General features: G+C 38.7%; 1 protein-coding gene across 4 annotated transcripts; it reads right to left on the bottom strand.

Moving 5' to 3' along the window:
- Positions 1-80,582: 80,582 nt before the first annotated feature.
- Positions 80,583-210,829, bottom strand: Acvr1 (activin A receptor type 1). Of its 4 annotated transcripts, none has more exons than XM_076865982.2 (11): positions 210,720-210,829; positions 157,432-157,719; positions 139,039-139,112; positions 112,224-112,487; positions 109,899-110,110; positions 106,361-106,460; positions 102,512-102,658; positions 97,342-97,617; positions 93,204-93,401; positions 82,556-82,686; positions 80,583-81,801 (listed from the first exon to the last, which is right to left on the bottom strand). In XM_076865982.2, the coding sequence occupies exons 3-11, from the start codon at positions 139,103-139,105 to the stop codon at positions 81,667-81,669; spliced, it is 1,530 nt and encodes a 509-aa protein (XP_076722097.1). In that variant the 5' UTR covers positions 139,106-139,112; positions 157,432-157,719; positions 210,720-210,829; the 3' UTR covers positions 80,583-81,666. The 4 variants fall into 4 exon arrangements, with proteins under 4 accessions (XP_076722097.1, XP_076722096.1, XP_076722095.1 ...); XM_076865981.2 differs by having other exon boundaries at positions 157,446-157,719; XM_076865980.2 differs by having other exon boundaries at positions 157,554-157,719.
- Positions 210,830-280,366: the final 69,537 nt, after the last annotated feature.

Below are 280,366 nucleotides of genomic sequence, written 5' to 3'. Positions count from 1 at the left end.
AAGATTTTTAGGACCCGATCTAGAAAGGTATCTCGGCAGCTACAATTTTAGCAATTGAAGATCTGGGGAAAATATTACACACACCAACAAGGAGAAGAAGTGTTTAAAGTAATATACTACAAGCATTACTTAAAATATTACTTAAACCCCTAGAGGCTTATTGTTGAATAGAAGTGTTTCCCGTCTAAATTGTGACTCAAAACACAAGGGCAACATTATCAATTGAGAGAAATCAGCCTAAACACAATGCAGCTTGAATATAAAAGTGAATGAGATTATTTTCATGTGCACGGCACGAAAAACCAAGAATACAATACTGATGTTATTACTACTATTAGAGGGTTCCTTGAAGAGTGATTGAGTCATATAAATTAATTGCTTTAGAGGAAGAGATGATGTGCTTCTTCACTTAGCTCAGCATTAAATAGTGAGTGTTCTTTATGTCTATGAAATACCTATTATTTAAAAAAAAAAAAAAGTCAGGGTGGCTGGGGCTGGGGATGTAACTCAGTGGTAAAGCATCGGTGGGTTCAATCCCCAGTAACAAAAAAATATAAATGGCCCTATTGTCAAAGGATCACAATATTGTAGACAGGATGGTTGTTGAACTTTGAGGCATGAGGGTGACAGTCCCAAGAATATCTACCATCACCAACTTGTGTGAATCAAAACATTCCTAGGTATAAGAAAGACTTATTCTCATTTAATTCTGGATACAAACAAACAAACAAAAAATGGAGACGTGGGACAAGTCAGGGCCCTTCCAAACACCCACAAAGCAGATGCTTTAAAATATACGTATACAAAAGAAGCAAGAAATACTGGGACATATATTTTGACTGGCTTGGTTGCTCATTATTTGGTAACTGTACCCTAGATTGTGATAGCCAGTTGGATCATGAGAGTTGGAGCTTGAGGAAAATTTAGTACAATCTCTGGGTCTGCTTCCTTAAATAAAAATAAATGGTACTTAATTCCTCCCTATTTCTCAGAACTACAACTGGATTAAAAAAGGTAGTATATGTGAAAGCACTGTTAAACTATAGGCATTAAGTAATGTCAAGTGTTTACTCCCCACATATTTATTTTGTCTTGAATGCAGTAAGCAATGTCCTCTGCGAGTCGGAAAGCTCTTCTTTTCTAAGAAAGCAAGGTTATTATACCAAGAAATCTGATGGAGAATAACTCAATATTCTAAACAAATGCATTGCTTTCCTCTTTAGTCAAATGGTGCATTGTCAATACAGTATCTACTAACCACTGTGAATATTGAGCACTTGAAATGTAGCAGACCAAATTGACATGTACTGTAAGAGTAAAATACATGCTAGATCTCAAAGAATTAGCAAAAAAAGACCCACAAGACTGTAAAATACATTATTAATGACTTTTACATTGCTTACAAGTTGACATAATATTTTGGACAGATTGAATTAAATAAAATACAGTTGTGAACTGCATAACAACATTTCAATCAATGACAAACCTCATATACAAGAGTGTTTCCCTAAGATTGTAATAGAGCTGAAAATTTCTATTGCCTTGTGACACGATAGCTCTCCTAAAACTGTAATACAATGCATTATTTGCATGTTTGTGGTGATGCTGGTATAAACAAACCTATTGTGCTGCCAGTCACATAAAAGTATAATAGAATTATGTACAATACATAATATTTTATAATGATAAATGATTATTACTGGTTTATATATTAACTGTATTATATTTTTATGTTAGAGTGAATTTCAATATATGTTTATTATGTTTATCTTTAGAGTCTGTGTGTATTCATATATAGTACAACAAAATTTTAGATAAAAAGACTTAGGGAGTAGAGATATAAAGAAAGAAAATATTTTTGTACAGCTATAAAATGTGTTTGTGTTTTAAGCTAAGTGATATTATGGGCAAGTCAAAAGTTTTTTTTTAATTAGAAAGCTTATAAAGAAAAAGGTTATAGTAAGCCCAGGTTAATTTATTACTGAAGAAAGAATTTTTTTTTTTTTTTTTTTTTTTTTTTTTTTTTTTTTTTTTACAAATTGAATGTAATCTACATATACAGCAGTCACAGTGATATCCCAGGCTTTGCATTCACTCACCACTCACTCACAACTCACCAGAGCAACTTCTAGTCCTAAAGTTCCATTTGTGGTAAGTGCCCTATATAGTTGTACCACTTTAGTTTATTTCAATGTGTTTATTATAACTTTTCTTGTTTAGATATATATAGCTACACAAATACTTACCATTGTATTACATTTGCCTACAGAATTCAGTGCAGTAACATGCTATAGAGGTTTGTAGCCTAGGAACAGTAGGCTATACCTTGCAGCCTAGGTGTATAGTTGGCTAGATTTGTGTAAGTACACTCTATGATGTTTGCCCAAAGATAAAATTGCCTAATAAATACATTACTCAAAACTTATCCCATCATTCAGTGGTGCACAACTATATATTATTAAAATTAATTTTACCCATTCATTTATCCTTTTTAATGTGTGCTGTAATTTGGATAAGTGTCCCCTAATTGTACAGATATTAAATACCTGATTCCCCACTACTGGTGGCAGTATTGGAAGGGGCTGGAAGCTTTAAGAGGCAGGGACCTAGCAGGAGGTCTTTAGGTCATTGGGGATGTGACCTTGAAGGACATAGGGAGACCCCACCCTATTTTTCCCCCCTTTTCAATTCCCAGTCATGAGGCAAGCTGTTTTGCTCTGCCACTAATTCCCATCCTAAATTATCACCATAAGCCCAAAGCAACAGGGCTAACCAACTATGGGCTGAAATCTGTAAATATGTGAGCCAAAATAAATCTTTTCTTTTTTTAAGTTGATCATCTCAGGTATTTGTCATAGTGACAAAAAACTGAATAACACAATATGACAACTAGACAATTTTAAATTACATATGAGGCTCACATTATATCTCTTTTGGACAGTACTGATCTAATTAAGTCTCATTAGATGTGAAAAATCCTTACCTTGTCTGAAAAACAATATGAAAAAAAAAAAAAACCAAAAGAGTGGTAAGTGTCTGGCCAGTCAATATGTAGTCAGTCAATAAAGGAATCAGGATCTTTTGAATTCTTGGTGCAAAGTTTTGGGACACTACAAAAAGGTTAATATGTCAAAAATTTAAGCTCTTTATTTGTAAGAGTATTTTGACTTATGTCTTTAAATACCATATTCCCTATCTTATTACGCATGTTCCAGTGTCAGTAATCTGAAACTTTTCAAGCAAGGTATTAACCACTCTCAATGTATTGGATCCCAAAAGCTGGAAATTTATATACTTGGCAGTTGTAAATATTTCTAACAAGTTTGAGTCCTTAATGTCACCTTCATGGCTAACAAGAACTGCATCCTTAAAATGTGTTCTGACTTCTACTTTATTTACACACATACATGCACATATACCTACATATCCCTTTATGGCAGTTAACCCAGACTTATAAAATGAACTACCATTGGGGCTGGGGTTGTGGCTCAGCGGTAGAGCACTTGCCTCGCCCCTGCAAGGCACTGAGTTCAATCCTCAGCACCACATTAAAAAATAAATAAATAAACAAACAAAATAAGAAGGTATTGTGTTCATCTACAACTAAAAATATATATATTTAAAAAAATGAACTACTGTTAAGAAAATACTATGGTGTGGTGGGTCATGCCAGTAATCCCAGCAACTCAGGAAGCTGAGGCAGGGGGATCGAAAGTTCAAAGCCAGCCTCAACTCAGCAAGATTGTAAGCAATCTAGTGTAGACCCTTTCTCAAAATAAAAAATAAAAAGGACTGGGTGGTTAAGCACCCTTGAGTTCACTCCTTGGCCCCAAACAAACAAAAAACTCAGCTATAGTGTATTAAGATGTTCCTGTGTTCCTGCTACTTAATATACACAATAGAAATTCATCATTCAAGATGTGTTATAACACACTTCCTTCATATAGTTGTACATAACAGAAAAAAATTTACTTGCAAGATTTTAAAATTTCACTAGAAGGAATTTACATGCAAATATATTTTTCATCATTTAACTTCCCCTCCAAACACCTAGTTGTACATATTCATTTCCATAGCAACATTACATCCTGACTCCTAGATTTTCAACAAAAGAAAACAATAATAAATAACTGAGAGTATGTAATTTCTCAGCAAAACAGATTTTATGAGTAAATCCTATATAAGCAAAAAGAAAGTATGTATAAGGACTTTAAACTATAGAGATACGACACATTTGCAGATTATCATTCCAAACTCATAAGGCACATAACGTGTGTAATAACTGAACTTTGAAAAAGACTGTTTCTTAGCAGCTGGGGTGTAGCTCAGTGGTAGAGCACTTGCCTCCCACCTGTGAGGCACTGGGTTCGATCCTCAGCACCACATAAAAATAAATGAACAAAATAAAGATACTGCGCCCATATATAACTAAAAAATTAAAAAAAAAAGAAAAAGACTATTTCTTGGGTATGGTTAAAAATTTTTATCATATAGGTGTATTTTGTTATTATCCTTTTTAAGGATTCCAGTGTTACACATTTAATTTTTATTTCATCTTGGAACATAAACTTATCATGGAGTGAGCATATGGTGAGGAGGCAAACTACAATGATTTGCTATGCACTATCAATGTCTAATCTTTTCTCATTTTCCTGCATTTTTTCTTCTCCAAACTCACATTTCCCCTATACAAATACATGGCAAACTCATCTCCACTTATCTCAACTCTTTTTTTTTAAAAGTATATTTTCTTTTCGTTGTAGACAGACACAACCTTTATTTTATTTATTTTTATGTGGTGCCGAGGATTGAACCCAGTGCCTCACGCATGCTAGGCAAGCACTTTACCACTGAGCCATAACCCCAGCCCCTCATCTCAACTCTTAATCCCAGAAATCTTTGCATTGGAAAAACTTGTTTCCACTTCTCTTCTTTTTAAATTATTAATTCACATCTCAAATAAAAATACTCACATCACTTAAGACTTTTATTGAGCGTCTACAACATGTACCCTCAATGAGTCTACTCCATGGGATAGCTCAGGTTTTAAAAAATAATAATAATGATCAACCCCTCTGTGGACATGAATAATGAGGATATAGAAGAGTTTCTTAGTTCAACTGCCACTGCTAAAGCTCTGATCTATTTTCAGTACTTACATTTTCTATCTTCTATCTTCTGAAATTTCTACCCTCTTTCATTGATTTTCATATCTTTTTAATACTATAGATATGATCTTTCACATAACTCAAATTTTGCCTGTTTTCTCTTTCACTGACCAGTGTCAGTGTGTTTTGAGCTGATTAGGTACATTCAGTACAGGCCCTTTAAAAAGCAGGTCAGAGATTCAGTTCCAGGTAAGCAAGCTGCCACAACTTAGATCATTTCCTTAGAACAGACCCATAATCACACCCTACACATGTAAGACGTCGAGGAAGTAAAAGGGTTAGATGACTCAGTACAAATCCATCACTTTCTTAGAAAAGAGCTCAGAAAGAACCAAAAATCCCAGACAGAAACAGCATTAAGATTCTGATATACTTGACTCAGAAAAAGAGTAATTTAAAGCTGCTGTGAAAAAAGTGGCAGCCACTAGCCACTTGGGCTATTGAGTACTTAAAATAGGACTGATATGATTTTTCTGTGTACTACACATGCAAAATACACACCAGATTTCAAAGACCTAACACATATGCCAAAAGAGAGAAGATTGTAAACTATCTCAATAATTTCATATTAGTTAAATGATCACAGAAATGATAATATTTTTTAGACTGGGTTAAGTAAAATATTAACATTAATTTCATCTTTTTTACTTCTTAAAACAGCTAACTGAAAATGCATTAGATTATATTTGTGGCTCTCATTCCATTTCTACTGGACAATATTCATTTAATGAATCCTTCCCAAATATCAGAGATCAAGCAGCACCACCTTTCTTCCAATCACATTGTTTCAAACCCATTTATCTTTTTCTCCTTTCATTCTTTGATGGTAACACATGTTCAGTCAATAATCAGGTCACATTTTTGTTCTTTTGTGTTGTCCATCCTCATCAGTGGTTGTTTCCGTAGTCTGAACCCTTAGTAATTTCAAACCTGAGTTGCTGTAATTACCAACTAAATCATCTCTGTAACTTCCTGTTTTCCCCATCTTAATGCATACTGGGCTGCCATCAGAATAACTTTCTGATATGTTCTTGCCTGCCCTCAGGTCTTCAGTGACCATCCTTGGCTATGGAATCAAGGCTAAGTTCTCTAGTTTACCAGATCTCAAACTTTTCATTCATTTTGAGGACCCTAAAGCCTTATGTTTAAGTGGGCTATACTTGTCAATATATACTGTGCTAGAAATTAAAACTGAGAATTTTTTAAAACACAGGAATATGTGAAGACACATTCCATTAGCCTTTGAAGCAATGACATTATGACACATCTTGCAACCTCTAAAAAACTTCAGTGTACACTCATAGGAGACCAAGAATGGAAAAAGTAAATTACATCTTTTTATTAATTATGTAAGTTTTCACCTTGTGGTCCCTGAAAAGCTCTTAGGCACCCCCAGGTATCCCTGGGTCTAGCCCTCCCTAGGTGATCTCATCATTTCCATAAGTTCAACTTTTTACTTCTTCTATGTGCCCAAAACTCCCAAATCTCTGTCTCTCACTTTATCTTGCTTCAGAATTCCAATGTATACATCTCACTAGGATCACTACCTATATAGATCAAAGATGCTCCAAACCAATAAGTGTAAACCTGCTCCTCTGGTCCCTATTATCTCAGTAATTGTCACCATACAAGTCACATTTCTTGGGTTTTTTTCCCCCCTTATCTCTCCCTGTCTCATTTCCTCTAGTCGCATCCAATTAACCAACATTTCATATAGAGACTAACTTTTATAAAAATCTCTCAAACTTCTTCACTTCTTTCCACTGCAATGCTACCAGACCTGTTCAGATCATTACCTTCTTCTGGTTTAAGTGTCATGAAAGCCTCCTATCTAGACTTGCTTTCTTGAGACTCTCCTTCCTCCAATCAATTCTAAATTCTTTCAGCCAGAGGAATCTTTTTATAGCACAAGTGTGGTTAGAGCAATAAAAATTATCTAAGACATAATGCCAGATCAAACACTGGTGTTATTTATTATTTAACCTCTCTAAACTCCAATTGTCTTATCTGTAAAATGAAGGCAATAATTGCAGCTACCGCCATTTATGGTTAGGATGAAATAACAAAAGCATGTTAGTGCCAGGGGGTATCTAGCACATAGTAAGCCTCAATAATCTGTGTGTTGGATTATTAGGATGATGTTTATGATCTTGATACCACCATATACCAAATTAAAAACTTTCCAAGACTCAATATTGACTTCATGCTAAATTCAAAACCTCTTTCTTTGGCTTAATAGCCCTTGAAAATCCAACCACTTCCTGTTAGTCCAACTTCATTTTCTTTCTGCAGCCTTCCCCTGCACGCTGTTTTATAACTTTTTTGTCTTTGAATACATGCCTCGGTTTTTATAAATGGGATAGTCTTCCTGCCACCACCTGCTTTCTCAGAGTCTATTCCATTCCTTAGGTTTTAGTATAGGAGTCACTATCTCAGGAAAATTTTCTCCTATTTCATCCTTCATCAAAAAATTGTATGTCAGGTGTTTCTTTCAGTTTGCTACTACAATGCTAATTTAATATCTATCATGTCAACATATTGCTACCTCCTCTCTCCATTTGTCTGCAACCTTAGGCTATAAACTTCCACATCAGGCATCATGTCTTCTACAATGGCCTGCTCTTGGCATCTGAAATCAGCATGACACATGCTTTGGGTTGATGTGATTTGTTCCCCTTGGGTTCAGGTATTGAAGCTTGCTCCTCAGTGTGGTGATTTTGTGAGTAGGTGGAACCTAAGAGGTAGGCCACTATGCACGGTAAATAGGCCACTGGGGATACTTCCCTCTGAATGAATAATTTATTCCTCATGGGATCCTAAATTAGTTCTATGGGGATAAGTTTCATCAAAGAGCTAGCCTCATATCCAGCTTGCTGTATGAGTTCTCCCTCACATACACTCCAGCCGTTGTACCGTCCACCACTAAGCCCTCACCAGAGACTGACATGATGGAACTGTCTAAAGTTGAACTTCCAACCTCCTAAACTATGAAATAAATCTCTTTTCATTATCAAACTCAGGTATTTTGTTATAACAACATAAAATGGTCAAATACAGCACATATTAGGCACTTGATAAATATTCGTTTAAAGAATGAATAAGTGACATTTAGAACCTCACTCATATTGCCTCAAACCAACTTTTCCATGTCAGTCTTTCCTTTTGCTCCCATAGCACTAATGCTGTGTTGAATAAATGAATTGGCTCAACAATAGCAGCAGTTGTAACTAAAGATATTCCCCTTTGTATTCACATTGCCAAACCAAACACAGTACAGAAAAAAGTACAGAAAATGAGAGGGAATGCTGAAGCTAAGAGTAAGCATGTAAGTCAGCATTTTATCACTGTGGAAAGTAATTGAGAAAAACATCTTAGAGAAGGAGAAATTGAGTTTGGCTCTTGTTTCATAGGTTTCAGTTCATGGATCCATGGGATCCATCACCTTGGGGGCCTGAGGTGAGGAAAAATATCATGGTGGAAGGATGTAGCAGAGGGAAGATTCTTGGTTCACATCAGCCAGGAAGCAGAGACAGAAAGAGGCAGAGAGACAGACAGACAGACAGACAGACACACACACACACACACACACACACACACACACAGAGAGAGAGAAAGAGAGAGAGAGAGAGAGAGAGAGAGAGAGAGAGAGACTGAACACAAGAGATATCCTCTAGGGCATTCCCCCAATGGCCTTCCTTCTTCTGACTTGAGGGTAAAATTATCCTAGTTGAAAAACAAATAAACAAACAAAAAACTTAAACTATGTCATTCAAGGTTTGTAGTTACTAACAAATGAAGTCTACTTTTATAAGTTAAAGCAGAATTTTCATGTATTACAGAATAATCTATATATCCCACTCTTTGATATTTGTTCAAAAGAATTAAAGTCAGCATACTTTAGAGATACAGGTGTACCTATGTTTATCATAGCATAATTCACTGCAGCCAGGTTATGGAACCAGCCTAGATGTCTGTCAAAAAGTGAATGAATAAAGAAAATTTGGTATTATATTCATTCATAAAGAAGAATGAAATTATGCTATCTGTAGGGAAATAGACGGAAATGGAGAGCATTATTTTTTATCTCAAGATAGTGTGAGGGAGTACATCATGAAAATAGAAGGGAGACAAATAAGGTAGAAGAATGGGAAGGGGCAGGAGGGAGGAGAGGGTAGGGGAGATATTTGGTAGTAAACTTGATTGAATTATGTCATTCCCATGTACCATTATGCTATGGTGAAACCCACTCCTCTATATAATGTACCAACTTTAAAAAAGAATATTAAGTAGGTCATAGTGTCTGCAAAATGGCCCAAGAACCAGATCTGGAACTTACAGAACCAGGAACAACATTCCACATTCATCTGTAGACTTGTCCTTGGAGAGTGTCTGCCCTGCCCCTCCACTGAGTACCAAGAGCATTTAGCATAACTAAACACCTGAGGTTGGATGCATGGTTCTACTAGAACATCTCCAACTGCTGCATACACTGAAGGTGACTTTCTCAGTCTCACTATAAGACAAAGAAGGCTTGGGGACTGGATATCAGGATTTTATAGGGATCCCCAGAGAGAGGTAGAGACTCATATAGTAGGAAATTCTCCCCAAACAGAATGAATGTTTAAAGGTGCTGGAGGTTAAAAAGAAATGATAACTCAGATCCAGAAGTACAGGATTCTAGTCTCACTTTTCCAGAATTTAAGCAAATTATTTAATCTTTCCAAAGTTATAGTCAGAAATTGAGGTTTTTTTAGACCTATTATAATACCTATTGTAATACTGATTTAGCAAAAACTTTACCACATTTTATATTCTTCATCTATAATATGAGAAAAGGTACCTCCAAGGCTTGTTCTATAAACTAAATGCTTTCATAAATTACACAAAATATGATTTGCTACTAATATCATTATCACTAAATCGGGATAATAATATTTTCCCATGTACAAAACATTTCATAATGAGATAAGATTGAGTCGTTTTGAATTAAAAAAACAGTTTGGATGAATGTTAGAAACAGATTCTTAATAACTTGTATGAAAAAGTATAATACTAAATATAATTAACATGCATAAATATTTGCTTATGTTGTAATAAGAAGTCCTTTTTTATTATTAGTTGTTCAAAACATTACATAGCTCTTGACATATCATATTTCATACATTTGATTCAAGTGGGTTATGAACTCCCATTTTTACCCCGTATACAGATTGCAGAATCACATCGGTTATACATCCACGTTTTTACATACTGCCATACTAGTGTCTGTTGTATTCTGTCTTTGAAAAATCGTGTCTTTGAAAAAGTCCAGATTTTTAGTTTTCTTTTCTGTTATGAAATCTTAGTTCATTTTCTGTTGTTACAACTGAATACCACGAATGAGGTAATTTTTTTTTTTTTTTTTTAAGTAGAGGTTCTAAAGTCTGGGCAATTCAGGACATGGTGCCAACAACTGGTGAGGACTTTCTTCCTGAATCATGGCAGGCAAAACCTTTGACAAAATAGAGCAAATTTGCCAGAGAGAGTTCACTTTTACAACAAAGCCACTCCATGATGACTACTAGTACATCCATCAATGAATGAATTAAGCCATTCATGAGAAGTTCACGTTCATTCCTTAAAGGTTCCATCTTTCAAATACCATTAACAGGACTCGGGGCACAGCCTAACATCTGTGAAGATATGAGTTCAATCCATAGTCTGAAAAAAAAAACACACATTAACATAAGACTTTCAGAATTAAGTTTCCATCCCTTGAAATTTGGGTGACTTCTTTGATAGTAAATCAAGTGACCAGATTCTATACCACATGGCAGTGTTTGTTATTTTCTATCCACTCTATCCCTCCCCTACATCGTTTTTTTGGGTGGGAGAGTATGGCAAGAGTTTGGTTCTCCATGTTTTTCAAAACAAAATGTAAAAACTGAAATATCAAAAATAAAAAAAATTATAAATGACAAATGCTTTAAAATATTTATTAAAATAATAACTTTCTGTCCTCTTCAAGGAAGTCAATTTTTCCCTAAGTTCAAAAGTAAGTGGTTCTTCTGGAATAGCAGGAAAGGAAACTGAAATGAAAACTAGGACAAAAAAGTTTCCAGAGATGGAAATTTGAGAGTGATGAGAAAGATGCTCAGAGATCTCAATAAAATTCCAACTCAATTATTTTTGACTGATTATCCTTATTATCCAATAGCTGTTACCTATTCTGTTGCCAAGTAGCATATTTGTCATCTAATAAAGGCCCTGAAATGTGTTCCTACTACTAGTAATTCATAATATATGATTTATCAATCTACACATTTCCTTTTAGATTACTCTTAACATTAAAATTATTACTATACAGCAAATTATGAAGTTTTGGAAGATTGAGTATATTATTTTCTTGCTGCTCTCTTTCTCTTTTCCTGTTGTATAGAGATGTAAAACACACTGATATCTCTGGTCTTTAATTCTCTGGGAATCAAGTCCTTAAGAAACAATGACTTGAGGAAAACCTCACAAATGCTTGGTGTACCATGAAAACTCAAGTTGGCTCACAGTTCATGCTGCCCTGTCCCTATGCTGTATGGGGCCAAAGGACTTCAAACAGGGCCTATTCACCCATTTCCAGTTGAAAGAAAATATATTTCACCTCCAAAAAAAAAAAAAAAAAGTAATTCCAATTCTAAATGATCTCTGATCATTCCGGTCTGTCTTATTTCCCACCTTTTGACTCCTTCTGATAAATGAGTTTCCTACTCATTCCTCCCATTCAAACAAGGAAAGTTCTGAAATCATATGTTTATTAGTTGACCAATTATATTTCAGAATGGAGATTCTATCACACTATTACTAAATTCAAGTATAAACATTTTTTGAAAAAAGAAAATTTATTCTTAAAGGAATTTCAGAAAATAGCAATCTCATTAGGGATAAGTTTGAAGGCTCTAGAGAAAATTGAAATCTCACTGTCAAAAAGACTAAAGTTATTCCTGTAAGGAGAACAAAATCTGCCTTAAGTCCAATATGTTCTGAAGTTTCAATGCAGGGAATATTGTTCTATGAGGTAAGAAGTGAAAGAATAGACTTCTCAACTAATTATTTCTACCAGCACATGGACCTAGAAAGTAGGGACAAGAGGGACCATAAGTAGAAGAAAAGTATACCTCTAATAATCTGACTAAAGGAAAAAAAAAGTGTGGGGGGGGAACACACATGACATTTGCCAGCAAATGGATGGATCTAGAGATTATCATAAGTAAAATAAGCCAGTTCCAAACAACCAGAGTTTGAATGTTTTCTCTGATATATGGAAACTAACCCAAAAGAAGGCAGGAAGCGTAAGGACAAGAATAGAATTTCAGTAGATAAAGACAATGGGGAATGAAGAGAAAGATGGAGGGATAAGAAAAGGAAAGACAGTGGAATGAATCTGACATAATTTTCCCATGGACATATATGAAAACAACGCAATGTATCCCACCATCATTTACATCCATAAAAATGGGACCCCAACTAGAATAAGATATATCCTGTGCTTGTGTAAATATACCAAAATGGATTCTGCTATCATGTAGAACTAAAAAGAACCAATAAATTTTTTTTAAATGTTGTTTTTAAAGTGGAACACGACTGTTCTCTAAATTCCCAGTACTAGAGTTGACACAGTGCTGAGCACTTAAACAAACACCACTTAAAGCTCAGAGGTAATAGAAAGGGAAACAAAACAAGAAAGGAACATACAATCAGGCAATATGGTTCATAAAATATAATTTACTCATGTTTTATCCTGTGTTCTCCTAGAGAACCATTTCCTCCCCTAGCTCCAGACTCAATGTTCTGAGGCCTTTGCAGGCAAGGCCATCTTTAACACAGAGGGGAGGATGATTCACAGAGAAGCAGGTGTTTGCTCTTGCCTTTCTAAAGCCCACCTTGTAAATGTCCATTCTTTTCGAAGGATCCTCCGCTTCACCACATGACTGACTCCAGGAATAGCTAACTCTATCAGGTGAGACCTCTTAACTTCCTCCCACCCACACAAGTGTGGCCTTACCATTTCACAAGAGAAACCTATCAGAATACCAGGGAAAAAGCATGAAACAAGGCGCGCGCGCACACACACACACACACACACACACACACACACACAAAGAGCCATACCCACCTCAGAGTAAAGGGTCCCATTCATTGCAGCATCAGGTTTATCCCCCACAGTAAAGTTTACAAGCAAAAGCACCCAAAATGAGCTTCTCCTCCAGAGGATGCCTTGTCCCATTTTCCTGCTGTGGCTTTCTCTTAAGAGACCAGGTCCAGAAGATAGAAGCAGAAAGGGGGCAAAGAGTTGTCTGACTCAAGGTCCTGAACATGTCACGCTGTAGCACAGACACATCTGGCAAGCTGCTGTGTTCTTAAGAGAAAGGAAATGTAGAATCAAGATTCCTTATTATTATACTCTTCCTTAAACCTCAGAGATCCAGGTGTCTGATAGTTCATAACATAAAAGCAGATAGAAAATGTACTATTTCCTCTCTTGATTTGATTACGATTATTCCAGAAAGCCCCAAAGTCTTACATATGGTGTAAATTTTTAGGGCCAATGATACTTCTTTAAAGTCCCTAAAAAGCACTATTGCTATTTTTTTTCTTTCTTTGTTCCATAAATATAGAAACATGACTGAGTGGTGAGAATGGTTTCTTGACACACGGTCAAACAGATCTACTTCCCATCATATCCTCCTGTTAACAAAATTAGAATAAATTGACATGATTCTTCAGAAATATTTGTTAAATGCATATCATGTGATTGATGTTATCATAGCTTTATGATACACAAGGAGATAAATTTGGTCCTTTTGTTTCAAGAGACAGGAACTATTTAGCTGTAACCATTGAATTAAAACCATCTCTACCATGTGATAACTTTATAATGATAGTAAAGTTGCTTCTTGGTTCTCTTCTCTTTTCCATGAATTCTCACAGGGTAATTTTGAAAATTACATTAGAATTCATTAGAATTAGTGTTATTTGAATGACTTAAAGACCTCAGACACTGCAAGCATTCAATAAATTTAACTTCCCATTTTTTCCTTTTCTAGTGTTTACTAATTGGCTTAGAATTGATTTTCCCCAAATTCAAGGCAGAATAGTTAGTAAAATTAATTTTAATAATTTCCACAAAGTGCAATTATATAACTATTTAGAATGAGATTCCCTAACCCATACTAATGGCTTCTCACTTATTACTTGATTCATTTATCAATTCATCTAACACCAACTGGGTGCAAAGCAGCATGCCAGGCACAGAGTATAGAGAAGTGCCAATCACTGCTCATGGACGTCATTTCAAATCAAAAAGAAGCATCTTACACAAATAATTACATAGTTAATTACATTACAATAAGCATTACAAAGGTTAAGTACAGGGAAATATAAAAACTATAATGGAGCTTATCTATCAGAGTTGGCCAGGAAGGTTTTTCTTAGGAAGGAAGTGTTAAGCAGAGTTTAAGAGTAGAATAGAAATTATGTGGCGTGTGGGGGGTGGTGGGGGAGAGGGATTCAGGGAAAGAAGGGAGTTGATTTTACACAAACCTGAATAAAACCCATGTGGCAAGAAACTGAAAGAGCTGGGGGTGAATCTAAAGTATTCAGACCAGTCAGGTGCCCTTTTGGACACATTAAGGACTTTGGTTCTAAGTGTTAAAGTGATGGGAAATCATTGAAAAATCTCAAGGAAGAGAATATATTACCTTTGGATAAAAACTTAAGATGTCATTCTACACTAGCTTCTGGTGTCGAGAGTGGGCTATGTCCAGGCAAGAGTAAAATCTGGGCCACTAGCTGGGAGGATTATGCAGTCATGTGGGTAAAAGAGGATGTTGGCAGGCACCAGTTTTGGCAAGGGAGATGGGGGAAAGTGAATTGCATTGAGAGAAGAGGAGACAGGAAAGAAATAGAATAATTTAAGGTATCCTGGAGGCTTCTGATGTCTGCACTCGCTAGACAAAGGTGCCATTCATTCAGAGAACTGCAAAGAGTCAGGGTGAATGATTATGGGATCCACTGAAGACTTCGGGATGTCTGTGGGACTAAGTGGTGCTGAGGAGTTAGAGATATAGACGTGGGGCTCAGAGGACCAGCCTTGCCTGGAAGTGAACATTTGAGAATTGTCTAATACAGGGGCGGGGAAGTCAAGATGGTGGGTAAGATCTTCTGGCTACACCTTTTTAGATCACATATTCAGTGATGCTGTCATAGAGGTCTCCCTGACGTTTTTAACAGTCTCTCAGCTAAACTTACAACTGGTTCAAACCTGATTTAAAATAATTTTAAGACTTATGCTTTTTAACTGATCAATTTGTGTAACTGCTTAAGAAAGTCCAATGTTATTTCTTGACAAAAATGTTGACTCTCTGTGTAGATAATACTATGTTAACCAGAGCTTGCGCTGGTCTGTTGATCTTTTAACTGGGATAGACTTCAAATTCATGTACTCAAGTGTACACAACTGAAAGAGATCTTTGTCTCTTCAAACCTGGGGCTTAAACCACCTGACTTTCATTCTATTTACTCTATTTACGACATAAACTACTATAATACAGCTGCTTCCTAGAAAAATCCAATCACGATTGAAAGAAATCCATTTCACCTGAAATAAGTAATTATAAGGGGAGAAGGAAGCAAAGGTATTGCCCTCTATTAAGTTGAATAATCAGTAAAGAAAGTGTTTGCACAAAAGGCTTTTTAAAAATTATTATTATCCTCTTATACTGCTCTAACTGGGGGGTCATTTGCTTGTATCTTTGAAGATTAAGGTATTAAAGAACACATTTCTACAAGCTTTCAAAGCTCTGCCTCTTTTGAAGCATAGGGTGGGAGAAAAGGAAAAGGGAGAGAAGTTAAATTTTAAATTTATATTCATCTTTGTTCCATAAAGAATTTGAGATGCCTTACAAGAATACATGGAACGAAATATATGAATATATATTCAGAACAAAGGAAAATACAAACTGGAGTAGATGTCTATGACTGAGGGAAAAGTTAAAATGTGAGTATGTAGGCCAGAGACTCCTACATAGGTACTAAAGTTGGAATGCAGATTTGAGGCTGAAATGTTGCCTTTTGAATAAAGGGAACCACCATTTTATATATATATATATATATATATATATATATATATATGTATTTTACTGTACATAAAGAAAATATTGCTTTTCATGTAAAAGAAATTCATTACTTAGAATCTTCTTGAGAAGACACTGAAAGACAAATTGGAAAATATGCTCAAAATTATTCCTAGAATCAATGCAGATTTAAAAACTTAATTCCAAAGCAACAACTTCTTAACAACAATTCTGTAAGGTAGAAGAAGTGGAAGAAAGATGGTCAGTGTGACCTGAGGATGTGGCTCTGTGATATCCTAACTTAATCCATAGTTAAATGTGCAATATCTGGATGGCTGATTGTTTACTGGTTTAGATGGGAATTTCCAAGGTGATCTGATTGCACAATTGTACACGCACGTGTGTGCACGCGCACACACACTCACACACACACACCATAGCATATAAATACAAATGGTTCACAAGTCCTTTTGTGTCCAGGTCATAGCATGAGATCTTAAGTATTTAAAAAGTATTTTAAAAAATCAAAGGTAATATAAGTGTGTGCCGAAGAGTATACACTCTGGCATTAAACAAACCACAGTTTGATAACTCTGTCACTTGCTAGCTGTAGAACTTTAAACAAGCTACTTAATTTTACTATCTTAATTTTCTCATCTCTAAAATGGGGTTAATAACATTGTTCACCTCATAGGGTAGAGGTAAAGGTTAAGTAAGATAATGCAGATCAAAGGCTCAACACAATGTCATTAACATAGTAAAAACTTAAGAGTAGCTATTACTTTTGGCTTAATTAGTAAGAAATTAATTGAAAATACCTTGCATGACTATTAACTATGCCATTTTCATATCCCTGCATGACTAAGCACATTACACAAGGGCCCATCAAACCACTAAGCCCTGTTTACCTGTAAGTGTAAAGGATTCCTCTAGGGAGGTTCTTTGGTGATGGAAGCATGTGAATCCCACTGGAAAGAGGCAAACATAAGTCGTCTCTGTACATTATGAAGGTGCCAACTCACAGCCCCTACTCCTCATTCGACAACGTTGGCAGGACACCCATGAGCTCAGGACACATATTTACGAAGTGTCACTAAGCTTTTATTGATCTGAATCCATTTCTGGATTCTCCTTTGATGGCTTTCATGCTTGTGACTCCCCTGTTCAGGGCTACTCTCTCTTTTATTCCCTGAGTTACTTTACCCCATGTCTTTGCTGTCTTTGGCCTAACTTGGAAGTCCCATTTTTTGTCCTTTGAAAACTGTCATTCACAATAAGGGATTTTTGTTGTTGTTGTTGTTGACCAAATAACCAATCAGAATGACCCTTCAAATCATTACTCTTCCTTCCGTGTTTATTGCACTCTGTTCAAAGATTCCTCTGTATTTGTTGCTGGATGTACAACATGGTTTCTTTCATTTTTTTTCCCCATCTGAGAACTATTTTGGACACTTCAAAGAGGCTTTTTCCCCACAACCAAGAATTTACTGTATTGACATGAAAATTTAAAACTTTAGGGATTGAAAATCTCCCCAAAGCCTTGCAAAATTAGGGTTAGAGTGAAGCCGAGACTTGCAGATCTAAGTGTCAGTGAGCTGTTAGCAACTTTGTCTTGCTCCTGTGTTTTTAAATCAAGTAGTTCAAACAAAACCCATGTACAGCTCACCCCACTGCCATCTTCTCTTTGTTGTCATAATTTCTGTTTTTAACATTTAATGGAAATGTTATGACCACAAATTTCTTCATTCAGTTAATTATTTCATATTTGGACAACATTCTAACTGCAAAACAATGTACCTTTTATGAATACCTACAATAAAAAATAAATGATTAAAGTGCATCCTATATGCTAGGGCACATGCTGGTGCAGTCACACATTACCTCCTTTTGACTTTCCCAAGCTCTTGTGAGAACCGTTAGCCTTCCCGGTTTATGGGTGATGTCAAGTAAGCTCACAGGATTGAAGTGACTTGATATTGCCAATGAGTGTAAAGTTTTGTGTGACTCAAGTTTGTGTGACTCTAACACCCTTGCTTCTCTTACTGGCAAGGAAGGATTCATTTAATTTCACCAGAAATAATGAAAGAACTTTATAAAATTATGTATTTTTGAAGCCCTGGAGCTTCTAGCTCAGTAGATCTCAGTGGAACCTAGAAAACTTGTAAGGACTCAATTAATAATGTCAATTGTTAGTTATTAGTTATGCTGCTTTAGTTTTTCTAATAGGACCAAGAGCATTTAGAGTAGAGGTTATTAATATTCAAAACATTGTGCGACTATGCAAATGTGCCTCTCTGGGAAGTATTCCATAACCTTGCTCAGATTCTCAATGAAGCCTGTAAACCCAGAAGGTTAAAAACCACTGAAGGAGGCAAACACAAGTTAGCTTACTCCCTTTTCTTTTTTTCAATCAGGATTTCTACGCATATCTGACTGCATCTTACCATTTAAGAACATTGGCGTACTCAGGGCAGGCATGTTGATTTTATATATTGCTACTCTAAGATCGACAGGTCATTAAAATGTCTCTAAGCTTTCTAAAGTGTTCAAATCACAAATACCTTGAACTGTTCCATTTTTTTGTATTAATGTTCTTCATCTATCCCAAAGTGCTTGGAATTTCTAAAACCATGGGATTCAGATTCACATTGAGGTTTGGGAACAACTAGACCTTACTAAATATCTTGGTATAATGTTCATCCCATTTACTAATCAAAACCACTTTATTAATTAGCATCAGTTAATGCAAGTTTTCTGAAGTGCATTTTCTTTGTGTACAGATATTAGAGTAGTCTTCAAATAGAATACATCTTACTGCTATGACTGCATTAATAGTCATCGCTTTTGTATGAGTGTCAAGTTGTTCATGAATGTGAATCTCTGATCCTTAGCATTGTTATCCTGGTGTGGGATGGCATTCATCATCCTGGTGCTGGATCTTGTTCTTGGCACTGATTTCTAGATATGATGTATCACACCCTGTTGCTTCCTCATTGTCCACTTCTGATTTTTTTGGCTGCAATGCCCAGCTGCATGGAAGGAATTGCCATTAGTTCAGCTCATTCTACTTTGCTAACGATTGGTCTAGTGATGGGCTTATGACACAGTTCTGCCCAATGACATATAAGGGGAGGGTATGCTCCCTTCATCCGTACTCTCTGCCCTCCAAGTAGGGGACAATGTGGATTTACCAAGCCAAGGACAGAGATTGTTGGCTTCTAGTTTCTTGTTAATGAGAACATATGATTGTACAGTTCAAGTTGCTTACTACTTTCAATCAAAAGCATGGTAAATGATGCAGGTAGTGGTGAACTATTTTCAACTATGCACACAGCTATTCACAGACATCTTACTCCTCCTCAAAATTGTGACCAACAGGAAAGCCTGAATAAGGATACCCAGTGGACAGAGCAGAATAAACAGGACTTCATAGGAATAGAATTGACAGTACAAAGGAATGGTGTTGTGCTTCCTATCCAAAGACTTGAATTAGACGAATATCTGCTAACTGAAAATTGAAGTCAATTTATTCTCCAAAACTAGGTTTATGAACTTAGGAGTATTTTTTCTGAGTCCTGATTCTAAAATATCCCCCCCTCCCTTTCTCTCTCTTTCAGCAAACACACACAAACTTCTTAGGGAAGAAGGAAGGATCCCATCTTGGAGGGATTTTAATATTATTTTTTTAAACATAGGTTTTAACCTATGGGTCATGGTCAGAGAAGACCCTGCACATGTACCATTTCTTTCCATGTGCTTGTGCCCAAGGTGTAAATCAGTAAGAGATACCCAATCTTTCCCACAGAACCTAGTCACAGTCTGACAGACCTCCTCAAGTCAGTGTTTCAGGCAGCCACCATTAATGGATTAGAATTTGCATTTAAGAAAGATCCCATCTGCCATTCCAATTATAGCAGACTGGCAGTAAGCCAAAAGCTGTTGTCGAACTCACTGTATACAGTTAATAGGGGAGCTTATAAAAAAATGCAGTCTCAAATTTATTGCATTTGAGTGGGGCCTGATAGCCTCTATTGTAAATAACTCCTAGAAGTAGTCATGCACTGCTAAGTTTCAGAACCTATGATACAGAGCATTTGGGGCCAAAAAAAAGTCATAAAAATCTGAAGTTGCAAAGTGGTAGCCCATATAAATTTGACTTTCAAATAAGTGATGTTTATATTTTATATATTTATTTCCTAATATTTAAAAACTGAAAAGGAGAAAAACATATAAAATTGGTTGTTTTGAGTTTTATTTGTCTTTTGCTTCTCTTTAAAGCACAGAAAATATACAATGTTGGGCCTCCATTCCAACACTAACCACTAACTGGAGCTGAACAGAAGGGACATCTTTGGATAGGCATGAACTTTTGTCATGTCTTTTTCACCCCCTGAAGCCTCTTTGCCACCGCAGGTGAATTTCACTGATGTTTACCATTGTGCATTCATTGTTGTTTTGCTTATACAGATAGTTGTCAAAAGCAGGGAAACAAATGACAAACCAGAAAGGCCAATCTTCAAGGAAGAAAATCCAGTGATATTAAGGCATCAATCTCCTTCTCATGAAATATCAAGGAAGAAGATTAACGACGTCCTTGTGCAATAGCTTTGACGAACAAGTCTAAGTCAGTTTCACAATTAATGATATCAGGGAAGCTTCATTCTGCCACTGTTTTTCTAGTATGTTAAAGAGCCAAAGTCTAGAAGGATTGCCACAGAGAAAGAAAGGCCATCCCAGAATGTGATAGTCTTTGTGGTACAGAATCCAATATGATGAGGCTAGGTGCAGTTTGTCAGCAAAATCAGCTCATTATATAACCCCATTTCCCAATCTTATGACGATCTGGGAATTGTTTTCTTAAAACCTGTGCTGTAGTGTGGTGGTTTGTGAACAATCATATTCTATCCCCTGAATATTTGTGATCTCATAAATGGTCCTCCAATTGTATTCTGAAAAAAAAATCAAGTATGTTAGGCAAGATTTTAGATGTAATCATTCTATTCCACTTCACAGCAAGTAATATTCTGTAAGGATATCCATGTTATTGAGGCTCCTTTTATAAAGTTTCATTACAGACGTAGACACAAGTGCATTCCAGTTATAAGTGTTTTAAACAGGGAGATACAGAGAGTAAAAAAATGAAAATACCCCATGCTCACTCTTTTACACCCATAGACACTACTCTTCTTATTAGAAGCAAATAAGCAAACCAGTGTGCATTTTCCTAGACATTTTTTTGCATAATTGTATTACATAATATATGCTTTGTCTGGAGAATTTCTCCTCATTTATAGAATTGCACTATGAATTTTTTTCTACAACTTCCTTTTTCATGTAGTAATATATTTGGGAAATCTTTCCACTTATAACATTCCATATCAACCATTTCTCTACTGATGTGTATTTTTGTGTACTTTATGATGATACACACACACAAACACACATATCACATCATATTACATGTAAGTACCACATTATTATACATATAACACATTTTCTTTATTCCTTCATTACTTGATGGACAACTAAGCTGTTTTCTTTGTTTATTGTGAATTGTGCTGCTATAAACTGGGTATGCATGTATTGCTATAGTATGATGACTCCAATTATTTAGGATAAATATTGAGGACTGGTACAGCTGGGCCATATGGTGGCTCCCTGCCTAATCTTTTGAGAAACCTCAATACTGATACCCATAGTGGTGGTGCTGATTTACAATCCTACCAACAGTGCGAAGGTTTTCCTTTTTCTGCACATCCTCTACAGCATTTGTTATTGTTTATATTCTTGATGGCCGCCATTCTGACTGGAGGGAGATGAAATCTCAGTGTAGTTTTGACTTGCATTTCCCTAATTGCTAATGATGTTGAACATTTTTTTTTCATATATTTGGTGGTCATTTGTATTTCTTCTTTTGAAAGTGTCTGTTTGGTTATTAGTCCATTTATTAATTAGAGGAGTTTTGGGGAGTTTTTTGAGTTCTTTATATATTTGAATATTAATCCTCTGTCAGAAGAGTAACAAGAAGGCATTTTCTTCCATTCTGTAGGTTTTCTCTTCGAATTTCTAATTGTTTCTTTTGCTATGCAAAATCTCTTTAATTTGATGCCATTCCATTTATTAACTCTTGGCATTATTTCCTGAGCTTTAGGGGTCCTGTTGAGAAAGTCATTGCCTGATCCTATATGCTAGGATGTTTACTCTATGTTTTCTTCTAGTAGTTGCAAGTTTCTGGTCTAATTCCTAGGTCTTTGATCTATTTTGAGTTGGCTTTGTGTAGGGCGAGAGATAAGATACACAACAGTGTCTTATTAATCTATAAAGAAAAATAAGATTGTATTATTTGCAGGAAAATGGATGGAAATTCAGAACATTATGTTAAATGAAATAAACCAAATTCAGAAGGTCAAGGGTAGTATGTTTCATCTTATGTGTGGAAATCGAGAGGAAAAATGACCAAAAAAATGTTGTGGGGGGCAGATTTTATGAAAATTGAAGGGAATTCAGTAGAGGGAAAGGACCATGGAGGGGGAGAAGAGAAGAGGAAAGGAAATACTATGGAATGATACTGGCCAGATAGTATTGTTATATGACATTGTAATCATTTCTTTTTATCATATATCTTTGTTAAAACATGTCAATATATAGAAGAGATATCTAGAAATGGTCTTTTCCAGTCCAAAGTGTGCGTATCATATAATTTTGAGGTACTGCTGAATTGCAGTCTACTTCTAATGTATGAATACCTAGCATCCTACATTCTTGGCTCTGAAAAATATTTTAAGTGTTCGTCTATCTAAAGGTCAAAGATTTATCTTTTAATTTCTATTTGAATATTTTTCACATTTTTCTGGCTATTCTCAATTATTTGAATTTGTATTATATTATCTTTTCCTCACGAAATCTTTAGATATTAAGGTTGCTATCTTTTCATGTGTGTGTTAAGAAAGTTCTTGGGCTGGGGGTGTGACTCAAAGATGTTGTGTCCGCCGAAAACTGAAAAATAAATATTAAAAATTCTCTCTCTCTCTCTCTCTCTCTCTCTCTCTTTAAAAAAAAAGAAAGAAAGTTCTTGATGAGGTTGACAATTGTCTTTTAACTTGGCTTTTTGACATTTATCGCACAGAAATTCTGAACTTTTAAGTATTCTAATCTGCTGAAACTTTCCTTTATGACTTCTGAATGTTTTGAATCCCTAGGAAGGTCTTACCCACCTCAGGATTATAAATATATTCTTCTTCATTTTCTATACTTGTTACCCACCAGTCTTACCGGCCTGGATTTGAATCCCCAATTGGCTGAATGTGAATCTACAAGTTTCTTGAAAAGCTGTGGACACCACCTAAGTAGGACTCTTCAGAGTCAAATGACAATGTGTGGTGCACAACATCCCTACTTTATCATAATTCATCACTAAAATCTTGTGGCTTTTTAAGTGTGGTATGCCTAGAAACAGCAACTGAGACAATGACATTCCCATTAAATGCATGGTTGGTATCAATGGGTTCCTCTCCAGATCAGCAAAGGGAGCTCTCTCCATGTGACTCTCTCCTGGTTTGAGTTATTACAATAATCCCAAAATTAATAATGATGATGATGATGAAGTTGATGACAACTAACCTTACCTAGTTCTTACTGTGTAGCAGCCATATGATGTCCCATCTCATTGAATCCTTATAGCAAACTTATTATAGAGACATTACTACTACTATGGCCATCAGCATCTACCGACATTTTCTGAAGATGCCACAACTAGTAAACAGCATAACCAGAAATCTGACCCCAGAAGGATTGTGTCGTATAACTTGAGCATTAATCCAGATAAGTAGATTTGAAAGTTGATATGGAAAGCAAAATATTTTGGGGGTGGGCTAGGAAAAAAATCAGCAACAAAAGTACTAAAAGAATCAAGTCGTTAACAAAAACAACTTAGAAAAGAAAACCAACTTTGTAAATATGAAACAAAATCAGCAACCTCTAAAAATAGATGATAAATTTTACTCCATAAACAATGAAAATCTTTTTCATTGCAAAAGTGACCAAGAATCCAAGTGACAAATGACAAATTCTGGCAGGTGGGTGGACATGTAACTAATATTACTGATAAATGACCAGTAGCCCTAAATGTGAGAACTTCACTGATCTTACACAACTATAGTCCAAGTCCTAGAATCAATTTGGGAAGAAATAGAGATAAATCTTAATAGGAAAAAAAATACAAATAATTCTTAAACATATAAACTATTATTTAGCTTCACTAAGAATTTAAAAATGTAGAAAACATAATCATAACTAGGAACCATTTTCATTTACCACTTGGCCATAAGACAAAAAGAGAGAGAGAGAGAGAGAGAGAGAGAGAGAGAGAGAGAGAGAGAGACACTACGTTGCAAGCTTGGAAGAAGTGCTCTCTTACCCAGTGCTGAATAAAGAATACATTGTTACAAGCTTTATATTCAAGAGGTCTAACACTTGACATTTTCCAAAATAAAGTTGCACAGCTTCTTTGGTCCAACATTTTGCACTCAACAACGATGTTACACATATATGATCACCTGTGGAAATGACATACGTATAAGGACATTCACTTTATTTTGATAGTAAAGGTAGGAAACAACTTAATAAAGAAGTACTTAATATTTAATAGGCTATACAAATTATACCATGAGCTGGGAGGAAGTTTAACTTAGTGATAGAACACTTGCCTAATATGCAGGAGGCCCCAGGTTCAATCCCCAGCATTTCAAAAAAAAAAAAAATTTACTCTATATCCATACAAGGAAATAGCTCATAGTTTAAAAAAGAATATAACAGCTTAAACAGATTGATCTATTAAATTAAAGAGCCAGATAGAAAGATATGTAGGTATTATGGTTGCATACGAGGGCAGGAATTTTGTATGCATACACACAGAAAATCTCTGGAAGGTTTTTTGAAACCTAAAGAAATTGAGTGTTTAGGAAATACAAGTAAAAGGGAAATTTGGTTTTTACTATAGAGCCATAAGTACCTTCTAAATTTTAAATCAAGTATAGGTGTTATCTATTAAAATTATAATTATTTATTAAATTGAGAAGTCTACAAGGATAGTTTCACCAGGGATCAATTTTTCATAGGGGAAAAAAATGTCAAGAACTTCAATATCTGTCAATAAAGTAGTTATTTTTTAAAAGATGATTCATGAAATAATGAATAGTTGAAAAAAATAATCCTTATACATTACTGTTTACTTTTAAGGTTAATAAAATAGTTTACCATCCAATAAGCATAATTTAATCCCAATGTTTATAAAACAAAAAGAATATGGGTATGCAGATGCCCACTAGTAGATATATGTTTATGGAAGAGATCCTGAAAGTTCACATACTACCGACACCTGAGAAGTAGAGGGGGGAGTGTGTATTCACTGACTTTATTCACTTCTCTGTTTGAATTTTACAAGATCATATACTACACTCATGACTAAAAATATGTACTGCTCATAATTTAAGTCATCTGGACCTTCACTGAGAAGTTAGGGACTTATTAGTTATATAATATTATTTTGTTATTTTTGCCTGAGTTTCCCAGAGATACACATTTTCTACTTTAGGTACCCAATATATTCAAACATTAGGAAATGCATATAAAATAACATAAATATTTACTTTATACCACATATTAAATTTTATATACTGAAATTAATCTACAGTCAATATTTAGACCTTAATGAAAAGAACTGTTTGATCATGAGTTTAAAATAAAAGGCACTTAAGGATTGAGTCTAAAAACAACAATTGGGATTTCGATGTAAGAAAACAGCCTCAATTCTTACTCAGAACTTTTTTCTATGTATTTATTCTTTTGAAGCCCTCTGTCAGGCCAATTTACAGATGGTCTGGTGAGCCACAGGAAAATAACCCTGCTTAACTCATGAATCATAAACAGTTACTCTAAATAGTTATTAATGCAACTTCTCAAGGCATCTGCCTTAACCCAAGGGAATATTTTACCCATAAGTTTGAATCTTGCTCAAAAGCAAAATAGGTAGATTGATGCCCTGCTTATAAGTGAAACTGCCTCATAATGAAGTCCTCTGGGTACTTCATAATCTAAATTCCTCACTACAGAGAAAGATTAAAATTAATTCATTCAAACTGAATTCCGTTCTGTAATTAACAGAGCTTATAGGAGGGATTTTGTTCTGTGGTTTTTGCAAGTGAACATTACTGAGCACTCTCAAATACTAGAAGACCTTCACCTCCGTATTTTTTTAAGCATGTCAGCTACTTAATGGGCACATGTTTTCCATGTGTGCTTTAGTGTACTTGAATGCTTAGTTGTATTCAACAGATATTAATCAAAAATGAATGTTTGGTTTCTTACAGAAATTGCTTACTTGCATATGTCATGGGTGGGAATGGAGCCTTCTAAGGGCAGATGAAGGCAAATCAAGTTCAGAGTTAACCAAGCACTGTCCAGCTTTGGTCCAGGAATGTGGACATTTAAATTTGTTGGTATTAGAGACTAAGAATATATGCTGCAGTATATCTTAACGTCACTCATTTATGAATGACATTAAGTCAATAAGTGTAAGAATACTGGATGATAGACCTTCCAACTTAAGGACAATGGAGATAAACAGGCTTCCCTGAAAGGTGAAAGCTGGATGACTGTCCAATGCCACCTATGAAATATCCAGGTTGATAGGGCCTCACAGGTTTCAATGTACGTAAAACTCCTCCGATTTTCACATTCTGACTTTATTCGATAGACAAAGATCTCCAATAAGCATTTCATTTATAGAAGAGTGTACATCTTCCATTTCTACCTTTTTTCCCTTATGAAGTGGACATTCTGGTGAAGAGTGTGTTACTTAGAAAACAAGGCACAAAGTATAGTATTGGATCACTAAATGGGAGTCAGAACATGAATTCTGGGGGCTGGGGTTGTGGCTCAGTGGTAGAGTGCTTACCTACCAAATGTGAGGCACTGGGTTTGATCCTTAGAACCCCATAAAAATAGATAAATAAAATAAAGGTATTGTGTCCATATACAACTAAAGCTATTTTTAAAAAAAGAAAATAAAAGAAACATGAATTCAGATTAAAACTCTTTTAAGAATTAGTGAGTACCACAGGAAAGTCAGTTCTTCTATATAAAGCCTCCGTTCTCTCATTTATAAATTTAAATACTAAAATTAAAATTGCCCTCAGATCTCAATAGGTCTAAGATGATACAGAATAATGCTTAAGAGACTATCCTCAGTGATAGGTATGAAAACTTGGGTGTATTATTAACTTCTTGCCTTACTTTCATTGGGAAAATAATAATATTACCTACCTTATTGGGTTACTGGGAGTTATCAATGAATTAATATGTATGAAGAGTTTAGCACATCTCAATAGTAATTATGGCAATGAAGTTGATGATTTTATGGACTGAGTTCTATGAGAGGAGATGAGGTAAGAAAATATTTAGATAGTCTACAAACTCTGTAAAATCCTAGAAAGATATAAACTGTGATTAAACATAGTGATCAAAGGAGAAATTCACTTGAAAACCTTTGTAATGTATGTTTCATGTGTCTTTATAATTTTTATTAATTTATTTATTTTATAGGTATATATGAGAGCAGGATGCATTTTGATTCATTGTACACAATTGCAGCACAACTTTTTATTACTCTGGTTGTACACGATGTAGCATCACACCATATGTGCAGTCATACATGTACCTAAGGTAACGATTTCCATCTCATTTCACCGTCTTTCCTCCTCCCATTCACCCTTCTCTCCCTCCCTTCACTTTACCCAATCTGAAGTTCCTCCATTCTTCTCATGTCTTTATTATTTTTAAGGCAACTTGTGCCTTAGACAACTCATCATTGGGTAAATAAATCTCAAATTTTATTAACTGTTTTGAATACCAAATTACACTAAATTTAAATATTTTATTTCAAGTGTAGGCATTGAACAACAACCAAATATAAGTTTTATTAGAAACGGACTCATTGAAAGTGATGACAAATACATTATACCTTGCCTTGTCCTTATCCAATTTTGTCTCTCACCATTGACCCGGAGATGGATTTTTCTCAGTCATTTGTTCAGAAAATAGTAGTTTTTGAAAAGTGGCTCATTCAAGTAGGTTGCAAAACCATGAGGCCAGCAGGCAGAACATGTAAATGCAAGTGAAGAGATCTGCATTGGGTTAAGTGTGGGTGTAGCTCAGTGGTAGGACATTTACAGAGCATTTTCAAGGGTCTGGGTTCAATTTCCTGTGCTAGAGAGAGAGACTGAAAGAGATATCTGTGTTATGGCTTGGATATTAGGTGTCTCCAAAAAGCTCCTGTTAATGAAGAAACATTCAGAGGTAAAGTGATTTGATTATGAGAACTGTAAGCTAATCAGTCCATCCTGATTTGAATGGACTGGGTAATAACTGTAGGCAGGAAGGGTGTGGCTGGAGGAGGTGGGTCCTTGAGGGTGAGTCCTGGGAGGGTGCATCTTCCCTGTGGCTCCTTCCCCTTTCTCTTTCTCTCTGATTCCTGACCCCATTATGAGCTGAGAATCTTTTCCCCACTGGGTCCTTCCACTTAGATGTTCTGCCTCACCTCACGGGCCCAAGGAATAGAATCAGCTGCATGTGGACTGAGACCTCTGAAACCTTGAGCCCCAAATAAACTTCTCCTCCTCTAAGTTGTTCTTGCCAGGTGTTTTGGTCACAGCATCACAAAAGCTGATTAAAACATCTGCATTGTGTTTCTTGCTCTCTTCATTTTGCCTTACTCAGCTATCTTTGATCAAGATTCTTAATTTTTCTCTTTCTAAATAAGGTATTCTTAAAAGCTACACAAATACTATATACCCCTATCCTACATCATTCAAAGAAAACCAAAAGTTAGAGTCGAGATCTCATCTTTGGGTTCGATACACTTTTCTTGAGATACTGAACATATTGCTGTTGTTCAAAATGTCCAAATGTCAAAATGAAGTCTTCTCAATACACTTTTACTTCCTCTTCTTTTCTCCCCCCTCAAGACAGAGCCACCTTGAACATTATTTTGCAAATCCACACTCAGAAATACTTAGCTGCATAGTCCTGTCATAGACAATACTTCACATATCAGTGAAACAACCATATACCACCCAGAAGTGAAAGTTCTACATTTTCTACACTCTCTCAGTTCAGATGAACAGAACCAGGCCTTACCAAAATTATTAATAAGGTATTTTTAGAAATCTAATCTCTTCTTTTGAGCAATAGCTAATGATAAACAGATTTTTTTTATTTTTAATTTTCTGTAACCAACAAGCAGATACCCTACCATGTTAAATTTTTGCAAGATCTAAGAATACATTGGTTTAAAGAGAGGGCCTAAATTGTTTTCCTGCAAATAAAGTACATGTCCTTCATTGGTATATTCAGTAAATTCTATTTTGGGTGCTCAGAGTGAGCCTCACTTTTACTTATTGGATTGATGTTATTTTTCAAAAATTGAGATTCTTGAATTAGTGGGCTGTTGTAGCTAATGAGCACATTTGTCATCACCATATGGTTATTTAGTCATCTCCGTAGGTCTATTATGTCTGTCATGAAGTATAAACATGTAAAGAGCAAAGGCTGTGCCTAAACTAATTCACACAGGCCGTATAGCAAGTACACTCTTAATGCCAAGCAAAAGCAATACAAGGGATTGAGAAAAAAGAAAAGAAGAAAGAACTCAAGTTTGTAATGAAAAACAAAATCCATATCTTCCCATTTGGCACAAAATCCCATGAGAGCAAAAAACGGTGTCTCATTTGCCTTTGTTACCTCAACATCAAATATAGAGCTTGGCATATTCCATATTCATCACATTACTTGTTGACAATAGGTAGATAAATGAGGGTTTTTCAGCCTACTCATAAAACAGTGCAGCACAGTGTGCTGCCTAGAAGACCTCCCTCTGTAAATCCAGCCTCCTCATCTGTAAATTGTATGGAATACTCCCTGTCCCACAAGGTGATGGAAAGCAGTGACTGAAGGAAGCAATGACACAGGACTGGACCACAGAAGGTACACCGGGGCTGTCTGCAGAAATGGAAATGACATACTTTAAATGAGTCAATAGGCAAGGAAGGAGCACCAATTTCCCCATTCACAAAGTGTCTTCAGATCAGAACAGCCTGCTTAAAGAGGAAGGGGTGAACTTTTCTTCTATATGGAAAAAAATTTATAGCTAATCACCATCCCTGAGATTCATTCAAACACTAAAAACAGCAAAGGATCTTCACAAGAGCATCTTGCAACGGTCTAGAATCTTACATCTATGATTGCCCCCTACATCACGTGTTCCTGAGTCATGAGGCATGGAGTCATTCAGGGGCACTAGGGAGCCCAAATGAAGTTGAGCACTGGAAACCCCCTTGGGTCTACATCTCCAGTCCCACCAAGCCGAGAGACTCCTTCAATGAAGCCACACAACCAGTTCCCATATTTCAAGAGCCTGAAGTTTCACTATTGGATATTCCAAATCTCTTTTTCTCTTTTTTATTTACTTTTAATTTTTATTTTAACCGATCCATTTGAACCTGCATCAAGGAAATAGCAAAAGGAAATAAAATTATGTCAATCAAAGTTATTGTTTTTAGTTGTAGAAATTAGTTTAGTAAGGGCAGAAAAAGGTGACATCAAAACCATGGTTTTTAAATTTTTGCTATCCCCTGTCAGCATTTGTGAATTGAGAATGAGTGGGACTATTATTCTTAGGTTCTAAAACATACAAAGTGTACTTTTACCCAAATTAATAATGTAATAAATTTAGAGTGTTCTTTCCTCTTTGATAAAGGAATCTGAGACCAAGGTTAGCGAAATAAATGTCTTGACCAAACCATCAGCCACAAAAACAGACAAACAAAACCAACTTCCTACGTCTTCCTCCCATGACAAAAGGTTATGGTGATGCAGCTGGTGATGAGATTTATTCAATTTTCCAAGTTGACACACTGGGTCTGCTCATTTACCATCACAACAAAGCACTCTGCGTCCTTGACTTTAGGTTTTATTTTGGATTGTTTTGGTAGAATAAACATCTATTGCTCTAAGGAGGGAAATCATGTGCTCTTGGAGACATTCATTGCCTTACCACCTAAGTAAAGTTACAGAGCATTCCACAGCCCCGTACTGGTATTTACATGGAAGCTGTGCTTGATGGCAATCAACTTTCTTGTGTTCTACACAATCATACTGTTCTACCACTCAATATGATTCTTGTAGGATTCCAGGAATTGTCCCCCATGTGATGTCTTGAGAATAATAAAAAAATAAAAAATAAAAATTTTCAAAGCCTCGTTTTGCACAACTTAAAAAAATATTTTAGAGGCATCAAAACAAAATTATGGATGTGAAATAACTGTTTTTAAAAATTCATCTCATCTTTCCTCCACCCCCAAGCTGTTAGTACCAACTGCAGCTTTTTGAGAGAAGCAATCAGAAACCACAGGGTGGACACAGAGAGAGGGAGTATTTTTGTCGTTGCGATAAAATGGAGCACTGTGGCGTGTAATGAAACAGCATCTGCTCTGACTGGCACTGCTAATCTCCCATAGACACTCTCAGGGTTGACCTCCTTCGTAGGCAAAGCACATGACTGCCTACTAGTGTGGTTTGGGGGATAAAGAGTCTCTTTGTCCCACAAATATTTACCCTGTCAGTTTTCATAGCCCTAAGATTCCCTTATCAAGGTTCTCTTATTGGGGGTTAAGATGTATGGCTTGTTAGCATAGTGATTCTCTGGGAACCCATACGTGGTAGGTCATCATGCAATATTTCTACATGTCCTAGAGACAATACATTTTCAAACTGGGTTCTATTGGGGGTTTCTCCTCATTCTTCAGAGACTCCTAGATTAGCAATTCTCCAAATTTTATGCATACACGTATCTCCTGGGATCTTATGAATATAAAGATTATGATTCAGTAGGTCCAGGGTAGGGTTCAAGATTTCTGTATTCATAAAGAATTCCTTCATGTTGATACTGCTGGTCCACAGACCACACATGAGTTGCAGGCTCCTAGACTCTTTCCAAAGTCTCCTAGATTGGGAACTTAAGACTGATAACCAGCTAGTTTTACTATAAAGGACCAGCTTATAAATATTTTAGATTTGTGGGCCATTACCTGTGTTGCAACCACTCAACTCTGCCATCATACCAAGAAAGTATCCATAAACATTATGCAATTAAGTAGACATGGCTGTATTACAATAAAGTTTTATTTACAAACCAGGAAGCAGACCACATTTGGTCCACAGATCATAGCGTGTTGACCCCTGTGCTAACTAAGACTAATAAAGGAAAGAAAAATGTATTCAGAACCCAACCAAGGAAGTAACCAGGAAGCAAACTCTGGGTTTAAATACACTCAAGGAAATTTTGGTATCCCCATTAGAAGCTGAACCCGGTGCCTTAGACAGACAACACATAAAAGGTGGAGGTATGAGAGCACCAGTCATTTATTCCACATTACAATTTTACATATAACTTGCTTTGTACTCATCTTGGGTTTTCCCTAGAAGAATAAGGATCCCAGGAATAAGACAGGAACAAGGAAAGTTTATATTCTTCAAGTTCTTGCTCATATACTAGCCTTTTGTCATGCAGAGAAAGCACACTAACATTTTTTTCAGCTATCAGAGAAGAAAAGATATCCCTAAAGCCCAGTGCAAGGTCTATTGTAAAAGTAAGGCAGGTACCTCTGCTTTGTCTTGCTAACTGTCAAATCCACTGTATCTATCTACCCTACTCGCAAGTTGACATTCTACTCAGCGTTCCTGTATGTCCAAATTCATTTCGTTACTAATCAAATTTTACTGGGAATCCATATTGTAACTGGAATAAGTGGAATTCCTGGGGAAAAAATGAATGAGACGTTCTTGATCCATGCTCCAAGAGTTTATGGTATAGTCTTCAGATAAATAATTAGTTCTGCATCAATGTGACAAGAACTATGAGTGCAGAAATACTGGTGCTCTGAGTGATGATAGAACAGAGATATAAAGGTACCTAACTGTGACCTGAAGAGAGGGTAGCCACTGAGCCAGGGTTGAGAGAAGATGAAAGTGACCCAGGAGGGGAAGAGTATGGGCAATAATCTGCAAGCAAAAGAAGGAGTGTCAGAAGAACTTAAAGGTGTTTAGTGAGACGGAAGCAGAGGGCAAGAGGGCAAGGTGAGAGATGAGGCCAAGAGAGTATGAAAAATCCAGACCATTGAAAGTCCTTATAAATAGGATAACCACAAAGTCCTTCAACAAATCCAGAACATATTTGAGAGTGAAAGGAGGGACTATTAATAATTATGTTGAAATAATATGCATAAACTGAGACTATTCCAGGAAAATGGGACATATGGTCAGCCTACTTACAATCTATATGAAGGAGGTAGGTCTTTATACAGAGGGCCATGGGAATCTATTAAATATTTAGGGTGAGTGGTGACGTGTCTAGATTTATGCATAAAAATGATCATTCTGGCTGCATTATAGCAACAGCGGGAGCAGGAAAATCACTAGAAGTACTATAATATCTAAGTGAGAGATGATGGTACTGTAATATCCAAGTGAGAGATGATGGTGACCTCCAATAGGTACTGACAACTGATATGGGAAAATTGGATGGAGTTAAGAACTACTTGGGACTTGGGACAGGAGGACTTGGTTATTGATTAGGTTGGTTGATTGTGGGTGGTAAAGAGAAAGAGGACAGGGAGTCAAGAATGAATCCCAGACCTCTACCCTGAGCAAGTTGTTCACAGTAGTACCATTCAAGAAGGTTGGGAAGCAAAGGAGTTGTTTTAGATATGACAGATTTTAATAACCAGTACAGTTTTGTTTATATTAAGTTTGAGAGGTTATGAAACATCCAGGTGGAAATAACAATAGGCAATGGTTAGAGAGAGATTTGAGAACATTTGAGAGCAAATGAGAAAAGATTAGACTGGAGATTTGATTGGATAATCATTGCCTATTTGGTACTTGAGACCCCTATTGCCCATGGAAAGTGTGCAGTATGAGAAGAGAGAACTGCCCAAGAGAGCAGGTGTGAATTTCACAGGCCCTAGTCTACAGCATGCAAAAAAAAAAAAAAATGTTAACTTCCTTTATTTTGGAAGAACTTGCATCCTAATTTTATAGTATCTCAAATAAGGTCCTTGGTTGAGTAAATTCTTTTCCTAAAACTTACTATTTTATTTATTATTTTTTATAGTATTTATTTATTTATTTGTTTTACTTCATATAAAAATTGAACACTGTTAATAAGTTGGTAAGTAAGAATAACAATTTATTTTATTTATTTATTTTAGTTTTCGGCGGACACAACATCTTTGTTTGTACGTGGTGCTGAGGATAGAACCCGGGCCGCACGCATGCCAGGTGAGGAGCGTGCTACCGCTTAAGCCACATCCCCAGCCCAGTAAGAATAGCAATTTAAATTGTGGAAATTTATTTATTTCCTACACTAGATATTTTCTTTTTTTTTCTGGCTTTCCATATTTTTTTTAATTTATATATGACCAGATATTTAAATAGTCTGGCATCTAGCTGGCTTTTGATTGTGCCTCTAATTCTAACAGATATCCAGACTGTATAGGATTCCCAGCAGTGAACACAGCCATGATTAAATGAAAACACATCTTGGAGTTAGAAATTCCTAAATGAGACAGTGATTTAAAATGGATTTTCTTAGTGAATTCTTAGCAAAATGAGGCAAAGGGTTGATTCTGAGACTGTAGGGAGAAGGTCAGGAACTTTTCTTGGATTAGATTGGCTAATCTCTCTTAAATGTTCCCCAAACAATATCAATTTCATTCCATCACATCATTTGCAGCTGGTACTATTTGCTTACCATCTTCCCACTGGAATGTATGCCCTTTGATAGCAGAGACCGTATGGTGTTCCAGGTTGCAGCCCAGTGCCATCTGTAGTGCCTGATAGGTAATAGATTCCTTGAATATTTTTGAATTAATAAAGAATGAATGGAAGAGAAGGAGATAATTATGGTATTTTCCTCTCCATTGTTCTTCCTGATATGCCTTCATTAAACTTGTCCTTGTTGCTTTTGGATAAGAGTACCTTCACTAATTCAAGGGGTCTTTGGACATAGAGCATTGTGCTGGTCTCCTATTTTGGTCATAACACCTTGTATCAGGATCTCTGAAAACTTTCATTTGGACAGAAAAAAAAATCAACCACTTAAAAGAGAAGTGCTTATTAACATTTATTAAGTGTTACTCTGAAAGAAACACCATAAACAACAAAAGTACTTCTCTGTTTTATCAGCAATGCTAAATCTTGGCAAAGAAACAAGAGAAGAATGGAAATAAGGGAAAGGAAAAGGGAGTAAGGAGGCTCAAAGTAGATTACTAACATCAAAAAATTAATTATCAGTAGTTTCTCATTGCAGAAATGTAGATTCTAAGAGGTTAACAGATTTGCTAAAGAAATAATCAGGGCAATTTAACTTAGGGATGAGGAGTCAGAGAATAGAATTTATAATTTTCATTCTTCATGCATGAAGAACTTCTCTTCAAAAATGAATAGAATAAGCCAGGTGTGGGGGTGCAGGCCTGTAATCCCAACAGCTGAGAAGGATTGTAAGTTCAGAACCAGCCTCATCAATTTAGCGAGGCCCTAAGAAACTTATGAGACCCTGTCTCTAAATAAAATATTTTAAAAAGTGGGGGATATGGCTAAGTGGGCACTTTACCACTGGACAGAAAAATGGACAGAATAAGGGCTGGTGGTGTAGCTCAGTGGCAGAGTTCTTGGCTACCATGTGCAAGGCCCTGGGTTCAATCCCCAGTCATCCATCCATCCATCCATCAATCAATAAAAGAATGAATAGAAATAAGACCTATGTTTGACATGGAAACATCTGAGTGTCTGCCTTGACAAATTCCTTATATTAAATCACATGCAAGAATTGACAGACTTCCCATTGACTGGGTAACAGATGACAGATTCTGGAGGCAATTAAAATAGCAATTTACTAGGTAATGAACACTAGAACATGAAATGGAAACAGCAGCTGTGATATTGCTGCTAAAGAATTTGTCCTACCTTTTTATTTACTGATTACTCACATTTCAAAAGAGAAAGATGAATCCAAAGTAGAGTCATCTTTCCATATCTATGGGTTCCACATCTCCTGATTCAACCAAACAAGGGTAGAAAACATTTGAAAAGAAATTGTGTCTGCACTGAATACATACATATATTTTTTCTTGCCATTATTCCCTAAAAAAGTGCAGCATAACAGCTATTTACATAGCATTTACATTAGATTAGGTATTATAAGTACTCTGGAGATGATTTAAAGCATATAGAAGGATATGCATAGATTATATGCAAATACTACTCCATTTTACATAAGGGACTTGAGCATCGTGGATGTTGGTATTCACATGAGGTTGCAAAAGCAATCCCTCATGGATATGAAGGGATAACTGTACTTCAGTCCACCCCATCAGCTAGCTTCATTCCAAACAGTCTTTCCAAACCAACAGAGTAGGGTCCTTTGATGTGCTGACAGGGTCAGTCTTCCCACAGAGATAACCTCACTGGTAGAGGTTAAGTACTTTCCCTTCCAAAAATAATTCCCCCAAATTCTTTAGAGGTCTTAAGACACCCATCACGTGTTCAGTTTTATAAGGAACTGTTTAAGAAAACAGTTCAAATAAGACAAAGTAGTTGTTGAAACATATACTGATCAAATAAACAAATATAGTAACAAATAAATAGATGACTGAAGAACTGAATGCATGAATGATAAATTAAAATATGTAGTGGCCAGAGTAAAGATAGTTAAGTCAGAATTTTAATTGTCCCAAGATCCATTTTACCCTTCTTCCTGTGCACATGGTCAAGAAGCTAGACAATATGCTCTCCAGTCTCCACAGTGAGACTTATACCACTTCCAGGCCATTTTTAACTTAATTTTTTACTTTCCTCTTACCTTGAGCTGAAACTTTGACACAACAGCAACTCTGCTTCAACTAGGAAGGTAAATACCTTACCTTAGGGACTGGTAGAACTGCAGTGAGAAGAAACACAGATCCCTGAATGTCCTCATGAGGCAGAGTTTCCTAACCAAATTAGACATTATATGAAGGGGAAGAAATTAATATCTTATTTAATCTACTGTATTGCAGGGATCTCTTTATTATACTTGCTGAGACTTTATAATTAATACATTAAACAAAAGCATCAATGAACACAAGGAAGGAGCTGAGGAGGATTAAAAACAGCCTTAATCTTCTTCCCAAGCAGTCACCTTTCTAAGGAAGGTCTAAAAATAAATTATTGCAGTCATTTCTTCCCTATGATATAAAACATTTTGAGGGATTTTGAAAAATCAATAGTATTTTTTTGTGAGAGACTTTATATAGGGATTGTGTTAGTCAGCTTTTAATCACTATAACAAAATACCAGAGATAATCAACTTATAAAGAGGGGAAGTTTATTTTGGCCCACAGTTTTGGAGATTCTAGCCCATGTTGCTTAGCTTTCTTGGTTTGAGTCTGTGGCCAGGCAGCATATCATGACAGGAGCACATGGTGAAGTAAAACCACTTGCCTTGTGGATATGTAGATAGAAAGTGAAAGAGGGAGAGAGGGACATGGAAGAAAAGACCAGATTCCTACAATTCCCTTCAAGATCATAGCCCACTGACCTAAAGACCTCCACTTAGGCCCGCCTTTTAAGGGTTCCACCATCTCCCAATTCCGCCACCCTAGTTTCAAGATTTTGACGTTAGAAAATTGGGAAAGTAATTTTACCAAATTCAGAAATTGGGAAAGGAAGGCAGCCAGTTTTGGAACAAAGTAATAAATAGAGTTTTTCAAATGTTAAGTTTATGAGTTTTTTAAAAATTTTTTAATGAGGAAAGCATTCTGGGTGTTAGGGTCTGTAAACAAGTCAAGATGGTGCCTGGCATTTTGCCAGAGGGAGTGGTTTGTGAAGTAACGCCAGCGAGCCATTAAGTGTGGAGATTCCTTATTGGTTGACTGCTGTATCTAGTTTATGTTAATTAAGATAAGCTGTGTGGAATGTATGTATACCCCTCCTGTCCTACAATAAACGGCTCCCACTCCTGCTGTATCAACCTTCACAAGTTGTTCGTCACCCCCGGTTATTTTGCTGCAGCCAGACTGCGGCATCTGGGGTTGATTTCCTTGGAGGAACATTTAGTTAAAAAGTATCTTTTCCACAGGACTTTATACACCAAAATGCAAGAGGAATTTCAAATGGAGAGTCACAGCCTACTATCTAAACAGTTGCTCCCAGAGATCTCCTCAGAAAACTGAGCTTGATGTCCTCTTCCTATATGCTACAACCTCTATTAAGGTTCAAAGAAGAAAAGTAGGGCCTGACTGTGAAAGTTGTTGGAATGATTTCAGTACAGACATAATTCAGAAGACGACTGTAAAAATTCAAGAGTCTGGCTAAAAGAGAGCTATCACTTTACAAAGATTGGGCTCCAGGAAACAGGGAATCCTGAGCTAAAAACTAAGGAAAATAATGCTCCTTGGTGGCCCAGCAATCAGTGTTTTAAAACACTGGTTAAAGATGACCTCAAAACTTTGTGAGATGGTGGGAAGGGCTGAAGGAAGAGGAGGAGAGGGAGGAGCTGACAGTTGTTGAGTGCGTTCTACATGCCAAGAATATCAAGTTAAATATAGGTTAACTCATTTTATCCTGACAGTCACCCTAGGAAAGAGAGCCTACTGGTATTCCATATTGCAGAAGAAGAAATGAAGACACAACAAATCATCTAGACTTACATTAAAATCTAGGTTGATTGGCTCCAGAACTCTACTTTCTACCACTCTACCCTACAGTCTCCTTTTGAGTTCAAATGTATGCACCATGTATCATGTTGTCATTGCACTGAGAAACATGGGTTTGCAGGTCAGGTCTTCATGCTTCTGCCTCTGGATTGCTACAGAAGGTTTCTAATTGATTGCTCTATTTCCAGTCTTGCCCTCCACTGAATTCTAGCACATGTTTCCAAACTACTATTTTGTTTCACTCATCCATATCCACCCATTAGCAGTTTTAATCTTCTGGAGGACAAGAAAGAATTTGTCTTGTTTTTCCCTCCACAAACCAGCAGAATACTTGGCTCTTTGTAAATATGTGATCAACATTTGGCAAATAAATTAATTCCCATAGGTGAATCAGGGGGAAATTATAAAACCAACAGCATTTAGTCAACCCTGCAAGTCCTGTCTCAACTATCACCTTTTCTGGGTAGTAATCCCTAAATCCTCATGCAGGATACATCTCTTCTTCCCCTCTGGTTGTGGGTCACGGGAGCATTATTATACTGAAGTTTTGGAGGAATGGTTGCTATATTTCTGACAGCCTTACAGTCTAACACACCTGGCTTATACTAAGTGCTCAATACATATTTAATTACTGAAAGTAGGAAACCACTCTGGGAGGTGCTTGGAAACTTTGTGTTACTTCATATATAAAGTAGCATCCTTAAACTGATTGAGTGGCAACTAGAACTAACAAATGCATATCAAGATTAGGCAATGGCTGATTGCTAATTAGCAGTCTCCTGTAATAAACCTGGCACTTATCTAGTTTCTAAGCACAAATTCTTTCCCCTGCCCAAATCTCACAGGTGACTTTTTAAACCATTGACATAATCTTTTCAGTGTATTTCTCCATTTGTCCCCCAAACCCTACTCTCACCCATAAACAATAACCTTAAGGAGTTTTTTTTTTTTTAAACATATGTCTCATTTCAATTCCTGCAAAATTTGATAGAGTCAAACATTTTATAATTCTGATTTCCTGGTTCCATGCAGCAGTCTAAACATTTGTGTTTAGATTTGAGTTCTGGGTATTTCCTTAGACTGTTCAACTAAATGCCCTTGGAAGAGGTACTGGGTGGTATATCTGGTACTATGTTCAAACCTCTGGCTGACCTTTTGAACTGATTACAGGTCCCCTCCCTGCAGGGTCTGAATCCTTCTCAACACATTGCTCAAGACAGTCACTATTAAACAATCAGATAAGGCCTAAGCAATGTTCCTAAAGCTCAAGATTTATCTGCTCGCACCACCAGCCTATTTCCAATGTTTTCCAATCACTGCCCTGTCTCTCTCTTTCATTCATATGTCCCAGAATCACCTAAAAACCCTGAAGAGGTAAAGTTGCTATACTTATCAGTGTTCTTCCTTATCCCAGGACCTTGAAGATTTCCCTGTCCATTCAGTTCTTATCGGTTTCAAGGACTTTATTATGAACTACTTGCTTTCTTCCTCTTTCCGATTTCTTAAAATATTTCTGACATGGGATTCAGAAGTAAAGATTCTTAACTCAGGTTACAAGGTCTTACAAATTAGTGAAATTACCTATGCTTCTACATTTCCAGGGTGGAAAAACTGTGAAGGCTCAGAAACAGATTGGAGAATATAAAGAAAAGAAACCAATCCTGAAGAATCCAGAAAGAATCCTGAAGTCATATTAAACATATATAACTCTCTCAATTAGCACATTATCATGGTGAGTGCCAGATTTGTTCAGAGTAACTATTGGAACTGGATGGCCAAGTAGTAACATCAAGAGCTAGGCAATGGGATAATTCCTATATAAGATGTATAATACTTCCAAAATCCAGCCCTCATTCCTATAGTGACCCTTACTATAAACACCTGAAACTCAAGAAACAGACATTTTTTTATTTGCTGATATAACTTAAGATAAATGCATCCACACTTGTTGCCCTCACCAGTGTACTTTTTCACTGAGAAACTGCTCTTCCCTTATCCCATGTTATTAAGACCAATCATCTTCCGGTCCCTCATGACTGACCCTCAAAGTAGGCAGCCAATCTCTCCCAGACATTTTTTATATCTGGATGCTAAGAAAAACTGTATGGGCTACATAAGACTGAAATTAACCACAATTCCCCTACATAGAGAAAGTCTCACTTAAATACCAAGCTAACATAGTAGAAAACAGACCTAAGAGAAAAATGCCTCCTGACATCTGAGGCTCTAGGTATACTAATACCTTACCTGTTGTACCATTAGTAGTTTAAGACGGATTTTTGTCACCAGAAGAAATCTGATAAATGTATATTTGTGTATATAACATTATGGGTTTGTTTCTTTTTAACTTTGCAGGATTGGAGATTGATTCTAGGGTCTTGACATGCTAGGCAAACATTCTAACACTGAGAAACATCCCCAGTATAAATACATATGGAATATTATCTTGAAATCTAGGAGCCTAAACTGTGCAATAAAATATGGACATCAGAGTTGCTACTGTTTTCCAACTTGTTATATCTAAACCATTCACCCGAGTTGCCACTATCTAAGGTCAAAGGATGAGCTAAAAAGCCAAAGCAAGAACCCCTTTAGTTAATGCCTTTCCTCTTTGATGGCACTGTTTCCTGAATACATCTTCTATGTTATTTTCAAAACCATTAACATCCCTCCCAGTAACACACATGTATCCTTCTGCATTATACTTGTAGTTGTAATTAATGTCTTTCTCCCTGGCTATAGTGTAAGACCCTTAAAGAAAGAAACTCTGTTTCACACTTGTTTGGGTCCCTTGGAGCTCAAAGGAGAAGATCTGTCTCAACAGTATTCTCTTGGGATTTTTTGAGTTGTTATGTGAAGTATTGATTTTCCAAAGCAGATTGCTGAAGTGATTCATTGTGATTCTGGAGTTTCATTAGAGGCAGCAACTGCAAAGCAATCACTAAAACAGATTCTGGGTGAAAAATAGTTTGTTGTCGTTGAATGTGGGCTCAAGCCTACAATTCTGTAGACTCAGCTTCTTCCAACTTAGCACAGTCCCTGGTTAAATGTGCTAGGCAATTGTTCACTTATTTACTTCTATGTTGCACAGCTAGAATAACTTTGGGGATTGAAGCATTCTGGTGAATGGCAATGGCTAACTTGAAATCCTTTCATGTTTCACTCATTGCTAAAAAATTTTTTCAGAAATGTGTGAGTTTCCACTTTATCAAGTAAAAATAGAGCATGATTTCATGTTTATTTGGTACAATCTATTTTATTGTCTTGAGGTTATCATTGGGAATATTAATTCTGTTTGTCATTTAGACATAGAAAGTATGTTTTTTCAGCCCCCCAATACATATGGGAATATAATTTTAATTAAATTCCTGAGAAGACTGTTACCATTGAATTTGTTTACTTTACCCAGAAACTGAATGCACTGGGAAATGTCAAATCAGCTGGAGGATTTGCAGTTCTATTATACCGTATTGGGATGGAGTGAAAATTCATGAATGAAGTTTTCTTTTATGTGCTATACTAACTGTTCAATGTTTTGTAACCCCTCCGTAAGCCAGAGTTGACACACGAAGAGACACAAATGCTTTTATAGTATACACACACGGAGGGACCTGAATTTTTTAAGGCACAAGGAGCAGTGGAAATGCCAGTAGACTTAATTTGGTCAATATCTATATTTGTTAGACTGCAAGGAAGAGCAGATCTTCAAGTGTATGTTTACATTCCATGAAAAAAGAGATTTGGAAAAAGATACCACAAAAAAGAACAGAAGAGATCCCAGCCACAAATTTTTGGAAGCTGGAAAACAGATGGGTAGCTTAGCAGACCCAAGAAACTGAATCCTAAACTGGCAGGAATGAGAACTGAGAAACAACTCATTTTACACTGTAGAACCCCCAAAGACTCGGGAATTGCTGGCACCAGGTACCTCTAGAGGCATGACAGTAGGTTAAAAGAGGGTGATTGGTTGTAAGGCTATTTAAGACGTACTTAGCACCCAAGATTCCCTCACCCTCTTGGCAGAAGACTTGAGTTCTTTCCCTGGAGAAGGTAAACTAGGTAGTCTCTGGCACAACTGTCAGACACAACTAACAGAAGGTGTCTTAACCCTAAAAGATAAGAGAATGTATAAAAAAATGTGTGTGTTAAATGTGACCCTCCCTAGCTTTTGCTCCAGTTGGATTCCTTAGCATTGGCAGACTGGCATATGCCCTCTAGGTCAAAATTGTATGAATTTTCTCTAAGGAATATGATGAGCCAAAAAGAAAAGTCTTCAAGATAATGATGTTGGAAGCTCCTTAATTAAATGGCTCACCCATGCACAGAGAGCTTTCAATTAGCTTTTCAGGGCCCATTCTAACATATAATCAGCAAACATCTGGCAGACAATTCTAAGATGAAGGCAAAAGTCAAAGCTAACAAGACAAGGATAAAATGTAGGAGAAACAAAGAATTTATTTTCATGAAAAAGGAAATCTAGAAAACAACACTGAGCTATAATTAATATCCTGAGAATTCAAAGACAAATATCGCAACCATTGAACATGAACAGGAATGTGTGTGTGTGCACGTGAGTGTGTGTGTGTGTGTGTGTATATATATATATATATATATATATATATATATATATATATATATATATATACATACATACATACATGTATTCAGAAACAACACACAAAAATCCTTTGGAAATTTAAATGGTAGGAAAAATGAAAATTCAAAAGCATCCGAAGATAAAGTTAAGAAAATCTTAGCAAAAAGTAGGGCAATACAACATAATATGGAAATAAGGGAGAAAACATAAGAAGATTTCAGGAAAAGCCCAGATGGTCTAAAATCTGATTAACAGGTGTTCCTGAAAGGGAAAACAGAGAAAATGAGGGGAGAGAATCTTCAAAGAAATAATTCAAGAAATTTTTCCAAAACTGAACAACATAATTTTCTGAACTGAAAAGGCTTCTCAAAAGCTGAGCATGAGAGAAGGAAAAAAACCACACAGTATCAGACACCTCTTAGGTCTCATCAGATTCTTCTGGTCTCCCTTGTCTCCTGCTTTGGTGTCTACAATAGCCAGGCTTTGCCAAGCTTCACGTATGTCATACCTCTGGCCAGCACTGTATGCCTTAACTTGCCCTAAGACTCTTCAATTGGAACTGAGGAATGAGATGTCCCCATTCCCTCTATGATACAAACACGTGTGCCCACCTTGAAGTTCAGGGCAGACCTTTGACCAGTAGGACGTGGGAGCTGATACCCTTTCTTTCCATTTTTTCCCCTCAGATGGATAATCCTTGGATGGATTCCATCCTGGAGGATAGTTCCATGATTTCAGAATGCTCAGAAATCATCTTTATATTGACTCTACTTCTTTTCTGCTTCATGTACCTTGTCCTTTACTCCTGATTTCTGGATTTACACACCCAATTAATAACAAATAGGCATTTGCCTCAAGTTTACTTTCTAGGATATAAACTTTGTGGGATGTAATTTGCATACCAAAATACATCATTGTGAAATTGTATAATACCAGGGATAAAGAAAAAAATCTTAAAAGCTTATAGAAAGAACAAATATGGGAGACAGCCAGAAAGTTAAGTATCATAATAGCAATCCTACAAAGCTAGAAGAAAATGAAGCAGTTTTTCAAGTTCCAAAGAGTAGAAAAATTCAAACTTTACATCTATAACCAGAAGAAAAAGAAAGGCATTTGTTAAGATTTAATACCCATTTATGAAAAAAAACTTAGCAAACAAAGAAAGAGAGAAAACACTCTTAATCAGATGAAAAGTACTTACAAAAATAGAACCAAACTATTTATGAAATATGCAGGTGAAGTAGAGGCTACAACATCAAAAAAAGGAAATAACAAAAACAAATCAAAATGACTTCTTATGTATTCAGGTAGTTGGTAGAGAAGTCACTCCACTGAAAATGAGTTGGCAAACCAAGAAGAAAAACTCTGAAACATAAGAAGTAGTTCATCGAATCTAAGAGACAGGCAAAGGTAATTCCAGGACTGTAGCGAAGGGAGACCTTGTGATAAAGGCTGTTCACAGGGCTTCGATGAGAAGACCAGATTAGAGCAGGTCTGAAGTCTCTAGGATCTAGAATTCTTCAATAAGGTAATAGAGATAGAATATCTTGAGTATAATAACACAGAAGAGGAGAAACAAACAATGAGGCAATTTTGGAGATGAATTATCCTGAACTAAAATTTAGTAAATAAATTTTAGAAGTAACTCCAGGAAAACTAAAACAATATAAAGAAATAAAATTTGAAAAGCATCCAATACATTGAAATAAGCATAGTATGTTATTATAAAACATCCATATATTATAATAACATAAACATAATAGTAATCAAGCTAAAATTATTTTATAATAGTATTGTGAGGATAAGGTATGTAGGAATGGTGTATGTACTAGATAAGTTTGGAGTATTCCCTCACCAGGAAATGTAGAGTGTTGCCTCTTTCTCATATACTCCAAAGCTTAAAGGCTAAAGGTTTAAAGGCTAATGACTCAGAAAATGGCAACATAAGCAAAATATAAGTAAATATGAAAACAATCAGCTGAAAAATTTGAAAGTGGTTGCTTTTGGGTGTGAGCAATATGACCAAGGACAGGAAATTGCCATTGTGTTGTGTTATTTCATTTTTTATAACAACTTGGTAATATTATTTGACTCTTTAAATTATGAGCACGTTTAACCTCAGATAAAAATTAGTTTAGGACCTTGCTTCTGATCATTAGGAAGAAACAAAGTTTGGACTTATTGCAGGCCATAATCAACTAGAAAATTGAGCCAAATACATTGAACAGTAGTTTTCAAACACATAATAATAAGCAGCAAAAGTCTATGATGCTTGAGAAATAGAAAATCAATGGGGTGAGCTCTGTGAGTCTGTAAGAAGTAATTTCTAGAACTCGGTGCAGAATGAGTGCACCCAAAGAAATTCTAATGTTCTAAGTTGAAATGACAGAGTTCAGAATCCAAGACTGAGTGTGTGTGCAAAGAAGATTAGTGGAGAAGAGAAAACAAAAGAGCTTCTGGGGTATAGAAGTCCCCACTAGTCTTTGGTCAAATATCAATCTTCACATGCATTGGGTAAAATTCTGCAAAATCATTCAAAAAACAACTTTTGAAGTGAGATCAATTGCCAGGGAACTATAAGAGCACACACACAACTCAATAAACTTTTGTTCACAGTAGCCAAAGGGAAAAGTTCTTTTTAAATAGAGAAGGCATTTAATAGAGATCAATACAGGTCAACCTTTAATGGTGCCACTTTTCCAGCCATAAAATAAAGCACATTCTAGTCATGCCCTAATAAAGTCTTTAAAACACAAGTCTTGAAAAATAGGTAAACTTGTTTTACAAATAACCTAAATGACTATGAGAACAAGGACCAATAAACACTATTTAAATGGACATAACAAAATTCATCATTCAAATAATATAAATTTTATAATGTTCTAAATCAAGCTGAGCATGCTGATGCACACCTATAATCCCAGTGGCTCAGGAGGCTGAGGTAGGAGGATCATGAGTTCAAAGCCAGCCTCAGAATCTTAGTGAGGCCTTAACAACTTAGTAAGATCCTGTCTCTAAATAAAATGTAAAAAAAAAAAAAAAAATGGCTGGGGATGTGATTCAGTGGTTAAGCATCCCTGGGTTCACTCCCCTGTACCAAACACCCCACACACACATGCACACACACACACACACACACACACACACAAAAGAATTAAATAAAATTTTTCCACACATACATAAAAAGGAAAATTATAACAAATAAATCAGAGGAATGTCAGTCTGTTATAAGAAACCTAAAAATTATAGAAATGTAGGAAAAAAGTTCCTGTAGGCAGTAACCTGAAAACCACTATGATCATTATACTTAAGAATTAAGGGTAAAATTAATACAAAAAAAAAAGAAAAGAAAAACAGAAAATACCAAAAAGGAACCAAAGAACCTCTACAGATGAAAGATAAATAATTTATTTAAAATAAAAGTCACCTGGATAGGATTAAAAAGCTGTAAATAAGTAAACAATAGTGGATTTGAAGACAGTGCAATATAAACTCTTCAAAATGCATCATAGAGGGAAGGAGAATCAAAGAAGAAGCACAGGAAGGAGAAAGAGGAAGAAATAAAGGAGCAAGAGGAGGAGATTATCACCAGTGGCATATAAAACGGTAAGAAGAATCTAACATAACACACACGTAATTAGAGTCCCAGAATAAAAGAAGGGACATTTTCTCTAAACTAATCACTTAACAATTGTCATTTTGCCTAAGACAGTGTGGACCAATTGACTTTCCTATGATGGTGGACTGTTCAGTAAGGTGGTCACTAGCTTCACATGGCTATTGAGCACTTGAAATAAGTCTAGTATGATAAGAGGAAAAAATGTATGAAAATACAATCAAAATATTTGCAAATTTAAAGAAAAGCATACACTAAGACTCCAAAGGTACAATGAGTCCCAAACATCTTCACACAAGGAAAGCCACAGCCCACCATAATCAAATTGCTAAAAAACAGTGATGAAGAGGAAAATATTAAGCAAGACAGAAGGGTGAAAGGTTGAAATATAAATCAGAATAAAGAATTACAGCACGTTTATTACCAAAAACCATGCAAGTCAGAAGACAACTGTCCAATGACTAGCCATCAGTTACACATGACTACTAACATTTTCATTTAAAGGGTAGAAAACTTGTAATATAACGAATATATTTCTTCAGTCCTACTAAACATATTTCAAATGTCCAATAGCCAAATGAAGCTAGCAACCACCTTCTAAACATACACCATCACAGAAAAGTCTGCTGGTCATCACTGTTTCAGATAACATGACGACAGTTAAATGATTATTTGAGGGGAAAATGTCCAAAATTAAACATTTAAATTTACCTCTCTTAAAAAACTAAAAACTAAAGTGCAAATTAAATCCCACATACATGGAAGGAAGAAAATAATGGACTTAAGAGTGACAATCAGTGAAAAGGAAACATACAAATAACAAAGGAAATTCAATGTAATCAGAAATTTGTACTTTGAAATTTTCAATATAACTAATAAAACTCCAGGGAAACAATACATAAAAGCAGAGAAGATTCAACCTAAACATATAAAAATTGAAGGAGAGAATTTTAACTATAGAGAATATTAGGAACAAATTTATACCTCTATATTTGACAACCTAGAGGAAACAGAAAAATTCCTTGAAAAGCACAAAGTATCAAAATTGAAGAAGAAATTTAAAACTTTATATCAATTATATAATCTTATATCAATTAAGTAGATTAAATTCTTAATTTAAAAATCTTCATAAGTAGAAAGAGCCAGAATCAGAGAGTTTCATTGGCAAATTCTTTCAAAATATTTGAGGAAGAAAAAATTGCCAATCTTATAAAAACTTTTTCAGAAAATAGAGGAATTTGGAAAATTTCCCAGCTCATTTTATAAAGCTGGTATCACCTTAATGCCAAAACCAAACCTGCCAATATAGTGTTAATAGAGTAAATGAAAATATTCTTGCAAAAATATTATTAGGTTGAAACCAGAAATATACAAATAAGATATTGTACCATGACCTAGTGGTATTATTGCAGAAATGCAAAGTTTATTTCACATTTTAAATATTGGTTAATATAAATCATCATATTAACAGATTAAAGATAAAAATTATATGATCATATCAATAGATATGTAGTAATCATTTGACAAATCTTAATACCCATTTATGATAAAACCTCAGCAAACTAGAAATAGGAACTTTTTCAATCTAATAAAAAGCACTTACAATAACCGACAGCTATTTTAATGGTGAACGACTATATGCTTTCATCTAATATCAGGAAAAATAAGGATACCCTTCACTACTACTTCTCTTCAATTGTTGTACTAGAAGTCCTAGCCTTTGCAATGAGAAAAAATAAAATAAAAGAGGGACTGGGGTTGTGGCTCAGTGCTAGAGTGCTTGCCTAGCATGTGAGAGGCACTGGGTTCAATCCTCAGCACCACACTCAAATAAATAAAGGCTTAAAAAAGTAATTTAAATAAATAAATGAAAGTATACATATTAGAAAAGAAAAAAAATGACTGTATTTGTAGATGATGTAATTGTCTATGCACATATACTAAAAATTTCACATAAAAATCTCCTGCAGGTAATAAATGAATTTGGCAATATTTCAGCAAGCACTGCTAACATAAAATCAACTGCTTTTCTACAAACTGTCAATAAACAATCAAGATATGTAATTTAGAAAATAAAATATGTAAGAGTAAATCTATCAATAGGTACAAGATACTTATGCTAAAAATTAAACTATACTAAGAAAAATTAGGACTTAAATGAAGAGAAATACCATGCTCATGGATAGGAAGACACAATATTTTTAAGATGTCAAGTCTCTCCAAATAAATTCAATGCAATCCTAATCAAAATCATGGTATGCACTTTTGCAGGAATCTGCAAGCAGATTCTATAATTCATATAGAAATGTAATAGATCTGTAGTAGCCAAAACACTGTAAACACCTAGTTAAAGATTTATTATTATAAGTCACAACAATCAGGACATAAGGAAACATATTATTTCCTTATGCCTTTATTAAGGGCATAAGGAAACATATATAGATAAAAGAACCAAAGCTACACAACTAATGTTAGATTTGACTGTCAAAGATAGCAAAGTAATTTCATGGGGGAAAAGAAAGACTTTATAGCAATGGTATGGGCAGTGGGGATCTTTGTGGGGATCTTTATGGGGAAAAATAAATAAATACACACACGTGCGCGCGCGCGCACGCACACACACACACACACACACACACACACACCTTTATGGAAAAATAGCTTAATTTTTTCAAAAAAAAGTTGACTTGGAATGGGTTTTATGCCTAAATGTGGAAGATAAAACTAAAATCACTTCTAGAAAAAAAATATTATGAGGCAGTCTTTGCAAATTTACAGTAGGTAAGTATTTCTCAGATAAGACACAAAGAGCATGAAAGATATCCAGGCATGGCAGTGCATCCATATAATCCCAGTGACTCTATTAGTGACTCTGGAAGCTGAAGCAGGATTGCAAGTTCAGGTCTAGCCTAGGCAACTTAGCAAGATCCTGATTCAAAATAAAATTTTAAAAGGCTGGGATATGGCTCAGTCGTAGAGTATCCTTGAATTCAACCGGCAGTTCCACAAAAAAAAAAAAAAAAAAAAAAAAAGAGAGAGAGAGAGAGAGAGAGAGAAAAGAAAAAAAGAGTAATAAATTTATCTTTTTCAAAATTTAAAACTTCACTTTGAAAAATAACCACAGAAAATTATAAGTCAAGATACAAATCAGGAGAAAATATTTATAATATATACCTAAGAATTTGTATCCAAAATATATGCCAAATTTTTACAACTTGATAATAAGAAAACAAAAAACCCAGTTAAAAATGGGCAAAATATTTTAAAAATTTCACAAAAGTTATATAAACAGCCATTAAAGAATGAAATGATATTTACCATCATTACTCATCAGTGAAATGCAAGTTAAAATCATGAGATACTTTCACTTCACACCTACTGGAATGGCTGAACTAAAAAAAATTAACAATGCCAAGTGTTGGAAATGATGTGGAGTAACGCAAACGTGCATGCTTTTTGGTGGAATACAACATGTTACTGGCATTTTCTTATAAAGTTGAACATATGCTTAACATATGACTCAGTAATTCTACACCTACATATTTACCCCCCAAAAAAGACATATATCCACACAAAGAATTGTACATAAACGTTCATAGCAGATTTATTCATAATAACCCCAAATTAGAAACAACCAAATGTCCAACACCTGGTAAATGAAGAAACAAATTGTAATACATTCACACAATAGAATACTGCACAGCAATAAAAAGTACACAACAACCTGGATAATCTCAGAAACATTATGTTGAGAGAAAAAAGCCAGACAGAAAAAAAAGGACATATTGTAGGATAATATTCACATGAAACTCTAAAAAGATAAATTCAATCTATGGTGATACAAAGCAGATCAGTTGTTACCTATGCTCAGGTTGCAGGATGGGGATTGAATGGGGAGAGGTACAAGCCTACTTTTTGTAGTGCTGAAAGTTTGTTGTTGGTTTTGATTACAGTAGATCCATGAGTGTACACATTATTTCAAAATCCATTACCTGCACAATTACGTGTGCAATTAAAAGGAGGGTGCAAATGGAAAGACAAGAAAGGATGAGGGAAAGGAACATAAGAGATAAAAGAAAACAAAACTCTGAACAATTTATGCAAAGGAAGAGAAGAAAGAAAATTGAAGACAACAAGAATGTAAAATGGAGAGAATCTGTACTAGATATCTCACTTCTATGAACTTGGCACATTAGCATTTCCCTTAATCCTCACAACTTTGCAAGTTAAAAACAATTACCTGCATTTTTTTGATATGGAAACTGAGACCCTGGAAGATCAAATCATTTTCCCAATTTTCAGTTTATCAGTGGATACCAAACTCTTTTTACATGTTAGTAACATCCTTCGAGAGTCAATTGTCAGAGAGTGGGTTCTGCAGAAGTCAAATAGAGTTTGCATTCAAAGTATGGGTCAGGTATAGGTACATCAATGTTTATAACAGCACAATTCACAATAGTCAGGTAATTGAACCTGCCCAGTTGCCTGTCAACAGAGGAATGAAATAAGAAAATGTGGTAATACTTACACAGTGAAGTTTTACTCCACCTTAAAAAAAAAAAAAATGAAAGTAGGACATTTACCAGTAAATAGATGGAATTGGAAAACATCGTACTAGAGCAAAATAAGCCAGACTCAGAAAATTAAGGGTTGAATGCTTCTTCTCATATGTGGAAGATAGAGCAAAGTAAGGGAATAAAAGGGGTGGGGTCCATTTTATAAGGATAGAGAGAAGAGCCACAGAATAGAAGAAGATTGAGGGGGAAGAGGAGCAAACACTGGATGAATTTGACTGAATTATACTATGTACCTGTGTAAATATATCCCAGTGAACTCCACCTTTATTTGTATCAATAAAGCACCAATTAAAATACAAATAAATAGAAGGAAAAACCAGTAGAGCAGAGGAAGAGAATTATAGGAAGGGAAGGGGGGAGGAAAAGAGGAGGCATTTGAGACTCAAATGGAGCAAATTAAATTCCATATATGTATGATTATGTGAAAATTAACCCAACTCTCCTGTATAATTATAATACACTAATAAAGGCATTAAAACGAATAAAAGTATGTATCAGGGATCAAGCTCTGTGGGAGGAAGGCTACAGAGGGGGTTTGAGCAGAAGTCAAACTGTGACACAGGCCAAGAAAATCTCTATAATGCCAGAAGGATTGCAGCAAAGTATGTGGGCCCTCAGAGTGTCCCAGGTTGGGGCAAAATGGTCAGGTCCTACCATCAGTACTTCAATCAGTCATTAAATATGGGATGCCCCAGGAAGAGCATGGCCTTTGGTGAGCTGGCTCCTTGTGGCAAACAGCTGGCATCTGGAGGACATCTTCTTTAGTTATTAGAGTGACAAATCCTTTGAAGAAAGATATAGATGACCCACTTCTGTATCTACCACAATACTGAAGATAGAAAAGAATACATGAGAGGGGAAATATTCATTTTCTCCTGGCAGAAAAAGAATTTGAGGAGATATATTCCCAACACCTCTCCACCATGACATCTCTGTACACTGTGGCATCTGTCATGCAGATCCTGGGGATGGGGCAACTCTCCAAGAGACCTCCTACCACTGACATGATTCCATGCCGAAACAGGAAGGAGAAGGAAGCATATCAGCAACTATAATGACAAAAATAGTTGCTAATATGTTTTATGTGCAGGTATGATCCAAAGTACCATGTATGTTTTAAATCACTTTTAAGTGATTTTAGGTGTGAGTTTTAACTCACAGCTGTCTGTGATGAATGTTATTTTTAAATTTCCACTTGTCATCATAGAAACCGAGGCAAAAGAGATTTAGCTTCCAATCTAAGAACATATAGCTAGTAAGTGGAGATGTCATCTTACAGTGGAACCCACTTTCTTAACACCCACACACAATGGATCTCTCAGCATCAAAGATGTTGAGGATTTTTTAGTGTCATACTATAAATACACTTGATCAAGTGCCACCTGGAGTCCTACTGCTCCTTCTCAAAGAAAAGCCGCCCACTAAGTCCTCAGGTTACTCTTCCATTCGAGACAAGAACCTTCTGATTGAACACATATTTTTCCTAAGGCAATCTGTTCTGACCCACTTGGCCTTGAACCAACAGCTTTCCACACAAGAGCATTCATTGTATAGTGTCTCTGAAACATGAGGGAAAAATCTCAAACTAAAGAACCATCAGAAGGGAAGACAGTGAATTTACCTTGAATTTGAAATGGGTTTTTGGGTGCTGATCCCCTGCCTCCACTATCCCAGATTGGTCTGTAACACAATCTGACTCTCAAAAACTTAAAAATAGAGATAATTGAACACCCCACGCTGTGATGTGGGGCCTTGAAATTCAGTACTGAATTCGGTGGTGGGAGGGCTGATTTGCATTGACTTAGTCATGCCCACCTCATCAACTTAGACAACTGATGCTAGGTCCCTAGAGTTTCCTAGGAACCTAACTGTGCCTACGAACACACTAGACAAGGAATCAGGCCAGGATTTTATTCCCAGTTCTGCACTTAACTAGTTCTGTAATCCTAGATAATTCACTCAGTTTCTTTAAGTTTTCAGCTCCTTTATCATAGACTTTGGGGTTTGGAAGGGATAAGTTCTTTTCCAACTAATCCTCAATTCTCAGAAATCAATCATAAAACTTAAAGTTCCAAGACTTGAGTGTAGGAGCTAAGACTTTAATTGGAAAACTATTCTTCCCTAAAATGCCTTTTTTGGAGCCTATTTCATTAAGGCAGGAATATAGTCTCTTTGATCCCATAATGAACCTCTTAAAACAAACAGGGTCCTCAGCATTTTATGTTGAAATAAATGAGGTAACAGACAAGCCACAAAGGGATCAACCCATAGTCAAGAGGCAGCATGACTTGTGGAACAGCCTGGGTCGGGAGCAAATTCTAGCATGGTTCTGCTACAACTCATCTGACCTTACTCCTTGTTAAACAGGCTTTATGATGTCTGTGTCCTCCCAGGAGAAAACATCAGAGAAAGAGAAGAAAGAAGATCTTGATAAAGAATTCAGAAGGTAGATTTTGCTTATAAAATGATCTAGGCCCAAGAACAAGGAAAACATCTTATTTCACTAAGCTTGCAGGATGCATTTTGAATTCACTAGATTCCACTCACCTAACCCAGAAGGCAAACATTGAGTATGGCTACATTCATATTTTTTAAAAATGAGAGAGACAAAAAGGAAAGCTGAAATGAACCTTGGAAGACCAGCTTCCCCCATTTGACTGTTAGATAAATTGACAGCCAGAGAACAACCCTGATTTGTCCAGAGCTACAAAGAAAATTAGCTATAGGTCTATTACTAGGACTTGGGTCTATATTCAATTATTCATAGAAAAAAATATTTACTGAGCACCTAGAAGGAATGGATACTATTCTACCCTTCTACCCTTGAGGTTGGGCTATCAAATAATCCCACAAATAAATGCAGAGTTAGAACTGTGACAAATGAGAAGTCACACAACACTATGAGGACACGGAGTGGTGGCAAATGGCAAGAGAGGAGACTGGAAAGTGATGTTGAAAGTAAGTGGACCATAAAAGATGCTGTGGATCATGTTCAGTCATTCATTTGTTTACTCATTTACTCTTCCAGCATATATGTTGAGTACCCACCATGAAAAAAGTATCGCACTGAGCGAGCGAGATTGAGCGATAAAGAAAACGGCCTCTGTCTTCTTGGGGATTACATTCTAGTAGAAGAGAAACAAAGAAAATAAAGAAATATATAGAAATATAATGTCTCAGATACTGACAGGTACCATGATGATAACTGAGGCAGGAACAGGGAGTGGAGGCTGAAGGGAACAGGGAGTGGAGGCTGAAGTATTATTTTAGAAAGAATGACTAGGCAAGCTGCTTTGTTAAGATGCATTTTGAGCACAGAGAAGTGAAGAAGAGAGGCATTCAGATACAAGAAGGTCAGGGCTCCAAGCAGAGGGAGCAGCACAGGCAAAGGTGTGAGCTCAGAACACACTTAGAATGTTTAAGGAATAGCAAAGAAGCCAATGATGTGTGTAGAGCCCAGCCAGCAAAAGGGAAAGAATCTGGAAATCTTAGAAGAAGGTGTTTATAAGGCTATGGGGCATTATGCAAAGACTGAATGGGATGGGAAGTTATTGCAATGGTTAGAGCATAAGAAGGTCTGACTTTTGCTTTAGGATGTTCTCCCCCACTGCTCTGTGGATATAGACTATATGAGTATAGTATCCTGGAATGTGGACTTGTGGCCATGGCAGCAAGCTAGCTCCTGCGGATGGTAGAGGATTGGAGGATGGGCAGAATGACAGTGTTTGTCATCTGGAGCTAGGGCTAGTCATTCTCAATGTCCTGGAGAAACATGAGGTTGGCTGCAAAGAAAAAGAAGGAGACAGAAGCATAGAAAAGTGTGGAGATAAGAGTGGCATGTATTCAATGCCTAGTTCTGGTCCTTTCCCGAGTGAGGTCCAGTAGTCTTTCTAAATTAGGTAACCAAAACATTCTTCTGTAGCAATAATAAATACAACTTTTTAATTTAGTTGTTTCAGTTGTCTTTTTTTTAAAAAAAAACTTATGCCAACGGAATTATACTTAATGGTGATGAACACTTTTAAGAAAGAGTGGGTAAAGAGATTTTTCTTTTTCTTTTTTTGGTACTGGAGATTAAACTTAGGGGCATTCAACCACTGAGCCACATCCCCAGCTCTATTTTGTACTTCACTTAGAGACAGGGTCTCACTGAGTTGCTTAGCACCTCACCATTGCTGAGGCTGGCTTTGAACTCATAATCCTCCTGTCTCAGCCTCCAGAGCCGCTGGGATTACAAGCACACACATGCCACTGCACCCAGCTCCAAGAGCTTTATTTTTCTTAGCTAGGTGTGGTGGCACATACCTATAATCACAGCTACTCAGGAAGCTTTGGCAGGAGGATCACATGTTCAAGGCCAACCTTGGCAATTTTAAAAATACCGGGAATGTACTCAAGCGACAGAGAGCACTTGTCTAGCATGCACAAGCCCCTGGATTTAATCCCTAGTATTCACAAAATAAAATAAATAGAAGATTTGTTTTTCTTTATGTTATGGTTTGAATATGTGGTGGTGTCCCCCAAAAAACTCATGTGTGAGACAATGCAAAGAAAGTTTAGAGATGAAATGACTGGGTTATAAGAGGTTTAACATAATCAATGCATTAATGCCCCAATAGGGATTTACTTGATTGTAACTGTAGGCAGGTGCATGTGGCTGGAGGATGTGTCTTTGGGGTATATATTATGTGAGCTGAGTTTAGCACTCTGCTTCCTGATCATGTCCTGAGCTCCTTTCTTCTGTCACACCCTTCTGCCATGGTGTCCTGCCTCACCTTGAACCCCAGGAAATGGAGTAGGCTATCTATAGACTGAGACCTCTGAAACTGTGAGCCCACAAATAAACTTTTCCACCTCTAATTGTTCTTGTCAGCTCTTTTAGTCACAGGAGCAAAAAAAGTTGACTAAAATACTTTATGACCACCTAGGTAATTCTTGGAGTTCCATATCCAAACTCATTGCTGCAACAAAAGAAAGTTCTAAGTTGTCAAATTAAGAGACAGAGAATTTATATGGCTTCATATTAACTTTCACCAGTAGTGAAGAGAATGAGGCTAATGAATGAATAATAGTCAAGAGAAAAATTTAGAGAAGAGACAATCACTAAACCCATCTAGGAAGAACAAAAAATAATTGATCTTTCTAAAAGATCAGTGATGAGGTTTCAGGGAAATTACTTTAAATGAGCAATTTTATTAAGTATGTTTCAAAAATTAATTACTAACATTTCAAAAAATCAGAATATTTCACTATTTGAAGTGATAATCACTATTTGAGTTCCTACATTGTGCAAAAGTAACATAAGACATTTCAGACTGAGAAATTCATTCCCCAGTGAAGCAGTGTTTTAATGGGATCTGAGAGTCAAAACTTGAGGCAGAAGGATCACAAGTTCAAAGCTAGCCTCAGCAACTTAGCAAGACTCTGTTTCTAAATAAAATATTTAAAATGGCTGAGGATGTGGCTCAGTGGTAAAGTGCTTCTGGGTTCAATCCCTGGTACAAACAAACAAACAAAAAAACCTTTTTTCTTTAAAAAATATCACTATAAAGCATTGTGTAATTAGGTTCCATTACTCCACCTTTATTCCCCCACCCCACCCCTGGCCATTTTCTCTCTTTCTCCCAAAAAATGTCAGAGGGGAAGTAAAATTGTGGCTGGCAGAATCATGACACAGCCCACCAGAGTAGATGAAACTGTCCACAGGTTAGTCTGGTTTATTTGTACACCATAGATAAAACTCCCATATTATATTTTATTTTGTTTGTTCATTAAAATGGAAAACAGAAATGAAAGAAAAATAATGAGCCATGTTTTTTGATTGACAAAATGGGTCTTAACATTGTTATGCACAGATTTGGAAATTTTCCATTTTATTAAATAGCTCATTTGATCAATACCAACCAAAAAGTTTTTAATAAAATGTTCTTATTTACATAAATTGAACTTGTTTACATAAATACATTACAATTGCACCCCGTGTTCATGCATTGCCTGTGAGTGAGCCTCAGAAGCTGGAGTGGAAGGAAAGGAGGGAATGGGCTATCCATGATGGTGTGGGTCTGAGATAATGTAAGATTCAGGGATGTGACAGAACATTTGGTACAAAGTATCACTTGATAATTTTTTGAAAGCTGAATATTTCATATTTTGTTTTGGGATTATGAAATGGGTCAATTTGAATACCAAAGTGGCCACATTTTCAAAATGACTGCATTAAAATGTCCCTTGCCCATTGCACACTAGGTGCTAATTATCAGAAGGTTCATGCACAGTTTGCAGCCTTGAGTAGGCAGAAAGATAGAACTGGCTTTTGCATATGTTTTATTTTGCTCATACAGCATTTTTCAAAAAAAAATGTAATCACCATATTTTAAAAATGTGAAGATTTAAATATAAAATTTGGATTTTAAACTTCTCTTGGAAAACAGGATACTAAAACTCTAGGTCCTTATTCTCAGCTGGCATTAATTGACTGGATCTGAATACAGGCTGACCGACCAGTTTTAAGTAGAGTACTGCAGTCCATCAGTCACCAGGGCTCCTTTTGACTCACTGTACCTGCCTGTCTCCTCTAGGCACCTGCGTTTGTAGCCCCTTGAACATGAGCCTGGAGCCCTGCGATGAAGAATATAAATATAACTTAAAGCAGGGCAACTGCTACCTTTTGCCAACATGTGTAAGCACATGATAGTTCAGTGATGCCAGATTTTCCAATTTTTCGAAGTTGAAAATTCGTGTTTTTATTTAAAGCCTTTCCATTTTTAAAAGTTAGCTACTAATTCATTTTTCTAGTGCTTTGACAAACAAACGTAAGACCTGAAACTACCAGCCTGAGCCTGCCTGGTGCCATTCTTCCCTGAACTGCAGGAAAGGCAACGTTGTAAGGAAGCCTTTGATACACGAACGGCACTGCTGTGGCCCCATTTCTAGAAACACAGGTATAGAAATCAGATCATGATTCTCCAAGGGCAAATCTCATTTGATTGAATCTATGGGTACATTCACTAAGCATTTTCTGTACACATGGGCACTGTGAAGAGGGTGGAGACCCAAATGGGACCAAACACTACTCTGGCCTTTAAGAAGTAGGTTGCCAACCCCAACTAAATGAGTAGAGAGTTCAGCTATCTTGTTCTCAAATTGGAGTGTAGCCTTTTATCTTACAGAGGACTCAGAAAGTTCCAGAGTTCTCTGTTACTAGGTACTCCTTTACTAATGCTTCAGGGCAACAAGTGTTGCTCCTGCTACTGTTACTACTAGTAACAGCCACTACTGCAAATACTACTGGTCCTATGATAATTGTTACCACCATATATTGTGTCTTCATTTTGTGTTAAACACATTAGGTGAACAATTTCTAATGTTCACAATACTCCTAGATGATAGGTACTGTTATTACACCTGTTTTACATATGGTTGATTTAGTCCAATCAACTTTGTTGAGACCACATGTTGGTAATGATCAAAAATTGAGTTGAAACACAGGATTAGTGGAGTCTTTCATTCATATCATGCTGTTTCAGTTCACACCTAGCCTCCCACCAAGATTTTTCATCTTATGGCTCATACATTTAGGACCTGCAGCCCTCTGATTAATGAGTAAATCAATTATTTGGTAGAATACTGCAAGCTGATAAAGACATTATCATCTTCCCTCTTTTCCCTGGATAATATCTTAAATGAGACCCTTCATGCCTTAACCTCCAGAAGTAACTAATAATAGGAATGTTAGCCATTACTGAGGCTCTATTTTGGTATTGTTTTTGCACCAGCAGCATTAATGCTCTGATAAAGTCATGCTGGTTGGCATCATATACTCTTCTGGCATCAGACTGACTGAGCTGGCACAGTGGTATCTGAAATCTAAAGGTGTCATCAGCAGATTTTTTTTCTATGAAGGGCTAGATAACAGAGATTTGAGGGGGCTTGTGTACAATCTCTGTTGAAACTTCTGTCTTCACTGAACAACTCTGCTGTCATTGGTGAAAAGCAGACACAGACACTAGTATACAATGAAACCAATAAAACCAACCAATAAAATGACTAATAAAACTTTACTCACAAAAACAGATAGTGGGCCATATTTGGTCTGATAACTACTTTGTCAACCCTTGGTCTACTTGGTCTTAGGCCAGCTCTGTGATCCCGGAAGACAACACATAAACCTGCTGAACCCCACTTTCTTCATCAGTAAGCATGCATATCCCACTACTACCTAAACTAACTTATAAAGATGATAAGGCTATACTGAGGATGAAATTAGAGAATTTACAGAAAATCACTGTCAACTATCTAGTGCTCACATAATTATTTAATAATTAGCTCACAAAGTATGGAGACTTTACTGACTAATATTGGCTTCCTGGCCAATTACCACCTTTGTTTTCCTTTCTTCTATCCCTCCACTAAATTCTCTACTTATTAATCCCTATTCTCAATCCCTCCTTTATACGTTGACACACAATATCACAACACATACACATCCCTAGAACTATATTTTTACAGAACTCAGCTACACCCCAGGGCCCTCTTTTTTCATCCATCCTCTAGTAGCCTTGATTTTTGTGTGCCACCACTCAGTTGTCCTTCCTCAGATTAGACCACTAATGCAGAATAAATATTATTACTGGCTCAATTATCTTTTTGAAAGGGGTGATTTGTGGATAAATGGCTTATTCCAACATGCCCTTGGAACATCTCACAAGAAAAGTTTAACAATTCTAGTGAAGTGAAGTGAGTGATTCTTTTTAGAGTTCATTAGATTACTTCTGAGAAACTCACTTATAGTCCGAAACAGCAACCCAGCTCTAGCAAACCAGGAGAAATTTGGATTTCAAGGATGCCATGTAAAGTCAATTCCATATACAGAATTGCAATTGCAGAGTAGGAACATGGACAGAGTGCAAAAACAGGTGTGGCTAGGAAGAAAGACTAAACCTGAACCTACTTGCTGGTTGCTGAAATAAGTAAATGAAAAGATGCCCCTCCAACATTACTTTCTCAGGAAAGGTAATTCTTCTTTCCTTTATGAATTATATTCCTGCCTTTTATAACACTTACTTTTGATCCCAAATATTAAAAGTTCTCTTTTGGGGGCTGTGGCTGTGGCTCAGTGGTAGAGCGATTGCCTCACACATGTGAGGCACTGGGTTTGCTCCTCAGCACCACGTAAAAAATAAATGAATAAATAAAAATATTGTGTCCATCTGCAGCTAAAAAAATAAAAACAAAAAGTTCTCTTTTCTATATTCTAAGGTATATGAAAGCAGACACCATTTCTATTGTGTACATTTCAGCCTTTACTTCAGGGCCTAACATGGAGCAGAGATGAAGTAATTATTTGTTCAGTGAAAACTATTTCTTAAATAAAAAGTTGTCTTTGCAAGTATAAAAGAAAAGAGTCTGAGTATGTAGCTCAATAGGTAGCATGCACAAGATCCTGGGTTCCATCTGCAGCACTGGAAAAAAGAGAGGAAGAGAAAAAGTTTTTAGTGATTTCTAAGCTCCAACTCTTAAAGAATTACAAGGAAAAAAAAAAAAAAACAAACTGGACTTTCTGGAGTCCTCATAATATACAGTGTTGTCCTTAGACTTCATTCTCTGATCCCAGTTTAGAATCCTAAGCATTGAACTACTATTCATATTTAGCATTAGTTGGCACCTTTCTATTAGGGAGGTGCTAGATGATTCCTCAAATTGGTTAAGGTTCCTCAATCAACATTTCCTTTTAGGGTTGTTACATGGAGCCAGTGCTGGGCTAGAGTCAACTGGATACATGTCTTTCCAATTTTGCCTTTAGTCCTTTTCACTTCAATATTTTAAAATCTGCTTTGGTAGGATTATTAACACCATAAATATAAGCAAATGCTACTAATCAGGCTCTTTTCAAAAAACAGTTGTTAAACATATACTCACACAGCACTAGTTTTTCTTTTAGAGGCTTATTCAGGGGTAAAGAGCCTGATAATTAAAGCTCAAGACATTGCCAGGAAAGTCTAATATGGAACATCCAATTCCAAATTAATTATATTGGGTCAGGCACTGAGAAAGTCACCTTTCCTCAAGCCTCATTCTATGAGAGGGCTCCAACTTTTTCTCCCAGTCAAAATCAGCTAAGTTTTTGTGACTATTGTTTCCTCTTACTATTAAAGGGTCCTTCAAATTTCATATATAGCCTCTTCCTTGATGAAGCTGGAAATCAGGGCCTCCTGTGCTACGAAGTTGTCAGAGAAAGAAGGAAAGGAATGATAAGCCCCAAGGATTTATTACTTTACATTCACACCTTGTGCACTTTCATTATTTAATATTATAATCTAAAAGACTTGTACTCTATGGTTCAAAGGGTTTAGCCCATATAATAATAATAAAAAAAAACATGCTTAAGAATCCCAGCCTTTCTGATTTGGGTTCAACAAAATGCAAATATTTGTTTACTTGTATGCTATAGGAAGATAGTACCGTTGCAGTCATCACCAGCTGAGCCATAATTTCAAGTAATTACATTCTCTCAAGGAAGAAAGCTCATGTAAGTGGTTTTGGGGGGCTTCAGTTTACTAAAGCTCTTGATCTCATTTAGCAAATGCTTAATGAGTTATCAAAGTCTCTTGAAAGGATGCTTGTTGGTGTTCTACATACAAGTAGAGTTTTACTAAATGATGGAGAGTAGTTTTAACCAATGTTTTATCATTGCAAGTAAAAGCTAATTATGCTTTGTTTTTATCAATCCCACCTGCTTGAAAGTCTTATTCTTCCAAACAGGCTGTTTTGGATACTACTTAAATCATAGTTAATTAGATATAGGAAAGTGAATCCAATTCTCAATTATAGGCATAAAGGTAAAAATACACTAATATGAAGTCAATTGGTAGATAAAAAGAGAATGCATCTCAAAAGAAATAATAACAAATGAAATAAATAAATAAAATTTATTACTGAACCCACTTATATGCAAAATAATTTTACCACTTAATAAAATAGCCCTTGTGATTTTTCTGAGTATTTGGGGAACTGCTCAATGAATAATACCTACAAGTGATATTTACTGATCTAAGATTCAGATGTATAACTTGAAGCTACAAGAAACCTGATGCTATGGCCCCCTTGCATTCTTTGACTAACCCAGATACAAATAAAGAGTAAAGCTGTCTAAAAGTTAAACAGTTAAGGGGGAAGGATGAACTCATTTTCTTATATATGATCAAATTTTAAAGCAATATTTAACAATACTATTGATACATGTATACATTGGCTATACCAGCATTCTTCTAATTAGTATTCAAATGATTCATTTTTCTCCATGCTTTTACTTTGACCTGATGTGTATCTTTATATTCAAAAGGAGTTTCTTGTAGACAGCACAAGGTTGGGTCTTGCTTTTAATTAGAATGTTTAGACCATTTACATTTATTGTAATTATTGATTCAAATCTACCATTTTACTGTTATTTTTTCTCTTTGTTTTTGTTGTTTTTTTTCTCATTTCCTTCCTTCTTTTAGGTTATTTTTGTGATTTTATTTTAGCCTGGCATATAATCTTTTTTGGTGAATGTTCTGTATGCATTGAAAAATAATGTGTATTCTACAATTAATGAATAAAGAATTATATAATGTTGATTGTGTCAAGTTTTTTGATATATTTGTTTTAATCATGTAAATATCTACTTGTCCTTGAAATTAATGACAGATTATTGAAATATACAGCTTTATAGATTTATCATTTTGCCTTTTAATTTTTTCAATCTCTATTAAGTCCATATGCATTTATTATATTTTTATGTCTTCTTGATGAATTCTTTGTGAAAATTTCCTCTTCATCTCTGAATATATTCATTATCCTGAAATTCACTTTGTCTGATATCAATAAAACTGTAACTTAACATGAGAAAAGTCATGTATATTTACCAACATATTTGCCATTTCCAGTGCTCTTCATTCATTTGTATATCCAAGTTTGCATTAGACATAATTTCCTTTGATCTGAAGAAATTCCCTGAATATTTTTTGTAGTGTGAGTTGCTCATGAATTGTTTCAGCTTCAATTAATCTGAAAAAGTCATATTTCAACTTAATTTTTCAGGGACATTTTCTTAGGATGTAGAATTTTAATTTAACAAAGTTTTCCATTTAATACTTTAAAATACTGTTCAAATGATTTCTGGCTTGGATGGTTTCTATTGAGAAGTCTGCATTAATTCTTTGTTCCTCAGTAGATAGTACATCCTTTCACTCTGGCCACTTTTATTTCTCTTTATTACTGAAATTCAAATATTTGCTCATGATACTCCATGTGTAGTTTTCTTAGTGGGTTTTATGCTTATTTGATATCTATCTTGGGTTTTTCCTTGAATTTCTTGGATCTGTGTGCATGTGTGTGTGTGTGTGTGTGTGCGTGCGTGCATGCGTGCATGTGTGTGTATGCTTAATATGCATGGATTTAAAAGAGTAGATAAGTACAGTAGATATAATTTTCATATATATATGAAGTTCATTATATTGGAAAAATTTTTAAACATTATTTCTTCAAATATTTTTATTTCTCCTCCTTGTTTATTGGAACTCCAATTATACATATATTCAACCACTTAATCTTGTCCCTAAACTGCTGATGCTATCTTAATTGTTTTTAGGGATGTTTTGCCCTCTGTTTCTACTTTCAGGTAAATTTTATTGCTATTTTTTGAGGTCACTGACCTTTTGTGCTTTAGTGTTAAATCTACTGATATTCTAGCCAGTGAAATTTCCATTTTATATATTACAGTTTTCAATTCTAGAAGTTGTATTTGATTTCTTTCACATCTCTCTCACTCTCTCTCTTTGTACTTATCTACTCTTTTAAATCCATGCATATTAAACATATTTAGAATAGCTGTTTTAGCATCCCTAGTTCATTGTTTAATCATCTAAGTGTAATAATTTGTATTGCATTCTAGACACTCTGAATGTTACATGTCAAGCATGGGATTTTGTTATATTCCTATAAAGAGTTTGGTCTTCAATAAAAATAAATAAATTATTTGTGAATAAGTTTGTTTTTTAGTATACTTGTCTTTATTCTTTTTTATAATAGGCCTAGGAGAGCCATTATTTTAGTATTAATTTAATCTTGCTACTAAGATGTATACCTTCTTGAGTCTCTATAATGCATTATGTGTGTTTAATAAGGATCTGTTACTTGCACTGTTGTGAACAATTTTTATTACTGTGTGAACTGGGAGAATGGTTCAGCTTATAGCTCCCTTACTATTAGTCAACTTTCTGTTACTATAAAAAATCTGAGGCTGAGCAACTTTACAAAGATAAGAGGTATATTTACCTCACATTTCTGAAGGTTCAAGGGCATGGCACCAGGATCAACTCAGCTCTAGTAAGGCCATCATGGAGGATGGCACCACAATGGCAGGAACATATGCAAGCAGGAGTGAGAGATTCTGCTGCCAAACAGGAAGTCAAAGAGTAACTGAAGGCTAACTAGGGTCCCAAGAGAACTATGCTAAACCCATCTGAAGGCATATCCCAAGTGACCGAAAGACCTCCATTAGACCTTGCCTCTTTTAAGAACCTTTAAGTTCCAATATCTCAACTTGGCCACACTGAAGACTAAGCCTCCAACACCTGAATCCCTGGAAGACAAACTACTTTGAAATCATAGCACTCCTATATGATTGCTTATTTCTTAGAAGTTTTTATTGTCCAGCCTTATGAGGTTTTACTCTATATATGTGCAAATTATTATTCAGCCCAAAATGCAAGCACATTTCTACAAACATTTTTAGTGTTCTTTCTTTGTATAGTTCCCTCCTCTCTGTTGTCTTGCTCCACAAATTTCAGCCATCTTGGTTTCTCCAGTCTCCTCAAATCAGAAATATTGTGATGATATGTGTTTGGTATGGCAGTGCAGAGTGGGGGGGGGGGTCCTCCATCTCTGCATTATATAAACTTGGCATATGTGGGCTTACATCAATAGGAAGGGTTATTGAATTTGGCATTCTGATCTCTACAGCAGAAAACTGGTATGAATACAGGGCTTACTTTGTTTTCCTCCTCTTGGATGCCATTGTCCTATGCTTCCTATGTCTCACATTTAAAAACTGGAGTTTTCCCCCATATATTTCATCTAATTTTCTAATTATTTATGGAAATAAGGCAATTCTGAACTCTGTTACTTACATGGTCAGAAGTAGAAGCTAATACTTGAATTTTATTAACACAAGTTTGAGTGGACAAAACTTATCAATTTCAAGATATAATCTTTTCCAACTTATTGTAATAACAAATTACCACAAACTCAATGGCTTTAAACTACAAAATGTATTATTTTATGGCACTATAGGTCAGAAGCCCAATACAAATGTCACTGGGCAGACAACAAGACATTGACATTGGAGCTTCTATGAGGAGATCTGTTTCACTGCCTTTTACAACCTCTGAGACCCTTTCCACTTTCTTTAAAGCCAGTACCATTGCATTTCTTATATCATTTGTCCATAGTCACATCTCCTTCTTACATTCCATTCTGCCTCCCTCTTCCATTTTTAAAGGTCTTTGTGATTCCATAGGACCACCCAAGTAATCCAGATGGGTTAATTTAAGATGGGTTATTTCCCCATCTTAAATTTATCTGATTAAGAAATTGAATTCCATTTGCACCCATAATTCCTCTTTGCCATGTAACAACATATTCACAGTTCTGGGGATAAGATAGATCATCTTTAGAGGGGAAAATGCCTTCCACAAAAGACAAATAAACAATCCATCACCATTTCAGTCAATTTTGACATTGGATTTGGCTTAAAATCTGAATTAAGGAAAAAAAAAACAACTTCCTAAGCAACTTTAAAACCCTGCTGCTTAAAGACTTAAATAATAATATTGGCAAAAGACTGTCAAAGCATAAAATCAATTATCATTTATATTTTTGTGAAATTGGAATGTAGAAGACAAATTAAAAATTCTCATAGTGGTCCTATTTTTTATTTTTCGTAGTATATATGACAACCTATATTAAATACATAGATATGTAAGCATATAGAAAGAGTCATCTGTAGTAGCTGCAGATTTTAAAATAAAGCCAGGTACTTATATGAAGCATATCTTCCTTTCCAGGGTATGGAATCTTTCTAATTTTCATTTGGTTATAATTCTCATTTTTCATATATGTCAACATCTAATTTTCTGACCTTAGGCATCATATTCACAGATGGAAATATGTTCTGAGAATGATGCTACAATACCATATTAAGAATTTGTAACAGTTAAATCAAATAAGGCAGAGATCCTGTTGAGTATTAAAATAAGAGGAAGAAAACCTCACTTTATGTTTTGCAATATTACAGATTGCAAGACTGTGCAAAGTAAATATGTCTTCATATGTAAAGCGAAATTGGCAGATATTCTCAGCCAAAAGTCAGAGTGCTTGCTCCCATCTCTGATTTTATTCATCTCCTCCTTCTCATTTTGCAACTTCCTTCCCCTGTGGCTAGCTCTGTTTTCTTCCCAAGAAAACTGTACATTTCTGACAAGGTAAGCATCACAGCTTTTAGTTCTTTTTACCCACTGTTCCTTCAGAGAATTTGCTAATGACCACCTCTGGCACATAGTAGGTGTTGAGGAATCATTCAACAAGTCAACAGATAACCTCTCATTCTCCTGAAGATGGTGTCATACCCTAGAAAACTTTTTTCAGTTTTTATATGAATATAGTATTTTCAAAATCATCCTTTCTTGAAAAAGATTATCATTTCAGACCTTGTGTATTGTATTGTTATGGGCACATGGAAAAAAACATTAATAATGATTTAGGTGGGAATGTAGGCAAAAGGAGTTTCTAGAAAATACTTCCACAAAACAGCAGATTCTCCAACAAGCAATCAAATAAAGACATGTCCCCAACTCCAAAACTAAGGATGTTGCAACTCTGCCACTTTGATAATGTAATGATAAAAGATTCCACTTCTTAGTTTTATCTTGTGAACTGACACTTGAGTGGGAGAACAAACTTAATAAGAGCCCTGTTTGGCTGGTGTTGAGATTTTCTACCCTTTCCCCTTTATCCCAGAGCTGTTCTCATTGGTCTTCATTCTTCCTCACCTGAGTTCTCCCTTCTTATGATAACCTTGCCTACAAGTGTCACATCAGAATGTACTCCATCTACTAGCTTCAGGATTGCTTATCTGCCTGGTCTGCTACTGGATATCATTATAAACTACTGTTTTTAGAGGACTCATATGAATGTGTATCTCTGTAGGCTAAACAAACCATCTGAAAAACAAAATAACTATTTAGCTCTCTTGCAAAAGTCAAACATGTAGAATTCACAGAAAAATTTTAGACTGAAGATTTTCTCAAGTCAGCATAGTATTTTTAAAAACTGGCCAATTTAACATCTCATCCAGATTCTTGACTTAGCTTGAAATACTGGAAAATTTGGCAACACAGGGTCATCTCTCTTGCATGGCAACAGTCAGCTGAAATTGAATAGCATATGTACTCTTCAATGTGACCCAGTCTCTATCATTCCCTCCTAGCTTACCTTCCACCTATCTGATTCACTTAAATGTAAGAGCTCTGGACCCACCAAAGATGCCACAGAGGCCAGGTGCTATAGGTCCAGCAGCATTTGTGACAGTTTTATAGCACCTACTAGGAATGGAGAAAAAAAAGAAATATTTATTAGGTATCAGGTATATACCAATGATCCCTGCTATCCAGGAACCTTATTCTAGAAGGAAAGACAACTAAGGAAACAAAGAGCCCAAGACAATAAGATAAACTAGAATCCAGGTGGCAAACAACTTCTTGTATACAACCAGCATTCATCTTAGGCAGACTTTGAGAGTGATTCCAGCAGAGAGAAGTACAGACACAGACACAGGAATCTGCACCTAGGACACCAGAGAAGACTGATAATTTAGGACAGTAATAAAGACAACGTCAATTCTCCATACCTCCATATCCTCATCTGCCAAATGGGGATAATAAAAGCCTGTCATTAGGCTGCTGTGAAAATTAAGTAACTTGATGTCTTAGGTGAGTGAATGTTAAGCCCTTAGAGAGTGTTGGCATATATCAAATGCCTTAAAAATGCTAAGTTATATTGTGATTGACTAATGATTGTAATAAATCTTAAGAAAAAGCTCTAAGGTAGGAACTTGACTATGGTGGTGGTGGAGGTGAAGTGAGAGAGTTTGGGACCAGAAAATGAAGGCAGACTTGGTAATGGGAACAATTAACAGAGCTTAGTGACTATACTCACCCAAGAAACTGTATCACTACATATCACTAAAGAACTCCTGGCCCAGACTCCTAATGTGCTAAGATCACTCTTTGCATTTCTGCCTGGCTGTCTTCCTGGAAGGCACTTCTTTTTTGACTTCTCTTAGTACCTGCTCCAAGCTTGACTCTTAGTAGATCATCAATAAATGTTATGAAAAAAAGGAAATAAATATACAAATGAAAAAGGGCCCCAAATAGGGGACTGAACAATGAACATAGAGTACCTATTTGAACAACTTCTGAGTATTCACAATTTGGGAGCAGTTGTATCAAGTGTATCTTTTGTTTAGTCATCTAGAAAATCAGCTTGTTTCTGTTTTTGAAAAAATATACATTAGGTATATACAATAATGTATACATATCCTTTCTATGTATGTATCAGACCACTTTTTTGTACCACCCAAGGTATTTCTCAGGCTTCCAGTTTTTCCTTCTCAAATTAGGGTCTGTATAGGAAAAGTCTGATTATTTAAATATACAATTGTATCCTGTGGCAAAAAAAAAAAAAAAGAAAGAAACAAATCACTTACAGAAACAAATAGAATAACAACTTTTGTCTCCTCTGTCCTTCCTGTCCCATTCCTGAATGGCAGAGAGAAGGGTGAAGCCATCATGTTGCCAAGGGAGACAGAGCAAAGGGCCAAAGTGAGTTCTGTTAGACAAATCGCCTGTTTGGGAGTCTGGCCCACTGCTGTTGAAAGGACATTTTTTTCTCAAAATAAATGCTTTTGCCCAATATCGTTGCAACTTTTATCCAACCCAGGATGCCCTATGGCATGAACTCCTTTCCCCTTTTTTTGATATTGCCAGCTTCCCCCTCTGGAGCCAGTAGCTTGTTTACCAGACATGGCATCAGGGACCAAGAAATCTCAGAAGCTAGTGGCCTGGTCTCTGAGCACACTTCCTTGTTTGCCTTGAAAACTTTATGTACAAAATAAAATTAGTTACTGCCAGTTCCCACTTTCTCTCAGCTCCCAAACTCCCTCTGCTATGAGGAAAGAGTAAACTTGGAAAGAATTTTCCTACTCAAGAAACTTTCCACGAAGAAAAATCATATTTTCTACTTCCTATATTGTCTTAAATTTGAGTAACCCTTCTCATCAGCCCTTTGCCTGATTAGGTCAACCTGTATGCAAAAGAGTCTGGCAGCTGCCTAATTACAAGGATTCAAGGGCACATGAAATATATCCTAGAACTCCTTCCCGCATTCACTGTGGACTCCAAGCACAAATTTTGCCTCTATCAGATTTATCTGGAGTACATGTTAAAATATAGATTGCTGGTTCTAAATAATACCTCCCTACCCAGAGTTTCAGTTCTGTAGGTGTGAGGTGCCACCTAATAATTTGCATTTGTAATAAATTTCCTAGTGATAATGATACTGTTGATTTAGGGACCACACTTTGAGTAAAATTGCCCTAAAGTATCAACTCAAGATCTAAAAAGTAATCACTTAGCATCAGAGGAGAAAAGTATAGACGATATGAAACAGTGTAAGGATGTCAAGTGAGATCTTCAGGATTTAAAGGCCCATAATTATATGAATGATACTCAGCTGGCTACTACTCCGTGTGAGAAAACTACCCAAAGCTGGATAAAGAACAACTTAAAAAGATTAGCAGCAACTTAGTCCTCACACAAGGTCAGGAATAATGCTGTTGTCTACCCATGAAGATGAAAAAATCAATTCATGGGATATTGGATAAAGTACTTAGAGGGGTCTTGCCTCAATAGTGGGGAATAACTATCCATAGGCTGAGTACAGTTCAGTCTGAGTACTACTCCAGTCCTAACTATTTCAGATAACTGCATAGCAGAACAAAGTTGAAGAATACTTATAGGAATACAAAATATTTGACATCCAGCAAGGTAAATTCCAATTAAAAACTTATAATTTTTTTAAGGAAGAAGAAATTATGACCCAGAATAAGAAAAAAATCAGAATAGGCACAGATGGGAGTATTGGCAGATGAGAACATTAATTATTATAACTATGTTAAATATGGTCAAAATTGTATTTAAAGATATTGAAAATATTTTTCAGAACACTCAAACTGAACTTCTAGAGGTTAAAAAAATAAAATCTACAACATATGAGAAAAAATACATTAGATGAGATTAATGGCAGACTGGACATTACAGAAAAGGTTAGTGAACTTGAAGACAGAGCAATAGAAATCATCAAAAATAAAACAGAAAAAAACTCAGTATAATCAGTGAACTGTACAACAAAAATTTCAGGTAGTCTAACAGATATGTAATTGAAGTCTTCAAAGAAAAGAAGAGGAAGAGAAAGACATTAATGTAGAAGAACAAAAAAGGAAAACAGCAGATTTCTCATAGGAAACAATGCAAACAAAAGAACAGTAGAGCAATATTTTTAAAGTACTGAAAGAAAAGCTCTAGACTGAGACTTATGCACTCAGTGAAAACATCTTTCAAAATTGAAAGTGAAAAAGAGATGAAGGAATTCACTGTCAGAAGATGGACACTGTAAAAACAGTTAACAGCAAAAAGAAAATGATTCCAGGTTAAAGAAAGCATGGATTTACACAAGAGAAAGAAGGCCACTGGAAATAGTAACTACATTAGCAAATATTTAAGGTCTGTGTTTGTTTTGTGGCGCTGAGGATTGAATCCAGGGCCTCATGCATAGTAGGCAAGCGCTCTGGCACTGAGCTACAGCCCTAGACCCAGATTTTTAAAACTATCATTTAAAATTTTGAAATTTATAATTCAGGTTTTTCTGGGTAACTAGGAATTATCTACATGAGCCTCTTTCCTCAAGTTCTTATGCTAACCCAGAAAAAAATAAAGGAAAGCAACAAAGAGCTGGGAAAGACAGACAACATGAAGCCATCATGATCTTACCTTCAAAACAAAATAAGAAAGAATTTGAAAGAGTCCTGACTGCTACATCCCATTGAACATGGCCCCACAACAGGGCCCATGGCAATAACTCTATAGTTTGCTTTTACACTTAAATTAACTTTCAAGGAACACCCACTTTCTGGGTATGACATATTATTAATATATTAAAAATGTTTAAATATTATTGAGAAATTAAAACTGTAATATAAATGTTAGAAAGTACAACCGAAAAAATAATAAGTATTGATTCATTTAAAGCTCACAACAAATCTATAGGATTGATATTATTATCCCCCTTTCATAGAAGAAACAAACTAAAACAGAAGAAATAGAGTGACTTGCCCTAATTTAGACAGCTACTAAGTAGCAGGTCTGGGGTTATCATCTATTTATAGACTGTGTTTTTATTCTTTATATTATATTGCAAAGACATAGGAAAACTGGACAGAAAATACTTTTAAAAAATTAGATGATACAGCCAGAAGAGCCAAAATCCAAATACTAGGAGCTCAAGATAGCAAAAACTGTAGCAAACAAAGTACTTAAAATTCTATAGAGAAAAATATGTCTAAAAATTGCTAATCAGAATGCATGAGATTTTTCAACATAAACAGAGAACAGCAGATAATATAGTAATATCTCAAGAATTCTAAAAAGGCCAACCTAGAGTTCTGTATTCCTAAACTATTAGTTAAGTATTAAGGTAGAATATAGACACTTTCCGGTCTGATATGTTTAAAAATATTTACTCTTCACACACTCTCAAGAATTCACTGAAGATGCACATTAGCAAAACAGGGATTAAATAATAAGGAAGAAATAGGAAAACCAGAGTTCCTACAGAGGAATGAAGCAAGGGAATTCACAAGATCTTTGTGAGGGTAGATCCCAAGAGGATAGCAGTAACAGTGCAATTCAATCTGGATCAGAGCAGGAGGACAAAAGGCTCCAGGAGGAATACCTCTACAGAGACATTGGTAGATAGCCTTACATGGGTGGATGGAGACATTAATAATTTGACAGTGTTTGGTAAGGAATTGATAGCTTGAAAACAGCAAATATAAAGAGAAGAAAATCAGTGACTTTAAGGAAAAACAAAAGTCTGTACAGAAAACAAATGTAATTATTTGTGAATAACATTTAATTGGCAATAATAAAGTTGAACAGTAGTCATTGACTTAACTTGAAATTATTACTGTAAAAAAATCTATGAAGGAAGAGATTCTGTTTTGTTCATTGCTTTTTTTTTCCCCTTGATTAATCAGCTGTGCCTGGCACATAATAGGCACTCATTAAATATTTGTTAAGTCTATGAATGAATACAGGGAGAAAAGAGGGAAGATGTATAAATAAGTATAGGATAAGAGTAAGAAATACTAAGAAGAGAGCTACTTCCTCTTCTTCCACAGAAGTCAAGAGAGAATGTCTAAAAATAAAAACTAAGAAATAGAAGGATAACTAGGCTATTATAAAAGCAAAGGTAAATACTCGAAGAGAACTGTTTAAAAAATAAAAAAAAAAAAATGATTGCCACTGTGGAGTGGGTAATGGAAGCAGGAAATAGCAGAGGATTGCTACTTTTTATTATAAACCTTGTGGAACTATTTATGTTTTTTAAAGCAAGGAGAAATTAAAATTATAAATTCACAAAAATAACTACTATTAGCCACCCACCAAGCCGCTTGGTAATTAGCAGACTGACCTGACCTCCCAAACCAGCACAAAATTGCCTTCCAACATTCCAAAACAGATTCTCATTCTAGAAAGCAAAAATACAGCAATTTTGAAGAAATAACTCAGAACAGCACCAAAAGTAATGACATTAAATATTTTGGTAAGACTGCAGAGAGCTTTTTCTAGGCATTTTTTTTTTTAAATAACTGAGTTCATACCTGGCATGCAAATTTGTGTCCTGAATTTATTTCTAAAAATGTTGAAGCTAAACAAGAGAAAAAGATTCTTCACTAGAAAGAAAGCCAACCACTCAGTACAGAAATTCAGGAGGCATATTCTACTGAAAAGGCAGTCAATGACATCATTTTCATGCAAAAAAAAAAAAAGGAGGGCAGAAAAAAAATGTTTTTAAAAACAAGCAACCATACATAGTATATTCATTAAGAGCCCAGGCATTGGAATCCGTCTGTCTGGGTTCAGATCCCAGCTCTACTGCTCCCTGGTTGTGGGATGGACACTATCACAATCTCTATGAACCTTAGTTTCTCTAAATGTCCAATAAAAATAATAGCCTGTCTGCTACTGTTTCTTTGAGGAGCATCTGTTCGATGGTGAGCTAATGACAAGCATGCAGTGAATGCTTAGTAGATATTAACTATTAGTTTGTAATTATTATTATGACTAATAATCGCCTAGCAGATAAAACTTACACCACAAAAATACATCCATAACAAGAGGGATATGAGGCAAAGATATCCTCATTGTAGGAGGAAGGACAGGAAGGAAGCCTGTCCTCTGGTACTTGACACTCAATATCTGTTAAATTTGTGAATTGTAGACACACATAAACATCAAAGCTAGAGTTTTTGAGTGACTTTGGTGTCATTATCAGGCTTTCAGATTAAGAAACGGATGTGCAGGGAGGGTAATGGTTGTTTGGGGGGATTCACTAGCAGAAACTGTCAAGAAGAATGTGAACTGGGGAACCCTATAATAGAGTCCAAGGTGCCTTACCCAGCATGACACCTCCTGAAATACATGAATGAATTAGGTTTTGAAATACTGTGTCCCAGTTTCCTTAAAGGGGGAGAACCTGAGACAGGAAGCTTTGGAAAGAGAGATGGGGGAATCAGAGAAGTGCCCTGGCATGATCAGACATATAATGATGGAGAAATTCCTTTGGGTCCTCCTGATTAAGTGGGAAAAAAAATAGTATTTATTTAGAGACAGGGATGAGGGGAAACAGATGGATTAGTTCCTCTGTGAAGAAGCTAACATCCTAGGAAAACAGAGATTAGTCCAGGACATGTGTTCCATGATCATTTTGTGGGCTACAAACACATTAAGAAATAATGCTGTGGTCTTCAGGTCTATTTTGATGCCATACCATGCTGTTTTTTGTTTTGTTTTTGTTTTTTACTGTAGCCCTGTAGTATAATTTGAGGTCTGATATTGTGATGCCTCCTGCATTGCTCTTCTTGGTCAGAATTGCTTTAGCTATTCTGGGTCTCTTATTCTTCCAAACAAATTTGAAGACGGTTTTTCTAGCTCTGTGAAGAATGTCACTGGTATTGTGTTGAATTTCTACACTGATTTTGGTAGTATGGCCATTTCAATAATATTCATTGTGTCTCTCCAATGGAACCGAAGACACAGAAACTAAGCCACATATTTGCAGACATCTAACACTTGACAAAGGTGCCAAAATACATGGAGAAAAGATAGCCTTTTTAACAAAAAGTTCTAGGAAAACTGTGTATCCATATATGGAAGAATGAAACTGGACTTCTATCTCAAACCCTGTATAAATGTCAAATCAAAGTGGATTGAAGATTTAGGAATTAGACCAGAAATTTTGCAACCGCTAGAAGAAAACAAGACCAACACTTCATCCTACTGGTACAGGCACCAACTTCTTTAACAAGACCTCTAAAACTCAAGACAGAAAACCAAGGACCAGGCAGCAGGATGCCATTAAACTGAAAAGTTTCTGGACAGCAAAGAAAAGGATCAAGAGTGTGAAGAGAGGGCCCACAGAATGGGAGAAAAATTTTGCCAGCTGCTCTTCTGACAGGGGATGAATATCCAGAATATATAAAGAATTTAAAAAACAACACCAATCTAACAAATAACCCAATCAATAAATGGGCAAAAGAACTAAACAGGCATTTCTCAAAAGAAGAAATATACATGGCCAACAAATACATGAAAAAATGTTCCACATTTGTAGCAATCAGGGAAATGCAAATCAAAAACTACACTAAGATTTCATCTCACTCCAGTCAGAATGGCAACTGTCAAGATTACAAAAGAAAATAATTGCTGGTGAAGATGTGAAGGGAACGAACACTCATACATTGTTGGTAGGACTACAAATTTGCACAACCACTCTGGAAAAGCATTATGGAATGGCACTATCCCATGACTAGCTATCTCACTCCCTGATATTTATCCAAAATAACTAAAATCAGCCTATTATAGCAATATAGTCACTTCAATATTTATAGCAGTGAAATTTACAATAGTCATATTATGGAATCAGCCCAGATACTCATTAGTAAATGAATGGACCAAGAAACACAGTAAAAAAAGAAAATATAGTGTGTGTGTATATATATACACACACACATACACACACACACACACACACACACACACAATATGGAGTTCTACTCAACCATAAAGAAGAATGACATCATGGCTGCTGGTAAATGGATGGAAATGGAGCATATCATGCTAAGTAAAATAAGCCAGACTCAGAAAATCAAGGGAAGAATCTGGTCCCATATATGGAAACTAGACCAAAATAAGGGAAAGCAGTGTGCCTGGGGATGGGGGTGGGGGCGGAATTGGATATCATAAAGATATGGAGAAAATCAGTGGAGTAGAAGGAGATCAAAAGGGACAGAGGAGAGATGGGAAAGGGGAAGCAATGCAGGATTAATTTAACAGACTCAAATTACGTGCATATATAAATATACCACACAGGGACACCTTCCTGTGTGTGGTAAGCACCAATCAAGGGTGGATAAATGGATGAGCAAGGGGGGTGGTCAGTGGAGGGGAGCTGAGGAAGAGAAGGGAGACAAAGAGAGGAATAAAGACTGAAATGGAGTGAGTCAGACTGTATGCATGTACGATTTTCTCAGGATGAACCCCATATGTGTAACTATAATTCTCTGGAAGAGAGGAAGAGGAGAGAGGAAGAGAAGAGAGGGTAGAGGAGGGGAGGGAAGGAGAGGGGAGGGGAGGGACAGAAAGAAAGAAGCAGTAAAGGCCAGGTCAACAGTATTTCTTAGTCCTTCTTGTAGATGGGGGTTGTAAACTGGGAGGGGAGGATTGCAAGAGAGTCACAGGTAACTGAGCCTCTGGCTTAAAAACTTAAGAATCCAATTTTAGTTCTGTTTCTACTTAGTTGAACAATTAGACTTAACTACTGTCTCAGTCTTCTCCTCTGTAAATTGGGGGTGTATGCTACCCATGATGTTAGAAAACATCAGCAAAGAGGTATAATAAGAAGATAATGCTTGTATCAGTATGAGTCCACTTAGGAGACAAAGCACACCCATCTTTCCATATTTTTTAGTACAGAGAATAATTCATTAGAACTAACAATTAGTAATTGGAAAAAGAACAAAATGACAACCTTAACGTTAGTGTGGAGGAAGTGACTAGGCAAGGCAGTGTGCCCCTGAGCCTGGAGGAAGGGAGTAGAATTATTACAATGGAGAGGTTTAATGGGATCCCCACCCACAGAGCTGCAGCACTGGGTTGAGCTGGTGTCTCTGAGTTTAGAAGTGGCTGGGATCTTGTCTTCTGAAGAGTGGACCCCAGTCCTTGGTGTTTAGTATCTGTGAAGTGAGGCCACAATAAGGCTGTTTCTGCAAACATTAGAACAACTGCCTACTGGCCTGAGACTCTGCTGCTACTGAAAGGAACTACCACTGCTGAGGTCAAGAAGGGAGGCTGGAGTGATTCTGACAGAACAGGAAGCAGATGGCAGTAGTCACTCCAAGTTGATGGAGTCACAAAGCCTGACAAAATGGTGCATGAAAGGGTGGGTTTTTAGAAGTACAATTAATAGTGCATAAAATTATTTTAAAAAATGGGTTTATTTGTGAAAATTTCATACATGCATATAACATCAAGGGCGGGTTTTAAGCTGAGAAACAGTCTGGAAGAATGCCTATGAGAAGTTTTGTGACAGCCTACCTGTGTTTTCTTAATAAATATTTGAATATAGGACATTTCTGTTGTATTTGAAAACAACCAGGAGTGCGCTAAGGATGAAGCTCAGCGGTTGAGTGCTTGCTTAGCATACACAAGGCCCTGAGTTTCATCCCTGGGACTGAAGAATAGCAGAAATAAAAACAAAACATAAAAATCTTAGCTGTGTGTGCCTCTAGTCCCAGTACCCCAGAGGCTGATGTGGGAGAATCATTTTGAGCCCTGAGTTTGAGAACAACCTAGGAGCTAGCCGGTCTCAAAATCAAAACAACCAGGAGTTCTTGTTTAAAAAATGGAGCAAATCAAATATGTCCTCATCACAGAATTCTCACTGGTGGCTATACAGCTCAGAGAATGTGGGTGGCCCAATGTGAACAAAGGTAGGCATCAACTTTGAGGACTGATTCATGGCCAGAGAAGACTCTGGTCTTGGAATCAAAAGGTCTAGGCTTGGCACCTCAGACTAAGATGGCATGAATCCACATAAACTGCTTTACTTGAGAGACCCACATGTTTCCTCTTCTCACTTCATACATGTTCCCAGTCACCTTGAATATGGTAATCTTAACTGGGGTTAGATTTCAAAGTCAGTAAACAAGGGGAATCAGATGGGGTCAAATGACTTAGAAATAAGACGAATTTGAGACCCTCATATAACGTGTTCATCTACACAGCCAGATTATCCTCCAGAGTTGAAGCAGCCATGTTCCACAGGTGATTACCAGATGAAGACATCATTGACTATTCAAGGGCCAGGCTGCATAAAAACTTACGTGAACCACTAAATACTATACTCACACTTACTCAGCACATGGGAACCAAGACCTGTTTGTTTATATCTTGGAGCTTCTCTTCACTTGGGTTCTGCAGTTACTAAGGAGAACGGCAAGTACTATTTAAACTGTCATTTACTCATCCTCTCCCTTTTGTTTCTTTGTTTTGCTGAAACATGTGTACAACACCCACCAGAATGACTAAAATGGAAAAGAAGAAACTACTAAGTATTGTTGAAAATATAGAACAACCAGAACTCTCATACATAGCTGAAGGGAGCATACATTGAACAACTCTGTTTAAAAGTGGATTGGTAGCTAGGTGTAGCAGCACATGCCTATAATCCCAGCAACTTGGTAGGCTGAGACAGGAGGATCACAAGTTCAAGACCAACCTCAGCAACTTAGCAAGGCTCTAAGCAACTTAGCAAGACTCTGTCTCAAAATAAAAAATAAAAAGGGCTGGGGATGTGGCTCAGTGATTAAGCACCGCCGGGTTAAATCCTTGGTACCAAAATAAGTAAATAAATAAATAAAGTAGATTGGTAATTAGCTGCTGAAGTGGAACATTACACCTGATGATTCCACTCCTACATATATACTGTATGATTCCATTTATAAAGTGTTCCAGAACAAACAAACGGTAACCTATGCTGTTAACAGTGAGAGAGTTCTGAGGTGCTGGTAGTGTTTGGTTTCTTGACCTGAGTGCTATTTCCATGGATGTAACCAACTAAAAAAAATAATTTATCAAAATTCATCAAGCTGTACCTTTTACATATGTATACTTTTATGTAAATATATTTTAATAAAAGTTAAATGTGTCTTCCTTCCAATTCTCATTGTATAAGTAAAAGAATTGAAATCAACAACCCACTCGCAGTGTTATTCACAACAGTCAAATGTGGAAGCAACCTAAGCATCCACCAAGAGGTGAATGAATGGCTGGATAAACAAAATTTTGTATATGCATACATGTAATATTATTCAGCTCGAAAAAGGAAGACAATTTGGACATATTCTACAATGTGCATGAATCCTGAAGTCCTTATGCTACATGAAGTTAGTTGGTCTCACAAAAGGATAAATACCATATGATCCACTTGTATAGGGAAATTAGAATGGACAAACTTACAGAGACAGAGAACAAAATCAAAGGGGAGGTTGGTGGGGTGCTAGCACTTAATAGGTATGGAGTTTCAGTTTTACAAGATGAACAGTCTGTGGATGGATGATGGAGAGTTCCATAATAATGCAAATGTACTTAACACCATTGAAGTGCTTACTTAAAATTTAAGATAGTAAATTTTAAGTGTAACATGAATTAAAATTTTAATTTAAAATGCTAAATGTGACTCTGCTATATACCCTCCAAGTAATTGCATGCTAATGAACCAACTGACCTCCCTCTGAAGGACACTCCAGAGTTTTTACCCCTCTTCTCTTTATGGCCTACTCTAATCCCTGCCTTTTTAATCCTGTTGTGCACAAGAAGTAAAAAGAGCTAAGAATGGGTTCTGCATATCCTTGGACCTTAAGCTACACAAATGCTTTTGCCATCTTTCTTCACTTTTATACTCACAACCACCTTTGATAAATGATGACTGGATGGACAGATAAACAAAATCTTATATATACATACATATGTTAGAGAGGCTTGTTATCATCAAGTTTGGGAAACAGAGAGGGAAAATGACAGACAAAAGAGAAACATAAAACTCAAATTTTCAGGTACCAAATTCAAGCAGCAAGACATCCTCATAGTACCCTCAGGTTCATTACTCGCCTTGGAAAGCAAATTCAATTTTCAAATTAGTTTTCAGTTTCTATTGCTCCCATAAGAAAACACATTATATTACACAGATCTTTATATGTTGAAAATAATTCCACTGATTGACTTGAAAACAGTTTATTTAATTTATACAAATAACTACTAAATACAAAAAGTAGATTAAAACAAAATAGTTATTTTTTTCTGACAGAGTTTAAATGCACATAATGGATAATTCCGAAGAAAATGCATTTTCCCCCACAGCGTTCAGGACTAAAATTCTACTGAAATCTTTGTTTCTAAATCAGTAATATATTCGGTGGTGTCACATGGGTAATGACTAAATACGTTCTGCATAAGAACTGAAAAAAAAGTTACAGTCTACACACATACAAATGTGAAGCATTTAAATGTGAATTTAACTGATAATAAAAGAAAATGTCCATTTCAGAGTATAGTGTTAAAAACATTTCAGTAATAAAATCATAAGACCACATAAAAATAAGCTTTAACATACACACAAAGCAGTTTTGTAAAAACTGCTAAGTGCACAAGTAATAAATAATTTGCAAAGTTGTGTATAAACAATTCCTAATGTTCGGCATCGTTGTAAACATCAGCACATGTGTAAAATGCAGCAAAGTCTGACATTACATTTTGTTTTTGCCAAATTGAATTCCTATTATCCAAAGACAGACCAGTGGAGTACGCAGCCAAAGTTTTGGCAAGTCGGGTCTTTAAAATTAAGAGTAACAGTGCAAGTAAGGAATGCAAAGAATTCCTAGTGCAATAAAGAAGAGAAGCACAGGCAATATTGCTGATTAAAAATTCACCACCTCCTTGAGTTTCCCGTGGGGAGTGTCTAGGAGACCTGTGAAAGATATGCAAAGCCACTGTCTTAATGCCCAGATCTCTTTTAGGATTTCTCTGTGTTCCTCCAGTTCCCTACCTTTGCAACAGTATCTGTCCACCATTAGTCTTTGCAGTGTGAACAGTTCATGAAATGCCCAGTTCACAGTCATTGAGCGAGGTTGGGGTGGTTTTGGTGTCTCCCCAGCACATGGCTAGGTGAGATGTCTGCCTCGTCAAAGTGGCCATTGAGGGAGGGAGACAGATGAGTTCTGTTCTGACAACCAGGCAGGCCAGCATTAGGTCCCAGCTGGACAACGACAACATCAAATCTTCCTTCTTGACACCATGAAAATGTCAACAGTCAGTTTTCAATTTGTCTAGGGAATTATCAATTTTGGTCAAAGTCTTTTTGATACGCAGAGCTGTGAGTCTTGCAGATGGGTTTTGATACCAGCATTCTTTCATCAGCTTGGCCAGAGAGGTTAATGTCTGAGAAGAGAAAGAACAAAAACCACAATGACAAATTGGCTGTTTAGTGGCACTGAAAGCTTTTTGCAGAGGTCAAGTCAACTGTTTTGAAAAACTCTGGAGGTTGTATGAAGTTAAAGAGATGTTATTACCATTTTCTTTAAACAATCAAGGCTTTAACCAATGATAAAGTCACTCAAGAGTTTCTTGAACTCTGTCCTTTCGACTCTTAATACTACCAACTTACCTTATCAGGCAAATTACACAGGGCAAGTTGGACCCCTTGATGGATTTATGGACACTAAAAACAATGGTAGTAACCCAGAGATAGTGAAATTTGCAAATTGGATCACTTCCCAAAGTCCTAGATCTGCTACTAGTTATGTGTAGTAAGACAGGCTCTACAGCATTGAGTAGTTTGTTTGGAATTTTAGGTAAGCAGAGATAAAGAGGAGATGAAAAGCATCACTCCAGATCTCAATGCAATCACAGGGCTAATAGCAGCAGTAATATGTCTGCTAATCCCTGGTCAGTCATAAATTCTTCTGAATAGTATCATTCATTAGCAAGACCTACCAAACAGCACTTCTTAAAGAACAAGACAATTTTCCAAATCTACTCAGTTAGGCTCAAAGAGCCTTCTACAAAAAACAGGGAGGGAGAGTGGCCAATACAGAATGCAGATGGCTTAGATACAAAAGATCTATTGAAATCAAAAGCAAGCAAATTACAAGCAGCCAAAATAGCTCTAGAACCAAGAAACTAGAACTCTCACCGGGTCTGAGAACCATCTGTTGGGTATGTTTGGCCTCTGTTGATCCACACACACTACTTTCCTCATATCTTCAAAACTTGGGTCATTGGGAACTACATCGTAGAATGGTGGCTTGTAGTCTTCCACTATACCTGCATATGGGACAAGAATTGTGCTGGGTTAGCAAGATAGTAAATGTTCCCCTAAGATTTAATTGATGGGTCTCACAGGTTATAATGTGACAGGATAAAGTACTAGTCACCTTCCTCATACCTCAAGCCGTTCTGGAAACTACAAGGAGATACTAACTACACAGCCTGTAGGGAAATGGAGGAAAGTATTTATTAGAAGAAAGTATGTGAAAACTTCTCAAGTAATCACGAGTATTAACAAAATGCTCCGACAGGACACACAAACAGCTCTGCAATGCCCAATAAAGATTGAGTGACCTAAAATAAAAATTCCTCTGGTTGTCAGAGAAGAACACCTCTAAACACCTCTAAAAAGTACATGAATCTAGTCATTTCCAACCATAAATAGAAGTAAAAAGTTATCCTCAAACTAGAGTTAGAGGCAAATAAATTAAGACCATCCCCCCAAATAAGGCTTTCTGTTATTATAAAATTATTTTGTAATAAGAATCATTGTTTGGGCTGGGGATGTGGCTCAAGCAGTAGCGCGCTCACCTGGCATGCGTGCAGCCCGGGTTCGATCCTCAGCACCACATACAAACAAAGATGTTGTGCCCGCCGATAACTAAAAAATAAATATTAAAATTCTCTCTCTCTCTCTCTCTCTCTCTCTCTCTCTCTCTCTCTTTAAAAAAAAAAGAATCATTGTTTAAAAATAATCCTTCCCACTGGGAGGGATGCTAATAATGTAATATTGCATTTCCTTGTTCATCCATTCTACATGCCAGGAATACCCTCTAACCACCAGGCACAACTCTCCATTGGATGGTTCTGTTAATTACTCTCAGATTGAAGGCACAAGACAAACTGTAGAGAGACTAGCCATCGGGAAGGCAAAGGGACAGTGAAGAAAGCTGAACTCTTCTCTTACCCCTATACAAACATCAAAGTGACCACTTTTAGCTTCTATTCCTGAATGACTTTCCATGGCTTAGAAACCTTTTCCAACAAAATTACATAATTCACTTCATCATTTGCAACTGGAAAACTGGTTCTTCCCTTCATCGAGATGAAACCAAAAACATCTATTCTTTCCTTCCCTTCATCAAAAAAATTTAGTAGAACAGTCAGCGGATAACTTGGCTTCCAGCTCTCTTCCCTTCCTCCATGTAATTTATTTCTACTCCTAAATACATAAGGGGTTATGGCAGAGGACAGAAGGAAGCTATGCACACAGTTATGATTAAGTTTTCCTAGTTCCTACAAGCCACCTTTAAAGCTTCAATCCCCTTTTCATTTATTAAAGAAATTACCTAGCAGTGAGAAATTACCTACCGTTCTCGCGAATCCCATATAAATACAAACCACTTATGCAGAAGATTAGATATGATAAAGAGCATCTGTTCAAGAAATACTACAGAATTTTTTTTAAACTTCACAATTTCAACTAAAGAGTTTATTTTTAAAATAGAAAGTAGTCTAAATTGTATTTTTTAAAATTCTAGTTGGTACCCTTCTTACTTCTGAATCACTTAGCCCATTGCCTAGCTGCACTGTAATGTGTCAATCACCTTCCCTGACAAATCATCAACAGCCCATATTGGGCATCAACCACAGCTTCCAGAATACCTGGAACATCTCAGAGGTCTTACATGCTTCTCATGTAAAATCCCAGGAAGCATTCAAACGAAAATATTTTACTTCTTTTCAGTAGTAACAGATACCACCTAAACCCTGCACCTTTGCCAGGCCACATGAATAAATTTATGGTAAACAAAGATGTGCTTTCCACCACCTCTTAATTTTTTTCTGCAGGAACATATTTAATAACTTTGCTTAATTCTTTAAAATTCTCACAGAAGGCTATTTGGAATAATTTGCCTAGTGAGTGTGGGAAGGGTTATGTGAATGTAAACAGTAACACAAAGTCAGATTTTTTTTTTTATTTCTAGGCAAAATAAAATGTGGATTAAAACATAAGATTTGACGACGCCCAACAATGAACTTCACTCTACAAAGCTGAAGTTTTCCCTTATGTTTCTATATCCCATAGTTTAATCTGATTAAATACCCCCAGCTTTTAAGAAAGGAAGTCAAATTTAAAAAGAAAGACCACTTAATCGATTATGCCTGGGACTTTGTCACAACTCTGTTTCTTCAACCATTGATCAGTAGTTGACTTTGGCCAGGCTTCTCCGAAATAAAATAAACCTAACTGTAGCAATCACTTAGAACTCCCTCTAGTCAAGGAAAGCACATTTCCATCAGTCAAAAGTACATTATAGCTACTATGTGTGGAATGCTATATTAATGCTGAGGGTAATAAAAAGCTTTAACATGCTCTTGTTTTTCAAGGAAATCAAATTCTAGTAGAAGATCAACACAGTCCCTTTCTTTCTTTCCTCAGATGATGGTTTCTTTCTTTTTCTTTTTGGTACCAGGGATTGAACCCAGGACACTTACCCACTGAGCCACATTCTTATCCCTTTAAATTTTTTTTTTTCCCCTTTTGAGACAGGTCTCACTAAATTGCTTAGGACCTCTCTAAGTTAGTTAGGCTGGCTTTGAATTTGTGATCCTCCTGCCTTACCCTCCTGAACCACTAGGATTAGAAGCATGCACCACTGTGCCTGGCAACCATGTTTAATTGAAAGGTTTTGTTTTGTTTTGTTTTGTTTTTGAGGCAAATCTATCTTTACCAATCAAAAAGAACCTCAATACCTTTTCACCCCACTATTTATATCCTGAAAGGCAAAAGTAGAAATACTAAATGTTTGCTTGTTAGCTCAACACTGACTCAATAACCATGTGACCCTTTAAACTCTGTGTGTCACAAGTTATACTTGGCAGTAGGGATACAGATGAAAAGGAAGTTAGTGACCGTACTGAGGAGCAGGGCAATAGGAGAGGTGGATAAAACTGAAATGATAAACTTGTGTCAGAGACAGAAGCCATGAGATTGGGGGGGGGGGGGCAGAGAAGGACACATCTGTCTGGTTTCCCAAGTACAATCTATAAACTGGTGCTACCAGAATACAATGAGCTTTCCAGGACCCAGGGGTTGGGTGCACATAGATAAGCAATTTGTGAGGGAGCATGAAGGTGAGAGGAAGACAAATCACCACGGACAGATCTTCACTCCAGGCAGAGGGAGAGTGGGGCAGGGAAGGATGACAGTGAGCCTCACCTGCTGGAGACATGGAGGAGAGATCCCTAGAGGTTAAGAGTGGGGCACAGGGCGGTGGGAAGCCTGGAAAGAAAGACCAGGGTGGGTGGGAGGTGAGCACATCAGGAGGTGACTTGTGTTGCCAAGGTAGGAAGTGACTGACTTACAACGGTTCCTCATATTTGCCAAAAAGTGACAAACAATCTGGGTAGCCAGGCAAAAAAACAGTGAACTGTAAGTCCTATAAAGGCAGCCCCCAACGAGCAACTGCCAAATCGTGAGCCAGCAGAGATGACAGCACGAATTCAGGAAAGCAACTAAAAATATGAAATGCTTCAAGTGCCAAAGGAGTGGTACAAACAACAAACGATACAGGGATGCAGGGGAGAGGAGCTGTAAACGCTGGTCAAGGAAGGAACAAACAGCCCGCTGGCCTTCCCGTCAAGGTGGCTGCTGACTCAGAGCGGCCAGGGAAAAGCAATCAGAGAAATTATTCATAACTACACCCCCTCAACTTTTGGCATGTGTAACTAATTTATACAATCTTTTTTTTTCCTCCTTGGGCATATGTTTAATTGAAAGTTTTGGTTTTTTTTTTTTTTTTTTTTTGAGGCAAATCTATCTTTACCAATCAATATCCCTACGACTAATATGCAGCATGGCTCTGAGTAAACTCTCAGTTGTCAGTTTTCCAATACCTTCCAACTACACATCACAAGCTCATGTGCAAAACAAGAATACCCTCCACATGTGCTCTGAAAAACATGAAATGCCACCGTGTCCTGCCTACCAAGGCCTCGGACTACACACTCATCTTCTCCCCTTTGACAGATTCATGTCACAGGTCTTTCTGTTTCACATCCTATCCTTCCATATTCCACTGTCTCCAGCAAGATCTTCAGAAGAAAACTGAGGATAAGTGCATTATGTCTCTCCTCTGCCTGTATTCCACCAGTATTGCCCCTAGGAGGATGTTCATTCCCCACCACTGCCCATGCCCACCACAATCCTTCACATACCTGGGCATCAGCCACACTAAAATGGCTTGCAGTTCCACTAAAAGGGTGTATAAGGACTTTCCATCGCTCTTCCCCCTTGTGTAGCATATCAATTATCATCATAGTCTAATTGTATTCTCATTCTCACTGGCACCTCACACCCTCCCAAGCTGGCCCAATTGAGCTCTGGTTCAACTCTTTTCGGACTCAGTTCATGCCTCTGTCTTTTGAGCAGACCCTCCAACTTCCACAACTCCAGGGTCCCAAGACCCAGTGCTCACCCTATACTCAGGCACCTTCATGTGCACCTCAACTGTTATGGCTTAATCTGTTGATTTATGACAATTTATTATAGCTACAAGCATATCCATACAGAGAGTTGCTATCCATAGGTAATTCCTACAGAAAGGCTGAAATTCTTCAGAGATTAGTAGAACTAATCTAGTAGTAGAATTTAATTAGTAGAATTTGAAAAGAAAAAAGAAGAATGGTTTGTACTTGCTTTCTGGGAAAATGATAAGTCAAAACAGTTGTTTCCTCTAAGGGTGGCATGTGCGACACTTCGATGTGGTTCAAGGACAAAAACTTTTTATCTTAATAATTGCATATTTATGGTATCACTATCTTCCATTTTATGCCAGGTGACACTGGTTTTCCAACTCTAGTGGTGATATTAATTTTCTTTCAAAACAAATTTAACTTAGAAACTAGCCAATTTAAAAGAAAAAAATTACATAAATAGTGATACAGGTGTCAAATGGGTATGGGAAAATCATGAAGGTAGCACGTGTATGAGTGAATCCTGGGAACACAGAGTTTACAGAAAGGCATTCTTCCTGTTGAGACAGGGCTCAAAGAGGTGCCTCCAATATTTGTGTTATTCCACCTGATATAAAATGTCAAAATATTTTTCATGACATAGCATACAAAAAAAAAAAATGGTTAGTGATGGCTAAGGCTTGTCATGGCAGAGGGGATGACACTTCATAGTTCTGGACCTGGTGGTCCTAATTCACTGACGGGGGTCTGAGAATCAGTACGGTATCTGGGGCATCCAGGAGCCCCACAACAGGTTGCCCTTTCTGAAAGCAGAGTTGGAGTTGGGAGGGCAGCTCTGCTCCCTGCTAGGTAGATTAAGGTTGTGACAGCTGTGTCCGAACACGCCCCCACTGCAATTCATGGACAGTGGAACCACACATGCTTTCTTTCTTTCTTTCTTTTTTTTTTTTAAATATTTTTTAGTTGTTGATAGCATCACATATAAATAAGTAAATAAAATAAAGGTCTAAGAATTGAACCCATATACTTTTTTTTTTTAAAGAGAGAGAGAGAGAATTTTTTAATATTTATTTTTTAGTTTTCGGTGAACACAACATCTTTATTTTATTTTTATGTGGTGCTGAGGATCGAACCCAACGCCCCGCACATGCCAGGCGAGCACGCTACCGCTTGAGCCACATCCCCCACATATACTTTTTAAAGTCAAAACTTACTGCCTCCTCAGGAATCCATACTAAAATTACAAAACTAATTATTTTTTAAATTAATTAATTAATTTCTATAGCTAAGATTTCCATAGATGCAATATAGCAAAAGTCGATGATTTTCAGTTACTAAGAAGTCAGGTTTAACTAACAATATTTAAGCAGCAATGGACTGAATTACCACAGGGGTGGACAAAAATGTCTAAGAAAGCTGCCTGGCATTTCCTGAGTTGGATTTTGCACACCCCCAAACCTAGAGAGACAGAAGTGCCACTGGGCTCCAGACATGTCGTAGCTATAAATCCCTCCTAAGAAGGTGCCATTCACTGCATGGTAGGGCTTTTATGAGGTTTAAGATGCTGAAGTTTTGTCTTGGGGAAGGACTGCTCAAGAGCCAGTCGGGAAGAGACTACTGGGTAGTAAACAGCATCCAATCAAGTTCTGCTGCCTTCAAATTATTTTGGCATGAGGTCAGCTAATTGCCTCTAGTATGGATCTCTAAATCATGGACAAGGAATTCAGAAATTTGATGGGGGGAAAAAAATCCTTCCTCCCACCTCACCTCCATATGCCTGACTCCAGTTGCTTACCTAAAAGGTAAAAACAAAAAAGTGAGCAAAAAACCTGAAATTACTATGAATGTGAAAAAAAAAAATTTCCCTAGTATGATTCAGCTATTTGTTCAAACCTTAATATACATTAAAGTAGTCAATTAAAGTCATGAAACATGTTGGATATTAAGTTGCTGAAGAAGTGAGAGTTGCCATGGTTTCCATACACAAGCCCATTGTGCTTAGGAACAGAAGCACATGCGGTTCCCTGGCAGGCTCAAGATTAATTAGAAGAGGTTTTTCCAAAATAAGTGTGCCAAACATAAGCTTCTTCTAACAAGAGTTTTTCTAGTCCCCATCCCCGAAGAGGTGCAGCTTGGCCAGCCAGGGTTTTTCTCTAAGACCCAAATAGTTTTTGACACATGTGAATGCTGGATTTCATCACAAAATAATCAAAGCCAGTGAAACAGTGTTCCACAGAAGCTTCCCATGGGCAGGGAAAAGGGGAAGTGAAGGTCATGTCCAGGCCAAGTGCTAGCTCAGTGAGGAGGAGAAAAGGGTGTCTGAGGTCTGCAAACTCCTAGAAACTTGCCATTTTGCAAAGTAACCAAAATATGAGGACCAAAGCACTCTCTCTAAGCCACACACACACTAAGTGCTTCACCTCTGTGACCTCATTTAATCATCATCACCTTTTTAAGTGGATTTTACCTATCTTTTCCAGGTGTTGAAATTAATCAAAGGGACTGGGTCAGAAAGTATGATCTCAGGGGTCAGAGTGTTACTGATTCCCTTTTGCTGCCTCCAGTGGGCCCAGGAAAAAGACTGCCCAGCTGTAGAGAGCACAGTCCAGCAGGCTTCTGTGTGTAATGACATCTCCAGAGACCCAGAGTAACAGAAGACAGAAATACCCATCTCAATAAGCTATATAACCACCAAACACCAGAGAAACAGATTTGTCCTGTCTTCTACCGGTATGTGCCTGCGCAATAAGGGTACATTGCCTTCTCAAAAAAGTTTTATATCCAGAGTTGTGTATATGCAGAAAGGAATGGTGGCATCAAATCTTCTGACCTTAGATCTACTAAAGTTCTGGGGCTGGGGCCCAGCACCGTGCGTCTGGACAAGCTCTGTACGTGATTGTGGGGCACGCTCCAGTTTCAAAACTACTGATCTAAGCAAAACCCTACCTGAAGTTCATGCACATATTCACACAGGAGAAGTGAGAAAACGGTTTTCTTTCCTACCAATTCCAAATTCAGTGTCAAACTGACACCACAAGTAAATTCCAAAAGACACTATTGCGAAATGTTCACATGTGAAAATGGACTTAACTCTCATTTCCTGTACAGAAACAGCATGAGGTTTATTATTAGTAGAAAATAAATGTACAATTCCAATAAAAATACAAAATACTACATATTTTTATGCTCATAGTTCACTTGAGGATCATATTGCTCCAAGAGAACTATCTGGTCATCAATTTTTATAATGGACTCTGAAACTCAAAGGATGCATAATTATAATAACCTTCTTAATGTAAGACATTCACATATTTAAATGAGGTACATTTTATATACAATAATTTCAAAATCTATATTCCTTTAATGATAGTATCTAAAGCTGGTAAGAAAGTGAAATAGGTACATCACACCCTGGGGTGAGAAGGATATTGTAAATTAGAACTGCTCTAAGGGAAAGCAATTTGGCAATGTGTTCCAAATCATAAAAATGTCCATACTCTTTGACCTATTAAATCTGCTTCTTTTCAGATTAGGAATGAATTCTCCAAATGAAAAAGTGATATGCACAGAAGTGTCTACTATAGGCCCCAAATGGGGAGACAGGATGTACTCTTAACAATATGAAAATGGATAAATTAATAAAATATTATGTGAGCATTTAAAACAAGTACAGGGACTATATGACAATGTGAAAACCACACACACAAGTGAAAAAGATGACAAAGATTTGAATTTATATGATTACAACTGAATTTAAGGGGTGCACAAAGAAGTACAAAGAAACGTGAATAAAACCTGAAAACAAAAATTTTCTTGGTTTTCTTTCTACTCACTTTTTCATTTTAGGGGAGTAGTCATTAAAGTACTAATTTCAGTAAAGTAGGTTTTCAAGTAGCATGGGAAACCATTAAGCCTGAGTTTAGATAAACTGATCTGTAGCTGGGGGGTAGGGGGTGGGGTGGGGGTGTCCATGTGAATGTTCTTAGAAGAGAAAGGGCCACAGAAAGAAAAGGGAAAAATATCAAATTAGCCATTGCCAAAGGACAATAGCTGATTTACATGAGAAATAAGATACCCTTACCTCCCCCTAAAAATCAAGCCACATCACAGAAGTTCAACCCACAAAATTTTAGGAAATAGCTAGCAGCTAAATGATGCGAAAAAGGAGATCAATAAATCAAAAGCAACCAAAACATTCTCTCTTCCACCATCCACAATTGCGTTTTCCAAAAATAATGCTGAACACAGGATCTAGCAAGCAAGCTAACATTTGTTGAGCTAAATTTTAAACGGATGACTCTAACTTCAAACTGACTACTATTAATCACAGCTGATCTTTAAAAGCCATTTGGGTTTATGCCTATGACACAGGGAACGGGTTTGCAACATGAGTTCTTACAAAGCCGAATCCCAAGTTTCCGCCAAGCAAGCCTGCTTGGCTCTGCGCCGCACGCCCACAGCTGGAAGTGCTACTGTGCTGGCCGTGGGATGCCAGCTTCCTCTTCATTTGGGGAAGTTCCCCATCACACAGTTTATTCTGAGACCAATCCTTCTCTACAGTCTCTTTAAGATAAACTACTCAAGAGTTACACTTTTTTTTTTTTTTTCAGTTCCAAGGTGCTCAAGAATGATTGGGGGGGCGGCAAGGAAATGAAGCTGATGTGCAATTTCAGGCAAAGTTCAGAACTTTATAAATCAGCAAAACAATCCCTCTGTCGCAAACAATTCTCAAGGCTCTTCAATGGCACAAACTGCCAAGGCAGTGGCTCCCAGCAATTGAGAAAGAATTACCAAGAAAATGTTCATGACTTCATAAAAAAAAAAAAAAAAAAGTACTTTAAAAGAGTAGTCAAGTTATAATCCTTGTATGTTTACTCTGAAACACTTACTTTAGTTCTCTCAGAGGTTTGTTCAAAGCAGATACACTCTGCTATCACACAAAAAGCTATCATGAAGGCATGCCAATTTTAATTATTGTACACTAAAACTATATTAAATTTCCCAATTCCATTTCCACCACATAATCTCCTAGTCTGACTGTGTAGTCATGAAAATGATGATTACCCCCCAAATCTCAATTCTTTGAAGAAAGTATCCATGGAAGGTTGATGGAGCACAGATGTTAGAGACTTCATGCATTTTTTTTTTCTCAAATACTTTAAATCTAGGATCATAATGGATCACAGGAGAATAAAATGTAAAGTGTCATTGGAAATTAATAGAAATCTAAATATATGACATTTTCTTTTGTTTTTCTGGGATAATTTCAGATACATGCTGTGTGAAATAAGACTTCAAGTGGTGAAGATATGAAGAAGTTCATCAAGCTGATTCAAGAGATTGTGCTACAAAATCACAACTTTGTGTGTTGTTGGGGCATGCCCAATTTTTAAAAAGATTTAATCCTTTCCAAACACAAAGTACCTTAAAGTCTAAATATGTATTTGAGATTGATTTGGGTACATAAAAGATAAGAGCCAGAGCTCACCATAGAGATACAGGTCAACACTGAGTTGACCTGTATGTGTGTTGACCTGTATGTGCCCTTAACTGTAAGCAACACCATTTCATTAAACCACTTATAAACAGATCAACATAAGCCACCTATTGAGGGCTCCCCGAATTGAAACTGGACTTATTCAGAAAGGAATGGCTTCAGAGTGTGAAAACTGAACCCTTTTCTCAATAAGCCAATCATAAGAAGTGAAAATGTCTAAAACAGAAGAATTCACCCTAAGGCTCACTTGAGAGCATTCTCCTCAAGTTAAACCTACCTTATGAGAAGAACAAAGAGGAAAGGAGGGTAAAGAGAAAGTCAAATAGGAAGAAATGAAATATGGACCAACACAAACACAATCCAAGGAATAATTAGTCTCCTCCAGAAAAACTGTTTCTCAACTGTCATTTCCTCTTATGCTTCAAACACGATGCTATGGCAGTCAGTTCACCTACCAGCCACAAGTCAGATATACACTCCCAGAGTTTCACGAGTATGATTCTAGGAACCAGGTAGGCTTCTGTCTCTCCCCTTCCCCTTTCAACAGTTTCAATGTCAAGAGAAGGGAGACAAGGACAATATCATATCAGATACCTACCATTGCTCACCATCCGCCTGGCCACTTCCCACAAAACAAGTCCAAAGGCCCAAATATCGACCCTCTTGTAAGAATCAAAGCAATCCACCTGGATGGTTTCATCTAGAACTTCAGGGGCCATGTAGCGCTTGGTGCCTACACGAGGATTGTTCCCCACATCAAGCTGATTGGTGCTCTGGGAATGCATGACTGCCAGGCCTGAAAGGAAGAAGACAACAGTGCAGATTAGCTTACTTCCTTTCTCACAGAAAGGCTTTTGAAAGGATTTTAAACCAACCCCAGTCAAAAGTGCCCTCTGGTGGTACGTGTGGTCACTGCTGCATTACACCCAGAATAATCCCTTGGGATACTTGGGGTGACTTTTGGAGTGAGAACAGGAAAGAAGGCTAATGCTAGAAACACTGTGGAGTTACATGAGCCTCTAAGGGACGAAAAGTTTTGGGCAAATGGCAAACCCATGCATTCAATCCATATGAGGCCAATGTTTGAAGTCCATAGGAAAACAGGCTCCCATGTTTAGCGTGAGCCTCAAAGTGGCTTAACAAGTAAATTAAGCTCTCAAGCCCCTCCACCATTCCCACTAGTCTCCAAACATAAATTTCAAACAGTGTGAGACTGAGAATTTGAGGTAATTTGTCACCACATAAAGGGCAGACTGCAACAGGCCCTGCTGCATCCCTAAGGGGAGAGCGGTTCCTCGGAGCAAGAAAGCTGCCAGACAGGCCTCTCTGCCTGGAATCAGTGGAACAGACAGCATTAAACGAGACCTCAAGTCAATATGTATCTCTCATGTTAAATGGCCTGAAACACTTAAAACAGGGCTCTTTTCAGAATTCCTCAGTCAATAAGAGAGACCTGGTATTCCTGACTAGCCAGGGGTGGGGGTGGGGGTGGGATAGATGGATTCAGACATCGTTTATTTGAGGATGAATTACTTATTGATGGGTACATAGACCAACTGAAAATAATTCACAATAATAATTACAGGATGCCCCTGTAAATCTGTGCAATCCAAAGATCTCTTGGAATTCCCTCAGCTATCTGTTGAGAATCCTTCTCTTTTCACTTCATGCCTTCGAATGTGTAACACCAGGGAGGTAGCATATTGTCATCTCATCCTTAAAAATTAGCTAAGATATTTACTAAAGCAGTGTGGGTCCCTCTTCCCCTATTTTTATAATCAACTCTAAGATTCTAAGGCCATTGAAAACATTTCCCAAATCATATATGCCCCTCACCATTCCCAGAACCAGAGATGAAATATCATTAGATTAAAAGGATACAATTTAAACAAAACATGGCAATACAACTGTGGTGCTTTTATTTGTTTTGGTACCAGGGATTGAACCCAGGGGTGCTTATCACTGAGCCACATCCCCAGCCCTTTTTTGGGGGGTGGGGGTGGGGTACTGGGGATTGAATTCAGGGGCATTCGACCACCGAGTCACATCCCCAGCCCTGTTTTGTATTTTATTTAGAGACAGGGTCTCACTGCATTGCTTAGTGCCCCGCTTTTGCTGAGGCTGGCTTTGAACTCACGATTATCCTGCCTCAGCCTCCTGAGCCGCTATTATTACAGGTGTGCGCCACCGCATGCTTTTAAAATATGTCTACAAGTTCTCTGAAACTTTTCTCTTCAAGAGGTGACCCTAAATTTCTCATCCCATTAGTGTGGGCTGAACTACTAAAGATAATATGGCAAAAGTAATGAGTTGTGTCTTTAAAATTAGGACATAAAAGACATCAGATAATTATAAAAGCCTCCTTGTTTGTTCTCATGGCTCTCACATCATGTTACAAAGACATTCAGCAGCCCTGTGGAGGGCCACATGTAAGGAACTGGGGCTTGCTGCCTGCAGCCATGTGGGTACACCATCATTGAATTGGACCTTCTAACCTGCATCAAGCCTCTCAGATGACTGCAACCCTGACCAGCAGACCAGCAGCTTGCCTGAACCCTCCACAAGACCCTGTGCCAGAAGTCATTCCAAGCTCCCTGACCCTCAAGGGGATGAGTGAGGCGATACATTTATGTCGTTTTAAACTGCTAAGTTTTACAGGGAAATGTTACCTACTAATAAATAATTTTTACATTAAAGAAACAAAACAAACACATGCAATGTGTGAATTCTTATTTGAAAAAGAACTGGAAACATTTGAAAACAGATATTAATGATATTAGAAAATTACCAAGAATTAGTTTCATTGGAGATGTATTTTTGAGACATTTTTAGGGGATGTGTTTGAGGTCATCAGGAGAAAAGTGTTGTGGTGTCTTCAACATATTTTCAAAGAGGTTAGCAAAAATACAGACAGGACCATATACAGATAAGGCAAGTGTGCCAAAATGTTATAATTTAGGTGTTGAGAATTTAAAGTGATCACTGTATAATTCTCTCAATCCTTATATATGTTTGAATTTTTTACAACAAAAAGTTCAAAAAAAAATAGAATGCCACTCAAGTATTAATAATAGAATGAGGGACTGGGTTTGTGGCTCAGTGGTAGAGAGCTTGCCTAGCACATGTGAGGAACTGGGTTTGATCCTCAGCACCATGTCAAATAAATAAATAAATAAATGGAGGTGCTGTGTTCATCTACAACTAAAAAATATTTTAAAAAATAACAGAACTATTTCTACTGAGTGAGCCTTAATATCTGAGTATAATTTTAAAAATTATATACAAATTATGGTCTTATAAGAGCCGTTTCCCATACTACATTATCAATCCTCTGAATACTAACATCTTAGTGCACATTTTTAAATCACCTGATGTATCTAATGAGAAGGCTGCAGATCAAAACCAACTGTAGCTGAAGAACTTATTACAAAATGCCCCCACCCTTTTCCTTACAAGTCTCATATCCTAAAGTCAAGAGCTCAATTTATCCATTCCCCTGAGGCCACTCGATTATAACAGTAGCAACCATTTGAATCCTTTGCCAGGCATTGATGATAATTTCTCAGCCTTATCAGAATCCTGTGTGGTAGACCTAATTGTTTTTTTAGTTATATGAGTAATACACATATGTGCAATGATCAAAGTTTCAAACGGTGCAGAAGTACAGAATAGGGCAGAAGTACAGCCCTTGGGCTAACACTGCTTGCACAGACTCATGCAAAAACACAGGGTAAATAAAAGAGAAAAGTCAGAATTTAAACCCAAATTGCCCTGCACCAAGAGATATAACACAAGCCATAAGCATCTTCTACATAACAACAAAACTGCCTGCAAAAAACCTCAGGGCCATGTACTTGTTGTAAAATAATTTCTAAACATGAAAGAGAAGAATTTCAAGGGATTCAAAGGAAGTAAATTTTCCTAATGTGTCATATCCCTTGTGTTTAAAACCAAACAACAAAATAATAATAAGCCTTATTTTATTATAATTAAAGCTAATTTTGCCTAAACCTTTATCAGTCTTAACAATAACTGCAATAATGTGATAAACCATTTTTTTAATCAAGTAACATAAGGACTCTCAATAGTCCACTGAAATAAATAACCAATATTATAACTCAGTTCTTATTAGCAAAATTATTCAGTCAATATTTTAGGCATTTAGGATGAATACAGTTTTATATGAAATGCCATGGTACATGGAAATAATCTTCTTAATAGTGCAGTTAAAAACTACACTGAGAGCTGGGGCTTTAGCTCAGTGGCAGAGCACTTGCTTAGCATGTGGAGGCACTGGGTTTGATCCTTAGCACCACATAAAAATAAACAAATAAAATAAAGGCATTTTGTCCATCTATAACTACAAAATATTAAAAAAACTACACTGAGAATTACCCTAACACCATGAAAATTAGATATTGTAGTAGAACAAAATGAACTATTTTGCTCTTTCTCAAATTGATAATTTTGTCTTAGTTATAGAAGAATGATTTTAGAAAACATCTTTAAGACCTACTCATTCCACAGAATATTTCACTGTGCACCTATTTCATGTGAAAGTTTGCAAAATTGTTATGTGACATTATTAGTTGCCTTTGAGAATGGGATAGTGACTGGCTGAGTCTAAGGTGACTTTCCTGAGGTGACTCAGAAAAGAAGAGCAACCTGGCTAGACACTGGAGAAAACAGAAGTAAAAATGGTAATTAAAAAATGTTTTTTTTTTTTTTTAATTTACCCAAATCTGCTATGCAACACTGTCCATTCTTCTTCACCAGGATGTTTTTACTCTTTAAATCTCGATGGGCAATGGCTGGCTTCCCTTGGGTCCCAAATATCTCTATGTGCAAATGTGCAAGACCACTAGCTATGGACAGCACTATTCGAAGGCAGCTAACTGTATCCAGAGTAGTGAGCTGAAGATAGTCATACAATGACCCCATTTCATGGTAATGCGTGATCAACCACAACTGGGTACTGGAGTGTCTTGATGTCATGTCTGAAGCAATGAAACCTGGAGAGAGTAAAAACAAAATTAAATTAGACATGTGAGCATTCCACACTGTAACTCTTCATATCCAGACCCAGTGACTTACACAGTAAAAGTCATCTGAAACAAAAACAAGTAAATAGCAATTGCCATGAGAGGTTAACAGACCCAGCAACAGAGAAAACAATAGCATTTATTCCTTAAAGGGGCACTAATTAATTGGAAATTTTCATATTAGTTTCCATTGTAAGTGATCCTTTAGAAAATATCTTTATGTTGTATTAAGATTCAGAACGGTTACTTTGTGTTCATGCATAATAATAGGGCAAAATTCTTCATATTGTTGATATTCCAAGCACAGATCATTCATCAAGCATCCTGAAAAAAAAAATTAAAAAACAAAACCACAAAATCCAGAACCTGGATACCTATATGCTAGTCCTGCCTGCCTGTGATTTCTGAATAATAATGGGCAACTCCTGTAGGCTCTTTGACCTTTATCTGCTCAACTGTAAAATAAAGGAATGAGTTTGCTAGATGATTGACTGTATTCATCAAATAAAGAAGGAACCGATAAGAAATATTGAAAAATTTGAGGCTCTTTTTACAGTCACACAGAAACATGATGGTGACAATATTTGTTGGTTAGAAAAGACACATAAAAAGAAAAAAAAAAAACCTACAATGTGAAAAGTATTATAATATATACTCTACAAAGGGCAACACAAGCCCAGAGTAGGTATTAAGATGTTACAAAAGGCTTCCATCAGAAAGTGACATCTGAACTGCTCTCAAAGGGAAGTGAGATTCTGACAGTTGTGAACAGACACTGAAATTTTGAGGAAACTTTGGAGCCTACTAAAAGAAATTTTAATCTTCAATAACTTTCCCTGAAAGAAATACCCCAAACCAAAAAACAAAAACAGGAAAAAAACCCATCACCACTTTAAAGAAATTAAATTGCTATTGCATATCTCTGTGGCCTCTGCTGATTTCTTTCCCCAAGGAAAAGTAGCCTCTGATTAAATAAGTGAAAAATCAAACTTTTGATTCCCTTACTTTCCCTCACCATCCTTGGTCTAAAAAGAAATATTCTGTCACCTCATTAATTATGTTCTGAACCTTCAGGAAAAATGACTTTTTAAATAACGAGACTTTTTAAAAACTATTTCTCTCTCAAGTGTGAATTATATAACTCCATTTGTTTCACAATGCTGGGGCACTTTTGTGGGCTATTTGTGTTTTGAGTCAAAGCACTCTATTGTTAGTGGAGGTTGAGAAGGGGCTAGAGGTTGGAGCTCTGGCACAGGCACTGGATGTGTTCCTAACCAGGGGACAAAGTAATTAGGGCCTCTTACTTCACACTCAATGTCATCCTCCCAGCCTTTTCAAGAGCTAAAAATAAAACTCAGTCTTAAGTAAGGTGACCAGTGCCCCTTGTGAGCCTCTCACTGGCACTGCCCATGGGAACCAGGTACTGGGCAGCTGTGACAGCCAAGATGTAAGGCCGCCACCCAGAGCAGAGCCAGAGAGGGCTGTGCCCAAAGCTGCAGGACTGGCTCACAGGCTAGCCCCACCATCCCAAACTGGGTGACCTTGCCCAAGTCACATAGAGCCTCCTCCAGCTTCCTCATTCATAAGATAAGGGTAATGGCAACATATGTCAAGGGGTAACTGTTAGAATAAAAGCAACACTGCATGTAAAATACTTGACTTGATGCCTCATACACAGTAAGCATTTAAGAATGGCTGGCCACTAATACATTTTAAAACAGCCCAGAGTTCAGTCAAAGTCATAATAGCAGCTTTTGTAATTTAATATTTTTCTGAACAAGTAGTTTCCTTTCCTTGCATCAGTTTGAAAAAACTGGGACTGGTGGAACAGTCAGGCAGCGCCTGTTCTGAGCACAAGACAGCTCTGGAGTGGGAAGGTGGAGATGGCTGCACAAGATAGATGAACTCAGTGCCACTGCATACTTCGAATGGGTAAAGTGGCAAGTTTTATGGTATGTATATTTTACAACATGTTTTTCAAAAGGTCTAACACAAGACTTTGGAGTGAATTCTCATATTAAGCAACTTCTGTAGTTTTAGTATTGAGGAAAAGAATGCTCAGATCCCAAATAAAACAGTGGACCTCTAACAGTGTCCAGAGTAGAATCCGGTCTCCCAAACTCCCAGATGACTATTGCTGCTATCATGTGACACAGTGTTCCTGTGGTCACTTACCTGTTAAGTGCCACACTAGACATAACAGAAGAAAGAGTTGAAATTCAAACCAGTCCATTTGAAAAATGTTATTTTATAGGTTTGGCTAAGGGAATAAAAACTGAGGGCCCAGAGTTTTACATGTACAGACAGATACATAGAAATATACATAGATAGAATTTAGTTATATATTTTGGGGGACTTATGGGTGGGAAGGATCATGATCTTATATTCAAACACAGCATGTAAGCCAGGTGAGGTACCATGCACCTGTATTCCCAGCTAGACAGGAAGCTGGGGCAGGGGCAGGAGGATCACTTGAATCCAGGAGTTCTAAGTATGCTTGAAACACAGCCAGATCCTGTCTCCAAAAAAAAAAAAAAAAAAAAAAAAAGTCTGTACAAAAGGCTATCTATGGCTGTGATTGTGATTATAATAAAGGTAGAAAGATCTTATGAATTCAGAATTTCCACAGATCATTAGGTAATAAGAATTGGATAATGTTTTCCCCTCTGTGATCACACTAAGGGAATCTAACTTCTTATATTTGAATCACACTGTAAAGGTACCTTTCAAATTTTCCTTGTGATTAAATCCAATTTAATAAATATTTTCTGTCATGTGCAAGGCACTGTGTTTAGCACTAGGTGTGAAGGCAAAAGCAATGCAAAAGATACTTGTCCACAGAGTACAATGACGTCTATCATCGGCAATTTAACTAGAGTGCATGGTTAAGAGACCATTTGCAGATTACAACAATATTTGGCATATTTTGCACAATGAGTCTGTAAGCTCTGTCAGTGGGGATATGTGAATGTGCCCTTTCTTCAACAAGTCTCAGACCTCACGTGCTTCTTAAGGGTATATGTACCTGCTTGTGAAGAATAATTCTGCTATTTGAGAGAAATATTTTTGTATGAGATGGCTTTTAACACAACTAACTCAATTTGTTCTAGTGGCAGAGAGAGAAACAGGACATTCAAAAGTTATTTTGACTATAGACAAATTTTCATCTCATACCCTGACTCTAGACTCTAGAAAGCAACTCCACTGCTATCTGACTGTCTAGCAGACCAGTGCAGGATACAAAACTGCAAGATAGAGTTAGGTGGCCCAGTGTGATTCCCAGCTCCCCTATTCAACCTCCCTGTACATCAGCTGCTTCATAAAATAAAACTGGAAAAATAAGAAAAACCTACCCTCTTATGGTTGTAGAGAAGGTTACATGAGAATAGGCACATGAAGCACTTAGATCAATGGTTACTGCATAGTAACTACCCCTCACTATTTTTGATAGTGTTCTTATTGTCGTCATTACTGTGGTTACACACAGACATCTAACGGTAACACATGGCAGTGTGTAAAAATAGAGCAGAGTACAACATGAAGCTGTGCACAAAGCACAAGCAATTCTCCTGGGAGAAACTGGAAGGGAACTGAGAAGTTTTAATGGAGGAAGAGGTGACTGTAGGATGGGAAGAGGACAGTGGGTGATCAAAACAACATGCACAGGGACAAAGAGACCTCAGTGTTCATGGCAGTCCCAAGGAATGGCATCTATTGGTGGCAGCAGAATGTGGACATATTGGTAGTTAATGCTTAAGAGACCACAAGGAGGCCCAAAATAGGGAGTCTTGAAGGCTGGGCCAGAAGTCATAAATGTTGTAGGTAGTTTGGGAACCGTCAAAGACACTTTGAGCAGAATTATCTCTGCTCCTCGGGGGGAAGACAATTCAGTGTGGTGTGAGGGGCTGGAAATTGGTAGCTGACAGCAACAATAGCACTGGGGAGGATTAGGTGATGATGAGGGCCCCAGAGGGAAGGGAAGGGGAGAAATCGATAGCAGAAACTGAGACAGTTCTGAGAAGAAACATCACGGCTGCACCGAAGCTTTGAACAACCATCAAACCACTGTCTGAGACAGTTAATTCGGATTTAAATACTAATTAATAGTCGTAGAACAGAAATACATTCTGGCATGGTCTTCCTATACGTCAGAGCTAATCCAATAGCCACGAAGCAGCTGACACTATGCTATCAGGTTAAAGAAGCAGGTGGCATCCTCCCTCCATGTTAGTGTAAACACATTAAGAGAAATCTTGCAAAGTGACTGAAGTCAATGGCCCAAGGAATAGGTTCACCCTTATACTGCCATTGCAGGATTTCAGTGGGCACTTTACATATTTCACAAATGTTGCTAAGCTTTAGTTTCCAAATTAAAATGTATGCTGAATCCCTCTGGAAATCTGGTCTTTAAAAATGATGCCTAGTTTGAGGGAATGTGCATTTAATTATGGTGTCCCTGGGAGCTGTGAATCTCTAGGAAAGAATCCAAAGATCTTTCTTAGTTTGATTCAAGTAATAAATATTCAAAAAGGGTGGGGTAAGTAGAACAACCCATGAAGCCTTGAAGTGAACAATACAGGGCAAATTTTTGTTGTTTAAATAACGATCTGCAGATGTAGGAATAAGAATGAGCAATAACGGATTTCCTTTTCATCATCCAGAGAATCTTACCAACCTAACTTATTTGCAGATTTATACAAGAAATTGGCGTTAAAAGAAAACTAAACAGTATATAAATGCTGAGGCTCCCTATTCCACTTTTCAAGACAGACTCTCAAATTCACATTCAGCAAAAGAGAGAGGGCAAATGTCACCAGTTCCCTCTACTTAGACACAATTAACTGAGGGGCATCCTTGTACTTACCTAAAATATTTTCATGCCTCAGCATCACAGTGTTGTACAATTCTGTTTCCCTGAACCACGACTTCTCATCACGGGAAGAAAAGATCTTCACGGCGACATTTTCCCCTTGCCAACTGCCCCTCCACACCTCACCATACCTGCCTTTCCCTGCGGAAAAGAAAAGAGGAGTTGCTGGAGGGTGACCCAGGAGAAGCAGCCAGCCTGACTCCTAAGAACACACCTGTGAACCTAGTGTCTGCAATTCAATCCCTCCCATTACTTGCCATGGAAACTCAATTTGGGAATATCAATACCACAACCTTTTGCCTGTGAAGATGTATAAAAGGTGGATGGAATCTGCCCTACCCAAAGTGATAATAAGCTGTCATCTGTATCTGCATTGTACACTTAGCTATTAATTACAATGTTTAAATTTAAATTCCTCTACTGCAAGGCATAAAATGCATGTGACTTTCAAAAACATATGCAAGTTCTTAAAATCTAGACCATGGTATGGATTATTAGATTTCAATGTTATGCTAAAAGCCAAAAAAAGATATGTGCAGCTGAATTTAATAGCTTCCATGGTGGCTTCCTCTTACGGAATCACCATAGGCATTTACTAAGCATACAAATCTGAATTTATGTATGCATTTTTTTTTTACAAAAAAAGAATATTAAATTTAAGATGTGTGTTCTGTGGATTAGAAACAAAGATAACAAAACACAAGCTACATAGGAGATCGTCAACCTCACAACCAACATCCCTACAGGCTTTCTTGGTGGAGGATATATTTCTAAAGAGGATTTGCAGTCTTAAACACATAATCCCACAACCGTTTTGATTTCTGACATTGGTCATGGGTATTTGTTTATTAGACAACCCCTGCGATGCCACAAACCGGGTATGCTGAAAAGACCACTTGGAGAATACATTTTTAAAAACACAGTGACATTAGTTGGGGTCTGACCTGTCTAGTCTATAGTCCCCTCCTGCCAAAGTCACATACGTGTCAGTTGTCAAGGACATGTTCACATTCTCTTTAATTACAGGTAGGGGTGATCAGGGAGGTTGGGAGAAGGTAATTACCTCAGTACTATGGGCATCAACACAAGGTATAATCAGCCTGGGCCACAAAGAGGTAGGAGATACAACTTACAGGGGAGTGGGGATTTCTGCCCAGGCAAGTGGTGGCTGGGATCACAGGGTTGTAATAAGCAGCTATAGAACCACCTGCAGTGCAGGAATATAGTCCCTGGCTAAAAAAAATGAAGCCATTGAGGAAGAACTCAAACATGGAGAGAGCGCAGGTCTGACTAAGCGACACTCCTGAAATATCTTCAAAACTTAAATCTAGACTCCCGAGGAACCCCATGAAACCCCAATGATTAATCCAAAATAAAGTTAAAAGAGGCCAATAGGTGCTCACTGTGGGTCACTGTTGGGTCTAATTAATAGAATTCTGTATTAAACAGGCACTGTTTAATACAGAATTCTATTAATCAAATCACAGCAATTGCTCAGCACTTGTAACTTAAGACCAGGGCTAGAGCAAAGATGCTACAAAATCGGAAGCCAGAAAAATGATATGCTAATCTTTTCCTGTCTACAGTTCCATTTTGTATTTTTATTTGCCCTTCACCTGCATTCTTTCATTAGGAAGGAAAGAAAAACAGCCCAAAGAATTGTGGACATAAAGTCGCTTCAAATCCTTCCTTTTTTCCCCTCCACAAGAAAAAAAAGGGTAGATAGATAAAATTAAAATAGAAATCAATTTCAATGAATTTCAAATGCTTTTGTCAAATGTTTTTTGGAAAAGCAATCACACACAGAAGGCCCCTATAAAAGTGGAGTTTCCCAAAAGCCCTGGCCATGTGCCCCCAAAGGAGATTCTCAAGGCACCTAAAATTTGGGCCTTTATTGACCTGATCCAACTTCATGTGTTTTTTGAAACACAAATGATAACACGCTACCCATGCAGTTTATCACATATATTTTTATCCAAAGCTGTACCACATGAATGCACATCACTGCTTTCATTAAATCTTTAGCACCAACCCAACAAAATGTAAAAATTAAATTCACACTATCGCAAAAAAATGCTGAAGAACAACTATAGAACAAGAAATCATTTATATTTTTAAAGGTACAATATTATTTGGCCCTTCAGACTCTGGATCTAATCTCTGCCAACTCTGAGGGGTAAGCAGCCACAGGATAGGAACAGAGGGTAGGTGAGACAGGTGCACATCCCCCTTCACTGCCTTCACACCACTACGCAGACACCCAGGTTCATAATCAAACAGGATGCTGGTGAGTATAAGAGGACAACTCTGGTTGCTTGTAACGAGCACATCTGGGGTTTTTCTGGCTTTACCTGCTCTATTCTCAGTCTGCTGTGCAGGAGACAGGTACAGTGGGAGACAGTTATGATAGCTGCAGAACTAAAGAAAAGTGAACAAAGCTGCTGCCCATCATCCGTGTGCCTCAGTCAGCAGTCACTGCTCTTCCTACTTCTGTGGATCCTCTTTTCTAATCCTGAGCTTGGGGTATCCCTCTTCCCATGAAAACAAGAAGAAAGAAAACCCATAGGATAACTGCCAAGGCAGTGGATGACAATCAGCCACTTCCCCAAAGGATGAGAGGACAGGCACCCCAAACTGTCTAAAGAAACCCTGAGCACTGGGAGGAAAGTAGAGGTGGTACTAAGCCATTATCACTACTGTAGCCATCCCTGAATGGCATCTGAAGGGGTAATCAATGAAAAACATCATGCACCCTGCAAATACACACACCCCATGTTAAAACTAACAAAAATTAGGACTTTAAAAAAGCATTTGCTAGGCATGGTGGAGCACACCAATTCCAGCTACTTGGGAGCCTAAGACAGGAGGATTCCAAGTTCAAGGCCAGCCTCAGCAACTTAGTGAATCCTGTCTCTTAAAAAAAAAAAAAAAAAAAAAAAAGGTGGGGGGCTGGGGATATTGTTCAAAGCTAGAGCACCTCTAGGTTCAGTTCCAGTATTGAAAAAAAAGTTTTAAAAAACGTTTTACACTATTTTTCTGTAGAACAATATAAAACAATAAGTTAATCACAAGTTTTGACCAAAAAAAAAAAAACAACCCCAATTCCTGGGAATTGATTCTGAGAACTCAAAACAAAGAAGCGATATGTGCAAAATCGTTTTTCAAGTGGTACTGTAAACTCAACCAGTGGATTCTTAGAAACGCTTTAAGACTACTTCTGATGTATGCAAATACACAAAAGCTATGTGAGCTTAAAACTAAAAAGAGGGCATAAAGTAAATCATGCTCCATGATTATATCAACATAAAAATATGTTCCCATACGGGGAAAATGAAAGGCCATAAAAATGCACATAGCTATTGTAAATAAAGGAATTACAAAAACCTTTGGTAAAATTTCGGTTTTTAAAAAACCTTTAAAAGCACTTTTTTAAAATTTTCAATTGACATATAATTATACCCATTTATCATTATTTTTCAAGAAAGGGGGAGAGTGAGAGGGATTAGAGACTTGCAATAAACAACTTCACTATTCAAATACTGACTTACCTTGGATCATTCCATACCTCAGTAGGGGACAGTCATCATCAATTCACTTTTCAAGCATTTCCACCATCCCAAAGGGTTCACATGTAATGAAAACTTTGACTGGGTGTTCTCTACACTAGCTACAACCATCCCACGCCTCCTGAAGTTTAGTGAGCTACATGTGTGACATCGCCTAAGTTTAATAAGGAAGCAATAAGCACCAGAAGCAGACTTTGCAAGTTCTATCCTTCTTGTACCACCACAGCTAACATTACCTATTATTCACCCAAAAAGAAAGGGGTGGGGGGAGAATTACCGACACACTCCAACAGTGTTATCTGGCGAGCCACTGTTCTTTGTACCAGAAAAGGAAGACCAGAGCCACTTCCTGACGTACACGAATGATCCAATAAATCCTGTGGTTTAAGACAGAGAAAAAGAAATGACTGAGTGATGGCTCCTGGTTTCAAGTGTTACAAACATGTTGCTGTAACTCATGTGGAAAGTGGCAATCCTGGGCACATGGCCATGGGCCTGCCTACAAAGCTCCACCAGAGGCAGGATTGGTTTCATTTCTTACGTAAAACCAGAAGTCAGCCCTCTTCCTGATGCCTGGTAGATTTTCCTGAAGGATAAGCACCTTTCTGATGCCCAGAGTTTTAGAGTAAAATACATAAATAAGCTGAGCAAATCTAAAGATGCAAATCAAAAGGTTTAAGAAGCAGGACTGAACAGAGAAAGACTAGCAGATCGAAAAAGAAGGGTACAGGATCCCTCCAACTCCAAGAGTTGGGTATAATTTACCATATTCTGCTCTGCTCAAGAAGTATCTATCAAATGATCCACTTTAGCTACCATACTAACAAGAAAGTCTAATTAGGAACAGACAAATTGGGAGTCTGAACAAATAACTCTCACACCGGCCATAGAAATATCCAATTCATTAACCATATGATTAAACTGGTCCATTCAAGCAAGAATGGGCTCCCTGGATAAGGTTATCTTTTAGTTGGGTGAGGAACAAAAGGATTACTAAATTAACACCTATTTCTCATTTTTAAAAAAATGTGAATCACAAATTGGAGGGGGGTGGCGAGACAATAAAAACAAAAAGCCAGAGTCCCAAATTGACTCCTGCAAATGAATGTTGGCAAAAGGATTCCTAGATAGTTCATTCATAGTTTCCCTTCTTATTGTCAGCATAAACCAACAAGCACAAGTCTTTTGGTAACAGATATAGATTATCTGTAATAAATAATATAGTGCCCACAGTGACGGTGGTAAGGTTGCAGTAATGTTGAGCTAACACTCTCCAAGCCTCTTCCTTTCTCAAACATTTCAGCTGCCCTATTAAAGCAATGCATCGATTTCTGTGAATTTCACCTTCTTTACGTCCTCTGAGAATTACTGCAAAGTACTGTGGGTCGGCAAAATTACCAAAAGCTGAATATCCAACAGAAGAAATTCAGAGCCCTTAAAAACCACAAAAAAGATAATCAACAAGAAAATGAGTGTAGATGAGGTAGAGTTCATGTGCTGGAGGGTTTTTCCTGTCTATTCAACTTTTTTTTTTTTTTAAGAACAATAATTCTGAAAATTAAACTGCTAAAATTAAATGTATTGCTTTTTCATAATGCACAATATTAGTTCTAAATACAGGCTATAGATGAAAAAAAAAAATCAACCAAAGACTAATAAATACGTCCTTTAATCTGGGATCCCAAGACTTCTTTTCTTAACATAGGTAAGTGGTAAAGTGAGGGTATGCTTTCTTGAATCACATCAAGGAGGAGACTGCTTAAATAAGTAAGTATATAGACCAATAAGGACAATTTGTTTTAAAAATTGTGTAGGTTTCTATGTTATTATATCGTGATATGCTGTCAACTGACATGGCTGAGTTTAGAAGACTGTTTTGGCATGTACTCTCATTCCTTCAAAATCCTAAAAGCTATTTAAATGGTAATTTATACTACTAGATATTTCAATTATTACCCTTGATAATTAGTTATGTTAGCAGCTCTGAGGAATAAAGTTCTGACTAATCTATTTTAGAATCTTGCTTTGATGAAGCTCTATCAGGATTCATCCTTACATCTTCTTGCTGCTAACTCAATAAACTCATTTAATTTTCCTTAAAGCTTAGAATGGAGTTCTGAGTAAATTTTTAATGAAAACTTGTATTTCTCTACTTTTCGAAACAAAACGTCATTATTTCCTCTTCTCCTAGTTCTATACAATTTAAATAGATTGGTAAAGGAAAGCTACAAATGGCTATTTTGCCCCTTTTTCATACAAAAATACACTTGACTAGCAGCCCAGGGATGGGGCAGGTAGCAAGGCAAGATGCTTCCTGCCTATTCAGTCACCATCCCATGTTCTGGTGACTCAGTAAGGTGGATCCTGCAGTTGTCCAGGTGCACCACCTGGTGCTACAAAAACTGATGTTGGTGAAGATACATGTCTCCAGAAAAAACGAGGCTGCAGGGCAAGCCTAACTGCAGAACTATCAGGCACTTTGAAGCTTGTCTGGATAATATACAGGCATGGCATTAAATAACACTGAATCACATTAGAAAGATATTGCCTTGATTATCTTTCAATTCAATGGATTATGACAAAGAATCTATTGATCTGCATGTCTTTCACACCACAAATTTTTGCCCTTTTCAAAGTAGGTATCAGATATAGCACAGTATCCATGTAAATAGTATTAATTATTTTTCTTTTATGCTTTATGGTAAGCTTCTATTTATAGCAAATGATCTTCTTTTTCTAAAGTTTAAAGTCTCTTTAAAATTAAAATTTGACGCTGGGCACAGTGGCACATGCCTATAATCCAAGCAGCTCAGGAGGCTGAAGCAGGAGAAGTAGAAGTTCAAGGCCAACCTCAACAATTTAGCAAGGCCCTAAGCCACTCAGCAAGACCCTGTCTTAAAATAAATAATAAAAATGGCTGAGGATGTGGCTCTGTGGTTAAATGCTGTTGCGTTCAATCTGTAGTATAAAAATTAACAAGATGAAATTTTAAAAATAACTAAGGAATGCAACCACTACTCATATTGTCATTAAAAATATACAGAAGTGATTAGTAAATGTATGAACACAATGGTTTTCATACTGAGTAAATGTATATGTAAAATACACATAAGATTTTGAAAACTTAGTTCAGAAACTAAAATATCTCAAATATTTTTATTGATTATAGGTTGAAATGATAAAAATTACATGTGTTGGGTTAAATAGACTGTCAATTTCACCCGTTTTACTCTTTTGTTTTATTTTACCTTTTTGAGGTAACTACTTTAAAATTTAAAATTCCATATGTGGTGCACAGGTTTCTACTGGCCCACAGTGGTTTAACCAAATGACTGCACTCCACAAGGGGGCAGCACAAGAGCACGAAAAACTTAATAGCTGCTTTTTTGGATGTCAAGTTTTAAAGTCTTAAATTATAGGGTGTTGAAATAATCTCAAGAGAAATTGATTTTTAATATTAAGCAAAAGTGCTTCCTTTAAAAAGCACTTTTACCGCTAAAAATAGAGTAACAGAATACCAACTCTAAGCCCTCCAAAATTACAGGCAACCAACCATTCTCTGTCCCTTTTTCTTTACCCCTTACCCCCACAAAAACAATCTACTAAAATAAATCCCCTTCTCTACTTCTGTAGCTACATAAAATGGATGTTCTCATGCAAGGGAGACTCAGCAAATGCTACCATATGCTTGCTTAGGAAATAAGTGACCAATGGCATGTATGTCCATTCACTGTTTGCTTTTCATGCCACAAATATGGAAGTGTCTTCAGCCATCTTTATTGTGCTTTAGATTCCCTGTGGGGTCACAAACTCACTGCTAAAGTGCTGTCTCCAACATTGGTAGTGATGAGCCCTTCAATGGTGCCGTACTCCACATCTCTGGGATTGAGGCGTTCTTGGTTGCGCCTTTTAAATTTTCGGAGAGCCACTCCCAGCAGGCATGCTAGAAGGCATACTGCGAACACTACAGAGAGGATAATGAGGCCAACCTCCAAGTGGAAATGCTGTGTTCCAGGGAAGGACTTTCCTGGAGATGGGGGAGAAAAGGGTAATTGGCTGTCAGAATCACTGTTTCCTTGTTACTTAGCATAACCATAACCAAGTAGCTCCAGATCCTGACCACAGAGTCTCACAAGACACAAAGTGCTAAAACTAAGATACTTCTCTCAATACCTGGCCAATAGCCCAGCCATTTAAACCATCATTCAATTAGACGTAACTGGAGTTTGAAAAAATTCCACTGAGAATCAACTATATTAATTAATGTGCATGAAAGTGTTTTTAAAATGTAAAGTACTACACAAATCTTGATATTACTCTTATTTACTTGGATTTTGTATATAAAGATGCCCTTACAGACAGACACTATACCGTAATATCCCTGTGAGAAAGTGCTATCTTGGTTAAAACCAAATTACCCCATCTGTGCTCTTTCTTCAATATATCTTGAGAATGTCTACTGCTGAATTCTCATTGATCTTTTTACAGCACGATTCCTGTCTCAGAAGCTATTTATTCATCTGTGCATTTAGTCACCTACTCAGACATTCATTCACTGATTCACTCCCTCGTCCAGACATTATTACAGTACCCATTCAAGCACTGGTGCATTCACTCAAATATTTCACCTATCACACATGCAGATATTCACAATGGATCTCCACTTGCCTACTGAGTTAATTTTTTTTTTTTTTTTTTTGGTTGGACAGTGAAGGTCCATACTTTAAGGATCCCCAAACAACACTCACCTCTGAATCAGACCCTTTATGACATTATGTCATAAGTCCAGCCCTTCTGCACATCTGCTTTACCTGTGTCCATGTCCTCGGCCCCTTCAGCAATGCACTCTCAAGCTGAACTTCCTTTGTATATTTCTCTAACTTTCTAAGCCCAAACAATGACTTAGTGTACACAATCTTCCATGGTACATGTCATTTGCATGATCAAGTTTAAAAGTAATTAAATACAACACTGAATTATAAATATTGTAGCCTCTCAGATTAGAAAATCCTTAAATAAAGAAAGTAAATCTTCTGTTAAACTAGAATCTAGCAGACTGTTCTACAGACAAGGAACTTCATACATGATCATTGTTATGTGAATGCAGACCTTTCTTCATGTCTTTCTACTCGATTAATGAAAATTTAACTCACAGTGCAAGAGAAGTATCCCTTTAGTTTTAATATTTTAAATATTTGATCTCTCATTTTAAAACCGTTTATTATTCAACCCTATTTGTTTACCATAATTGAACCTTTTGTGTCTGCCGTGAAGTCACCACTGTAACAGCAAATCTCTGTAATGTGATCCCTTATCACCTTTTTTGTTTTTCTGACTCTCCCGTTGGTTATTTCTAGCAGTGAATACTCCTAGTAGTATCTCTTACTCCACCTTTTGTGTTTTTTCTTCTTTTATGAGTGCAAAATTAAGTAATTATACCTATTAAAAATGTACTATGCATTAAGAGAATAAATTTGGCTTGGAGTGAGTCTATGGTAATATTTGCAGGGGCTTGACGGTCCTGGGGCTCATTTTAATGGGAAAACAGTTTCAGAGCCCTGGTTTCCAGAAGATAGGAAATCTGTAATGAATACACTAGAGAAAGGATTCCACATAAACTACAGGGTTCGTGAGAAATCTCATCTGGCTTCTAGATTCAACCATAGCTGGAGAATCGGATCTGGGAGGAGGTTAGGGAGTCTGTTTGCCAATTTCCTCATAAAGAGGAAAGAGCATTCCACTCAAGCACAGTTTCTTCTTCCCTACACATGTGGCCTAGAGATGAGTGTTTACTAAGCGGAATTATTTCAGAAATTATAAAAGACATCACAGCCCCTTAACAGAAAGTGGCATAGAGAGCTGTACACCCATTGGAGGTGACCTAAAAAGAGAACTGATCGGTCAATCTCTTCCCAGAGTGGATGTCACCTTACTCACTTTTTCAAATATGTCCATCCTCCTTTTGAGATTCCAAAGGGCCATGCCTCTTTCCTCCTCACCTAAAGCCACCTTCTACATGGCTCATCACCTTGGTTCAAAGAGTAGGAGGAGAGCCTCATGGCTGCAAAGATCTTTAACCCAAACAGATCAGGACGCTACTAACAAAACCCTAATCTAGAAATAGAAAAGTGCATGGGGACCTTTAGTGGGCAGCTGGGCCGTGATGTTCCTGTTACACCAGTCCCCTTGGCAGCACTCCACGGCTTGGCCAGGTGATGGCGGGGTCTTACAGGTCATCTTCCCTTGCTCATACACCTGGAAGCAGCCTTTCTGGTACACATGGAAGCCATCGTTGATGCTCAGTGACGAAAAGCACTGCTGGCCTTCACAGTGGTCCTCATTCCCACAGGAAAGGCCTTCACACACACACATGTAAAGTTTGGGGTTGACCTTGGGCTTCTCATCTGCAAAGGAGAGAAAAGCATGGGGAAAAAAAGAGATCACTGTCTGGGTTCACTCCCACAGAGGGAACAACAGTAGTTTCTCCAGGACCATTCCAAACACATTCACAGAGCAGAAAGTCATCACCATTATGTCTACATTTCATGGCCTCATCACTTGGTCAACTACCAAATAGTCACCTCTCACCCTATGAATGCATTTATATAAGCTGAAACGGGTTTTCACCTGTCCATGGGGTTCTGACAAGGAGGTTCTCCCCTGTGGCTTCCATGTTACCTTCAGCTTGTACCCCCGTTTTTGCATCCAAATAAAATGTTTTGCTGGAACACAATTTTCAACACCTTAACTTTATACCCAAAACAGTTCCTAAATATATGACAGCTATTAACACCAGTTCCTGCTGCAAAAATCTTCATTGATGAGTAGAATAAGCAATACTGACTTTCCCGTTTCAGAACCTGATTGCTTCAGAATTATTCTTATATAATGCAATCTATAGCTATAAATCCAGGTTATCAATAATTCCAGTTAGATGCCTAGACTAACTTTTCTACAGTAATAACACTCACATTTTTACATTGATAAAATGAGAATTAAGAGCCACTGCATAATTTTCAACTGTCAAAAAAAAATGGGGGGCTGGGGACGTGGCTCAAGCGGTAGCGCGCTCGCCTGACATGCGTGCGGCCCGGATTCAATCCTCAGCACCATGTACAAACAAAGATGTTGTGTCCGCCGAAAAACTAAAAAATAAATATTAAAAAAAAAATGGGGGCACCAAGCATCCAGGATGAGGGCACAAGGAGACAAACGGAATGGAACAATCTTTGAACACTAAGGTTAACAAGTAGGACCAAAGGAATATCCCGCACCTGGTGAGTCCAGGTTACGATGGAAGGAAAGACAGAAATGCAATGTAATAGAAGTACACTTAATCAGACCTCCTAATTGTCTCTTTTTCAAAACATGCATTGCAGTTCCATTTTTCATATCACTCTTTTCCCCTCCCTTGTTGGAATGATTAGTTTGAACTTGCTTGTTCCAACAGTTTCCACTAGTGGGCAAAGAAAGAAAAGATACAATGTAAACAGCCAAGTACTAGAGACTACTGATTAGTTAGCCAAGGCTACTTTCACCAAAGCACCGTTCATATAAGGAAATTCAGCTTGCAGAGTACCTTCCAAAGATCTCTGGCACAGACAGGCTGCCCTCTAATCCCTGAACCCTCAGTTGTGGGTCTGTAAGATAACTGCTTTCTTTCTTAAAATAACAGGTCGGGTGGCTGTGCTTTCAAGAGAAGACCTTAAGGTGAGGTCTTTGAAATGTCAAGTTCATTTACACAGATTTGTGTGGGTGTGTGTAGAGATGTGGGTTATCTCAAAAAGAGAAAAGTGTTCTTAATCTTTCTTCTTCCCTCTTCAAAGAAGTGGAAAAATAGTTCACTGCCCACTGTCATGTGGGTGCCTCGTCCCACAGAGTAAGTGCATGCAGACACACAGACACAGCCTTCTATTTATAATTGACTTGCTAGTTCTTTTGAAAACCACAAGGGGCTCATCCAAAAAGCAAAGACATGCCTGAAAGCAGAAAATCCAAAATAGCCGCTGACAGTGCTATGTATGTCACCAGTCTCACCCCTGAGAATCGAGAGCCCTCAGACATTTTTAATGAGCAAAAATTTTAATAAGCAAAGAGATAGTTTTTATTTTCTCTGAGCACAGAAATCCAAAAGAAATTCCAGCACCAATCTATTTCTATGAGGATAAGAAACATATATATCTGCTGACATAATCCGGCAAAAAGTTTACACTTGCCAAAACAGAGTTGAAAGATAATATTTCCAGGGAGTCTAGACATGCTCACCACTCTTGAATGGCATGAAGCTGGACTAAGGGCTGCCAACTATGCTGCCTAACAGGTGATGGTTGTTTGGAAGGAAAAGGATGGGTGGGGTGAGTTAATGGTATCATATTGATTTATTTGTGATCTACAACTGGGAAATTAATAATTATATTCTTAAGACTCAAATAATACAGTTGATGCAAATTTGAAAACTAAGTGTTTTTAAAAGATCAGCCAGCTGAGGAGGCTGAGGCAGGAGGATCACAAGTTCAAAGCCAGCCTCGGCAACTTAGCGAAGCCCTGAGTAATTCAGAGAGACCCTATCTCTAAATAAAATGTAAAAAGGAGTTGGGGATGTGGCTCAATGGTTAAGCACCCCTGAGTTCAATCCCCAATATCAAAAAAATTTTAAAAATCACCAATGTCCACAATACCTAAGGAACACACAGTAAAAAGTGTGCCTGCTGACTCTGGATTGGGGATGAGAAGTTAATGTTGAGATTAAGAGGTAAAATGAAAATAAAGTAAGGGTGTAGTTATTCGTGGACTAATAATAGAGTACAACATACTCAACCCACTGCAATAAGGCTCATGAGGAAGAATAGCAACAGCAAACAAGTAGCTCTAGGTTATAGAGGGTTTACTCGCCCTTGACCCTATAGAAATGGACGGTCTAGGGGCTGGGATGTCATTCAGCATTATATTGCATACTTAGCATGTGTAAGGCTCTGAGTTCAACCCCCAATATCACAATCAATTAATAAATAAATCAATAAATAATAGAAATGGATAGACCAGGGCTGGAGATATAGTTCAGTTGGTAGAGTGCTTGCTTTGCATGCACAAAGCCCTGGGTTCAGTCCCCAGCACCACAAGGAAAAAAAAAAAAAGAAAAAGAAATGGATAGTCCAAGCTACCAAAGACTTAATGAGACTTTATGGCTCTAATAAAAAATAGCAATTAAAAAAATAACAACAATAATAGTTTCTCTAACATGTTCTTCAGCTGAACAAGTCTTTTTTTAAAGTAAAGTATTTTTTCATTTTTTTATTTGATTCTTACTTTCTAGAATTATTTAGACAATTTGAATTGGGCAATTAAGTCTGCTTAGCCTCTCATTAGATCCTTACCAAAAATTAAAATCAAGTGATATATAACTCACCTGCTCTCACACAGATATAGGGCTCTAACCTGTCATTGGAAATACTTTTAACCTTTAGATAAACTGATCTGGGTGCCAAACGCATACCTGTAGGCACTAGCTTCTACACTGGGGTCCGTTTTGGGGGTTTGGAAATTTTTTATTATTTTTTTTAATTTTTTATTTGTCTTAATTACTTATACATGGCAGGAGAATGCATTCATGCACTTTGATAACTACATAGATGGGATATAACTTCTCATTTTTTGGGGTGTACATGTTGCAGAATCATATTGGTCATGCAGTCATATATATTTATGTGTATATATATGTACACATACATAAAGTAATGACGTCTGTTTCATTCTACTATCTTTCCTATCCCCACAGCCCTTCCCCTTCCCTCCCACCACTTCCCTCTACCTAATCTATGGTGACGTTATTCTTCCCCAGTGCCTCCTGCCTTATTGTGAATTAGTATTCGCATATTAGAGAAAACATCCAGCCTTTGGTTTTGTGGAATTGGCTTATTTTGCTTAGCATGATATTCTCCAACTCCAACCATTTACTGGCAAATGCCATAATTTACTCTTCTTTAAAGCTGAGTAATATTTCATTGAGTATATATACCCCATTTCTTTATCTATTTATCTAAGCACTCAGATGCAGGAAGGGTCACTACTTTTCTAAGGTTTCTAATTTTTTTGACAGGATGTGTCGAGAGTCTGGCAGATATTTGGACTATAACCTAAAGAATTCTGCCAGAAGACAGCAGCCTCAAGTACATACCATCTTCAGTAAAATTCAACTTACTGTGCCCACTTCTGCAATATACATAGGCGTGAAGCAACACTAGCCTTAATCAGATCTTAATCTCATGGGATCATACACTAAGTCAAAGAAATTCACTCATTTATTAAATACTGTCTTTGGATCTTCCATATACTTTCATAATTGTGTACAGAAGACCATTAGGCTGACTATCTTTCAGTTGGTGATTCTTTGCAACAAGATATCTAAAACTGGGATTTGCATATCTTACCTTCCATACTCAGGACAAAATAAAAAAAATTCAAAAATAGGAAAAAAAAGCAAAGAAAAATGACTGCTAATGAAATGTAATAATTAACTTAATCTCTGACAGGGAAAAAACATAAGCCGAGTCCAGCAGTTAGCAAACAAAAGTACAAGACCATCACGACTTCCTTCCCATTTTGCTCTTCACCCAAACTTTTATCTTTTTAATCTGTACATTCCCATGTAACTAATGAGCAGAGTCCTTCATGTATGGGTTTTTATATACATGTAAATATAAATGAAGATCCTAAATTCATAAAAACATAAGAATTACCCCCCCATACACACACACACACACACACACACACACACACACACACCAGACATACTTACACACATCAAATGTCACCATGGCAATTTCACTGACAGACGGGGTAAATCTAAGAGATGCCAAAAGTATTTTCTGAGCTAAGATTATTAAATCAACAAAGAAAGTTAAAAACAAGGTAGAATATTCCCAGATTCTGGTATCCACAATTCTTAGAAATATAGCAGGCCTCAAAATGTCCATGACTCAGTTTGTCTTGTCAAATTTAGGAGTCACCATAACATGTGTGGGCAGGGCAGCCTTTGAGGGCCACAGATAAGAGTGTGTGGATCTCTAAGCTCTTGGACTGGGACATAAATATAATATATATCAAGAAATTACCACAGAATGGATAATTGTGTCCTGTGAAGGGTTTTCCACAGCACAGACAGGAAGCACCATATCTGATATGAAGTACTTTACACTTGCCTGTGCAAACAACCAGGAAGTGCCCTGGCAGAAGGCACCAAGTCTACTCTACCTAATTGACATTCATTTAAATAATTCAGTAGTTTAAATGTCAAGCCAGAGGTATTCCCTCTCTGCAGAGCTCACCCACATTGTTTGTTCTAGAAGGCACCTCCCAGCATTACTCAGTGTTATGGCTGGCTCCATATGCCCTTTGTATCACAGGAACCAGGGCCGTGTGAAAACACTCACAGCCTGGGCTGGCTGGGAAAGGCGGCGAGTTCTGACCACAAATGGAGGCTGCCTCCTATAGAGAGGGAGGCCAAGGAGTGGGGGAGGATGGGGACTGGCTCTGCAAACCAGAGATGCAGGCTGGGAATCCCAGGAGTTTACCACGGCCAAATCCTTAAAAAGATTTTTCTTGTTCTGGGCAATACTCAGCTTGCCATCTGGACACACCTACCCTAAGACTAATCCTAGACTGGCAGAGGAAGAGGCAGAGCAAAGAGCATCACGGACTTTCAAAGACGGTTCGTAGTCTGGGATAATCTTGTATGTCACAGTAAAAGCATTCATATTTATATTTGAGACTTCAGCAATCTAAGCACAATACTATGGACTTATCTATTCCCACCTGCCCAGTCATGCACTCTATAATGCTTTAAGGCATTTAAACTGATTATCATTCTAAATGGTGCATAAAAGTCCACATTTCCCACTAAGATCTTTCATACAAGACAAATGAGCAAATGCTACAAGCAAACCAGCCTGTAGCTATGATCCATCCTTGGGTCAGCAAAAGAAACAAGCTGAATTTTTTACAGTCTTACCTCAAAGTAGCACATACAATAATGCAGTAATTAGACTGTAATTATAAAAGTCCAATAGCACAGAACTTACATTGGCTAAAAGAGGAGCTCCAAATATTCCTGGCCTTCTTCCAATAGTCTAAACAATTCATTCACTTGGAATGGCAGTTTATATTAGGTTTATAGATTATGGGACTCCTTCCATCATTTTCTAATCCGGAACACAGTTTGGCACTTCTCCAGAATCTGCAAGCATTTGAGATCTCTGGCATTAAACAAAGGCTTAAGGAAGGATTTTGCAATGCCAGGTTTCATTGCCAGCAAGCCTGCTCCTAAGACAGGAGCACAAAGGTCCATCCGGAATGCCTAGTGAAGGGCATTTGATCCTCTGACAAGAAGGCAGGCTATATGCTCAGGGATTAAATACCCCAAGTGCCCAGATGCTTTCTCATTATAAACACTCATTTAGGGAACTCACTTTCTTTTTCCTTTTTAATCAAAGAAACTGATACTTTAAAAAGTTGTAAAGCCAAGAAGAAAATGTACTCTAGGATTATAAAAGAATAGAGGCATTCAACAGACAGCTAAAAACTAGAATAACAAAAATGTCTACGATTTTGAACTCATGATGCCTCCACTCCAAACATTCTCCTCCCCAGTATTCCCTAACGCAGTGAATGGCAGCCCCATTCATTCACCTGCATAAGCCTGATTCTTGCCGCCTTCTACCACTCTTAAGGACAGGCAACAGTCTAATCCTTGCCTACTGTTTAGCATCCTCTGCGTGGCAGCTCTCAGAAGACTTCTTCGTGCTTCAGGATCCAAGGCCCTATGGGTATAGAATTCCCTCCACCCTGAAAGCTTGTCTCTACCCCTAATGCTGCATTCACCTAGTCAGTGCCTATCAACCATGCACATCCTACCTTGCATGATATTTCCTTGAGCAGACTTTGTTCACGCACCCAAAGGTAAAGAAGAAACCCCCTTCAGGAACTCAGGTTTGTGGAAACTCAGGTTTGTGTCCTTATGGCTATTGAATGCCCAGCCCTTTCCTCTAGATTGCAAGCACTGTGAAGGTGGGTACTGCATCTGCCTGGGTCACCATTCCATACCCAGCCATGGCCTTCGTGCCTGACAGAAGTACAAGCCTGAGGCATATTTGCTACAGCATGAATTTTCTCCTCCCAGAAAGGTTTCAGAGGTGAGAAGAGACCTGATGCTAATTTTCAGAGCCGACTTGAGCCCATAAAGTCTTCAAATGTCAGCACAGAACTTAAGGCAAGGCTTAGTCACCAGGCCAGCATGTCTGTGCAAACCATTTCTTCCCTAGAGAAGCCCGCCGTACCATCACATCTGTTCACTACTCGGGCTCCCATGTGTGGCAAATTAGTACTTTTTGTGGTACAGTAGGTTTTTCGTTAGCTTGTTTGTTTGTCAGAAGAAAAAACTAAGATACAAGAGTTCCTAAAATAAGGAACTCTAATACATTCTAGAACAGCTGGGCTTCTGTGGCTGTCCTCTTTGGGCTGGCTGCTTGGGGACTTTGGGCTACCATAGTGCTATGGTGATCAAGATCATCCACATACAAAAAGTGCCTTCAACGCCAGTCAGTTTACAGAGATGTCTGCAGCACTTGGCTGCTCAGCAGAGGAAAAGCTGCCCCTGATCTTTGCTGCCATTTTTTTTTTCCCTATCAGTGCAATAATGGCAAGTTCAGCAGGGAGTGGGAAAGAGCGAATTACATCATGTTCTCCTCTTTCTTTGCTGAAGGTGATAAGGATTCCTAAGTCATCCTGCATTTGAACTGCTGAAGCTGAGAAAGAAGAAAAAATTTTTAAAAAAGTGCCATCTGTTTATTTTGTGTCTGGGCTGACTCCTTGTCTCTGAAATAATCCCTGTAAATTAAGCCTATTACAGCAGCCACACCTTCTATTTCAAAGCCAAAAATTTAGCCCGTGTTCAAGTGACTAACAAATTAAACAACACTGTGGGGTAATGACCTAAGACAATATTGGCCTGTCTTTTCCATGTTTTTATTTTTATGATTCTCTGAATGCTGTACAGACTTGGCTTTACCACAGCAATGCCTATGACGCAACTCCTTAACATAAGAGGAAAGTAATGCCCTCTGTGTTTTGTCTTTAAACTTCTCCAAATGAGGCTTCACAGAAACAAATGATTACAACGACTGAGGGGAACTGCCTACTGTGGAATATTTTCATAGGCCAGAAAATACTCTCTCCTCCCCACATATAACAAGCAATGCCCATGTCTGAAGAAAGCTCCAGTTCTAGGGAGAATAACAGAGCCAGAAGGAAGGCGAAAGCAATTCATTCTAGTGAGTTATAAACAGTTCAGAAAAGTCATTCCTTCTCTAGGTTTCCATCTATTCACCATCTCAGGCTGGAAGCTCTGCTCACAGTACAGGAAGGGGAATTGCTCTTGGCTAACTCATTTTTGGTGTTTTCCCTTGTCTCCTTGGGCTAGCCAGGGAGTACATGGCCTACCACTCAGAGCTTCCTACCTGGGCTCTGAATTGAAATTTGGTTTAACAGGAAACCTTAAATAAAGAGCAGAACAGCAGAGAGGGAACCACCAGGGCCTTTAGAGCCCAGCTCCACACCTCTGTTTCTCCTCTCCTACCCTACTCCACCCTTTCCTCTGGGGTTCAGGGACCGACCTTCACAAGTTTGCCAACCTTGGATCTAGTTACCATCACAAGCCTTTACCACACCTCCACCCTTTCCGGAAGCTTTCAAACCACACAGATAAACCCTTCAAATGCTGGGCAGAGTTCCAGTTTGTTTAACAACAGTCTTGGAATGCAGCCTTAGGCATTGTGGCACCCAAATCCAAAGGTAAAAATGCCCCTAATTAGTGAAACCCCCCTCTTCCCTAGCTCTGTACTCTATCCTACACCAGAGAAAGAGAATGGAAGGGACGTGGTGATTTCTAGACTACGCCCATTCCATGCTAGATGAAACCACAGGGAGTAAAAAAATAAAGAGAGTGAAAAATTGGGGCACAGTCCAAGCTTCTGCTACTTCTCTATCCCGGACTCCCCAATCTACTTCTCATGGCCCTGTCTCGTCCAGAACTCCATGAGGGGCTAATGAAGCAGGGAATCCCATGTCCTCACTCCCATGACTGCAAGACTGTAATGCCAGCCCTCATCACCTGATCTTTGCTTCACATATCTTCTTACCCCTATCAGACTAATTAATATGGTCCAAAAGAACTCATTAACTCCAAACTCAACACATTTAAGAAGACTGGCTGATTATTGAGAGAATAAAGATCCTACAGCCTCTATGAGAAGTTTGAGTTTGGGGCATTTTGAGCTTATTCCTCTTTATTCAAGTCCAAAGAAAAGCTCCAGGTGCCTACACTCAGGGCAGAAGCAGAATGCATTTCTTCAGAGGGCTGGGAATTAGAACTGGCTTTCCAAACACACCATCCCTGTGTCTCAATTTCTGCGGCATGGCAAGCCATTTTCAGCTTCCACAGTCATATTGGACCCTGGCACAAGAAAGCCAGCTAAATCTGAGATGTGTCACGAGGCCACTGGCTGGGAAGCAAGAATACCTAAACAAACCCAGGCCAGAGCAACAGGCAAGACTTTCCGCAGATTCCCTTTGGCTTCTGTAGCTGAGATCACTCCCAGCCTAAAGATAACCCAAGTATCTACGAAGGGTCACTTTTAAATAGTAGCTTTAATACCACCAGTCATCTCAGAAGTATTTCCTTCCAGAGCCTGCTTCCATCCACACTGTCATGCCAAGCCTGTCCAACAATGGCAAGCCCAGTGAGGAGAAGAAAGTCCAGAAGGAAATGGAAGGAGTCCCAAAGGGCAGCAGGCAGCTCCTAACATGCTATGGTTCTATTAATTCTCCATGCACCCCCACATTTGGCCTACTGAGAAATAACCTTGCAAAGAGACACCCTGTAGAAACTATCTACTGAACCCTGGAGATTAAAGACCAGGTATAAAATGAAACTAAATAGTTTAATTCAATGCCTCCCCTTTCTGAAGCAGACGCAACACAAACCATGGCTGGCTGCCATCCAGGAGTTTTTTAGGAAAACATCCCCTTCCAAGAGGAAACTTACACCTCTCAGTATATTGGACCACTGTTTTGTTGAACAAGGGAACTATATGGAGTCTTAGGACACACTGTACAAACACAGCCATTGTGGCCACCCACTAACCACACAAGTGTCAAATGGACCTGCTCAAAAGCCTGCTTTTTATTTGGGGTTTTGTTTGTTTGTTTGTTTTTATTTTTGCTCCCATTTAAGCAGGGACAAAATCCCCAGATCTTCCTAAGAATCATTACAATCTGCTCAGCACCTCACCTGCTGTCTACCAAGTGTGTCCACACTGTCCTTCAAGGCAGTCATCCAGGGGCTGCTGTACCAGGGACAGGTGCTCAGTGGGCTATTTTCAGTTGCTATCAGCTCAATCGGGAGCCACACATGCTCAGGAGGCAGCCGAGTTTTGGTAGCGGTTCAAACTCTGGGCAGCCAAGAGACATACACCTTTCACAGCTGCTAGGGCAACCAGCAGCCCAGCGCTCCTCCCAAGACTGGAGACAGGCAAACAGTGTAACCTGCCCAGCCAATACGCTGGCAAGCAGGCTGTACCTCTCGGCTCACTGCCTGGGTTATTCTGAGCGGGGCTTATTGACACTCCATGGCAACACAGGAACAAAAGGCCAGCTAGAAGGATTGAAGTATCTTGCAAAAGTTGCTAGAAAAGTCAGCAGCTCAGGCTTCTGTTTTCATAATAAAGTTAGCAGTGGATTATTATTAGGTAATCCTTGTTTTGCAGCTGTCGTCGTTATTTGTGACCTACCTGTAATAAAGTTCTACTTTTTGAACTACAGTTTGTTTTTGTTTGCCACCATTTAGTTGCTATAGTTGGGAGGACTTTGAAAATGAAGCATGTGGTCAGCCTGCCCCCAAACTGCAGGAGAACTAGTTTTTCTCACTCCCTTTCCTTCTATTCTTGACATGACCTAGGATCCACTTCCATCACACCACTCTTTCAAAGCACACAAATTGCCTCTACTTAATCTTTCACTAGCTCTCCACTGCCTTCAGAATACAAGACACAACACCTCAGGCACAGGGCTCAGCCTTACTTGCAGGTCTCAACTCAGCCCTAATTAATCCTGTCTCATGACTTGGTGTCCCCCATGGTCTCTGCTTCCACCCTTCCCCTGCCTGAAATGTCCTTCTTAGTCCCTCCTCTGCTGGTCTAAAGCCAGTTCATCCTATAAAACTCTTGCCTCCCTGGATCACCAGCCCCAGTCCCAGCCCCACAGGAGTCAAAGGTATTCCTTGTAAGGAAAGTATTAGTACCATGTGGTAAGCCAGGCTTCAAACAACTGGACTGTGACTCATTAATAGCAAGAACCCCTTCTTGCTTACACAGACATTGCCAGTGCCAGCCAGTTTTGACAATGGTACTTCATTTGAATAAAATCTACAGGCAGGGCTATCATTTTTTAAAGTGCATCTCACCATCACGTCCCTGCCAAGAAGTTCCCATTCTTCCTTTTATTCCTTCTCCTCCTTCCCACATCCCCAAAATACATATCTCCTTGGAAAGTTCATGTTCTGCTCTAACCCATAACAAAGAATTAGGCTCAGCATTAACCCTGGCTCTAGGAAACACCCTCTCTCAGGGCTCAGATTCAGCTGATAAGAATCGGGCAGGCAGCAGCTGTTACAGTGTTATGACCAAGGCTGGGAAGGTGCAGATGTAAACTTCCCTCTTCCTCTCAAATCACTGGCTTGGAGAGACAGGATGGTCGGGCTACATGAAGTTGTGAAAAAATAAAAGGTTCTAGGCCAGGGTTGTTGGCAAACCTACCAGAAGACCTAAGATCAGTGGTCACAACCTTCCCCTTAGGGCAGCAGGAACTTCTGGAAAGTGGACTCTTTGGAGCAGACTGAGGTTGTCTTTTAAAAAAAAAAAACAACTGGGTTTTGACCCATTCGTGGGTAGAGAAATCAATGTAGTGGCTCGTGACTAGGTTTCTTTCCATCTTTTGGAGATGAAACTGAATAGTGTTAAGGAAAGAGAAGAACCAGGAGCACACTGAACAAGGTTAAGAGTAATGACTATTTCATGAATCCATCCTTTCAGATGTGTGTGGGTCCCGTATGCACACTGGGTCCTAGTCTAAAATGTTTCTAGCTATGAGTCACAGTCAGAAGTTGGGAAGCCAACCCACCCTGTGTCTTACACTATCTTGGAATGACATGAGTTCTGAGTAATTATGACTATTATAAATAATCATTATCTAGGGAAGTTTGCTTGAGTTCATCTTGAGCTTCAGAGGGAAGTTACAGAGGGGCTAGCAGCCTTCTGAGGGTTGTAAATTAATTTTTAAATGTATTTTATTTTTCCTATTTTTTCCCCTAAAGGTGAAAGTTACAATCCTACACACGCTTCCTATTTTACTAGTTTTTCTGTAGAAGAAATGGCATCTCTTACTCTTGAGACCTGTCTAAAGGACCCATGGCTCTCCACACTTAATTACGAGAAACGCGTTTCATAAGCTTGTATGTTGAACTTGTTTCCCCAGCTGGTCAATGCCTGATTTTGTTTGATTTGAATTTTTAATGAGTGTTACCCACTCCCCTCTTACACTGTCGAAGATAGATAGATAGATAGATAGACAGACAGACAGACAGACAGATAGATAGATAGATAGATAGATAATCTACCCACAGTAGAAACAAACATTTCCCAGGAAGGAGAGGCTAACAGAAAGCTATTGTTTCAGCTCTCCTTGCACCAACTCATATATAATCACTTTATTACATAAGAAAATATGATGATAATGATTTAAAAAATCTTAAAAACGTGCAGCTCCATCCAACATTTACAATTTAAGTTTTTGTAATGGCAAATAGCCCAGCACATCTCATCTCTCCCATAATCCTCACAATTACCCTAACAAGACAGGGGGTTTTGTTTTTCTTTTCTTTCTTTCTTTTTTTTTTTTTTTAATGTGTTTGGATTGGTTAAAGCTCTTGCTTGAGGTTACACAGCCAACAAAAAACATAATGTATATTAAAGAGTGGTGTTCAAAAGCTTCTATCATTATTTTTTTGTTGTTGTTGGTTTTGTGGTGCTGAAGATTGAACCCAGGGCATTGCTCGTGCTGGTCAAGTGTTCTACTACTGTGCTACACTGCTATATCCCCAACCCTAAGAGCTTCTGTCATTATTAATCCTCTTCAAATTCTCACTTTGTGTGTGTGTGTGAACTGAGTTAGCTACATCTACATTCATTTATGTCCGGTGCATGCTAGAATCCAGCTCAATCCTGTCTGTTTGAGAGGAGAAGAGAGTTTGTAATAGCAAATGACAAGGCCCCTTCAGCTGGGTTTGTGTTCTTTACTTCTCATCTCTCCTACCAGTAATCATTTTTCATGTTCATTATCTACACAACTCTAGCTGCAGGAAGAGTTTTATTTGCTTTCACAGAGAAGAGCACTTGAGTCCTAATTACCTGTATATTCTTCCCTTCCTTCCCACTAATAAGACTGATCATGTTCTAATACTATTATTATGCCACCAGGGAGAAGACAGAACCTCTGGGTTTGGCTTTCCTTTTGTCCCTGAATGCATGCAGGTGAAGACGGTGACACCAGTACTTCAAATGGAGTATTGCTTCTTTGGAAATATTTTAAAGCCAAGACAACCAACATTTTGTAAGATTTATAAGTCATAGTTAGATTTTATTATAGCAAGGGAGGTTAGACTTATGCAGAGTTTTGTTGCAAGAGATTTTGGCCTGTCTTAGAGAAGACTGTTAGGTCCTAAATTATTTTCTGAGTTAACTGGATTTTAGTATTTTCAAAGCCATTGCCACTCAGACTTTCCAGCCCAATTACCCAATGAAGGAAGGAAGGGGATAACTTCAATGGACTTTTTGTTAGGGCCCACAAAGGTGCCCCTCTTTGCCACTGGGGGGAAGAATAGAATAAGCCTTTCTTTGAATTTCTCATTATTGAGGATTCAGGAAATTCTTGAAGGGGTGATTGAATGTAAAAGAAGTATCTCAGTGTTAAATGTGTTGCTCTCATTTCTTGTTACTATAATTTATCTCTTTTGTTCAGAATAACTTTTTTTTCTTTACCATATCATCGAATGAGAGAATTTTTTAGGAAAAAATAAGTACTAATTAATATGGGATATACTAACATAAGGCGGTTAGCCCAATAATTCACATGTATTAAGCAGTCAATAAATATTATGGGCAATCATCAAAGGGATCGTTACAGTACACAGTATTTTCCAATTTTCTGTATTTGGAAACAAACAAAAACAACAACAATTTAAAAAAAGAAAAAGAGTCCCTTTTTGCCCAGAGCATTTAGAGTTCCACAGAACTTGAAAAAGTTTCTGAAATACACACAAACTCTATCCAATAGTAGGTCCGTGACTTTAGAACTACCATTTGAAGTGTTATCACCATTTTTAATCACTGTTTAAAAAACACTTGGTCCTCAGCAATGAAAAAAAGAAACTGGGGAGACAAAGGAGGAAGAGTTGGTTTGGTTTTTTTTTGGAAGAGGGCACATAAATTTGTACATATTTATGGGTGACAAGTGATGTTTTGATGCTTTTATACAATGCATAATGCTCCAATCATGGTAAGCACACCTATATCTTCAAACACTTATCATTTATTTGTGGTGAAAACATCCAAAATTCTTCCTCCTTGCTTTCTTTGACATACACATTATTGTTATTACTTGCCATCCTACTGTGCAACAGAACCCCAGAACTGTCTAACTATAACTCAGTATACACTGACCAACCTTTCCCCATCCTTCTTTGGTTGTTTTGGAGGTGAGGGTCTTGCTATGTTGCCCTGGTTGCCTTTGAATTCCTGAACTCAAGCCATCTTCCTACTTTAACCTCCTCAGTAGCTGAGATTACAGCCTCATGACACCATGTCTGACCCTTGTTTGTTTTTTAATGGATTAAAAAATACATCAGAACAAAATATCGCCAGGCACAGTGGTGTACACCTATAATCCCAGAGACTTAGGAGGCTGAGGCAAGAGGATCACAAGTTTGAGGCCAGCCTCAGTAATTCAGTAAGGCCTTTGGCAACTTGGCAAGACCCTATCTCAAAATAAAAATAAAAAATAAAAAGATTTGTGTAAAGCACTGCTGAGTTCAATCCCCAGTACCAAAACAACAACAACAACAACAAAAAAAACCCCTCTATGACTTTTATTTAGGTTCCAATAACGTCATCTAGCATCAATAATATCACTGATACACAATTAATAAGCTGGTTGCTCTTCTCTGTAAACATTAAATATGGGTCCTGTTTTCTTTTAAACTTGGTAATCTATAAAGCTCAGCACCAGATAAGCTATAGTACTATTACAAATGTTTTCCTTGTCTGCCCTGGAATTTACCTCTTTTGGCTAAGTATTTTATACTTAACATTTGCTTTACAACTAATGTTGAGTACATTAGAGTATGTTACAAATAGAGTTTTTCTGTGTTTAAAAAAAAAAAAGGCACTGGTACATACATAAAAACAAGAGTGCCTTTCATAGAATATGCTATTGACAGTCAACATGGAGCTGAGCCAGGGAGAGAGGAGAGCACAAGGCAATGGCCATTATGACTGGAGCACTCTAGGTCACAGCACTCATTGGATGTTCTTTTTTTAAAAAAAGATAGTAAGTATTTCAGCTAAAGGATAAGACACTCTTTCCCACACTCTGGTTCATATTTCTAAACATTCTGGTGGTGGTGGTGGATAAAATAGCAAAACCTTAGTGGCTGTTCATTTCTGTATCAGCCCAGATAAACTAGTTTCATTATGTGTTTTTACTGTGGCATGAAAATATCATTTGCTGGACTCTCTGGACAGCTTAAGAGCTGGGATCAGGAAAAAACAACCAATAGAGATGTTATTGACATTTCCATAAATTCCATTTGCTCCTCTCTTTTTCCTGCTCTTTCTCCAACCCCGTTCTCTCTTTATACTACATTTCCACCTCAATTTCTCTTCTGCTCCTTTTTCTTTCTATCTTATCTACATCACACTTAAGTCCATGATGCCAGTGTAAACCCAAAGGTACTACTTAATACCACAAAGAACTGATAAGGCACCTAGGGAAAGATATAAGACATTTGGAGAGAATTTAGTCCTGAGATTCTTTAGATTAAAAAATAACAATAAAAATCAAATTGTTAAGTAATTTAAAAGAAGACAGGGAATCCTAGAAACTCATTTGAAATAAATGTGTTTAGAAATTGCCAAGTATTTCCTGGGGCACAATCGTCCCAGATGAAAACCCCTGCTAACTCAACAAATCTTGTCAGCTTTCATAGAAGCCCTTTTCCTCCTACTAATCCCTTCCACACTGCCACAGTGGAAAACTTTCTTCAAACATCCTTGGCACTAATTGACACAAGTATCATATTAACACAAAGTCTTTTTTTTTTTTTTTTTTTTTTTTTTAATTAATTTTTATTGTAGGTTGTTCAAAACATTACATAGTTTTTGATATATCATAATTCACACTTTGATTCAAGTGGGATATGAACTCCCATTTTTACCCCATATACAAATTGCAGAATCACATCAGTTGCACATTGATTTACATATTGCCATTCTGGAGTCTGTTGTATTCTGCTGCCTTTCCCATCCTCCGCTATCCCCCCTCCCCCCTCCCCTCCCCTCTTCTCTCTCTACCCCCTCTACTGTACTTCATTTCTCCCCCTTATATTTTCCCTCCTTTCCCCTCACTTCCTCTTGTATGTAATTTTGTATACCCCTGAGGGTCTCCTTCCATTTACATGCAATTTCCCTTCTCTCTCCCTTTCCCTCCCACCTCTCATCCCTGTTTAATGTTAATCTTCTTCTCATGCTCTTCTTCCCTACTCTGTTCTTAGTAACTCTCCTTATATCAAAGAAGACATTTGGCATTTGTTTTTAAGGGATTGGCTAGCTTCACTTAGCATAATCTGCTCTAATGCCATCCATTTCCCTCCAAATTCTATGATTTTGTCATTTCTTAATGCAGAGTAATACTCCATTGTGTATAAATGCCACATTTTTTTTATCCATTCGTCTATTGAAGGGCATCTAGGTTGGTTCCACAGTCTTGCTATTGTGAATTGTGCTGCTATGAACATGGATGTAGCAGTGTCCCTATAGTGTGCTCTTTTTAGGTCTTTAGGGAATAGACCGAGTAGTGGAATAGCTGGATCAAATGGTGGTTCCATTCCGAGCTTTCCAAGAAATCTCCATACTGCTTTCCAAATTGGCCGCACCAATTTGCAGTCCCACCAGCAATGTACAAGAGTACCCTTTTCTCCACATCCTCGCCAGCACTTGTTGCTGTTTGACTTCCTAATGGCTGCCAATCTTACTGGAGTGAGATGGTATCTTAGGGTGGTTTTGATTTGCATTTCTCTGACTGCTAGAGATGGTGAGCATTTTTTCATATACTTGTTGATTGATTGTATGTCCTCCTCTGAGAAATTTCTGTTCAGGTCCTTGGCCCATTTGTTGATTGGGTTATTCGTTATCTCATTGTCTAATTTTTTTAGTTCTTTGTATATTCTGGATATTAGGGCTCTGTCTGAAGTGTGAGGAGTAAAGATTTGTTCCCAGGACGTAGGCTCCCTATTCACCTCTCTTATTGTTTCTTTTGCTGAGAAAAAACTTTTTAGTTTTAGTAAGTCCCATTTGTTGATTCTAGTTATTAACTGTTGTGCTATGGGTGTCCTATTGAGGAATTTGGAGCCCGACCCCACAGTATGTAGATCATAGCCAACTTTTTCTTCTATCAGACGCCATGTCTCTGATTTGATATCAAGTTCCTTGATCCACTTTGAGTTAACTTTTGTGCATGGCGAGAGAAAGGGATTCAGTTTCATTTTGTTGCATATGGATTTCCAGTTTTCCCAACACCATTTGTTGAAGATGCTATCCTTCTTCCATTTCATGCTTTTAGCCCCTTTATCAAATATAAGATAGTTGTAGTTTTGTGGATTGGTTTCTGTGTCCTCTATTCTGTACCATTGGTCCACCTGCCTGTTTTGGTACCAGTACCATGCTGTTTTTGTTACTATTGCTCTGTAGTATAGTTTGAAGTCTGGTATAGCTATGCCGCCTGATTCACATTTCCTGCTTAGAATTGTTTTTGCTATTCTGGGTCTTTTATTTTTCCATATGAATTTCATGATTGCTTTCTCTATTTCTACAAGAAATGCCGTTGGGATTTTGATTGGCATTGCATTAAACCTATAGAGAACTTTTGGTAATATCGCCATTTTGATGATGTTACTTCTACCTATCCATGAACAGGGTATATTTTTCCATCTTCTAAGATCTTCTTCTATTTCTCTCTTTAGGGTTCTGTAGTTTTCATTGTATAAGTCTTTCACCTCTTTTGTTAGGTTGATTCCCAAGTATTTTATTTTCTTTGAGGATATTGTGAATGGGGTGGTTGTCCTCATTTCCATTTCAGAGGATTTGTTGCTGATATACAGGAATGCCTTTGATTTATGCGTGTTGATCTTATAGCCTGCCACTTTGCTGAATTCATTTATTAGCTCTAATAGTTTCTTTGTAGACCCTTTTGGGTCTGCTAGGTATAGAATCATGTCATCTGCAAATAGTGATAATTTGAGTTCTTCTTTTCCTATTTTTATGCCTTTAATTTCTTTCGTCTGTCTAATTGCTCTGGCCAGTGATTCGAGAACTATGTTGAACAGAAGTGGTGAGAGAGGGCATCCCTGTCTTGTTCCAGATTTTAGAGGGAACGCCTTCAGTTTTTCTCCATTCAGAATGATGCTAGCCTGAGGCTTAGCATAGATTGCTTTTACAATGTTGAGGTATGTTCCTGTTATCCCTAGTTTTTCTAGAGTTTTGAACATAAAGGGATGCTGTACTTTGTCGAATGCTTTTTCCGCATCTATCGAGATGACCATATGGTTCTTATTTTTAAGCCTGTTGATGTGGTGAATAACATTTATTGATTTCCGTATATTGAACCAACCTTGCATCCCAGGGATAAATCCTACCTGATCATGGTGCACAATTTTTTTGATATGTTTTTGTATCCGGTTCGCAAGAAGTTTATTGAGGATTTTTGCATCTAGGTTCATTAGAGATATTGGTCTGTAGTTTTCTTTCTTTGAAGTGTCTTTGTCTGGTTTAGGAATCAGGGTGATGTTGGCCTCATAGAATGAATTTGGAAGTTCTCCCTCTTTTTCTATTTCCTTAAATAGCTTGAAAAGTATTGGTGTTAATTCCTCTTTAAAGGTTTTGAAAAACTCTGCTGTATACCCATCCGGTCCTGGGCTTTTCTTAGTTGGTAGTCTTTTGATGGTATCTTCTATTTCCTCAATTGATATTGGTCTGTTTAGGTTGTCAATATCCTCTTGGCTCAATCTGGGCAAATCATATGACTTAAGAAATTTATCGATGCCTTCACTATCTTCTATTTTATTGGAGTATAAGGATTCAAAATAATTTCTGATAATCTTCTGTATTTCTGAAGTGTCTGTTGTGATATTGCCTTTTTCATCCCGTATGCTGGTAATTTGAGTTCTCTCTCTTCTTCTCTTTGTTAGCGTGGCTAAGGGTCTGTCGATTTTATTTATTTTTTCAAAGAACCAACTTTTAGTTTTGTCAATTTTTTCAATTGTTTCTTTCGTTTCGATTTCATTAATTTCAGCTCTGATTTTAATTATTTCTTGTCTTCTACTTCTTTTGCTGTTTTTTTGCTCTTCTTTTTCTAGGATTTTGAGTTGAAGTATTAGATCATTTATTTGTTGGTTTTTCCTTTTTTTAAGGAATGAACTCCAAGCAATAAATTTTCCTCTTAGAACTGCTTTCAATGTGTCCCATAGATTCCGATATGTTGTGTCTGTGTTTTCATTTATCTCTAAGAATTTTTTAATTTCCTCCTTGATGTCTTCTATAACCCATTGATCATTCAGTAACCTATTGTTCATTCTCCAAGTGATGCATGATTTTTCCTTACTTCTTTTATTGTTGATTTTCAATTTCATTCCATTATGATCAGATAATATGCATGGTATTATCTCTACTCCTTTATATTGTCTAATAGTTGCCCTGTGACATAATATATGATCTATTTTTGAGAAGGATCCATGTGCTGCTGAGAAAAAAGTGTAACTGCTTGATGTTGGGTGGTATATTCTATATATGTCAATTAAGTCTAGGTTATTAATTGTGTTATTGAGCTCTATAGTTTCCTTATTCAACTTTTGTTTGGAAGATCTGTCCAGTGGTGAGAGAGGTGTGTTGAAGTCTCCCATGATTATTGTATGGTGGTCTATTAGACTCTTGAACTTGAGAAGAGTTTGTTTGATGAACATAGCTGCACCATTGTTTGGGGCATATATATTTATAATTGTTATGTCTTGTTGGTGTATGGTTCCCTTGAGAAGTATGTAGTGTCCCTCTTCATCCCTTTTGATTAACTTTGGCTTGAAATCTATTTTATTTGAAATGAGTATGGACACTCCTGCTTGTTTGCGAAGTCCATATGAGTGATATGATTTTTCCCAACCTTTCACCTTCAGTCTATGTATGTCTTTTCCTATCAGATGTGTCTCCTGAAGGCAGCATATTGTTGGGTCTTGTTTAGTGATCCATTCTGCTAGCCTGTGTCTCTTAATTGGTGAGTTTAAGCCATTAACATTTAGAGTTATTATTGAGATATGGTTTGTTCTTCCAGCCATATTTGTTTATTTATGTTACTAAACATGGTTTGTTTTCCTCTTTGATTATTCCCCCCCACCTTTACTGTACTACCTCCCGCTGTTGGTTTTCATTGATATTTTCCATTTCCTCTTCCTGTAATATTTTGCCGAGGATGTTTTGAAGAGCTGGTTTTCTAGCTGCAAATTCTTTTAACTTTTGTTTATCATGGAAGGTTTTAATTTCATCTTCCATCCTGAAGCTTAATTTCGCGGGATACACAATTCTTGGTTGGAACCCCTTTTCTTTCAACGTTTGAAATATGTTATTCCAGGATCTTCTAGCTTTCAGAGTCTGTGTTGAAAGATCAGCTGTTATCCTGATTGGTTTACCCCTAAATGTAATCTGCTTCCTTTCTCTTGTAGCTTTTAAAATTCTCTCCTTATTCTGTATGTTGGGCATCTTCATTATAATGTGTCTAGGTGTGGCTCTCTTATGATTTTGCACATTCGGCGTCCTGTAGGCTTCTAGGATTTGGGATTCTGTCTCATTCTTCAAGTCTGGGAAGTTTTCTCGTATTATTTCGTTGAATAGATTGGTCATTCCTTTGGTTTGGACCTCAATACCTTCCTGTATCCCCATGACCCTTAAGTTGGGTCTCTTTATGTTATCCCATATTTCTTGAATGTTCTGCTCATGGTTTCTTAACAGCTTTGCTGAGCTGTCTATGTTCTTCTCCAGTTGAAATACTTTGTCTTCATTGTCTGATGTTCTATCTTCTAAGTGTTCTACTCTGCTGGTAGTATTCTCAATTGAGTTTTTAAGTTGGTTTATTGTTTCCTGCATTTCCAGGATTTCTGTTTGTTTGTTTTTTATAACCTCTATCTCCCTGTATAATTGATCTTTTGCTTCTTGGATTTGTTTGTGTAATTTATTGTCGAAGTGGTCGAAGTGGTCTTTCATTGTCTGATTTTGCTGTCTAATGTCTTCCTTGAGACTCCAGATCATCTGAAGCATGTATATCCTGAATTCTTTATCTGACATTCCATCTGCTGCAGATATTACCTCTTCTAAAGTTGAGTTGACCTGCATTGCTTGTGGTCCTTTCTTTCCTTGTCTTTTCATACTGATCGCGTTTCGTTCTTCTGGTAGCCACGCCCCCGTATCTGGTGCAAGAGACCTCAGTTGTCAGCACTGGTGGGGGCTGTAGCTGGGAGACCCGCGCCGCGCGGCTCCCGCCGGCTCCTGCGTCAGCGCCGCCTCAGCTCCCGCCGGTTCCCGTGCCGCTGCCGCGGTTCCCGCCAGCTCCGTCCGGCTCCCTCGCCACTCCTGCTAATTTAGAGTCCGCTGGGAAGGAATCTCTTTGGCCGATCTTTGGTGACTTCCCCTCTCTGCTATGGCGGGCCCCTGGCTCCTTGCAGGCGTGACCGAAGGGAGAGGTGGAACTGGCTTGTCTCTGGTCTGATATAATCTCTGGTTTTAGATCCCAGTTCGCTAATTCATAGAGGCTTGGTTAGATTTCCTTCCCATCCTCTCAAGGTGGGGAGCCCTTTCCTGGGTGGGCAGGGCCGTTAGCAGAGCCGGAAGGGCACGTGCCTTCTGTCGGGCCAGGCGGGGACCCTTCTGGCTGCGCTGGGCCGCCGGGGGCTCCCTCAGCGCCAGGCAGATGGCGCCCGCGTGGCTAAGAGCCGGGTGGGGTAACCCTTCGCAGAGCGGGCGGGCCGCCAGGAGTGCCGGGATGGTCGGAGCTGTCTGCCGGCCGGGCAGGGACCCTTCTCGACGAGCAGGGCCGCTGGGGGGCGCTTGTAAAGCCGGGCGGCTGCCGCCGCGTGTCTAAGACCCAGGCGGGCGGGGTGGCTGTTTGCAGGGCAAGAGCGGGACCGGCAGGGTAGCCGGGATGGCGGAAACTGTCTGTTGGCCGGGCAGGGACCCTTCTCGCCAAGCAGGGTTGCCGGGGGCGCTTGTAAAGCCGGGCGGCTGCAGCCTCGTGGCTAAGAACCAAGCGGGCGGGGTGGCTGTTTGCAGAACGAGAGCGGAATGGCGGGAGCTGTCTGCCGGCAGGGCGGGGACCCTTCTCGCAGAGCAGGGCCGCCGGGGGCGCTTGTAAAGCCGGGTGGCTGCCGCCGCGTGTCTAAGACCCAGGCGGGCGGGGTGGCTGTTTGCAGGGCAAGAGCGGGACCGGCAGGGTAGCCGGGATGGCGGAAACTGTCTGTTGGCCGGGCAGGGACCCTTCTCGCCGAGCAGGGTCGCCGGGGGCGCTTGTAAAGCCGGGCGGCTGCAGCCTCGTGGCTAAGAACCAAGCGGGCGGGGTGGCTGTTTGCAGAACAAGAGCGGAATGGCGGGAGCTGTCTGCCAGCAGGGCGGGGACCCTTCTCGCCGAGGAGGGTCGCCGGGGGCGCTTGTAAAGCCGGGCGGCTGCAGCCTCGTGGCTAAGAACCAAGCGGGCGGGCTAGCTGTTTGCAGAACAAGAGCGGAATGGCGGGAGCTGTCTGCCGGCAGGGCGGGGACCCTTCTCGCCGAGCAGGGTCGCCGGGGGCGCTTGTAAAGCCGGGCGGCTGCAGCCTCGTGGCTAAGAACCAAGCGGGCGGGGTGGCTGCTTGCAGAACAAGAGCGGAATGGCGGGAGCTGTCTGCCGGCAGGGCGGGGACCCTTCTCGCCGAGCAGGGTCGCCGGGGGCGCTTGTAAAGCCGGGCGGCTGCAGCCTCGTGGCTAAGAACCAAGCGGGCGGGCTAGCTGTTTGCAGAACAAGAGCGGAATGGCGGGAGCTGTCTGCCGGCAGGGCGGGGACCCTTCTCGCTGAGCAGGGTCGCCGGGGGCGCTTGTAAAGCCGGGCGGCTGCAGCCTCGTGGCTAAGAACCAAGCGGGCGGGGTGGCTGCTTGCAGAACAAGAGCGGAATGGCGGGAGCTGTCTGCCGGCAGGGCGGGGACCCTTCTCGCCGAGCAGGGTCGCCGGGGGCGCTTGTAAAGCCGGGCGGCTGCAGCCTCGTGGCTAAGAACCAAGCGGGCGGGCTAGCTGTTTGCAGAACAAGAGCGGAATGGCGGGAGCTGTCTGCCGGCAGGGCGGGGACCCTTCTCGCTGAGCAGGGTCGCCGGGGGCGCTTGTAAAGCCGGGCGGCTGCAGCCTCGTGGCTAAGAACCAAGCGGGCGGGGTGGCTGCTTGCAGAACAAGAGCGGAATGGCGGGAGCTGTCTGCCGGCAGGGCGGGGACCCTTCTCGCCGAGCAGGGTCGCCGGGGGCGCTTGTAAAGCCGGGCGGCTGCAGCCTCGTGGCTAAGAACCAAGCGGGCGGGGTGGCTGCTTGCAGAACAAGAGCGGAATGGCGGGAGCTGTCTGCCGGCAGGGCGGGGACCCTTCTCGCCGAGCAGGGTCGCCGGGGGCGCTTGTAAAGCCGGGCGGCTGCAGCCTCGTGGCTAAGAACCAAGCGGGCGGGCTAGCTGTTTGCAGAACAAGAGCGGAATGGCGGGAGCTGTCTGCCGGCAGGGCGGGGACCCTTCTCGCAGAGCAGGGCCGCCAGGGGTGCTTGTAAAGCCGGGTGTCTGCAGCGGCGTGGCTAAGAACCAGCCGGGTGGGGTGGCTGTTCGCCGGGCGAAAGCAGGGCCGCCAGGGTAGCCGGGATGGCGGGCGCTGTCTGCTGGCTGGGCGGGGACCCTTCTGCCGCGCTGCTCTGGGCCGCCTGCCGCTTGCAGAAGCGGCGGGTGGCCGCGGGATTGGACTCTGAGCCCGCGCTGCCAGTCAAGTTTCACTTGTTTGGGGCAAACTGTCACGTCTAATAAACTTACTTATTCTCGGCAGGTCTCCTTTCAACGGAATTTTGCTAGAAGATCCTCAGTAGGTAGAATGTAGCTGTTTTAATTGGTGTTTCTGATCCCGTTAATGTGGAGATATTGAAAGTGCAGCTTCCTCGCCGGCCGCCATGTTGGATCCCCCAACACAAAGTCTTTAACAATATTGCTTAGAGCCGCATCTACACACTGATTATCTAAAGTGGGCTATAGCTCCATTGTCCAAGAGAAACAAAATATTAGTGACCTTATGTAATTCCAAATTTGCTCAACATAGTAAAAAAAGAAACAAGTGGAATTTACATCTTCATTGTCTTCAAAAATCAAGTTTGTTCCTTACACTTACAGCACACCTCAATTCCATTGCTACACTTCAAGTGTCACATTGACTACTGGCCATAATATTGGATACTGAAGATGCACAATGTATGTCAATGAATATGAAAAGGAAGTAGAAATAGATCAAATAGTATAAGCTTAAAAAATAACAAAATCCATTCTAGAAGATTAAGCACAGATGTCCCCACAGTATGGGCTACACTAACTTTCCAGTTATTTCCCTAGAAACTTATCAATTATATAAAATATAACATTATATCCCAAAGAACTTATAACTGGTTAATGTCCCTCACTTAGCCTTACTGTCCCACCTATCATAAGGAGGCTGAATTCACACTGTAAGCACCACTCTCTATGGAGGAACCTTCTAAAACAGAGTGGGCACAGCTTGATGCACAATAAGGCATGTTTATGTTTTATGTATATACAAAGTTATATTACAACTTGCTAAAAGAAATTACATACAAATGCAGAGAATTATGAATACATTTTATTCTTTCAAAAGGAGTAGTACTACCTCTAAGCAACTTTTTGAAAATTGGCAGGAGACCAGAGATGCCAAAGTCCTTGAAATGCCTTGGTGGTACCACACAGTTAAAGTTTAGCCTGCTATGTTTGAAGGAGAAATGGGCCCTTGCCAGACACTGGATCTGCTAGCATCTTGAACTTGGAATTCTCAGCCTCTGGAACTGAAATATAAATTCCTGTTGTTTACGTACAACCCTGTTTATGACATTTTTGTTATCACAGCCCCCATAGACAAAGACAGCCAATGCCCACACAAATTTTGACTGTCCCAGTACACGTTCATTTACATGAAAAATCTTGGTAAAATTAATTGAGCCTAGTACCTATTACAAATAGTGGAGATTAAACTGTCACTATATGTAAATCTCCAAAAACATATAAATATCATATAACCTGAGGGCATGTTATCAGCTTTCCATTACTATAACAAGTACCCAAGATAATCAACGTAATAAGAGAAAAGGTTCACTTTGGGCTCACAGTTTGGGGAGTTTCAGTCCATGACAGATTGGTCCCATTATTTTAGCCAGCAGTAGCACAGTATATCATGGTTGGAGCATGTGGCAGAAGAACTCTACTAATCTCAAGGCCAAGTGCAAAAGATTAAAAGTGGAAGGGGTGGGGTCCCATAAACCCCTTTTGGGGGAACAACCCAAATAAAAACCAGAAGACTTCCCATAGGCCCCAAATCTTCAAGTTTCTATCACCTCCCAATAGTGCCAAGTTGGGAATTAGGCCTTTAACACATGGGGGCTCATTCCAGATTCCAGATTCAAACTACTGCAGAAGGTCAGCAGTTCTCAATTTGGTTTTTATTCAAAAAATGCAATCATGGAAGGTTGGGCTACTTGTGATACTAATACCACACAACAGTACCAACCTGCTTCTGAGGATACAGAAGATCATTACATACATAGCACGTGCTAGAGTAGCCCCCACCTTGTTCTGGGGATACCTGTTCTCAAATGTTCAATGGATGCCTGAAATCATGGAGAGTACCAAACCCTAAATATATCATGTTTGCTCCTCATATATACCCTATGATGAAGTTTAATTTATAATTTAACACATTAAAAGATTAACAATAACAACAGAAAAATCATATTACACATAATAAAAATTATTTAGAACTTATGAATTATCTATTTCTGGAATTTTCATTTAATATGTTTGCACCATGGTTGACCACGAGCAACTAGAACTGTGAAAAATGGAACCATGGATGGGCCTGGGAAGCTACTCTACCTCTTTATGTCTTCAAGCATACTCATGCTGACTGTGATTAAATGTATGGAATCTGTTTATATATATTGCTATACTGTTAATTACAGAAATTTCTTTATTTCTTCTTAATATTTATTTTAGATGGTGCATTATGCCAGGTTTTTATATTTTTATATCAAATACTTTTAAATTACAATATAATAGGGATCAGAATTGCACTTCAAAACAGTCAAGGGGCTTTACCAAATATTTATTATAAAAAGGGTGTGTTGAGGATAATAGGGTTAAGACCTGCCTAGTTTACAACAAACCAAATGATACACAATATACTTATCCTAATCCAAATAGCTGCGTGTCCCTTACCTTCCACACTTGGGGAAGGAAAAGCAATCATCATTAGCACAGGAAGAATCATCACTCCATCTATCATCGTACAACTGTGGAGGGAAGAGAAAAGAAGTCAGTCAAACAAAAATTTAACTGCAAGATGACAAATTCAATTAAGCATACCATCTTTCTCTGCCACTGAAGGCCCCTCTTACAAATCCCTCTAATGTATGTTCCCATATGTTTTAGCACATTCAACTGGATGCCCTTTTCATTGATCTAAGAAAGTCATCTAAGGAGTTAATCAGATTCACCTCACTTTCTCGGAACCCATCCTCTTAGATGAAAAACTCAGGAAGGAAACTCAGGGAGTAGTGGTGTAAAGGCTGAAGATGAGGCATTCCCAAAGATTTCAGGTTTGAATTTGATCTTACCCTACCTGAACACTACATTGACATAACAGTACAATCCCTAAGAAGAATGGATATACTACTCTAGCATGATGTTAAAAGACCAGGGCTGGGGTTGTGGCTCAGCAGTAGAGAGCTCTCCTAGCACATGCGAGGCCCTGGGTTTGATCCTCAGCACCACATAAAAATACATAAATAAAACAAAAGTATTGAGTCCAACTACAGCTAAAATATAAATATTTTTTTAAAGATTAAGAGACTGAATAACTCAAGCTGAATTACTATATTTGTGCCTTACTTTGCTTTAAAAGGTGAAGAGGTGGTGGAATCTGCATTTCAAAGAAAACAGTCAAACAAGCAAACAGAAATCTCCTCATCTGTAGCAAAGCAATGCATTTCTAGTTCACCTTAGATTTTCACAAAGGACAGATGCAATTAAGACAGGAATACTCCTGAAATATGAAATCATGTACATCTATAATATATGAAATTATCATTGAGAAAATAGGATAGTTGACAAAAATTTCAAGTTGGTGTTGGCCTAAAAACTACATTGGCAGAAGCTCAATTTCCTGAGTTAAGAATTTTTCCACTTGAATAAGTCCTGCAAATATCAGGAACCTGATGGGAATTTGGCTAGACACAATTTTCTGGATAGAGTAACAAAGAAAACTGATAAATTTCTTTATGAATAGGCTAATGTGCTACCTTACTCTTGCAGCTTCAAACCAAAGGGCAAATTCTGTTAACCCGTTTGAAGTAGATTCCTTGTGATTCTCCTTCAGTTGATTGTCTGATTGTTTCCTTACCACACTCCATCCCATCTTTCTACCTCTCATTTAATATTTTCCTTTTCCCACAATTATATTTCAATCAGTCACTTCTCTAATAGCAAGGAGGGGTACTGGGGATTTTTATGCACCTTTCTTTTATCTTTAAAACCATATGAAACTGGAGTGGCCCTCTTCGGCTGTAGTTGTTATAATAATTTGCATTCACATAGATCTTTTCTGTAGCAAGTCTTTTTTGAAGCTACAAATTCCTCATCTTGACCTCTCACAATCACAGGCCGACTCCTCTGACACTCTCTATGCCTTTGAACAGCAATATGCTATTTGTTGCTCTCTGCTTGAACTAACCCGAGCTGCTGCACCCACAACTCTCTCTTACCCACTCCTCTCCTCATATCATTCATGATCTAGTTCAAAAGGTGGTATAGTTTGAATCTGCCCCACAAAAGTTCCTGTATTGCAATCTTAATCCCCAAAGATATATATTAGTAGTATTTGGAGGTGGGGCTTTGGGGGAGGTGATTAAGACTAGATAAACTTGTAGTCTTTATAAGCAGAGGAAAAGTGACCCTAGCCAGCTGTCTCAATGCCATGTTATAATGCACCAAGGGGGGCCCTCACTAGAGCTGAGCAGATGCTGGAGCTGTGTTCTTAGATTGCCCTGCCTCTGGAACTATAAATTTCTTTTCTTCCCAAATTACCTGGCCTAAGGTGTTGTGCTGTGGGGACAGAAAATTCTCCATCCTAAGAGATTTCACTTCAGCTCCCCAGCACTGGTGCAGAACAACTTGCAGTCGTGTCTGTTGAAATCCCCAGCAAGAGCCACCCGCCTTGGATGCATGCATCCAGTGGCCATACAAAACACTCCTTGAGCCATGGAATAAAAATACTAAACTCCCTTTTTCATAAAACTGTGAATTTTAAAAAGTAGTAAACGACTAAAGTCTTTATTGGAAGTCTTTCTCTGTGACAGTAAATGAGAGGTGGCTTTCAGGAAGAGCAGAGTTACAGGATGAAAGGGTGGGCATGATCTGCTTATGGAGTGCAGCTGTGCACTATAGATTTGAGGGTCCATTTAAGTGGATTCATAATTTATACTGGCTGGTTATAATGAAATGAGCTCTCCCCCAAGGGCAGGTGTCCTAAAATCATTAAAGAAACTAGAGATTGATTATGTTACTGATGCAAGCACCAGAAGAATAAGAAAACGATGCCCCAACATCATTTATTCCTAGTTGTTCTTCTTTAACTACTTTACTGAAGAAAAGTAAGAATATTCAGGTTAACCTGGTATGAAGCAGTCTCTCCAAATCTATAATTTTTAAAAAAATGGAAAACTGAATTCACATCCTCTGACATATATAATAAATATTACTTGAATGCCGGGTTTTTCAGTAATAATGTGATGCCGTCACTATTACCTTAAATATTTTATATTTGGCTTTTTTTTCATAGCTTTATGGAGGTAAAATTAAAGTACAATAAAATGCACATATTTGAAGTATCATATTTAGTTTATAAAATTTCTATTTAATATATTGCTATGATTTAGATCTTGAATGTCCCCCAAGGGACCACATGTAAAACTCTTGGTTCCCAGGGTGGTGTTATGGGAGATAGAGGAATCTTTAAAAGATGAAGCCCAGTAGAGGGTTGTTGGATCATTGGGAGCATGTCCTTGAAGAGAACTGTGGGATCCTAACTCCTTCTTCTTCCTATTTTTTTTTTTAAATATTTATTTTTTTAGTTTTCGGCAGACACAACATCTTTGTTTGTATGTGGTGCTGACCGGGCCACACGCATGCCAGGCGAGCGCGCTACTGCTTGAGCCACATCCCCGGCCCCTCTTCTTCCTATTTTTAACCTGACCATGAGGTGAGCAGTTTGCTCCACCATGAGATCCTCACCATTGCTATCCATACTTCAACTAGATGCCTAAAGCAATAGGTCTAACTCATCATGGACTAGAACCTCTACCATGGACACAACAAACCTTTCCTCTTTCTAAGTTAAATATCTAAGGTATTCTGTTATAGTGATGAAAAGCTAAGGGCTGGGGATGTAGCTCCGTGGTAAAGTGCCACTGGGTTAAATCCCCAGTATCCAAAAAAAGGAAAGAAATTAAGAGTAATTCTGATGTCTCTTAGTCATCTGTCAGTGTTACATCATTATCACCATGACACTAGTGACACTTCCTAATGAGCCCGGCACTGTGCTTAGGATCAATATGCATTATCTTATCTAATCACTCCCTAAAACACTATAAAAAATACTCATATTAATCCTATTCTACGGGTTTTCTAATGGATGAGTGGAAGTAACTGCTCCAAGGACCCAAAGCCAAACCCATATGTATATTTTATAATACATACTTTGCATATAATATAAAACACAAATCAACATATTTTGTTGTACATTAAAAAAATTAAACTGATAAGTCATCAAAAGCATTTGAGACCACTAATCTATTTTTTTCATCTCAGTCTTATCTCTGAATTCCCAGTCCTCCTTTCATTGATTCATTCATGCATTCAAATACTATTGAGAGCCTACTTGGTGGTGTACTTAGAAATTATATACTATACACTACATGTTAGACATGAAAATACAGTTCTTGTTATTGTGGAACTTAACATAGATATGCTGGTAGTCAAATAATCATTAAAAAGATTGCATAACTTAAAAACTAAAATATTAAGTAAGAAATAATTAAACTATATTGCCAAGAAAGCAAATTGAGATATTTCTGGAGCATGGAACTTCCCTGAGGAGGTAGTATTTTAATAGGACCAGGACAAAAGTACTAGGAAAACGGGAAGAGCACATGCTCCAGGTGTGAGCGTGTGTGAGCGTGTGTGTGTGTGTGTGTGTGTGTGTCACAAGGAATGTGACAGAGACATGGGCAGGCACATCAGGGTAACATGTGAGGAAAAAGGTGCAATTCCTCAGCTTCTGTAGAGGCCCAAGGCCAGGACAAGTGAGGTATGTCCCAAGAACTTAAGGCTTAACTTAGAACAGAAAAACATGAGAATGGCCAGGTACCAGAGACCTGGAAGAGCTCTGAGCTAGAGACAACCCCAGAAAGCTGGAAAGGGAAGCTACCGTCATTGCTGAGGTAAGGCACTCTAAGCCCTGTGTCCTCACTGTTACCGAGCCCCCCTTGGTTCTCACCACCTTCTTTTCCTTAGTTCCCTTGGCCCCTTACTTCTAGGCACTCCAATCAGCCTGCGTATGTGTGCTGTCACTGGGTCCTCTTTATAGCCCAACCCGGCCAATTCCTACTCATCCATCAAGTCTCAATGTAAATATCCCTTCTTTATATTAGTGTGCCTAAACCCTCAAAAACCCTTCTTTCACATATTACTTTTGTTAATTTTCATAGAAATCATCATTACTAATAATTATGCATTCAGATCTTTATGTGATTCTGAACATGTCTCCCTTATACACTAAAATTCATAGCAGCAAAATCTATTGTCTACCTTGTCCATCAATGCCAGAGCCATGTAGATGCACATTTAATACCTGTCTAATTACAATGCTTTCCAAATTAATAAGCTCAGCTTATTAAAAAAATGAATACATATCCTTCTATATATACCTGAAAAGGAATGACAAGATTAAAAAATGTATCATCTCAAATTATGCATGTATAAATGTGACATAATGAGTCCAATTTATATATAATTACAATGCGCCAATAAAACAAATAAATAAATAATGTATCATCTCCGTGAACTTTAATGTATAGAGTTTTAATCTGGGTAATAGTTAATGTTAATAGTTACCAAGCTTTAAAGTCAAAAATCCTTTCGGAATTTAAAAAAAAATCCAAAAAACAATAACACTGCTGTATTTTCCATGCCACAAAGCCAACAAAAGCTGATGCCCCAAAATATCTATTTACAGATTATTATTATGCAAGCAAAATTAATTTTGGCTCATAAATAAGGAGACATAAAAAGAATGATAAATTCAGTCCCCCAAGCTAATCTTAAAATATGCTAAAAATTATTGGGGTAAAAAAATCAATATCACTTACTGGCTACCACTGTTCAGAGTTTGGAGTGCCTCTGCTGCCCATTAATTCAGCTACTGAAAAGAGTACCCCAAAAAGGAAAGGGGGAAAAAATGCAGAAAAGAGAATGTTCTGAAAATTCCTGATGTCACTTTAATTATAAGAAACATCAATATGTTAAAGTATCAACCTAAAGAACCTACTTATAACTTCAAAACATATTAAAAAAAATATACTGCCTTTAAAAATAATCTTTCAACTCCTCTACTCTTGGTAAGAAAGAGAGATTGGCAGAAATGGGAATAGGAACAATTCAATAATTCAGGGATACCTCACTAGTGGTTTTCAAACTTTTTGGCTTCATGATCCCTTTATACTCTTGAAAATCACTGAAGAACTTGTTTATGCAGGCTATATCTACCCATTTAGTTTATTTTTAGGAATTAAAACTGAGAATTTTTAAAAATATTGTGTTTATATTAAGGTAACAATAAACACACTACCCTGTTTTTACCTGTTTTTATTAATTTGAAAAGAACTGTATTTTAAACAAACAAAAACAACAACAACAACAAAAAAAAAAAAAACAGGAGAAAAGTGGCACTGCTTTACATTTTGCAAATAAGTATGTTTGATGAAGAAGATACCTGGATTCTCAAATATGATTCTACATTCAACCTGTTATAACATGTTGGACTAGTTAAAATATATATAGAAAATGTAACCTTGCAAATGGTATTGTAAGAAGGATCTTGCCGAACCCCCAAAAAAGTTTCAGAGATACCAGGGACTCTTGGACCACACTTTGAGAATCACTGCCTTGCAGTTTAGATGCTCAGTTCTTCTACTATACCACTTCACCAAATGGTACCAAATATATTAGACAGAGCACTTGCCCCATACCTGACCAAAATGCTACTGTTCTTCAGTTTTCTTAGAAATCTCTTTAATCATTCTAACATCAAGAAAAGCTTATCAGTTGTGGAAAAATGCATTAGAAATGTTTTTAAATGTAGGAATGATATATATACAACTAAATTTTTTTAAGTAGAATATAAACTTGTAATAGAAAGGTACTCACTGCTTATTTCATTTAGGTTCAAATGTCAAAGTCCCTAACTGAAGAATCAGGCTACTGGGATTGCAAAATATCATCTGAAGGTTTCTGAGTATGAATTTTTGCCTGTAATGTATACAACACTCCCTTCTGTTCTTGGATAAGACTCTCAATCCCTGGTAACTAATCTTAACACTTCAGCCACAAGGAAAATAGCTCTTTGGAAAATGGCTAGGGACCTCCTGCCTAGCTAAGGCACCCTCTTTGAATCAGTGCCACTTCTTACAATGTCTCAGGTCTACCTTCTTGGGAGACAGAGCATTTGCATGATACTCTACTAAAAACAGACAATCATAGGGCAGAGCAGAACCACTTTACAAATCCCAAGGTGCTTTTCAAACTCCATTTATAGATCAGACTGATATCCAGTCAAGAAGCTGGCATTCAGCTCAATTTCTAACGTGTAGGCTAAAGACCAAGTTTGGCACTTCTTTTGTTCATCACAATTTTATAGCTGAATAAAGCCACAGGTATGCTGATACACTACAAAAATAATCATTTTTATATTGGTCACAGAATAATTAGAGTATGATATACTGAATTTCTATATTCAACTTTTAGAACTGATATTAAGCAATCTACTTGATAAGCTATAATATGGCAATAAAGGTTATTTCTAAAATCTAGACTTAAGAGCAATGTACAATTTATGGTCCATAATACATAAAATAGGGAGAAAGTTACCCAAAAATTCTACAGAATGTTCATTTGTCTGGCCTGGTAGCCCAAACTCACTCGGTTTGCCCATTGGTTTCAATACATAATTTAGACAACACCTAATTATTAAATAGGAACTTTCTTGATCCTCTTCTCAGTTTCACTTCTAACAGTCTCTGAGTTAAAAAGAGTCTTAAAAGTGGGTCATATGAGCACTCATCCCTGTTTTGAATGACTCCATACCAACCGGTACAGTCTCTTTAACCTTTGCTAGATTACCACACATAAGGGTTCTCTTACTTCTATTCCATGACAGTTTTTTTTTTTCAACAACAACCAAAAAAAAAAAAAAAAAAAAACCACTCTATAATATAAATGGCAGAGGCAAAACAGAAATTTCAGGCATGGTGGTGCACACCTATAATCCCAGCAACTTGGGAGGCTGAAGCAGAAGAATTCCAAGTTCAAAGCCAGTCTCAGCAACTTAGGGAAACTCTGTCTCAAAATAAAAAATAAAAAGGGCTGGGGTTGTAGCTCAGTGGTAAAGTGTCCATGGGTTACATTCCCAATGCAAAAAAAAAAAAAAAAGCAGAGGGAGAGAGAAATTCAATTCTGGTTTCTTTTAATTATCTATCAGTGTTATAATATTATCACCATAACACTAGATAACACTAGGGGCACTTACTAATAAGCCTGGCATTGTGCTTTGAATCAATATGTATTATCGTATACAATCACTCCCTAAAACACTGTGAAAAATATTCATGTTAATCCTATTCTATAAAAAAAGAAAATGGATGAGTAGGAGTAACTGATACAATGACATAAGTTCAAATCCAAGACCACACAACCAGACTCCAGTGATCTTAATCAACTGTTACTCTACATAGCTTCACTCACTGGCCAGCCCGAGATAGGCCAGCAATCCAGTCTGTCATCCTTAATGCTTCATCCAAGTCTTCCTTCATTCTAAGTTTCAACAACCTTGATTTTTCTCTTAGGAAACAATCTTACCCATGGTTATTTGAATCACCTTTCAATCATCTCCTCCTTCTATTTCTCTAACCTCAAAATTAATTTCTTATACTCTGCAACCTCCAATTATTTCCCCTACCTTAACTCCTGCTTCCAAGAAAGGAAAAAAAAAAAAAAAAAAAAAAAAAACACCTCAATACCTCAATGTCAAAGAAAAAACAAGCTGTTTGACAGAGCAAGTGGTTTCTTACTCCCATCCCCCACCCTCTATCTTCAATTCTTCTATAACCCACACCTCAAAGTAAAAACAGAAAATAATATAAGGCACATTTGGGAACTAAGTTAAAACAAGACAAATTCTAGACACAAAAGTTTGAAGGAAAGTATACTTACAACAACCACCTCCCCGTAGGACAAAAACCAGCCATTAGAACTGATTAGATAATGTGAGAACATTTCTCTCTTCCAAGCTGAAGAGATAGAACTATCGGAAGGGTGGCTTGCTACAAACTTCCTGGGACTTTGGAAAGGGTGAAAAGAGATGGGAGTTGTCAGTAATAGCTGCAAAGAAAAGGTTCAACTAGAGCCATCAGGCCATATAAGTTAAGTCTCTTCTTCAGTTCACAAATGACCTTTTAAATATTCTTAATGCCACACTCTGAACTAGTGATATGAGTACAGGCTGCCAGGGCTTGGTTTTATACAGACTTCATTGCTGCTGAGGGTTGCTGATGGGCTTTTACTTTCAGAACATTAGCATGTAATTTGATCTTTTGCAATAGATGAATACAAATAGTTTTTTGGACAAGTCCTATAGAACAGAAAACCAGCCCCTAAATCAGTTCATCCTGTGGTTAGAGAAAATAATTACAGATTATTTTAGGAAAGAAAGGATTTTAACTGAAAAAGTTAGACTAGAAACATCCCAGCTGTGACAGATGGACCCAAGATACGATTTGGGAAAAAATGGGAAGAAAACAATTTAATCTGTAAAAAAAGAAAAGAGGATGGTACTAAGTTGAGGGAGTAAAGGTTTAGTTTAGGCAACCACATAAGAAACAAAGATCCCCAATAAATTTATTTCAATTGTACACAAAATTGACTTTGTTACACCTCTAGTAGTTACACAAAGAAAAACTCAGGCAAGCTCCTGAGAATCCAATGTTCCGACACAAGTTCCTGGGACCCCAACACTAGGTTTTACTTCAACATGCTCTTGCATGGAGACTGTGCCTCGTTTTCTACTTCACTCCCTGTATCCAGTAGCCATGGTTCTCCTGCTTCCTTTCAACTAATAGAACTCATCACCTCCCAGCTGTTTTGTTATATTCTCCCCTGCAGCACAGGGACACCACTTTCTCTCCCTTCAGTTTGTCCTGGAACAATATATATATTTTTAACCTGTGGATATCAGTGGCCCTATTATTCTCCCATAAAATCTTCTAGATTTGTAACTCTGAGTCCATTTAAAATCCAGTTCCCCCCATTACTTTTCAGTTAGAGGCCATCTCTGTCTCATTTCTAACTGTGCCTAACCTTAAATCTTTCCTTGAACCTGATAACACAGAGCTTCTATCCTCCCTATTACTGGATGGCCGGTGTTGCAGAACCTATCCTAGGACACAACTGTCCCAAGGCTAAGGCTAACAGTGTCAATCTGTAACAAGGTGCAGTGGAGGCAATAAGATGAAAGGGCTATCAGAGTCAGAGGGGTACAGCTCTGCTCTCCTCTCTCACTCTCTCAACAGAAGACACTAGAGAACATTTCTGTGGTGTGGAGGAAAACAGCCATTTATACTCTGGTCTGTCCAGAGCCTTCCCACCCACCCCCACTCCGCCCTCACACTCTAAGGCCATTCCTGGCTCAGACTTCCCACTCACCCCACCCATTGTACATCCCTGCTGTTTCTCCTCCATAGCACTGGGTGACATATGTCCTTCACTTATTTATTTTGTGTTTCCCCTCTCTCTCCTCCACACACCCAACTGTAAGCAGCGTGACAGTAAAAACTACACGGCAACCTCCCCATGCCTAGCCCTCACCAGGTACTCAATATCCATTAAAGTACTTTAATTCTAACCTCTCAGTCTATGTTACACTTTGGTATGGGTGAGAAAGCAAGGTCCAGTTTAAGTTTTTGTATAGCTAAGCAAGGAAATAACTGGGAAGGGGAGTGCAGGCAGGCCCATGACCTCAATTTAATATAGTAGCAACTGGGTATTTGAGATAAATTAAAAAGAGATCATTTGTAACTTGGATTCCAGTTTTCAAGGGTGACATCCAAGAGAAGCAGCCAAACAAAAAGACGGCTGGCAGCCTATGGTTATACCAGACAACTCCCTGGTGGACAATATCCCATTTGGAAAGAGCCGCTTGGATCTCTCCTTGCAGACACCAGCTGATCTGCCCAGAGCCATCCCCAGTGACCTCTGAGACAGCTTGTGTAGCTTGAAAATATATCTCCTACAAGTCAAAAATTGACATATTATCTCCGCCCCCCCAGGCTTCTAACAGTTATTGACGCTATTTGGAAAGCTATGCTTCCATGCCTATTAATAACCTTCTGAAAGAACCCCAAGGAAGTGTCAAGAGAAAAAAAATACGTGACTGAGGGAAGCCAAAGACTCAATCAGAGGTTACAGTTAGCAATTAGTATATCTGAGGAAAAACAAACTGAAAGTTTTAATATCTTTTGTATTAGATTTTATCTTGTCAGGAGGCTGAAGACAAAATACTTAGCCAATGAATTCAAGGACTTCAAGTCAAGAACCCTGGTCTTTATTTATGGAAAAGGGATACTTTTGAAAAAGACTCCTAACCTATTTAAATAAACCAGCACCAGCAATTAACTATCTGCACATAAATTATTTCAGAGATTTTTGTCCACAGGGCTGATATCAAGAAGCCTTTTATAGTTATTTACACCTTTCTAAAGTTTCTCCAAGTGACACATTAAACAGCAACCAGCCCAACCTACTCTAAAGAATGGAATTGCTAATTAATCTTTTAAAAAGTCTTTTCTTAGTGGTCTTCCCCACCCACCCACCCAACTAGAATGTGATTAATGAAATTGTCTCACAATTTAGCTTGAAATATGCTTTTGCCAGTCGAGCAGCTAAAGCAGAATCAGATAATTGTGGTATGACTCAACAAACGCACAGCTGTTCATTTAAATATATCCATCAAAAGTATAAATACGATCATGAGAAAGAAAGGGAGCCATGTACCAGGGTCAGTGCACAAGTTGAACGGGTTAGCATCCAAGTAACCACAACAGAAAACAAGGAGGAGATGGGGCAGGAGACAGGAAGAGGTTCTAGATGGATACTGTATGGGGGAAAAACAAAAGAACAAAAAAAGATGTGACCCACAGGAAATTCTCGCTGACCTAAATACAGCAACAATGCCAAGAGACAAACTAATTGCACTGTATTAAATGAGGAGAAAGAAATGAATTTTAAAAAATAGACAATGGTCCCCAAGTAGTGAGGTATATATTTCTACCCTACAGGGTAGAAATCAATGAATCTTGTTTATAAAAACAAAGACCCCCACCCCACACAAAGCAGAGGAAGACAAGAACAGGATTCTCGCCTCCCTCCCAGTACACACATGGCCTTGAAACACTATGATTATGAAATCATCATGGAAATGTGGGCTTACCTCCAACAGACCCATAGTACAGATGGTACCCAAGTTAATACTTTCAACTATATGCTGATAAGAATGTGATACACATACTTGGAGTGTTGAACTTTTCTGGACTAGCATGTACCCAACTCTCCTCTCTGGATGCACACAGCAGCAGCAAGCTGCCACTCCCATTAGCCCTGCAATCTCGAGGACAAACCACCGTAGGGCTACAGTGGACTGTGGTGCTCCGCTGTGATGTTGGTTGGGTTAGGCACATTACATGCATTTTCAAAGTGCATTATTATCAATTTATAGTGGATTTCGTGGGACATAACCTCATGGTAAGTTGGGGAACATATGCATATAACTTAATAATGGGCAACCTCTTTTGTAGATCTTGCACATTAAGGACAGTCGTTTGCATGGGGCAAGGAAATGAAGAAAAAGAAAACTAAGAACACTGGGGTGGGGGGCTCTTTCCAGCACTGCAGACCCCATTCCTTCCCCCTTCCTTAGGCATGGGTCATAAGGCCCAGAAAGAATCTGAGAAGCAGAGGCACAAAGATCTTGATCCTTTCCAAATACGTTATTCAAAATGCTAATAAATGAAAAAGGATCTAATTTATTACGATGATTTCTAACTTTTCTCTCAACCAACAAAGTCTCCTTCCAAAAAAAAACAAAACAATTGCTGCGGCAGTGGAGGAATGGAAGCCCATGGGTAGCCTGACTACTCAGCCATCCTGCACTGAGAGCCACTCCTCTTCTCTTCACTTATAAGCAACCTCTCTTGTATTATCACAGGTGTCAATAAAATTCAACAATTACTACCTGAGGGGTAACTGGGTCAGGCCCAAGTCCTCCCCTAGCTATCTGCTTCATAAAGAGCCATCTACACTGGTTGCCCCCATCACCCTTGTTAGGCCTCAGTCCACAGTGTTCTGCTCAGTCAACTTGCTGCAACAACCCCTCACTAAGGCAGGGACTCTTCTCAGTCCATCCATTGTCTTGTCAGATTCACAGAAAAACTTCCATAACACACAGATTACCCACTCCCAAGAAGCAATGATCTGTGATGAGGCCCAGGAACCCCCCCACCCTCCAGCAATTCAGGTGATGCTGAGAATGACGAAGGGTCTCACTTGTGCATGATGCAGGATGGAGTCATCGATAACTCCTGTCTTCCCTAGCTGAGAACCACAGGCCCCACTCTCCAGTGTCTTTAATGCTTTGTTATGTCTAAGGTTCTCTGGATGTGGATTCCTCTTCCGCCACACATCCTTAAATCATGGTTTCTCTCAGGGTCCCACACGTCAGTCTCCTCTTCTTCTTACTCAAGGTGTTAGTCATGTTCTTAGATTCAAGTTCCACTGTAGACCACCAAGCTCAACCATTAAGTTGAAAATGGAATCACCCCCAGATCTTTCCTTCCTTATTACCTTCTTCCCCATGTATTCTTGACTTTTTACCACTTATAAAATAAATGTTTAAAATTTTTATTATAGATATTTCAAGTTACATGGAAATAGAAAATATGATCAATGCCAGTTTTTCACATCTAGTTTCAAAAAACAAAACAATAAGCTGACCCCAGTTCCAAAAGAATTCAATTTTATATCTTCTATTCTGCCTGTTTTTTTTTTTCCTGAAGTATTTTAACCATAATCCCAATGTCATATCATGTTTCCCACAAATTCTCTAATAGGTAAGTACTGCTTCTAAACATAAATGCAAATCCAACATCTCACGTAACAAAGTTAAAATTATTCTTCCTCCAAATATCATATACCAGCTAATCAGTATTTACATCTGGTGAATTTCCAACTATAAAAACCTCCCCCAAGGAGAGAAGATTGGGATAGTATAAAAAGATAAAACCATTGAGATCCACTTTCAGGTCTCATAAGTAGTATCTCAGTACTGTGACATCTTTGAGAATACTGTGCATACAATGTGGGTGAAAGTAAATGAGTAACTGGGGTCTTTTCTTTTTTTCTTTTTGGTAGTAGTGGGGAGTTTAAACCCTGGGGCCACGAGCACACACATGCATGTCAAACATTCAACCACTAAGTTACATTCACAGGTCCTTCTAATTTTTTCTGAGACAGGATCATGCTAAGTTGACTAGACTCATCTTGAAATTGTGATCCTCCTGTTTCACCCTCTAGAGTCACTGGGATTAAAGGCATGCACTACCGTGCCTGGTCATTCCCTATTATTTTTGAGAACCAGAATTCCCTATGTGGAATAAAGGAGATATAGATGCAACACAGAAAAGATTAAGTAAAAACCTTTTCATCTGAATTTGAAGTATCAGCATTAAGTATTTTCTATACATACTTCATTATTGAACTTCAAAATATTGACCCATCTAGTAGCAGTGAGCACCCCTGGTATCTACACTTTGATGTTAAAATGCCACTTTCCACTTAAATTAGGATAACAAGTTGAATTGAATCATGAGGATATAATCATCAAAAAACACCCAATAATAAACAAAGTCAAATGTCTGAGTCCTTCAACAAACTGGGGGAAACAGAGAACTGGAGAGAGAAACCTGATAAGAAATTTTTTAAAATGTGCAAAAATAAACTATAATGCTAAATGTGAACACCTGGGTGATAAAACTATAAAGAAAGGCAAGAAAGCAATGAAGTAGTATATTCTCTGTAGAGAATATACTACTTCATTAACTGTATAGAGGTCACACAAAAATTTCACTTTATAATAATTAATAAGTTGCTGCTTGAGTAAATTTGTTTTATTTTTCAATTAAAAGTCAAAGACAAAAGCTAAATATGTGCTGTAACACACAGAGACTGAGCAAGCAATAAGTACTGTGTGTCATATACATCATGTGCAAAAGTTTGCCCCGATTTGTATGTTCCAGTTTATGCAATAAACTTCTGAAATATTAACCCTTCCTTATCTTTAAACTAACGAAAACTGTTTTTCAAATTCCAAGTTGGTTTTTAATAGAAGAGAGAAATAAATGTTGGTTTCCTAGTCAGAATCAAAAACCATGTATTTAACACAACATCATATAAGTTGTTCCTTCCTTCTCATCTATTTCAATTATATAAGTCTCATTGATCAGAGGAGACAAAAAAGAGTCTCAATAAGTGTTTCCCCAAATAATTACACAACACTAACACCAAATAAGAAAAACTAACATCTTAAACGTTTGAACCCTCTCCAACAAAGTTTATCTATACAAAATCCCAATAATAACAGGTTTTATTCTTGGAAGAAGGGAGTGGACTACAATAGAAACTTTTCTCAAAGAAAAGTTGGAACTACTGGTTAAAACTGTAAGACTGGGTAAAACCAGTACTGAGAGCCATGGGACAGCAGGGTTGGAGACCCAAGGGCAAGAAAAGGGAACTAATAGTGACAGAGCAGCAGGAGGGTATTGGAATGCTAACCAATATGGCAGAGATTGCTAATTTTCTACTAAAATTCTTTCTTCCCTTCTTTCTGGAGAGCCAGTGACCACCAGAGACAGCAATTCCCTGCCTCTTTTGCAGCTAGATTGCACTGATTGTAAGTTCTCACTAACATAAGCTGCGATGATGCCTGTAACTTCGCATCACTTATCCCAGATAAGAGCATGAAGATAACCAGAGTGAGCGATTGCTAAACCAACAGAACAGAAGAAACCTGAATCTCAGGATGACCAATAGATATGGGCTGTCCTGCTAATCTGTTTTGCTCAGACTAGAATTATTAAGTGAGGAAAAAATATAGACTTCTGTGTTCTTTGAACCACAACATATTTCAGTCCCTAGGTTACAGCAACTTAGCTTTATTGTAATTAAAAGGGCACCTCGGAAAAAATTAAGTTGGATCACACCTAACATTCCAGATGGATCAAAGATTTAAATCTGACAAAAGAACCACATCACATGACCAGGAACCAGGAGATAGGTTCTTAAGTCTATAACTGGAAAAGGTCTTTGAACTGTGATACAAAAGTCTGAAACCACAAAAAGACTGATTATATATTTACTTCTACAAATCTATTTGTTCATCTTTTATTGAATATCTCCTCCAACAGGATGGAAGTTTCAAGGAGCAAGAGCTAGGGTCTGTTTTCTTACTATATAGTCAGGTGCCTAGAACGAGTTCCTAACACACACACAAAAAAAAGAAAGGCATTTAATAAATACTTGTTGAGTGAATAAATTGGCAAATTTAACTATTTAAGATGTTTAATAGTCAGCACATCAAAATTATTTGCCTTTATACAAATGACCACCTGGGGAAAAATATAAATAGTTCATATCACAAGGAGAAAAAAAGGAAGCTATAAGCTGATAATAAAAAGCAATATTTTCATAAGAAGTCAATATTCTGATAATAAAAATCAAAAACTATTATAGTTTGGATATGTGGTACCCCCAAAAAACTCATGTGTGAGACAATACAAGAAAGTTTAGAAGTGAAATGATAGGATTATGAAAGGCTTGAACTGATCCATACATTAATCCACTTGAATGGATTAACTGGTTGGTAGGTAGGCAGGTAGGGCCTTGTGGCTGGAGTAGGTAGATCACTGGGAGTATGACTTTGAGGTATATATTTTGTACCTGGTAAGTAGAGCTCTTTTTGCTTCCAGAGTGTCATGTTCTGAGCTGCCTTCCTCCACCATGCCCTTCTGCCATGATGTTCTGCCTCACCTTAGTCACAGAGCAATGGAGTCTGCCATTTATTATCTGAAACCATGAGCCCCAAATAAAGTTTTCCTCCTGTAAAAGTGTTCTTGACAGGTCTTAAGGTCACGGTGGCAAAAAAAAAAAAAAAAAAAAAACTGACTAAAACAATAATCCAATGGGAAAACAGACAAAGACATAAGAATAAAAGGTACAGATCTAGAAATACAATGTCTTTTAAACTTACAAAAAGATACTCAATGACAATCAAAATAAGAAAAATGGAAATAAAAGCTACACTAAACTGACCTTTTAAACCCAGTAATTTGGCAAAAAAAAAAAACTATCAGTTTAGTAATCATACTGTGATTGGCAAAGATATGAAGAAGTAACATTCTCATCCATTTCTGGTGAAATCTTAAACTTTCAAGCTGTATGAACAAGCAAAATGGCAACAAATTTCTACCAAAATTAAAATGTATGTACCGTTTGACCCTGGAATTCTACTAGAAATGGATCCTACAGAGTCCATTTGACTCGTGTTTGAAATGATGTATATAAAAAGTTATTTTCTATAGCCCTGTTCATGATAATAAATACTGGAAATGATCTATAGGTCAATCAATATGGAACTGGTTAAATAAATTATAGCATGTCTTTACAGGAGAACATCTGGCATTCACTGAAAATGAATGTGGCTTTAATAGGGAAGAATTTCCAAAAAAAAAAAAAAAAAAGATGCAAAACTTTATATATTCTTAATCTGTGTAAAAATAATGAGTAACTTATAGTAGGATATATATTTATATATTATACATGGTCTGAAATCTCTGAAAGAAAATTGTAACAACAGTTTCCCAGGGTAACTGGGTACTTAGGGAAAAGAGAGACTTATTTTTTACTGCACACTCTTGTGTCTTTTAAATTTTGTCTACACTGATTACATTACTTTTCTAAAAATAAACACTTTACACAATAACAAAAATACAAATATTCATTGCCACTATTAGATATCTGAAAGCTTCTCCAGTGATTCTCACTGTTAGTCACATTAGGAAACAACTGAGCTAAATAAATTTAACCTTGTTTCATAATTAAGAATCACAGGGTTAGCAATTAACTACAGCCTCATCTTCTCTTCCTTCCCCTCAAATAAACAAATATACAAAATACAGTCAGTCTCTTAATGCCATCCCCGTTACTCATAACTTCCTCTTAAAACTAATTCAACCTCACACCAGCTTACATGGGCAGGAAAGTACTTCAAAATGCTCAAAGGATGGTAGCCAGAACTAACAACTATGCTTCTATATCAACACAGCCTCCAGAAAATGAGAATTTGACATAACTGATATATCAGCAACAGCCTAAAGCAGCGCATCATCTGCCGTAGAAAATATAAACTCATGTGGTTAATGACTCCAAGTCTGGTGTCAACTCTGGCTTGTTCCCTAATGTGAAAGGCCTCCACTCCCCCACTCCCCACCTCCTTTAAATTATAGGCTAGAACTATTATATATATATTAATTACATATATACTACAGCCAGGCATTACTTACACTGAAATTGAATTCTGCTTGGAAAGAAAAAAGTCCACAGTATATGAAATGGAGGGGGAAAGTAAGTTGTAAAACAAAATGTGTAATCATGTTTCATCAATTTTTAAACATAACTAATAAATAAATTTTACTTATATGTTAAAAATGTCTACATAAAAAAGGTTGACCTAGACACAGTGGCACACACCTATAATCCCAGTGTACCAGGACGCAGGAGGATGTCAAGTTCAAGGTCAGCCTGGGCAAATTAGTAAGACCCTGTCTAAAAATAAATAAATAAATAAATAAATAAAAAGGGCTGGGGATGAAGCTTAGTGTAGAGTGCCCCTGTGTTCAAACCCCATTACCACAGAGAGGGAAATAAGGGTGAGAAGAAAAAAGTAAATATTGTGGCCCTACATGGTGAAAAGAATGGTAGAAACATTTTCATATGTAGGAGAAATGTTGGTGTTATTTGAACAACTTAGCCAAAGTTAAAGACCAACGGTGCAGATCCATCACCCCAAAAGCGTACCGTCCAGACAATGCAAGAACAAAAACTAGTAGGCTGACTCTAATTTTCTAACATTGGATTCATATAAAGCAACAAAATAATCATCTATGGCAAAGAAATTACCCTGTAAATCTGACCTCTGCCAAAAAGCATTAAAAGAGGTGATCTGTTGAAATGATTGTACAGCCGGTTCTGGCTCTGGCTGCGCTGCTTGGAGAGGTCCGAGGAAAAGCTGACTCAGCTACCTTAAAGCTGGCTCCTGGTCACATCTGCCCACAGTCCTTCAAGCAGAGCACCCTCCTTTAGAGCTTCACTGGCCGTGTTCCCTGGGAGGTGCTCTTGGAGTCCTCTGGAGTTAGGAGCTCTCTAGTAGTCTCCCTATGGCAATGCGATGCTCAGGAACACTCAGGGCTGCATAGGGAAAGAAAGAAAATTTTGTAGCTAAGCAGAAGAAAATTCTGTAGTTGTGAATGTGCTGGCTAAAGAGAAGTACACAACTTGACAAGTTTTTCAACTGGAATCACAAAACAATAGCTGACTTACAAATGAAATATGAATGGAAAAGTTTGAAAACATGGATATGCAGTGTGTTGATGTCAAGCATTTTTATAAATGACACAAACCCAGTTAAGTAGTTAATAAATTTCAAAATCAAGTTCCTTCAAAGTCCCTATGTCACGTGCTCCAGACCATTACAGAAAAGGAAAAAAAAAAATCAAACAAAAACAATGACAATGTATACTAATTATTATGTGCACTTGTCTGAGTAGTACAGTAGTACAAAGAACAGAATGAAAAGAAGTTGTCTTCACTATCCAGACCCCTAGTCCTCCCTGGAGACACTGGTAAACCAAAGTCACCAACTTCTTGAGAAACTTGGAAATATGTGGTTTTGTTCCATTTCAAGCAACATTCTCAGTAATTGATATCTAGTTCAAAGACTTGTAAAACAATGGTGTGGAAGGAGCTCAGAGTGGAAGGGAAGAGGTCCTCCAGATAACTAACCAAAAACAAAAAGCCACCCAGGCTCCCTCTTCCTTTAGAAAGACTTGAAAAACATCACCATTTGCCAAAGGAAGAGGAAATTTTTATTAAGCCCAAACTTTCCTATTTAAATCCTTAAAAAACACAAAGTGCTGAATACCCTAACTCGTTTTGGAAAACAGCACCTTCTTTTTTTTTAACCTCAACGAACATTTTGCCAAGAAACTTTTCATGGAAATAAATCTAAGCAGAAAGCAGACCCAAAATACAGCTTCTCTAAGAAATTATGTGGAAAAGAAAATATTCCCAGTCACCCTGGAATTCAAGGGAAAAGTTTTGTAGATAGTATCAAAACATCCCTTGCTTCAGCTTAAACTGAGACTCCTCATCTATTGGGAAAAAAAAAAAAAAAAATCTAGACACATAAAAGACCCAATAAAAATAATACACAATAAAAAGGCCTCCTCGCAGAGAGGTCAACCAGAAATGTGCCATTTTCATCCATCATTTATCAAAGGTAAAGAGTAAAACTCCATTCCTAAAGTGGACGTCCTTACAAACTCTTCTGCTGAGCAGCACCCTCAAAGGTAAAGAGTAAAACTCCATTCCTAAAGTGGACGTCCTTACAAACTCTTCTGCTGAGCAGCACCCACAAACCCTTGAGTTTCCAAACAAACTGTTGAAATACTGGTATTTTTCAAGATCACGGGGCCAGGGAAACTTGGTAGATTTCCCACCAAGGATGGTTTCCTCTTGGCCAACAACTAGCTTTGTTTTAGGAGTAGGCCATTGTCACTAGCTCTCCTGCCTAGGATCAACTGTGTGTAAAGTCACACGCACACACTTTATCACTGGGAGATTTAGAGAAGCAAAAACATTTTTTAAACACTAGTGTATATTTTTCTGATTCTTTCAGATTCTCTGCTTAAAAAAAAAAAAAAAAAAAAAAAAAAACAGAGAATGACCCCACACCCCACCCCACTGACTGCTAGGGTGAAGTCCAGGGCCTTGAGCATGCTAGGCCAATGTGCACCATAAGCTGCACCCCCCTTTTTAATTATACCCCAGCCTCATCTTCACTGCACAGAATTCCTTCCCATCCTTCAGGACAGTGTTTCAGTTCTCCTGCCTCTGTTTAGCCTTCTTCAAACATATTTTCCAGATCTTTCTCATTCTGATTTTCTGGTATTCATATTCTATATGACTCAACCTGACACTCAGTTCTCTGCCATGAACTAGGTTTATCTCAAAATCAATTTGAAGCTAGGTGAAGATTACGTATTATTCTTCTGTTCATTCCTCCTTCATAGTACCTAGCAGAGAGTTGGTATTCAAGAGTTATTGTATAAAAATCAAATCTGAAAACTAAATATAATTTAGTTTTGTTTTAATTTTTTATTCTTTTTACTTATACATGACAGTAGAATGTATTTTGACATATCATACATACATGGAGTACAATTTCCCTATTTGTGGTTCTACATGATTCAGTGTTACACTGGTTGTGTATTCATGTACGAACACAGGAAAGTTATGTCCAATTCATTCTACTCTCTTTCTCATTCCCATCCTCCTCCCTTGCCCCCATCCCCCATATCCAACCTAATGAGCCTCCACTCCCCCACTACAGATATTATGAGCCGGCATTTGCATATCAGAGAGCACATTCTGCCTTTGGTTTTTTAGAACTGGCTTATATCACTTAACAAAATAGCCTCCAATACCATCCAGTTACTGGAAAATGCCATAATTTCATTCTTCTTTGTGGCCGAGTAATATTTCATTGTGCATATGTACCACATTTTCTTTATCCATTCATCTGTTGAAGAGCAACTAAGTTGGTTCCATAGCTTAGCTATTGTGAATTGAGCTGCTATGATGGGATTGCATCACTATAATATGCTGATTTTAAGTCTTTGGGATAAAAACCTAGAAGTGGGATAACTGGGTCAAATGGTGGTTACATTCCAAGTTTTCTGAGGAGCCTCCATATTGATTTGCAGAGTGGTTGCACCAATTTGTAGTCTCACCAGCAATGTATGAATGTACATTTTCCCCCACATCCTAACCAGCATTGATTGTTACTTGTATTCTTGATAATTGCCATTCCAACTAGAATGAGATGAAATTTCAGTGTAATTTTAATTTGCATTTCTCTAATTGCTAGAGATATTAAATATTCTTTCATATATTTTTTGACCATTCATATTTTTTATTCTGTGAAGTATCTGTTCAATTCCTTTGCTCACTTATTGATTGAGTTATTTGTTTTTTTTTCTGTTAAGTTTTATATTTATAGTTTCTATTCTATAAGTTTTATATTCTATAGTTTCTATTCTATAGCTATTCTATAGTTTCTCTATTCACATTCTTGGTTGCTTTCTTTGCTGTGAAGAAGCTTTTTATTTTGATACCATCCCATTTGTTGATTTTTTATTTAACTTCTTGTGCTTTAAGAGTCTTATTTAAGAATTTGGTTCCTAAGCCAACAAGATGGAGATTTGGGCCAACTTTTTCTTCTAGTAGGTGTTGGGTCTCTGGTCTAATGCCTACGTCTCTGATCCACTTTTGAGTTGAGTTTTGTGCAGGGTGAGACATAAAAGTATAATCTCACTTTGTTACATATTGATTTCCAGTTTTCCCAGCACCATTTGTTGAAAAGTCTGTCTTTTCTCCAATGTATGTTAATGGCGCCTTTGTCTAGTATGAAGACAGAGAGAAAAGCGTGTGATACTTGTCTTTCAGAATCTGGCCTATTTCATTTAATAACATACTCCGCAGTTCCATCCATTCCTTTCAAATGACATATTTTTGTTCTTTAGGGTTTGTGGGTTTGTCTCTGTGTCTTCTACTCTGTACAACTAGTCTTATCTGTATGGTGCCAATATCATGTCTTTTTTGTTACTACAGCTCTGCAGTATAATTTAAGGTCTGGTATCATGATGCCTCCTCCTTCACTTTTCTCACTGAGGATTGCTTTGGCTATTCTGGGCCTCTTATTTTCCAAATGAATTTCACGACTGCTTTTTCTATTTCTATAGTACCTTAATAGGAACTGCATTAAATCTGTATAGCACTTTTGATATTATGAGCATTTTGACAGTATTAATTCTGCCTGTCCAAGAACATGGGAGATCTTTCCATCTTCTAAGGTACTCTTCAATTTCTTTCTTTAGAGTTTTATATTTTTCAGTATAGAGGTCTTTCACTTCTTTTAACATTTGTTTTAAAATTTATTAAGATCTCAACTAACCCATGGATAAATGTCAAAACTGGTGATGTATTACATGAAAGAAAGTAAAATAAGAGCTGAAATACTGAATGAATTCTGAATACTTAAACTCTCCAAATAGTCTACTTAGGACCCATGTCCCTACAAATACCTTTGAAGTCTAATCAGCAAGTTTGGCAGACCTCATAGGTAATAGAAAGCAATTATGTTCAAAATCCCAAGAGCAGTTTAAAAAATGAAAACAAAATAATTTTCAAAACTCATGCACTAATTAAAATCAGTACTATAAGATACATATCTATATAACAAACTTCAGCAGCCTGGCACTAGACTTTCATTGACCTAAGCTTTTTCCAAAAATTTAGCCAACATATTTGTTTGGTTGTGGAGTTTTAATTATTGGCAGCTGGTGAAGCTGTATAAAAATTTGACCCATAAAGGTCAAAAGCACATTCCTCTGAGGGTGTAGAGGGAGACTATGAGGGAAGGGAAAAGAGAAGTCAGTCCAATTCTCTAGCTCCAATTTTGAACATTTAACATCGCAGTACATTTTCCATTAGTTCAGTTCAAAAGAAAATTGCACAGATTCCTAAAAGCTGTAATATGATGGGACCTGAGGAACAGGCAAGCATACAAAGTACTTATACCCAATCAAGTTCTCGGCAGTCAACACAGCAGATGAGCAACAGAAACAAATCAACAACAACAACCAAAAAAAAAAAAAAAAAAAAAAAAGGACAAATTTTCTCAACTTTGTAGTAATAACCGCATCCTTAGCTTCTAGAAATTGTGGCTTCCATATATTGCAAATCCCTGTCCTTGCTGGAACCATCCCACACCTTTCCACTCTGTCCCCACAGTCCCATCATCCAAACCAACCGTGGTGCAGAATTACCGTGGTTGGAATTACCACTACCCAAAATCACTCTAAGAAGTGGGATATGGGATGTGGGGTAAAGAAAATGTGATGAATATACAAAATGGAGTTTTACTTCATCATAAAAAAAAAAAAAAAATATGTCATTTGAAATAAAATGGATGGAACTGAAGAGCATGATATTAAGTGAAATAGGCCAGACTCTGAAAGACAAGCATCACACGTTTTTCTCTCATATGTGGATGCAATGAGGGAAAAGTGAGATCTTATGAAAACGGAAAAAGACCAGTAGGGTAGAAGAAGTGATTAAAGGGAGGAAGGGTGGAGGGAGTATTGGGGAGTGAAATTGATCAAATTATGTTATATGAATGTACAAATATGCCACAATGAAACCACTATGCTGTATAATATGTAGCAATAAAAACTTTTTTTAAAAAAGGAATCCTCCTAAACCATAGTAAAACATTAAAAGCAAGGAGAAAAATATAAACAAGCCAGAAATAGTGGTACACTCCTGTAATCCCAGCTACTTGGGAAGCTGAGACTAGATGATCAAGTTCAAGACCAGTGTTAGCAATTTAGCAAGACACTGTTCAGTGGAAGAGAGCTTACCTAACACGTGCAAGACCCTGGGTTCAATCTCCAACACTTAAAAAAAAAAAGAAAGAAAGAAAGACTGGGCATGGTAGTGCACCCTGTAATGCTGGGGATTAAGAAGGCTGAGGCAGGAGAATCACAAGAACAAGTTCAAGGCCAGCCTTGGCAACTTAGTGAGACCCTGCCTCAAAATTTAAAATTCAAATGAATAGAGTTGTAGCTCAGTGGCAACGTACTCTAGAATCCAATCCCCAGGACTAGCCCCCCAAAGGAATAAAATTATGCAAAACTTTTTTATAAAGTGGGATTATGGTACAAGAACATGGACTCAGGAAGCAAACTAAACTTTCAAACGTACTAAATGTGATCTTCACAAGTCATTTAACCTCTATGAGTTTCAGTTTCCTTTTTCATGAAACAGGATAAACACCTTCATCTTTGAAAGTTACTAATAATCATTTAGTGAGCCCCTTCATTCCAGCTAACCACATAACTAGTACTGTCTGACTTAATCTAACAATGAAACTGAAAGGAACATTGTTTTCTGATATATAAAATGTTTTATATATCAGAAAACAATGTTCATTCAGGTTTAATTAAGAGTCAGAGTTTTTTTAGTTAGTGGCAAAACCAGAAATCAACCCATATTTTTCTGACTCCAAAACTCTGTGCTCCTAATTACCACCAAGTTAAACTGCCTCTTGACTAACTACTGAACTGACACTCAAAGCAAATATTCTGAATTCCCTTCCTTGCCTTCCATCCTTTAGGATAATTGAAGGGGTAAAGTATCATGGTTTAAATAAAAAAAAATAATAAAAAAAAAAGCATAAAACATACCAACCCCAACAATAACTCAAATTATTTGAAGATACTAAAAATGTTCTCTTGTTCTGACTCCAAAGTAATATTGGTACAACCAAACACGTAAATATTGAGGATCCTTCAATACTAATCCTGACTGCAGACATCTGTCTATGTGGGAAACAGGCCGGATCTATTAGTCATTCTAAAGAAAGGTGATGGGATCACCAGCCAGTTTCCAAGATTCCTGACTCCTAATGGAAACAAAATATGTCAGATGCCATAAACACTGATAAATCTGGGGACATCACAGGTTGGGATTGGGGACACATGAAGCTGGGAAAGACCAGCACTGGTTGAGGTAAAGTACAGATGAGGTTTAGCAGCTCCCTGACTCTAGGAGTTTCCAAATTCTCAACAATTATTAATCTTTGGATTTGGGGGGTAAGAAATGGGAATTCCCCAAAATATATTACTGCTGAAATACTTCCAAAACAAGCCAAGTGCAGGGGCACAGGCCTGTAGCCCAGCTACTCAGGAAGCTGAGTCAGGAGGGTCATTCGAGCCCAGGAATTTGAGGCTAGCCTGGGCAACATAGTGAGACCCTGTCTCAAAAGAAGAAAAAACAAAAAACAAAACAAAACAAAACAAAACAAAACAAAAAAACCTTCCAAACATTCTTTACTGATCATTCATTATGAATATCTAAAAACTTTGCTAAATAAGAAGCAGCAAGCTTAGTGTATTTACAAAGAACGGTGACCTATAGTAAATATTAAAACCTGAAAAATGCCCCCAAACATTACTGGATAGTATTCCAATAGCAGGCAAAATCCAGCCCAGTCTGTTTTTATAAATAAAAGTTTTATTGGAACAGGCACACTTGTTCATTTTACGTATAGTCTATGTCTGCTTTCACACTGAAATGGCAGGGTTGATAGCTGTGACAGAGTCCGTATGGCTTGCAAAGCCTAAAATATTTACTATCTAGCCCTTTACAGAGAAAGTGTGTTGACCTCTGCAGTAACCTACATTCAAATCTACAAGAAAAGTTCACAGTAGTACACAGAATCCCAAGTTGAAACTGCCAACTTAGACTTATTTTGCTTCTGAAACTTATTTCTTGGAATACCACCCATAGGATTTGTATACAGTAAGCTTTGCATATAAACTTATTTTATTTGCAAGGATGACTCACTACCAGCAGTAACAGACTGGGCCACAAACACACATTTATCCCAGCAATAGCTACAAGCAATCATGACCAATTCTCTCCCACATGTTCCTATCCTGCTCTGACTCCAAGACATGTCCTTCTTAACCTTCAGCTCCATGGGTCACCTTTTTCTGTTCTTGCTTTCAACTTGCTATCAGTTGACTCTTTCTAACCTACTACTGTCTCTATGTTGACTGCTTTAACTCTCACAGGAGAATTATAACCCTTTTTCCCATTTACCTGATAACTGATTGTTCTGAAGGGTTGAAAAAACATACAGAGTACATTTTGTAAGAAATCCTGGGAAATAATTCAACCATAGGAATACTAATCTCTAATCAGGTGCATATCTAGATACTGGACTCACTGGACTTTTAAAGAATAAGAAAAAAGTGTTGAGGAGGACAGGCAGGATACGAGAAAGAATGATATCGCCCGGATGTTTTCAGGAAAAGATTAAGGTCTCACAAGCCTAGGGAGAAGACAGGCCAAAGAAAAGATTTAGTGAAGGGGGGGGCTTTCCTGACAGTTTGGCCCCAGTGACAGGATTTAAGACCCAAATATCAGAGCACCTTACCCCTCTAGAATTTAATGTATAATTTGGCTGAGATGAGAGGGACCCACTGTGGATTACTTAATTACTAAGTATAATTAAGTAACAGACTCTACTTCTGAAGATAACCTGCTTATACTTTGTAACCTCAAAACCCTCCACTGAAGTGGTTTGGCGGTCCATCAAAATCCCTTTCATTTGGCCAGCCAAAGACTCATTTATTTGTGCCAGAAATACAAAGTAAGAGGATCAAGGATGAAACTTGAGGGAACAAAGGCAGTGGGCCATAGTAGACAAAGGGAGTTCCAGGCTGCACCAGAGCCCTGGGCTGAATCCCAGCCCGGCCAGCCACCAGTCTCGAGAGCTTGAGCCAACCGTCCACGCAGCAGCCTCCCGCAGGCAAGCAGGCACCATGACGTCCCTGCAGAGCTGCCACAGGTGACAAGCATGGCACATAGTCGTGCTAATGAACGGTAGCTATTATTATAAACTCAATATTTAAGGAGTAAAAAGAGGAGACAGTGGAGATGACTAAGGCTGAATTATTAGGTTGAATCATATGAAATGACAGAGATTTGACCATTCTGACTCACACAAATTGCAATTTTAAATAAGTATCATCAAGGATTCTACAGGGAAGCCTGGAAAACGGAAACATGAACGACTAACAGTGCCCAAACTCACTTCTGCACCAGTGGCAGCTTAGAAGGATTTATAAGACACCAAATAGGAAGGCCACAAGCTAAAACAGAATTTCCCCAGAGCTACCACCTCACCAGATATGCGGGTGACTTCAGAGAAGAGGCAGATCCTTCAAAGACAGAAAGACAAGGCAAGCACTTCCCACCCACAGGGAACCCACAATTCACTCCTTTCTCTCTTCCTCCCTAATTCCTGCTCTCATTTCTTCCCCTAAGAAAAACCAAACAGTGTCACTTATAAATTAGTTTGGAAAGGAATTGGACATAGCACCTCTGGCCAACTGATGTCACTAACCACATAGCAAACCTTTCTACATGTCTTTTAGAGTAGTGGGAAGTTCAGTAAAGAAATCCAGTATTTCATCATACCCCCCACACACACACACACACATTTTCTTATACTTTCTTCATACCGGGGTAGTGTGCGTTATGTTTTTAAAATCCTGTCAGTGCTCTCCCAGTTATGGGGTCTGTGGTTGATCCATGGAGTCAGGTCAAAGCCTGGGTGAGAATTTAATGTATACTTTGGCTGAGATGAAAAACTCATGACATTCCCCTAGGCCTCAACACAACTTGTTCTATTCCAGCTACCTCTTTATCTCAAAAAGGCTCTGAGTGAGGAATCGGCACCTTCAGTGGAGAAGGATTAAGAACTGGCAGAGGTAAGAAAGGAGCAACCTGTCATTTCTTCCATTGTCCCCAAACACCCCTAAACAGAACCAGACTTGAATGGCAATTAGATGGCTCTTCTCGGTGTGTTCAGTTCAGCATCTGTGTGTGTGCTTCCCAATCCAGCACCACTGCAGCACCCATACCTCCACGGTGCCCATGTTTTAACTGTCACCTCACCGGAATGTGGTAATCCTCGATGATTACCCTCACACACAATGCCATCCAGGCTTTCATCAGCTCCTGATCTCAAAGCACTTTTACAAGAGTTTGCAGGGATGCCACCCACGGGGCTAGGACCAGATTTTCTGGTTTTTAATGGGGTGTCTGGCGTTTTGCTTCTCCTAAGCTTTACTCTGGGGTGCCTGTGTCTATTTACCTCACTACGCAGATATTTAGCAAAGCTTCTATGAGGACCCTCTGGAAAGTAGAGACTGTGTGTCCCACCTCCTGCTATATCTCCAAGGCTGGGCTAACATCATGCCAGATTGGTTTAAATATATATGGAATGAATGACATTTAAAATTACAGAAAAACCAAAAGCATTAACAATTGCAAATGCATAGTAGTTTAAAAAAAAAAAATTCCTCTATTACTACATGGCTAAATTTCTACCCAAGACTTCAATGCAAAGCAAGGAAGAAAAGGACAAAACATCCTTATTCCCATTTGCAAATATTTATGTCAGTTATCAACCTAAATAAAATTTTTACCAAATCACTCTCCCTAATTAAGTTTCAACAAGAATAAACTGAATACAAGTTAATCAACACTTTTTCTAATCGGTTGGTTGAAATTATCATCTATCTGCCTCCAGGCAGAGAGGAATTCCCAAGGCTATTCTGCCAACTGCTTACCCCTCACCAAGAGAACAAGGTAACAAGAAAAAAAAAAAAAATCCAATACAGTTAAACACAAAATGAAAGGTGAACAATGTTTCAAATGGCCTTGTTTTCTTGTTGTTATCGTGTGTATATGTATGTATGTATACTACTTAAGCATAATTATGTCAGACAAGCTGTGTATTTTGAAAGTACTTACCAGTCCTATAATGAGTTATCTAAAAAAAACTAACCTTCAAGCTTCCTGATAAGAAAAATAGCCTTTTATGTATCTTTGCCTTATTATCTTTTATAATAATTGGGACTGTATCCCTTCCATATTAGATAATCAACAAACACTTGTTAACCTGTGAACACGGAGTTAATAAAAGTAAAGACTGCGGATGTAGCTTAGTGGTAGAGTGCTCACCTACCAGGTGCGAGGCCCTGGATTCGATTCCCAGCATGCCAACAACAACAACAAAGAAATTAAAGCCAAGTCAAGAATTTAGGTAAATTTTCAAAAATCTGCTTCTATCATCAAGGTCCAATGGATAAAGCACTGAACACCCCTGCAATTTTGCTGTGTGATGCTGGGAAGTCATTCACCCTCTCTGGTTTCCATTTCTAAATATAAACTGAGGACAGGGGCCCAGGTCACTAAGCTCCCCACTAGCTCAGAGATTTTCTGCTTAGACATTTCATTTGTCATTGCTACCAGGATTTCTCAAGAACTGTGCTAACAGGAAGGCCTATTCTTTAATTAAAGATGTTTTTCAAATCTACTCCTGTACTGAGATGGCACCCAAACTACTCATGAAAGGAAAAAAAACTAAAAATATATTTTTCAATTATCAATAATTTGCTTGCCGATTGAAGGATAAGTAAGAAAATGCAGAAGTAGCAAAACAATAGGTGTCCATCATGTCCAGGAACTCAAGGGGCGTAAGAATACATACAGGTTCCCAAAACTAAAGTCATCACATCTATCTTAACCACTCCCCAAATGTGCTGATATTCCCTTATGTCCTAACCCCTAAAAAATGGAAGCACCCATTAACCTTGATAACCAACCCAGAAGCTGAGTTCACCTTGCAAAGCCCCCGCTGCCTTTGACTCTCCCCACAGTGGTGCTCTGACAGACTCAGCTGTGGTCTCCCTGACCTACCTGCCAACAGGGCAGTTGATCCGACCACTGAGCTGCCTCTCAGATGCTCACACCAACATCGATGACTCTGCATGTTCACAGGCTAGCCCAAGACATGCCCAACCTTACCAGGTCATCACCCCACAGGTCCCCTCACCCTAAATGCACTTTACAGCTCCCTCAGGACACCATGATCTTATTCACCTTCTGCCTTTGCACTTGTCTAAAATAGACATCTGGCAGATTTCTGTGCTTCAGAATCAAAGCTAGCATCACCTCCCAAAGCCTCGACATAGACATTCTGTCTGAGATATATGGCCTCTCATCCAGCAATCCCACACTTAACTGTCACGAAGCTCAAAGAGTACATTTCAATTTTTTGTTCTAACAAAAAAATTAAGTATGTGAACTCTTCACAGGTAAGTAGTATTTTTCATTCTGAAGTATCAGAGATGTCTTAAAACCAATAGCTCCTAAATAAAATGCTGATATATGAATGGGTACATCCTAATGCTGATATATGAATGGGTACATCCTGATAATGGATCCAAAGCATAACAGGGTCCCCTCCAAGACAAATATGAAAAAATAAAAATTGAAAAAAGAGAAACAATTATGTTAATGGCAAAAAAAAAGAGGTACATCCACCTAGAACCTACTTTTAGTGTTGTAACAGCTTTTAATTCAAAGCAAAAATAAACAAATATCCAATCCTCCCCAAAACCTTAAGTTAAAGAGACTAAGAGAGATCTACAAGTATTTTTTATTTTATACAAAAAAGATAATGTGTAATATACACTCAACCTCAGCTTCCTACTCACTTACGTTTGAAAACAAAGAAATATTTCCTATTCCAGCACTTAAATCTTTTTTTTTCTAAATTATACACATACACGGGGTAGGGGTGGGCAGGGGCTAAAGAATAATACTCAAGTACTATGCTAACAATATAATATTACTGAAAACTAAGAAGTTGTAAGTAAAAGGTAGGAGAGGAGATGCTTCATCTTACAAGAAAAATGTTTATTCCTTTCCTAGAAAATTATTCCTGAGATGGTCACTTGGAGCTGGGCCCCATACAATTCCTGAGGCAGGGCTCTCACTCTCTGGCCTTCTTCCAGTTATTCTCAGTCCAGGTGAGTAAAAGGACTACAGTGCAGGGAGGGGGGATGTGTTCTCCCTCCTACAATGTTATGCTCTGGAAGTGTACCCCAAAAGCCCATGTGTTAAAGGCTTGGTCACCAGCCTGAGACACTAGTGGGAGGTAGTAGACTGTTGAGTTAGGTAGAGCCTAGGAAAGGGAAGTTAGATCACTGGAGGTAGGCCTTTGAAGTGGATTTTGGGACCACAGCCCCTCCCTCCCTCCCTCTCTCTCCTTCTTGGCTGGCATGAGGTAAACAGGCTTCTTCCACCATGTGCTCCAGCCATGTTGTACTCTGCCGTGACAGGCCCAAAGCAACAAAGCCCAACACCCATGGACTGAAACCTCTGGAACTATGAGATAAAATAAACCTTTCCTTCTTTAAAGTTGATTGTCTCAGGTATTTCATCAAAGCAACAGAGAACTGACAATTGTATCTATCTCCTTAAGAGTTTTCCCTACTTTGAGTATACGCTGTATTCGTTAACATACTTTGTCTCCAATCCATTTTTGTGGAAAAGAGGGAAAGCTGTGGAGTAACACAGCTTAGGAATTGAACCTCTGTCCGACTCTCCCCAGGTACCAGGATCATTATTATGAGCCAGTAGCCCCATCTACAAAATAGGCAGACACTATGTACTTATCAGACCCCTGAGAAAGCGCAAATCACCACCACCAAGCTCAGGCTGAGACAATTAACACAGGACAACTTCTAAGAAAGGATGCATGAAGTTATGGAAGAAAATAAAAGAGAAGACAAAACAACAGGAAGAATAATGGCAAGTGGAAGAGTCAGGACTAGAGCCAACCTACCTAGAATCAGGGAAAACCCCATCTGGAATCCTCTTGTGAGCTGCAATGATACTTTGGAGTGGGGTGATGTGGGTGGGAGGATGGGGATGGGCCTGCTTCCAGAATTACAAGCTATTATCAAGACTTCATTATCTAGGATACTTGAATCTCTGGATTCCTTAACTCAAGTAATTTTATAAGGGTAACCACAAAGCACAGAATTTTCCATACTTTAATCTCCTTGTGTCATTAAGCATTCAGTCCACTAATGGAATTACAGCCTCTTGATTTTGGTTACTATTAATTACAACACACAGTTTTGCCCCCAGATTCATCTTTTATAGATAAATTCTATAAAATGAAAAATGTCTGAAGTTGATTGTGTTAGCACTCTTTTAATCACAGGGCTCAAGATTGCACACCTGTGACTAATTTACATCAGCACCAGTTGAAACATCAGCTTTTTGATCATTTGTGATAATGCCATCCTTTAGAAGCAACTTACCTGACAGTTAACACGAACAATGTATATTTACCATGATATCCCAAATTCCCAAGTGGACCAGAACTTCTAAGGTGAAATAAATTATTTTATTTTCCTCTTTCTTTTCTTCTGTACTGGGGAGCAAACCCAGGGCTTCACACAATCCAGGCAAGTGCTATATCACCAAACGTTCCCAGCCCAGAAATTAATTCTACATAAACACTTTACACCATTCTTATCTAAAATATGTTTTGTTTGTCTAAGATTGATTAAAAGAATAAAAAGTATTTATTTATGTATAGATAAGTTTAGCCAAGAGCAATAGTGCACACCTATAATCCCAGACACATGGGAGGATCACCAGTTTGAGGTAAGCGTTAGCAACTTAGCAAGACTATTTAAAATAAATAAATAAATAAGAAGTAAAAAAGGAGCTGGGAATGTAGCTTAATGGTAAAGTGTCCCTCAGTTCAAGCCCTAGTACCACATCCAAAATTTAAAAAATTTATATATATATATATATATATATATATATATATATATATATATATACACACACACACACACACACACACACACACACACATGCACATGTTTTACTACATATATATAAAATTTATGCATGTATATGTACTTTGTACATACAGACACATATAATTCATACAAAATTTATGACATACATGATCTAAAAAATAAAAACAAATCAAGGACCACAGATATAATTCAGTAGTTTAGCACTTGCCTAGCCCTTGTGAGGTCCTGGTGTAATCTTCAGCACTATAAAAATAAAATAATAAAAAGAAATTCAAGAAAAGCTTTTTGCCAGTCCTATGTTCCCTGAGCAGAAGAGACACCACAGCCAGCTAAATTCTTTCACTGAAAGTCTCTCCAATGTCTAATAAATTAACAAACAAGGTTTCAGGCCATAGAAGTTTGCTTCCCGTATCCTCACATCCCTGATGCCCAGCACATATGTAAGTTCAGTGGACTACAGAGGGGCAGGTGAGGATCAGCCAAACACCAAGCCAAAAGACTGAAGGAGCCCACAGGTTCTTATCTGTGGCAGCACATTATAGGACCTGGAGACTGCTCTCTAGCACCCAGAGGTAGGTAACTCTCCAGATGACTCAAAGTTGAGCTTCACTCACATGGACACCACATTAAATAGTTAACAGTCTCAGGATTGCTTCAATTAGAAGGCAGAACATGAACATACAAGAATTATAAAAAGTATATGAAAACATTAGCAATTGCCAATGTTTGCCATTCACACCGTCAACAATTCTGAGAACAACTCAGCTGAGTTTCAGGTCACTACACTCTAGTCAGTTTCATAAGCATTTGTCTCCCTGACTTTGTTTTTTTACTTTTTAAATCCCAGGGGCGGGGGCGGGGGGGGTGAGTGATAATCTTCTATAAGTTTTAGAATGCCTTATTTTCTAAAAATGGCAGGAAGGAAAAGGCAATCTCCTGTTAGTTTTAACTTTTAATGTATGAAGTATTGGGGAAAGGCCTCACAGATAATGGTTTAAAAAAAATTGTTTTTTCAGTTTTTTCATGTGCAGCATTTCTGTCAGTTCTACCAGTCAGGCTGATTTTAAGACAATACACACTATCGTAAGTTCAACTAAGCTGCTTAGAAATTATCACAAGATTTACACTAGTTTAACACAATTGCAAGCCATTGTTTTTTGATTTGGACACATGAAGAATGGGTCACATACATGTCTAAAAACTATTTTATTTTAAATATAATTTTGGGTGGACTTTCACAGTGCACACACACCAAACACTTTAACTTCTACTTCTGAGTTATAGCCAACTCCCAGTACCTTTAGCAAAGACAAGTTCAAAACGTAAGAATTTTTTTTTTTTTTTTTTTAAGAAACAGGCAAGTAAATATGAATACTTCACAGAAGCAGGGGTGTGCCAGGGTTGGGGAAGCTTCCACATGTGAGTATGTTCTCTCCAGCAGTAGATGGGTGGCTCCCAACTGTGGGGGGTTCACTGAACATCCAACAGCAAGAATGGTGAAGGAACGAAGTATCCACACACGCATCTAATGACATTTCTCAAACACAGTCCAAATTCATGATATAGAGATTCACATACATATGTACACACATATGTAAACTATATATGTATGCATACATATGCTTTACATTTGATCCATGCCATGGTCTGAATGTCTGTGGCCCCCCTAAAACTCCTATGTTGAAACCTAATCCCCAATGTGATGGCAGTAAAAGGTGGGATCTTGGAGAGGTGATTACATCATGAGGGTGAAATTTCATATTGTGAGAGTGGTGCTAATTCATACTCTTATAAAAGAGGCCCCATTGAGCTGCCATGCCCCTCTACCATGTGAGGACAGAGTAAGAAGAGACCACATACAAATGAAGAAGCCCTCACCAAACAAAGTATTCCAGTGCCTTGTTCATAGGCTTACCAGTCTCCAGAGGAGTGAGAAATAAATTTCCGTTCTTTATAAGCTATCCGGCCTCAGATATTTTGTTATAGCAGCCCAAATAGACTAAGACTGTATATATGCATGTGTATGTATGTATATGTGTGTGTACACACACATACACACACACACACACACAAAGTTCCTCCAAAGTTCAGTAAGTTAACAAACCAGAATTCGTGCCATAGAAGTTTGCTTCCTGTATCCTCACATCCCTCACACCCTCCCACCTTAGTGAGCATTCTAATGTTTCTTTTATAGAAAACTGTCAGGACTCCACACCTTACTCTATGTGTTCCTGGTCACTATTCCTTTTCTTTTTACCTTTCACTGTGGCTAAAACCCAAAACTGAGCCAGACCGCCTCAGAATTCGGGCCCTGCCACTTGCTACCTGTAAGCCCTTAGGCACTAACGTAATGGACCTCATTTCCTGCATCTGTAAAATTCAGATTAAAAAAAAAAATTGAACCTGCTTCACAGAGTTATTAAAATAAACGAGTTAATATGTGAAGCACTCAGAAAAGAACCCGATATAAACACCCTTACAGAATAAGTCATTACTATTATTGATGTTTTCACAACCACAACCCCGACTTTCATAACAGTAATTTTCTTCCTTTAAAAAAAAAGTTCTGAGCTTTACCACAAAAAAAAAAAAAAAAAAAAAAAAAACCTGGCTATTCTGACTTGTCTCTGAATTCCCCTCTTTTCTTTTCTTACTCTGAAAGACATAACAATGCATGTGAGAGTACAGTGCTGAATCAGCTCTGATATGTGTCAAAACTTCTTTCCCTCAATAATGAATAATAAATTACCTGGCAATATTCACAATGGACTGCAGTCTAGCACTGCCCCACAGCAGAACCGAAAACAATGGTAAAAACAGATCCCTTAACCAGTGGAGTTTATTGGCAGAATAAAAGGAAATCGCCAGATTAATAACCAGCATGTCGATTCCCATTCACATCCCCAGCCTCAGCTAAGGAACAGACAGCTAAAAGCAAGTCACCCCCAAACAGCCAAGCTTGACTTTAAAATACATTAGTATTCTTCATCAACATGGACCTACAGGAGCCTCCACCAAAAACACTAAGGAGACATTTAAACTACTATAAAATGTAAAAATGAAAACCAAAGTGTCACACCTGGAATTCATCCCAGTCTTTCAAACATATAAAATTGACACAGTGATGGCTTGACATTTAGAAAAAGACAAGCCGGCACAGTACAGCAAGCATGACATGTTAAAGGCCATTCAATATCTAATATTAATCACTGAGGGATCATATTTCCTCAGAACAGTCTCTCTAGTTTGCCATCTAAATAAAACACCAAACCAGGAAAGGCCACATACTTTTTAAAGGTGACTAATATAAAGGTTTTAAGTAAAAAGGACGTAATTTGCCCACAGACCTTATTTTTCCCATCTTTAGTCAAAAGAGAAGAAATCATTCTTGGGATACTATGGCTACTTGGGATGGCCTGGGAGTGACCTGGGAGCAAGAAGTCTGTAGCCAAGAACATTGAGACAGCTCGTAATCTACATACAGTTCCAAAAAGGAACCACAGATAGTACCTAAAAGCATGACATAATGTTCCTCCTTGCACATTCATTCCAAGGTCCACACTCTGTTCTAAGCCCTCTCCTATTTAGGGAGGGTCAACTGGAAAAGCCTTGTTCCCAGCTGAGCACATTACCAGGTATTTTTCTCAAGCTTCTCTTCTCCCGGGATGCTTAGGTACCCACTTATGTTCTCCACACCCCTGGGTCTATCCACTAGGAAATGATGATCACACTTTGACAGCAGGACTTCCTTCATCCTTTCCAGTTCTGAGTCCCAGCCCTGAGCAGAATGTCTGAGACGAGGTACACACCCAATGAGAGTGCTAAAGTGTAAAAGAAGGTGGAGCCTTTTAGGATTTAAGGCTTCTGGGATTTAAAAGCAGTGTATAAGGCTGGCAGTGTAGCTCAGTGAAGGACACACAAGGCTCTGAGTTGAATCCCCAGCACCTAAATAAATAAGTAGAAATATAAAAGCAGAGTGTGTTCCTACTCTGCACCACCAACATTCTGGAGTATCCAGATAAGGAACACCCACCTCCTCTTCTGGATGGCTAATGTGTGGGTTCACAGCACATGTTTCATTATGGCTGCACCCATGGGCAAGAACAAGACTCTGTAGCCTTGAGGAAGTTAGTTTCTCATACTTTGTTTCTTTCCCCTGCAAAATGAGGCTATGAATACCAGCTTCCTAATATCAGAATGCTATAGCCCAGGACATGACACAAAAATGAACATTCTGATCCCTGTGCCTCTTCCCCTTGTATAATAGGAATAAAAGTCATAATAACTTAAGATCTTTTAACTAAAGCTGTGGGTAACAGAGACAGATCAGATCACCTCACTATTTATTTATTTATTTATTTATTTATTTTAGTTCATTTTAGGATCACCTCCCTTTTAAATGTACAAGGATGCTTTTCCCCTCCATTCAGTACTACTTTCTTCCCCTTCGTTGGAGACCTAAGAGCTGACCTGACCAGAAAAAGGTAAGTTCCCAAAGAAGGTCTCTCCACTACACTGGACCTGGCCCAGGACTGAAAAAGCAAAAAGTGCACACACAGAATGAATGCTGATGAAACCACGTCTTTGCCATTCCCCAATGTTACCCTCCAAACCAAAATGCTTTAAAAAAAAAAAAAAAATCATTTTGTTTTTTACTACTCATTTTAAGCCTGGAAATTCAATATTTGGAAAGAGGGATACAGTGTTACCTCCGTGATAAGTGACTATTTTATCAAACTTTGGGGGACTGTTAATACTTGGATACATTGTGTGTAAATTAACATTTCTATGGTCACACACTCAAACTAACCCAGACAAATAGGCTTGGAAACCACCAGCCAACTTCATTCTGAGTAACCATTAAGTTTTAATCAGATGTGGTTCAATTTCTGGAACAGCGAGCATTAAAAAGGGCTCACTGCAAAAAAAAAAAAAAAAAAAAAAAATGGGCAAAAAGGAGAAGGGGCAGGAGGAGGAGGCAGAGAGGAGGAGGAGGCGGAGGCAGAGAACAAAAGAACCACCCTCCAGCCAATAGGTGGACTGGACTCTTGACTCAGAATCCTTCTGCCCCTTTGCAGCTGTTGTCTCCTGCAGTTGGCACGAAGCACTGCCAGTCTGGGACTGGCTTCCAGGGAGGACAGCATTGTTTTATTGGCTACTTAGGCTGTGCACACACCATTAATGGACTTTTTATCTCTCCATTTTCCTGTCAGTACAGAACCAGCCAGTCTGACTCTGTTATTATCATTAAGAAAGCTTTTTTTTTTTTTTTTTTTTTTCCCTCTTCCCCCACACACTCTTTAATCCAAACAACATCTGGGAACTTCAGCCTCTATCATGTAAAAGGGAAACAGATTTAGATGGAAAAGGGGGAACAGTACAGTCCCGGCCACACATGACAACTACCAAATTCCAACCAGCAAACTTCTCTTGAGTTACCCAGAACCTCCGAAATGCTGTTCAATTCAGAAGTCCAAAGTACTTAACCCCGGTGTGGCCTTGAACCACCAAGAGGCCCTTGCTGTCTTGACATAGCTTTCTTTCCCCAAAAATAGAAGCACAAATTTTTTTCCTACACAGGAAGTCCCATTGTGAAATAAAAGCTAAGAATAATATTTAGAAGAATATTTTTAAGGGATTCTTTTCTCAGGAAGGAGGAAAAAATGAAACTCCCTTGATGAGACATTTGTAGGATGTCACTGGCGTATCAACTAAAAGGGAAAACCTGGCGCCATTAAACCCAGAAAACATGTCCTCCTATAACAGACAGCTGTCTCTCCTCTATAGCTGAAGTGTGCTTTTTGCCTAGATCATGCTTCATGAGTCATGAAATCAATACAGGAAAGAGTACAGGGCCAGCCGCACCGCAGTCACAGAGACAGCAGCTCCAAGCCACACAGGTCCTCTGCCCCTTCCTTGCACATGCTACACCTGGTTCATACGCACGCTTGTCTCTACTCCATGCCTGAACGAGCTTCATGGGGTTCTCAGTGTTGGGCCTTTTGGCACCAATTCTAGGTAGATAGAACCTAAAAATTATAAATGCCAAAAGACAGGTACCAAGCAGTCCACTGTGCCCCTCTCCACATTTCTCTTGATTTTTCCATAATGTTCCAATAACAACTATATGTAGTGTAGAAAGGATTTATTTCCCCAAAAATGTTCATTATCCAGGAGAAAACACATCAGAACTGAATATTTGAGTCAGCAAAGGTTAACAAGTTGTGTGTGTGTGTGTGTGTGTGTGTGTGTACATTGTTGTTGTTGTTCCATTCAGCAAAAATGCAGAAAATCACTCACTGTCTGAGCCAATAGCTCCTGCTCACTGGAAGCTGTGCCTCAGAGCCCCTTGCAGTCTGTTGTTAATGACAGTCTCAGTAACCTGATCCTCTCACAGTGGGAGACTTGAGTAAGCACTGGCCTCTCTCTGGTCTTGCCTTTCCATTGTCCCACCCTGCAGGGCCAGCTGTTTCTGACAGCCAAATTGCTGCGTGCTAAGCAATGAATGCTATCAGAGAAGGAATTTTCATTTTTATAATGCATAGGCCTCCATGGACAAATTATACAGCTTACGGTGCTGGCTGCAGGATGCTGCTCCAGGCTTGAAGTGCTGCCAAAACGCAGCCTGTCCTCCCCTCTTCCCAGCCCCAAGGCTGACAAGACAGTCACCCAAAATGAATCTGAATGGCCAGTGAAATGGAACACGTGTTTTCGGAGACAGACAAAACATATGTAGAGAATAGCCATTCTGCTACTATCCTTGATGTAATAGTATACAGTGCAAGCTGACTGAGCTAATGTCATACCATAGAGCCACCTAGCATGGCATCCATTAAGATCTACTATAATCTGATACCCTGCAATGAACAGCCCAGGGGCATCAGTAAAACCCCTGGTTCCTTGTTTCTGGGGATGCCAGAAAACGAACCTAGAACTTACTACTTCTTGAAAGACATCAAAATCAAGGAGGTCCAAGAACTGTGTTCCTCTGTGATAATGAAGGGCCTAACATGTGTGGAACCCTTGACCTCACCAGTCCCTCTACCTGTTGCTGCTTTCCAGTAATGATCCCTGAATCTGCTCTGGGATACACACCTTCTTTTCTAAATCTAAGCTAATGTGAGGGAGGAGGGACTAGACCAATCAGCACACTGTATTTGATTGTGGGGTGTGTGTGGCCTAGGCCTGTGCAATGAGAGTGACTCTTGGAATTTTGTAAGAATTACTAGAAGTTTGATTTTTTTTTTCATTATACTTGAATGTAAGGGAACACACCACAGCAATTCCTATACCATAAAGGGACAGCCTTCCTGAGAATAAAGTTGACAAAGGAAGAATACTAACAGGGTCCCAGGGACACTGCTTGAGCCAGTGTCAACCCAGATCTGGAGCCTATTCTACCTGGACTCCCCAGAAAGGCTGCCATTCAATGTTCCACTCACCAAGGCTAGCTCAGGTTGAGTTTTCAGCCACTTTACAAATGCAAACAAAAATAAATAAATAAACCCTCCCTTTACCCTAAAAGCACCCAAGGGTCAACACAAATATACACTTTATACCTTACCAGATAAACAACAGAAAGTTTTTGCACTTTTTCTGATTTCCTATGAGAACTTACTCTTTCACCTTTCCCTTTCAGTCCTTATACCTTCGAGTGAGCTAAGGCGTGCAAACCCTCACCTGATTTTGGTCCCTTCTCTAAAATAGCCTAGATGTCTGACCTGAATTCAAGGAGAGAGACAAAAGATACATTCACGATCTGCCTTTTCTTTTCTTAAGGTTATAAATCTTCACTTGACACAGCCCATGTGGCATAAAGAAAGTAGACTCCAGTTAGTGAGTGGTCCATCTACCCCACGTCAATAAAGCTGGCTTGGGGAAAGGCCAGCAAACCAAGGCAAGCTGCGAACAGAGCAGGGGAGGGAGACACCTGCTCTTCACGGGTGCTCAGGTCAGCCAAAGCACAAGCACCTGCAGGCTGTGAACCGCCAAGGCTATCACGCGCCGCGTCATGCAGCCGTCCACTTTATCATTAACTAATGTCTGGCCACTGAGGGCAGGGTCCAGTTCAAGAACACAGGGAACTTTCAGGCAGGAGGCGTATCCAGAACCAGGGTGGGCTCGCAGCCACTCACCACAGACTATAAATACCCTCCTGGCTTTGGTCCCAGCAGCAACCACAATCCCTGTTCCCCTGTTGGTAACAGAACTGCAGCCTTCCCCCTGGGACCATCAGTACATCCAACTGGGCATGGTGAGAACTATGAAGTGCATAGATGCTTACACAGCACCCCTGGTGAGCCTGGCTTCTCAAACCCCTCTTGCCCATCCTTTGCTTCTGATCCCCAAAGATCAAAAGGAGAATATGTTAAAGTTGAAAAGGATGTAAGTAACATCTCAGTTGGTGGCTGAGAAAAAAAACTACAACACACAGGTTCTAAATTGCCACAGAAAGGAAAGGAGGGGAAAGAAGGCCAACTCACTCTTGACCCCCTCTCCTTGAAGACACAGAAATCTCAAACCTTTATTTACACTTTTATTTAAAGTCATAAGGAGATTGACAGGATGGGATGGGGGGAGGAACCTGCCCTGCCTTCTTTTTGTAAAGAGAAGTAAAGAGAAGTATTAGAAGGCCACCAAGACTGCTTAGACAGCAAAATCATGTAACTAAATAGCCATATAATATCTATCAAGCTTCTTCTTGGGGACAATAAAATAGACCTCAATTCTAAGGACTGCATGAGACATAATAGTTGGGCTCACCCAACCCCTGAACCCAAAGATCACTCTGCCTTAGGGGTAGTCATTCTAGGGAAATATCCCTGTTATAACTGCTGTTTCAACAGAACGTCCAACCACCCAGCACTGAAGGCGGCACTGGAGAATATAGTTTGTATCATCTCATTACCAATTCCTGGCACAGTACTGGCATACAGTAGGTGCTTCAAAAGGTGGATAGATCTCTCTTCCAACCAACTTCCTGACCCTTAACAAAAGCCAAGTTAGAAATAAACTACATGGAGTACAGAGTACAGAGGGTGTTTTAACCCCATCCAGTTCACTGTCTTTCCTATCCACCTCTATTCATGTCCTCAACCAAGATGTACTGAGCACCTACAGCAGGGAGTTTTACAGACTGGTGGTCTAAAAGCAATGTGACTAAGTTCCTACTCTCATAAAATTTACCAGGACAAAACTTCACACGGAAGTTCTTTTATACACCTAACCATATGTCTCCTGCCGAAAGGCACACATCTGAGAGGCACTCTCCATGAAAGAACACATGTCCCTACATAAAGAATTCTTCAATTTATGAATCAATGAACTCTGCAAACTCTGTAATATTCAGTCCCAACACTGATCTTCAAGGTCAGACAATGACACATTTTTGACCCTATTCTTCCCTAAAAACACAAAAATCATGTGATTTCTCAAAGGTGCTTAGGAAATGTTCTAAGGCTCATCTGAAAGGTAGTATATGAATTCAAGATTTTCTAGTACAAAGCACAATGTATTTAATCACATATCAACCATAGAAGCTGTGATTACAGAATAAACCTTTCAGAATCTAAAGGCACAATTAATCCTAAAGATGTGAATTCAATGCTAATTAAACTATACTCTTAAATTCTATCCTCCCCTTGAGTTCGGAGGTAGAAGCCTTGAACTAGTAGAAAGTGTAGCTTTACAGAGCTAGCATGAAAAATGCTTCAGATGACTAAAAATTTCGGTTTGTGTGCTGTTATTCATATTTTTTTTCTGTCTTTCCCTACAAACTAACCAAATATAAACTACATGGAGTACAGAGTGTTACAATAGTCATGCCTGACTTATATACGTGTTACCCAACAAGTCTTACTGAAGGTGATTTGAAACATTCCTAAGTATTGCCCCTGCCTCAATTTTCCCTGTAAAATAAACAATAGCAGCCACAGCCAATATTTTGAATATTTAGCCAGGTAGCAAACACTGCTTTGCTAGTGATTTATATACATATTCCAACATACATCATGATACAACAGGAATTATAACCTCCAGTTTACACTTGATAAAACTGAAGCTCAGAGAGGTAACTTCCTAACAAAGCTGGGAAGTATAGAATGTGTTTCAAATCCACACCAGCCAGGCACTTTAGGCCACTCTTATCTATTATGTTACGAGTTTCTGGGTTCCTTTCCAGCCATGATCTCAGGGGAGCTGATTAACAGGCACCTTATCTAAGCTATAGGTACTATCAATGTAAGTCCTGGTTACATTATAAGGGCCAGTTACATCATATCCATGGACAGTAAATTCTAAATGAAGGTAACCTCCGAATACCAGCTTGAACATACCAAAAAAGGCTGAAAAATTAGTCACCTTCCAATGTTTGCTTCAAAAAACAACAGAGCACCCCTTAGACTTTTATAGGGTCAGACTGCTAGCATCCATCCAAAGTAAGGCTGAGATCAAAGAAAAAGAAAAAAAAAACTATTATCAGATAACCTTGAAATTAAACCAAATAAAGAAGAGAATAACTGGGCAACAGCCAAAGGCCTGTGCTCATCGGTCAGCTTTAAAGAGCAGCTGTGCTTACAGTGCAGGGAAAGGAGAGCAAGTCTGGCAGAGGACACAAGGAATCTCTCCTCCCAGGAAGCAAACTGCTCTCCTCCTCCCCCCACCCACCCTCTACACTTGGATGAGGAAAATTGAGCCTAAGTGTCTACAAGAGTCTTCTGAGTTTATGAAACGCACCGGAAAGGATTCCAGTGAAGATTAAGACTTCCAAGAGACCAGGTAAGACGAATTCCCAAGTCACAGTGACAGATCTGCCAACAGGCCTGCAAGCTTCGCCTGGCAGATCTCCAAAACCATTGTCCCCACTAAGTTGCTCAGTTTTTCTCTGCTTAGCCACTCTACCATCAGCTCTGCTCCCTCCCAACGACTACTCAAGGTTCCAGAGAAACAGAAAAGCAGTGAACAGCTCCTGCCAAAAAGTAAAAGACCAGAAATTTAAAAAAAAAAAAAAAAATACAATAAGAAAAATCATCCATTATCTTTCAAACTAAAGTAATTCCCCAGCATCCACAAGGGATTGGTTTCAGGACCCTCTGTTAACACCTAAATCTATGGATATTCAAGTCCCTTGCACAAAATGATGGAAATTTGCATATAACCTATTCACATCCTACCATATAATCTTCACTTACTTAAAATACCTAATCCAGTGACAATTCTGTGTAAATAGTTTTTATACTATTTCTGCCTCCAAACAAAAAAATGAAAAGGATGGACACCGTGGTAAAGTGCCCAGGGTTCAGTCCCCAGTTCCAAAACAAAACAAACAAAACAAGTTAACTGATAAGTCTTAAACCACATGACTAAGTACTCTGCCAGGGTCCGAGGGTTTGGAAACAAAGTTTTTTGTTTTTTGTTTTTTTTTTTTCCTTTGGTACTGGGGATTAAATCCAGAGGGGAGGTTCTACCACTGGTAGAACACTGAGCTACATCTTCAGCCCTTTTTATTTTTTGAGATGGAGTCTCACCATGTCGCCCAAGCTAGCTTCAAATTTGCCACCATCCTGCCTCAGCCTCCCGAATCGCAATGTGATAAACACTGGAAAGTGAGTATGTCACAAGGACTCCACCCTCGGGGGCAGGGTTAATGCTTACAAAACATGTTCCAGGGAGCTCCCTTGCCATGTGAGGACAAGCAAGAAGGTGCCATCTGTGAAGCAGAGAGCAAGCCCTCACCAGACACCAAATCTGCAGGCACCCTGATCTTGGATTAAAACTACAGAACTGGAAGCAATAGATTTCTATTGTTCAAAAAATATCAAGCCTAACCCATTTTGTTATAATAGCCCAAATGGACTTAGAGTCTAGCCAAAGAGGCAAATTATCCAAAAAAGGACAGAGATGATGGGGTGCAAATGAATTGTGTAGGCATGTCATGTCAAGAAGCCAAATAAACAAACTATGGCTGACGGTTAGGGTGATACTTTATTTGAAAGGAAAAAAAAAAAAAAAGGTCTCTGTCAATTACCTTAACTAAGTAAAGGAACTTGAGAAGAGATCATCCTGGATTATCCAGGTGGACATTAAATCCAATGATGACTGTCCTTATAATAGATGCACCGAGAGACACACAGAGAAGGCCACACGTAAAGAAAGAGGCAGAGATTAGAGTTCTGCTATCACAAACCAAGAAATTCCTGGAGACACCAGAAGCTGCATGGGACACTGCAGAGTTCTCAACTCTGGACCTCAGAGCACGACCCTGCTGACACCTTGATGTCACACTTCAGGCCTCCACAACTGTGTGAGAATACGTCTCTGTTGTTTTAAATCACCACGTTTGTGAAAATCCCTTGCGGCAACCCTAGAAAACTAACACAGATGGCAAGGAAAGTGTTGGTGGGGAAGCAGGGAGGCAAGGGTCCTGCAGACGGGAGGAAGAAACAGCAAGAAAAGGGAGACAAGCTGGTCACAGAACGAACCATGAGGAACGGCTGCTATGTCAGATTACAGATGAGCTAAAAGGGAAATGTACTTGGGGTTAAAGAGCAACTTGAATGTCAATGTCAATGTAGGCCCTATTAATTTGATTAGCTAATGTGGACTCACCAGAGATATTTAAGCAAGGAAATAAAATGTACAACACACAGTTGCTGGGACATTAATATTAAAAAGGAAAATGAATTAGAAGCAAATACCTGATAGACCTTCCCTCTGTGAAGACCCTTGAAAAACTAAAACAAATTAGTGTATCCATATCCTAATCTGTGACTGCTACTTTATGTGTCAAAGGGACTGTGCAGATGTAATTAAGGATTTTGAGATAAGTTTGAGGTGAGCTGATTATCTGGGTGGGCCCTAAACATAATCACAAGAATCCTTTTAAGAGGGAGAGAGAACCAGGTGCCATGGCCCTTGCCCATAATCCCAGCAATTCAGGAGGCTAACGCAAGAGGGTCATAAATTTGAGGCTGACTTGGGCAACTTAGTTAGATCCTATCTAAAATAAGAAATAAAAAAGGTCTGTGGATGTAAGTCATCGATAGAGCACCCTGGGTTCAATCCCCAGCATGTGGGCAGTGGAGGGGTACTAGGTGTGGAGAGATAGTGGGAGATTTAACTTCAGAGAGGAGAAGGTAATGTGATAAGATGATTTCGGCAATGTGCTTTAAAGATGAAGGAACCACAAGCCAAAGGAAGTGGATTCTCCCCTGAGAATCTCCAAAACTATAAGAGAATAAATTGTGTTTGTTATAAGATACAAAATCCATGATGATCTGAAGTGGCAATAGCAAACTAAGATTTATGTTTCTCCCTCTAAAATTCTGATAAATTTATCTTCCCTGAATTTTTCCTGAAAGGATTTCTCCTTGCTTCTCCCCATGGTCTCACCCAAGAGGGATCCATTTAATTTTTCCAGAGCACATATCTGACCTTCTATCTCCCTGTTTTAACATTTCCTGACTCAGCTACTTCAGACCTTTGTAACTTTCAAAGCTAAACATTATTATAATAGGCTCCTCTTATCCAACAGGGATACAGTCCAAGACTGCCCCCTGACTGGTGGATACTTAAAAGGAAAGATAGTACTAACCCCATATATACATTTCCCCCTCCTCCATATGCATCCTATAACAAAGTTTAATTAATAAATTAGGCACAGTAAGAGATGAACAACAATTAAAATACAACAATTATAACAATATACTATAATAAAATTGCCATCATGACCACTCCTGCTCTTTGGAGCCATTATCAAATAGAATAAGGGTTAGTGAGATACCACAACAGCAGATCTGATAACTGAGGTGGTTACTCACCAACAGGCAGGTGGCATATATAACATAGATACTCTGCACAGAAGGATGATTCACATTCCAGGCAGGAAGGCACAAGATCTCATTATGATACTCAGAATAATGTGCAACTTAAAAGCTATGAATTGTTTATTTCTGGAAATTTCCGTGTAATGTGTTTGGGCTTAGATTGCCCACCAGTAACTGGCAGAATACTGTACTATATGTCATATAAGGCAGTTAGAGAGAATCTACTAATTCATTCATACAACCACCTTATTCAAGAAAGGATTTAAGAATAAGCTGTTTCCCTCTGAGGTGATGAAAAGGGTTTTTATATCTTCATGTGTGATGATACTTACATAGATAAAGACAGATGTAAAACTTCACTGAGCTATAAACTCAGGATTTGGGTACTTTACCGCATATGTGCTATATCTAAATAAAATAAACAAACAAAAAAAGAAAAAGATAATTCCACCTTCTTTCTTTCTTGAGAGCAGAGGAATAGGTTTAAAGTTTCCAAAGGAAAAGAGAAAAGCAACATATGTCACACTGGGAAACTGATTCATCATTTTTAAAACACTAGATGGATAAAGAAAAGAATAAGCACAAAAAAACTTATGTGTATGGTCCCCAGAAAGGATCTGTAGACAGAGATGGCATCTGAACTAGGGAGATGGCAGTGAGTGGAGAGAGAAAGCAGCTGACACAGAGAGGGACTTAGACACCAACAAGTGTAGGAGACATGGCAAACAGTAGGCTGTGATTGTTTAAAACATGGTCTAAGCTGTGGCGCTCTTTCTGTTAAGTGACCGGGAACTGTGTCCCATTCTCCAGAATCCAGGATCTATGACAGCTTGACCCATAGAATATGATAGAAGTGACAGTCACACTTTCTAGCACCAGATCTTGGGAAATTTGTAGCTTCTACTTCCTGTCTCTTGAGACACTTGTCCTTGGAACTCAACCGCCATATTCTGAGGAAGCTCAAAATAGCCCAGACTGTGAGACCACATGTAGGTGTTTCAGCTGACAGCACCAGCTGAGCTTCCAACCCTCAGGCAGCAGGCAGGCAGCATTAACCACAAGATGTGACTGAAGGGGCCTTCAGATGAGTCCAGCCCCAGCCTCCAAATATTCCCAGCTGAGGCCCCAGATACTGTTGAACAGAGACAAGCTATCCCTGCTGTGTATATTCCAAATTTCTGGCTCACCAAACTGTAAGCATAATAAAATGGTTGTCATTTTATGCCACTGTACTTGGGGTGGTTTATTATAAAACAATGGGATGACTAGAACAGTAGAAATCTAGTTGGGTTACTGTCAAGAGTGTAAGAGGATGACGTACAAGATAACCATAAAGAAGAGTCTGAAAGAAGATGCCACCTATCTTAAAAGTCAACAGCAGCATTTTAAATGTTCTTTTCCATATAATGGTGAGCAGCTGATGGGCTAATCCAGGGGATTATATGATTGGATTAGGAAGATTATATTAGTAACGATGTGTAGTGGGGATTCTAGCAAGCACAAATACTTGATATAGATTACAGCATTATACTAGCAATAATGTATATGGGAGGATTCCAGCAAGCTCAAGGAAATATTTAATATAGATAAAATAATCCTTGAGTTTGGCTCTCATAATTATACCCATATTACAAGTGAAACACCAGAGGGGAAAAGACAATCTAGAACATCGAACCCTGGGGCAAACACTACTGGCTCCACTTTCAATATCCTGTTTCCAACCAGTGTCTTCTCATACTCTACACCTAAGCCAGCCAATCACCCTCTCTCACCTAGACCAGTGCTTATCCAACTAAACTTAATAGTCCTTAACATTCCAATGTTTCTTTTTTTTTTTTTAAACACCCTGTTCAGTGAATTAAATCCACCTGCCACATGTTCAGTTGTGACAATGTCAAATTGCCATAATAATCTCTAAACACTTAATCTCAATTTCCCAAACCCATCACATTATAGATGAAGACAAACAGTTCTCAGCACAAGCCCTATGGACTATAATTTCCAAATTTCCTACAGATATCAGCATTTAGAATTTAAACAAGAAATCATAATTCCTAAAATCATAAAATACTTTAAAAATACTTTCAGTACTCTTTACTCACTATTTTATCTTTTTTAAACATTATTCGCTAAATGTGGTAGTACTCACAAAAATTGTAGTTCATGGAAAATATTCAAATATTGGAAAATGCCTCCAGACACAATTGTATAGTATTCAAATAACCCAGCAAGGAGAATAACACTACAGAGAATCACATGTCAAAACTGCAAATTTAAAGATTTATTTTGATTCCCAAATTCATATTTCTTGGCACACTTCTCATACAATTTTATATCTAAAAAAACACCATTCACATAAATTTACTAATATTTACTTTATTTGCAAGAATGACTCATTGCTAACAGAGGATGGGGCACAGACATAAACGTATAACCTGACAATGGCCATGAGCAGGTCTAACTGGTTAAACTGTGACCACTTTTCTCCTTCATGCTCTTCTCTCAATTCCCGGAATAGTCGACCTTAACCTTCTTCTCCATGTGTCAGCATTTCCTGATCTGGCTTTCAACTTGAAGCCGGTAGTTTCATTAGAGCCAGTCACACGTCGGCGTTGATTGTGGCTAGTGTGTAGTTTATGGAACAATGAAAATATAGAATCTTAAAGGATGGAAATTGAAAGAAAGAAAAAGCAATCTCAGAAAATTTCAAAATTTTGAGAAAAAGGAAGTCAGCCTTTACCATTTGAAAGAATCTAATGATCACTAGAAGCTTCAGAAGAATTAAAATGAATGAAAATTGTCTACAGACTATATAGAAATGGAACAAAATCCCAGGCAAGATTTGGGAATGGATTTTAAACAGTTAAAACATGATGATCCTAGCTACTCTCAAAATAGTTTATGTTACATATTTTATATGTGTGTGTGTGTGTGTGTGTGTGTGTGTGTATTTTTTTAAATGGGTGCAGTGGTAGAGTCTTTGCTATTATGCTTAAGGTCCAGGATTCACTCCCTAATACTGCAAAAAATAATAAGAATTTTTAAAAAGTGGTAATCTCTGGGAAGCCCCAAAATAAGAGAAAGTCATGTAAGATTAACCAAGTTTCTTTTTTCAATAAGATTCCTAAGCTGAACTGGAGAGCGTCTTGATAAGTAAAATAAGCCAGACTCAGACTATATGTTTTCTCTCCTATGTGGATGCTAAAGAAGGCTGGGGGGGTGGGGTGGGAGGTGGGGCAAGAATCTCCTTAAGTTAAGAGGAGAACACTAATGTATTGGCGGGGGTGGGGGTTAGGGAAATGAAATGGAACAAATTGTTATGTGTGGGTACAAACATGTCACCATGAATTCCACCTTATGTATAATATACCAATAAAAAATTAATTAAAAAAAAAAGATTCCAAAGAAACATACACATCTAGATTTTGGTAACCCATTTGACAAAGTCTCTCATTAAATATTCATGGTCAACACAGACCAAAGATTAAAGAGGTATGTCTGATAAGTTTCTACATAAAGAGTACTGTTTAAAAGAACTCATCTCTGCTGGGCATGGTGGTGCATGCCTGTAATCCCAGCAACTCGGGAGGCTGAAGCAGGAGGATCACAAGTTCCAGGCCAGCCTCAACAATTTAGGAGGTCCTAAGCAGCTTAACGAGACCCTGTTTCAAAATAAAAGTAAAAAAGGCTGGGGATATGGCTAAGGGGTTAAGCATCCCTGGGTTCAATCCTCAGGAAAGAAACAAAGAAAGAAAGAGGCAGGGGGAAGAAGGGAAGGGGGGGGAAGAGGAACAGGAGGAGGAGTAGGAGAGGAGGAGGAGAGGAGGAGGAGGAGAGGAGGAGGAGGAGGAGGAGGAAAGGAGGAGGAGAAGAGGAGGAGGAGGAGTCATCATCTACTGCTATCAGCAGGACCTGACATACTGAAAAGTAAGGCAAATGTAAGGCCCTCCATGTAGTAAAGGGAATGAACATAAGGCAGAGAGGGGTCAGGAACCCAGCAGCATACAGGCAGCTCTATACTCAATAGGCAGGACAACATAGCTCTCTGAAATACAAAATACAGCAGTTTGGGGCATACAAAACAAGCATGGAAGTTTAAAAAAAGTACAGAAACCTACCCAGAAATATTGTAATTGGTTCTAGATACCAATTTTTAAAAGATTTAATCAAGCCAGAGTGTGAATGGCAAAGTGGGTAGCAGCAGAGCTGGTGATGATCACTTGGAAGCACTGGAAATATTCTGCTTCAAAAAGAGAATATCAGAGTGCTAGACATGTGGCTCTGTTGGTACAGCACTCACCCAGCATGTGTGAGGCCCTGGGTCTGATCCCTAGAACCCTCCCCGACAAAAGAAAAAAATAAAGAATATTAGGGATCAATATAACAGGTCTCATCACTGAGAACCATAAGACACTCACTCTATTCTGTGTAGCTAAAAAAGAGAAGACACATGCTGACCAAATGATAAACAGAAGCTTACTTGTAAAAAAGAAAACAAACTACTGATAGTCAAGAGTTGACCAAAGGCAGAGTGAGCTCACAGATACTGCTCAACTTTGTGGGAATTCAATACAGGCTGGAAGTTCACCCAGCACAGTGCAAAGCAAGTGCAGGCCTGGGGGATGAACTGAACAACTCCACCCACTGCAAGGAGGCCAGAGGCCACTGGGTAGTCACCATACCCCAGAAGCTTGCCAGCTTCTTGTCCCAAACCGAGATTTGGTAGGCACTTCAGAAACATTTAATGAGTGGGCACAAAATAAGAAGATCATTGAGAGAGAAAGAGAAATGTTGTGTTCTGAAGTTTCAGAATAAGGAAGCCTCAGGAGTGACTATGGACTGGTCCTCTGCAATGATTCCTCAGGAAGTAGCTTGATAAAGGTGTAGGATTCAAACCATTTTGTTTAATGGTAGGGAAAACTTAAGCCTATTTCTAAGTTTAAGGGAAAAAAAAAAAGCCAATACAGAGAACAAATTGAAAGGAATTCATGGGAAAAAGACATATGCCCTTTATTCATGGGTGAATATGTTCTAAAACCTCCAGGAATATCTGAACCCACAGATAGTACCAAATCACGTTTTGTTTGTTTGTTTTTCCTATAAATTCAGGATTTTCTGATGCAACACTTGACTCTAAGAATACATTTTTTTTTTTAATAGTTCTGGGGATTGAATCTAGGGGCATTCCGCCACTGAGTTATACTCCAGTCCTCAGTCCTTTTATCTCATTCAATTTTGAGGCAAGATCTCCCTAAGTTGCTGACGCTGGCCTTGAACTTGCAATGCTCCCGCATCAGCCTCCTGAATAGCTGGGATTGTAAGTGTTCACCATGGCACCTGGCCTGCTTTCTCCATTTTAATGATGCGCTCATACACAATGGCCATAACTTTTGCAGTTTTAAGGTGTGACAGCGAAACACACATTTATTTTCCCTTCCTCATAATTTCATGGTTAGAAGATTTGTTCTTACCCACTGATAAGAGGGGACTAATATAACAGGTTTTCCTGTCAACTCAGGGTGCCATCATAAAACACCATAGACTAGGTGACTTCAACAACAGAAATTTCTTTTCTCACAGTCCTGGATGCTAGAAGTCTGCAACCAGGGTGCCAGTGTGTTAAGGTGCTGATGAAGGCTCTCTTCCTGACCTGCAGAAGGCAGCCTTCCTGCTGTGTGCCCACATGCTAGAGGAGACAGCAGGCCTCCTACTATCTATTATAAAGACACTAGTCCAACATGAAGACCCAACCTGCATGACCTCATCTAAATGTAATTAATCCTCAAAGGCCCAACCTTCAAATACCATCACATTGAGGCTTAGGGCTTCAACATATGAACTGAGGGAGAGAGAAACAATTGTGTTGACGGCATATAAGTACAGGTAAAATTTTAAAAGATCATCCTCAAAACTGACACCAGTGATTAATAAATCCAAATCTAATCAGATCCATTTCCTACCTAATATTCCCCAACAGCCAGGAGAGTTTGAGAATAAGACCTATATCATTCAGGCCACAATAGTCTCTGCGATGTAACCTTCCCAAGCCTTTCCAACCTGCCATCCCATCAGTGCCCATACATACACAACCTAAGCAGAAGTTCAACTAAACCACCCACCGGTCACAACATGAACCATGCCCTTCTTATACCTTCCACCTTTGCCCAGAATGTCCCTCTGCTAGAATCCCCTTCCTTATGCTATCAGGTAAAGTTCCAATTATTCTTAAAATCCTGGCACCTCCCTGGGTCAGAACATTCCCTACATCTTTCCCCCAAAAGCAGGTTAGTGTTCCCCTTCTGGATCACTGCTGCACATTCTGCACTTCCCAATCTGTAATGCAAAAACTGAGTCACATGTCTCCCTCACTAAGCCACAAACGCTCCAGAAGCCAGGGGCAGCCCCTTTGGTACCTATATGACCAATACATGCCAGTACAGAGCCTAAAACACAGGTGGTATAGGAAGAAAGGAAAAGAGAAGAATGAATGAATCAAACAGACCCTAAAAAGACTTTAATTTAAACAAAAACAAAAACAAGAAAAACTAAGGCATCTTTTTATTCCTAACATTTGATACCCATCTCTCACAGACATATTTTTGGTTAGACTCTCCCTGGATGTGCACAAAGATTTGGAGATTGTTTCATTCTCCAGTAAAATGGAACACAACATAGGAGACCTGAGGGACCAAGAGCAGAAAGGGAGAGGAAAAGAACCATGGTGCTTTGCCCCAGAACTGGCAAACCCAAAATGCACAGAAGAGTGTCTGTCGTCATTTATAAAACAAACCTGATGTTCTATCCTTTCCATAATTGCCAAGGAACAACTGATAGACCCCTCACAAAGAAGAAACTTGTTCAAATCAGAATCACATATGGCACTTGGGGATTTTCAAGTGACTAAAGCACCTTTCCTAAGTGAACAATCCATGTGTGCCCACACTCATCAGAAGTGCTCACCTTATAAACAAGAGTCAGAGCAACTACAGGTGGTCTTGCGGGGGAGAGCTTTATAAACTATGAAGTCTGCCACAAATGCCATTACCATCCGAGTTACACTTGCTGGTCCTTCAGGAGGAGGGTGGCAGAATCAAGTGAACGGAAAAGACTTTATGTTCTGTCTGACTCATATTTTGCCTTTTTCTCCTCCCAAAAGAATAAAGCTCCTAATGGTACTTTCTTTGATGACCAAACATGAACTCATCTTCTCAATCTCTTTAATGACTAAAATGTTCCTTCCTTCATCATGAACCAGGAATCTAAAATTTTAATATAAGCATAAGGGGTCAATTTTTTATTCCTTTTCCCCAACTTATGACACTTGAAAAAATAAATAAATTCTAAGGTAGACTGAATTACAGATTCTTAGACATGACCCTATGAAAGGAATTATACCATAGCAGCCTTTACTAGAGGTAGAAAAAAATATATTATAATGTGCTTCTGTCCTGCAGCCTTCAGTTTTCCCCTCTAGAACATCACCAGATTTGAATCACTCATATATCACCCTCGATCCCCTTGGTGTGCTCTTTGAAAAGCACCTCTGTGTGTTCCCAGCCTCCCCTGAGTGACTCCTCCCTGCTTTCAACTATTCACTGCCCAGTTGAAACCTCGAATTTTTTGTCCTAAAACTTGCTGATTCCATGTCTTCATTCTCTTTCATCATTCCCCTTCCCCAAAGTCTAATACAAATCTTTAATGTCTCAGGGAAAGAGCATTAAAAATAATAAAAACTTGAGAGTGGTCCATTATGATAATATGGAGAATGTATGACCCCAAAGGACACCTCCCTCAATTCAAGACAAGTTTATATTAAGTGCCCAACATATGCCCTGCAAGTAGTTACAAAACAACATCAGCACCAGGCCTGGGGGCACACATCTGTAATCCCAGCCATTCAGGAGACTGAGGCAGGAGGATCGCAAGTTCTAAGCCAGCCTCAGCAACTTAGCAAGGCCCTCAGTAACTTAGAGAGACTGTTTTAAAATTTAAAAATTAAAAGGGGGAGGGGGTTGTGGCTCAGTAGTTAAGCAACACTGGTTTTAATTCCTGGTACAAAAGAAAAAAAAAAAAATCATCTTTCCTAGACTACAAGTTTTGTCATGTCCCTCCTCACAGCTCATCAAAGGATCTCACAAAGAGGAAGGCCCCTCTGAAATCCAGAGAGTTTTGACCCTTATGGATGACTTATGGTATTAAAATAGGGACCAACTTACAGTGGTTCAACTTATATTTTTTGGTTCTTATGGTTTTGGGGGGGTGGCAATTATTAGTTTTGTTTTTCATTTTGCTGCTGCTATTGTTCTTGTAGCAGTCCCGGGGATTGAAGCCAGGAGCACTCTACCACAAAGTGTAGTTCCCTCAACTCAAAACAACAAGTTTTTATTAAGTGCCCAGCATGTGCACTTAATTCAGTAGATCCAGTCTTTTTAATTTTTTTTTTTTTTTGAGACAGGGTCTCGATAAATTGCCCAGATCTAGCCTTGAACTTGCAATCCTCCTGCCTCAGCCTCGGCGAGCAGTTGGGATTACAGGTGTGCACTATTGCATTTGGCTTTAACATATGAATTTTTACTTTACATAGCTGTAAAAATAATACATATTTTCAGTAGATCCATACTTGGAATCATGAACTTTGATTTTTTTCAAGTGTAATGATACCCAGTAAGATACTCTCGTGATGCTGGGCAGCCAGCTACAGCTCCCAGTCAGTTCTCTTCATGAAGGGAAACAGCTGAGACTAAGTTAACTGTATTAAATGCATTTTCAGCTTATGATATTTTTGACTTACCATAGTTTATTGGACATAACCACATCATAAGTCAAGGACCATCTGAAAAAAAGGATGCAAAATCATGGTGGCAAAAACTGTATATTTTCAGGGCTGGGGATAGAGCTCAGTTGGTAGAGTGCCTGCCTTGCATGCACAAGGCCATGGGTCCAATCTCCAGCACCAAAAAACAACAACAACAACAAAAATATATATATATATTTTAAATATTTACAAAACATACCAGGCAGTACTACTGGGCTGATCTCAAGATAATTACAGGGTCCAGTAATGAGACATGAGATCAAAGTTACATAATCCAAGATGCCTTCTTTAATCTTGATGGTGTATTTCTGGGAATCTACCATTCAAGGTTATGGTCAAGATGTGACCTATCTTATAAGAGGGAAGCTTGAGTCAAAGAGTCCTCCTGCCCACTACCACCATCACCCACGTTCTCCAGGCAACAGTGAACAGATGAGTCAATATTAACAACAATGAACACGTGGTAGCTGCCCTCAAGGGATTTAAAAACTAATGGAAAGGGGAAAAAGAAAATGGAGACAACCCTTCCAGCTAATATAACGGAAAAAAATACCAGGAAGCCAGAATTCCATCCTGGACCCATCACTAAATCATTCATCATCAGCAAGCCCTCCTTAATATATTTAAACTTCAGGGGCTTTTTCCCCCCTGTAAAGAGGAATAATATTACTTTCCGCTCTGCCTCCTGAACAGGGTGATTAAGAGGATCACATAAGATGTGGCGCTGCTTTGGTAAGCTACAGAGCCCTCCATGAACGTGAGAAACATAGGAACAAAGGTTGAACACTTAATCACATGCTGCCTGAGCATCACCATAAAAAGAATCTTTAATGACATTTATAAACATATAAATTCAGACACTGAGATTGTTGTGTCGAGGGAATAACAAGGGGAGCTTCAAGGAAGAAGGAGAGACAAGGTGAGTGGCTATGTAAGAAAGTAAAGCAATTTTATGGAGCCCCAGAGGGCTCTGGCAATTCTTCTATGAATATCTGAATTTTCCTTGTCATCTTTTTTCTTTGTGGAAATAAAACTCCATGAGTAACCAGAGGATGACGACAACTCCCCCAAACAAATCCAGACTTAGTCCCTAAGGTCCCATACCAACCCAGGCTCCTTCTTTGGTCAAAGGTTCTAGAAAAAGTCACTTGCTCTAGCCATACCTCCCTCTCAGCCCACTGTAATACGGCTTCCTTCCTCAGGCCTATCTTGCACAAGCATTACTAGTGACATAAGCGACCAGCACATGGCCTGCTTGAGCTCTTGTCCATTTGGTGGATGGAAGTACATGGAGGAGCCTTCCCTTCCTGCTCCCTTAGTGTCCCACCCACCCTGGGCTATTCCCACACTCTTCTCCTGGGTCCTGTGGGCATCAGATTCCCCTCTCCCTTTTTTTTCCTGTAGAATTTGATCCCCACCTGTACTTCACTGCTGCCAGGGTCAGGAGAAGCTCTAATCTGTCTCCAGTCTAGAGCTCTCCTCAGATCTGTTGATTCTTTTTCTTCTGAAGAACCACTAGATAGCTCTATCTCAGTGTCTCAAGACCCCCTCAAACCCAGCTTGTTAAATTGAGCCTGTCACCTTGCAGCATGCTCTATTCCTCCTATTCTGTTATAACCATCTATGACAGGGAGCCTCAGTTATCAGATATCCTCCTCCTCCCATCCTGTGCCCCCACCCCACAGATCCCATCAGTCACCACATCTCATCAGCTCACCATTCTCTCTAGCCACAATTGTCACCAAGCAAGCAATAGAGCCCTCCTCATTTCTTTCCCAAACTGCTACTCTCCATTTCCCAAAGTGTGAAACACAGACTACCGGTGATCCACCAACAGTGGTATTTGGGCTATTTCTAATGGTTATTTTTTTTTTCTATCATATGTTAAAACAAATCCATAAGTAGCACACCCCAAACTGTATTTCTACAGGTAATAAGTCTGAACCAACTTTCATGCACATGACCTGGGGACCTTTCAAAATCAGCACACCTAAATCAAAACCTTGCAAAACAGAGCACAGGAAATGTGGGAACCATTCCATTAATATGTGTCTGCAGAGCCCATCATGGCGGCTCATGCCTGTCATCTCAGCTACTGGAGAGGCTGAAGCCAGAGGATCACAGGTTTGAATCAGCCTGGGCAACTTATGGAGGCACTACTCAAAATTTTAAAAATTAAAAAGGTTGGGGATGGTAGATCAGTGTTAGAGCATTTGTCAAGTGCCCAGTATGCATAAAACCCTGGGTTGAACCCCCAGTACAGGAAAAATTAATTGATTAATTAATTGATTAATTAAAAGGAAGAAAGAGACAGAGAAAATGACCCTGAAATAGGTCTAGGGAGGTAGCCCAGTGGTAGAGCACTTGCCTAATATGGAAATCCCCTAACAGGGGCAGGGACAGCAAGGAGGGATGGGGGTGTTGCTCTTGAAACAGGCATTCTAAGGGATAAGGCTGAGCTCACCTGGGGCAGAGGAAGTCAAATCATATGTATGGTAAACAGATAGAAAGGATATCTCCAACTCACCTTGATTTGTCCAGGATTTTGGCACTAAATGTCTGGTGTCCTGGATATCCCTGAGTCCCAAGCAAACCAGAGCAGGGGGTCTCCCCACAGATAAGGCAAAGTGTCTGAAGACTGAAAAGTAATGCTACCATTTCCCAAAATGTGACACTCTAAGGCTGGGGTGCTAACAGCTGTAAGGCTACATAAGGTTCCACTGTGGAACAGATTTGGAAGACCCCAGGGATATCCCAGTAGAAATGATTAAGTTAATGACTTTTCCCAAGACTGACTTTTTAGAACCTCCAACGTACACTTCATATTGTCTGAAAGAAGGATACAATGTCCTGCATGTCTTGGAATTGAGGAGTATTTTTTGAGGAGCACCTTATGCATGATTTAGGTTTCAAGAAACATCCTTGGTAACTGCTGTCTTGTCAGGACTGCTAGACAATTTTGGAAAATATAAATTGATGTTACTTATCCATTAACAACTTTATGCTTGTTTAAAAAGCAAAACAAAACCTCCTTAGGTGGTTTATATTTTCCCAGTTCTCTCACTTTTTACCCCTTCCTAGACTCAAGGTCCCAATGGTTCTCAAACGTTTAGAAGCATTCAAGTCACCTGGGGATACTATTACAAAGCTGATTCCCGTATGTAGGATTCAGAGTAGCCTAAGACTCTGATTTTCCAATGAAGTCATCACTACTATTCCAAGTACCATACTTTGAATAGCAAGGTTCTGCTCAGATTCAATTTTAAAGGACGCTCTCTTTCCTGTAAGCCTCTGTGACTAGAAGATCTTTTCGCAATCCCATAACTTCCTACTCCACCATCATAAGAAGGTCAAAAACATCATTCCCCTAGGAAAGCGTTCCTTGGTGACCTCTTAAACAAAACCACAGAACATCCCAACTTTTTCTTTCTTCCTTTTCTTTTTTTCTTTTGCAGCACTGAGGATTAAACCCAGGGCTCCGCACATGCTTGGCAAGTGCTCTACCACTGAACCTCATTCCCAGCCCCTGCATCCAATTTCATTTTATGTTTACAGCCCTATTCTGGTGCTTCTGTTATATCTAGGTTGTTTTTCTGCCTCTGCCAAACTAAGCTTTCTGAGAACTCTTTTGTCTATGTGCTCAGTGCCTGGCATACAGTAGCTACTCACTAAACTTAGATAAATGGAAGGAAAGAATACCCGAAAAGGATATAACACCAGGAAGACTTACAAAATAAGGCTGGGGCTAGGAATGTAGCTCAGTGGTAGGGTGCCTGCTCAGCAGGTATGAGGTTCTGGGTTCAATCCCCAGCATAAGACAGGCAGGCAGGTAGGCAGGCAGACAAAGAAAAAAGAAAAGACAACTGTCATGCAACATCAAGTCTGTTGGTTTGGAGTTACGTGGCTTGGAACCCTCAGTAGGAGAAAATAAGTAGAATCAATGTTAGCATTTCAGAGTCAAATCACAAAAGAACAGCATCACATAATTTTTACACTGTAGAAAAATTAAAATGCCAGCTTTCTTGAAATAAAAAGTAAACCCAGATAATCTTCTGATTAACATCAATGACTAAAACCTACCAGGCACAGTGGGATATGAACCACCATTTCACCTCTTAGTCTATGATCATCCACTTTACAGAGAATCTTTCTGACAATTCTAAGTTTAAACAAACCTTTGTGAAAAGAGTACTTACTCTAGCAGGTTTAATGTAGTCACAGCTGTCAAAACCATGGGCCATGTATCACACTTAAGAGAGCATTTGAAAATGTGTCAATAATTATAATAAGACACTTGTACCAGATCTAATATATTTTCCCTACCCTTTAGCTTCAACTGATGTGAAATTAAAACCAGTTTATCAAAAGTGCAACTCTCAGATCATAATTTAATCCGAAAGTAGATATAAAACCTGTCACACTACAAAGATACAGTACATTTTACTCCAGAGGAGGAAAGGCCACAGCATTGTAATACATCATTTTAGGTAAGGTGACCACCTTTAACGCTGAAGGGGTAAAATACATTATGGAGGTGACATAATCTTCCAATATTTACTTCACTCGTTTATATTTAAGATTCTCTTCAAAATTATGCATGACCCACAGCACAGACACTAACTGTTAACATTTGAGTTTGTTTCCTGCTAGTCTTTTTTCTTCTCCTCTACATCCATATGTATATAACCACAAATCTGGAAAGTACTACATTTTATGTTTATGTTTATGGAATTGTGCATAATTTATGTGAATAGAATTATGCAGTTTCAGTGTCTTGCTTTTTCTACTTAAATGTTATTTTCTGTACTCTTCATGGTCACTCATTCATTCCAAAAATTTCTGTGCACCTCCTATAGATAAGGAAGTATACTAGGCATAGGATACACATACATACACATTCACACACACTGTACTAAACAAAGTACCTGTTCTCATTGGTATTTATTTACCCCAAAGATATACTGACAGTATATATAGGTAGTACATGTAAAATACAAAAAAAAAAAAAAAAGTGTTAAGGATCTATCTAGATGGAATAGCTGACAAAGCCTCTTTGAGAAAGTAACTTTTAAAATGAAATCTGTCTCTAAAAATTCACCTAAAATAGTATTTTTAGTGATTACATATGATTCCAAGTTTCATGTATGTATATAAAACCTAACCTCTATGATCGAACATTTAGGTATGTTTTTTTTCTTTTTTTGCTACTCTAGCTAGATGAATAAATTTGTATATTTAAAGACAGTAAATACTTTTTTTTAAAATAAGTATAACCAAGGGCTCAAAATGTTCCAGAAAAATTTATATTAGCAACCCAAAATTTCCAAATCTATCAAATGAAAAATTCAAATATATTATTTAGCTTAAGGGAAGTCAACTCTTAAAAAGAGAGAGAGAGAAAGAAAAATGCAGTATAGAGAATAAACATGAATTTTATATAATGTTGTTTACTTGAATTTAAATTTTTAAATATATCTAATTTGGTAACCACCAGGAAATCCAATTATCTTGTTAGAGAATACTGCTTAAATACTTCAAAAATCCAAGCAAGCACTATTTTACCTTCTTCACATTATAGAATACATCAAAAGCTGTCTGCTCTGGTCTGCTCCAAACTCATAAATAAAATTTTGCTGTTTATAAGGACTGTCTATCACAAACCTACTGCTTTTTTTTAAAGCTATTATAAAAATAAAACTTTTACCCTAAGTCTAAAAATCCATTGCCTCTATTCTTGATCAATAATAAAAAGCTGACTATACAAGTTTCTTGGTCACTAAATGCCTACTTACCACTCACCATATTAAAAAAAAAAAAAAGAAAGATAATTAGCCATATAAGCTCTGCTTTTAACATAAGGCAAAAACCAGACATAGTGCTTTAAAACAATCAAAGTAAAGCTGTGGTTAGCAAGGCTTCCAAAGCCCAGAGTTCTTTGAGACTCAAACTTATGCACGGAGAGAGGGAAAAAAAAAAATCATCAAGCTCCATTTACTGGAAAAAACAAAAAAGAGACTGAATCAACGCATTATTAAACTTTGGAAATAACTGAGTCTGTGCCCTTCTAGACAAACAGGAAAGGAAAAGCACTATGAAGAAAAAGGTTAAGAAAATTACATTCCTGGGCCACACAATTGGTTTACAACAGAAAAATACACTGCTAGAGTCTTTGTGCTCTCATTCACACCACACCACACTGCTTTAAACACTAATCAAAAACCTAATTCAGCTGGGAATGGCGGAACACACCTGTAATTCCAGTAACTTGGGAGGCTGAGGTAGGAGGATCTAGGAGGGTCACAAGTTCAAAGCCAAACTTGGCAACTTAGCAAGACCCTGTTTCAAATTAAGAAATAAAAAGGGCAGAGATAAAGCTCAGTATTATACCTGAATTCAATCCCTAGTACCACACGGAAAATACACACTCACAGTAGCAAAGAAAATACACTTAAGGTACAAACAATGTTGAAATTTCAAGTATAAAGTACAAACGACTTTTGATTCAGCAATTCCCAATCTTTGGTATACAGAAGATAGTCATCTAGAGCTGTTTTTTCCTATGCATACCTACCTATGATAAAGTTCAATTTATAAATTAGGCCCAGGAAGAGATTAACCCATAAGATTAAAATAGAATAATTATAATAATATGGTATGATAAAAGCTATTTTAAATCTATAAATTTTATTTCTGAAATTTTCCATTTAATATTTTTGGACCCCAGTTGACCTCTGGTAACTGAAAACACAGAGAGTAAAACCACAAATAATAAAGTTGATATGAAATATGTAAAGTTAGTCACTGAAGTGCTGTTATGTAATGTCACCTAAAGTAACAACAAAAGGATGGTTAAATTAATTACCATACACAAAGGTATGCCTTTCAAGGAATGTACAACTCAGAACTAAAACATGCACAATAGAGAATATAGTTCAATATTCATAGGAAAAAAAAAATTAGTACCTGAGGACAATGGACTGATGTCCCTGTTGTCCCTGTTACCTGAAAGGCTGAGAAAGAAGGAATGCTTGCATCCAGAAACTGGAGGCCAGTCAGGGCAACAGAGTGAAATCCTGTCTCCAATCCATCCATCAATCAATAAACCAGCCAGGCACAGCACTGCACACCTGTAATCCCAGCTACTTGGGAGGCTGAGGCAGGAGGGTCACAAGTTCTAGGCCAGCCTGGGCAACTCAGTATTACACCACCCCTGAATTCAATCCCTAGTACCACATGGAAAATACACACTCACAGTAGCAAAGAAAATACACTCAAGGTACAAACAGTGTTGAAATTTCAAGTATAAAGTGCAAATGACTTTTGATTCGGCAATTCCAATCTTTAATATACAGAAGATAGTTATCTAGAGCAGTTTTTTCCTATTTTGAAACCCTGTCTCAAAATAAAAAAATAAAATAAAATAAAATAAAAAGATCTGGGGATATAGTCAGTGGTAGAGGTAGAGGACCTCTGGATTCAATCCCCCGTAACAATGGGAGCTGTGCAGAGGTAGTGGGAAGGATGGGGGAAAGAACAGAAAAATACCACAAGTATATACAATAAGGAGCCACTAATGCTGAGCCTCAGCAGGAGAGAAAACAGGAAGAACTGGGACTACTGTGGCAAGTACAATGCACATGTCACCCCTGACAGACACAATCAAAAGCTCTGGAAGGTTCCTGCAGGAACAAGGTCTCAGTGCTACGGATGTTTTCAGTGTTACAGGAGCAGCTGGAAATCTAGATTTTTTTCATGGGAAATTTCCTCATTTTTAAATACTGTCAAGTATTCCTTAAGAAAACATTTAAAATGCAATAGCAAACAAAAGACAACACTCAGGTGCATTCAGCTCAGGGTTCTAGTTTTCCACTTCCATTAGAGAGCATGCTACTTTGGGAACATACAGCCTGGGTTAAAGTTCAGATGTATGATCTCCAACATGTTACATCACCTCTCTGGGTCTCAGTTTTTCCTCCTGTAAAAGGAGGATAGCAAGTCTAGGTACTTACTTCATAGAGTATGGTATGAGAATTCAATGAAATATTGCAAATAAGGACCTGACTAAGGCCTCCATTATCTTAACCTTCAGCCTGGCATTCCAAGGAAACCCTAGTGTAACTCCAAATCTCCCTTCCTTACCTTCCTTCTGTGGCTTTGAGCTTAATATAATCCACACAATCAAATCACTTCATAAAGCTTGCCATTCCTTCCAATTGTCTGAGATCTTGCAAGACTCCCTGAGAAGCTGCATCTTAAGACAGGAGTCTGATTCTGGTAATTAAAATTAGGCACACCTGTTTTGTATAACTCGGCTCCTAAACAAAAACCAACTACCTCATTTATTTGCCCCATTCCCTCTTTCTAGAATGTTGCCTAGTCTACAACCTACATATATACACAGATAACTGTCAAAATGATAATATCAAAATGGTACCTCTTTCAAAAGCTAGCCAAACAGATACTTCCTCAAAGGTGTTGGGTGATCCTTATCCTTCTATATCTTGGGACTGAGATACTCAGTGCTCTGCCATGTATAGTTAGATGTATAATTCTTCACGCTTTATTCAAGTAGCCATTAAGATCAAGTTGGTTACACATCCACCAACCAAGTTGATCTTAATGGCTACCAATAAAAAAAAAAAAAAAGATCAAGTTGGTTTTGCTCAGCAAAATCCCATGTCCAGTCCCAAGCACAACAAGACATACTATATGCTCAGTAAATGAAAGATAAAGAAGAGCAGGAAGATGAAGGAGCAAGAAAACAGGAAAATTTTAGGAGGGACAACTGACAAAAATTAAGTGTTTATGTCTTTGAATATAAAGAGGTGTCTCTACTGACCTTCCATTTTACAATTCTGAATAATACATGGAGTCATCTTCCCTACCTCCCTCTCACTCTCATCCTTTTGGTGCTAGCAGGTACTCCTGCTTTCCCCTTATTACTGAAAACCACCATTCTATTCAAATATAATCTAAATCGACAGGGAGCTAAGGGCTCCTGCCACCATTTTAAGTCAATCAGCCCCACCTTTGATGTTGATTGGGATCAAGATGATAATGCACTCTTGAAGCTGGTCCAAAACACATATTAGTCACTTTAATCTGATTTGGAGAAACAAGCAAAGACCCTAAAACAGAGAAAAGAATTGGTGGGGGAGGGGATGCATAGGGGTGAGGCCTTTCTGTAGAACTGATGAAAAACAAAATCCTCATCTAGATTAACAGCTATTCAATAAACAAATTAAGTTTAATTTCCACAACACCCAGAAGAGGTTTCTTCCCCCCCCGCCCCCCAAACTGCTGATTATGAACCATTAGCAAGTTGTAAAATCAACTTAGTAGATAGGTATCAGAATTTTTAATAAAAAGTGAATACAAAACAGAAAGCATTACAATATTGCTTTGTGGAACTTGTAATTCAGCTTTATTTTTTAATAAGCATGTATGAGTGTGTATGTATTAGCTTATGATGAAAAATGCATTGCCAAGAGTCAAACGTCTTCTAAAAACACTGAAATAAAATTAACCTTTTCCTTTTTTTTTTTTAACTGGATCATACCAATAAATATTCTTGTTTTAGCCACCTATTGCTCACAACTGTTCAGGTTCTTCAAGTTTGAAAAACATGTGAAAAATATCCTTTGGCACATTGTCCCTAGCCATTTTCCTTACTTATGAAAAGGAAGGTGAGGGTCACTTTAGATAACAATCTATCCTTTTCTCCTGACTGTTCCTACCTGCATTTCTATACTGTGTAAGTCCTTGGCATAAAGAAGAGACAGAAATACCCAGCTTTCTTGGAGATTTTTGCTTATAAGCATTAACTTACCACTTAAGAATAGTCAAGCACATTATATTTTTGCCCAGCGTACAGCACCACTTATCAGTAGCTGCAATAGTGAAAGACTCACAACATGCTTTAAAATATCATCTCAACCCATCCCCTCCATTCCTGTCAAGTTCTTTTTATTACACATTTTTTTCAGCACCCACTCTCCAAACTCCAAGTATCATCCCACTTTAAACATCCAGCTTCATCCAATATCACCCCCTACTTCCTTTGTCCTCTTTTTCCTTTTCTTATAAAACCCAAGGGCTTTATTGCTTTTGTTCTTGTTTTGTTTTGTTTTTAGTGGTTCAATCAACAATTTTTCCCTGAATATCTAAAAAAAAAAAAAAAAATTTTTTTAAACTTACAGAAATCTTCTTTGTCAGTGGCATCAATGCTGCCTGGTGACTATGAATGGCTGATCTGGACTTTCAAAGATGAACGAAATGCCTAGTCATTACGTATTCAAGTTGAAAAGTTCTATGTGGTACCCACTCAAATCAGCCATTAAAACCTATCTGAAGAGGAGTTTACTTTGGGTTCCATCCATTTTCCAAAGAGATCACGCACATTCTTTCAGCTCTGACGTAAGCACTGCCTACCTCTCTGTGCTCTGACAACTGTTTGACAAGTTATACCACAGGCAAAAATTGGAGTAAATGAGTCAATTCACCAAGTGTTTGGGGCCCAGCCATATACACATTAATGCAGAATTCCTTGCTCTACAGGCTATAAAAAAATTAGTTGAGGACTGGGGCTGTAGCTCCAAGGCAGAACACTTGCCTAGCATGTTCGATCCTTAGCATCGCATAAAAACTAAACAAACAAAGCCATGCTGTCCATCTACAACTATAAAAAAATAAAAATTAAAATAAATTGAGATATTCTTCCCCAAAATGGAAAATTTTCCCTTAAATATAAAAGTAAAAAGAAAACAAACACTGAAATGAATACGATAAATGTTTATATTCACTAAGTACAAGTTAGGATTAAGCATTAAAAAAGGATGCATCAGGATGGAGATGTGGCTCTGTAGTAGAGAATATGCTTAGCAGGAGTGAGGACTTGAGTTAGAGCAAAGCACAAGAGAGGCCAGGCAAGATGGCACACACCTATAATGCCAGCCACTCAGGAAGTCGAAATGAAGGGATAATAAGTTTGAGGCCAGCCTCAGCAGCTTAGCAAGACTCTCAACAACTTAGGGAGACCCTTATCTCAAAATAAGAAATAAAAAGGGCTAAGGATGCAGTTGAATGGTAGAGCGCCCTGCCCTGGGTTCAATCCCCAGTACCAAAAAAAGGCACAAAGGGGTGGGTAAACAAATACATTTCCTTCTACATACAGTGTCTGTTCTCCCTGCTTCACACTCATGCTTGGGACCACAGTGACCGGTAACTATTACCATTTTTCTCTGAGAATTCACTGATTCCCTAGAAGCCAGCATCCCTTTGCTCCCCTATCACATAATCATCCATTCATTCTTTTAGCAATTAAAAAACAATTTATTGGCTGTGTGGTCTCAGCCAGGCATTATGTTAGGTGCAAAAGATACGCAAAAGATGAATAAGACACAGTCCCTGCCCTCAAGGAGCCCAGTGAGACAATTGGAAAGGCTTTAAATTGGTAAATGGGAATGAACTGTATCGAAAGAATAAATGGAAGAATGAATAAGTTGAAGTCCTTGCCCTCGGAGAGCTCAATCAAGGACCAGAATGAAGAGTGGGGATGATAAAATGCTAGGAGACTGTCAAAAGGCAAGATCAACATGCATTCTTGCTGGCAATGAGATTACTCTGATCCCTGAAGGATTTGGCTCTCCCCAAAACGGGGGGGGGGGGGGGGGGGGGGGGGGGGGGAGTGCAATGCAAAGGGCTAGGCAGCAGAGGCCAGGACTCATTGAAAGACAGCTGACCTCTTGGAGATCCATCAGGACACCTGTGCTACATGCAGCCCCTCACCTCACCCCATCCCTCCCCAAACACACTTCCACAAAATGTAGAAAGGACTGAATTTAAAGTTACTTTCCCAGTCACAGAAATAAAGGCCAGATACCCAGAGTAAACAATGAAGCAACTCTAACAGGCAAAGTGGAATGTTGGTCAGAGACTGAAAACCCAAAAGTCAAACAACTGAGTAATGGTGGCTCTGGAAAATAAAGCTCTCATGGATCACATAAGAGCCTTCAGACTTATAAACAAGCTCAGATTTCCAGAACTTCCTAGAAGAGCACAAGCATATTATTTGACTGTGTAGTCAATGTGAATATTGGGCAGGGGTATATTTGTTTTAACTTTAAAAAGAAAGCTGATGGGTCTCGGGTTTGGTTTGGTTTTTCTTTTTTCTTTCTTTTATTCTTGCTATGCTAGCAATCAAACTCAAGACCTCAAGTAAGTGCCCTGCCACTGAGCTATATCACCAACCTCCCCCACAATTCTTTGTCTGCTCGGTCTCTTATGAGTCAATTTTGAGTGCCAAACCAACCTCTCCTCCGAACCAAAGGCCATGATGTGCCAACCACACCAACTTGATGAAGCTCTTTCAAAAAAGGGAGTCTTTTCACTTAAATGTCTTTTCCAACAGACAGATCCTGGTTTGGAACTTCTGATTCTTAAAGTAGCACAGCAAGCAAGAGCAGTCTATGGTCAACAGCTAAAAAAGAAGGAAATCTTCTGTTTGGTTCTTCTGTGAGCTGGAATTGGCCACAGGGTGGGGTGGGGGCGGGGGGGACACACAAATTTTCATTCCAAAAGATCAAAGAAGGCATTTTGTACCAGGAAGCCTAATTCCAAATCCTCATTTCCAGGAATAAAGCCACAGTGCCCAATACTTGCCTGGGAAAATAAAACAGGGGACTCTGTGGATTCCAATTAAAACCTCTGATGGCTTTATTTCCCAGCCTCACCAGTTTAATGTTGTTAACATTTTACCCAGTCACTGCTTAAACTTAAATACCACTTCCAGCTCTGAATGGTCACTTTACCCCTGGGTAAAAACCAAAGCATTTTAACACTTCACAACAGCACTCTGTGCCCCATCCCAAGTACTAGATATATAAGACAAGGTGATGCTGAGAAGTGCCAACTGCAGCCCAATCATGTCTCCCACAACAGCAGAGAATTCAGGAGAAACACCACTGCAGCCCATGCCATTATTTCAGACATAACACTGGATATGAGAGTGGAAGGAGGAGACAATAGAAAAAGCGATGTACCTCAGCTTTACTCAAGTATAACAAATAATCAGCCGGCTCTAAAATTATTACCTGGGGTCTTCTTAACCAGCCAATAGTTCTTGTGTGCCTACTTTATACAAGACACCAAGCTGTCTATAGTTGGCAGAGTGCAGTGAAATATTCCCCAAGTAATCATTATGTTAATAATGTGTTTAATTTTATCATTTTATGAAAAAAAGTATGTGTCACATATGTAGGTTATAAAGTCTAAAAATAAAATCAGCATGCATGAACCCAACACCCAACCCAAAAACCAGAACATCACCGATACTGTGTCATCTGCCTACCTTGTCCACCCTTATCCCAGGCCACACACATACCAGGTAATCATTATCCTGAATTTGAGGTTTTGGTACAAGTATAAATGCATCTTAAAGATCACCTCCTATTCCCAAAAAGTGAGTTGGCTTTCTAAATATGGCAGCAATAGATAATTACCTCTTAGAAAGATACAGTTAGTGTTTTGTTTTGTTTGTTTCTTTTAAAGAAAAGGTGGACTGATGCTATAAAAAACATATTAAATAAAGACTAAGTAAGACTTAGTTATGGAAAACTCATGAAGACCGTGTGTGAATAAATGAAGTTTAGTAATCACTGGCAAGAGTAGCCCCTAACAAGTTTTCCAGAATAACACAGACCTCTGGTTCAAATCTCTACTCCACCATTTAAATTTGCCAAGCCTCAATTTCTTATTGTAGAAGGGTAAAATAATAATAAAGCATATGGTGCTTTTAGAAAATGAGGTGAAAAAGTACATGTGAAGAGCTGAACAGTGTCTGGCTCATATCCAACACCCCCAAATTATCTTGTCATTAAACTCACACACACATATCAAAGGGTTTTGCCACCATCAATGGCTTGCTTCTCCTAATTCTTAATGACTTGGGCATGAGATCTCCTCTCATAAAAATAAATCAAGATACAAGGATCCAACAGCCAAACAAGCCACAAAGGACAGCTCCCAGTCCAGCATTGATTCCATCTTCACCTTGTGACCTTGAAGAACAGGATCTTTTTTCAAATCCATTCCTGTCCTGTCTCCTCCTCCCTTAGAAGACTAGATACTCAATCGAACACTAAGAATTACCTAGAAACTTATCAAGATCACCACAGGACTAGTCCAGTTGAGTTTTGGCTAAGACAGAGGCATAAACTATATTTACTGATTCAGTCTCTCTTATTCCAAACATAGTTGCAGGAATAAAATCTGGTAAATCACTACTTTGAAAAAAAAAATTTCACAATGCTATTAATTGAATTAAATTTCTCACTTTGAAAATTCTTTCCATTTCTGAACATGGAATCTTTACTCTGCATCCTTAACACTCTTCTAAATTACTTAGATGATCACTTTCTCCCAAGGCACAAAAGTTGTAAGACTACTACCTAAATCAAGTTTTATTGAAAACCACTCTCTCCATTTGAAATTAGACTCAGCAATACAGCTGGAAAACAAGAGTGTGAACCTGATCTGTGCATAGCCAGTCCTTAATATGTCATCTACCCAGAATTTATCTCAACATCATTCACCACCTTTGAGTACTTGCATCAAGGGTGACAGAAGAAATGCTATTTTCAACACAAAATACATCAAATTAAGGCATACATTTCAAATTAAAAATACTTCCATTTTTAAAAAAATAATTCCAGGCCAGAAAACAAAAGTAACTGAATCACAAAATGATCTGATCCTAGGAGATGGTGATCTAGATCCTATCCAGTCCTAAAATAACCTTCTGACCCCACTGTCCCCATTAATGACAAGGGTGAGGCCCATATTTCATACTTAAGCAGTCTGCACATTGTAAAGCTGCATGGCAAGCTGGTGTCTGAGGTCAGCACAAGTCTAGTGTCTGCCGGCTGCCCAAGTCTGGGCCCCTGGCCAGCAACCCACCTCCAGAGACAAGTGCCAGGACATACTATAGTGTTTCCATTTAAGGCCCGCCACTTGGATCAGCCCATCTCTGAAATTTCTTAACACCACCTTTCCAGGAAGAATTTTTTTGGGGGAAAAGGGAGGTGGTGTCTATTTTTTGCCACCGCCTTCCCTTGGGCTGTCAGAGTAGTCTGTATCTCTGGGACAGGATTCTTTAAAATCAATGGATAATGTCTCCATTCGAGAGGGTCTCTTCACAAATATATAAAACATGTTTAAGGTCGGTTCCTTTTCCCATCCTCTAAGACCTATCTCCCATGGCTCAAAAAAGAGAGAAGGAAAAATAATAAATAAAAGGAACAAATCTATTCTATTACCTTCTACCTCTCTACAAAAGTCCAATTAATGACAACTTTTTAACCTAAGACTTTTCTTCTGCTAAGTGGAATGTATTCTTCCTCAAGTAGCTTCTTCCACAGCTTCCCTCCCATGCAAGGAGCGTTCAAAACACCAGGGAAAATGGGGAGAGGGTGGGAGACGCATCTGGCACAAACTGGACAGAGCTGAGCCAGTCTAGAACCCGACGGAAATCTGAATCCAGCGGCCTCAGAAGCCCACAGTTCTCCCCAGCGCGCCCAAGGTTCTAGCCTCACTGTTTTGGTTACAGTGTTGAAGGAAGGGTTTTAAACTTGGCAAAGTACCGTGCAACATCTGTAACCACATTTGCCTTCTGGGGATCGGAAGATGAATCCCACATTCCTGGCTTTGAAGCTTTTTGAAACTGCAGCTAGGAAGAACGGAGGGAGGGAGGGAGTTGAGCAGAGTTTATTGGCTGTCTCTCCAGCAGAAAATTCCTCTTGGAAGGGATGGATATTTTGAGGGTGGGGGTGATTCGCCCATCTCTTTACTCTATCAAGCTCAGCTAGGAAGGTGAGCCCCGTGGCCGAATGGCCAGATCGATTTATAAGTCTGAGGCGCACACCCTGAAGGAGTTCACTACACACCCACACACACACCCAGTGCAAAGCCGAGACCCCTGCTCCATGCCTCTGCCCTCCCCGTCCGTATCCCACCAGCAGTTCAGGCCCAAGGCAAGACAGTTTTGTTCCGCGACTGCTCCCCCCACCGAGAGGGGATCAAGCTTGGGGGAGAAAGGAATGAAAGCGAGGGGGAGGCACCGCAGACGCCCACCTTCCCACCCCCAACCCTGCCTCTTCTCCCGCTAGGCTCCCTCCTCCCTCGATCCTCCCGGCTCCCGCAGCACGGCCGACGACCTGCTCTCACCTCTGGTCCCGCCGCGGCCGGGGGCAGAGCCGGGGGAGGCGGAGTGCGCTAGGCAGCCGGGCGCTGCAGGTCGGCGCGGCGCGGGGCGGCGCGGGGCGGGCGGCCCCGGCGGGCGCGGGGCGGGGCGGGGCGGTGCAGCCGGCGAGGGAGCCCGGAACTCCGCGGGGCCGAGGGCCGGCGGCCGGCCGCGAGTGACGGCGACGACGGCGACTGCAGCGGAGCGGCGTGTGGGGCCAGGGGCTTCCCAGCCTCGGGCCGGCGCGGCTGGCGGAGGAACAGGCTGGTAGCGGCAGCGGCAGCAGCGGCAGCGGCAGCCACCCGGGGGAAAGAGCCGGGGGAGGGAGGGGAGGCGGGGTGAAGAGCAAGAGGAGGAGGAGGAAGGGGAGGAGGGCGGGCGGAATAAACTTCCCGAGGCGCAGAGGCTCGAGCCGGGAGGACGGGCTCGGGCTGGGCGGGAGCGCCGGGTGGGGGCTGCCCCGGGGGCGGTGGGGGAGACGATCACAGAGAGTAGAAAAGTTCCCCCAGCGCCGTGGGGTAGGCTGCGGCGGCGGCGGCTGCAAAGAGCAGGAGCCGGAGCGGGAGGAGCGGGAGGAGGAGGAGGAAGTGGCTGCGGAGCGCTCGGCCAATGAGTGTCTGGAGCTGTGATTAACCAGGCAGCAACACATCATTTCCTCCCGGCGCGGATCCAGGGAGCCGGGAGGGAGAGGGAAGGCGGCGGGGCGGGGCCGTCCCCGCGCCCCCTGCAGGCGCCCGGCCCGGGGCGAGCCCGCCGAGCCCCGCCGAGCCTGACCGCGCCGCCCCCGGCGCGCCGGGCGCTGTCTAGCCGGTCGGTGGCTGGTCGCCTGGCCGGGAGGACACTGCGAGCGCGCCGCCTGTGGGGCTCCTCGGAGGCGGCGGGGCAGGCCCGAGCCGGGCTCCCGCGGCCGGGGTGGGAGGAGGAGAGGCCGCGCGGCGCGGGTGAGTGCCCAGGTAGGCGCGGGCGGGGCCGTCTGGACAGCTCCCGGGGGCGCGCGAGGCCGGCGGGCGGGCGGACTGCCTCCTGGGCCCCGGAACTGCGGGCCTCAGGCATCTCGAGCCCTGCTTGTCAGGCTTAGGCTGGATTCTCAGAGAGAACCTTCAGCATTCTCATCCAGGCCATTTCTGACCTGCCTACAAATCCCCTTCCACTTCGTTCATTTCCTCGCAAGGTCTGGGTTATGAAAGCCCTTGCCATTTTCGCAGTCGGCTTCCTTGGTAATAAAAACATATCTAGGAGTCGGGGTGGACTTCTGCAGTAATCTAGCCCTGTCCTAGGCGCCATGGGAGTTTACAGAGCAAAGGAAGGAACATTCCCCACCGCAGAGAGGCCGACAACCTCAGCCTTGGATACACAAAAACACCTCAGTATGCTAATATTATCCAGAGCATCAAAAAGACATGCAAGGATCAAATTTTGCATGGTGCCTGCTGAGTGTAAGGAAGCGCTATGCCATTTTCTCTGCCCTCTAGAAGTCTATAATGTACAGTCCTCACACAAAGCAAAATAAAAGCATGACACCAATAAATGGGAACACAGTAAAGTATTTTTATCTCTACAGGTCCATTCATGCAGAGGGCATTTATTGGGTGACTGTCTACAGTACTGCAAAAGGTTGCAAAGGAAATGGAAGATTTGATCTTTCAGGTCAGGAGTTTACAATCTAGTTAGAAACAGGCATACAAACAAGGAACAGCTAGCGGGGAAAAATCCCCAGGTATTGAGTAAACAAGAAGATGGAGAAGGTTGGAGGTATTTTTTTTTTTTTAATAAGGAAAAGACTTTATACATATATGTTCAGTGAGGATCAGGAGAAGAAATTCCAGGTCAAATCAAAGGAAGACTGCTTGTATGTATCCCTGCTGTATGGAACAATAATAACAATGTCACTTGGCTGAAGTGTCAGCCCTGCCACTTAAAATCCGTTTTGACCTTGTGCACACTTTTAACCTAATAAGGAATTAAAGGCTGTCTCATAATATGGTTATGCAGTTCAAATGAGAATACACATGAATGCTTTTCAAACTGCTGTTTTTCTATCATGTACATTTATAGAGTACTCTTTTGATAAACTGGTCTCTTTTTGAAGCCTTCTTTACAGTACCCTCTAGGCTGTAAGCTCCATGAGGGCAGGAACCAGGTTTGATTGTTTTCATTATATTATCACCATGCCTAGCAGAGTGGTACCTGTGAATGCTTAATAAAGGTTTGCTGAGTAAGTGAATAAATGAATTGATGAATATTATGCTTTGAACTATTACTTTCATTTGTTCCTTATGCAGTCTTTTGGTTTTGGTTTTGGTTTTTGGTAATGGTCTTATTGTGTGGCTGGCTCAGCGCAAAACTCTCTAACTTGGGACCTTCCTATGACTGACTTGTGTTCCAGGAGGGTATCTGGGAGGATTCTGGGTAGTGCTTTTAATCTTATACTATAAGTATGATTGTCTAAAGCATGAGAATACACTAAGATACTATCCTCCCTCTACACTCAAGGATACACCCCTTCAGGCTTTAACACCTTAATACAGGGTTTCTCAACCTTGGCCCTGTTGACACTTTTGGCTGGATAATTGACATGCTATCCTCTGCATTGAAAGACATTTAGCAGTATCTTCAACCTGTATCCACTAGATGCCAATAGGACAAACTTCTCCCCAGTTGTGATAATCAGATATTGCCAAATGTCTCCTGGGGTGCAAATTGCTCCTTTTTAGAATCAGCATCTTACCCCAAGGTTTAATGTATTGATTTAACACTGGTGGGAAATCAGACCAGTAAAGGAACTTGGAGGAAATACATTTTCTGTTATTCTAAGATTCTCAGATCTCCTCAATCATATGTTTCAAGGAGCACGACTCTTCTTAATTAATTGCCTGCTGCATTGTGAATTGGCATGTCTTCTGTTTTCTGCATATCCTCCTCCTTTACACTCAGATCAACATGTTCATTTCTAAAAGTCAACAGCTCTCAAAAACTATTAGGAAATAGGGTCTTGAGCAACCGAAGAGTCCTGCATGATATTTTTCTATAAAATTTGAGAAAAATTATTCCACAAAATTTTGCATATCACTTCTCTTATAGTTAAATTGTTAGACCTATAAACAATAAATGAGTCAGTACAGAAATTGCAATCCTTAAAATTTTCATTTAAAATACTTAAATATCTGCATGGAGTAATTTTTATTTTAAGTCATTTCTTTTTGGTTCCAGTGAAAGTTTCATTTCATAATGGAATATAAGAACATGTTTGGGGCTAGGGATATAGTTCAGTGGTAGAGTGCTTGCCTACAATGTATAAATCTCTTGAGTTTGACCTCTAACAATGAGAAGAAAAAAGAGAGAAAATGTTATATTAAAATCAATAAATCAAATACTAGTTTGGTTATACTTATCAGCTTCCAGAAACAAATTCTTTCAAAGAATATTTTGTTGAGATGTTCTAAAGCTGGTGTTATTAATGAAAATCCTGATGGATTGATGTGTTCCAGTTCAATTTCTAAAAGTTTCTTGAAGAAAAATAAAGATTAATGGTTAAGAGACAAAAACAAATTCTGATAAGTCTCTTCATTCAGTAATGGACATGCAAAACAGCAAAACAAAAAACGCTCTTCCTAGAAAACTATAATAGCATGTTTGTGGATATGAGCAGAAAATTTTGTCTAGCAAAACAATGTCATTTGTCCCAATATATAAGGTTTATCTGAAGCATTGGTTTTATTTATTTATTTTTTTTGGAGAGAGAGAGAGAGGGAATTTTTAATATTTATTTTTTAGTTTTTAGTGGACACAACATCTTTATTTTTTATGTGGTGCTGAGGATGGAACCCAGTGCCTCGCGCATGCCAGGCGAGCACGTTACCACTTGAGCCACATCCCCAGCCCAAGCATTGGTTTTATAATTTTGTTCATATTTAGTTTGTGTTTCATAGTTGTGTAATAGTTATAAGCATATGCATATTAGTATATACCTATGTTAGTAATTGTTCACATTCAAGTTGAGCATTGAAGACTGGGTAGGCATCCAAACAGCTTAGAAAAAAGATAAACTTGATGGTTGGCACACACCTGCAATCTCAGTTGCTCCAGAGTCTGAGGTAGGAGGATAACAAGTTCAAGGTCAGCCTCAGCAACTTAGTGAGTCCCTGTCTCAAAATAAAATAAAAAGGCCTGAGGATGTTATTCAGTGGTAGAGCCCTTTCCTGGCATGGGCAAGGCTCCAGTACCAGTCTATTTCCTAGCACTGAAAAAAAAAAAAAGCCAAGTTTGGTGGTTAGATTTATGATAAAGTGAGTCTCCAATTTCTATTTTGTTAGGCTAGAACCAGGATATAGACTCTTAGGTGGTCTCCAAGTTCTCTATGAATTTATAAAATTGGAGCTTCTGCTCAAATTACAATGTTTTTTAAAAGCCACATTAAAGAAATGAATAATTATGCATATCCTAGATCATATGAATATCTACAACAATGCCTACCATGACCCCATAGTCTTTTTTGCTATCTATGCATCAATAAGGACATGAAGCTTATTTAAATGCTATTTTAATAAAAATATCTTAAGGCCCATAGGTCTGAATGTCCCTAGGCTTTTTTTTTCCCTTTTAAAGGTGTCTATATATTACTCAAATGTGAGAAAAACTTTTCCAATTTCATCATAACTATTCTTAAAGAATGGTGAATTAAAATGTCTTGAGGTCTGAAATTTAGTCCTAATCCTGAGACCCACAGAAAAAAAACAGTATCAATATCAATGTTCTAAAGGTGGAAGTTACTGCATCAGAAAAGTAGGAGGTAAAAGATAAAAATCATAAGCTAAAAGGATCACTAAAAATCAGGTTAAGCTTGGCACTCTTTTCTCTAAAAAGTACATGGTTAAATCTGTCAGTACAGACATTGGTTTATCATCAAGTTAAACTTTTCGGGTGTATCAGTCACTTATTAATTATGCATTTCATTCAAGAGCTTATTGGCACTGGGTGAGTGGGCACAGGCCAGTAATCTCAAGCTATTCCAGAGGCTGAGGCAGGAGGATAGCAAGTTCCAGAACAGCCTGGGCAACCTACCAAGACCCTATCTCAAAGTAAAAAAGGACTGGGGAGGTAGCTCAGGGATAGCATGCCCCTGGGTTCAATCCATAGTATCATCAAAACAAGCAACAACAACAATTTTTTTAAAAAGATATAAAATTTCATCAATTATTTTATATAATTGAGCATAATATCTGTTGGTAAGATTGACTTTATAAGGAACAGTACTATGGAGGCTATAAACTGGAATAACAATTTCTGGAAGACAATTAGATGGTATGTATCAAACATCTTAAAAATATTTATACACTTTGACATTTTAATACCACTTCAGGAATTTGTGCTATAAAAATAATCATCAATCGCAAAAAGATTTGTATGAAAGCATAATCATCATCTAATAACTTTGGAAATGAAATAATAAAACATAAATTGAAAAAAAATTGAACACAAAGGTAATATTACAATTCCAACCCCTTATAAACACATTTATCCCTCAAGCTCACACATACACAAAGAAAAAAAGACTACAAGAAAATATGTCAGGATCTTCATTACTTATCATGGATTGTGGTTGACTTATTATTTTCTTTGTTTCCCTCTCTCTCTCTCTCTCTCTCTCTCTCTCTCTCTCTCTCTCTCTCTCTCTCTAAGATACAAAATGAGGCTTTAGTTCAGCCAACATTTTGCAAACTGGGGATATGCAGTCTTCCACACAAAGCAGAAGTGTTTTTTGTTTTTTCTTTATACATGTCTCTGAGTTCAAGTGGTTCTTTAACATTACTCTCATAAGCAGAAGTAATAAACCTTATAAAAATAAAAATGCACATACTTTGAAAGGGTCATGGAAAAAAATCTAACTGGTGAGGAATTCACATAGATACATTTGTGAACTGGAAGGCACAGTGTTGAGAATGGAATTGAAATTTGGCATTTTTGTACTCGACTGTTAGGTCCATTTTTTTTTTTTTCTAAAGAAAATTTCCCAATGAATTCAGAGCCTGCCAGGTGTGGTGGTGTACACCTGTAATTCTAGCAACCCCAGAGGCTAAGGCAGGAGGACTTCAAGTTCAAGGCCAGCCTCAGCAACCTAGTGAAACCCTGTCTCAAAATAAAAAATAAAAAGGGCTGGGGATGTAGCTTAGTGGTAGACCATCCCTAGGTTGAATACCCAGTACCAAAAATAAAAAATTCAGAGCCTGCATGTACATTCTTCGCCTGCTTAGGCGGTTCCTGCTGACCCACTTCCTTTTGACCTTGAGGTCTAGATGCCCTTGAACCTTTCCATGGTCTTCTTCACTTTGGGGAGTTCCTTGAGTTTCTAATTTACTTAAGTACAGTTAATTTAGCTACACTATCTAGACATGGATTTCTAAACCTAGTCCCTGTGAAGCCCTCAGGAAGACCAAATTAATTTCTTCCTTAAATTAAACAAATACATTTTAAATATCACTGTGTGGTTATTGGTAGAACCCAGCATCATGGTGGCTTTTAATTTTTAGGGAGTATTCTTTTTCCTCTTTTCCTGGTTGGTCCCTCTGAGCACTGGCATCATGAAGACATTTTCATAGATAAGAAATCAAATTAATTTTCCAAGTCCTAATGTCGCCCAGTTCCACCAATATCTAAAATCCAAGGGCTTCCTTTTTATTAACCTACTTTTGTTGCTCCAGAGAGCAGCTGCTAAGGTTAATTACATATAGTGAAGAACTAGCCGTGTGACCTTATACAAGTAACTTCAGATTATGGAGCCTACTTTTTCCTCAGCTATGGAGTCAGGAGTGCGTTGCATTTTTGGAGGGCTCTCAGTTGTGAAATTCCTCAACCTTAGTAGAAATTACTAAAAGGCTAATTATCTGATGTTGCTGAGATACATTTGAGCTTTCTGACGATAAAGATTTAGCTTAGATTTCTAGGAACCTGCACAATACTAGTTTAACTGAAGTGAAGAGAAACTTCATCAAAAGCCACAAAAGAACATTGATGTGGCCTGGCCAAATCATGCAGGTCTCCCAAATCGTGAGCAAGGGACATGATTCATGGAGTTTCAGCAAAGAAGTGAATGACAGGCTTGCTTTACATTACTTATCACTGATCCAGGACATCTATATTCCTTTGTTTACAGGATTTTTTTCCTCTAATATTTATTTTATTGTTTAAAAAAATGAGGGGGCATGCCAGTAATCCCAGCTACTTGGGAGGCTGAAGCTAAAAGAACATAATTTTAAGGCTAGCCTAGGCAAACAGGGACCCTGTCTCAAAAAGTTAAAAGGGCTGGGGCATTGTTCACTGGTAAAGTGACTCTAAGTTCAGTCCTCAGTAACACAACACACACACACACACACACACACACACACACACACACTCCTACAAGGGCTGGGGACTTAGCTCAATGGTACAGTGATTGTCTAACATGCAGCATGCAAAGGACCTGGGTTCTATTCCCCACATCACTTAAAGAAAAAAAAAAGATATAGGATATAGCTCATTGGTATAATGATATAATGTTTGCTTAGCATGCCAGAGACTGGACTGCTTATCCAGCACCAAAATAAGTAGTAATAATAATACTTAAGTACAAAAGGACATTCTATAGGAAAAGGAAAGTCTAGTGCCAGTGCTGCTTCCCAGATGTCCAGTTCCTTCTCATTGATGCTAGCTTCCATGTATCCTTATAGAAATGTTCTAGACATATGAAAGTATAGGTGTATTCTCTTTAGCTTTAACACAGATGGTAACATGCTATATACACACTCATCTATCTTTGCTTTCTTTTTTTCAAATTAAAATAACAATGTATCTTAAAAATTAAAAATCCCCTATTGATAGTCTTTACTGTGATAAAATTTTTACACGCAAATTTATTTTTATTGTGCCACCCCTTCAAGGAGGCACTGAACTCAGATGGGAGGAGAAGAAATCTCTCATCTAATCCTAACTCTGCCTTTTACACTTCAAAAGTTTGTCCCTGGAATTCCTGTGTGTTTTCAAGGCCTTGAAACTATTTTAGGCAAGGCTGCAACTAGACCTTGATTCTCCTAGCCACTACTCAGTCCAATTTTACTTTCTAATTGTGAAATTGTACGTGTTGGAATTTAAAAATCTTTTTAAATGGTATGCATGATCTGACTCGATTTTTGATTTTTTTTAACAAGCATGTATGATGCACAGAAATGAATTTGAAAGGAGGTGCACCAAGATGCTGACTCTGATAATATTGAATGATGTCAGGATGTGAGTTTGTGTGGTAATGGGGATCAAACCTGGAGTAACAAGCATTAGGCAAGCACTCTGCCATTAAGATAATCCTCCACCCCTGATTTTTTATAGCAACTTTATTGAGCTATAGTTTACATACCATATAATTCACCCATTTTAAGTATTCAATTAAATGTTTTTTAGTATATTCACAGACATTACAACCATCACTGCAATCATTTTTCTACTGTCCACCCCTCAGTGATCTATCTCCTAGCCGTTTTTTTTTTTTTTTTTTTTTTTTTTTTTTAATTTGAGACAGGGTCTCACAAAGCTGCCCAGACTGGCCTCAAACTTGAGATCCTCCTGCTTCAGTCTTACAAGTAGCTGGCATACATCACCATGCCCAGCTACATAATATTTTTTAAACAATAAAATAAGTACTAAGAAAAAATATTAAATAATTGCAATCAATTTCAAAACATTTTTATCATCCCCCAAAGAAGCCCTGTACCCATTAGCAGTCTCTTACCGTATTTATACTTCTTATTCTTGTTTTACATACTTTCCCCCAAAATTTTTTATTTTGCATTATAGTTACACATGCTGATGAGATTTGTTGTTTCATATTCATATATGCTCACAATTTGCAATATAACAATATAATTTGGCCAATATCACTCCCCAGCACATTCCCCCTCTTATTTTACATTTTTTAAGTTTCACAATAATTATTAAGAGAATAAACAAATCTATTACAAATAAAATGAAAATAATATTCACCGTAAAAATAAATACACAGAGAAAATAGACAAAAGTACTTCAAAGAAAGTAAAAATCACTTAATTGTACTGTCCAGTGTAAACAGACAATGTTTTGAACAATTTTCTACTGGTCTTTTCTATTCATATTCATGTCTCATATATAGAAACACATAGATTCTTTTGTCTCAATTATATTATGAGCATTTCCCAGGTCACTGGACATTTTTTTAGAGTATTTTTTTTTTTACTAAGATCTATGGTTATTCTACAACGTTTGACCACATCTTGTTATTTTATTAGTATAGATTCCTAAAAGTGGGAATCGGAATCATGTTTTCAATTGCTAAGTAATTAGAGCTCTTTCCTGTGATTTGTCCATCTCACCATACCCATCATTGTCTTTGTCACCAATCCCTTTATTATTCTGCCTATTTGGAAATTAATAAAAGTTATTTGTTTGGGGATAAGGAGATAGGTCAGTGATAAAGCGCTTGTTAGCATACATGAAATCCTGGGTTCTTTCCCCAGCACAGGAGGAGGAAAAAAAAAAGTTATCTGTTTTAGCTTGCATTTATTTGATTGTAAATGATACTGTATCTTCTTCATAAATGTATTAACCATTTTGTATTTTTCTAATTTTTTTTTTCAGTTAATGTCCTGTGCCTGGTGTTCTATTAGAATGCTAGTATTTTTATTGATAAGAGTATTAGAAGTTCTTTCTCTCCCTTTCTTTGTTCTTTCTTATTTTTCAGAGGAATGGCCAGTCTATCGATAACTTTTAAAGATAAACTTAAGGCTAAGTATGTAGCTTAGCCCTTGCTTGCTTAGCATTCATAAGGCTCTGGATTCCACCTCCAGTACTGTAAAAAAAAGAAAAGAAAAAAAGATTAACTTGATGTCTACCTTTTTTTGTGGGGACCTCTTTTCATTTCTATTTAACTGAGGAAATCTCTAGGAATGAGGGAGAAAACTACTTGAAAAATTCCTTATTTTTAAAATTTTATTGATTGATGGATTGATTGATTGATTTCAGTACTTGGTATTAAACCCAGAGGCATTCTACTACTGAGCTACATCCCCAGCCCTTTTTATTTTTAATTTTGAAACAGAGTGTTGCTGAGTTTCCCAGGCTGGCCTCTAACTTGTCTCAGCCTCCCAAGTAGCTAGGATTATAAGCCTCCCAAGTAGCTAGGATTATAGGCATGTTCCAATGCACCTGACCAAAGTTTCTTATATTTTGATAAAATGACTGCACATGCCAATTTCATCCCAACTATCTAAAATAATATAGTAAATAAAACCAATGATATAAAACATGCATTAAATAAATCATAGTTTTTCTAAGTAGCCAGATAAATTGTGTTCATCAAATTCATCCATCCCTATGCAGATCAACGTCAATCCTGGCCCCTTTATACAACAGTATAAATTTTCACTTTACTTTTCTCTTTGACGAACATTAATTTTAAACCAATGAACAGCCTGAAGTTTGACTATTAGTCAGTACCTCCTAGTGCTCTACTGCAGAGTAAAAAAAAAAAAAAAAAAGGTTACCAAATCCTCCAGTTTTTAACACAGAGATCCAATTTGGAATGAAGGAAATAAATGTCCCACTCTTTGTTACTGATCACATCTAAGAAATTGGAGTTTCAAAATAAACACCTAAATCTCTTCAGAATAGAAGGGGCCTTGAAAAGGAAAAGAAATGTCCCTACAGTAAAGGAAAAAGATGGTGGTGACCACAATTAATCCTGTATAGAAAATGACATGTAGCCTATTGTTTATAAAGAGACAGGAAAGTCAGTTTAATGATGGAAATGGCATAGAGCAGAGGCTGCCCCACAGGACCTCTTCCAGGGCCGCTAGCAGCTTTCCACTGGAGGAGGATGCAGATTCCCTGTTGACAAATCATGTGTACATTTGGTGATAAATCAAGTGTTCATCAGAAGTTTTACCACAGAAAATTGTCTGCTTTGATTTTCAGCTCACTACATAGGAGGCACCAATGAAATTTAATAATCAAAACACTGTTAATTAGATACTACTTGATTTTAAAAATGAAGCAAAAAGTTGCTTTATCAGTCATCATTCTTAGGCCTTTGGAATAAAATGATGGAATTTCCTTTACAAAACGAATTTATTACAACCTCCATTTTTTTAAAAGGATTTGATGATGTTGTGTTCCTCCTTAATAAAAAGTTTTAAATATAAACAAAAAGGACAGGGGAGGCGGGCAAGTATACTGAAATCCCAGCTACCCAAGAGGCTGAGACAGGAGGATCCGAAATTCAAGGCCAGTCTGGGCAATTTAGTGACAGCTTGTTTCAGATTAAAAGGTAAAAATGGCTGGGAATGTAGTCAGTCGTAGCGCACTTACCATTTCTGGGTTCAATCCTAAGTACCGTAAGAAAAAAAAGAAAGAAAATGGAGAAAGAAAAGTAGAACATGTATAATGAACCCCACATATCACCAGCTGAATGTTAATCAAGGTCAGCACAGACTTAATTCATCTGTTCCCCATTTCCTTTTTATTTTTTTTCCTTGTATTTTAAAATAACGTTCAGCCATCCATCATTTCAGCCATTCCATCCCTAAATGTTTCTGGAAGCCTCTCTAAAACACATTTTCTTACATAACTGAAATGCCATTAACTCACTCACCTAAGAAAATGAATTATTCTTTATCTAATCCCCAATTCAGATTTTAATTGCTGTGAGTTTCTTATAAAGGTCTTTTGTCAAACCTGGATACAGACAGGGCATGCTCATTGCATTTGACTGGTGATCTTTAATGCCCTCCTAATGTTCAAACCAGTTAGTCCTCCCCTGTCTTTTCCCTACCCATTTTTGTTATTGTTGATGATGTTGATAATGGGGTGAAATAATTTGTAGATGAAACCATATCAGTGGGCTCCACCACTATTTTAATATGTCTCCAGCTGTCTTGAAAATCTCCCTTGAATCCTCCCTAAAGAAGTAATTAATCAACATAGAGTAGAACTCAAGTCTTCTAATCCAATTCTATCATGCCCTTTCCCATCTATACTACCATTTTACAATCTCTGTGGTCTTAGTTTCTGGTGGTTCAGAAAATATTAGAAACATCTTAAACTCTTCTTCTATCTTTGTTTATAAGTCCCAGTATCTCCCAACAGTTAGGATTTAGAATTTACACTTTTCTTCTTTAATTTCTCTAATTTTTAAAATTTTTATTTATTTATTTATTTATTTTGGCACTGGGGATTGAGCCCATGGGTGCTGAACTACAGCTCCAATTCTTTTTATTTTTATTTTGAGGCAGGATCTTGCTAGATTGCTTAGAGTCTCGCTAAATTGAAACTGGCCTCAATCTTGTGATCCTTCTGCCTCAGCTTCCCCAAAGGGCTGTGTTATGGTTTGGATGTGAGGTGTCCTCCAAAAAGCTCACCTGTGAGAAAATGCAAGAAGGTTCAGAGGACCTTGGGTTTAAAAAAAAAAAAAAAAAAAAAAAAAAAAAAAAAGTCTTAACCTGGTCAGTGATTTAATCTCCTGATAGGGATTAACTGAGTGGTAACTGAAATGGTAGGGTGTGTCTGGAGGAGGTGGAAATTGGGGCTGACTTTGGGTATATATTTGTGTCTGGAGAATGGACTTTCTCTCTGCTTTCTGATTGAAATGTGAGCTGTTTCCCTCTGCCTCACTCTTCCACCATGATGTCCCAACTCACCTCAAGCCCCAAGAAATGGAGCAGGCCTTCAATGGATTAAGACCTCTGAAACCATGAGCCCTCAAATAAACTTTTCCTCCTTTAAAATTGTTCTGGTTAGATCCTTTTGTCACAGCAGCAAAAAAAAAAAAGCTGACTAAAATAAGCTGGGATTACAGCTGTGGAAACTGGGGAACAGACCCTGTTCAATATGGCACTACAGTTTAATATGGCAATGGGAATTGAGCCTGCAGCTTGACATGTATGGGAGAGTGCTCTATCACTGAGCCACATTCCCAGTCCAGTTTTCTTTTCTTGATGTCTGGTCCATTGAATTTACTCTCTAAATGGGACTTTCTTAACAATATGCCAAAATTAATTGAAAAATTCAAGTTTTCCTAAAACCAAAATAAATAAATAAATATGTATCATAACAGATCAATAAAAAGTACTAGTGCTTTTACCCAAAATTTGAATCAAAACTAGTCAAGCAAGCAAAAATTATGCACATAAAATGATCTTGAAAATATGAGTGTTCTGAAAATTAAGATGAAACATTCAAAATTTTGGAAAAAATTCAAAAGCAAATAATAGGTTCTATTGACTTATTCTCTCTTAGCTAAGCAAGACATACAGTTTTCTGTTGTTGATAAAACTAATGCGTGAAATAGTGTTGTATACAAAATAAAACCTTTCTATTTGCCCAGGAAGGAAGAAGGTGGAGAGCTCACAGAGCAAATGAGGGCAGGAAACCCATCTTTTCTTATCCATTTCTTTCTTTTTTTTCCTTTTATTCTCCCTCCACTCCCCACCCGCCTTGTACCAGGGATTGAACCCGTGGTACAGTCTACCCATGGCTTAACTACCAAGCCACATTCACAGCCCTTTTTCTTTTTGATTTTGAGACAGGGTCTCACTAAGTGGTTTAGGGCCTCACTAAGTTGCTAAAGCTGGCCTTGACCTCTGGATCTTTCTTCTTCAGCCTTCTGAGTCACTGGGGTATGTTACAGTCGTGCACAACCTCACCCAGCTTCTCTCTCTTTTTTAAAAATAAGGTGCTAGGGGCCTCATGACTTCTAGTCAAACAGCTGTACCACTGAGCTACATCCCCTTCCTTATCCATTTTTTAAAGTCTCCAAAGATGGGAGAAGCAAAAACTTAAATCCACTTCAATGGCTCCAACTTTGTCTTTTAAAAGATTTTAATACAGTCAACAAATCAGTTCAATAAGTCATTTTTTAAAAACCCAGTTTTAATTAATAGAGGCTTTTACTTGCACGCACACACATTATGTACACACACACACATAAACACACTGTGTTCTAAAAATTTGGCTAAGGATTCTCACTTTGAAACACAACTTTCTCATGAAAAGAACAATTCTTAGACACACTTTCCCCTCTGTTCTTACAAGATTGTTAGTCCAAGGGTTCCCTGCCTCTCCTTGGTGTTTGTTTATTTCAATACTCAGACATATCTTAAGAGATTTTAAAACACTGTTGAGGTGGAATAGCTCACAGATCCTGTATGGTTGCTACGGATTTTTTTTTTAAGAAAGAGAAAAAAAAAAAAACACATTGTTTTGAAAAACATGTTTTAAAAATAATTTTATAGATTGCAGATTTTGTAAATGATCATGTTAATTGTTGGGAGGGGGTTCCCAACCTTGTTAATGTCCCCTTAGCATTAGGCTTTTGTTCCCCAGCCTTGAATATGTCATTTTCTCCCACAGACTGCATTTCTAGGGGTATAATTGCTGTCTCCATGTAAAAGACAACTCATGTGCATAAATTTCCACTCACTAAAACCAGACTCTGCCTCCCCTCATTTTAATGCAGATGTGATCCAGGGGGTAGGGTTACACTTACTTCCCCAAGCAAATGAAACAGATTACACATTAAATATTGTCTTTGGAACCAGGTGCACAGAAACAACCAATTACCTAGACAGCTCATCAAGTCCTGATATGTTTACCACATTGTTTTTTGTTTTCTCTTTAAACATTTGGCGAATTATTCTGAAGCTTTCATTTCTCTGTAATGAACAGAATATGCTTATTAATAAAGGCCCCTTTTGTGTGATTCACTAACAGTTGAGTCACAAAAGCCTTTAAAACCATGTTTGAAAGTTTCTGAACTGAACTCAAGTTCCTGTGAAGACAAAGCTTTATTACTACAAAGAGGACACTGCTTCTGGTTCTTTTCTAAATAATTGGTTTCTGAAATGACTTAAAGGAGAAGGGACATGGGTTTGTGAAGGAGAGAGAGTGGGAAATGCTTCTGTTCTTCTTCTAGGCTTTTTTTGATTATTCGTAAAGGACGGTATCCATACAAAGTTATCAGATTTTGGTCACCACTCATTATATCATCTTGAATTTTTATGCATATTATGGTTTCTTTAATTAGCCTGAAATACAGATGAACTCAAGAACTCTTTTAAAACTTGTTTCTGTTATTCCAAGGGAGTTTTACCACTTCCTGAGGAGGGGCTAATTTAGATTTCCACAAAGTCATTAACCTTCAAAGAATGTGAAGAATAAATGGGGGCAGGGGCAAAAATGTAATGGGTAAATAAACTATTAGGAAGGTTTGAGTCAGAGGCCTTTGTGGTAGGGATGCCTGACAGGCTCCTGGCAGGGATGGTTGGGACAGGGAAATAGGAAGATGCTGTTGGAAACCCCAAGAAAAGGCTTAGTGGTAAATGGCTTGGAGAGCAACCATCTGTTGGTTGAGTGGTTAAGCAGGACTGACAGTGTACCAAGCCCTGAAACTATTTATCCTCCTAGCTTTCTTTAGAAGTTAGAGGGAGCTCTAGGAAAGTAAGGGAAAATGCACAACAGAAAAAAAAAATTGTATCTGTGTGTACATGGGGGGATGAGAGAGGGAGGGGGAAACTGAGTGTAAGCCTTTTTTTTTTTTTTTAATTAAAGCCATTTGAAAAAAGATATCTTTTTAAAAAATTTTTAAAAAATATTTTTGGTACTAGGGATTGAACCCAGGGGCACTTAACCACTGAGCTACAGTTACATCACCTCTCTCTCTCTCTCTCTCTCTCTCTCTCTCTCTCTCTTTCTCTCTCTCTCTCTCTCTCTCTCTCTCTCTCTCTCTCTTTTTTTTTTTTTTTTTTTTTGTGAGACAGGGTCTCACTAAGTTGCTGAGGGTCCTGTGCTAAATTGCTGGGTTTGACCTAGATCCTCCTGTCTCAGCCTCCCGAGTTGCTGGGATTACAGGCACGTATCACCATACCAGCAAGAGGATAAGTCTTTAAGGTGTGAGGGTAGAAGCACTTGGAATCATCAACAGTACTTCCAAGTAATTCTCATTCATTATATCAAAGTGGCAGGTGGTCTGCAGAGGGCAATTTGACTTTTACTTGCAAAATTATAAATGCACCAGCACTTTGACCTTGCAATTTCACTGAAGGAATATTTTCTCCCCCATCCAATTTTACCTAATTGTAAAATGATGCATGTACAAGGTGAGCATTGCAGTACTGTGTATAAAAGCAAAGAATGAAAAAAAATGCTGAATGTCTAGCAATAGTATACTGAGTCGCTAAATTATGATCCATCCTTAAAATGGAACACTATAAAACTTTTAAAAATAATAATGTGGACATTCCTAATGTATTTATATGAACTGAGCTCCTTGAAATATTGGTAAATTAAAACAAAATTACTGCAAGGACAGAAAAATGGATTTTATGCTACCATTTCAGTAAAAGAAGGAAGCAAGCTGGGCATGGTGGCTATAATCCCAGAGACTCCAGAGGCTGAGGCAAGAGGATTGCAAGTTCAAAGCCACCTAAACAACATAGTGAAACCCTGAGCAACTTACTGAGAGACTGTCTCAAAATAAAAAATAAATAAATAAAAAGGGCTGGGAACATTGCTCAGGGGTTAAGCACCTCTGGGTTCGATCCCCAGTACCAAAAAAAAAAAAAAAAAAAAAAAAGACATATATATATATATATATATATATATATATATATATATATATATAATATATATATATATATGTATTGGCTAACATAATTGGGCAAAATTCTCAGAGATGGGGTGAAGGCATGAATGTAACAGGAAGCAAAGGATAGGATAAGATGTTTTACTATTTTGAACAGAGCTACAGACCATGTGAATAAATGACCTACTCAAAAATTTAAAAGAGGAAATAATTGCCAGATGTGGAATAAGGTCATCTTAGATCTGTATACTAGTTCCAGCGCTTTCTGATTCTTTAAGTTTGCTTATCTGTAAAGCAGAGTAGACAAATCTGCCTGCTTCTAAGGAGCTGAGAACATTACATGAGGTCCTGCATGTCACCTATTACGGGGTACATTCCCAAAAGTTGGGGTTTGCCATTACTCTCCTAATTGACATTTTTATCACCTTTCTCATAAATAACTAGGTATGCTGGATGCAGTAATGCACACCTATAATCCCAGCAGCTGGGAGGCTGAGTCATGAGGATCGCAAGTTCAAAGTCAGCCTCAGAACCTTGGTGAAACTCTCTCTCTAAATAAAATATTTTAAAATGGGCTAGAGATGTGGCTCAGTGGTTAAGCACCCTGGGTTCAATCCTTGGTACCTAAATAAATAAATAAATAGTTATATGGAGGGAAAGGTAGAGAATGATGGTGGTGGGTTCAGAAGAGAATACCAAAAAACTTTTCAACTCCAGTCAGGCTTCGAGGCAAATGCCTGTAATAATAGCCCCTCGGGAGGCTGAGGCAGAAGGACAGCAAATTCACTCTTTGGCAATTAAGTGAGACCTTCAGACTCTGTCTCAAAGTAAAAGATAAAAAGGGATGTAGCTCTGTGGTAAAGCACCCCTGGGTTCAATCCCCAGTATTAAAAAAAGAGAATACATTTTTTTTTCCTGCTCCATAGAAGTCTGTGGAAGGAATCAATATCATCAGAAACATTTATAGAAACCCCATGTGTGCCTGGCACTCTTCTCTTCAGAATTAACAAATAAGACCTCTCTCCTGAGTTTTCTATCATGTACTTCTCTTTTCAAGTTCTGAGGTGGAAAGCAGAGAGATGTTGATTGGTTTCACCTGGGGCAGGTGCCTGTCTCTGGACAGTCGGAAACAGAATGGTAGCTTTCATAGGTACCACATTGTTGGGGTGGGGAGCCACAGCTGCCAAGGAATGAGGAGTAAGCTGGCAAACCCAACAGGTCCCCATGACAGAAATAATTTAAGTGTTTCTATTTTTAAAAAAGTAGCAATGGGGCTAAGTGGAGAAGTGAATATTTTCTGTACTACAAACGTACTTGTAGGCAGTAGACGGGGTGGTTTCCCCTGGGCCTGAAGGGAGGGAAGAGGATGTTCCTTCCCAAAATATAGACAATGTGGTTTAACAGCTTGACTGCTGACCTATGAATCAAGAACCCAGAGAAATGGGAGGATACAACCTTGAGTATAAGCTCCCCAAATCTTCAGGAGTTCACACACAGATGCCAAATGGACATAAACCCCCCAAAATTCTATAAAAGTTTGTTTGTATATGGGAATACACATTTTCTAGGGAAATCCATAACTTTCATCAGATGCTCAAAGAGGACTGTGATCCAAAAAGGATTATAAGCCCCTGCCATACAAGGACGATAGTGTGCCATGACCCAAAGCTTATGATTAACCCCTCATTGGGAACGTAAGGCCCATACAATAAAGCTTTTCAAAAAACATAAAGAACAAAAAAGGCCTCTGCTCTTGCATCTATCTTGTTTTGCCATATTCACATTTTTGTTTACTAAAAGTTCTGTATCAAACATGTTCACTTGTAACTTAAATGCCTAGTTTAACTGCCTCCCAAGCAAAAATACCTGTGAAATTGGGGGTATATTGGGCTATTGTCATGTTGTTTTCTCTATTACATATTAGAAGAAATTTATTACTATGAAAATTTAAAAGATGTTCATATCATTTCCAAAATCGTTCCATGCATTCCATAAGGTGAGCTTAGGGCACTTTGGAAAACCCTCTTTATAAATATTCTAAAAAATCACATCACGGATTAGGACTGTGGCTCAGCGGGCACGCACTTGCCTGGCATGTGTGAGGCACTGGGTTCGATTCTCAGCACCACATATAAATAAATAAATAAAGGTCTATCAACAAGTTAAAAAAAATAAATGTTTTTAAAAGTCACATCAGGCATCCATTTTATAGAGGAGGCAGAAGACAATTAGCTTCTAAGCAAATGTGGAAAACTTTAAGTCAGGTACTGGACAAGGCTGACTGCTAATGAGTCAGCCATGCTGTCTGTCTTATTGAGATGCAGACAGTTTAAGAGATTTTAAGATACTCTCTCGCACATTTTCCCACTACCACATAAAGAGAATCAACTAGACTAAAAACTTGATCGATTTAATACTCTGGTAATGATCCCAGCAACTGAGGAATGGGGGTGGAAGCCAGTGAGTTTCTTTCTACTCAAATTCCATCTCATTTTTATTTTCTCTTAATGTTTTTTTTTTTTTTTTTTTTTTTTGAATCCCAAGTTCCAAAACCTGTCCCCTATTATGCAGTGCAAACGAGAACAGATGGGGAAAAGTTATGTTGGAAAGGGCTTTGGAGGGCCACAGAGAAGAGAAATATGACTACTCAATGTGTCACACACCAACTTGCAGCTGCCACCAGCCCTTCCACACGAGCTGCGTATGGAACCAGCCCGTGGAGCTCTGAAGGAGCAGGCGCACTGCAGGATGGGAGTGCAATTAGAGACATTCTCTGTGCTTGTGTTTCCTTGAAAATATGAATAAAGAGTGGAGCAGCAGCACAGCCAACAAAAGAGAAATAAATCCAAAGGCGAGCCTGGAAAACGGTTAGCTTTACCCCGAACCGTCCCAAATGTGAACCGATAATTGGCTTTATCCGGCCTTTTTATATCAAAAAATGCCTCAGCATGTCTCAAAGCCACCATTCAGGTCTTCTCTCTGTCTAGGAATTGTTATTCTAGAAAGGTCATACTAGCTCACATCATGATGTGGCCTTCTTACAAGCATTTTTCAGTATTCACAGGGTGCTTATGAGTTCCCTAAATATTTCAAGTGTGAGGCAACTGACCTGCTTTCAAATTGTAGTTCAGCCAGTTCCTACCTGTGAGGCTTCAGGCAAGTCACCCAGCTTCTCTGAGCCAGGGCTTCATCATGGATAAAACAGAGGTCACATGACTTACCCTCAAGGTAAGGTATATAAATGACTGACACAGTGCATTGGTCAATTTATAGCAGCTCTTATTACTGATTATCAGAAAGCATAAATATGTCCTTTTTTTTAATCCAACTTAAATATAGTGTATACACATACACACACACACACACAATTCTTATGTATGTGGCTAAGAATCTATGCTAAAAGTACTTATAAGGTTAACATAGCTTAAGGGGCTAGGCGTATAGCTCAGTAGTAGAGTGCTTGCTTAGCACACATGAGACTCTAGTTCAATTCCCAGTACCTCTCCAAAAAGGTTAACATAGTTTAAATTAGTTAATTCAAATAGTTATCAAGACCATATAGAGGTATCTGTGAAGAAATCTTATTGTTGTAAACAGTGGTGTTATTGAATCCTGCAGGGTCTTTGAACTTCTGTCTTTATAGAGTGAGCATGCAAACACTTTGTATCAAAGAAAATAGCTTTTCCTCCCATGATAGTTCATAAATTACCTAGATAGAATTATTTTCTTTCCTTTTTATATTTTTAAATTAAATTTATTTCTTAACTGATATATAAGAACATAAAAATTGTACATATTTATGGAGTACTAAGTGATATTTCAGTACATGTATACATTGTGTAATGTTTAAATCAGGCTAAACATACCTAGCTCCTCAAATATTTACTATTTCCTTATGGTGACTAGATTAAAAAAAGTAGTTTCCTGGGTATATCTCAGACTATTTTTTCAGCATGTCTAAGAGAGTTCAGGGATCTGCACAGTAGTGGTGATTCTTAAGCACACTAAAGTTGAAGTGCCACTTCCTCAAGGAATGGGGATGAGGATCATTCTAATTATGAGTGATATTCAGCTACTTTCCCACTGTCACCACCAGGCTCCCAAATGCAGCAACTATTAGTAGGATACACAGTTTGGCCTTTGACAGATCTAGCTTCCCTTCCCCACAATCTTTGTTATCTTGCTTTGCACAATATTTAGTTCAGGATAGACTATTCATAGCTTCCTTGTCCATAGGAGATATTAATTTGGTTACGGTTCATCCCAAGAGGGTGGCCATGCATTCCAGTATGCCCAGCATGTTTTTTGTATGATGATGATGATGATGATGATGATGATGATGCAGTAATGGGGATTGAATCCAGGGCCTTGAGCATGCTAGGCAAGCACTACCACTGAGCTATATCTCCAACCCCTTTTATTTTTATTTTGAGACAGAGTCTTGCTAAGTTGCCCAGACTGGCCTCAAACCTGTGATCCTCTCGCCTCAGGCTCCCCATGACTGGGATTACAGAAATGCGCCACCACACCTAGCCCATGAGGTCATTAATGGCACTCCTTTTCATCCCCAAAGTGTCCCCACTTGGATGGTAAATTACATCATTGCTCCAGGCCTAGAGGGTATCTGAGTAACACAAGTAGGCCATGAATAAGGACTGGCAAAACTTCTAAGATATGTTATTCATTAGTGTAGGGAAGACATGCCTAACATGTTTTGGCAACAATGACCAGAGGGTACTTTGGGTTAGAGACGTAGGAAAGATCACAGAAAATTATACTCTTTCAATTTATTCCATAAATTGGCATTAAGAAAAGCAAGGCATAGGAAAACTGAAAAATCTACATTGGCTAATATCTCCTCTCTTATCTGAGTAGGTGAGGGGAAAAAAGCATGGATCTTGGCACCAAATGCAGTTATTTTTCTCCTTCCTTCTTACTGATTGTCATCTTGGGCAAGTTATTCAGTATCTTCAAACCTGCATTAGTCAGGTATAAAAAAGATAACAAGGCTTACTTCAATTGTAGGGAATTGATGAAATATTTGTATAAAGCACTTAGCTCTGTGACTGGGTATTTGATAATAGCCCCTCCTTATTCCTTCTGTCATGGCCACTCTGTGCTATTGATACACCAAGGTCATGTGGCTTTTAAAATAAAGGGTCTTTGAGAGCAGTTGTGAGGATGCTGTGGAAATGGGGAAAGATTCTGGAGTCTAATCAATCTCTCTCTCTCTCTCTCTCTCTCTCTCTCTCTTTCTTTCTCTCTCTCTCTCTCTCTCTCTCTCTCTCTCTCTCTCTCTCTCTTTTGACAAATTTGAAGACATAAATGGTTGTGAACCGAAAAGAAAATGAAGGGCTAAAGGGCTGAGTAATGACTAAAGACTGATCAGGAAAGGTGTAATTATAATTGTAAATGGTGGAGCAAAAAGGGAAGAGGAGAGGGAAAGGAAAGGAGAGGAACAAGGAAGGGGGCTAGGGATCTAGTTCAGTTGACAGAGCTCTTGCCCAGCACGCTTGAGGCTCTGGGTTTAGCACCACACAGACACACAGACATACACACACACACACACACACACACACACACACACAGAGAGAGAGAGAGAGAGAGACAGAGAGACAGAGAGAGAGAGAGAGACAGAGAGAGACAGAGAATGAAGGGGGAAGAAAGAAAAGTATAAAAGGTGATGAGCTGTGATCTCTAGTCAGCAAAGGTCTGACTTTTATAAAGGGTCCTACCAGCTCTTGAGGAGCATCCTGTAGACATGATGGTGCTGTTCATGGAATGGTTGCCTCTCAGCCATCCAGACTGCTGTTTGGGTGGGCGGGATGGAGAAATACTATTCTGTTAAAACTAAGAGCTTTGAAGTGGAGACAAACACAATCTGGTAGTATTACAGAGGCATTATTCACCCTGATGACTCACTTTCTGGCTCCCACACAGCAGAGGCAAGAAGTAACATTAGTGACCTTGAAGATGTTGGCCAAGTATAGACCCAGTCTTAGGCCTGATTTTTCAAATGGATGTGTGTGTGTGTGTGTGTGTGTGTGTGTGTGTGTGTGTGTGAGAGAGAGAGAGAGAGAGAGAGAGAGAGAGAGAGAGAGACAGAGAGAGACAGAGATAATATGAATATGGAAATACATGTTAAAGAGTAAGAATGTATGATAAACAATTCCAAAAGTCAGTTCAAAACCTCTTAATATTTAAACAGCTAACTCAACTACATAGCAACTACTTAACCAAGGAAATTACCATTTATGAGCAGATCTCTGTTTGAAGCATTGATAAGGTGGCTCAATAATGATTATTTAAAATAACCGTTCTTGGTTAAGAGATAAACATGGACTCCAGTTCCTCTTCCTGGACTCTCTCATCATTTTCATTCATGAAGACTCTTCATGAATCCAGTTTGCTGAGAGTAATATTTTCTGTGTTTCCAGTTCCTGCTTTATGTTCAGAACCTCTATACACACAATTCAAACAGATGCAGTCCCTTGGCCCTTGACCACATGCAACGGAAAGCAGCCAATAAGAAAAGGGTAGCTATAGGAATGGCAGTCAAGGCTTAGAGCAGATGGTCCCTGTGAACCAGCAAAAAATTGTAGTCATGGAACCCAGTTACAGTTTCAGGTTAATAGAGTCAATAGTTTTTGGAATTGTGAAGTAATTTGAAGCTGATTAGAAAAAGAGAGTATTGTAGGTGTTAGGTATTAAAGAGTTTCTTGTTTTTTGAGTTTGCCTCGTGGAAAACCAGAAGATGGCAGCGGAAGGAACACAGCTCTGAGGAATTTCGCCAGTTCACCTTGTTTGTAGGGACAAAGGAGGAAGTTTTGTTTGGAAAGGTTGTCAAGGACAGCTTAAAGGTAGACTTGAGATGACTGGCCACATACAGTTTGTTCTTCATGTAGGTGGCCAACGTTTTATGATTTTTCAGGTTACATTTGTGCTCTCTCTCTCTCTCTCTCTCTCTCTCTCTCTATTAGAGAGATTAAACCAAGGGTGTGATTTACCACTGAACTACAACCCCAACTTTTCTTATTTTATTTTTATTTTGAGACAAGATCTTGGTACGTTGCTCAGGCTGGCCTGGAACTTTCAATCCTCCTGTCTCAGCTTTCTGGGTCCTTGGGATTAAAGGGGTGCACCACTGTTTCAGGGCCCCCTATTTTTTTTTAAAGTGCTTACTTTCATGGGTGCCTATAATAATTATAAGAAAGGTATGGTTTGCTCAAAATTCATAGCTAAAATTTCAACAAGCAAACAAGCCAAATACTCTTGAGACCATTTTTCTTTTTCTTTCTTTCTTTCTTTCTCTTCCTTACCACCCTCCACCCCCTTCCTGCACTAGGGATTGAACCCAAAGGAGTTGTTTTACCACTGAGCTACATTTATTTTATTTTTATTTTGAGACAGGATCATGCATAGTTGCCCAGGCTGGCCTTGAACTTGAGATCCCCTGCCTCAGCCTCCAGAGTGACTGGAATTACTGAATGTGCCATTGCACTTGAGGTCTTCAAATGCTTCTTGCCACATCAAACTGTGTCTTCTGCTATTTAGGAAAACTGCTACTATAAACCAGGTGTAGTGATACACACCTGTAATCCCAGCTACGACGGAGGCTTAGACAGAAGAATTCTAAATTTGAGACCAGCTGGTCATCTCTCAGTAGGACCCTGTCTCAAATAAAAATTTTAAAAAGGCTAGGTAGCTTGCCTAGCAGGTGAGAGGCCCTGGGTTCAATCTCCAGTACTCAGAAAAAATAAATAAAAACAAAAAAGCAAGCAAGCACATAAAAGCTGGAATTTAGAATCTTCTGGTATTGATCTCTATAATGTAATAGCCAGAAAGATCTTTAGGTATTTTGGAATATCATTGTAACAAAGGTTGAGGAAAATTGTCTTCATTTGGCTTTAATCAGGAAAAGTGCTTTTGAATCTCAATTTCTCAACCTTAGTGTAAGTTCAGTCATGGAACCTAGGAATTTCTGGAACAAAAAGTCATAAATTTCAACAGAATTTAGATAAGGAGGAAGAGGAAGAATCACAAATAATTGCTTCATATACACATAGCTATTTGACTATATTTGTGATGTTTTATTTCACATACCAAGTGGTGAGTACATGAGTGTTTTATTTTTCTCTATGCCTTTTTATTTTCCCTGAAATATTTTGTTTAAAAAATGATTGGTATTGTTTTCCTTTTTTGGAATCTGTCATTTGTAATTTGATTTGTTGTTATCAGCGAGTGGGGAGATAGAGAAGAGGCTGGGTTCTGACATCTCCTTCTTTCTAGAAGGAGGAACCAGATCCTGGACCTCAGATCATCAGGGACATTCTTCATGTCATCTTTGCCATTCTGATGCTGCCTCCTCCCCAGGTCCCCCTACCTCCTTTACATTTTAGGAACTCAACTGCATCCTGCAATTTGCCACTGCCCTAGTCGCACCAAGGGGTGGGTGTAGTAGAAACTCAATATCCACTGGTATGTGTCATTGTTCCTGAGTCAACTTTGCTTTTCAAAAACACAATATGTTATTAAACAAAATCTCTCTCCTCTGTTCTGAACAACAGACTAGCAGTTTGGTGTTTTAAATGTATACTTAAGAAAATAGTATACATGCTTAGTCCACTCAAAGACTAATCACTTGCCAAGGTTTATTGGGAGTTGCTAGGGTGGGTTCCCCCATTCCATACCAATTCTCCAGTCACATAATGGCAACATTTTGCTCTAAAAATGCTAACTTCTCTTCTGTTGTACTTCTGCTGTTATTCAAAAACAGCCAAATGGATGTTATTGAAATCCGGTCCCAAAAAAAGGTTGAAATTGCTCCCCAGCTGGGCCTGAGACCCTGCGTGCCAAATTTCAGCCTAAAGAGAATTCTTATATTTGAGTCACTGTGAGCAGCTGAAAATATGAGGTTTGGGGTGGAAATGCTAACAGACTCTTAACTATCATTTTGCAAACCATGTGATTATAACACAATGCAAACCTCCTCTGGAGCAACTCTCTGGCAAAAGCAACAGAAACAAGACGTCTGGGCCCCGACGACGTTCTGCCTTTACAAGCTTCTGCTGGGTTAGCAGCAGGCAGGGGAGGCCTGGCGGTGACACTGTGGACATAGTGAAGCCTGCTGAGGTTAGAAGAAGCGCCCTGTTGGTGAATTTCTGTTGAATAACAGGAGCGTGTGCCGCTCATTCCTTTACAGCGCTCCTTGGAACCGGGGTCTGTGGTCACCCTTGCTTGTTCTGGAAGTGTTATCGCCAACACAGTGCTTGATTCCAACCAGACACGGATTGTTTGCCACCTCTAGTCCCATTGGCTTAGTCACACTTGCTCCCATTCCAACTTGGCAAGAATGCCAGCACTGCTTGGCCACTTGCTTCTGTCATCTGGCATTTAAATGTGGGCTGAATCTCTCCTTAGTAACATTCAGGGCCACAAAGATGCTTTGGTTCCAGGCATCAAATACATGTTTCAGATAGTGAGTGCCCAAATTTAGGTAGAGATTCCACAGGCTGATCCATTCATGGAGCCTGCACGTGGTAGAGACGTGTCAGAGTGTTTTTGAGGGCGGCCCCCCACCCTAGGGTGCTGTTTCTAGAAGTGTCCATCACCATGCCTCTTTTAACAGCCCTCTCTGGGACCGTGATGGAAAGCAAATTGCTCCCAAAGCTCAGTCAGGCTGTGACTGATCAGTTTCTACTATTTTTTAGCCAGTCTATTTTGGGCAAGACAATTAACCATACTGAGTGTCAGTTTCCTCAAGGGGAACAGTACTTGCCTGTTAGGATCATGGAATGTGCTGGTGCATGCCTGTAATCCCAGTGATTCGGAAGGCTGAGGCAGGAGGATTGCAAGTTTGAGGCCAGCTTTAGCAATTTAGTGAGACCCTGTCTCAAAATAAAATTTAAAAGGGCTGGAGATGTGGCTTAGTGGTAAAGCATCCCTGGGTTCAATTCCCAGTACAAAAGAAAAAAATGCATAATGTGAAATGTTAATGTTTTTAAAATCCCAATGCATTATAAACTTTTTTTTTTCTTCTGGGGATTGAACCCAGGCGTGAGCTATTACCGAACTACATCCCCAGACCTTTTCCTTTTTATTTTATTTTGAGACAGGATATCACTAAATTACCCAGGCTTGCCTTGAACTTGGAATTCTCCTAACTCCGTTTTCTGAGTGACTGGGATTACAAGCATGCACCACTGCACCTGGCTTGCAATTTATCATACTCATTTTGAACTACGTTATCTCCAGAATCTCATCACAATTTCAAAATTCTAGTCTAAGTTTAAACTATAGTTGAAGCTTAAAAGATCTGCTTCCATTAGAAACAGCAGGCCTATGAATTAGAATTTATCATATGCCTGGTATATATATGCCCAGTTCTCTGTTAAGGACTATGGAAGATACATGGTAAGTGAAGACATGATCCCTAACTTTAAGGCAAACGTGATTTGTGGAGCATAGTGGCACATGCCTGTAATCCCATCAATTTGAGAGTCTGAGGCAGGAGGAATGCAAGTTTAAGATCAGCCTCAGTAATCTAGCAAAACCCTATCTGAAAATAAAAAGTAAAGGGCTGGAGATGTAGCTCAGTGGTAGAGCACATACTCCTGGCCTCAGTCTCCAACACTAAAAAGAGAAGAATATGATTTAGCACAAAACACAAGATCCTTGCTAATGAAGTGAGAGAGTTCTAGATACATACAGTAGCAGTTTAGCAGTGCTCCTTTCTATGAGGTCTAGAGAAAAGGGGTTCCTCCATGGAAAATGCTTGTGGTAGATTCTATTTGTGTTTATCAAGGATCCCTTCTTTAGAAGGGTCTTAGTCTCCTCAGGCTGCAATAAGAAAATACCATGGATGGTGTGGTTCATAAACAGTGGACATACATTTCTTACAGTATTAGAGGCTGGGAAGATCAAGATGAAGGTGCCAGCACATCTGATATCTGGTGAGGGCTTGGGTCTGTTGTATAAGTGGTGTCCTCTGGTTGTGTTCTAATGTGGTGGAAACAGCAAACAAGCTCTCTGGCATCTATTTCAAGAGTGCTTATTTCATTCATGAAGACAAAACCCTTGTAATGCTACCATATCCCAAAGTCCTCTCCTAATACCAGCACATCGGGGATCAGGATTCAACATATGAATTTCGGAGAGATGCAGACACTGAGACTGCAACAAGGGGATTTGATCTTCTACTCTGCATGTGGTTTCAGTGAGTTTGCTAGTTAGTCACAGACTCAGCCCTCCCTGGTTTTAGCTGTACTTGTTATCTCTGAGCTTGGCTACCAGTGTTTCCCATCCTTCTAGCTAGAATAATTGAAAAAGGGAATGGCACTTTATCCAAATCAGGCCAATGAATATCATGGCCTGCTGGACACAATGGCACCCACCTATAATCTCAGTGACTCAAGAGGTTGAGGCAGAAAGATCGCAAGTTTGAGGCCAGCCTAGGCAGTCTAGTGAGACTCTGTCTCAGAATGAATAAAAAGGGCTACAGATGTAGCAGGATGGTAGAGTACTCCTGGGCTCCATATGCAGTACCGAAAGAAGAAAAAAAAATCATGCTCCAAAATATAATAAATTTCAAATTTATTTCTCATAGGTTGTGTAGAAGCGGGGATGTTATTGTGGGTATGGAGTTTTCTTTTGCCCTACTCTGGCCCCTTCAGTATGGAGGAAGGATGTCAGTGGAAGGGGGGCATGAATCCCAGGCAGAGTGAACTACTGGGATCTGAGAGGAGGGATCTAATAGCACTTAATGGGTCTGACACTCCTCAGGCAACCTCTTCTGTTTTTTGTGAAACCAAATTTCTCTCTTGTGCCTAAGGAAGTTTGTTTTGAATTTTCTTTCACTTGCACAAGGAGTCATAACTCATAGAGGACGGGATTTGAATTGTATATTTTTAAAATGGGAAGGATTTTGATATGCCTGAGGGAAGAGACAGGGTATTCTGGGCAAGTATAGATCCTTCAGTGAAGGTCCAGAGGCTAAGAATGAGCTTGGTACATTTAGGGAATCTGAGAAAATCAGTCTGAATGGAGTAACTTGGAAAGGAATAAATTGGGGATAAGCAAATTGGGCGGGTTATTAAGGGAGAGATCAGTTTGAGAGTTTCTTCTGTCTAGGAAAGAGCTGAGACTTGATTAAGAGGGAACAATGTTTCTTTCTTTCTTTCTTTTTGGTATTGGGGATTGAACCAGAGCTGCTTAATCACTGAGCCACATCTCCAGCGCCGTCGCCGCCCCCTTTTTTAAAATTTTGAAACAGGATCTTGCTAAATTGCTTAGGGCTTTGCTAAATTGCTGAGACTACCATCAAACTTGTCATTCTCCTGCCTCAGCCTCCTGAATTTCTAGGATTACAGACATGCGCCATCTCATCTGACCAATGTTTCTTAAAATAAAGGAAAATTGTATCTATTTAACAGCAAAAAGAAAGAAAGAAAGAAAGAAAGGAAGGAAGGAAGGAAGGAAGGAAGGAAGGAAGGAAGGAAGGAAGGAAGGAAGGAAGGAAGAAAGAAAATGTTTTTCTTTGTATAAGGGTTTAAATCCAGGGTATACTTTATTACTGAGCTTCATGTCCAGCTCTTTTTTATTATTTTATTTAAAGACAGGGTCTTGCCCAATTGTTGAGGGTCTTGCTAAATTTCTGAGTCTGGCCTTAAACCGTGATTCTCCTGTCTCAGCCTTCTGAGTTGTTGGTATTATAGGCATGCACCACCATGCCTTGCTTAATGGTAAAATTTAAAAAGTCTGTGGTAATCAGGTATGATGGGTGCATGCACCTGTAAACTCCTGCAATTTAGGAGATTGACACATGAGGATCACAAGTTCAAGACCAACCTGAACAACTTAGCAAGAATCTATCTCAAAGTAAAAAATGAAAAGGGCTGGCTATGTAGCTCAGTGGCAGAACCCTCCTGGGTTCTATTACTAGTAGTGCAAGAAAAAAAAAGCTATTATATTTATATTTTGTCATAGAAGCCCAAATGTTATATTTGAGCTGCTGTGACAAAATCCCAGACTGGTTGGATTAAATAAGGGACAACTATTTTCTAAAAATTTTGGTGGCTTGAAGTCCTAGATCAAGGTTCTCGTGAATTTTGTTTCTGGTGAGGACTCCCTTCCTGGCTTGTAGTTGCAGCCTTCTCAAAGTGTCCCCATGTGACCTTTCCTTTATCCCTATGTGGAGAGTGCTCTAGTGTCCCTTCCTCTTTGCATAGGATGTCAATTGCACCAGATTAAAGCCCCACACTTATAACTTCATTTAACCTTGATTTCCTTCTTAAATTCTCCATCTCCAAATACATTCACATTGGAGGTGGAGACTTAATCTATGGATTTTGAGGGGGACACAATCAGTCCATCATATCTGCCAAAACTAAGAGTAGGAGAAAATGAAGGTAATAAGGATTCTCATATACAACTAGTGGGAGGGCAAATTATTACTACTTAGAAGAAGAATGTAATTGAATCTAGTCATCTTGAAAATGTACATCCCAGACCTTGCAGTTCTGCTTTGATTTCGGAAAGCCTTTTGCACCTGTGTTGCATAATGTACACTCAAAAACTGATTTTTTACAGCATTATTTTTAAGAGTGAAAAAAAACTGGGAGCAACTAAAATATCCATCAAAAAGAAAAGGAAAAATAAATTTGAATGCATTCATACAATCTACCCTATATATCCATGGAAGCAAAAAAATCTGGAAATATATGTATCAACATGAATAAATCTCAAAGATAATAATGTTGAGTAATAAAAAAATCAAATTAATGAAAGATACATAAAGTACAACAAATCAGAGGGATCAGTTTGAGAATTTCTTCTCTCTAGGTAAGAGCTGAGACTTGATTAAGAGGGAACAATGTTTCTTTCTTTTTTGGTATTGGGGATTGAACCGGCTCATGCTACTGGAAATATTTCTTCCTAACTCCTTATTCACTAATGTCGTATAGTAGCTTGACTGTGACCATGGTGGGAGTCTTCATACCATGGAATTTGGCAGGTACTTTAAATCAAGAAAGTTTGTTCCCCTCTTGGGAAAGTCAGCTGTTCTATGTTTACCAGGATATCATGGGATAACATTTATATATATATTAAAATACTTAAAACAACTCAATATATCTTAGCATCCATATAAAGACAAGTATTTGGGTATTTCGAGGCTGGCCTTGAACCCTCGATCCTCTTGCCTCAGCCTCCTGAATCACTGGGATTACAGGTGTGCATCACAGCACCCAGCTCCCTGAGTATTCAAGAGGAATGAAAGCATACACAAGGGCTTTACATGGAGTTTGAATGTTTTATTTCCTAAGCAGAGAAGTAGGTACAAGAGTACTAGTTTTTGTGTACACTATTCTTTTTCTGTAATGTTTCATAAATCAGTAAAATATAAAGCCAGTCCTCTCATAGAGTACTGTGCTGAGGTGAGGGGAGGCACCATTGGTCTCCATCCCTGTGCCAGCCCGAGACTGCAGTGAGAAGGTAAATCTGTGGCTCTCAGATTTGTCCACTGGAGATTCCAGATGAATCTTCAGTATCTCTGGAGCTACATACAGGTGCCACATTTGGTTCTGGGCTTCTCAAAAGAAAGAGTAGATACCACACAATAAAGAGGTAGGAATACCTGAGGGGGAGTCTTTCAGACGGTGGGCATGATCACTTCAGGATGACCCTGTGGCTCTGTCTGGCTTCCATAGGCTGTTTGGTAGACAGAGGGTATTTTTGATTATAGGCAGCAGGCAGAGCATATATGGTATAGTTGCCTATTGCTAATTAACTTGTGTCATGAAAGAACACAGGTCTTCTAGAAAGGGTGAGTAGGAAATGCTGGGGGAGGGAGACACAGAGGTCAGGAAAAACTCTGAGGGATGGCTTTGCTCCTAGGAGAAAGGTCTTCCAGCTCTCCTGCTGGGGTTCTGCCATGAAAACATTCCTAGTTGAGGTGGTCGAAAGTTCCCTGTTTTATTTATGTAACCCCCTCTCTTGAGACAAGTTAATAAGGCATTTATGGACCTGTCTGGATTTTGTACCTCTGCCTGACCCATCTCCTCCCCATCACACTGGGTGATATTCACAGTGTGCTAAACACACCATACTCCTTCTGCACATGCTGTTCTCTCTGCCTGGAACACCCTACCCCGCCCACAGTCTTTTTCTTTCTTTAAGCTCCTCCCGTGTGAAATCTTTCCTCCCACCCCTTCACATGAGCAGGGTTTATCTCGGTCTCTTAGGACAGGCTTCATCATTCCTCTTCCCACACAGCATGTCCAGCTCCCCTGCTCTGGTGTTGAGCTCCTTCCAGAATCTCTCCTTGTTTAACTTTGTGTCTGTCCCCAGGGCCCAGCAAAGAATCTGGCGTAGAAATTGAGGAGGCACTTAGTGGAGGAGAGAAAAAGAGAGCAAAAAGGGGAAAACAAACAAACAAAAAACCTGATTCTTCACTTCACTTCTCTGGGGTGGAGGTGAGGTGTCAAAGGAAGGAAATGGACCCTAGCAAAAAGCACAAAAGCCACAATTGCACGCTTTTGTGGAACTTCATTTTACCTAGTGCAGTTTGTGGGACTAAATGGCCAATATAAAAGGGTTTGAGATGACCAGAAGATAGAGATCAGGGATGGCAACCAAAGTCCTAGTACGTCTCCTTCCCCTTTAGCTGCAAACCTTTCCCCACTTTTGTGTGTGTCTCCTGACCTATCCTGGAATCTCTTGAATTTTTGTCAACAGCTAGCTGTTTCATGCGTGTTAAGCACTGAATTCTGTTCTGAATACAACTATAGTAGGTTCCACTAATTAATTAAATTGTACTTCCTAGACTTGGAGTCAGGTCTCTTGAATACAAGATGCAAATTTATGCAACATATGCAAATCACTCATGTTCTCAAATTCCATGAACAAATCTGGTAGCCTTGAGATAAAAAAGCCCCTGCCAAGCATCATCTCTCCTAATTATTGCTTAATTTCCCCCCTTTTAACATTGAACTAACACTTTCAGGCTTGGCAGAAACTGGAAGAAACATAATGAAAGCCAGTTAATAAACAGGAAGTTCCTTAAGGGCAAAGACCCTGTGATCTATTTATTTTGTGTTCTCCAGAAGTTCCTAATATACTAGTGAACACACACAGTCTTGCACAGGGCAGACTACCAGTCTTGACTACTAGATTATAGACATTTTGATGAACAAAAGTTGAGAGCCCTGCAAGCTTTGCAAAGCACAGCACTGAAGACCAGAAACAGAAAAAGTGACCTGCACTTGTCTAATATGTGGCTATTTAATGAAATTATGATTTGAAAATCAATTTGGATTAAATAAAAATTCAAATATTCAGTTCTCAGTCAGACTCCCTGAATTTCAAATGCCTAATAGCTGCTCGTGGCCAGTGACTTTGTTATTAGGCAGCATAGATGTAGAACACTTGGATTACTGTGGGAAGACTTGCAGACAACGCTGATCTAGATACTCGATACTCAAAGTCTTCTCTTCTCACCAGCCGCATGGCATTGCCTGAGAGTTTCTTGGAAATTCAGAGTCTAGGACCCTATTCCAGATCCGCTGAATCAGAACCTGCATCTCAACAAATCCCCAGCTAATTCACATGCATACCAGTGTGAGAGGCTAGATCTAGAAGAGAAATCAGTTCTCAAATTTTAGCATTTGTCAGAATTAATTTGGAGAATGTAATACACACAGATTGTTGGACCCCAAAGTGAGAGTTTCCATTCAGTACATAGACGAGCTTCCTAAGGTTGCCTTAATAAATGAGCAGAGTAGGGTGGTTTAAAACAAGAGGAATGGCACCCCTTGAGAAGATGGCCTGTGTTCTCCCTTGAATGTTTATCCCTGCTGTACCCTCAAAGCTTCTCAATTTCCAAAATGACCTGCTTTCTCTCTCCCATTTCCATGCTCTAAAAGTCCTTAATCACATGCCAGCAGGACAATGCTTCCTCTAAAATATAGGAACGAATCCTTCTTGCCTCTCCCTAGAGTCTGTTGAATGGCTGTCAATCTTCAGTGTTCTTGTCTGGGACTCTGACCTCTGCCTCTACCCTCGTAGGGAGTTCTTCCCTTGTGTATACCTCCATTTCTCTATCTCTTCTGCTACTAAGGAAACCATTCAGCTGGGTATGGGATTACTCCTGTAATCCCAGAAATTTGGGAGGCTGAGACAGGAAGATCATAAATTCAAATCTAGCCTCAGAAACTTAGTGAGGCTCTAAGTAACTTAACAAGAGACCCTGCTTCGGAAAAAAAAAAAAAAAAAAAAAAAAAAAAAGGACTGGGGATGTGGTTCAGTGGTTAAGCACCTCTGAGTTCAATCCCCAGAACCAAAAAATAAAAGAAAGAAAGGAAGGAAGGGAGGGACACCAGTCATATTGAATTAAGGGTACTTCCTACTCCTGACTTCATTTTAGCTTAACTAATTATGTCTGTTGTGACACCATTTCCAAATAAGACTACATTCTTAGGTTCCAGGTATTAGGACTTCAACATCTCTCTTAGGGAGACACACTTCAATCCATAACAAGAGAGATAGGTTGGTACCTAATAATCTAATTTCTAACAAGCTTTCAATGGGTGCTGATGCTGCTCCAGAAGCCACACTTTGGAAACCCCAGGTAAAACTATCTACAGGACAAGTTTACATATATGTAAAAGTGGTATTATACCATAGAAATAACAGTTCAGTTCCCCAAACAGGCAGTATTCTTTAAATGGGATCTTGCTGTGTTGCCCAGTCTGGCTTCATACTCCTGGGCTCAAGTGATCCTCCTGCCTCAGCCTCCCAAACAGCTGAAACTATAGACAGGTACCACCATACCGGTCAGAATTCCATTTTAAGGCAGACGAGAGAAAGAGAGAGAGAGAGAATATGAATATATTACACAGTCTGCTCATGAATATTTTCAAAGACAGGACTCCTGTTGCTAGCACAGCAACCTTCTATATAGCTATACCTGTGAAAATGCATGCCCTTGGGACATTCTGAATAATCTGACATATCTAGATATCTGACGGCAGCCAAATGTCTCAATATTAAGCTCTACATTTTGTCTGTGTGACAGAGTTCTCAGAATTCTCCAGATTCCGGTTTGCTCCTGAGGGCACACTTGTTGAAGTTTTAGGGGCGATAATCATGCCCTGCACTGGTTATGAATTAATTAGAAACAGTCACAGGATTCCAACAGATGAAGATCAAAAGATCAGATTTATTTCCAGTAAACACAGACTGCAGAGTAGAATTTGGACTCTGACCACAATGAGCCTTCCTACCATCCCCTACCTAGCTGAGTTTATCTGACACAGTCACGTACAGAGAAGACAGCTGAATCTACACCTCAGTGCCAGGTTTCAAAGGTATGAATTGTAGCTATTACCACATAGAGTAAGGCACTGCCACTAGGAGAAGACAAGTTCTCCTGAGAGAAAGAAAGCTGCCTGACTGCTCTTCCCCACACTCACCTACCCAAGATGACTTGCCTTCTCCCAGAGTATCTATCTGCCTTCCATACCCACGGTTTCCCTCCTTGAACAAACACCCAATGTTATTTACAAAAGAGCCTTGTCTTCTCTGTTGTTCAGCTGTCTCAGGAAGCCAGCCCCAACCTCAACTCTAGCCAAGGACTTCTAGCAGGTTCAGATTGAGGTGAGAACTTTTTTTTTTTTTTTTTTTGGAGTGGAGGGTCCTGGGGATGGAACTCAGGGGTACCCAATCACTGAGCCACATCCCCAGCCCTATTTTATATTTTATTTAGAGACAGGGTCTCACTGAGTTGCTTAGTGCCTCACTTTTTGCTGAGGCTGGCTTTGAACTCACAATCCTCCTGTCTCAGCTTCCCCAGCTACTGGGAGTACAGGCGTGCACCGTGAGGAGAACTTTTGTTTAAAGGTTGGAGCAAAGATTTCTTAATGAGGAAGCCTATTGTCCTTGAAGCTGATGGAATTCACCTTGTAACCACAAAAGGAAACGTCTGAAGGAAAGGTCACCTAGAGGGTGGAAAAACTCAAGAGCAGAGGAAGATTCTTAGCCCCAATCATAATCAATTTGGTCTGGATTCCGTTGTTATCCTTACCAAAGACGCTTATTTTCCTATTGTTTATGCTGATTATGTCAGTGTCTATGGCATTTCCAGCTAAAATAATTCTCACCAATGAAGTCTTCAAATATTGTTCCTACAGGTGAGTAGAAGTTGTCACATGAAACCTGAAGAAATTGGACTGTCTCCACTCACCATCGCTACAGTTTAATTTATTAACGTTGCTCTTCAAGTATGTGCATAATTAATTGGGCACATTACTGAGACACTGTGTCACTATTAACACTCAAGACCCCACATGATACCTGACAGGGGACACATGCTAAACAATCATTTGTCAAACAGTTGCAGCTGGAGCTACACCACTGTTTTTAGCAGATACAAGATCGTTATATTAAGTTCAGATAAACAGAAATCTCTAGAATATTTTTGATACGTAAACATTTTGTCCCCATCTTGTATCTGAACAATTGTTTGGTATATGAAGTTTTCCTTTTTTTAACATTTTTAACCTCAATAAGGATGATATTTATTGATGTTCAGCCTAATAGATTCCAGCATGGGCTCCACTTGGTTGAAATCATTTTTTCATCATGTCAGTTTTTCTTCTTAGTTTAGTATCACCTTTAAAAAAAAAGATAGATATTCCTTCTATGTCTTCATGACTCAAATAGCAAAGTGTTGACTATACTAGGAGCAGGAAGAGGAATCGACACAGAATCACAGCATTTCTCTCTCTGCATCGAATCCTGACCCATAAAATAAGAACTTCTGCCCTTCCAAAAAATATCAGCATCATAACTTCTACCACTTCTACCAGCTCCCTTCCTCAATCTCCATCCATGCTTGGTGGTTGGTGAATTATAGAAAAGAGACTGAAAATGCCCGAACAAGCCCTCTCTGAGTCCTTTGAAATTGTCTCTGTGCAAGCAGCAAACAATCTCCTCCATCAAGCACGGAGCTGCCCTTGGAGCGGAAGCCAAGAGTCCAACAGCTGTGCCTATGAATGGAGAGAGATGTTAACTACGTGCAGGTTGGGAGATTAGCAAGTATTAGGAGCCAGATTATGTGTGGACACATAATAAGCTGCATTCTCCCATCAAAACAAAGGTGAGTGTTTCTTCTCCATCTGGTAGACACCTGTATTTTCTTATCCAAAGCTTCAGAACTTATACAGGAGCAATTTGCTATTAGTTATTTTCAATGCATAGTAAATCTGATTGTTCAACAATTTCAAATCTATTAGAATGTTATTATTGAGAACTTAAACATATACCAGATAAAGTAGGTCTATGACACTCACCTAATCTGTCACTTTCATAGTCTAATTTAAAAAGGAAAAGAGGGGCTGGAGTTACAGCTCAGGGGTAGAGCGCTTGCCTTGCACATGTGGGCACTGGGCTCAATCCTCAGCACCATATAAAAATAAATAAAATATTGGGTCCATCTTTAAAAAATCGTTTAAAAAAGGAAAAGAAATGAGTTTAACTCATTTGATTCAAAATCATGACATTTTGAGCAAAGTCAATATAACATGAAATGGTTATAATGTTTTTAAAAGTAATTGTCTGTTGATTAATAAAATTTAGGTGAGTACTAAAAAGAATTGACGTCTAATTTATACATTTGTAGTCTCTATGATTTTCATTTTCCTCACTTACTGAAAATCAGATTCCTATTTTTTTTTTTTAGTTGTTGTTATTGTTGTTTTTTGGGTACTGGGGATTGAACCCAGTGGCACTTAACCACTGAGCCATAGTTCCAGCCCTTTAAAAAAATACTTTTTCAGAGACCAGGTCGTACTGAGTTGCTTAGGACCTTGTTAAGTTGTTGAGGCTGGGTTTGAACTCTCCAGCCTTCTGCTTCAACCTCCCAAGTTGCAGGGATGACAGGTATGCACTACCTCGACCAGCTCCCAGATTCCTATTTTTTTGAAGTCAATCCTTTGAGACACAATTTCCTGAGATTGCCCTCTGTGCTGGTTGGATGGTCCTCGAATTTCCCTTCACCCTATAGCATGGTAATTCCCCAAATCTGGAGACATGAACTCGAAAAAACCACAGGTGAATTCTTGCCAAATCAGATCTCTTTGGGCATATTAAAAAAACATGATGGCAACAGTTTTTTCTCAAATATTCAACCATGTGTGAGCAATTTGGAAATATAGGGTAGATAATTTTTTTTTTTAAATTTTGAGGCATTTAACTGTAGCCCACCGTTGCAATTGTAACATCGTCAGCTTGTGTAGTCAGCGGCTGAGCCTAGCCAACTGCCTTATGGCCCATCCCAACTGCATGCTTTCTGTTCTTGCTCTTTATCTCAGCAACAATGACTTCTCTGTCTTCATGAAAATCATGCTGGAAAGAAAGCTGTCTCTTAATGGGATGAAAGTGAAAAAAAGGTGTCAAAGAAAAGGACACTTTGTAATTTGGAGATCTGTGGCAGTCTTGAGTCAAATACCCCCTTCTTGTCAGGGAGTTGGTGTACTTTGGTAGCATGATGATTTATTGATATAATGATCTGGCCAGACACAGTGGTGCACCTCTGTAATCCCAGCTACTCAGGAGGTCAAGGCAAGAGGATTGAAAGTTTGAGGCCAACCTCTACAACATAGCAAAACACTGTCTCAAAATAAAATAAAGAGGGCTGGGGGTGTCGCTCCATGCTGGAGAGCTTGTGTATCATGTATGAGGTCCTAAGTGTGATCCCTGCACAGGAAAAAATAATTGATCTGTACTGTATGCTTTGGATTTTTCTCCTCTGTTCCTTCCAGGAAGGCAGTCGGGCCATTGCTTAGCTAAAGTTGAAGCAATTTGAGGTAGCTTTCCTTCTCATCTCCTGTGAAAGGCTGAGGTTGTTGAAAAAGTTATTCTGTGAGTCCTAGAGAAAGAGAAAAGGGGCCCTAGAAAAGGAGAGATCTTTCCCTGACAAAGAAGAGTTTTAGTTTGGTGGCCATGATGCTTTTCTCCAGGAGAAACAGCAGGACCATAGAGGGTATGGCCTCTGGCTTCCCTGAACCCCAGAAAGGAACAGAGCTCTAGGCTTCCCCAGACCATGTGGGGGTAACAGAGAGTAACAGAAAACGTAACATGAAGATAGATATTTGGTAAAGGTTGCTAAAGTTCACTAATAACTATGTGTCCCTACCAGGCATAGTTAAAATCTATTTCTCTGCCAGCCTCTGTATCTATATGGAATGAAATGACTGAGTCCAGTTTCGCATGGGCTGAGGTAAAGTGTATGACTTTGCGGTGTGACCTTTAAAGAGGTCCTCATGATTTATTATTAATATCTGGTGCTCGGGATTTGGAACTCGAGACACTTAAACACTGAGCCACATCCCCAGCCCTTTTTATTTTGACAAAGTGTCGTGCTAAGTCGCTTAAAGTCTTTCTAAGTTGCTGAGGTTGGCTCTGAACTTGTGATCCTCCTGCCTCAGCCTCCTGAGTCACTGGGATCACTGACATGGGTCACTGTGTTCGGCTCCTCATGATCCACCTTCAATCCTTTTTTTGATCCCAGTGCTAGGAAGCAAAGGATTCCAAAGCCCAGATGATAACAGAGCCTCATTGGAAAGGGCTTGGATCTTTGAGTTACTACTTGAAGGCCGGCAGCTTGGGATTGCCCAGGAATATCCATACTGGACCTTCTGTAAGTAAGGAATGAACTTAACTATCTGAAGACAGTGTGAGGTTTGGAGGGGTTTTTTTTTGTTGTTGTTGTTGTTTTTGTTTTTAAACTTTACATAGAATCAGTTTTAATTATCCTGCCTAATTAAGATGTCCTACCCCTCTTTCTCTGCAACACATATGCCTCCCAGATGCTTCTAGGAAGAGAGGAGACTCAGATAATAGCTGAGATTGAATTTCTCACTGGCTCAGTGGGACCCTTAGAGGTCCATTTCATTTGATTTACAGAAACTAAATTATTTGAAATGAGACCCGACATTGGAAACTAGGATTTCTCTCTCTCCATCCGAACTCCTTTTTCTTTCTGGAAAAGACATCCACTGTGGGATTCTGGCTTCTTTCACCAGTGCCTCTGCACACTCATCACGGAGGTTCATCCCCCCCAACACCGCCATCAGCTTCCTGACCCACTCCATCCTTTATTCTCAGCCCTTCCACGGGACAGCTGTGAATCTTGGCCAGCAAGGAGTTAAGCCTGTCTTTCAGGTCTTTTGCTCCTTCTGTCCATTAATTAGATTGAAATCTCAACTTCAGGCTGTGCTGCTCATCTCTCGCTAGCGCTGTCACCTGAAATACTGCCCACCACACATGAGCTTTTGACAGCAAGAGCTGTTCAAAAGCCTCTCCATGCCTCTATTCCAGGAATAACCCAAGGAAAGAACGGCTATCTGTGAAAGCTAAGTGTGAAGCCCTCTCTGTCCACCGCTTCAAAAGAAGAACTACCGTCGGCCTGCCTTATTTTGTATTATAGCTCCTCTTTGTCAATGAAAAGTCCCAGCTCTCTATTCATTATAAAGAATAAAGAGCTTTTCAAGTGTGAGTTGCTAAACCCAGAAGGGAACAGAGCTATTTTTAAGAAGGTTTCAACTCTGAGCTGTTGCAGCAGGGCCAGCCTGCCAGCAGAGGAGGTCTTCCAGGGAGGCCCAAGGCAATGGCAGCCTCTCTTCAGGAGGGTATTCAGGAAGGAAGCTCCTGGGGTGGAAACATCCCAGCTCTCTGGCCCACAGACAGCCCTGCTGGCTTCCTACCTGGCTCCTCTAGACAGAACAGGCAAGGGGGTCCGGGGAGGACTTTTCATGCTCACCCATTTGAGGTTCGCCTGCAGCCTTAGATTTCTCACCTCCACTTCCTCCACAGAGGAAACCATCCGCTTGGTTCTCCTCCGGGGGCACCGGGAGGAGGGGGGTGCCTTTGTGTCCTCTCCTATCTTCCGTCAAGCCATATGCGACTGGCAGCCACCACGCTTCTCTCTGCAGGAAGAGGGTAATCAGAGCTTGGATTCCCGAATGAAAGGAGGAACACGCAGAGTCGCCTGTCTCCTGTCCAACAGCAGCGAAATCCTCTTGGCCTGGGTCTGACCAGAGCTCTTCTGAAGTCGGTGCATGTTAGGGGCGGAGAGTTGAAAGATCTGGGTTCAAGTCTGGCCTCTGAGCCTCTGCCTCCTCTGGGTGCAATGAGGTGGACAGCACTTTGCTCTCAGCAGCGCTGCAGGAGGCCAGCCCATTCTCCCATGGGTAGGGAAAGGGCTGTCCCCTGCTGGCAAGGCAATCATTGCTGTGAAGGTTGGCTGGTGAGGTGTGCACTCTGATGCCTACGGAGGACAGACAGTGGTGCCCCTGGATGACAGAGCAGATATTAACCATGTAAACAGAGACTACTAATGATTCAACGTTAACCAGGAATAATGTTTCCTACCCTCCCGTTCCTTTCACCACAGGGAAGGGGAAGGGAACTGAAACCATTCCATTATTCTCATAGCTTTGGGGAGTAAAAACCCAGTCATGGATACTAACATGGTGAGAGAGAACCAAAATGTTCAAGACATTCCTAGAAAGAGTGGCAAAAGGCAGTAGAAACCGTTATTTTGTTATAATACATCCTGTACCACAGAGGATATAGGAAAGCCTGCAGAAATAAAATTCAGTAATTTTGTTAAAGGAAAAATGATTATAGCCAGGAAAACTATAGGGAAATAGTGTAATTAGAGCTACAGGAAAAATAGTGTATATCTATGCAAGGTGATAAAGTTCTACTGTTATTGAAATAGGGTAACTAATTAGACTCTGAGCTTCCAGGAGGCCAAAGCAAAAAGGGAAATGTGATCTGTCACCAAATTTATGTATTTTCATAAGGAAACTCTCACCACCACCAATTCCTAGTCCTTTTTTATCATAAGACTCATAAGCATGGATATTTATCTTCAAGAAGAGAATATTTAGGGAGTTTCATTATGGTCTTCTTCAAGTATTTGATGGGCTTCCAAGTACAAAATGGAAAGATTGCTTTGGGTAATTCCAGATCACAAAACTAGAATCAATGAGTGTAAGTTAAGGGGAACAGATTTTGGTTAAAAATAAAGAACTTTCTAACAATTAGAGTTGTCCATAAATGGAATGAGCTGTCTGGCAAAGAAGTGAGCTCCCTGTTACTGGAAGTGATCAAACAGAGGCTGGCTAACCATCTGTTAAGGATGAGAAGGATTTGCGCATAATGAGAAAATTATGCAACAACATAATACAAGGCTCTTCCTGACAGTTTTATTTATAATAGTAGGGAAAAAGTAGAATCAACCTAAATGTCCAACAACAGGGGATTAGTTAAGCTATTTATGGTACTTTTCTATGATTTATTTTTGATATATTTTACAGATATTAAAAATTGATGAAACAATGACCTGGGAAAATGATGAAGATCTACTCCCAAGTGGGAAAAAAACTCCAGTCTACTGAAATAGAATATACATGGTGATACCATTTTATAAAGAAAATTTTTGCATGGATACATCATACCACAGAGAGTACATACAAGAAAACAGGGAGAGCAGTTATCATTAGTGTCTGAATTATGGGTGATTTTTCCTCCACTAGACTTCCTAAGGTTTTCTAACTTTCCTACTTTAAGCACTTAGCACTTTTGTAAATAGAAAAAAAGAAAGTAAAAAGACAAAACAAAAGAGCACTTTGCTAATCAGTAATTTTAACTCCATGATACCTCAAGTGTTTTGGAACCCAATATTCTGTGGTTTTTTAATTTCAAACTTAGGTCGATTGTTTTTCTTTTATGAAATGTATATACTTCTCCAACAAAGAAATATTGCCTCAAATTTTGAGATGTAAACACAATCAAATGCATTTCTTATTTCTAGGGGCAGTCTCACCAAAATCCCTGGAAATCGGTGGGAAATAGTTTCAAACTCTGCATAATAGCTGGGGCGCAGCTGGTGCTAGAGCACATGCTAGGCAGGCGCGGGCCTTGGGATGGCTCCCAGCGTCTCACCTAGAGACTGGACAATAAAGAGGAGAGGGCTTAAAAAAATTGAACTCACCCGCCTTTGGATCTCAAATTTTGGCTCTACTACATACCTCAACTTCCTCAACTTTAATAAGGAATAAATAGCTAGGATTTGTAGAAGATTGGTATGTGCCAGGCACCGTCTAAGTGCTTTTCATGCGGTGGAATTCTCAAATCAGTCCTCAGAAGCCTCTCTTCTTTTCCTTATTTTTCCGATAATAAAACTAAAGGAGAGAGAATGCCAACATCTTGCCATGTCCACACACTTAGAAAGCGATGGAATAAAAATCCAACCTCCGACAGTCTAACCTTATTCCATGTTGTTATCATATGCCTCAAAGAGCTGTGGAAAGATTAATTAAATGAATACACGAAAAAGCACCTCAGGGAAAAGTGGGCAGTCCGTGTACCCGTTTTTTTTTGTTGTTGTTGTTTGTTTTTTTTTTTGACTCTAAACTTTTTTCATTGCTCTTTGGCTCCAGAAAGGTCTTCATTACCTCCCCAGCACTGTGCTCTATCAACCCGCTGGGCAAGTGTGGCTCTGTGGTTGGTAGTTTTACAAGGAGTTCATTATCAATGACACTCATGCCAAACTCAGAGATATTAGAAATTGTGTCCCCCAGGACTCCATTCTGGGGCTGATTCTTTAATATTTCATCAATGATTTACATGGATAGAACAGAAAATAAGCTCTTAGAGCTGACAGATGATAGCATGCTGTTAGCAGATGACACCCATCGTCAGCTAGGAAGGCGAGCATCCAGGACAGGATTAGAATTCCAAATGGTCTGGCAAGATGGAGAAGAGGTGGAGGCAAAAAGAATGAACTTCATTAGCAACTAGCACAGAGTAATATGTTTATTAAGAGGGCAAAGAGATAACACCAGCATAGCAAGGGTACTGACTAACAACGAGAGAGAGAGTTGTTGGAAAGAGTTAATGGTGGAAGTTGTTCATAACTGGAAATGAGACAGAAAGTCAAGTATGATTTTGGAAATGTACTGACAAACAAGACTATGTTGGAGTGAATCAATTTTCCCATTATATACTGTATTTTTAAAGCCATTTTCAAGTGTGTTTCTCCCCACCCCCTTCAATATTGTTCTGGACATCTTGGAAAAGGCACAGAGAGAGAGAGAGAGAGAGAGAGAGATAAAAAAAAACCTTTATGGTTGAAAAATATAGCATGAGGAAATGGTGAAGGAACTGACATCCTTTAATTGAAGAAAGTGAGTGGATTGCTGACAATTCATTTAAGAATCACTTACAGAGCGCTATTTATATGCCAGCCTTTATGCAGGGTGCTGAGGGACAAAAAAGAATCAAGACCTGGTTTCTGCCCTCGAGCTCAGAGACAAGAGATAATCACTTTTGAGTTTATAAAGACAAGTTATTTAGAACAGGACGAAGATGCCTCATATTTGTGTGATTCATGACTAACTCCTATGCATCTGTCTTTTATCTCCTCTTTCTTCCTTTCTCCTTCTTTCCCTTGTGCAGTCTTCAGATCTGTTATTGGGTCTCACTAACATAGCGGTTTAGCCTGATGTGTATAGTGAAGTCTCATCTGAGACTTTGCCAGAATAGCAAGTATCTCTCTTCTTGCATTTCAAGGTATTTCTATAACATTCTCTTTCGTGTTCCATGTATGTGGATGAGATTGCAGGCAATGAAGTAAAGCTCGGAGGGAGAACAGGCTCTCAAGGTGCTAAGTTGATCGGTTGGACTGGAGAGAATGCTAGAGGATGTATATTACAAACAATACAACAGTATGAAATTTGAACTCTTGGTGATGGTGGCAAGTCCTTGACAGTTTGTGAGAAAAGGAAGGAAAGATCAGTTTAGGGTCTTAGGAAGACTGACATTGTTGTAGACAGACTAAGTTACCAGAGGACAGATTGGAAACAAAGGTCCTGTTCAGCGAGGGTAACTGATCTATAGGAAAAAAAAAGCCGGGGTGGGGGAGACAATTAGGCAGTAGTAGTTAGAAGAAGCAAAAGATATGTGGAAGTAAGAGTCACTGTAAATAAATTATCAATAAGATTTGGTGCCACGTGAGGATGAACATTGAGGGAGAGAAAAAAGAATTGAACAAAAAATTCAGAGATCCCAGACAAGAAATTTGGGAAATAAAAATATCATTAGCCAGAATGTGTCAGTGGGAAGATAGGTGTGATTTGTGGCAAAGGAATCATGGTAGGTTCAGGGCTAGACAGGTTGTCTTTGTGTTGCTGTGTTGATTTATAAGTAAAAGCCAAATATCCAACAGGGAGCTAAGAATAGATTTCCTAGGAGATCATCCTCACAGAGGTAGCGGTGTATTTTGGACATCTCCACCTGTACACCCCACTGATACATCACACTCTACATTCCCAAGACTGAACTGTACTGTCATTCACAAACAGTTTAATGGATCTTTCTCTTCAAGGTTAATCCTGCTTCCAAGTGCCCAGACCACCAAACTCAAAATCATCGCTAGCACTGTCATCTCCTACTCTCCCTCTCTTCCACAACCAACCAGTACCCAAACAATGGATTCTAAGAGAAAAATATGTTGTGTGTCAATTCCTATTTTTGTAGGTAATGCTTCCTTGATTTGTTCTCTTGGCTATCACAACAGTTTTATTACAGATTTTCTTGCTATATACGTGCATTTTTGCACTTGTGAGAGAATGAATTCAATGTCTTCCTGGAATGAACAAGCCTATTCAACCTTGTCACTGAGAATTTCTGTACATACCCAACACAAAACCCCACCAAATCCTTGCCTGTCTTTCATGATGCCACCAGGCATATCAGTGATGTGGGAAACTGTTCTTCCTGTCCCATTACCTTGGAATCTCTTTTTCCACTTGAAGAGAGTATCTTTCCAGTTCTGAGTCTCCTGCTTGTCCATTGAGAGTGTTTCTCTGACCACCGACTCCTTGTCTGTCTGCGTTTTTTGGAAAGCAACAGGCTGAAGTAGGAAGGTAGAAGTGAATAGGAGAAGAAAAACTCAGGATGTCAAGAAAATCTAAGCAAAGGATTGTGGGGCCCTGAGAAGGGAGAAGTCAAGGAAAAGAAAAACAATCGTCTTCACTGGCGTTGGTTGACTGGGAATAATTATTAGTTACAAAAACAAAACTAAAAAAGGCTCATTTGGCTTTGAGTACGCTTGGGTTAAGACTCTAGTCAATGACCTAAATTGAACTAACTGATCATTGAAAAATTTTACAGCAATTTAAAGAGTAGTTGGATCAGGGAAAAATGTTTGAAAATTATATGCAAAGAGGAAATGCCGGATGTATGGGGACTAAAGGATAGAGGTCTCTGAAGAGGAGTCTGTTTGAGAGAAGACTTGGTTAGAGACAGAGCTATTTATTTATGGGGATTTATTAAAATAAAATTCTTTAAAAATATGTTTGTCATAAACATAACCCAAACCACAAATATAGAAGTAAATATTGGGGGCTGGGGTTGTAGCTCAGTGGTAGAACCCTTGCCTGGATCCAGTGTGAGGCACTAGAATGCAGTGTGAGGCACTGGGTTCGATCCTCAGCACCACATAAGAAAATGAATAAATACATCTTCAACTAAACAATTTTTTTTTTTAAAGAGATGAAGTAAATATGAAAACCCACTGCCATATACCATTTGGGAATATACCCTTTGGGACTTTGTAGAATACATATTTATTTATTTAATTCCTTTTAATTTAATTTAATTAATTGTGCCACACAATCCTTTGATTAGATTTTCTTGACATCCTGAGTTTTTCTTTTCCTATTCACTCCTACCTTCCTAGTTCAGCCTGTTGCTTTCCAGAAAAAGCGGAGAGACAAGCAGTAGTTTTTAGTTGTACATGACAGTAGAGTGTATTTTGACATATTATACATACATGAAGTATAACTTGTTCTAATTAGAAGCCTATTCTTGTGGTTGTATGTGGTGCAGAGTTACCCTGGTTGTGTATTCACATACAAGGCTAGGAAGGGTATGTCTGATTAATTCTACTGTCCTTCCTATTCCCCTCCTCACTCTTTCCCTTCACTCACCTTTGTCTGATCCAATGAACTTTTATTCTTCCCACCCACATCCTCCCTTGTTTTGGGGTTAGCATCCACATATCAGATAGAACATTCAGCCTTTGGTTTTTTTCACTTAGCTTATTTCGCTTAGTGTGATAGTCTCCAGTTCCATACATTTACTGGCAAATGCCATAATTTCATTCTTCCTTATGGCTGAGTAACATTCCATTGTGTATATATATACCATATTTTCTTTATCCATTCATCTGTTGAAGGGCACCTAGTTTGTTTCCATAGTTTGGCTATTGTGAGTTGAGCTGCTATAAATATTGATGTGGCTGTGTGACTATAGTATGCTGATTTTAAGTCCTTTGAGTATAGACCAAGGAGTGGGATAACTGGGTCAAATGATGATTCCATTTCAAGTTTTCTGAAAAATCTCCAAACTATTTCCATAGTGTTTGCACCAATTTGCAATCCCACCAATAATGTTATATACAGGGCTAGACAGGTTGTCTTTGTGTTGCTGTGTTGATTTATAAGTAAAAGCCAAATATCCAACAAGGAGCTAAGAATAGATTTAATTTAATCCTCACAGAGGTAGTGGTGTATTTTGGACATCTCCATCTGTACATCCCACTTATACATCACACTCTATATCCCCAAGACTGAATGCTGTTCTTTCTTTTCTTTTCTTTTCTTTCTTTCTTTCTTTCTTTCTTTCTTTCTTTCTTTCTTTCTTTCTTTCTTTCTGTTTTTGGGAATTAAGATACTTTAATTAATAATGGAATTTCATTTTTTACATGACAATATATTTTGAAATATTTTACATACATAGAATAAAGTAAAACTTGTTCCAATTAAGATCCCATTTGTGTGGTTGTACATGATATGGTGTTACATTGGTCATTAATTCATATATGCAGATAGGAAAGATATGTCTGATTAATTCTACTGTCTTTCCTATTTCCATACTCCCTCTCTTCCCTTCATTCCCATTTGTCTAGTCCAATGAACTTCTAATATTCCCCTCCCTTGTTGTGGATTAGCATCTACATATTAGAGAGAACATTCTACCTTTGGTTTTTTTTGGACTGGCTTATTTCACTTAGCATAATTTTCCCAATTCCGTCTATTTACAATCAAATGCCATAATTTATTCTTCTTTATGGCTAGGTAATGTTTCATTGTGTATATATACCATGTTTTCTTTATCCATTCATCTGTTATAAGGCAACTAGGCTCGTTTCATAGTTTGGCTATTGTGAATTGAAATGCCCTAAAAATTGATGTGGTTGTATCCCTGTAGTGTGCTGATTTTAAGTTCCTTGAGTATAAATTGAGGAGTGGGATAACTGAGTCAAATGGTGGTTCCTTTCCAAGTTTTCTAAGGAATCTCCATACTGCTTTCCAGAGTGGTTGTACCAGTTTGCAGTCCCACCAGCAATGTATAAGTTAACCTTTTCCCCCACATCCTTGACAACATTTATTCTTGCTTATATTCTTGAATATTGCCATTCTGACTGGGATGAGATGGAATCTCAGTGTCATTTTGATTTTCATTTTTCTAATTGCTAGAGATGTTGAATATTTTTTCATACATTCTTTGACTATTTATATTTTTTCTTCTGTGAAGTGCCTGTTCAGTTCCTTAGCCTATTTGTTGATTGGGTTATTTGGGGTTTTTTGGTGTTAAGCTTTTTGAGTCTTTTGTGTAGCCTATAGATTAATGCTCTATCTGAGGTGCTGGTAGCAAAGATTTTCTCCTGTTCTGTAGGCTCTTTATTCACATTCTTAATTGTTTCCTTTGCCGTGAAGAAGCTTTTTAGTTTGATACCATCCCATTTATTGATTTTTGATTTTACTTCTTGCATTTTAGGAGTCTTATTGAGGAAGTTAGTTCCAAAGTTGACATGGTAGAGATTTGGGCCAACTTTTTCTTCTAGTAGGTACAAGGTCTCTGGTCTAATGTCTAAGTCTTTGATATATTTTGAGTTGAGTTTTGTGCAGGGTGAGAGATAGAGGTTCAATTTCATTTAACTACATGTGCATTTTCAGTTTTCCCGGCACTGGTTGAATAGGCTATCTTTTCTCCAATGTGTATGGCTCTTTAGTCTAGTATGAGATAACTGTATTTTTGTGGGTTTGACTCTGACATACACATTCATATACACATACACATGTACCTTTTCTATGAATGACTTGTTCAATGTTTGCCATCCTATTTCTCCTAAAATAACAATCTATGACAATTAAAAATAGCATTAATAAAGGTTACATTTGCACAGCATATTCACACATACTACATTTCACTTGCATTGTATTTGGGATCCTCACACTGATGTTCAGAAGTAGGCAGGGTGGGATTAGTGGTATCATTCTATAAAGGAGGTCATTTGTTGACAGAGTCATGATATTTTCTGCTGAAGAGGTATCAACTGGACCAAACTCCTCCACATCAAATGATGAGTTTATTTCCCTCCATTTTCCACAGAGAGATTTCTATAACCAAATCTCCCCAGCCTCTGCTAAGGTATTCTACAGAACATGTCAACTGAAAATTTGGATTTGATACAATTAAATATCACCAGGCAGTTGCCTAGTGACTTTCTTTTGTTGGGAATGAGGTGACTTTCCCAGTTGTATCTGACAATTAATTGAATAGCATCTTGAAATGAGGACATTGAAAAGTATAATGAAAAGTTCACAGGACCCCATACTGATGTCTCTATATAATCCAGCTAATAAATAATGCTGGCAAACCATGGGGTAGCCCAGTGGCAGAGCACTTGCCTGGCATGTATTGTAAGGTTCTGTGTTTGAACCCCCAAACTGCAAACAAGCAAATAAAGTAGGCAATGGGCATTTCCACTATTGGGCACAGTCTAATATAAAGAAATCGGGGCAATATGCAAGATGTATTATATTGAAAGAGTGCTAGTCGTTTGTGAGACATATTTTTTCCCACATTTTAATGCATAAAAATAAGCATTTTTACAAATCCACAGGTCTTTGACTTGGTGAAAATCAGGACATGGAGACTCATAAAAATTGGTTCTCTGAGAATAAAATTATGGCATTTGCAGGCAAATGGATGGAATTAGAGAAGATAATGCTAAATGAAGTTAGCCAACCCCCCAAAACCAAATGCCAAATGTTTTCTCTGATATAAGGAGGCTGATTCTTAGTGGGATAGGGAGCTGGAGCATAGGAGGAATAGACGAACTCTAGATAGGGCAGAGGGGTGGGAGGGGAAGGGAAGGGGAAGGGGATTAGCAAGGATGATGGAATGTAATAGACATCATTATCCAAAGTACATGTATGAAGACATGAATTGGAGTGAATATACTTTGTATACAACCAGAGATATGAAAAATCGTGCTCTATATGTGTAATAAGAATTGTAATGAATTCTGTTGTCATATATAAATAAAAATAATTAACTAAAAAATTGACTTCTCTGCTGTTATAGTCTGTCTTGGGCAGGTCATTTAACTTCCAGGTCTGTGAACAGGAGATGACATATATAAAGCTCACCATGGATGACACAGGAGGTTCTCTTAGTAATAACTAACATTTATTGAGGGTTTACCCTGCTCTCGTTACTGTTCTTAGCACTTAGAGAAGATTTTCTCATTTAATCTTTGCAGTGAAACTCTTAGGAAAGTCCTGTAAATACCCCAGGTTTATAGATGAGCAAAATGAGATTTAGAAAATTTGATTATAGCTACAGGTTAAAAACTGGTAAGTGGCAGAGCTGGGATTTGAGCCTGAGAGTAGGAGGCCAGGTATTTCCCAGCTGCCTCCAACATTATTGACCTGCTTGCTATATATTTCACATTATCAGCTTTTTCCTTTTTTTCTTTTCTACTCATTTTTGGGGTTATTAGCTGATTTTGATTTATTATTAACTCAAATGTCTTCAGGATTTGAAATGTGGAGCCAGTGAGGGAGGAGAAACTTAGGGATAGTAAACAATATGATCAGCTTGTATACAAATGCACAAAGTACAGCAAGGGCTGGGCATGGGGGCACACCCCTGTAATGCCAGCAACTTGGGAGGTGAAGCAGGAGGATCACAAGTTTGAGGCCAGCTTCAGCAACTTGGTGAGATCCTCTCTCAAAATACAAAATAAGGTCTGGGGATGTAGTTCAGTAGTAAAATACCCCTGGGTTCAATCCCCAGTATCTCTCCCCCCGAAACAAAACAAAACAAAACAAAAACCCACAAAGCCCAAAACCAGAGGAAAAATGATAAATTTATTGAAGAATCTGTGATGTTCAAGAAATGTAGGGGAACTTTTTAAAAAAATAGATCTTACTATATTGTTCAGGCTGGCCTTGAACTCCTGGACTTAAGGGATCCTTCTCCTGCTGAGTAGCAGGAACTACTTTACAGGTGCATGTCACTGTATCCAGTAGGGACTCTTTTAAGTTTCTGCATAGCACATATTCCCATGGATTACAGCAGTACCGGCAAAAACCCTAATGAAACTACAGGAATTGCTAAAGAAGTTAGCTCAGAGTGGATTTGTACATTGCCAGAGGGAGAGAGCTCCACATCTCTATTGAGCCCTTCCTAATACTACTTTCTCTTCTATTGTCTCACACCTTTTACTTACACTATTTGTGTATGGGAAAGATTAACTTCCCATTTTGCAGATTACCCTGAGGTAACAAAGCCAGACCTGGGGAGAAACCCAAATGAGGTCACAAGGACTTTATCTGGAGAAACAACTGCCTCAGGAAAAGGCCATTTGCCCTATTGCTTCTGGTTCTGTAAACACGCTTCCTGATGGAGACTCCTGTGCAAGGCCTTCAGTCCTGTAGGCTAGAAACTTTTACCCCCCCCCCCCCCAATAACAGGACTGGTCAGAGAGGACACGAAATAGCCTATAAAGGTTGTGGCATTTGCAGGTAAATAAATGGATGGAGTTGGAGAATATCAAGTTAATATGCCAATCCCAGAAAACCAAAGGCCAGGTGTTTTCTCTGATAAGTGGGATGCTGATCCATAATGGGGGTAGGTGTGGGGAGCATGGGAGGAATGGAGGAACTTTGGATGGGCCAAAGGGGAGGGATGGGAAGAAAAGGAACAGGGGGGTAGGAAAAATGGTGGAATGAGATGGACATCATTATCCCAGGTACATGTATGAAGACACGAATGGTGTGATTCTACTTTGTGCACAACCAGAGAGATGAAAAATTGTGCTCCATTTGTGGACTATGAATCGAAATGCATTCAGCTGTCATGTATAATAAATTAGAACAAATAAATAAATTAATTAATTTTAAAATAAAAATAAATAATAAAATAAATATTTTTAAAAGGTTATAAGAAACTGGATCAGACTTCAGAGTAGATACTCCTGTGTGCCCACCGATGTTCTCCCACTCTCTGAGTGGCGCCTGGTGCTTCCCACAGGGTCTGCTTCCCATAACAACCCAATAGAGGCTTCAGGTGGTAGATCACTTGCCTGAGGGTTCTGGAGACTCATCTTTTCCTACACTGGACTGGGGCAGGCGTGGATGTATCACGCAGCCAATGATGGCCTGCAGTAGCACTAGATCTTTCCAAAACTCAATACCTAACATTATTCATAATTTTATGCTTTCTTTCTTAACTTGAAGAGTCCTCCAAATTATATACACGTCTTGCCCCTCAAAACCAGCTCTGTGCCTGGATGGAAGTCAAAAGCTTTGATAATTCACCACCTCCCCACCATCTACAGCAATTCAGCCTCTGGGCTTCAGTTCTCTCCCTGGTGTAGAGAATGCCAGGAGCGCCAGGATCTCTGGCCAGCTTCGGGTCTGTGGGACTTTATATATCCTGCCTTTCACCTGGAGGTCTTCCCTAAATTTAGCTTTGCTGGCTCACCTCACAGAGATGCTTGGAGGGCAATGTTGACTCTTTTTTTTTTTTTTTTTTTTTTTACAGCTCTGGTTTTTCTATTAATTGCAAGGTTACCCCTAGCCCACAGGAAATACAATGCCAAAAGGAAGGGGAGTGGATCCCTTCCAGACCTCCACAACTCTCCGATTATACCAAACCAGGAGCAAAAACCCTCTTTAGCATTTGAAAGGGAAGGCAATTGTATTACTAAGCCTCACTCCACCGCCTCCAGACTTTTCTTGCCAGAGAACAAAGGGCAAAAAGCAAACACCACTCCATACCCCTATTCACTGGAGGTTAAAAGAGACCTCCCACTCTACAAAAGTCCTTCTAAAGGTCAGTTTGGGAGTGTATTGAGGAGGAGGGCACTGGCTCAGGAACAAAATGTTTACCCTCACCCTCTGGCGGGCTGCTTCTGTTTTCCTTTTTAGCACGTGCATGGGGTACATCTGTCAGAACTGGACATTTTCATCCCTCTTTAGCTTGCTGGTGGTCAAATTGTACTTCCTGGGCCCTCTGCAGGCTTTTTCAGATTCTTGATTCCAATTGAACTAAGAAAGCAGGGCCACCCAGAGCTGGGACAGCTCCCTGGGATCACTCAATTCATTCGTATTCATTAAGTCAACAGATACTGATTGAGGAACTAATGTGTATTCGGCACTGTGCTAGGCGCTGAGCTGGAAGGAAGTAACCACATATAGAGCAGATACAGCTGTCTTACTGCTTCATTTCTATGGAGAGGACTTGACATTGAACAAGGAAACCCGCACGTCATTCATCCAATACAACTGTGATAAATGTTTAAAGGAGCATGGTGTGCAAATAAAGCTTATCAAGAGAATGGCTGATCTCAGTTGGGCTATGAAGAAGGGTTTTTTTTTTTTTTTTTTGAGGAAGTGAAGGAGTAGGCGTAAACTCTGTGCCAGGGCAGTTGACATCATGCTGAGTATAGGGGAGGGGAAGTAAGCCAAGAGACCCTGACATGGGAAAAATATGGCCTGGCACAGGAATTGGAAGGGGACTAGTGTGGCTGGCATCCACGGAATAAGACAGAATGGGGCTGGAGACCAGGCAGGAGGGGGAACTTCCGCAAGCCTTTGTATTCTAGATAGGTCTTTGCATTTTGTCTCCAGAGCAATGGGGAGCTAGTTATGAGTTTTAATTAGGGTAGGGATTTTTAGAGGCTTGCAATGTAAGGAAGAGTTTTAGGGGACAAGGGGCTACTGCAGGGATATCAGTTAATAGGCTTTGTCAAAAGTCAAGGTGAGAAGTTCTCAAGTTTAAAAAATTTATCTGGGGATTTTGTTAAAATATCTATTCTGGTTTAGCAAATTCTCAAGTATAGTCTGAGATTCTGCATTTCTCACAAACTCCCAGGTACCCATGATGCTTGTCCATGCTACAAACACCTAACCAACAATGAAGATGAAGGAAAGAAAGGAAATGAAGCCACTTTGAGAGCTATTATGTAGAAAGTCAGTGAAAGTATCAAGTTACTTGGGTGGTCTCTGACTTGGGCAATGGTGTGGGAGGGGTGATGATCAACGGTCACAATGACGCGGGTTGAGCTGCAGATCTGCTGTGGAGCTACCTTCTTCTAGTCTTTACTGTTAAATGAGATGGTAAGTGGTTTGTGTTCTTTTACTTGTAGCTAATGTATTTCTAACTGTATATATTGTGTACTGACATTGCATATTTAGATCTTGTATTAGATAGACATGGCTCAGATAGATCTGGTACTAAACTTTGGACATTTTGTATTTCCTCAGTTGACTCATCTACCTATCTGAAGAACGCTCATATACTATTGGAGGAAATATAAATTAATAGAGCTACTTTGAAAAGTAATTTGGCAGGGTTTATTAAAACTTAAAAATATACATTTCTGAAGGTTCCCAAATTCTACTTCTAGGTAAATCTTACAGGAACTCTTGTACAAGGCATTGAGAAACAGTATGAGATTATTCATTGAAGTGCTTTTTATAATGGGAAAGAACTAGAAACAGTGTAGATATCCCTCAGGAGAAAATATATAAGTAAGGTACAGTATACTGATAAGATAGTGTACAATGGAGCAGCTTAAACAGATGAACCAGCTCTATATATATCAACGTGGATGGATCTCAGAAACATAATGCTGAGTAAAAAAAGCAAATTGCACAGTGAGACATGCACTAGGATCCATTTATATACATTTTAAAGGCAGACACTATACTACACATTTTTATGGATCTGCAAGTCTATGGGAAGAAGACTGGAAGTACACATTAGATACACTTGGGGATGAGGGATAAAGAAGATAAGAAAAAATAGGGGTCATGTCTAGACAGATGATTATATCATGCCAGTAACAGAAAAGAGTGACTGATTGAATCAATTCAGTTCTGTGCCTCTGCAGCTCAACCTTAGAAACAACATGAAACAAAACAAAACGTAATACTATTGCTTTTCTAAGATTAAATGACATAATAGCCCAATGTCTGGCACATAGTAAGGGTTTAATAAATGGTGATCATCATCATTATTATTATGCTTGCCTTCTGTACTCTGTCTTTTTGTTTTCTGTAGGCTCTTTCTAGTACAGTGATCTTAGAAAGAGGGAGCCTTTGGTTGGGTATCTTTCTCTGCACCTAAATTTCCAGTTCTCATTTATAGGCTTGAAGCTATACAACCAAAAGGCCTGGTTTGGAGCCAGGTATTGATGTTCACAGAGGCTACTCTAATGAGTTAAAGTAGTGCTACCAGGCATGAATCCAAGAGTAGCCCCAGCCTATCAATCCACAAAATAACCCCAAGGAAAAGAACACCAGCATAAATCCTTGCATTTTTGCCTAAGTTCCTTACATTAAGAATTGGGACTAGATTGAGCAAAAAGGAAATTTATTATAAAAATTACAAAGCTCAAGAAAAATAGTTGGCGTCAATTTTCTCAGCAGACTTGGAGAAATCTTACTGCCTTGCACCTACTTAATTCTATTTCCACAGCAAAGGTCTGTTGCTTGCCATGTGCATGTCCAGGTACTAATTTCTGAACCAGTTTTGCAAGCAACTAAAAGAGGCTCTGACTCATCTAGGTAGAAAAAGGAATTTATTAGAAGGATATGATGTAGCTCACAGAATTAAAAGAAATGCTGACACTGGGTCTTGGGAAGAAGAATCAGGAAGTTATAAGGTCTTAAAACATAAAACCCATTTTTTTCCTTAGGTCATGCCCTGGGAATAAACCCATTCCAGCTACCCAGAGTCCCTCTGTCATTTGCCCTTGGAGTCTGATGGCTTAGTTTAGGTTATATAGAGGAGGGGTTTGATTAATAGTCCTACTAGACTATACAGAATTGGGAAGGGATAGTCTCTCAAAGGAAAAGCTTATTTCCAAGCAAGGGGAAAGAATGCTGGATGCCTTAGTTGGCTTGGGTTGCCATAACTAGGTACTTATAGACTTCTGGAGGTTGGAAGTCCAAGACCAGGGTACCAACACAGTTGGGCTCTGGTGAGGTGTCTCTTTTTGACTTGCAGACAGCCATCTCACTATGTCCTCACAGCCAAAAGAAAGAGGTCTGGTGTCTTTTCCTCTTTTAATAAGGGAACTAATGACATCAAGAGGGTCTTACCTTAATAACCTTTTCTAAAACCTAACAATCTCCCAAAGGCCTCATCTCTATATACCATCTTATGGGGTTAGGGTTTCAGCACATGAATTTTGAAGGGAAACAATTCAATCCATAGCACTTTTTTAAAAATTTATTTTTAAATTGTAGATGGACATAATACCTTTAATTAATTAATTAATTTATATGTGGTGTTGAGGATTGGACTCCCTTACACATGTTAGGCAAGCACCCTACCAGTGAGCTATAGTCCCAGCCCCAATCCATAACACTTGTAACAAAAACCAACAACAACAACAAAAATATATGTCTACTAACTACACAACTAAATGTAGTTTGTGTCTTATTCAAGAGTTCTAAAATAAAAAAAAATATGGTATAGCTTTACTATTAGCTTGCTTAATGGCTTGGGGAACTTATAAAATTATAAGAGGAAATTTATTAGATTGGCTACAAAATCAGAGGCCGGATAGTCCCACAATAGCTATCTATAGACTGGAAAACAGGGAAACCAGCCTCTTGTTCAGTCCAAGAGGCTGGAAGCCTCAGAACAAGAGGGATCAATGATGGAGCCCCAGGCCAAGGAAGTCCTCTGAGCGTCACTGGTGAGACTCTGTATTCCAAGGCTGAAGACTCTTGAGTTTGCTTATTTATGGGAGATGGCAAAGTAGCAAAAAACACACCTGGTGGACATTCAAGTGAACTATGTGGACTTCTCCTTTCTGCTGCTTTTTGTTCCATCCAAACAAAAAGTTGAATGATGCCGCTTACATTCAGGGAGGGTCTTCCCTACACAATAGTTGACCCACATGCCGGCTGTCTTTGGAAACATCCTCAGTGACAAACCCAGAAGTGTGCTTTACCATTTTTCTACGTGTCTCTCAACCTAGTCAAGTTGACGACCAAGATTAACTATTACACTCCCTTATGTCACCAGATATAAGATTCAATAGATTATTAATAACGTAGCCACAGAGGGTCTCAGATGTCTTAAGGAAGTAATTCTCAACCTCGCCTTGGTTGCACATAAACATCACTTGGGACACCATTTAAAAATAGACACAGCCGGAAATCCTGATTTAATTGGTCTGGGAGGGAGAGCTTGGGTATCTGTAAGTTTTAAAATTTCCCCAGGTGATTCTCATGTGCAGCTAAGGCTGAGATGCTCTGGTTTCCACATAGTTCGCTCTCTCCCCCCTCCTGCAGAAAGTCCCTTTGTGTTTATGAGAGGCGACAGTTCCTGCTTTAACAATTCCAGCAAGGAGTGTGACTTTAGTGTCCTCCAGCCAATATTACCAGATACCGTACACCAGAGGCTTCAGCAACAGAAACCTATTCTGCCATAGTTCTAGAGGCTGAGAAGTCTAAGATCAAAGTTCCCACAAGGTCTGTCTCCTGGTAAAGGCTCTCTTCCTGTCTTGCAGATGGCTACCTTCCCCCTGTGTGCTCACATGGCAGAGAGAGCATGAGCTCTCTGGCACCTCTCTTATAAGGACACTAATCCTCAGAGCTTTACTCTTATTATTTCATTTAAAATTAATTACCTTGATAAAGGTCCCACTAAATATAGTCACAATGGGAGCTGGGTCTTCAATATAGAAATCTGGGGGGGATGCACCGAGTTTACAACAGGGAAATCATTGGACTAAAGAGGTCCTTAAATTGTTAAAAAGCTCTTCTTCATATTAAGTTCAAACCTGGTTCTTCTTAAATTCTATCTCTGTCTTAATTCTGCAGAAAAGATTAAAAGAAAAACAAGGAAACTAATGCAACTAATAAGTCTTTTGCAAGGTATTTTTGCTTTTATTATTTCTCTAAAGTCTCAGAAGAAAACGGTCAGGATGATATCACTGTGCCTAATTTTCAGATCAGAGGATTGATTTATTTAATGTCACTTCATAATACTTTTTTGCATCAATGCCGTTCCTGAAACTGTCGTAATTTTATAAACTCCAGTACAGACTGACCTTTAGTATGTGTCAGAATTAAACAGAAAGACCCTGATCCACTGTGGTCCAAAATTTTGCATTTCAAACAAGCTTTCAGGTGATGATATTACAGGCTGGTTGGTAGATTACACATTGACAGTGATAGTGTGGATGAGCTCCTCAGACTTTTTAACAAGGTGATTTGTACAAACTATTTCAGGTGTCTTTTTTCTTTCTTCTAGAGGAAAGATCAGCTTGTACTTCCAGTACTGATGATTATGTCTGGCAGAGACAGAAAAAACTATGAAAAGATAGAATGTCTAGGTCATGGAAGCAGAAACCTACGATTTGCATATAATCTGAATATTTTCCCTACCTGTCGTCCTTTCCACTTCTCTAGAAAAGCATTTTTATTTCTGGGACATTCTTTTAGCCCACTCTGTCAATCATGTGACCTGTCAATCATGTGAGCCCCAATAGAACTGGACACACACAAAAAGGGAAGCCAGACAGAATTCATAAAACCTTTTACTGGACACAGTGACTGGTCAGGTTTGTTGATTCTGCACATGGCCCACAACAAACTAGTTAGAATCCTTTATTTTTTATTTTGTGACATTAAAAATTGACCCCAATAATGCTGTACCACTGAGTTACACCCTAGCCCCTTTTATTTTTATTTTTATTTTTTGAGATAGGGTCTTGCTAAGTTTCACAAACTGGTCTGAAACTTGTAATCTTCCTGCCTCAGCCTTCCTAGTAACTAGCATTGCAGATAAGTGCTGCCAATGCCTGGCTTAGTCAGAATCCTTGAATTGCCATGAATTCTGAGAGAAAAAAGATATTCTTTTTTTTTTTTTTTTCTCTTGCTAACGAAGCTAAAGACTGAGATGGAGAGAGAAGTTCTGATGCCATTGCATTCAGCTTTGTGGAAGTTGATCTCCCTTAGATTGCTCATTCCCTTGAGTCAATAAAGACTGTTTGGTTTAAGCTTCTTTGAGTTTTTGCTTTTCTAAAACTTTTTTTGTAGTTGTAGATGGACAGAATGCCTTTATTTTATTTGTTTATTTTTATGTGGTGCTGAGGATCCAACCCAGTGCCTCACACATGCTAGGAAAATGCTCTGCCACTGAGCTACAGCCCTAGCCCCCAAAGTTTTTGCTTCTTGCAACCACACTGAAGCTATGAAATGTCCCATCTTGTTCAACTCGGCACTCTCAGTCCTAGCGCTCAATAAGAGCAGAGTTCTTACTGTACACAAGCTTTCATTGAAGTACCTCAGCTCTTCCTGGTAACTTCATGCAGAAACCGCCTCATAATCTTTCCTCTGTTGTTGTAATAGTGGGGTGAGGATCATGGTTAAGAATATAAGCTCTGATTAGGCAGAATTTGGTTCAGATTGAGGCTTTATGACTTGCTACTTAGTTATAAACTTTTTGAAGTTCAATTTTTTCCACTTGGAAAAATAAGATAATAACATTATTTGTGAAACAATTATCATTTCCTCACCTTTTTAAAAATTTTCCTTTGAATCTCTTTCCCTGGCCCAGGGTAGCCAATGACAGTGACTTTGTCCCAGCAGAGTTAGATGAACTCTGCTTAGAATTAATATGAGTGAAACCCCACAGAGGTGAAAGGTTGTTAAGAGAGAGCTGTCCAAAGGTACTAGCATAGATTAAGCAAAGCGCCAGAAGCTGTGACCGAGATCCTCAGGGTGTCAACTCTGGTGCTTCTGTCCTCTCTAACTCCGTTTGTGCACTTTCCCATTTGTGATCCAGCCCAGAGAACTTCCAACAAATTTTTGTTTGTTTGTGTAGGATACAACCAAATAGCCTTAATGAATAAATATACTCAAAAGTTTACAGTGAGGCGATTTGTTCATTACTGGGAATTTAATAAATACTCCATCAGTGTTTGCTAATATTGACTTCTTCCTGGTGAATTTTACATGGTGTGTCCATTTATTGCCAAGAAATCAGCTATGTGGAGTTGCCTATTATCTACTCCTATGCCTTACTGAGGATAAGAATTAGGTGTGAGTATAAATATGTAACATCGAATCTCACTATTATGTATAATTATAATAATGCATCAATAAAAAAAGAATCAGTTTGTTTCAGTAGTTTGGGAGGGGGAGGCAGAGATTAAATTTGAAACCTCCAATTATTTTTTTCTTGTCACAGTGTCTTAATACAAACAGTACTTCTCTTCTGTTTGGCAGATGCATGAAACCCTATTGTTTCTCAATTTGGGGTTCTCTAGAAGTAGACTGTTCTTGAAAACCCAGAATTCTTGAGACTAATTTCATCTGTGCTATGTATTTTAAATGAGTCCATCTGCAGAAGGCTGAATGATGGCCCCAGAATGTCAGGTTCTGCTTTGGTTTGAATATGATTTGTCCCCTCTGAAACTCATGTTGAAATTATGGAAATGTTGGAGGAGATCTCTGAGAAGTAATTAGGTCATTAAGAGGAGTTAACAGCTTTCTCAGGGAAGTTCTCTCTCTTGGACTGGATTAGTTATCTGAAGAATGGGTTATTATAAAGAGAGGCATTTTGTCTCTTCTGCTTTTATGCCTTGTTATGGTGTAGCAAGAGATCCTTATCAGATGTGATCTCCTGATTTTGGACTTCTATCCTGCAGAATTGTGAGCCAAATAATGTTTTTCCTTTATAAGTTATCCAGTCTTGGGTATTGTGTTATAGCAACAGGAAACAAATAAGACAGGTACCAATCTCTGGAGGCTATCACTATTAACTTATAAGAATAAAGGTTTTTGAGCTGAGCCTGGTGGTGTATGCCTATAATCCCAGCAACTCAGGAAGTTAAGGCAGGAGGATTCCAAGTTCAAGGCCAGCCTCAGCAATTCAGTGAGTCCCTAAGCAACTTAGCAAGACTCTGTCTCAAAATAAAAACTAAAAAGGGCTGGGAATGCATCTCAGTGGTAAAAATGCTCCTGGGTTCAATCCCTGATATGGAAAAAAAAAAAAAAAAAAGAATAAAGGGTTCTTGCAGATGTGATTCAGTAATCCCCAAAGGTAACCAACTGTGTCTTCATAGGAGGGACACAAAGGAAGTCTTCATCCTCCTACAGAGGACAAGATGATGTAAAAGACAGAGATGAGATTAGACATGTTACTACAAGTCAAAATACTAGAAACTGCAAGAGTCAAGGAATAATCTCTCCCCTATAGCCCCCAGAGAGAACATGGCCTTACTGTTACCTTGATTTCTGTGTTTTGGACTTCTGGCCTCCAAAACTGTGAGAGAATAAATTTCTGTTTTTTGAAGCCACCAAGTTTGTAGTAATTTGTTACAGCAGCTGCAGGAAACTGATACATACGTTATTCTAAATAATTTTGTCAAATGTGTTGAAAATCTGTGTAACCAACTGTTATAACAGACAGAACCTTAATTTTATTTATATAGGTTATTTGGCTCTTTCCTATTCTGCTAATGTTCAAAAACTCTGAGAAGAGTGTCTGTTGCCTGGCTTCACTTCTTCTCAAGGAGTTGCTCGAAGACCATCCCTAGCTGAAGTGCCCTTCTGTAGCAGGTATCCAGTTCCTATGTTTCTAATAGTGCTGTGATCCCAAACCATTAGGTTTCTTCTGCAGGAAGAATGACCACAGACAGTAAGACCCTCTCCCCTCAACCCACTTTCCCTAGGCAGGGGTGAATGATCCATTGCACAAGCACACAGTGACCTTAAGGATACCTTCTCTCCCTTGGGATGGGTTGAGTGAGGTCAGACCCCTAAGAAAAGAATTAGGGCATTACTAAATTCATCTTCTTCTGGCTCTCTCCTTCTAATGGAATGATCCTTTTACTTTTTCTAATACTTTAAATTTTATAAATATTTGTAAGAAAACTTTAGACATGGAAGAATGTATAATAAATGATGCCAAGTTCCTCCCTCCATGGCTTCCCATTTCACTCCCTTGCATGTCCTTAACCAGTGTTAAAGTTATAAAAACTTCTTTAAATACATTCCATTGTGCATTACATGCATGTGTGTGCTTTCATACAGCCAATATTGTTATCAAAATCTTAATAACAATATTGGCTAAAGATCACCTGATAAGTCAAAGCACCTCTTGTTAAACTGATATTAGAAAACTGAGATTAGGAAAAACAGGACCTGGTCCCATGAGCAGGGACATTTAGGGGGGCATCATTTAATAATTTGAATAACCAGCTTCTCTGAATTCTCCTGGTCTGTAGAAGTGAACAACCTTCTTCATTAAGACCTACCATGTCCTCCTTGCTTGAAGACAATGGAGAGGCCTTTTGCTGTTTGATAACATGTACATCCCTTGTGATCTGCTTTCATTCTCATTCCAGTTACCAGACCTCTAACTAAGGCTAAGTTCCAACATAACACATTTGGGGATATGTTAGACTTTGCTAATGAAGGAAATAAACTTTACCCAAAGGACTTGCAAGACCTAAACATTTGAATTGGGAGCGAGAAGAACATTGTTGAGCCTGGATTCTGAGGGGCTCTATTAAGCAGGTTAGAAAAATATATTAGACTCAGGCAGTTTATTAATTAGTGCACTCTCCCAAAATATAGGGTTTGATACCCTGTCAAGGATCCAAAGAAATTGTTTGAACTCACTACTAGTATGGATCACTACTAGTATGGATCATAGAGGAACAGAAAAAAAAATATGGCCCATACTAAATGAAGTTGAGACAACAGAAGTTCTAATGTAGGCAGTGGATGAAAGGATTAAAAAGTTCAGGGGAATGGGTTTGCTGAGGTGTTGTGCTAGCAAACTCAACAAATGATTATGCACCACAGGAAGGACTTTTGGACATATCATTACCAAGGCCATAAGTAATGTACTGGTAAGAGGGGCAATAGCTTCACCAAAAGGTTTAGGAGTGGATTTCCTTTATAAGACAAGGTTAACTGAAGGTGAGGCCTTGTGACAGTGACAGCTAAGGGAATGTTAGGACTCCAAAATGATAGCAGGGAGTAATGGCATGGAACTGTCAGAATTCTGTCAGGTGGGCGTAATTTCTTAATGAGTGGTACAGTCACAGAGGTAGCCAAAGGAGACTGACCTGCAGCTGCCGTGTTAGATATGATTAATATCTTTGCTAGAGCACATGAATACACTTTCAGGTACATAATCCATGCCCAATGACTTGGCAAAAGCATTCTTTTATATTCTGATTAGAAAATGAGATCAGGAAGTGTTTGCATTCACATGGAATGGGACATAATATACATATACAGTATATGTAATATAATATACATAACAAAAAGTTCTGTTAATTCTTCTGGTTCCTATAACAATATAATACAAGGGGATCTGGACTATTTGTACATCCCACAGAATTTTATAATATCCCTTCACAATGACATTAGTGACATTCTTTTATTTGGGCTAATGAATAAGAAGCGGCTATTGCACTAAATGACTTACTAAGACACACATGTTCTATAGGAGATGAGGTAAACTCTCTATAAGACTCAGGAGCTTGATGCTTAAGTAAAAGTCTAGGGGTCCTGTAGTCAGGATGTGCCAGGAAATACCCTTCAAAGTAAAAGACAAAGCATTACATCTTATATTCCCCACTACTAAGAAGTGCCTGATAAGCTTCCCTCAATTCCGAGACAACGCTTTCTATACTAGGAAACATTTATCTAGCCATGTAATAGGTGACAAGAAATGCCGCCCTCATCGAGAAGGTACCAAGGCAAAAAAGAGTTTATAGCAAATCCATGCTGCAGTTCAAGTAGCGCTGCTACTTAGTCCTATGGTACTAGAGAAAGTGGCAGGAAAAGGTGCAGTGTGACAATGGGCCCCATGGCAAGTCAGAGTGGGAGAATAATAGTGCAGGCTCCTAAGATTCTGGAGCAAGGAGAGTTACACACAGAGACACACAGAGAGAGACACACACAACCCAACAAAGCAAAAAACAAAACACACACACGCAAATACCAAGAAGCATAAAAACCATAAAACTCTTAGCTGGGGATGGTGACACATGTCTAATCCCAGTGACTCAGGAGGCTGAGGCAGGAGGATCACAAGCTCCAGGCCAGCCTCAGCAACTTAGCAAGACTCTGTCTCAAAAATGGAATAAAAAGGGCTGGTATGTAGCTCAGTGGTAGAGCACTGAGATCAGGAAGCGTTTGCATTCACATGGAATGGGACATAATATACATATACAGTATATGTAATATAGTAGACATAGCAAAAAGTTCTGTTAATTCTTCTGCTTCCTATAATAATATAATACAAGGGCTCAATCCCCAATACCACAAAAAAACAGATGAACAAACATAAAAGCAAACAAAACAAAAATCAAATTCTTGGCATACTGAGGGGCATTGGTAGAGATGAAATGCTTGATGACAAAATACCAAATGACCATGCTTTCAAAACTGCCCATCAAGAGCTGGGGCTAGCCAGGCATGATAGTGTATGCCTATAATCCCAGAGACCTGAGAGACTGAGGCAGGAGAATCACAAGTTCCAGACCAGCCTCAGCAATTTAGGAAGAACCTGCCAAAAAAGAAAGAAGTGTGTGGTGGAGTTGATGAGCAGGGCAGGGTGGGGGTGGTGGTGGAGGATGTAACTCAGTAATAAAATGCCCTTGGTTCAATTCCCAGAATGGGAAAAAAGAAAAAAAAGAAGAAAAAGAAAATCTTGGTCCACACAGACCCCCCAAAATAATAATGTGAGCTTGGAGCCTATAAAAAAAGAAAGGCATGAGGTCCAAGTATAACAAGGACTAGAGAGCTAGTAAAACAAAACAACCAACAAACAAAAAAAGAGCAAAATAAGCATGTAGCCCAGACCCTCACGACTTCTGCTACTATGTACCAGTGCTTCTTTCTTACTACCATCATGGTAGGAATCTTTTATGAACAGCTGATGGATGAGCAAAAACTCCAAACTTGATTTATAATGGAAACAGCTTAGTATATGGGTGCTTAAAAATGAAAGCAATTGTACTTCAAGTGGCTTTGAAGGACGGTAGTGAGGGGAAATCCTCCTTCAGGGCAGTACTTGTTTATCTACTTTGTGGAAAATGATAAGTGGCCTGATGTTAGGATAAATCCAGACTCAAGAGCAAGGGCCCATGAGTTAAGACTGAAGGAATGAGATAAAAAGGCGTTTGAAAAAATGGGAATAGGAAAATCTCTATCTCACATATGCATGTTCAGCAGACATCAACCATGGAGAAAGATCTAATAGCCAAACAGACAAGGCTGCTCTACCTGTCTCTGTCATCAGCTCTCCTGGGGCTGGCTCAGTGGGTAGATGAATGGTCTGGCCATGGTGGAAGAAATGGGTGTTATGCATGGGCCCAACAGCATGGACTCCCACTTACCAGGACTGACTTAGCTTTTGCCACCATCAAATGCCCACCTTGATGGCAGCAGGCCTCAACCCTGAGCACCTGTGATAATACTGCTCTTGAGAAGATGATAAAGTGCCTTCAAGTTAACTGCATGAAAGGCTTTCTTACCTGGAAAGGCCAGAGGCTTGTTCTGATCAGAATAAACACATATTATGGAGTGGGTTTGCTTTTCCTGCCTGCAGGGTCTCAGCGACCTTCATTATTTGAGCACCTGTGGAATGTTTTAGCTGTGCTGAAGACTTCTACATAACATTGTTTCAGAGCAAAGAGCACAAGAGTGGGTCTGGGACCACTGGAACTGGTCATTTCACATAGAAGGACCACTCAGAAGCTAGCAGCCTTGTAGAGCACTGAAATGCTCTCCTGAAGACACACTTGAAATACTAGCTTGGATGCAGTCCTCTGCAAGAAAAGGGCTTCATCTTTTATAAGTAGATGGCATTTTACTGGACATCAGCTTTCATCCCAGAGAAGACTTAATAAAAAAATGTCATATGATACTGTATTCCCAATAAGAATAATCCATTATTACAGGAATCAAGAGATACAAGCACGAGTGGCCCTACTCACCAGCATTTTTTCTAATGACCCGGTGATGACTTTGTGCTTTTTCTCCCCAAACTTTTGGTCCTGTAAGGAACGGAGGTTCCAGTTACCCAAGAGGGCACACTTCTACTATGGGACCCAGCAAGTGTCCCATTGAAATATAGATTACGACGGCCACATAGGCATTCCACACTGCTCATGTCCAGATACTGCTGGACAAGAAGTGGAGTTATCATCTTGGCAGGGATAATGGACCCTGGTGTTTGGGCAGCAGTAGGCTGCTGTGATGCAGCGGACACACACATAATACATGTGACCCCCAGCTAGTACCTTTCAGTGCTTTTTGTACTCCTTTGCTCAGTTGGAATGGTAAAGGGACAAATCAGCAACATGGGCTTAAAGAGAGAGTGGAATCTATGTTTTCAGAACCAAGGGGTCTGGGTAACACCATCAGCTAAGTTATCAAAACCAGTAGTAGCAATGATGAAATAAAATGAATCTAGAAGGGACGGCAGAAGAGAAATAAGATGAGTAGCAGTTGTAGTCCTGAGACCAGCTATAGAGGTGGAAGCTGTCATCTTTCTCTTTTAAATTTTCTTTTGGGGAGAGAAGTATATCAGAATCCTAGAGGGGAGTAACTCTTCCAATATGTGTGAAGAAATTTATCTGAGGGATATGAGGATGGGCTGCAGTAGATAACAATATGACTTAAGATTCCCTTTCAGGGGTGGACTTGCTCTGTCAAATCCTTCAGGGATCTGCTAATGGTTGCCTTGCTTGAGAACACTACCCTTTCCAGGGCAACTTATATCCAATCTTTGGTGGGGCTATAAAGGCCCGCCAATTGGAATTACTGTAAAATGACTTTGACTGCTATCTTTGATAGGTTGAGGTGCTATAACAAAATACTATGGACAGGGCGGTTGATAAAAAACAGAAATTTATCTCTCACAGTCATGGGGGCTGAAAATTTGAGATCTGTATGACAGCATGATTGGATTCTGGTGAGGGCCGTGCTCCAGATTGCAGATTGCCAATTTCTCATCGTGTCCTCTCATGGCAGCAAAGAGAGCATGCTAGCTTGCCGACTTCGTTTTATAAGAACATTAATCTCATTTATGAGGACTCGCCCTTGGACTTAATTGTCTTTCAAAAAATGCCTCCAACATATGAGTTTTGAGTGGACACAACATTCAGTCCACAACAATTGTCTCTATAGATTCCAGGGCTCCCAATGGGATTAGTCAAGAATTTGCTAGGATTGTAATATCATTCATCTTCTCCCTCTGCCCAATCATACTTCCTTCCCCTTCTTTCCATGGGTAGACTCTTAATAAATTTCTTTCTCATTAGACCCTGTCTCAGTCAGCTTCTGGGAAACCCAACCTCCCAATACCACTCCTAACCCTTCATCCTGCTGGATGTGAGGAGAGCATCCTCAAGGTATGCTAGTGTGGAATGAATGAGAAGAATCAGAGCTGATCAGGGAGGGGAAAGCATGTGTTCAGGAAGAAACAGTGTTTAGCAGAGTTGGGAGATTCACCATATAAGAGAATTCATTAAACAGGCAAATATTTTAAAGATAACAAAGCTAATTTTCCCACTGTTAGATCAGGTAGGTATGAACAGAGAAAAGGAGAAAATTAGAATAAACCTTGTGGTCTTGGATTAGTGTTAGAGGCATTGTATAAATTCTTGTTTTTTAATTCACATAGATAGAAATTCAAAAATAAACTGTGGACATGTGGAGGGGGCATGTGTGTGTAGCTAGCTGTATCCACAAAGACAGGCTGGTGGAGGGAGAACGAAGAGGGACTGGAAACTGTGACAATTTAACATCCAGATGTGATTTTTAAGTGGCTTTCAAATGTTTTTTTTTTTTTTTTTTTTTTTTTTTTTGACTCAAAGGACCTACAACTCATTGGAAAAAAAAAAAAAAAAAAAAAGACTGATTCTAGAGCCAGGACAGCAAAAGTATAAGACGGTCATAAAACATCTTGTTCTAGAAATCAAATGTTTGTTACCATTTGACTTATGAAGCATCAGAGAGTTACTCTGCCCGCAGACTAACAAGACAGCTTGCTATGATTTTTATCCATACCCAAAGAAAACATAAAATTTCTGGGACAGATGTAAAAGACTTTATTAGTCATGACACAGCAAGCCGCAGGGTCTCCATGTTTGTGTCAGTTCCCCAAATCTCCCAACACCATGGGGCAGGACAGTGAGGTAAAGCCTGTGTGTATAGAGAGTCTGTGTCACTGAAAGTGACGGATAAAGTACAGATAAAGAATAATTATGAAACAAAATGCAAAGGTAGCAAGCTCAGTGGAAAAGTGGACACAGATGAGAAAATGAGAACTTAGAGAAGCCAAACCTTTGCAACAAGCAATCTGCCTGTCCTCTGATCTGGAGGGAATTTGCTACACCAACATTGTTCAGTGATGATCGAGCACAAAACACTTGGTTTGTGTTTCTGAAGATATACAGAAAACATGAGAGACCCGTGGAAAATTATCTCTTAATTGTACTTAAAGAATGTTGAAGCCATATCAAAAGGAAACAGAAACCAGCTTACAGAGTGCTCACAGGCCAAATTAGGGAAAATTTAAACATAATAAATAATAAGAAATATTTATAATTATTATAAATAATTATAATCAATAATTATTATTATTTATAAATAATAAATGTGAAGGATAATAGCTCACTGAATAAGACAGGAAACGGAGTTGTCTATAATTTACAAATAAATCATTTGTCTTCTTGCTCTTTTTTCTTACCATTTTCCCTCACTCCTATACTGTGGGTTTGAACTGTTTAATAAAGTAGCACATGAGTTCCAGGCTCCACCTTCGGCGGGGCGGGGAATCACGCTATGATGACACCCATTGTTCATTTTCCCACTGAGCTTGCTATCTTTTCATTTTGATTCACAACTGTTCTTTATCTCTACTATATATTAATCCCTTATCAATTTTAGCCTTCCTGTTTAGTTATCTACTGTCCAATGTATTTTCAGTTCAACAGAAAGCCTCAATTTATGTATACTTGAATTATTTTACCTTTTTTCCCCTTTGGTTATGGTTTGTGTTAATTTTATATAAGTAATCCTTCCCTATGCCTAAGTCACAGAGATATTGTTTTTTAAAAATCTCAATAGTTTATAATTATAACTTTCATATTTGTTCTTAAATCTATCTGGGGTGCTTTTTTGTTGTTGTTTTATTTAAAGGTGGGACTTTATTTTTGTTCATACAGCTTTATAGTGCCTATTAAATTTCCATATAAACATATACCTGACACTCACTTCTGTTTTTTGAATTTGTTCTTGAACCAAACTAACAATATTGTGGTGGTTTTATCTGTGTAGCTCGCTATGCTAGAATTGTATTTTCTATAATTATCTTTTCTGTATGGTTTTGAGTTAGAGTTGGCCACCAGAGATATCTTGTGTGATATTGAAAGGTGATGAGTGAAGGGGTGGACTGACTCTCTCTCTATCTGAAGGTCAGAGTAAGGCTGTCAGGTACAGCACCATCTTGTATATGTTATTGATCGCTACCTTGTTGGGTTAACCAAGACATTCAGCTTCTCTAGCTCCTGTT

This window comes from Callospermophilus lateralis, chromosome 9 (genome assembly GCF_048772815.1).
Source record: "Callospermophilus lateralis isolate mCalLat2 chromosome 9, mCalLat2.hap1, whole genome shotgun sequence".
Taxonomy (NCBI): domain Eukaryota; kingdom Metazoa; phylum Chordata; class Mammalia; order Rodentia; family Sciuridae; genus Callospermophilus; species Callospermophilus lateralis.
Note: the sequence above shows the minus strand (reverse complement) of the source record. Positions and strands in the feature narration are given on the sequence as shown.

What these genes read in the sequence shown, in the direction of transcription:
- Acvr1 (XM_076865982.2), bottom strand. Translation starts at nt 139,105, where the DNA reads ATGATAGATGGAGTGATGATTCTTCCTGTGCTAATGATGATTGCTTTT. An exon ending in GTGTTGCATAGCAGATTTGG is followed by an intron (nt 93,402 to 97,341) that starts GTAAATTAAAAA and finishes TCTTCCTTTCAG; the next exon opens with GCCTGGCAGTCATGCATTCC. An exon ending in ACAGATGGTTCTCAGACCCG is followed by an intron (nt 81,802 to 82,555) that starts GTGAGAGTTCTA and finishes TTCTCTTCTCAG; the next exon opens with ACATTAACCTCTCTGGCCAA.